Here is a 287,038-nt window from a genome sequence, read left to right as displayed (position 1 = left end):
CTTCAGACATCCATGCTACCTTTATCCTCTCCACTTCATTTGTATAATAATCAAAGATGTGTGCTTTTGATGGTAATGTACCACCATGCCTAGTTTATGGGGACCCAAACCAGGGCTGCAGGCATGCTAGGCAAGCACTCTGCCATCTGATCTACCCAACTCTATTCAGGTTACAAGGAAAGCACAGTTTTGTACAGGAGATTAAGGATATTGTGTCTTTACTTTGCTGCCGTTCTTTGCACAAGCTCTTTATGTCATGGCAGTATCTGCTTCCCTGATCTCTTCATCATGCTCTCATCTGTTAACTGCTCTTCAGGATCTGTCAGCACACAGCAAAGCTCTGCTGCAGCCACACAGCAATTGCCAGCCTAATCAAGCTGAGTGCTTCTCTAAACCTCCCTGCACAAACTGTCTTTTATTTCTCTTGACATTGATGGACTGTGCTGTTACCATCCACATCTGCTTCATGAATCATGCCCTCTAACTTTGCTTTTGTGGGATTCTGCACAAGACTTCATGACAGCTCCCAACTCCTTTGTTGTTTTAGCTCCACTACCGTCCTTGTCAAATGGTAAGAAGTCATCTTTGACAGATGTCCCAAGTTCAATGCTCAGGACCCGCATGGTGATAGGAGTGAATCAATTTGTAAAAGTTGTTATCTGGTGTCTACACCAAGTGTGGCAAGTTCATGCATGTGCGCGCGCTCACACACACACACACACACACACACACACACACACACACACACATCGTTTTATTCTCATGTTTTGGTTCAAGACAGGGTTTCTCTTTGTAGTCCTGGCTGTGCTGAAACTCACTCTATAGACCAGGCTGGCCTCAGACTCAGATCTATCTGCTTCTGACTCCCGAATGCTGGAATTAAAGGCGTGTGCCACCACCTGCACCATGGCTAATTTTTGCCATGAACATGCTGGGTGAGTTCAGACAGTGAGAGTTCCTGCCTGTCATGAGCCACTCTGCTATTTGACATTTTTCTGTGTTCTGTTAAACAACAGACCTGTTGTTACACAGAAACGTTTAATCCTAGGAAATAAAATAAAGCTTGATTTTAAATTTTCATATACTCATGCTTTCCTTCTTGGATTTCATCTGTTTTGTTGACTTCTGCAGTTTTTCTTTAACCAGTTTCAGCAGCAGCATAAGTGGTATCAGAATGAAGCTCAGCATTTATCTCCCTCCAGAGTTTGCTTATGAATTAAAGGCTGATTTTCAGGCTGGCAAGCAGGTAATAAACACTGCTTCTTGAAATCTGTCCCATAATTAGCCCCAAAGTCTTCAAAGAGCAAAGCCAAGCCCAGATCTTCTGAAAAACCTAAACATCAAGCACTGGGTGCTTGCTGCATCCCTGCTGGCATGGCTAATTCAGCCAAGAGAGTTCGGTTTGTGGTTTAGAAGACTTTCCAGATGCACATTGCAGCTGTGGTTTGTCATGTGGTTGGAGGCAAAACTCCATTTAACAAAGGGCTTGTAGACAGCCAGGTAAGGGTGTGCTGGCTAAGAACATGCTGTTTGAATATTTTTAAAGAAAGCTTTAAATTTGAATTTATTTTTATTTGTGTGAGTGATTTACCTGTATGCATGTCTGTATACCATAAGGGTGCCATTTCTATCTCTCCAACTCTCAGGTTTCCTTTTTAAAACAAAACAATGCCAAGCGATGTTTACACCTTTTGGACACTCTATAAATATTAACCTATTGGTACAAAAGCAAAATCAATTCATATTTGGCCATACTGGAATTTGTTTTTAAAAAGAAAACAAAACAAAAAACCCAAAAGCTACTAGATGCAAAATGCTATGTAAATCTGGGAATTTGCTGCCAACTTTAAGGTGTTAATTGAAATATGTTGTAGAAAATCATTTTAAGGTGTGTTGATTTTGTTTATGCTGCAATTGTTTAACTCTGTGAAGTTGTGATTCTTTGCAAGTCTAAAATATTTGATGGTCTAATAAATAGTTGACCGGTCAATAGCGAGGTAGGAGAAAGAATAGGTGGGACTGGCAGGAAGGTCGTATAAATAGGAGGAGAACTCTGAGAAGAGGATGGAGGAGCAATGAAGGAGCGAGGAGAAAAGGGCATCAAGGGCCAGCCAGAGTCAGAGTGAAAGTAAAATACACAGAAGTTAGAGAAGGAAAAAGCCCAGAGGCAAAAGATAGTTGGGATAATTTAAGATAAGAAGGGCTGGCTAGAAACAAGCAAAGCTAAGGCCAGGCATTTATAATTAAGAATAAGCCTCCATGTGTGATTTATTTGGGAACTGTGTGGCAGGCATCCAAAAGAGTAAAAAACAACCAACAATATTTTGTCGGTCCAACATGGGGCTAGAGTAAAAGAAAATCCAACAACAGTTTGGCATACCAAAGTGAGACGCTCATATTTCCATATAAGGCCTAAGAAAGCTGAGGGGGGGGAGTATATGGCTCTTTTAAGAGTTCATAACAAGTTCCCATGAGATTGTACAAAAGTGGGGAGTGGTTTTGTCAAGATGGCTCAGTGAGTAAGGGAACTTGCTGCCACACTTAATAACGGGTTGATCCTTAGAGTCCGCATAACAGACAGAGAGAAACAGTCTCTGCTTGTACACCCACACACACTCGTGCTTACACTCCAACACAAAGTAAATGTAAAAACATTTTAAAAAATGGGACTGGAGAGATAGTGAATCAATGAGCAATGTGCTCGCACATAAGCATGAGGTACTGAGCTCAGATCTCCAGCACATTGTAAAAAGCTAAACAGGTCAGCCTGTACCTGGAAGCCAATTGCTGGAAGGTAGAGAGAGGAGGATTTGGGAAACCTGCTGACCAGCCAGGCTAGCCAATCTGTGAACTCCAGGTTTAGTGAGAGACCTTGTCTCAAAAAAAATAAGATGGGTTTGTATGTGTGACTATGTGCAGGTGAGTACAGTTGACCATGGAAGACAGAAGAGAGTATTGGATTCCCTGGAGCAGAGTTACCGGCTGTGATGATCTGCCCAATGTGGGTGTTGGGAACTGAGCTCAGATTCTGCACAAGCACAATAGATGCTCTTAACTACTGTGATGTCTCTCCAACCCCAAGAAAATTTACCATTTTAATGTAAAATATTAATAGGGGAAACTCTGTGTAAGGCATATTAGAACATTTTAATCTTCCTTGTTTTTCTGAAAATACAAACTATTCTACAATTTTAAAAGCTCAGTCAAATAAATTTGTTTTTGAAAAAAAGAACTTACTACATAGCCAAAGCTAGCTTCCCCCTCACTTTGTAGTCCAGGCTGGCCTCAAACTCAGGGCATTCCTCTTCCTCGGTCTCCAAAGTGCTTAAATCATAGGTGTGAGCCGCCATACTCACCTTTTCTGAAAAAAAAAACAAAACAAAATCCAAAACCTAAAACCAAAATAAAAGTGTTTTTTGTTTTTTTGGTTTTTTTCAAGACCTAAACCTAAAATAAAAGTGTTTTTTGTTGTTGTTGTTTTTTGGGGGGGGTTCTCTGTGGTTTTGGAGCCTGTCCTGGAACTAGCTCTTGTAGACCAGGCTGGTCTCGAACTCACAGAGATCCGCCTGCCTCTGCCTCCCAAGTGCTGGGATTAAAGGCATGCGCCACCACCGCCCGACTGTTTTTTGTTTTTAAAGACAAAGTCTTCACTATCTGGCTCTAGCTGTTCTGGAACTAGTGATGGTGAACATGGTGTTTAGAGGATATTTTACTCATGCGAGGCTTGTGAAAACAAAATGGTTTTAGCTTGTATAATCTGTGAGGCAGTTGCTCCTATCTTGAATGTTCCCTGTCAGGAGGCTGGAGATGGGCCAGTTCCTGGTGCAGTTGGACTATTCTTAAAAAATTGCTGATTGTTACAAAATATTTCACTGCCTCAGTGCTCCCTACGAGATAATGGGTCACAGGATTCAACAAGTTAGCTGTTTAGTTCTGCTTTTGTTATGAAACACTTGGGGGCTGAGGCGCCTGCAGGACAAAATCAAGCCCTGGGTGTGTATGTGGGGGGGAGATGCACACTTTTAACCCTTTGGGAGGCAGTGGCAGCCAGATCTCTAAGAGTTTAAGACCAGCGTGGTCTACAGAGTGAGTTCTAAGATAACCAAGGCTTCACAAAGAAACAGTGTCTCAAAAAAAAAAAAAAGAAAAAAAAAACACAAAAGCAAACCACAATCAAGCCTTGCCTGTACACAGACAGGATCTGAGTTAATTTGGCTCCCCAAAATTATAACTGTGGGTTTTGCCTTTATAATCTTTTGGCTAACAATGGCCAGTGCCTTACTTAGGAAACTCTTTGGTTTGGTTCTGGCCAGACTCTTTTTAATAAAAAGCCTCTAATTTACTAAAACTGAAACTTGAGTCAGACTGGTGGATCTCTGAAGGACTTTAGACTCACAAGGAATTAACTGCGTAGATCAGGCTACCCTCCAGCCCACAGAGACCCAACTGCCTCTGCTGAGTGCTGAAATTAAAGGTGTTGCACCACTACATCCGGCTTTGTTCTAAAATTTTAAAAATTCATGGTAGCTACTGTACTAAAAAATAAACAAAGAAGTGCTGAAGGGACTCTTGTTTCTGAGCTGTGTGACCTTTATCGGGTCACAGAACCAGCTACGAGCACCCTAGGGCCATTGTTTTGAAACGAAAGACTACAGTTCCCAGAGTGCCCTTCGTGGTTGCCAGGAGCAACCACGGAACGCCGACAACAGAGGCTGGAGTCTGAGGAAAAACTGATTCACTGCTGTCAGCCATGGGGATGGATTACTATGCTGTGCTCCAGGTCAATCGCAACTCAGAGGATGCCCAGATCAAGAAGGCGTAAGTGGACGGAATCGGAGCCTGGCTCCTGCTGAGGCAGCCCCACCCTGATGCCAGCCAAATCGCTTCCCTGTGAAGCTTAGGGCAGGAAAGTGGCACCTCTTTCCTCTTGCATACCATATCCTGGCTTTGAGCTGGTCAGGACGCAGACTGGAAATTCAGACACACCTGTAGTGCACCAGTGGGCTCCCCGTGTCCAATCCTCCGCACCATTATGTCCTACTGGGTCATGTTCGAATTCCTAGCTGTGAAATGAGGACAACGGATAATTTGGACCTTATCCTGAGTCTCATAGAGATCACAGGACCGTGAACCAGAAATGACTTGGACAAGAGGATGTTACAGTTTCCATTCTGGCCATTATATGGGTTTTTGTCACTAATTGATACTCATCACTGAATATCTCTGTCAAGTCTCAGGGACTCTGTGAAAGTCTAGATATGGGTGTGATGGTACCTGCCTGTAATCCCCAAATAGTTGGTGCACAGCCTGAGCTGCATAGGCTGCACAGCAAGGCTCTGTTCAAAAAAGAAAAGGGGTGAGTAAGTGTGTTTAGGGGGGCATCTAGGACAGAAGTCAGACTGTATTGTTGAAATTTTTTATCTTTTAAATTTTTTTCTTTGAAAAAAGTTTTGGGCAAGAATTTATTGAGCACCAATTTCAGGTTGTGCACAGTGCAGGCCATTGTCATGGAATATGTATTGTTATAAAAGAAGTACCTGGTGCTGTCTTGAGAGGTGAGCGGCTTCTTGGGAAGCTGTCCTGATAATTAAGCCAAAAAACAAGGCTTACAGGAGGGTTAAGGTGCTCTGTCATGGGCTGGAGAGGAAGAGAAGAAACTGAAGTTGCCAATTGATTGTGCCATTAAAGGTATGAAGGAAAAGGAAGTATCAAGGCAACTTGAGGTTCGGGGACATGCTAGCTGCTTATATTGGATGTGGAGAAGCTGTTCTGAGAGCTTTCTATCATTGTTTTACTTAATCCTCAAGTGACCCTGAGAGGTAAATGCCATTGTTATCCCAGGAGCTTGTATGTGACGAATGGAATCAGAAATTAGACACCATCCCTACCTCCCTAGGTCAAGTTCCTGTGGATTGAAAAGAGTGTCCAGTGGGGATAGAGAAAGATGATAAACTCATTTAAAAATTGAGAAAAATTTGGTACAGTGGAAGATGCCACCCATTGCTCAGGGCTTTCACTGGCCAGTGAAAGGTTCCACTATCAAGTGGAAGGTTTCCATGATAGAAAGCAGGTGGCCAGTGGGACTTATCAAACAAAAAGTTACCAAACAGACAAGCACAGCTTAGTCACTGGAAGACCAACTACACTGGCTAGGTTTTGTTTTTTGTTTTTTTTTTGTTTGTTTGTTTTTGTTTTTCGAGACAGGGTTTCTCTGTGGCTTTGGAGCCTGTCCTGGAACTAGCTCTGTAGACCAGGCTGGTCTCGAACTCACAGAGATCTGCTACACTGGCTAGTTTTATGTCAACCTAACACAAACTATAAACCCTTGAGACATCAAGTATGACACACTCAGGCAAGTCAACCTTTCTGAACCTCAGTTTCTATCTCTAAAAGAAGCAAAAGTGTGGAGGAGGAGACAGACCAAGGAGAAAGGGCTATGGCCCAGTTGGTAAAATGTTTGCTGTACAAGCTGGAGGACCTGAGCTGGATCCCTAAAACCCACATTAAAAAAAAAAGTTGTATTTTGCTTGTAACCCTGGCTCCTGGGAGGGAGAGAAAGGTAATGAATTCCTGTGGTTGCCTAGACAATCAGCCTAGCTACTTGGAGAATCCCAGGTCAGTGAGAGACTGTGTTAATAACTGAGGTGGACAGAGGAACAACAGGAGAGGTTGTCCTCTGACCTCCACACCTGTGTGCCCACATGTGTACCTGCACAGATGCACACATAAGCAAAACACACACTTCTTAAAGAGCAGGAGTTGTGGTATTAAAATAGGATCAGATGAGATATTCTGTATGAAAATGCCCAGAAATCTGGCATATGGACTCATGAAGATAAGAGCAATAAAAAGAATTGTATGTTCCCAATGATAGCCCATAACTCTTCTACTGTAACTACTTTTAAAGTTTGAGCTTTGTGTATGCTACAGTCTCTCATGGGGGTGTCTTGAGACAGGCAGATCCTTGGCACTTGAGAACCAGCAGCTGTAGTAGAATTTATGAGACAGTAAGAGATTATCTCCAAAAAAAAAAGGTAGAAAACTAAAGTTGACCTCTGGCCTCCACATACATATGTATGCATACACACACTCACAAAATACTGAGCCTGTATAATAAAGAAAATCTCCATGCTTATCACTGATCATTGAGTTAGCACCTTCTTCAGTATCATACATCCAGTCTTATTAGCATATATCCATTCTATTGAATATGTGTTTCATTATGACATTTGCATATACTGGGATCAAACACACACACCATTTGTTTGTTTGAGACAAGGTCTGTGTAGCCCCAGCTGGCCTGGATCTGGCTATGAAGATCAGTCTGGCCTCAAACTCACAGAGATCTGCCTGCCTCTGCTCCCGGGTGTATACCACCAATACCTGGCTTCATGACACACATTTTGAACCATGACTTCATCCTTTCTCTTCCATTCAAGACAGCTGATGATTAAAGAGGTGTCATTGTATAAAGAAAGTTGGGGAGTGAATATTAGCTTGAAGTATCTGGATTGTCTGCTGAAGGCAACAGGGAAATGAGTGAAGAGATTCAGTAGGAGAGTGACGTCAGAGTATTTTAGAAGAAAGAAATGGGGGAGAGGGGAAAGAAAGGAGGGAAGAAGAAAAGGAAGGAGAGAGTAGAGAAAGAGATACAGGGAAAAACCCATTCGCAGTGTACACTAAGAACTAGAGAGGACTCTTAAGGTTACAAGGGAAACACAGCTGTGACATAGTTGCAGGAAGGAGAGGCAGGATGACAGTGTTTAAGAAGACAAACTGAGGACATTTGGCGACGAATGGGACAGGATTCAGAGATTATGCTTAGATTTCCAGCTGTGGCACCTGGGGAGAAATGAGGGTCCTGTTTGGGGTGAGGATCTGGCATGTTGGCAAGATCTGGGAGAAGACAGGGAACTGCAGTGGCAGGACACAAAGGTCTGCAGCTCAGGGAAGCAGGCTGGTAGAGTGAGAGTCTGTGAAAGGAGAGAAGACACTACTGAACTCCATATGGCTGTGTGAGAGGGCTGGGCAGGGACAGGAGCCCTGATCAGACCCAGCAGGGACTATGTGGGGTCAAACTGGGACTGAGTGACTTGGGCTTCTGGGCTCAAGGTTTTCTTTTTGCCCGCCCTGCCATGCCCTGTAGCAGCAGACTTCCTTGCCCACACACCTCCCCTGCAACTCTTTCTAAAGGGGAGTGAAACAAGAGGAGAGAAATTTCAGTCCTAACATCACAGCTCCATTCCTGTGGGCACTCTCCATGCTACTTAAATCTCTTAATTGATGGTCTCAGCTCCTGACAGGACATGTCCGCAACCTTCAGGTTTCAGTCCAGTTCCCTGCTGTCACTCCTAGAGGTCTGGATGCTCAGCATGTCCCAGAAGGTCCAGGCATCGTACGAATAATCCCTTATTAAACTCTCCGCAGAGCATCCACTACATGTCCTCAGATACTGCAGGCATCCCGGGACTGAGGGCTGGCATGGCAGATAGTAATTGGGACAAGAACGAGCACAGAGGTGGAAGAGTGCCAGGGCCTGATGGGACCTGAGGGCTCATCCTACACCTGAGAAGCCTGTGTTGGTCCTGGTCCTCTGTGAAGTAGACACCGAGCTAGAATTAGATGTAAACAGTGTATGACAGGAACCTATTCTGGGAATAAGCAGAGGGAGCCTGCAAACTTCAGCAAAGGTCTAAGACCTGTGGAAAGAAAGGGTTGGTGGGTTTTAGGTAGAGAGAGCTAAATGTGGCTTGCAGGGGAATTGTCAAGCCAAGTTGATAGAAGATGTGTCGAACATGGAGAGTCTCCCCATTTAAAGGCTTGGCTCCTAGCACATTGTGCTACTGGGAAACAACTAGCTCATGAGGGGATAAACTTCATCATTAATCAATTAATTGATGGGTTAATTTCTTCATATTGGAATAGGCTATCACAAGGCAGGGAGTATTAGAAGCAGCATGTCTCTGGAGGCTGGCCTTTGATGTCTTGTCCTTGGACTCTCCCTCACCGTGTTTCTTTCTTCTTCTCTCTCCTCTCCCTACTATTTCTTTCCTTTCTCTCCCCTATCCATCCACATTTTCTCTGCTCCTCCTCCCCCTTTCTCCTCTCTTCTCTTTCTCCCTCAGCACTTTTCTTCCCGGCTGTTCTTCCTGGCTGTCATTCAGGTGATCAGCTTTGTTCTTTGTTATGATGTTCAGCCTGAAAGCAGCAGTGCTAGCCAACCATGGATGAAAACTATTCGCCAAAATAAGTTCTTCCTCTTTTTAGGTAGTTATTCTCAGTTATGTTATCACAGTGACAAAAAGCTGGCATTGGGGGTGTCCCGTGTCTCACAGGTGAACCATCACTAAATCTTTACTGAATTAGGTCTCGGCTGTGGGAGCTAAGAGGACAAGCAGCCTTTGACAGTCTGTCAGGACTGCTGGCCAGTTGTGCTCTCTACCCCAGGGTCTCTTCCAAAAGATCCAAGCAGTACACCCCACAGCCACTGATATCTGTACCACTCTCCATGGTTTGTACCAAAGCTAGACAGCAAAAGTCAGCCCTGAGCCGTGCTCCAGCCCTCAGAAGCAGATCAGAGGCAAGGGCTTGCATTTTCTCCCTCATCTAGGTACCGGAAACTTGCCCTGAAGAACCACCCGTTGAAGTCAAACGAGCCATCTGCACCAGAGACATTCAGGCAAATAGCAGAAGCCTATGATGTGCTGAGCGACCGTGAGTGATGGTGGGGATGTCATTCGCCGCTCCATTAGGATCATTCCTCGAGTGTCTAGGCTGTCAGTAAAGAGTAAGCAATCATCCTCCCTGCCCAGTATCTAGACAAACTGAGAGCAAACCAGGCCCTCAGGTGGGTGGGCTTATTGCTCGCCCCGCTGAGGCAATTCAGCAGTGGGGCATGTTCCCTTGTCTCCAGCCAGGCAGAGAGGAGCCTCCCTGAGGTTCAGAGGAGGATGCCGGCTGCTGGGGCAGAGGGCTGAGAAGGAGCAGGCACTCATTTATCCTTCCCAGACTGCCTCCAGGGACAGAAGGAGCAGAGAGCCATGGAGAGCCTTAGAGCCATAGGAAATCAGTTGTGCAGCCCAGCAGGCCTCCTTAGGGCTGATTTGGGGACTGTGATTGTGGCTATTGTTCATGAGAATAGCTAAACTATGACTCCCAGCCCTGACTTTTCAGAACTCTAAAATTTGCAAGTTCAGAATTCTTAGATTTTAAAATTTAAATTCTAGTTTCCCTTCCAAAAATGAACTAGGCCAAACCAGGTACATACCTGACCTTCCAGTTCCAAACCAGGCAAATTTTTCTCATTGCTTTTCTGGGCTATCTGGTCATACTATAGACTCTATAGGATAGACAAATGACTTGGAAACTCACACAGTGATAGTGATACTGAAGCTCTAACTTCTAGACAGTTCCAGGCAGCAGGATGCAGAAGATAAGGCTGTCCTGGCCCATCACCTTCACCAGCTTTCTCACTAGCTGCCAGCCTCTCCATCCTCACAAGCCCCATGTCCCTCCTCAAAGTCACATGTATCCACAGCCGTGAAGAGAGGCATCTATGACAAATTTGGCGAGGAAGGCCTGAAGGGTGGGATTCCTCTGGAGTTTGGATCTCAGACTCCATGGACAACAGGCTACGTCTTCCATGGCAACCCTGAAAAGGTGTTTCACGAGTTTTTTGGAGGAGACAACCCCTTCAGTGGTAAGAATCCCACCCTACCCCTTGCCTCACTGGGAAAGAACACAGCTGGAGAAAATACCTTTTTTGGTGGTTATGTATTTATTTTGTATTATTTTGTATTATGTATTTATTTTGTATTATTATTATTATTATTATTATTATTGAAACATGTATCCCACACAAGCCTTAGACTTGCTGTTTAAACAAGGATGACCTTAAACTCATAAATCCTTGCCGGGCAGTGGTGGTGCACGCCTTTAATCACAGCACTCAGAAGACAGAGGCAGGTGAGTCTCTGTGAGTTCAAGGCCAGCCTGGCTACAAGAGCATGTTCCAGGACAGACTTTCCTTGAAAAACAGAGAAACCCTGTCTTGAAAAAACAAAAAATAAAGGGGGGGGGAGTGGAGAGATGGCTCAGTGGTTAAGAGCACTGACTGCTTTTCCAGAGGACCGGGTTCAATTCCTAGTAACCACGTAGCAGCTCACACCTGTTCATACTTCCTGTTCCAGGGAATCTGATAGTCTCACACAGACGTACATGCAGGCAAAACACCAGTTTGAATAAAATACAATTAAATAAATTATTAAAAAACAAAACAAAACAAAAAATTCCTGGTCCTCCTGCCTCCCAAATACTGGGATTATAGGCATGTGCCACTACAACCCAGTTTTCTTTCTTTTTTATTTTTAAAAATTTTATATTTGTTTTATGTGTGTGGCAGTTTTGCCTGTAGGTATGTGCACATGTGTGTGATTGGTGCCCAAGGAGGTCAGAATAAAGCATCAGATCCCTGGAACTGGAATTAGGGATGGTTGTAAGTCGCCATGTGGGTACTGGGAACTGAATTTGGGTTCTCTGCAAGAGCAACGAGTGCTCTTTTTGTTTTTGTTTTTTTTAAAAAAAGTTTTTTGAGACAGGGTTTCTCTGTGTAGCCTTAGCTGTCCTGGAACCAGCTCTGTAGATCAGGTTGGCCTCAAACTCGCAGAGATCTGCCCACCTCTGCCTCCCGAGTGTTGGGATTAAAGGTACGTGCCACAACCGCCTAGCACCAGAAGTGCTCTTAACCACTGAGCCATCCCTGCAGCCTCCTAGGCTTGGTCTCTGTAGTGCATGTTGTTCCAAATTCATTTTGTAGTCCAGCTGGCTCTGTATTCATGGTGATCCTGGATTAGCCACCCAAATATTAGGATTACAGGTATGAGTCACCACATTCAGTCTGGTTTTCTCTATTTGAGAAATAAACACAGTACATGGAGGGGAAAAGGATTACTTATTTATCTGAGTCAGGATCACTCTCTGTAGCCCAGGCTGGCCTCAAATTCTTCAGCCTCCCAAGTCCTGGATCACACATGTAAACCACCACACCAAAATCAGAATGAAAGTTACTGAAAAATATTCTAACCTGCCATTTCTTTTCCTCTCCTAAATGCAGCTACTTGTCATTAACATCTCCCATGTCCTTCCAGAAATCTTCTGTCTTTAAAAATAGTCTGTGATGGGGGCTGGAGAGGTGGCTCAGTGGTTAAGAGCATTGCCTGCTCTTCCAAAGGTCCTGAGTTCAATTCCCACAACCACATGGTGGTTCACAACCATCTGGAATGAGGTCTGGTGCCCTCTTCTGGCCTGCAGACATACAGACAGAATATTGTATACATAATAAGTAAATAAATATTTTTAAAAATTAAAAAAAATAGTCTGTGATGCAAAGAATTGAAATTGGGGCCTTGTATGGTCAGAGCAGTGGTTCTCAACCAATGAGTCACAGCCTTTCAACAAGCCTCTAACTCCAAAACTATTTACACTACAATTCATAACAGTAGTAAAATTACAAAGTAGCAACAAAAATAACTTTATGATTGGGGGTCACCACAACATGAGGAACTGTATTAAAGGAAGGATCACAGTATTAGGAAGAACCACTGTTCTAGGCAAAGACTTTATCATGGAACTACGTTCTTGATCATTTTTTTTTTTTTTTTGGTTTTTCGAGACAGGGTTTCGCTGTGGCTTTGGAGCCTGTCCTGGAACTAGCTCTGTAGACCAGGCTGGTCTCGAACTCACAGAAATCCGCCTGCCTCTGCCTCCCGAGTGCTGGGATTAAAGGCGTGCGCCACCACCGCCCGGCTTGATCATTTTTTAAAAAGGATTTTTCTTACATTTATTTAGAGAGTGTAAATCAAAGGACCACCCTCAGGAGTCAGTTGTCTGCTTCCACCTCAAGGAATTGGTCACAGTGCCCTTATTTATTGATGCCGTGACACAGGCCCCCGGACCATCACATCTTCAGCCTCTGCACATTCCCTACTGTTGAACATTCACCATCTAACTTGACACATTCATCCCATGACATTAGTCATGACAAACTGGGTACATAACAGCCACCTCTGCAGAATACAAAGGGCCCTCTCACTCCATTCTACAAAGGGCCCCACATCTAGCAATATATCATAGTGACCAAGGCTACAGTTTCTGTGGTCAAGTGGTCCAGTGGTTGAGGCCCTAATATCATTACTCACTAGCTGTGGAGATGTGAGCATTTTGTTGACCTCTCTGGGCCAAAAAGTAAAGAAAGTCACCGGGTACAGAGCCTGATTCACAACAGGCTCACCCAAGGTTAGCTGTTTCTCATCTTAATGGTATAGATAGGGCAAGCATTACCCCATACCACAGACTAAAGAACTGAGATCCAAAGAATTATAGTATAGTATAGATCAGGAAGGGTATCTCTCTTCTGCTGCATCAGGCTAAAGGCAAGGGCATCAGGCAGGCAGGGGTAGATGAGGCTGACGGAAGGTGCTTCAGGCATGCCGGCAATCACTCACAGTTGCCATGGACCACCAAGTCCTTCTTCATATAAACTAGTAACTCTAGAGCGCTTGACCCTGGCTTGTCTAGAATATTCTTGGGAGAGACAGAGAGGGGCCAGTGGGGTCTGAGTGTAGAGTAGATGGGCGGTTTGAACGTACTCTACCTGAATGGAGTCTTCTCTGCTCTACCAGGTTCTTCCCCTTAGAGCGATGTCGCAGTGTGTTCACGCAGCAGGAGCTGGCAGCACCTCACTCTGTGGGAGTCCTAGGAAGCACTGGGGCCTGTCAAGCCTGATGCTCACTGGTCTGAAGCTAAGGGTAGCTTCTTAAAGCCAGTGTGGTGGCTCATACCTGTCATTCCAGCATTCAGGAGATTGGGACAGGAGGATTGCTTTGAGTTCAAGGCTAAAACCAAAATGAAATTAAATGAATAGCCCCTTGGTCTGTAGCTTTGAGAAGTGGAAATGTTACATTGAAACTTAGCCCTGGGTCACTGGAGAGGTTGAAGGGAATACGTGTGTGTGTGTACCTGTCTGTGTGTCTGTCATCTGTTTGATTTGTGTCTTCGGACATTATTTCTGTTACTCATCTTCCCATCTCCTTTTAGAATTTTTTGATGCAGACGGAAATGATATAGATTTGAATTTTGGGGGGCTTCGCGGCCGAGGAGTCCAGAAACAAGACCCTCCAATCGAGCGAGACCTCTATTTGTCCCTTGAGGACTTATTCTTTGGCTGCACCAAAAAGATTAAGATCTCCCGAAGGGTGCGTATCAGCTTGCTCCTCTTAGCAGGCGCTTTCTAACCCTACAAACCTCCCTGTCACCTCCCCTTCCCCTGACTGTTGGGAAACTCGGTGATCCTTTCTGACAGAACCATTGGATCTTAGACCAAGAGACTCAGCAATTTTAGATTTTAGATTCTAGAATCTGACATTTGAAATGGATAACAGAGAGGATTCACCTTTCCTTCTGGTGCAGAAATCATTTCTGCAGCCTCCTCATGGGGACAGGATCCTTCCCTTTTCAGTCCAGTCCCACCATTTTGGAAAGTGGAGGAGTAGGAGCAGGAGGAATCTCCTACGAGTTCCATTCCAGGGCATTTCCAGACCACATTCCCAAGAGTATGTGTATGGCCACAGGGTGGACATGGAGGTGGGCTGGTACAGTCTCTAAGGTGACAGCTTAGGGAAGACCCTTGTGAATATCTGTTGCAGTATTCATTCAGTCCTTGGCCTGACCGTGGTTTGTGGTCCAGCCCTCTTCCTCCCTTTGCTTGGGGGAGATGGCCACTTTGGCCATGCTTCCCAAAGGCAGTTCTCTGTGCTCATTGGATTGGGGACAGGATGGTGGGATGCTTTGTATGAGGTTCAATAGCTTACCTTCAGAAAGTCTGCTGCACTCTAGTGACCAGCCCCTATTTTCTTCATATCAACCAATAATTTAAACTATAAACTGAAGTCTGGGGTCTCTAGTGGGCTTGTACTAGACAGTAAAATGCCATGGAGCCTGGAGAAGGGTTGGGAGAACTTTGAGATAAGGTCAGACTTCTGGGATTTGGAGAGAGGAACCTTTCACTGTGTTCCTGTTGGTGACTGTTGTCTCAGGCCACAGCTTTGCCTTGGAGAGTCACAAGCTCTTAGATCCAGTGGCAGTGGGATGGGAGTGGGAATGGCTCTGGCAGTTCACCCTGATTGCTATGGGTACTGTCTGAGCACGAGCTCCACAGAGACATCCCAAATCTACTCCTCACTCCCACCTCTATTGCTGCAGGTACTAAATGAAGATAAATATTCCTCCACCATAAAGGACAAGATTCTGACAATTGACGTGAGGCCTGGGTGGAGGCAGGGCACACGCATCACCTTTGAGAAGGAAGGGGACCAGGTGAGAGGGTGAAAAGCTGGCTGGGGTGAGTCTCCAGGCTCACATGGTGGGAGGACTGAGAGGGTAGGAGACCATGGTTTGTTTGTTTTGTTTTTCTTTCCCTACAAGTTCTGGTCTAGCAGAATGAGGTGGTCTCTAGAGTTCCTTCCCAAGGACAGAGCCTCAAAATGCTTCTGTAGATGCAGTTTGGGGTTATTATCATTTTACACAGTGGGAAAACTAGGGCTCCACATGGAAGGGACTTGCTCAAGATAAGAACACAAAAAGCACCAGATAGTGGTGGTACACACTGTTAATTCCATCATTCAGGAGGCAGAGGCAGGTGGATCTCTTTGAGTTCGAGGCCAGCCTGGTCTACTAAGTTCCAGGCAGCCAGAGCTGCACAGAGAAACCCTGACTCAAAAAAACAAAACCAAAAAGAAAAGAACACAAAAGCTAAAAGAAGGTTTTGGGGAAGATGTTCAATACCAGCCAAGGATGGAGACCTGGACTTGATCCTCAGCACCACTCCTGTAACCCCAGTGCTGGCAGACAGAGAGACAGAAGGGCCCTCAGCTTCCCCTCCAGTGTTCTTGGGTAGTAATCCCTAAGAAAGCCCAAGGAGAGAGGCTGCTCAGAAGCATTCCATTAATGATGATTTGAAATTAAAATACGTATCTGTGGGAAAACATCGAATTACTGCGCTAAGGATGCTGAGTCCTTATGTGCTGAGATGAACTGAAATAATGGAGGGCTCAGAGCTGAAAGACATTAATTCCCTTGCCTATACCCATTCTCTTTCTCACCTGTAGAATACCTGCTTCCAACAATCACTCTTCAATATGGTTCACTGGGAGTTGAAGCCAATCAGGAGGCTGAGGCAGGGGGATCACTTGAGCCTAGGAGTTCAAGTTCAGTCTTGACTTGGTGACTGTGTCAACTTGGGCTACAGAGCAAGACCCTGTCATAAGAAAGCAGGCAAACAACAGATACCCAGAGCCAACATCCCCTGCTCTGAGCAGCATTTCCCAATCTCCCCATATGGCCCTAGAGTCTCCTCAGAGCCCAGCCTTTGGGCCTCCCTTTATCCTGGTCTTGAGCTTGCTGAGGAATAACTGTCAGGTTATTTCTCGCACTGGGAGCTGCAGAAATAGCTTTCTTTCTGTCTACAGAGGCCAGAAGAGAGGTTTGAGTTCAGCGTGTCTTGCTGAAGCAGAGAAATAGTTTCTGAGTTACTGACCTGCAGAGAAGTTGTCTGGGCCAGCTCAGTGTCCAGCTGTCACACAAGGAAGTCTACTTTGGGAATGGGGAGTGAAACCGGGTAGGCTTCTCTAGGAAGTGGCCCTAGGCCACCCTGAAAACTGGGCATAATTTTCCATTGCACAGGGGAAGACATGGAGGCAAGCAGTGGCTGAAACTTGGCCAAATCATGCAATCAAAAAACCTGTTACCCCTTGGCTTTTCCTGCCCAGGGACCCAACATTATCCCGGCTGATATTATCTTCATCGTAAAGGAGAAACTGCATCCTCGCTTCCGCAGGGAGCTTGACAACCTCTTCTTTGTGTACCCCATTCCTTTGGGTAAGGTGAGTGTGTACAGTGCAGAAGAAGAGCATGGAGACCCAGAATGAACCCCACTTGTAGCATCTTAGGCTTCATCTCCACCAACCAACTTCTAGAAATCACAGGGTTTTGTGTCTCTCTCCTTGGCACTGGTGGATCTGTGGAATAGCTCCTCCTTGCCCCCTTCCTCATTTTTCTACACACTGTCCTGACCCTGCCGCTGTCCCCACTTTCTCTTCAGGGTGCCCCTGTTGACTTGTTCTTTGCTCTTCAGACTTCAGGGTGAGCACACCTGCCTGGTTGAGGCACTTTCATACCTGTCCACCTCACCCTGGAAGCTCTTCAGTTACTGTTACTGCTGTATGGTCCTCCTCCCACAGAACCTGCCATTACTGCCTCGCAAAACCCTTACACTCTGTTATCACCAACCCGACTTACCACACTTCAAACTAGAAGGCAGGACATGACTCATTCACAAGTAGTTCCTGAACAGCCTTTTGCCTCCCTGGTGTCCAGCTCAGGGTTGGAAGCCAAGTAAGCTCCTGAATGCCTTTAAAATAGAATGGCTGTGGTGACATTCTGTATATCCACCTCTTATTCAAACCTCTCCAGGCTCTCACCTGCTGCACCGTGGAGGTGAAGACCCTAGATGACCGTCTGCTCAACATCCCCATCAATGATATCGTCCAGTGAGTATATCCACCTGGTGACAAGAAAGGATGGACTGTGCAGGCTGTAGCCACAGGAGGGCTCCCTCAGGCTGAAACCCAAATCCACCTTTCTCTCACAAAGATGGAATGCTTTTCTCTAATATGTATGAAGCCCCCGTAGAGGTCCGAGAACCCCAGTATCAGTCACTCTCTTGCCTCCATTCTCGAAACTTCTCATCAGAATACGCAGGAGTGGCCCCCAAGTGTTTTTCCAAGAAAGGTCCCTGACAGGAAAGGTTTGACTCCGCCCGCAGAGTCTGCTCTGCTCCCTAGGAAGTGTCACACAGCCCATTCCTGTGGTCCTGTGAGTTAGGGCGGTGTGGACCCCATGGACACTCTCTCTCTGAGACTTCTACGCTTCTTTTCTCTCTCAGTCCCAAGTACTTCAAGATAGTGCCAGGTGAGGGTATGCCACTGCCTGAGGATCCTACCAAGAAGGGGGACCTCTTCATTTTCTTTGACATCCAATTCCCCACCCGCCTCACACCTCAGAAGAAGCAGATGCTGCGCCAGGCATTGCTGACCTAATTCTGGGGCACCTGGACAGGAGCAGGGATGGAGAGGGCTAGCTGGGCCTTACACACTCCACCCCCACAGTGAAGATGGGGAAGTGTGAGACCTTAGGCCAATATAATAAAGATTCCTTTCCTATCCTCTATGACCTGAAGTGTGCTGGAGAGAAGCTTCCTGCTTTGCCTTCCTTTGGACCCTGAAAAGCTAGGCACCTGGGGTCCCATTTGGCTTCCTAGGCATGGACTATTCCCTGAGGGTTTAGAGCCTCTTGCTTGCATCTTGGTACATGGGGCAGGGCTATGTGACTGACCCTGTCAAAGGTCCCTCTACTCTTGCCATTTCACAACATATATGTACAAAAGGAACCTTCTAGGACTGTGCTGCTTTGGGAAACAGGAAACAGGAAACACAGAAAGACGGCACTTGGACCTGTGCTCTGGTGTCTATGGCTGAGCTGCCACCAGACCTTAGGCCAATCTGTATAGACTCACAAGCTTCAGTTAACACCCAGAACACAATGCCAGAAGAGCTCTGTCTGCCTCTGGCTCTGGTTCCGTGTCTATGAGATGGGTCTCAGGCTGCCTTTGGGCCAGTGTTCTGGGAGGCATGGAACTTGGGCTCTGTCCAGGTCTGTCCCTGACTCTTGCATTTGTTACTAACTTGCTTAGTAGAGCTTACACCCTGCCTACAGGTGTGAGAACTGGGTCTTTGCTGTGAAAACTCTTGGTAGACTCATGGTTAGATTATAGAGAGGGTCACTCCAGGTGGCCTGAAGGAGATCCTGCTTCCGGGTGCAGCCAGGGCTGTGTGGCCCACACCAGTACCTTCAAAGTTGACAGGACTGTGTTTCTTTTCCATGCTGGTATTTGAGTTTAGGCTGTGATGAGGTCTAGGCAACAAGCAGATTCAATGGCTTCCGAGATGTGAAAACAAACAAACAAACAAAGAAGCAGATTATCCATATTGCTTAGAATCCTGCCATTTAAAGTGCCCTATTAGCTTAAGGATTTGTCCTTTTGACTTTTCAAAAAAATTTCTTTGTTTTTCGAGATACGGTTTCTCTGTGTAGCCGTGGCTGTCCTGGAACTCGGTAGCCCTGCCTCTGCCTCCTGAGTATTAGGATTAAAAGTATAAACTACCACACCCAGTTTTTTTCCTTTTAAATTTTGAGGCAGGGTTTTCAGGTGGCTGAGGCTGGCCTTGAACCCCTGATCCTCCTGCCTCAGCATTCCACACACTGGATTATAGGCATGTGCCACCATGACCAACTGAAAGATTTTTTTTGTTGTTGTTCATTGTTAAAAGTGGGTGTTTAGCTCTTGGCAAGCATTTTGTCTTTGAATATGTTCAATCTTGTCCCTGCCGGCCCCAAACTCCTGAGCTTGTTATCCTACTGCCTGCAGTCACCTCTGATTCTTTTGTTTTTCAAGACAGGGTTTCTCTGTGTATCTTTGGGGCCTGTCCTGGAACTCATTCTGTAGAACAGCCTGGCCTTGAACTCAGAGATCCACCTGCCTCTGCCTCACCAGTGCTGGGATTAAAGGTGTGAGCCATCGCCACCTGGCTAGACCCACCTTTAAAACACCACGGTTAAATCTTGAAATAGGGGGTTAAGGGTGGTGGCACACGCCTTTAATCCCAGAATTTGGGAGGCAGAGTCAAGTGGATCTCTGAGTTTAAGGCTAGCATGATCTACAGAGCGAGTTCCAGGACAGACAGGATTTCTGTATAAACAGAGAAAACTATTTCAAAAAACAAGCAACAACAAAAAATGAGACCTTGAGACAAAGACTCTGGGCCTGGGGCTCCAGGAAGCATCTCAGTATAGCAGTCAAACGTGGGCCTTAGGTCAGATACCAGGGCAGGGCAGGTCACTTCACTTCTCTGGGTCCTTTTTGTTGTTGCTTTGTTTTTCAAGATAGGGTTTCATAGTGTAACCCTGGCCGTCCTGGAACTCACTCTGTAGGCCAGACTAGCCATGAACTCATAAAGATCCTCCTGCCTCTGCCTCCCATATGCTGGGATAAAAGGCATGTGCCACCACCACCAGATGGTCCTTTTTAAAAAATAAAGTCTTTTTGTTGTTTGTCTTGAAGTGTTTTTCCTACATTTGTTGGTGCACCATATGCATGCACTATTCTCAGAGGCCAGAAGGGGGCGTCAGATCTTCATGGAACTGGAGTTACAGATCTGGGTACTGGGTCTGCAAGAGTAGCTAGTGTTCTTAACTGCTGAGACATTCCTCTAGTCCTCTGAATCCTTTTACAATAAATAGCTCAGCCCCTTCATAATGACCTTGGAAAGCAGATGGCAAGTGAAACGCTGCTCTGTGGAACTGACAACTGATTGTGGCTGCCTGCTGTGAGGGCAAGCCTTGAGCTATAGGGAGGTTGTGGAAGTAGGACTTCCGGCCACTGCTACCCACCCTCCTGAAGGGCTCTGTGGAAAGCCTGGCTTCCATCAGACCTTTATGAGATTCCTGTCACCTCAATAACTGGGCTATCTAGGGGGCAAAACAGGGTTTATCATCCACCCACTCATATTCCTGAGGCTTCTGCTACATTTTTAAATAATTGCCTCCCCTTTCTCAGATCATCTAATATCATTCTCTATCATAAATCCAGTGGTCCCACATCTATACCACATGTCACAACACATGGCTGGCATATTGTGTGCCCTCACATGACCTGTTTGTTAGCTGTTGGTAGACATGCCTAGGGTAGACATTCCCTGAAGGACTTAACACAATGGCCAGACCTCCATTTGTTGTGTCCTTGTGTGGTGAAGCAAAGAGCCCAGGTTGCACTGCTGACCCACCCTCATTGTGGCTTGTTATCAGGCCTGAGACTGTGGCTGGAGTTATCAGAAACTGAGGACTGGGCACACTGTTCTATGGGAGTCAGTCTAACATCCTGGCCTCTTGTCAAGCACTGGGAAGGTGCAGCCCTCTAGCTCTGATCCACATCCTGCTAAGGAGTGGAGGGCCAGAAGGCGGAGCAGCTTTAGGTTGGGAGGACATCCTGTTGTCCAGGCCTGGCTTCACAGTGGCCAGACTCAATTCCCCAAGGAGCCCCAATAATGTATGCCTTGTCCTGGCCCTCATCCGAAACCTGTGTAAGATGGGCCTCAGAGACTTGACACAGTCCAGATCTGGGACCTCACAGTCCCCGCTCCTTGAAAAGAAGCAGCCCTGCCTCGCTCTCCTACCTGAAGACAGCTGGAAAGAGGATGAACTAAACGACCTAAGCCTTGGCTGGTCGCCAACCTTGGAGAGGGTAAGACTTCCAAGAGAGGGTCCTTAGAAGTCAGGTGTGGTGCTGTAATCTCAGCACTTGGGAAGCTGAGGCAGAATCGTAATAAGTTTGAGGACAGCCTGGACTACAAAGTGAGTTCCAGGCCAGCCTGGGCTACAGTGTGAAACCCTGTCTCAAACATCAAAACAAAATCCCTACAAGCTGAATGTTTGCCAGGGACCCAAGCCCAGTCCTTCAGTGGGTCAGGCCTGCCCTGTCCTGGTTCAGGGCACGCCTACGGGTGTGCTTATAGTCAGGGAGAGCCTAACTTGCCCTCGGGAGTCTATGACTTGGGAAGGTAGATTATGTGTTTTAAAGCAAGCCCCCCCCCCCCCCCAATGGAAGGTTCTGGAGTTTGTCTACATCTCTCAACAAGTTGATGTTCGGGGACAGGAGTATTTTCACTGTGCAAATGGGCAGGCCTGGCCAGTGGGGGTGGGGATGGCAGCTCTATAGAGTGCCAGGTGCTGAGTGACAGCTTACAGAGCCCCAAGGGAAGGGCAGGTGGGCAAGGGTTCTGCTGTTTCCCTGGGCTGTTCCACTGTCCCCTCAATGTAGGCTGGGTCTGGAGGAATGGACTAGATGACCCCATGAACCCCTCCCCTGATGTTACCGTCATCCCTTTTTAAAGTCACTGGCTTCCTGCCCTGCCTGCCAAGATGCTGAAAAGGCCCATTAACTCAAGACCTCTAGACACAGTTTATGAGAGATAGAAGACACCAACGTTGAGCTTGCTTTATGGGCGGAGGCTGGCTGAGCTGGGCTGGGAATGAAGACAAAGATTTGGGTTTAACTGTTAAAAATGACTAAGGGCTCAAGGTCTTGACTGGTGTCAGGCCTTCTCATTGTGGGGCTATCGGCACTGGGGCACAGGGAGATGAGGTGGGAAGGGAGTAGGGGTGAGGGAAATGAGGGACTGGAAAGGTGTGGGGCTGGGCAGAGGATGGAGGAAAAGGCAGAGCAGGGAGGTAAGCAGGGTCCAGCATCAGTGGAAGATGCTCAAAAGGGTGCCTCTCGGGATCCGTAGGCAGCCATCAGAGCCCTTTTGAGCTGCTCATAGGTGACAAACATCACTACGTTCCAGGACCCCAAGCGGAGGAAGGAAGGCATGAACCTAGAAAGAGAAAACACAAGTCATGGAGGTACGTCCACCCTCTGCTTCTACCATGGGGCCTGGCCATCCATCCAGCCCATGGACTCTATCTCAAAGGAGGCTGAGAGGATCTGGAGAAGAGCCCCACAGCTCTGTGCCCAAGAGCAAGAATCTCCAGCAGCCAACTCACTGGTTTTGCTGTACTGGTGAGTAGAATCCTCCAGCATACTAGGCAAGCACGCTACCCCTGAGCCACTCCCTTTCCCCTCTAAAAAATAGAGGTGACCACAACTTTGGGGTGTTTGGCACTTGGCTGCATCTCACTTCCTGGTGGTTCCCTCCCTTCTATGAGGCCTGGGGTTGGGTGGGGGTCAGAGACTCACCCCTTGTAGAAGGCTCGGGGTCCCTCCTTCCGGAGCATGGTAAGGGCACAGTGACCTGCGCTGCGGTACTGGCCCAAGGCAGAGTTCATATATCTCGTCTTGACTACATCGACGGGGGAGGCGATGACCGTGGTGCAGAAGCCCGCCCCGAAGGCGGAAGTGAAGTGGCAAGGGAGGTCATCTGCCACAGAGCAGCAGGAAAGGCGGTGAGCTCTCCCCAGCCCACCCTGACCGGTGATTGCAGCAGGAAAGAGTTGTAAGGAGAGGTTTAAAGGACACAGACTGCAGCTAGGATCCCTTAGAAAAATTTAAAAGATTCTTTTGGCCAATCTAGCCTGTTCTATTATGTACAAAGTGAATCTGAATGGTGAGAAATATAAACTATAAGCAAAAAGGCAAACAAGATGAGAAGATGTGGTCTTTAGAGAACAATACCCGCCCCCAGCTCTTACCAGTCATGAGGTTGGCCTTCAGGAGAGTATCCTTGATGAGGTCATAGGTTACTAGCTCAGCACAGTTGACAATGGCATTACGGGCAACATTGGGAGAGGTCCCTGTAGAGGAAGGAGAGTTTGTGTGAGCTCAGGGTGTGAGAGAAAGGAGGGGAGGACAAGAAAGCCAACACCCAGCACACACCTTTCCAGAGACCCCGGATGCCCTCCTCTCGTGCAATGGTCTTGTAGGCTTCGACGGTGCTCTGGTATCTCCGACCACTGCCAGCCCGGGCCTGAGCCTGGAAGCGGACCTTTACCACATCTGTAGGTTGGGCCACAGCGACAGCTAGGGCACCTGTGGTGCTACCTGCCAGGAGGCGGCTCCCGATGCCTGCATCTGTGGGCACACAAAGGGTCAGTGGTCAGCCAGGCTTGCACTCATGTACACCATACTCTTGCCAAACCACCATGCAACTAGACTACTCTTGCTCTATATAGTCCTCACAGGGGTATAACAAGGAGTAACACAAAATGGAGACAGTACTTTCTCAAATGTGCTCATTTAAGCTACTTTGCAGCCTTGGGAAATCAGTCAGTTACATTTACCAAATGTGAAACCCAAGACCAAGAGAGGTGACTTCTCCTAGTAGAACTGGACTTGAGATAGGTTGTCGGTGGAGCTCTACCTCTTCCTACAGTGTCATCCTGGGAAAAGCATCCTTGCCGTGGGTGCTCAGTTTCCTTACATGTCAGGGGGCTGTGGTGACACATACTTAATGTCAGCACTTGGGAGCCTGAGGCAGGTAGAGATGGTCTGACTCCAGGCCAGCCAGGGCTGTAAGACCTGTCTCAACCCCCTACCCTCCAAGGAAAGCTTATTAAGGAGATAAAAGAATACAGGCTATCAGGGCAAAAAGATGTGGTTGCTGTCTCTCCAGTGTGTCTTTAGCCCAATCCTTCCCCTATTTCAAGCTTCAGGTGACCCAGGAGGTCACCTACTGCCATGGTGGTTGTGAGGACTCTCATGGGCTCATACCCTGCTCATAGCCTAGACAGCCTTGGTGGGGTCCCTTCCACTTCTCCACTTCTCTGATCCTCCCAGGGGTCTTGGGAAGCCTAAAGGAGCCATTCAGCTAAGTGAACTAAGGTCATAATCGGCTGGGTCCTAGCTGCACACTCACGTTCTGAGCCCTTGGTGTAGAACTGCTTTACAGAGTCGTAGAGGCCAATGCGGACCGAAGCAAAGCTCATCTGGCGTTGCAGGCCGGCGACCAGCCCATTGTAGAGGCTGCGTGGACCCTCAGTGCGCACCATGGTTAGGATGGTGCCCAGCACGCCACGGTACTGGGCATTGGCTGCAGTGCGCACTAGCCCTTGATTTTCTCCTTGGATCTGAAAAGCCAAGATGAAGTGGCTATAAGCACTGGCGGATGGTTCTGCCGATCTCATGCCAGCTCTAGGATCCTCATCGCCCCTGACGGGTCTGACCAAGGGAGGGAGCTACATTTCATCCTCACCTGCAGCCGCACTTTGGCGGTGTCTAGAGGAAACGTGATGAGATCTGCAATGCAGGCAGCTGTCCCAGCTCCCAGGAACTTTACGGTGGCTGTCGGGGGCACATCTGTGGCCTTGAAACCAACCATGATTCTGGTCTCGTTCTACCTCCCAGAAGATGGAGAAAAATCTGAGAAGTGGGAGCCTTCGATCAGCAAGACGAGACAGAGGAACTCTGCTGGAATCTAAGCCAAAAGAAGAGAAGACCTTGGGTAACAGCATCCCCCAGCCTCCCTCCCTCTCATCGCCTACTTATCCCTGCCCACTTTCCCTATAGGTACCAAGGAGGTCTCATACAGGAGGGAAACCAGGGGAGAGATCCAAGAGTAGTCACAGGGTCTGGGAAGCAATTCCTGCAAGGAGCTGATATTCTGTGAAGGGTTCCCTCTTATTTAGTGTAGGGACAATGGCTTCCGGGTCATTCTAAGACTGCCTCACAGCCACCAATGGGCTCCTGATCTGCTGGCACAGACTCCAAAGAGGAGGCCTACAATCTTGTTCTGTGGGTCTATCCCAAGGGCTACAGAAGTAAGGGAAAGTTCTGCCAGAGCAGGACCTGGCAGGTCAAACCCTACAGGAGAGGTTCTGGCTGGCATGTAATTACTGGAGAGAGATGTTAATTCCATCCTTGCCAGCCCCCACAGCTCAGGTCCTTTGCGTCCACAGGTGTAGGTTTACAGAGGTTCACCATCCACCTCTCCAGGTTTATTGGCAGGCACAGGGGAAAGATGGGAGACCTGGTCCACCAGGAGGCCTGTTTGTTTTCCTCCGGTGGGGGGACATTCTCAGTTCTTTGTGGTGGGATGGGAGATGCAGGTCACGGCTATGCAGAGGAGATACAGGAAACCAAAAGGCCCATTTTGTTCTTAGAATTGGAACACCACCCTTCTCACTGCCCCAGGAGGAAGTGAGCCCAGCACCCAGTGGGGGAGGGTGACCTGCTTCTTCTTCCCTAATTTCACTTCTCTGATTTCATGGGTGCAACTGTTGTGAGCTCAGCTTGATTGGTTGCCTGTGTTGCTAGGGCTCAGAAGGAGAGCCATAGCTGGGGGAGGGAGGATGTGGTGGTAGTCACCTGTGAACATAGACAATCATGGAAACAAAACAGCTGGGACAAACAGAGCCATCAGAGAAAGTCACCATGACAACGGTTCTCTTTGAGTCTCGGGCCCCTGGGGCTTAGTGAGACTAGGAATCAAATGGCAAACTGTAAGAGTGGGGTGCAGGTGCTCCTAGACTCCACACTCCTGAGAGCAGCCCGTGAGGCAGCTGCCCTCCCTAGGTCCCTATTGTCTGCAGGCTCCACAGCTGCTCAGTTTGTTCTGTTCTACACTTAATGCCTCAGTTTTCTCAGTCCCAGGCTCTGAGGGGCCCCTTCACGCCAATTCAACAGTTCTGAGAGGTGTTGACCACATCTCTTTTCCAGGCGTCAGCGGCATGACGCATGTATGTCTGCCTGATCTGGAGCTAAAGGGTAGCACGGTGGGAAACCCAGAAAGATGAAGTTTGCTGTCCGGACCAAAAACAGGTGGCCCAGCTGCCATTATGAATGCTGTTTCGGGTTTTCCAAAGGTTAGGCCCTTTAGGGTTGGGTATAGAGGCAAAGATCACCTGTACTAAAGCTATTGCTACAACTAAAACCCAGACCTAGAAAGTTAATCATGCTAGGCATGGTGATGCATGCCATTAGTTCCTGGACTTGGGAGGCAGAGGCAGGTGGATCTCTGAGTTCAAGGCCAGCCTGGCCTATGTAGGTCAACCAAAGTCGCGTGGTGAGACCCACAAACAAAACAAAACTAAAAACCATTTGATAGGACCAGACAAGTAAAATTGTAGGTAGTAAAAAGCTAATCTCATTCACAGGGGTGGTCAAAGAAGGGAGTTCAGATTGGCAAGATGGGTAAAGGTGCTTGCCACTGAATCTGAGGAACTAAGATTGATCCCTGGGGCCCAGATGGTAGAAGTTGTCTTCTGACCGCCATCTACCTGTCCTGGCACCCACATGCCTTCACACACACACACACACACACACACACGCACACGGACAAAATACGACAAATACAGAACCAGAGGCCCAATAAACTCCTGCCCCCTCTGCTGCTGACTGTCAAGTCTGGTTCCGCTTGGGTTAGGATTTCCTTTACACACCGCAGACCGCCATCTTTAAGGACCAGAAGGCGACCAGGGTGGCAAGAGTGTGTACTGAACTGTGAAGAGTCACTTGCCAGGGTGGAGGAGGGTAGTTTTGATGACCTGTTGACTGCAGTCCTGGACTACAGACCTGAGGGAGGAAAGCCGGCTTCCTTAGCCTGGCTCTTACCTGGCACGGAGCTTTGAGGTCTCACACTGAGGCCTCCAGGATCAAGCTTCTCTAAAGGTGTCCCTTTCTTCAAAACTGCCAGTGGCTATCATGGCCTGATCCCCTCGATTTTCCATAGAAAGTGGCTGGGAAACGAAACACTTAAAGATCATACTATGTGTCCTGTGGGTGAGAGGAAAGAAGCCAAGTTTAGAACGGGTTGTTCTCTTTGCAGGAACACAGCCTACAAAGGAAGGGTCATCAGCCTGCTGGGAGGAACCCAGGGCCTGTTTCACTCAGGGTAACCACATCTCCCACACTCTGGCTGAGTTCCAAACTTCTTTCCCCCACAGTTGTGTAGATAGGCAGCCCGGCTGTGCTGGGACACACTCACTTGACTGTTGAGTGGAGCACTGTGTCTCTGTGTGCGATCATGATAAGCAAGCTCAGTCCCTCTGTGTCCCTACTCCCACCTCTGGTCTCAGGCAGATTGGAGAGTCCGACAGTGTCCAGTTAATTTCTAGGCCTCCTCCAGGCACAAACAACCCCAGAAACCAGAACAGGTTTGAGGGCACATGGCACAGAGCAGCCTGGTGACAGTCATTCTGGTCACCGCTGACGTGGAAGTCCCCTACCCCCACCCCCACAAAGGCAGGCTGTATGCATCGTGGCCAAGGGGAAGGAGTGGACGGATAAAGGCTAACCTACAACCAAATGGACGCCAGAGACGCAGAACAAAGAAACTTGGTAAAGGAAAGAGACAGAAAGGAACAAGAGAGGGCAAACTAGGCCTCCAGGGAAGGGAAAAGAAAGAGCAAAGAGAGATGGAGTGGGAGGGAGCTGGTGCGGCCGGCGCAGGGCTGGGGCCACGCTCACCGGACCGCAGGAGAACACACTAGTGAGAGCGGCGGTGTCCGACGACAGGCAAGTGAAGGCTGCCTAGGAAGCGCTCGATCCGAAGGCACTGCGGGCGGGGCCGATAGTGGCTGCGAACCCGCGGCTGAGGAACTTAAGGCTCGCGGGCGTGGTCGGGGCGTGGTGTGGCCGGGGCGGAGCCAAGGCGGCCCACTCCCCCGGGTGAGAAGCTGTGGTGGTTGTCTGGGAGGCTAGTGTCGTCCTTGTTTCCGCGAGGGCAGATAATCTCGGCCCTCTGGTCTCTGGTTCCGGGGTCTGGTCTCTGACTCTGCCCCACTGTGAGGACAGCCAGACTGACTGGACCCCGCTCTGGCTCGCGACCCTACACTCTACAAGCCACCTGCGGACCGGGCGGGGCACGGGCTCCAGGGACCGGAACCAACCCGGGCGCGGCGGTGGGGTGAGGCTGACGTTCCCGCCTTCTGCCGCTCCCTGGGGACCCGGGTGCCCAACGGCTGGGGTGGGGCGAGGGCACCTGGCCTCCCCCTCTCTGTGCGGTCCGCAGCCAGGCCTGCGCCCCGCAAGGAAGAAGGCAGGGCAGAGCCCAGCCTGCTGCAGTCCCAGCAGGTGGACCGGACCTCAGTTAGATAATGGTCATGCAAGGGTGACAGACATAAAAATAATACTTGAGCCCTGAGTCCGGACTAACAGGCATTATGGGAGGAAGCAGGTCTCAATTTATCTTTGGACTGTGTCCCTGCTTTTGGTACGCGCCAGCGTTTCTTCTTTTGTTTCCATTCGTGTCTGCCCAAAGATTTGCTTCAAAGAAGTTAGATCAGGGCGTGGAACTCTCTTTTTCTTGCCAAGGAGTTAGTTAGGCGCCCTAAGAGCAGGAAGCCGGAACCAAAGGCCTGAATATTCTTGAAACAGAGGCTCAAGTAGGTTTGGTTTGCTGTGGAAAGTGCAGTGGGAGGAGAGGGTTGAGTGAACCCTTGTAGTTTAAAGCAATTGCTATGCACCAGGTAGGCGTGGACACCTCATTTAACCCTTCCAGGCTGTTGTTAACCTTTGTTTTCCAGAGCAGGAAACTGTAGCAGGCCTCCGACCTTTGTAAGCCCTCAGACCTTAGCACAACTGACTCCATGATGGAAGTACCATTCAGGCTCTAAAACTCAACACACAAAGAGCACCATCTGCCAAAATGAACATAAAGGTCTAATCCATCAAAATCCACAGTTCTTCAAAAGTCTCTAAATGCGCTAACCTTGCCTTTTGGCTTCTGTCGCTCAGCTTCTAGCTAGTTTTGTAAACTGAAGTATGCCAACTCCGACCCATTTTTGAGCTTAAAAGCTCACCCAGAGAATGGTTCTGTGCTGCACTGGGATAAAGCTGGGTAGTAATCGGTATGAACCATCTTCCCTAGTGGATACTCCACAACAAAACCAAATCCAGAGAGATTAAATAATTTTCGTAATGCCACATAGTGGCACACTCTGGGTTAAACTCTGGCCACTTGGGAACCAGGTATATAATGTGCCGCTCCCCCCCCCCTCCAATAAGTAGGAATTATTGCAGGGATGCTGAGGGGGTTTGAGCTGGGAGGGGCTGGATAGCTACTACTGCAGGAAGTAGATGCCAGGGGATAATGGTGGCTGGAATCACCTCTAGAGTCACCTGGTGTTCAGCTTTTGCCTTGGGTTCTGACTCCATCTGTGGTAAAGAGACCGCCAGTGTTCTTGGCGAATCTGTGGTAGAGAGGGAGATCCAGATGGATGCAAAAGCCTGCATACCGGGGTCTTGTTCTGCTAGTTAGAAAGAGAGAATTTCAATGCCAAAGACATCCTACTGTCCTTTGGATGGATTCCGAGATTATCTCTTCTAGAGATTATCTCTCTTTTTTTTTCTTTTGTAAAGTTCAAAAGATTGTCAAAAACACACAAATGACAGAGAAAATTGAAAATATTAATTGAAATTAATAAACATCAGCATGAGAAAGTCAAACATTTCCAAAGTATCTGGTAATTCTTGTGAAAAATATTGAGTGGATGCTGTCAATTCCTCTCCTCAACATTATCTGATTCTTTTTCTCCTTGTCCACTACAGCCTGGCAATTGTACTTAAGTCAAGAAAATTTGGTGAATATATACATAAAGTTGCAAAACAAAACAAACAAAAAAATCTGTTAAAACCATGTCTCAATACGTAGCCCATGATGTTCCTTAATTGATGGTCATGCTGCCTCAGCCTCCCAAATGCTGCCACCACATCTTGTTTAAAGTTGAATTAATTTTTCTTCCTTAGTCTAAGACAGGGTCTTGCTGTGAAGCCCTAACTGACCTGGTACTGGTCATGTAGTGCAGGTTAGCCATGAACTCGAGGCAAACATCTTGCCTTGGCTTCCCCATTGCTGGGATTATAAGCATATGCCTCCTGTCTGGCAAAAGTTGGTTTCTTTACAAACTACTAGCTGGGCAGTGGTGATGCATACAACCTTAATTCCAGCACTTGGAGGCAAACGCAGACGGATCTCTGAGTACGAGGCCAGCCTGGTCTGCAGAGAGAATTCGAGGACAGCCAGGGCTGCACAGGGAGACCCTGTCTTGAACAAAAATTAATAACAAAATATGTTAGAAAATTATGCTAATCTTAAAATATGTCTGCTAGGTTTTTTTTTTTTTTTGGATTTTTCGAGACAGGGTTTCTCCGTAGCTTTTGGTTCCTGTCCTGGAACTAGCTCTTGTAGACCAGGCTGGCCTCGAACTCACAGAGATCCGCCTGCCTCTGCCTCCCGAGTGCTGGGATTAAAGGCGTGCGCCACCAACGCCCGGCTGTCTGCTAGTTTTTGAAGTTTTAAATCTTTGGGCAATAAAATAGAACTCCGACTTGCAGGTGTCACACTGGAAAATGATACACAGAGGAATCCTATTCAGATGGACTGGATTCAAAGGGGAAAGGAGCTATGGCAACAAGCAGGAAGCAACTTAGTTTTGTTTTTGGAGGTTTTTAATTTTTAAAAATTACATAATAAGTTGTAGGGTGCACAGAGTGTGGTATGCCTGCCAAAGTCAAAGCGGGCTGTAAGTGCATGTACCTGCTAAGCTGTCTTGTCAGCTCCAACATGTAACTTCATTTAGATCTCTACTGCAGGTTGCAGGGTCTAAATCAAGGAAGCCTCCCTCCACAGTATAGGAGACTCGGGGAAAAAACTGAGTTGTTCTTACTTGTGAAGTTATATTTTTATTATGATGTGGACATGGAATTCTGCTTCTCAAAATCTCTTTGTATTCCATACTTGTCCTTTGCCAGTGTTTTGAAACATATGAGTTCTTTGTTTAGGAAGCTGCTAAGATACTAAAATTAGACTTTGACAATTGTTGATGAAAGATTTCCTATAAAAGAGTTGAGCCAAATGGCAAAGCAGCTTGTGGGGACTCACACTTTTGGTCAAGCATTTGAGAGGCTGAGGCAGGAGGGTTATACAAAGACTCAGTTTCTTTCTGTCTGTCTACTGATCTATCTATCTATCTATCTATCTATCTATATCTATCTATCATCTACCTGTCATCTATCTACCTATCATCTATCTATGATCTCTCTATCTATTATCTATCTATCTATCTATCCATCATCTATCTATCCATCTATCTACCTATCATCTATCTTCTTTCTATCTACCATCTCTCTCTCTCTCTCTCTCTCTATCTATCTATCTATCTTCTATCTATCTACTTATCTAACTTTTTGTCTGCCTATCATCTATCTATCTACATCTCTCCTTCCTTGATGCCACGTGCCTCTGCATCACCACCGGCCTCCAGAACACCTGGGCCAAGTGAGTGAGTGGAAGCCTATGAGACACCTCCTCATAAAGTTGATTTATTCCAGGCATTTTGGGACAGAGTTGGAAAGATGACTAACAACACTAGTCGTTAAGGAAATCCAAACCAAAACCATGATGGGGTGCTACCTCATACTTACCAAGATGGCTATTTTTTTCAAACCCCCAAAAGTAATATGCACTGATTAGAATATGGAGAAAATGGAACCCTTGTGAGCAAGTAGGAGACAGTCATGGGGCAGGGGCTGTTCTCCATCTTTAAATTTTTTTTTCCCGTTTTTGAGACAGGTTCTCACTTCATAGCCTTGTCTGGCCTAGAACTTGGTATGTAGACCAGGTGGCCTCAGACTCAAAGATCTCCCTGTCCCTGCCTCCCAAGTGCATTAAGGCGTGTGCTACCATGTTTGTCTGTCTTAGTTTTGAGACAGGGTCTCACTGATTTGACTAGTCAGTCTGGTCATTGAAGACCAGGCATCCTCTTGTGTCTGCCTCCTCGGCACTGAAATTATGCAATTGCAGAAGTGCAGGAGATTCAAACTCAGGTCTCCATGATTTTGTCACAGAGCACCTTACTGACTGAGCCATCTCATCACCACATACTTCTTTTAGAGACAGGTTTTACATAGCCTGGGTTTGACTGGAACTAAGAAGCAAAGACTGTAGTTGAGCCACCAGTTTGGTTCTCTTCTTCTAATGGCTGAAGCTACTGGGGGCAGGCATTCAGCTACTTGATCAATAGCTGCCAAACACTTCTCCTATGTTGGCTGTAGTGGTAGTGACCTCGGAGCAAACCCCACGTCTTCCCCAAAGAAGGCAGAGATCAGAGCCCAGTTGGAATTATTCTGCTGTTCCTGAGTCCAGTAGACATGTGAGCCAGGTTGCTGTTACTATTGAAGTTAAGCATGTGGTAATGGTGTGTGTAGGGTGTGTGTGTGGGGTGGGTATGTGTGTAGGGTATGTGTGTGTGTGTGTGTGTGTGTAGACACAACTGCTTTGATCCAACCATTTTTGTGGAGACTGTAGGAGCTGACAGTTGTACAAATACTTCTCTCAGGACTCCCCCATATGTTGTCATGGGAACCTTGGCTGCTTTTAATATCCCATGGCTACCCAGAAAGACCTTGATTCATCTTCAAATGCCCAGTTGTTTATATACACAATAGAGTCTAACTTCCAGTGTGTGTGCCTGGATTCGTATTTGTGCATGTGGGGTGGAGGGATGGGTGGGTGGGGTAGCAATAAGATATAAAGGAGAAACCAGACCATGACAGGAGAAAAGGTTTAAGGAAGGGATGTGGGGAGATGGGCAATTGAATCAGGTGACATGGTGGTGGTAAAGGGGCCCGAGCTGTAGGGAAAACATGGACAGAAGAGCAGGGGAGGAGGAGCAAACAAAGTGTTTATGAAAGATCTCAGCCCAGAGGAAGGTGGACCTCTGTGAGTGTGTGTGTGTGTGTGTGTGTGTGTGTGTGTGTGTAGTGCACAGAGGAAGGTGGACCTCTGTGAGTGTGTGTGTGTGTGTGTGTGTGTGTGTGCAGTGCACAGAGGAAGGTGGACCTCTGTGAGTGTGTGTGTGTGTGTGTGTGTGTGTGTAGTGCACAGAGGAAGGTGGACCTCTGTGAGTGTGTGTGTGTGTGTAGTGCACAGAGGAAGGTGGACCTCTGTGAGTGTGTGTGTGTGTGTGTGTGTGTAGTGCACAGAGGAAGGTGGACCTCTCTCTCTCTCTCTCTCTCTCTGTGTGTGTGTGTGTGTGTGTGTGCAGTGCACAGAGGAAGGTGGACCTGTGTGTGTGTGTGTGTGTGTGCAGTGCACAGAGGAAGGTGGACCTGTGTGTGTGTGTGTGTGTGTGTGCAGTGCACAGAGGAAGGTGGACCTCTGTGTGTGTGTGTGTATGTGTGTGTGCAGTGCACAGAGGAAGGTGGACCTCTGTGTGTGTGTGTGTGTGCAGTGCACAGAGGAAGGTGGACCTCTGTGAGTGTGTGTGTGTGTGTGCAGTGCACAGAGGAAGGTGGACCTCTGTGAGTGTGTGTGTGCAGTGCCAGAGGAGGACAGGAGGTGGGGTCAGTTCCCTTGGACCCAGAGTTACAGGCATTTATGGGCTGCCTGCCATGTGAGTGTTAGGAACTCTGGTCTTCTGCAAGAGCAACTTGTGCTCTTAATTGCTGAGCTATCTTTCTGATCTCCTCCCCTGCAAGGTGTTTCTAGTGGGGCAGGGGTGTCACAGACACAGAGAAGCAAAGGCTCTCTGTGGCTAGTCCAGTGAGGTAGGATGAGGCTTGGAGACTGATTCTGCTCTTTCTTTTTTCTTTTCCAGACCAGGTCTCAGGGTGACCTTGAACTCCTGATCCACACCTTCCTCTACCTCTTGTGTGCTGGGATCACAGGAGAGTGTCACCACGTCTGGTTTATGTGGTGCTGAGGGTCACACTCTGGGATGTGCATGTTAGGAAAGTGCTCTAGCAGGTGAGTCCATCTCCAGCATGGAGCCTCTTCTGACTTCCATCAGAGCCAACCAAGCTCCAGAGAAGCAAGATGAGACAGTATATATCACATGTGTGACAGTGTAAGACACAGCTTGAAAGATGTGCACTGTCTTAGTTACTTTTCTATGGCTGTGATAAAACACCATGACCAAGGCAGTTGCACAGAGAAGGAAGTTTTATTTGGGGCTGACAGTTCCAGAGAGAAAGCGTCCATCTTGGCAAGGAGGTCTGGCAGCAGGCACAGTGGCTGGAGCAGCCACCGAGAACTCACATGTTAAATTGAAAACAGGAAATAGAAAAACTGGGAATGGCACGAGTCTTTGGACTCTCAAAGCCAGTCCCCATTGACACATTTCTTCCAGCAAGGTCCCATCTTCTAAACTTCCCCAAACAGCCACTAACAACTGGGGACCAAGTATTCAAATGCCTGAGGCATCTGGGGGACATCTCCTTCAAACCGCCATGTGCAGTTAAACTTTTCTTTCTACTCATTCCTCTGTTTGTTGTGTTTGTACATATGTACATTCACATGCATGCGTGGGTGCCTGTGTGGTGGTCAGATGACAACTTGCAAGAGTGAGTTCTCTCCTTCCACCATGTGGGTCCTGCGGATTGGACCCACTGAGCCGTTTTTGTTGCCAGATGTGCAGTCTTAAGCTTGGAAATTGGTCCTGTACTCAGCCCTCCCTTTTGTAGATGAAAGGCTGAAAGCTTACCAGATACAGCATTGTCTCTGTAGGCAAAGGCAGTGAGAGAGAAGAAGGAAGTCTAGGAGGGTGGAATTGGGACTGTTGCCACCCCGACAAACAGGACTTGAGAGAAGGCTGGAAAGCAGTCGTTCTTATTTTCCTTAAGGTGGGAATTCCTTTTATTGAGGCATAACAATTTTATAAAGACTGTGGGTCCTGACCCACAGCCCTCTGAGGTCACCAGACAGCAGGTTCTCACGGCTTCTGTCATCTGTGGTCCTCACCATGCTGGTGTGGATGGCCTTACCACAACAAATGCATTTTCCTCAGGCTTCCTCTCTGGACAAAACCTCTCCTAAACCACTGTCTTCACTTTAAACTGCAGACGGGCATTGTTTTTATAAAGTGCTTCCATGCCCTGCTTCTCTCTTGATCCTCCCAAAACCCTGAGGTAGATAGGGAGGGGCTGTGATCCACCATACATCCTCAGTCCTCTAGTGTCCTGGGTGGGCCCAGTCAGCCTCGCTTGTATGGACTCAATGCTTTCTTCTTCCTTTCTCATTTTCCCCAGCATCCTACTGGAGTCCTTGGCAGGTTCAGTACAGAAGGGCAGATGTGCCTGGGTGACTGCAGCCTGTAGTGAAGTGCAACTATCCCTGGGGTATCCAGTGAGCTGATCTTCCCAAAGCTTGCAACCTTTCCTGTTTTTTATTCATCGTCTAATCCTACATTTCAGGGAAGCTGGCAAATCTCCCTTTTGTCCAAAGGAATCTGATGTTGTTTTCTCTTGCCTAAATGTTAGGCGTCAAACCGGAAGGGTTCTAAAAATTAATATAATTTAATTCCCATCAGGTCAGTGAAAAACAAAGATGTTTTAGGAAAAAACACGGAAGGCTGAAACTTGCCTCCTCTTTTAGTTCAGTTTCTCAAGTCAGCAAGGATCACAGAGTTCTTTTGGGGCCAGGATCCCCTGAGTTTGCTGGGCCCACCAGGCAGAGAGCTGCGGTTTGATTCTATTCTAGGTAGCCTCTTATGAGGAAAGCAACAAGTGGCCCATTTGCCTTGTTCAAAATGGAGATTCTCGCAATACCTGAACTTTCATCAAGGCCCGTTTCAGCTGCTCGTAGGTTACAAACATCATCACATTCCAGGCTCCCAAACGCAGAAAGGAGGGCATAAATCTGAGGAGAGAAACAACTACCTCGTGAAGAGGACCGGGCTAGGAGGCACAGACACACCTACCTGTGCTGTCTCCATGCTATCTGAAGGCTGCTTGTCACAATTATTTTTTCTGAGATCCGTTTTGGCTTTGATGTCACTGCTGAGGGAATTTAGGCAGGAGTTGGAACCAGAAAAGGAACAATAGCTATCATTAAGGCAGGTTACAGTGTTTGGAAGTTAATTCTCAGAGGTCTGTGGGCTCACTCTGCTGGCTGCTTGCCCTTTGTTAAAAACTGAGGCCAGAGAGGCTGAGGCCCTCAAACCACAAAGTTGGGGCTGGAGAGATGGCTCAGTGGTTAAGAGCATTGCCTGCTCTTTCAAAGGTCCTGAGTTCAATTCCCGGCATCCGCATGGTGGCTCACAACCATCTGTAAAGAGGTCTGGTGCCCTCTTCTGGCCTGCAGACATGCACACAGAATATTGTATACATAATAAATAAATAAATAAATAAATATTTTTTTAAAAAAAAACCACAAAGTTGGTAAGTAGTGCTGTAGGGTTGAGGCACACTGTCTGACCCAACTCATCCTGACGCTAGGGGCTTTAGGCTCATTTACATGCATATTTCCACCCAGAGAAAGCCCAGGCTAGGACATGAAGAAGTAGATGTGGGGTAGGGTGGAGGGACCATGGCACCAGAAATCAGTTCGTTTCCAGAAAGCTCTGCTCAGCTACTACCCGGGGGAGAGGTCCATCTGACCCTGCTTCTCAGAGGCGGGGACGATCCTGGCCTCTGGTCCCTCAGCTCAGTCACTGTCCAATTGCTCCCTCTCGGTCCCCCTGGGTTCTGCGGGATCAAGTTATCATGCCCTGGGGATGCCAGGCCCTCTTCTGTCCCTTTAAACACATTGCTGTCCCCTCGGTTTGGATTGTCTTTCCAGTCTGAAGGGCTGCTCTTCATGCTGTAGGATTCATTTGGGCATGGCAGCCAAGTACCATGGCATTTCCTTTGTTGGGGAGGGTATGGGAAGGCTTTACTATGTAGTTCTGGCTGGACTTGAACTCAAGGCAAGCCCTACTTTAACCAGCTTGTCTTGGCTGTTCTTGAACCTTCATATAAGGATTATATCACTGTGGCAATATTATCCACACACCAGAGTCAAGCCAAACCTGGGCTAAAATCCTAGCTGCTCCAACTTCAGGTGCCTTGTCTTAGAAGTAAGGACAGTAAAGCTGGGTGTGCCAGCACCTTGTCTATGATTCTCTGAGGGAGGCATAGGGCAGATCCTGGCACACACACAATGTTCAATAAACATTTGTCAAGTGATAGAATAAACTGAGTCACAAGCTGAAAACACTCAGGTGAACCGTGTTGGGTAACAGGTTGAGTACGCCATTTCCAGACATGAGAACCTCTGTGGCTTCTGTTGGTCTCCTGCACTCAACTAAACATCACACACCAGAAAATACTAGCTGAAGGCAACAATGTGGGAGCCAAGCAAAGACCTTACCAGTGGGATAGGGTGTGGTCTTAGTGTTGGGGCCTCCATTTTGAAGCGCATTGTGGGGACTACTACCCAATTCAGAGGGCTGTAGCAAAGCCCTACATAAAGTACCTCATACAAGGCTCAACGTAGGGACTTGGTTTTCAGGATGAAGATGAACAACCCACACTATTGCATACTTGCTCTGTGTTTGGATCTTCAGATGATAAAAATGGATGAGTCACTGGCCTCAGCTCCAAGGAGCATGAAGATGAATTTGTAGGAGGTGAAATTACACTGGAAGGAGATCAAACAGTACTACTGATGTTCAGGGAGAGGGGGAAACACGTGTGAGGGAGGAGGTGGCATTTGGATTAGTTGGCAAGGGTGGCTGAGATTAGATTATACAGGCGTTGAGGAAGGCATCCCCATGGGCTAAGGTGCTGTGCACACAGATGCACACCCTTGGACTGAGTTTGAACTATGGAACCCATGTAAAGGTCGAAGGAGGGCACCAACTTCACGATACACACATACACCACACATAACATGTTATGGTGATAATGATAATCCTTCCATGCAGGAACAGGAAGCCTGAGTGTTGGCATGGAAGAATGGCACTCACGTTGCCATGAGTGTGGTGGTGAATGGTCAGAGCAGCAGGGGTGAAAATCTCCCCCGCCCAAAGTATTTGGAGACAATAATTTTATCTAGTCATGGCCTACTTTTTCTTAGGCTTCTGGGATAAGAAGACCCCAAAAACCAGGTGTGGTGGTATAACCCCTGCACCAGGTGTGTGTGCAGGGTTCAGAGGTGGAGCCAAGGGGAATTAGAATGTCAAGGTCATTGTTGGCTACTTAGCGAGTTCTAGGCTGGTCTGAAATTCACCAGTCTCAGAGAAAAAAAGGGAGAAAAGGACAAAGAAGAGAGGACAGGAGAGAGAGGAAGAGAGAGAGCTCAAGTTTTTTGGAAAGAGTGGTAGAGGCAGAAGGTGACAGCTTACCCTTTGTAGAAGGCTGTGGGGCCCTCCTGCGCCACCATCTTCAGCATACAGTGTAGTGGGCTGTGGTACCTGCCTGGGGGAGCATTCATGTATCTGGTCTTTACCACATCCACTGGGGAGGCCACCACTGTGGCACAAAAGCCAGCTCCAAAGGCGGAGACAAAGTGACAAGGGAAGTTGTCTGTAGAAGGGGAGGGAAGAACAAATTCCAGGAATGGAGCAGGTGTGTAAGCTTTGCATCTCCAGTGCAACCTTGACCTGGAGCACAGTACTCAATGCTCTTGGTTAGTCTTCACAAGCTAGAACCTAGCATCTCTCATTTCTGAGTAAGAAAGCTGTGTAGTTTTTTTTTTTTTCTTCTAGGAAACTGAAGTCAGAGAAGGCAAGGGACTGTCACAAATATACTGAGTATGGTGCTGGCCCTGGAACCCAGGGCTCTGGCTTCTAGCCTAGGCCTCTTTCTTCATCATAATCCTGAACTGGGTACTGCTCCTTGCTCTGTTTTTTTTTTTTAGATCCCTGATGCCTCTTGAGTGATACCCACTCCTGTCTCCCTACCCACTCTCACCAGTGAACAGGCGAGAGTCCAGCAGCTTCTCCTTGATGATGTCATAGGTCACCATCTCAGCACAGTTGACAATGGCGTTTCTCGTGATGTTGGGCCAAGTCCCTGTTAGGAAGGCAGGGAGGACTGATGAATGCAATGCTCCAGCTTGGGTACTGAGCTCTATAGCAGTGGACTTGGCCAGAGGACCACACCTCAGCCAAGTAGATCCCACTTTCCTTCTGTGGTTATCAGCTATCAAACTCCTGTACCTTCACAAACAGATGCCCATTGCTTGGCTGCATTTGGAGCATAGTTTGCACTCTGTCAACATTTCAACATGTCTCCCGGAGACCCAGAGCAGTCAGGAAAGGAAATTTTCCATGGAAGAGGGAGGCTGAGTCCCTAGGACAGTGACAGAATGTATGGCAGGACCCTGGGAGGCTTGGCATGCGTGGGACACCAGCAAGAGAGTACACTGGCAGCACTGCGACTGGGGTGTCCTACTCTTAAACACCACAGGGCCATTTTTCTCATGCAAAGATTCATGGGAATGGTAGTCCAAGCACAGGAGGGATTCTGGCATTTGCCAAGGGCTAAACACAGGGGACTCTACGGTCTTCATTCCAAAGGAAGTCCCCTCACTCACTCACTGCAACTGGCTCCACAGCTGTGCTCCTCCATGCTTCTGTTTCTGCTCTGTCCTCTGAAGGCTTTCCCCTTCTGTCCCTACATCTTGGTCTTTGAGATCAAGTGATTTTTGGATCCAGCTCAGCCTCTCCACCTCTGGCCTGCCTCCTGGCCCCCTGCCTGTGATGTAAGCTGCACCTTGGCTTCCTTAGTTCCTCTGCAGTAAACCCAGGAGGAGGGGACACCCTGTGCTCATTTCTGTCTCTCTCAGGCTCGCCTATGCAGGGGAGGATTGGTAAGGTGAACAATATTTGAGGTCCTGTGTCAGGTGGGGTATTGTATTTGGGTGTTCTTTGGGAGAGCCATGCTTTGGGAGTTCCTGCTTGCTGGGCTCCCTGTCTCAGTCCTCAGGATAGGAAAGCTCTGCCCAAGGGTACCATGTTTACCTTTCCACAGGCCCCTGACTCCTTCCTCCCTGGCAATGGTTCTGTAGGCATCCATAGTCCCTCTGTATTTCCTCTCGCCTCCAGTTCCCAGGCGTATCATGGCTTGAAATCGGACCTTCACCACATCTGTGGGCTGGGCACAGGTCACTGCCATGGCTCCCGTGGTGCAGCCTGCTAAAATCCTGATGGCGATGCTGGAGTCTGGAGATGGCAGAGAGAACCGTGAGCACTTAACACCGTCAAAATCTTGCCAGTGTCTATCACCAGTTTCCCCGCGTCCAGTTCTCCTTGTTGGACCACTCCATGTCCTTGACCCACAGGCCAACTGAGCTCCCACCCACCCCTGGGTGTCCCTGGTGCTGGTACTCACGGTCCTCTCCTTTGGGAGTGTAGAACTGTTTGACAGAGTCGTAGAGGCCAATTCGAATGGAGGCAAAGCTCATCTGACGATGCAGGCCAGCAACCAACCCGCTATAGGGACTCCGGGGACCCTCAGTGCGCACCATGGTCAGGATGGTACCCAGCACGCCGCGGTACTGTACACTCTGCGCCCCTGGGTTCTCCCCCTGGATCTGAGGGACAAGTGCAGGGCCTGAGGAGCTGATGGGTGACTGGGGAAGGAGGGGCTGTGTGTGCAAGATGGTGCAGTTCACAAAGCCGCTCTCACACCGGAGTGGTTGGTTTGCCTTCTATCTTATAGTAGATGGAGAGCGGCTCACCCAAGCCCACACCGTTACTGCCTTACTTTTATTTTAGCCTTTACGGTTTACAAAGCAGAGGTAGGTAAGCTGTAAAGAGCCGCATCATATCTAGGTATTTGGATTATTTTGGTCCTGAGGGAAGGTGGTAGGGACCAAAGCAGTGTGTGGAGTGGCCTTCCGCCAAAGCAGTGTGAGGAAGTTGGCACCTGGGCTGATGCTGCGCAGAAGCAGCTCCTCCTTCCTCATGAATCATAACCATTGGCCAAAGGCACCCACCTGCAGGCGGACCTTGGCAGTGTCCAGGGGGAAGGTGAGGAGGTCAGCAAAACAGGCTGCCATGCCAGCCCCTAGGAACTTCACAACTGTTGTCGGAGGCACTTCTGAAGGCTGAAGCCCAACCATGGTCTTGAGTGGCTGGGCCTGGTTCCTTTGGTGCCTATGGAGGTTCAAGGAGCAAGGTCGCCTGGCAATCCTTCAGTTCCCAGAGGCAGCTGCAGGAGATAAGGCAGAGAACACACGGAGTCTGGGCTGTCTGGCTCTGTCCTGCTCCCAGAGATCTCACAACACCCTGAAGGGGCGTTTCAAAGTGAGAAGACTGGGTACTGCCACACTTAAGCTGCCTGAACTTGGCCCATAAAAATCCTGTCTTTCACACCAAACAATCCCTGTCACAGAGGATTAAGGGGATAGCAGACAGGGCCGTTGGTATCATCACTGAATGGCTGAGGAAACTGAGGTCAGGCAGGCAGCATGCCTGGTTCTGACTCCACAGGCACCCTGTTCTCACAGTGTCTGCTGTTTCCTCACTGGGCAAGTTTTCTGAGGTGTCTCATGCCTCTTTCCCAAACAGGACAAACATTACTTTCGACTGGAGATAGTAATTCATCCTGGACTAAGCCAGTCCCACCCCCAACCCCCTCAAAGGACGCCTTAACCCTCCTGCCTCCTTGGTAGGTATTGAACTTAGGGCCTAGTGTAAGGTGAACCCTCTACCAATGAAATGCCTCCCTAGCACTCTCCTGTTATTTTTTAATTATTTATATTTTATGTATGAGTGCTCTGTATATATACCTGCATGCTAGAAGAGGGCATCAGATCCTATTACAGATGGTTGTGAACCACCATGTGGGTGCTGGGAATCGAACTCAGGACCTCAGCTGAGCCATCTCTCCAGCTCTCGTATGTATGTATGTATATGTATGTATGTATGTTTGTACGTATGTATGTATGTATTTGAGGCAAAAGTTTCACTAAATTCCCCAGGCCAGTCTCGAATCTGAGATCATACAGCTTCAGGTTCTCAAATGCTGGGATTCTATCCCTACGCTGCTGTGTTTGGCCTGGATATACCTCTCTCTATAAAAGAATCCTTCTCAGTTTTTGTTGCTTCCCTCTGTAGGGTTTCCTGACTGGTCTGTTGGTGGAACTGGGCCTCAGGTTCTTGCTGTTGAGCCCTCTCTTTCCCAGTGGCTGAGGGCAGTGGTCTCACACCACTTGAGCTGCATTCGTTTGGAATACAGTTCTCTCAGACACCGGCAGACTGCCTCTTCACTTCCTTCACACTTCTCCTAAGATGTCACCTCTAAAGAGGATCTTTCCTGAACTCAAATGCTAACTCAGTACCACTTTCAATCATCTCGTGGCACCAGTCACCCCTCGACCTCATCTGCTGCTGTACTGTCCCCCTCAGATGCACCGGCTCCAGAACAGGGGCCTCGCCCATCTAGGGGCGATGTATTTGTTGAGAAAACAGATGGCAACATCTTTGGGAGCTCCTCTCTCACATCTGTCCAAGCCCGTCCTCACCTCATGCCTCTGAGCTATTCCAGGGATTCAGCTGGTAAAGGCCAGCACACATAAACCCACCCATAGGGCTTGGTTTCCCGGAATAAAAACCCACGCCTGTGAGCTGCCTATGGAGCATTGTCAGCAGACCATAAGGGCTGGTTTAGACAGTGCCCACAAATAACTGTAGTGCACGCTGAACTGTGGTCAGTATAGATGTGGTCAGTATAGGAGCTGTCGAGGAGGGTCCCAGAGGAGGAAGACTGTCCTTTTGCTTGTAAGGGGTACAGAAGGATTAATGTAGGCCAGGCTTGAAAAGGGTTTTTGGCAGCTGCAATAATGAAAAGGATGGTCTAGGAGAGGCCTGAACCTGTAGGGCAGTGGCTCTCATCCTTCCTAATGCTACGACCCTTTCATACAGTTCCTCAAGGTGTAGTGACCCCCAATTATAAGGTTATTTTGTTGCTACTTCATAAGTGCAATTTTACTACCATTATGAATCATAAGGTAAATACCTGATATGCAGGATATCTGATATGGGGTGGGGGTTGAGACCCATAGATTGAGAATCATTGCTATAAGCGAAGCTCAGAGCAGGAGGAGCTGACTGCTGGGCTGTAAGGGCCCTGCAGTGGGAGCTTTCCACATACATCGATTTTCAGCTCCTGTTAGGAAGGGCAGCAGAGGCTTGGAGACATTAGCTTGCTCAGTGTACACAGCTCCTGGTGTCCAAACCCGTGTTCAGCCTATTTCAGGTTCAAAATCACTTTGGAAAAAGCAGGGCAGTACCTAAATCCAGTTTACAGATGAGAAAATAGAGGCTTAAGATGGAAAGAGGTTGACTGACCGCTGGTCACAGAACTCCAATCTAATTGTTCTGATAGCCAAACCATCAGTTGTCATTACTACACTATCCATGGTCTAGTCAACGTGGTCATCTGTCTTTGGTTGAGCATTCAAAGCAGTTACTGAGTGCTTCATAAAACCAAATATACATGTCTGGAGAAGGCTGGCTGAATACCAAGGTCCACTAATCAGATGAAAGTCATGGGCCCAGAGAGGCTAAAGTCTATGTGGGTGGGTACAGTCAGACCTTGGCTCTCCAGGCTCTTCTTTCAGCCCATCTTCTTGTCTGTCTGAGTTGTAAATTGAGAGAAGCCCAAGGAGGGGGTTCTTTGGAGAGTGAGGCCTGAGGCCTAGGCTCTTGAAGCCAACTTGGCTGGGAACCAGCTGTGCAGGCGTGTTAAGGAAACACCATCCACTTGCTCAGGCCTCATTCCCCTTTGCCCTACAGAAGGGCAGCCAGGCCTGGCTCCTTCCCAGCAGGGAGGTACTGGATTCCCTGCCCAGGCCTGGCATGTACTGTGGGAGCAGCTGACTCTCTTGATGGCATCTGGTGGCCTCTTCTTCGCCCCCAGCCTTGGATTTGCCTGGAGAACTAGGCGGCTGGGTGACTTGCAATCACGAATCTGAGGTTCACACAGAGGTGGGGAGGCCCCTGGGATGAGCCTATCTTGGGACCATTCAGGTGCTGGCAGAAAAAAACCTGTGTTCTGCTCTGCTTTGTAGAGAAACACCGAGGTGAGTCACGCAAAGGACCTGTGTATGGCCACTGTCACACCGTGAGTGACTCCTCTGCTGGAGGGAACAGAGGGTGGGTGGTGCTGGTGCTGAGCCAGGTCCTGCAGAGACCACTTAATGGAGTTTTCTCCTTACTGGGGCCAGGTGCGCCTCTGGAGTTTTTGCTTCCTTGTCAACCAGGGCTTCCCTTCTCAACTCACTTTGTTCTCTGCTACTTTTGACCCTGCTGTCTTGTAGCACTGCCTCACTAACTGTAGGTCCATAGGAGCCTCCAAAGCAGGGAAAAGATCAACTTTCCCTCCTTCTCTGTGAAGACAGTCCAAGGAGGGCCAGCTGCCCAAAAATCATTCTTACCAAAATGAGGAGACAGGAAATGAGGTCAGAGATGACCTCAGGACCCTTTGGTAGAGGGCTGCAAATGCCAAGGTTAGACTTAGTCTAGTGGAGAATGAGGAGGGGCTGGGGGGTTGGAGCATGCAGGTGCAGGCATCAAAGACAGACCAGTGAGGATGGTGTTGGAAAGGTGCTCACAAGAGACCAAAGCCTGGCCGGGCGGTGGTGGCGCACGCCTTTAATCCCAGCACTCGGGAGGCAGAGGCAGGCGGATCTCTGTGAGTTCGAGACCAGCCTGGTATACAGAGCTAGTTCCAGGACAGGCTCCAAAACCACAGAGAAACCCTGTCTCGAAAAACCAAAAAAAAAAAAAAAAAAAAAAAGAGACCAAAGCCTGAACTTGGTCAAGAGCTTGCAATTGGGTGCACCAAGTCTTTGAAGGAGTATCCCTGAGCCATGCATCAGAAATAGAAAGGACGGGGAGACATTCTTGAGTACGTGGGCAAGGTTAGAAAGGCAGACACAGTAGGACCCTCCCTGAGGTCAGAGCTCCCCAATCTCCTCCTTGCTGTGCCTCAGCTGTTATTTGAAAATCCTGGTGGGCTGCAGACCTTTGAAACCATCTGGAGGTGCAAGTTCTGAGCAATCCTCATCCTGTGGCCCTGCTAGGGCACGCAAAGCATGAGATGCTCCAGTCTACAGGGCCCATTTGTGTTTGCTGAGTGTGTCCTGCCTTCAGCTTAACCCGTTCTCTCAAGCATTTGCATCTGCACTGAGGACGCCAGCAAGTAGAGTGAGCACAGGCTTTAGAAAAGTCTGCCACACCTGGACCAGAGATGCCCTCATCATCTCTACCTAGGAAGGGCCCCAGGACAAGTGCTGGAGAGGAGTTTGTCCTCTGGGCGGAAATCCTGGGCCAAAGGAGGACACTGCCCATCTGTGATCTGTAAAATTCTAAGAGAGGGGCCAGTAGCACAAAGGGGAGTCTTGGGGAGTCACACAGATATGGGAGCTTCCCTAGGGCTGCACTTCCTTCATCTTGACCAGGTGGGGCTAGACCGAATCACTCCTGGCTGTGAGCTTCTATGGAAGGGAGAGCAGGCAAAGGGGGCAAGGGGAGCTGAGGCAAGGTATGGGGTCTCACCTATCAGTCTAGCCAAGGTAGGGGCTCCCTGGGGCTCCATTCCAGTGGTGGCAGCAGGATCCGATGGCCCCTCCTCACCATTCACTGTTGTCTCTGTTGCCTCTGGCTCGGTACTGGTCTTAGGCACCAGCTGACCTGAAACCTAATTCTGAGAAGCTAGTTGACAGCCTGATCACTTGACAAGAGGCGGGCTGCTGTGCGGCAGGGAGGGGAGGGGACCAGGGAGTTCCAGATCTGGTTTATCTTCCTGGACCTGGGGCTCTTTAACATGGCTCTTTTGGGTTTTTAAGAGGAGCGCTACATTGGTGATCAGGGGAGATGGGGTGTGGTGTGTGCATTGTCACCTTTGAGAGCCCAAAGGTTCTCAAAGAACCCAGGGGTTCTCTGGGGTCTCTTCTTCCCAACAGCAATGATGATAAGCACCCTTTCTTGGTGCCCGTCGGGTGCTTGGTATTTCAGACACATCATTTCTATTTCCCTTACCCCCAAAGAAACAATTATTATCGGGATCCTAAATTTAAAAACAAAGTAAAACAATGTCCACTTAGAGCACACAATTCAAACACTTTTTGTAGAGTCAGGTTGAGCAACTACTATAATCTAGTTCAGAACATTCTCATTACAGCTCAAAAATACGAGTCACCCCTTCCTCCCCGCACCCCAGCTTCAGGCAACCACTCATCTTTCTGTTTCTATTTGCTTGCCCTAGATATTTGTTTGAGTAGGATCATAGAGTGTATGGCTTCTCGTGGCTGGCTACTTTGACTTGCACAGTGGTGTTACACACCGAAGCGTGTATCAGTACTTCACTCCTTTACTGTGTGTAGAACCCTCATGAGTCAATGCTTTACACAGAAAACTGAACCTCAAGGACAGTGGCTTCCCAAGTACACAGCTAGGATACCGCCCATAACACATATAACACACATTGGGTCTATCTGCTGTAACCACTGTTCTCCACGACATGTCATCTGCAGGCACTGAGGTTGGACATAGCTGACAGAGAAGGCAGACAAAAAGGAGAGGGGGCAGGAGAAGATAGGCAGGGAAGAGAAGATTGAGGCCATTTTGAAGCTAGAGCACAGAGCCCTGGTCCCGGGGTGAGTAGTGTAACGTCTAGTGTCTATCCTCTATCTTGGTCCATGCCCTGCCCTTACAAGTTTGGAACTATTACTCTGGAGTTGGGCAGGACTGAGAGCTATGGGGGAAGGGGGGTTGGAGCTACAAGGAAGAGTCAGACTGGAGGCAGCAGGTCCAGGAAAAACCCGAGGGAGGGGAGCTCAGGTGACTCTGGCCTCCCGCTTCCTGCTTCCTGAGCGTGGATCTGCCTGGGCTTCTAGCAGAGTTAGGCCTCTGCTAGAAGTTCTGAGGTTGCCTGCTACCCTCTCCGGCTCACCAGAAACCATCTGTTTTCAGGCGTCTGTGGAGGGCTTGTATATGTGGGAGTCAGGGAGACACTGGTTCATTCTAGTAACAGTGACAGTCACCTCAGAGCTACTGGTCAGTAACACACACCGTCTTGTGTTGTCACCATCAATGTTCACCTTTTCCTTGTCACCAGCGCTGTCTGCAGCCTGTGGCCCTGTCCTCACTTGACCCCATTGGGTTATTTACAGGATGGAGCAGGGTTTGGCAGGGATCTTCTTCACCCGAGGCTTTACCCCTTAGGCCTGGAACCTGGAGGTTTCTTATTTCCCTGAGAGATGTGGAACTCCAGGTACTGGGAGCTCTCTCTAGTCTCCCTGAGTGTGAGGCCTGTGGCTGAGGCCAGCCCTGCCCTGGTTGGGGAGGGGGTGGGTTTGCAGGGTGAAGTTCAAGGAGCAGAAATAAATGTGAGGGCAGACTGGGCAGAGGGTACATGGCCCATAAGGGGAGGCTGGGTACTGGCGTTCTTACCTCTAATTCACTCCAGGAGCTTGGGAAGAGGGGGCGGGGCTGACATTTCCTAAGCTTACATTCTGTGCCAAATGCCAGCCAAGTATTTTCAGAAATGTCCCATTTGATCTTCACAGCAATCCTATGAAGCCAAAGTCTAAAGACGTCTGTGCCTTCCAGATGAGACCAGAGGCACAGACACTGCCAGGCTGGACTCTGGTACAGCCCAGAACATCCTTTTGGTTCTATCTGCAGATGTCTGTGGCCTGGCCATTCTCTGGGTTTACTCCAGCACTGATTTCTTTCAGGAATCCTTCCCTGGACGTAGTAGCCTATCTAGGCTATAGAGTGTAGAGTTGTTTTGAAGATTCAGTGAAATGACAAACGCTTAGGGGTGACAAGCAGGGTCCTCTGGTAGGTACCTTCCAGCCTCGTCACCCAGCTGGTGCTATACATCTGTGCCCCTTCAGAGTCGTCCCCATAGGGCTTTATCAATGGTATCTGCCCAAGTGACTGTGTTCTGACAGAGACGCCTTTCTGAGACCCAGGGGACTCTGCGGGACTGGGTAATAGACTTTCACTATGCTGAGAGATTTCAAGGATCATCAGAGGAAAAGACAAAACCAAGAACAAACAAGCAAAACCCAACAATCAAGAGGGGATACTGGTGTCACTCCAATGTGGGCCAATCCGACACCAGGGAGAACTCAGAAGCCTCACGGTGACTCTGGTCCCTTGTTCCAAATGGCTGAGGAATGGTTGTCAACCTTTGTTTGTGCAGCAAAGATTACAAATGAATTCCAGCACCTTTTCCCAGTGACCAACCCAGAAAATACTTGTGCACAAATACAAATACCAGTTTTATTAAAACAAAGGCAAGAACAATTAATTTCAGAGCTGAGTAAAAAACAAACATTAAGTTAAAAACATGGTTAGGTTTCAGACAATCAAACAGTTTAAAGGAGGTGATCCCCCCCTGCGCTATTGATTAATTCACTAAATCATAAAAATAATTTATGTCTACAAACACATTCCCAAATAAACAAGCAGAAAGGGCCTTGGAATTTTCTCAGCTATGCACGCACTTACTGCTCCCACCAATATTTAAAGCAAAAATAGGGTGGCTATGGCTAAAGCAAGAGGCTGTGTCAAGGATACTGGTTTCTCTGCTCAGAGGTGCCTCCTCAGGCCCCAGTCAGAAGATGGATGGGCGGGCCACTCGGGTGCTGGAGTCCATTTTATTTCCAGCAGTTGCCTCATTACAGAAGGAAGCTGAAGTCCTAGTAGGCAGAAGTTAGTGGCTCCAGACATCTCTCTAGTCTTAGCTAATTAGGTCTCAAGATGCCCATGGAATAGGGTGGTGGTTGTGGCCTCAAGATGCCGAGGGAAACAGACCTGGTGCCTCTTGTAAGTTAAACAAAGACGAGGGAGGCTGGCTGGTAGCCCCTCCCCTCAGTCCCTTAGGCTTCATGAGGTTTCTGGGAATACGTGGAAGAAAATATTCGTGCGATTCTGCGAGTCTCTTCCTCAGGAAGGTTGGGAGGGAGAGAGTTAGGTCTGGGGCGACAAGGCCTCTGGGCAAGGGCTCCCCTGGTGGTTTCACTCTTGTCCTGGAGAGAAAGACATCAGCTAGGTTAGCACTGAGGGAATAGCACTGCCAGTGCTGATTCTGGTCCCGCATGTTCTGGTTCATGGGCTAACAACGCAGAGGTGCCTGGTGTGCAAACCACCCCACACGCCTTGTTCTGTTGAACCCTTGCCACAGCATCACAAGGGACAACTTTCTCCCCACAGTTCAGGTGCAATTAGTTCAAGGTCATGCAGTTCTGAGTGGCAGAGCTGAGGTGGGAATCCCACCTAAGCAGCTACCATAGACAAAGCCATGTGCCCGTTCACCCTTGCCTTTTTTTTGGCATACTCTGCCAGGTTTCTGCCCTGAAGCTCAGATCTGTAGAGTAAAGCCTGGGCAAGCTAGATGGGAAACAGTGAGTCGGGGTCTCACTAGGTACCTCTGTCCAGAGGGGCTGGTCTCTGACCCTTCGTCAATCCTAAAACCAGATCTTTGTTTTCACATTTGTTAGAAGTTCATGAAATGACCATCACAGACATCTGCTGGTGGCTCATCAGGCCTTCTAGAGATGTAAGATCTACTCCATCTGATCAACTCATGTGGAGCACATACAGACATGGCTCCTTGCTCAAGACAGAAGGGAGGTGAACATGGAGAAAGGAACCATTAGTAACAGCTGGGAAGGCCCAGGTAGGCTTCGGTGAGTGCTAGATCTAAGACATGCTGAGTTTCAAGGAAACTAGGGTGGGAGTAAGGCCACTCAAGAGGAGAAAGAGCACGAGAAAGAGCATGCACACAGACCTACAGCTGCTGGTGGATCCTCTCGCCCTCAGAGCTAAAGCTAAGGTGGTTTGTTCAGCCAACCTTCTAGCATCCACACCCAGACCCAGTGACCCACGAGACCTTATCTACATGGCCCAGGCCTTGGCCCCATGTGTAGGGAAGAGGGGTGGGGATCCATATACTTAGCATCAACTGTTGACTTTAATAAACACCTTGATTAGTAAGTGCTAAAGAATCTCTTTATTATACTTGTTATCGCAAAAACACATAACCCCGAAGGCCTGGGCAGAAGGAAAGTGTCCAAGGCAGGGACATACCCAAGTGTGTTCACCATTCCTCTACACACTGCCTAGGGGAGCTACACAGAAAACATAACAAGCAGATGCACACCAGCCTAGCATTCACACTCCTGAGGAGGCATGAGAAGCCCACGTGGAAGTGGATCATCAAACTTTAGGGGTTGCAGAGCCTTTGTGTCTGAACAGAGGGGCCATATGTGGAGTCCCTAGGGGGGACTCCAAAAAAACATGGAGGTGGGGGAGAATATTTTTCTCTTTGTCCAGGTCCTTGTTTGGTCAGCAATGTGGTCTGATCCCAATTCCCGGCCCCTTCATTATACCTCTAGATGTTCCTCATCCAGGTTATGTGCTCCTAGGGAGTGGTGGGTGCAGGTGTTGCCCCTAGTCTTCTTAAAGTTGTATACAACCTCTGTATACAGAAGGGAGGTAGTGGGATGGAGGGAATATTGGTCTGTGGTATAGATGACTTCTCTCGCTTAAGATTGAGATCCTTTCTGTTTGTGGTCTAGGTGCTCACTGCTGAGTGCAGGTAGTTAACTGGTTTTCTTTCTCTGGTCTACCGTGAAACTCAGAATTCAGATCTGTATGAGGCTCATGCCAGGTACATCATGCAGAACACAGGGCTATGCCAGAGCTAGGGCTGACTCTGCCTCAGACACCACAGCAAAAACAGTTTTTATTATCATCTCAGGCAAGAAGTCAGGCCTCACAGGCTCTAAGCAGAACTAGGATCTGGCACCTCCCCAAAGTATGCTTAGTGCTTGACCAGGCAATTGTTCCACAACTGCCCCCAACCCCCAGCCCCAAGTGATCCTCTGGACTGGGTTCATGACCAAAACTATTCTTTTTTAGAACAGTTTCCTTAAGTGATGAGAAACAACACTGAAGATGAGAGAAAAACTGAAAGCAAGCGGCTGCCCTGCTCAGCCAGGCTGCCTGGGCTGCTGCTTCAGAGGCCGTGTGAGGACGCCACCAGCTGCCACCTTGTTCAACTCTCACCCCCTTGGCTGGCTGCCTTTCACTTTCCCTTCCTAAGGTAGTGACAAGGACTTCCCTGACACTAAAGACAGGAGAGAACTTAGCAGCTACAGCTAAGGGTAGGGAGAAGTAGGGACAGACACTCAGACCAGAGTCCCAGCCCTGAGCTACAGTACGGCTGGCCTGCTCAGCTGACTCCATTCCTGTTAGCACTCTACTTACCGGGCTCTTGCTCAAGTTCCCCTCTGGGCCTTACCACCTAGTACCTCTGTCCTTTGGAGAAGCCATTCTTAAGAGGCCCAACCTCAGTTTCCACAATGAAGGGCCCAGGAGAGCCAGATAGACTCCTCAGCCCACTAACCACAGTCCAGACTCCAGAGAACAGTGTGTTAGAGAATCAGTCCTGGCAGAGTTCCTGGGTCCTGCTATACACCAGCCTGCTTGCAGCTCAGGTCTAGACTTGAGCACAGCACATGCCAACAGGTCCACAGGCCTTTCTGGGGAGGCACTTATCAACTTGCTGTCTAGGTCAGGCTAGGTTCCAGACAGTTTCTGGCTTCTTCCCCTGTCTCCTGTATATTCTTGGCCAGGTTGCTCATCTCCTTCTACAAGTTTTAGGTAGCCATGACCAGAGCCTCCGTGACCTTTAGGTCTTTTTTTGAACTTTGTAGAGAGCTAGGGATTTGGAGGCTCAAAGAAGGAGACAGCAGGTCAAGACCAAGAGGGGCAGCTCAGCCATAAAGTCTGGGCCTCAGTCTGAGACAAGAGGGCCCTGACTCCTTTCTGGTATGATCTGGTCACTGTGGGAGACTGTGAATCTTTCTGGTGCCACTGGGTTTAGGAGGGAGGAGCAAGCAAGGGAAGGAGAATTCTTTGGCTCTGGGGAGAGCAGAACCTACAGCATTAGCAGTGACTGTTGTGGTTAGGAACATAACCTTGGTTTGTGCTGTATGCTGGTCTGGACTCTAACTCTGTCTGAATTGGGTCCAGCCTGCTCTCCAGACTTCTGGAGTTGCCCAGCACCTTCCTACTGCTCTCCTGGCCCCCAGCTTTGGATCATGATCCTCCCTCCCAACACTTCTGCCCTACCATTGCCTCCCTCCTCTCCACACATGCGAGAATGGAATAGGTTATAAGAGAAGACATCTAGATAATAATGACAGTAAAATAAGACAGTTAATACTCATGGTACTTACTGTGTTAAGGGCAAGAACTGTTCTAAACACACTATATATCTGACTGAGTCACTCCACAAGCAACTCTCTTGGGCAGGTTCTCTTATGCCCTCTTTTTAGATCATGAAAGCACACAGGAGTCAGATAACCTGTCCCAGGTTATGTCTATAGGCAGTGGCAAAGATGAACTTTAAACTTTGGTTGTCTGGATTCAGAAGTCATATTTCTATAAAAAGAAATCAAGTCAGCACTGCCTCTCTAGACCAGAGAGCCCACTGCCCAAGACCTGAGAAAGCCAGCAGCAGATCTGTCTGGTGATGTCTCAGCTCACCTGCTGGGCTCAACAATAATGGAGGCAGGCACCTCAAGGCCTCCAGGGTAGTCATTTCTGGCCTTGTCTTCTACTTCCTGCCTCTTACACTCACTGTTTATGGAGAAACGTGTCTGGCCCCATGTCTGTGGTTAACCCAAGGCAGAGGCTGGGCTTGGTGGGGGAAGGCGCAGGACAAAAGAGGGCTCATCTCATGGGAAGAACCAGTCTGAAGGCAGAGAGGACAGGTTGCTTCTTGCTCTTTAATTCCGAGCCTGCTGACTGCTTTAGCTTGGGACCCCTCTCTCTTAACTCCTCTTGGACGCACACTGTTGGCATCATCTGGGTCGGGTGATTTCCTAAGGCTTCTTCTCTCCGAGCTGTACAACTCTCAAAGCTTTTCCTTTATCTTTGATGAATTTTCCTCTGCTTTGCTAAAAACCATCAGATAACATTCCTAAAGCTGCCACCAAGTCTGTTCCCTTATTTAGCCACTTTCTCCTTCTGAGGCTGACTGCCAAAGTCCAGCTATCAAAAGCCCCCTTTGGCTCACCTAATTAACAAGCCCAATTAAAATTAAACACCCCATCCAAACATGGGGTTTCCTCCTTTACCTTTATAAACCACCATTGACCTATGCTCCACGTCTGTCTCCCCTCTATTCAGAGGCAGTCTTTTGTCCCTAGGGACAAATACCTTTCTCCTTTCTCTTATTCCTTCCCCTTCTCCCTTGTCCCTATCTCCTCTACCACCACATCCTAGCCCATCCTAACACAGACTTTCCCTTCTTCTCCACTTAAAAACTGCACCTGCAAGTCATTTTCGCCTGAGTCAGAAAGCAGCCACTTTTCTTCCCTGCTTAATAAAGGATCTCTCTGTGAAAACAGGTGTTTAGGTATGGTTTGTGCCTAACCCAGGGTCTAGGAGGAAGCCCCTGCTGTGCGGGGGTACCTCTCCTCTTCCCCTCTCCTTTCTCTCACTTTGCGCTGCAGATTGCTTGGAATATTACTGAGAAATTACATGTTTCTATCAGACAGGCAATTCTATCACCAAACCATAGCTTCTGCCTGCTTTTGCACACTTCTTTCTTCCCATTGCTGGGTGAGCTTTTCGCCTCGCAAGGCCAGACCTGTGCTCTGGATTCCATGCCTCTGACCCAGGGACGGCCCTGTCCCTCTGCAGCAGTATCTCCATCTTCAGCTCTCTAGAGGCACTGACACAGAGAAGCTGCAGTGAGAATACTGACTGACTGCTCTTGCAGACGACAGGTTTGGTTCCCAGTAGCCACATGGTACTGACATCACACGTGATTCTGGTTATAAGGAAAAGGATGGCCTATTCTGACCTCCATGGGTACCAGGTACTCATGTGGTGCACATACAGACACGAAGACAAAGCACTCATTTAAAAAAAGAAAGTAAAAAAGCTTTCCCTTAATTTCGTGTGTCATCCCAACCACTGTCCTATTTCTCCGCTCTAAACTCAGTCATTTTATCATTAAAATTTTAATTACATAAGATTTTATGACTATCACAAACCAACGGATCTATACAAGTAAATAACACAGCACAACACAAATGAACTCTATAAAGCTACAACCCAGCCTAAGAGCTACAATGTTGTTAGTATTGTTTATGACCAGCAAGTTCTTCCCTGCCCCTCCCGCCTCTGCAACTAGGAACATTGTAGCTACACTGATCAGAAGCCAAGGCAGAGTTTTTTTTTTTTTTTTTTTTTTTTTTTTTGACAGAGGTTCTCTGTGTAGCTTTGGCTATCCCGGAACTCACTCTGTAGACCAGGCTGGCCTCAAAAACAATCAGTTTCAAAGTAAAGCTACTTGAGAGTTCTGGTTTCCAGCAGGTCCACGTGGTGTGAAACTTCAGAGGGAGTCCTTCAGGCTGCAGGGAAACTACCCCAGCAAGAACCAGGATGTGGCACTCGCAAGGCAGAGGGAGGTGGATCTCTGTGAGTTTGAGGCCAGCCTGGTCTACAAGAGCTAGTTCCAGGATAGCTAGGGCTGTTACACAGTGAAACCCTGTCTCGGAAAACAAAAAACAAAAAAAAAAAAAACAAAAAAAAACCAGGATGTGAATAAAGTGCATGAGCATAAAAATATGTGGGTAAATAGCAAACACTATTATTATTTTTGTCTAAATTTTTCTTTTATAAAATATTTATTTATTTATTATGTATACAATATTCTGTCTGTGTGTATGCCTTCAGGCCAGAAGAGGGCACCAGACCTCATTACAGACGGTTGTGAGCCACCATGTGGTTGCTGGGAATTGAACTCAGGACCTCTGGAATAGCAGGCAATGCTCTTAACCGCTGAGCCATCTCTCCAGCCCTCTAAATTTCTTCAAAGTGAGGACCTGTGTGTGTGTGTGTGTGTGTGTGTGTGTGTGTGTGTGTGTGTTTGCAGGTGCCTGTGCCCGTGTGTGCTGGAGGTTGAGGCAGGGCATCTTCCTCTATTTTGGCCTCTGTTCTACTTTTTGAGACAGAGCCTCTCCCTGAGCCCGGAACCTGTGCTTGGCTAGACAGGTGAACCAGCAAGCCCCTAACAGCCTCCTGCTTCCTCCCTCCAATGTTCACCACCACAGCTTTCGTGTGGTGCTGGAGATCTGAACTAAGTTCTCAGGCTTGTGTAGCAGGCCCTCTCTCATAAAGGCTCTTTTTAAGACTTCTAGAAACTCCAAATTTTGAGATAATTATGGCATCCCTGCCCAGATGTATTTCTCAATTAACTCTAAAGTAAACATAATGGAAATTATTTCAGTGCTTTTAAAAAATGAATTTGAAAACACACATTTCTCTGAACTTTGGTCAACGACATAACAGTGACGCAAAGAATGACAGTATTTATTTGGGACTAAGCAAGAAGCACTGCAATGTGGAACATGCATGCCACGAACCATGGCATGCCCCAAGGGAATGGGTGGAGGGAAGTATTAGGGTCAGAGCAGGCTCCCTATAATGGCAGTGCCATTGACAATGTCATAAATGATATCACGGGCTCAGCTCAGAGGACTCTGGCCTGGGAAACAGAAGGATTGGTAGTGGATAAACAAACCCTAAAATCAGCATTTCTCAGAAACTTGTGAAGTGGGTCTCTTCAGAAAAAGCTATAGCCAACTACTTCCAGGCAATAGGGCATCTAGTTCCCTATTAACACAGCTCCCAGGCTCTTCTAGACAGTAGCCCCTCCCCCAACTCTAACTCCTAGGCTGTTCCTGCTTACATGCTCCCTCCCTTTGCAAACAGAGCTCCTTAAAAACTGACAAGGCTTTCCCTGCTTTTTGCTAGTCTGTACTGTCCCCTGAGACACAGCTTTGGCAGCTTAAATAAACCTTTCTTTTCACCTGTGGAGCTGTCCAGTTTGATGGTTTCAATGTACACTCGCTTATAGGGGACTTCTAAAGGCCACAAAGAAGACATAAGTTCATTCAAAACAACAATTCTGACTACAAGGACAACTAACAAAAGGCAGTCCAAGGACAGCACCAGTCCAAGGCCGAGTCAACAGTGCTGGGCAGACAGCCCACAGGATTGCCCTTTGTTATCATTTGTGATAGTTCTTGATACCAGGCACACAAGCGGAAGGTCCCCTTCTTTATAATTTTCCATTTTATTATTAACATTGCCAGAATAAGACATGGCAACTCTGTTTTGGTTTTGTTTAAGTTTCATACCAGTACCTTAAACACATGGGCAACCTGACTTTCAGTACCAGCAGGCTTCCAGCCCAAATCCATCTCCTGGGGTTTCCTAGTCTGAGACCTTCCAGTGCTGAAACTGGGCAAACTGTGATGACACTGGTTATCCTAACTGGGGCCACGACTGAAGTCCTAAGTAGAGAAGTGGCACCAAGGGCAGCAGGCAATGGAGTTCCACTATGAGCAGTCAGGGAACTGTATGTAGCTCATCTTCCTGAAACCCAGTGTGCCCTTTAAGGAACAGGAGATTCTCATCTCTTCTTTCTCCCACGCTGTCTCAAAGATCAAGGCAGTCTGTCCCCGCAGGGAGGAAGTCATCACAGAGGCAAAAACACACAGTGGCTTGCAGAAGTCTTCCTGTGCTGCATGACGCACTGACCCTTCACCCACTTGGCCCGGAGGGCGGCAGGGAGCATTCAAGTGTGCCTACTAATTCTCACCCCATCCTGCTAACCACTCACTGTTAGCTCCATGTCACCTAGAACAAAACTGAGACCCAGACAGGTCAAGCCACAGGCCCCAGATCCTTTGGTTTCTCACAAGAAGCAGGTCCGGTGTTGTTCCATGAATGTCATGCTACAAGCTGGTGCTCAGTGCCTGGACACAGCCCCCAAAGCCTTGTGCAGATGCCTTGGCCATGTGTGTAAAATGTCAGAAGAGGTGCAGAGCAAAAAGGTGAGCCAGGGTAGGAATCAGGACCACAACAGCCCAAAGGTTCCCGGAGAGAAAACATTTCTGCCCCTGGAGGGAATCTATTAAGATACACAGGACCTCAGATTGAGCTGTCTGACAAACAAAAAGATGTTTTGGAAGCGTGTTGAGGAGGTTGGAGAGGAGAAGAAAGTCACTGGATGGTTCAAACATCTTAATTCTTCTCTTGAGAACCATCACGCAGCTGTCTCTTGGCCTATTAGCCATGACCAAGTATAGAACTCTACCACTGGGCTCTCAGGACCAGTCAGAACTGACTCTATCCTTTATTAACATGGCCTCTAGGGCGGCATGTGAAATGTTTACATTGTTAACTGCTAAATAAAGTCTATTTAAACCAAGGCAGATAGGCTAGGAAAACATTTCCATGTGCTGGGTGTGGTGGTACACTGTAATTTCAGTACCCACACACGCACACGCACACTCACGAAACAAAAGCAGCAGTGTCAGGATTTCAGGTGGAAAGAAGAGGGCAGGTTGGAGACACAGATTCACTTGACTTCCTAAAGTTTCCAGTTCTGTGACAAGAGACTCAGTCTTTCTCCGCCAGTTTCTTCCTGTATAGACATTCTAATGCCTTGCAGATGTGGGCAGGAAGCTCTGAGCCTCAGTTCCCTTGTTGTCATGGTTTGGATATTAAGTGTTCCTTCAAAAGTCTCATGTGGTGAAGGTTGGATTTCTAGCAGGTGGCTCTGTTTTAGGAGATTGTGGGAGTTTCTGGAGGGGCCAGGCTGGAGGCTAATGAGCCTCTGGTGGTTACAGTCTGCTCACTGGTCCTTCTCTGTTTACTTGCTTCCTGTCTGTCTTGAGGTGGGTAGCTTCTGCCACAACCAGTGCAGCCTCGGACTACAAACAGAGATCTCTGAAGCAAGCCTTTCTCCTTTGTGTTGCTTCTGTCTGATAGCCTGCCCCAGTGCCGACTCTGACAAACTCATTTACTAAGGGGATAATCTGGCTATCCCATCCAGCTGCTGAAGGGCTAAAACAGTCTGACCGTAGGGTACTTGGAACAAAGTCCAAGTCAAAGAAATATTGAAGGGGCTTTTGCCACATTGAACAAGCAAGCACATTTTTCTTATAACTTATATTTGTCTCTGAAAAAATGTTCTGAAAGTTCTGGGGAGGTTGCTTTGTGTCTGCTACATAGCACCAGTTCCTGGCTCTTTTCTCCCCTATTATGTGTTTCCGCCTCTCCCCACAAATGTGGCATTCTGTGTATTTGTTAAAATATAAATTAGGGCACATTCTCCCAGAGGGAATCCGAGGAGGGAAAGCAGTCAGGTGGCTCTGGGGACATGGCAAGGTAGCCCGGGGCAGGGTCACAGGTATGACCTGTTCTTGGACCACTCCTCCTTTCTTTTTAAAAAAAGATGAACTGTTTCTGTTTCACCAAAGGCTGAGTCACAGGCCTCTGACACCATACCTGGCTGGCTTTTTGTTACTTTGTTGAGGACCTGTATTACACAAAGCCAGATAATTTATCTATATAATCCATATTTATGGATTATACATATATACACACATATATATTCAGAATATTATGGTTATTAGTTTTGCAATGAAGACCAGGCACTATGTCAGAGCAGAAAAGTGGAGAACAGGGATCTGGACATGTGTCCCAGCTGCCTGAGATGAATGAGTTATGAAGGTGTTTTCTAAGTAGCAACTAGGCACATTGCTTTTATTACTCTGCTCTTCATCTGGTGACTGGACTGTTCCATCCCCTAGGGATGTACCTCTTATTTGTAGGGACACAGCTTCTTCAGGGAGATGACCCAGGGCAGCTCTGGGTGTTATATGTGTTTAGGGAAGAGACGCTGACTGGACAGGAGAGGAGACCAGAGGCTGCCCTTACCTGGTCAGCCGTGGCTGGTGGCTGCCCTTACCTGGTCAGTTGTGGCTGGTGGTGGCAGAGCTGGAGAATGGGAGATCATGCGCAGAGAGGCCTCCAGTTGTTGGGGAGGCAAAAAGAAGTTGGGCACCACAATAGGTTCCGGGCTGCAATGGTAGTTAAGGGGCAGAAGTGCTGAGATGTCTGCCCCCGTGCCAGACCCCAAACACACTGTGACTCATGTTTTCCTCGCCTTATTCCTCCTATCCATGAATCCTTAGAAGTGGTTCCCTCGCTGGAAGACCCTGCCCTCTCCTAACGTCCTTCCTCCTTCCCTTCTCTCTTTCTATAGTCCACATCCCAACTGCCCCCAGGAAGACCTTTTCTCAGCCACATGGTTCCTCCTCCTCTGCCCCCGAAAGTACTAACACAGAAGAATGCTTAATTATTATAAGACTTTTTTCCAAATTATTATTGTATATGTATGGGTGTTTTCTCTGAGTGTATGTCGGTGTACCACAGGCAGGCCTAGTGCTTAAGGAGGCTGGAAGAGGGCATCAGAGTTCGTAGAACTGGAGTTACATTGAGAGCCAGTGTGAATGTTGTGAGTTGAGCCCGTTCTTCTGGAAGACCAGCCAGGGCTTAGTTACTGAGCATCTCTCCAGTCTGTATTTACTTCAGTATTCTTCAAGTTTCTCAACACAAATTCCTTTGGTTCCCCAGTACCTGCCTAGGGCTTGCAGGAGGCTAGAGTGGTAGCAAGGGATGAACACTGCTGATTAAAAGTGATGTTCAGACATTGGGAGGGGGCAAGGTGGCCCTAGGGCAATGCCTTGACCAGGATGGATGTGACTGGTACTGGGGGAGACCTGTCTACTGGCTGTTCTCTGAACACATTAAAAAGCCAGAACTGGGGGGTGGGAGGCATGGCATACCTGCAGATGAGATCTATAAAGGTGTGAGCTGTAGCTCAGACTTCTCTGTACCCTCCTAAGCTGCTGTTAGAAGCACACTGCTCTACAGAAATCCGCTGAATCACAGCACTGACTCAGACTGCCTTACTTTTGAGGGAGACAGGACTGTTGTGGTGCATTTTTTTAGGGTTTCTGTTTAAACAGCTAAGTATGGCTCTGACTTATTTACCTAGCTTTCCATCTTATTGTTTTTCTTTTACGATAGAGTAGCCTCCGAGAGTGTAGAGATGACGTCATTTTTACAGTCCTACTCCTATTACCTAGCATAGTGCCTGGGACAGAATAAATGTTCAGTGAATGTCCCTGAATGGACCATGTGCACCCACATAAACAAGCCTCTGATTCTCCTAGACAGGTGAGGTGGTGCAGAGTCCCAAAGGAGTAGAACCCTTTGACCCACGCTATCTCTGGAGCCGGGCCCATTTGCTGGTGCTGCTCTTACTACTTTTAGCCACAGTCAGCTGAGGTTATGGGGAAGGAGCAGCATTCCTGGGAGATGTCGGCTGGACCCTACCACAGCTCTCCTTAGCTTGTCACCTTCTGCTTGCTCTTGTCTACTTATGAAAGTGTACAAGGGTCTCACATTTAGAAAAAGACTAACACTGTGCCCATCCCACGCCATCGTGAACCCCCTTCTGAGGATTAAGAGCTTATATAGGACACATGCTTAGGATGGCACTTGACATCATAAACCTGCGCTCTTGTTGCTGCAGTGCAGAGGGGGCAGCTGCCCACTGTAGCTGTCCTGGCCACTAATTCCCTCAGCCACTGACATGGGTCTCCTCCCACCATTGCATGGTCCTTCCTACCACAGGACCCATCCTCACTTCTGACCAGCCTCTCCTTGCCAGCCATCTCAGTGCCTCCCAGACCTCATGAACCTGTTTGCATGCCACCTGTGGTGGTTTGAAAGAAATGGTCCCCAAAGGGAGTGGCACATTAGGAGGCGTGGCCTTGCTGGAGGAAGTGTGTCACCCTTGGGGCAGGCTTTGAGGTCTCAAAGTTAGGCCCAGTATCACAGTTCACTCCTGTTTCCTGTGAATCAAGATGTAGAACTCTAAGCTCTTTTTCCAGCACCAGGTCTGTCTGTGTGCTCACTGCCCACCATGATGGTAATAGACTAAACCTCTAAAACTGTAAGCTGCAACTTCAATTAAATGTGTTCCTTTATAAGAGTTGCTGTGGTCATGGTGTCTCTTCACAGCAGCAGAAACCCTAATTAAGACAGCACTCACAGTGCCTCATAGCTCTACTTTTGTCTTCATGTTTGAGATGCTCACTTGATCCTCTGTCTGTAATCAAGGATTGTGTTTCCTCCACGCACTAGCACACACACGTGATCATATGCACATATGCATATACATGGGCACACACATATGAATATGCCACGTGCACACAAATTAACGGTTTATACAAATATTCCTACTCATCTGATTTTATCTATTTTATATAAATGCGATAGTTCAGTTTAATCTATATTCACTGATTTCTACTCTGCAATGCTAGGTGAGGGTGAGAATGGGGGAAGAAGAGGACCCTGACCTGAGGTTTGTAAGTCTGGTCAGGTAGAGGTCATGTCTCCCATTTGATCTGAGAACAGGCTCAGAAAGGCTAAACCTGAGTTTATACCAGTAATAAGAAGTGAGGTCTGGAGGGTCAAAGTCAGGCCCCCCGACTTCTAGGATGGAAAGATTTCTTATCATAAAGCAGCCTACTTCACTGGCCAGCGTGTTTCATAAGATCAGTCAGATAGAAGCAAACATGAAGGCTATAGATGGTGCTAGGAAAAGGAGGGACCAGGGAGTATAAGGTACCACATCTTTCCATCAGTAATGACATTCTGGAAGCCTGGGCAAGTCTACCTCAATGACACCTACTGCTTAGTTCTGTCACCGTTTTCTTTATTTTTTTCTTTCTCCCCCTCCCCTTTATTTAGGGTTTCTCTGTGTAGCCCTGGCTGTCCTAAAACTCACTCTGTAGATCAGGTTGGCCTTGAACTTAGAGATCCTCCTGCCTCTGCTCCTGAGTGCTGGGATTAAAGGTTTCTGCCACTACCACCTGGCTCACTTTTTTAAAAAAGTTAATTCTTGGGAGCTGGAAAAATGCTTCAGTGGTTAAGAGCACTGGTTGCTAGTTTAGAGGACCTAGGTTCTATTCCCAGCATTCACATGGCTGTTCACAATGGTAAGCTCCAGTTCTAGGGGATCTAGCACCCTCTTCTGGCCTCCATGTATACTGCATACACATGGTACATAGACATGTATGAAGGCAAAATACCTCCCCACACACATAAAATACCCATACATATAAAATGAATCTTAAAAAAAGTCACTAAGTCTGTTTCCTCACATGTAGAGTAGAAGACACTCATCTAAAATACTTGTGGTGACAAACTGACCAAGTTCCTAGCATATAGTAAATGCTAATCAATAGCAATTCCTTACTTTCTGTGGTTCTGCAGATAGGACCCAAGGTTAGGCAAGGGTTCTACCACGGGACTACAGCCCTAGCTCCAGCCTCCCTTGCCTTCAGGTAGGAAACTGCAGTGTATAAGCTGAAGCTGTCAGAGTTTACCAACACCCGGGCTCCATCAGCGCTTTACACGGAAGGGGCTGGTATCAATGGGAGATTTTTTTGTTTTGTTTTTGGACAAGGTCTTGCTCTGTAGCTTAGACTGACATAGAGCTCCCAGTTCTCCCACCACAGTCCCGTGCCCTCAGAGCTGAGATTAAAGGCATGGGCCACCAAGCCTGGCTTCAGTGGTGGGTGGTGGACTTTTAATACGAGTCACACAGGTGAGCCTTCCCATGTCCTACACCCTCCAGTGCATTCCACAAGGGCCACTGGTCATGCTCACTCTCTTAGCCTGGCACCAGCATCCAAAGTGCCCAGGGATGGATGGCCTAAGTACCCACTTGTGGGAAACACCAAAGGATACAGGAGATTCTGCCTTGTGGACACCTCTGGTCCAGTTGCTACCTGCTTCTGCCTCACAGCAGGAAAGTCTTTAGGTGATTCATTGTGGTTTTCCCTTTTGCTTTGGGAGGGCAGGTGTAGAGGACTCTCCGAAGAGTCACTGAACTCACTGGAGATGGCTTCACTCTCAGCCAGGATCTCTGGCATGGGCCTCTTGTCCTCATTTATATGTGGTGAGCTCCGTCCAACAGAGTCATTGCTCTCTTGGGCCTCTGAGAATGTTAGGCCTGGGACAGGCCGAGGCTTGGTTGAGGCAGACTCTTCAACTGTGGTCTTACAGGCTCCACCCTCACTAGGCCTTTGGCTAGGGGAGTCCTGTACAGATTGGGGGTTGACTACCTTTTGTGGTCTGGACATCGAGCTACTTCTGACCTTAAGTTCCTCTCTAGGGAAAGGTCCTTCCCTCGGTATCTCACTGGGTCGAGGGCTAAAGACCTCACTCATGTCTGACATGAAACTGGACCAGGGACTAGTTTTGTCGGTCACTGTGGTGATCTCATTTAGGGTCCTGGGCTCAATGAAGTCTTCCTCATAGTCTTCTTCACTGAGGTCTGAGTCCACCTCAGTGTCCTCACCGCTGTGCACCCTTGTGACAGGCAGTGCATGCTCCACCGACTCACGGAGCACTCTTCCTCCCTCTGAAGTCTCTTCAAGAACAGGGGCAGGCAGGGAATTTGTGCTTGTCGCTCCAACTCCTGCCACCGGCTCCTCTGGAGTGGTGCTTCGTCCTCGCATGGCCTTTGTGTCCTGAGCATCTGGGCGGGTGGTGACTGCTCTGCTTCTACTCCTGGCTTGGCGAGAAGTCAAAGCTGCTTGTGAGTCTCTGGTGATCGTCTGCAGATCTGAATAGCAACAGACAGTAGTCTCACTATGTGCAGGCTACAGACCGTGCAGCCCTCCCGGCCTCTATCTTCACAAGCGTCCTTGTGATCAGACTTTAGACAAACCCAAGAGTCAGTGAAACTATGTTCACAGCAGTGTGATTTCTAGTACTTTATTCTACTATCAAAGGCTGAGATCTACTCTATTTGTAGCTGTGGAGACACCTGTGGAGTGCTCATGCTCAGATCTGTCGGGAGCTGAGGTCCTGACGGGCATGCTCATGCTTCCATCTACTTCAGTAATCACCTACATTAAAACCAAAATGAGAATCCACTCATTTACCCATTCGATGACAATTATTAAAACTATCTATTTTATTTGGAAAATAAAAGCAAGAAAATCTTATCAATGTACAACAAAAGAAAAGAACAGAGGCAGCAGGGCATTGGGAAGAGCGCAGTCAAGTTTGTGATAATGAGCAAATTGTACCTTCTGGGCCTGTTTTCTTTCTAATGTGACCAATACCAGCCACTTCACAGGCTTGATATTCTATGAGAAAAACGAGTATACCTTGCATGGTGCATGTACAGACACTTGATAAGGAGAAAGTACCAGTCAACTCAAATTTTTGGGTAAAATGAGAGTAGAGAAGTTAATAAATAAGTTGGCATAATGGTATATGCCTTTGGCTTTAGCTAATCTGAAAGTCAAGGCAACAGGATTGCTTTAGAATAGGAGTTTTGAACAAGCCTGGGCAACATACCGAGATCTCATTTCAAATAAGGAATAGCAAAACAACAAAGACAGTAAATGGCATGTTCTTTTAGAGTAAAAGTCAGAAGCTAGTAGCGGATTTGATTTCCAGGGCTAACGGCTATACCTGCTGACTGCTAGAGGCTAAACTGGTAGGAAGGGCTTGTTAGAATGGCCATAAGGTTCAGACATCAGGAGAGCATGTCCACGTGAGTGTACCTCTAAACAAAACAGACTTATTTCGCCCTAGTCTTTTGGTCTTAATTATTGTCTTGGAGCAATTCCCTTTTTATAAACCAATTTATCTCCCAATGCCTATTAAGTCTCCTCCAGGAAGTCTACCCAGCTGCACCAGCTGAAGGGCTTTATTCTGGCCATGTTCCATAAGGAAGCGCTAGAACACACGAGAATACACTGGCCATGGGTAAAGCTGTTTCCCACATCAGCTTGTGAGTGGCTCACATGTCTGGTTCGTGTTGTCTCCAGGACCACACAGATGTAGCATGAATGAGATCTCATCTGTGACTCCTCATACCCACCAGTCTAGGACCCCTCAGAAAAGAGCACTGAGCTTTGTGGTCACAGAGCAGCTTTTGTTACTTCTGGACTGTTGCCCTGATGTAGAGAATCCACGGTCTGTGAGAAAATAAGTTCTTATCCTGTTATTTCCTTGCCAACAACTCCCTTTTCTTCTTCCCCTTTTCTGTCTGAGGCACTATGATGGAGTCTAGGGCTTTGCATATATTTGGGCACTGGCCTGCATCCTTATTTTCTCTCTGGGTAAGCATTAAACCTCTAAATTTGACCTCAAGGCCAGTTTTAATCCTTCTATTCTTTTTCTATACCCCTGTAAGAAGATTCCCCTATCTGTAGCCACTTGTATCCTGATAAGGTCTCTCTGTTTCATCTTAATGCTCTTTCTTGGGAGAAGCATCTTTGGCTCACAACAGAGTCTAAGTTTGTGTCTGGTCTGTCTGATGGTGAAGATGGAGTGAGTGGAAGTCCACTAAAGGGCACACCTCTCAACACCAATATAGAGGCAGGATAAGAACTACTCTAAGGGACCTTTTGGAATGGTAAACTATAGATAGATCTTTACATGCAGATCTTTTACAGTGATTTTTTTTTTCTTTTCGAGACAGGGTTTTCTCTGTGTAGCTCTAGAGCCTGTCCTGGAACTCGCTCTGTAGACCAGGCTGGCCTTGAACTCAGAGATCATCTACCTCTGCTTCCAAGTGCTGGGATTAAAGGCGCGTGTCACCACAGCCTGCAGGAAGATTATTGTGAATCTGAGGCCAGCCTGAACTACATAGTGAGATCCTGCCTCAAAGCCAGCTAACCAACCAACCAAACAACTAAAAAAAAAACCCTTGCACACTTCTGGACTCTGGGAATAGTTAAGGTTTTGCCCTGAAAGATAGGGGTGAAGACAAGTTCAAGAACAGCTAGGGATCCATCACATCATCTAATCCATGACTGTCACTTTTGGTTAGGAGAATGAGAGGTCAAGAAAGGAGAGAGCATTTCCAGTGTCAATAGCAAGTTGATGCCAGATGCCATGATTGGGTCTTTTGCCTCTCATTCCAGTGCTCTTCCCAATGCTACATGCTCCTGTTCACATCACTATTCTTTCCTTAAAAAGAAAGAGACATGAAAACTGTTTGCATTTGTGATGGAGGCCTATCTGAGGGTAGATACTCAGGTGGCCTCTGACTGGGCACCCAGTGACCAAAAGTTGTAGCAGAAACAGCTCTGAATCATACCTGAGATTAGGGAACTGACTTGCAACACCAGGTTACTGGATTTCTCCAGGATGCACTGGTTCTCGGGGTCTTGGCTGCTGGCTCCTGGGCTCTCCTGGCTCTTTGAGAGAACAGGAGAACTGGGAGAGCTGAAGGGCAGGAGAGGCTTGTTGAGCTTCTGGGTGAAGTACTTCTGGATCTCATCAAGCTCACTCAGATTCTTCCTGGGGAAGAAGGGGAAGGTGACAAAGAGGCCACTCAGTGATTACAGGAATCTTCGCGATACTTGGCTTAGTGCTACAGAGAGCCTACTATCCTCCTCAACCACCTTTTACCCTTCACCTTCTATTGCCAGAGATAATTTTCTTCCCGCCCCCTGTGTGACTAATAATGGTTCCTCTTCTGCTATCTAGCAAAAAACACAACTTTCTCATAAGGAACCATTCTTTTTGTTAGCTTGTTTTGTTTCATTGAGACAAGTCTTCATATATAGCCCAGGCTGGCCTGGAACTTGCATCAGTCTGGAACTTGCATCATCTGAGATTACAGGTAAGTATCATAACACATGGTATTCAAGCATCATTCTTGGCCCTCATCATGGTGGTCCTCACTTCCTCTTACTCCTGTTACCTCAGTAGCTCCTGATCCTCATCTAGCCAGCCTTCCTGAACTCTCCAGGCTGGCTCCAGGACTCCATCTCAGTTTCCCTTGTATTTCTCAATCACTGTGACCCAGTGAAGATTCCTTACATCTACCATATCCATGCACAGCACAGCGCCTGGCACAGAACTGACTACTGAGGGAGTTAACACAGCTGAGAGACTTAAAAATAACCCTGTTTTCATTCTCACTGCTCTCCACTTTAGAATCACATCGACCTTTGGAAATTCTCAGCCAACCACTTGAAATCAGTAATGGTTACTTTGCAAATAAACAACTTCAGGTTCAGAGAATGTAAGTGGTTTGCCTAGGATAAGAAGCAGTGTGTGGCTATTCAGATTCTGGGACTCCAAGTCTTAGGCTTTTTCGAGGACATCAGATGGGCTCTGTTCCAAACTCACACATTCTGCAGATTATAAAACCTGAGATCACGCCACTTTCTACTTTGACTCTTCTTTCCATTCATCTTTTAAGGTTGCTGCTCATGACTTTTCAAAGTCTACTATTTGAAATCACTGGGTCCCTTGCCCCCTAAATTCCTCCACTCTCAGCCTCCACTTTCACTCTTGTCATTTTTCATTATTTGGTATTTATTAATTTCCTCTGACTAGGCCATGAGTATCCTGGAACAGACAGACAGTCTGGGAAGCATGTCTACTGCCCTGATACACCCAGGAGCATTCCCAAAGCCCAGACTGAGTCACGTCCAAGGGAAAGGAGAGAACAGGGCTCATCTTTGTTCTAGCACTAGAGGATTCAGTTTATCAAATGGCAGCAGTGTCACCAGGTCACGTAGGTGTCTACGTCCTGCAGATGAATGCCTACAGCAGGAAAATGCAAGCATGAGCACACTTGGCACAGTGCTAGGAAATCTGCAATTCCAAGGGTTCCATCAGAGGTTCTGGCACAGAATCAGGACCCACACACTTGCTGACACCATATTGTGTCCTCTCACCAGTGACACAGGTGTATCAGTACTTGCTCTATGGGTCACACATGGCTCCTCAGTTGCCAAGAACGTTCATGAGCTAACTCCTAAAGAATTGCCCTGCTCCTTGCACTTAAATTTTATTTATTCAATTTAGTGTGTGTGTGTGTGTGTGTGTGTGTGTACTGAAGACAACACTAGGGAGTTGTTTCTCTTCTGTTGCTGTGTGGGACTGAATTCAGGATCTGAGGCCTGTGTGTACAAGTGCCTCTACCCACTGAGCCATCTTGCTGAGAGACCTCTTGCATCTTTAGCTAATTTTTTTTTCAACTGTGCAGTCAGTATTTTCCTAATCTTGATATACTCTATGCCTCTGGGGTTTGGAGATAATCTTTCTGCACAGAACAGACTTCACATTTATTAGCCTCTTCTTTCAAAGCCCACACGTGTTGTCTTTAACTCTTTCCATGTTCACCTTTCCTCCGTCTTCTCTGGGACGGGAACCACGCCCCTCACCACCTTTCACTGTAGTTAGCTGGCCATGGCTATCTCCTGCACTGGGGCTCTGTGCTTCTCCCCACTGCAGGTCCTCACCTGAGCGAAGTCAGAATGGAGGTGTGGGAGGACAAAGGCACTGTGGTCAGCTTCTCATCACCTGCCGAGACTGCTTCCCCATGCTGCAGGGATTCGTGGAATCGGCGGATGTTCTGCACATGCTCCTCATGGCGTGCCACCTGGCTTCTGACGGCACCATTTCTGTCGGGAAAATTGGGAGTGAAGTAAATTCCTAACCAAGGAGAGAATCCTAGTGTGGCAACTGAGTCATTTACATGAAAGGACACCGCAGACCAGTCCCCAGCACAGCAAGCACTTCTGGCTTGCTCACTCTTGCTTGGATCATGCAGGGTTCCCAAATAAACTCACTTTCAGTCCCACCCACTCCACTATACATGACCTCCACATTAGAGCCCAGGTGATGTTCTAAAACACAGACCTGAAATAAGAGAAACAACGACACATTCGAAGCCTTCATCACGATGGCAGTCGTAGGGTTTGTCTGGGTTTAATCTACTCACATTACCGTTCCTTTCTAGCTCTGCCTCTTTTAATCTTTAGAACGAATCTTTTCATTCTGAAGCATGGTATTCAAGAATGTGACTGTAACAATCTTCTTTCTCTTTTAATAAGGCAGCCTTATTGAGATGTAATTCATACAGCATTCAGTTAACCCAATTAAAATATACAACCCAGTGATTTTTTTAGTATATTCAGAGTTATCTACTCCTTTTCAAAAATCAGTTTTAGAACATTTTATCACCCCCTAAAAACAAATTCCACATCTGTTAGCAATCATTTCATTTCTTTCTGAAACCCTGAAGCTGAGGCAACTACTCATTTACCTTCTGTCTGTGTATGAATTTTTTCCCGTCTTCAGTTTCTTCCTCTAGTAAAGGAGACAAGACAGTTCACATACATCCTTTAAATTATCTCTTACCATCAACAATTACCTTGCAGGAGAGGAGAAATCAACCTCCTTTGGAAAAGTGTGCACAAGCTGGTCTTGGGTGTGCCTTGCAATAGACCCAGGGAATGTGTCACAGAGAGAAGAGGCAGGGAATGGAAAGGGGCTGAACAAAGGTATCTGTAGAACAATGAGAAAAATGGTGCACTGGTTACCACCAATCCCCTTGGAGCAAAGCTGCACATGAATTTGTAGATTCGCTTGGTATAACTTTCTCTCTGTGCTGAACAGTTATGAGCAATATGCACTGCCTCACTTAAGCTTAATAATCACCCTATGAAACGGTAGTTATTTTATAGACCATGCCCTCAGGCTGCCTTTCAGTTGCTTTTCTCCTATTTATGTTCTTACTCTTTTAGGTACTAGACAGGACATGATTTTATAGTCATACATAAGGGTAAGGCTGTGGCACTCTTGTCCCCTGACCACCAGAACTGACCCCAGAAGACTTCTTACACAGGGACCACTGAACTCTTGGTCACTCCCTCATGAAGTCACTCATTCAATACTGACTGATTCCTTGCTGTGCCAGGCAGATATGAGAGGTAAAGAAAATCTATTATAGCAATAGAGTTCCCATCTCTGGAACAGTCTGAAAAATTCCCCCCTTTTTTTTACACCCCCACGTCGAAGCCAGGAAGTTGTCTATATAAAACGCGGGCTTTTAAGCTGGAAGTAGCAGAAAGTATAAGGGATCTTCTTACAGTAGAACCTGCAACTAGGTGTGAACAAGGAAACCTACCAGTGATCCTGGGGCCACTGTCCCTCGTCTCGCTTGTCTTTCTTCTTTTAAGTGCATCAGACTCTCCAAAGGGGAAACAGCAACTTTGATTTGCCCTTGGCACTCTCCACTGAAGTCTGTAATATTGTACCAGCCACAGATAAACTGAAAGCCAGACAATAGTGGGGAGAGGTCCACCGAGGCAAAGCCAACCACCCTCTCCTCATCTGTGGGGAAAGAGAAGAGCGGGGTAGTATGGCTGGCCATGTCTTCCTCCTGTTGATATTCTATTAGGGACTACATGGAGAAGCTGGCTCAGATAACTAGAGTCTGGCACTGAGGCTGAGAGGCTAGGGTCAGAGCCTGTTAGGAAGCCCTTTCCTGTTCTGTGGTTATCCCCGACCCCATTTTCTTTTTTGAGCAAGGTTCAAGTACCCCAGGCTGATCTTGAACTTGCTATGTAGTCAGAGCAAGTTGAACTTCTGATCTTTCTGCCTCCATCTCAGTGCTAGGGATACAGATATGTGCAAGAATTACAGTTGTGTCACTATGCTGTGTTTATGTGGCACTGGGGATCGAACATAGACTTCACATGTGCTAAGCAGCATCTACAAACTGAGCTATATCTGGCCCCTGTTTTGGTGCATCAGAGAAGAGCTGCGTTTTGTATTCCTCGTATAAGTAACTAGAAAAAATTCTAAACCTATATACTACTTTTCTATAGACTTTGCAGGCCTCTGTGATTTTTCTCAGGGGTGCTGTGTGAACGTGCACATGCACACACACCTATACAGGAGAGAGTATTTTTGAAATTATGTGATTTCAAGAATTTTTACTTTTTAATTTATAGTTGCATATATTTCCTAAGATGTGCATATGTATTATATAGTTAATTAAGAACAAAGTAAATCAGACCCTGACTCAAAACAAGCAAAAAATCCATAGTAGCTACATAAAAATAGGTTCAAGTACCAAGATGTCAGCACTCCCTCTTAGCAAGTCTTTTAAAACAAGGAAGGATAAGCTGTTACTATGGCTTTGTATATTACTGGTCTTGCTTGACAAGCTAGAACCAACAGAAGGCCTAATATTATATAAAGTGAAGGGAAACTGCTTGTATGTGTCCTGCACATTATGGTTAAAGACAGATAGAACTGGAAAGGCTCAAATGTCGAATTCCTACATATTATACAGATAGTCCAAAAATATGACTCCTAAGTACTTCAGTTCCACAAGAGTATAATGGAGCCTTCTGTATGATTCTCCTCTAACAGATACCTGTGTTCTCAGGCTCATCAGTACCATGGCTTTGCTTATCTGGAAAAGATGATCACAAGAATAGCACTCATACCTCCTTTATGCCACACTTTAAAAACCAGGGTTTGATGTGGGTCCAGAAGCAGCTCTTTTGATAACCTGTGAGGAAAAACCATCAATCACCGTGAGTTAACTACAGGAACCTTTCACAGTATGGAATTTAGTATGGAATATCACATTAGAGGCGTTTTCTTTAGACGTTCTCAAGAAGAAACCCAAGAAATGTTAGAGGAAGCAAAGAAAATTTTGTAAGGAGAAATTATGTCTTAAAATCCAGGCTGCAGCACTTGGGAGGCAGAGGCAGGCGGATCTCTGTGAGTTCGAGACCAGCCTGGTCTACAAGAGCTAGTTTAAGGACAGGCTCCAAAATCACAGAGAAACCCTGTCTCGAAAAACCAAAAAAACTGCTGAGTAATACTCTAATATGTATATATTCCATACTTTCTTCATCCATTCTTCCGTTGAAGGGCATCTAGGTTGTTTCCAGGTTCTGGCTATTACAAACAATGCTGCCATGAACATAGTTGAGCATATACTTTTGTTGTATGATAGGGCCTCTCTTGGGTATATTCCCAAGAGTGGTATTGCTGGATCCAGGGGTAGGTTGATCCCGAATTTCCTGAGAAACCGAAACACTGCTTTCCAGAGTGGTTGCACAAGTTTGCATTCCCACCAGCAATGGGTGAGTGTACCCCTTTCTCCACAACCTCTCCAGCAAAGGCTATCATTGGTGTTTTTTATTTTAGCCATTCTGACAGGTGTAAGGTGGTATCTTAAAGTTGTCTTGATTTGCATTTCCCTGATCGCTAAGGAAGTTGAGCATGACCTTAAGTGTCTTTTGGCCATTTGAAGTTCTTCTGTTGAGAATTCTCTGTTCAGATCAGTGCCCCATTTTATAATTGGGTTGATTAGCCTTTTACGGTCTAGTTTCTTGAGTTCTTTATATATTTTGGAGATCAAACCTTTGTCAGTTGCAGGGTTGGTGAAGATCTTCTCCCAGTCAGTGGGTTGCCTTTTTGTCTTAGTGACAGTGTCCTTTGCTTTACAGAAGCTTCTCAGCCTCAGGAAGTCCCATTTATTCAATGATGCCCTTAGTGTCTGTGCTGCTGGGGTTATACAAATGGATGGAAATAGAAAACACTATCCTGAGTGAGGTAAGCCAGACCCAAAAAGAGGAACATGGGATGTACTCACTCATATTTGGTTTCTAGCCATAAATAAAGGACATTGAGCCTATAATTCATGTTCCTAGAGAAGCTAAATAAGGTGAATCCAAAGACAAACACATAGGCATCCTCAGGAATATTAACCTTCATCAGGCGATGAAAGGAGACAGAGACAGAGACCCACACGGGAGCACCGGACAGAAATCTCAAGGTCCAAATCAGGAGCAGAAGGAGACGGAGCACGAGCAAGGAACTCAGGACCACGAGGGGTGCACCCACACACTAAGACAATGGGGATGTTCTATTGGGATCTCACCAAGACCAGCTGGCCTAGGTCTGAAAAAGCATGGGATAAATCCGGACTAGCTGAACATAGCGGACAATGAGGAATACTGAGAATTCAAGAACAATTGCAGTGGGTTTTTGATCCTACTGCACGTACTGGCTTTGTGGGAGCCTAGGCAGTTTGAATGCTCACCTTACGAGACCTGGATAGAGGTGGGCAGTCCTTGGGCTTCCCACAGGTCAGGGAACCCTGATTGCTCTTCGAGCAGATGAGGGGGGGGGACTTGATCGGGGGAGGGAAATGGGAAGCGGTTGTGGGGACGAGGCAGAAATCCTTAATAAATAAATAAATTAAAAAAAAAAAAAGAAAAACCAAAAAAACAAACAAACAAACAAAATCCAGGCTGGCATTCATTCAGTGGGTGTGAGACAATCTGATAGATCAACTGGATGGGAAATTTGGCCACAATATAAACTGATGTGGGATTCCCCTCTGTATGCTGTGAATACCAGTGGTTAATAAAGAATCTGTCTTGAGTCTATAGCAGAGCAGGGCAGAACAGAGCTAGGCGGGGGAACTAAACTGAATGCTGGGAGAAAGGAGGCAGAGTGAGAGAGAAGCCATGGAGCCACACCAGAGACAGATACTGGAACTTTACCCAGTAAGCCACAGCCTCATGGTGATACACAGATTAATGGACATAGGTTAATTTAAGATATGAGTTACCCATAAATGTACTTAAGCTATTGGCCAAGCAATATTGCAAATAATATAGTTTCTGTGTGATTGTTTCGGGAGTCTGGGCACCTGGGAAACAAAAAGCAGCTTCCAACAACAGACTGACAAGCTTCCAACAACAGACTGACAAGCTTCCAATAACAGACTGACAAGCTTCCAATAACAGACTGACAAGCAGCCTCCAACAACAGACTGACAAGCAGCCTCTAACAACAGACTGACAAGCAGCTTCCAACAACAGACTGCCAAGCAGTCTCCAACAACAGACTGACAAGCCTCTTCAATAATAAACCTTGAAGCTGATAAAAGGTAAACATTTCTAATACTTAAAAAAAAGCTTGTTAAATAAACCTGAATATAAATGATGATTTTCTTTCTTCAAATGACATGAAAAATTTCACTCCCCACCGTGTGTGTGTGTGTGTGTGTGTTAGTCTTACTATGTATCCCTGGCTAGCCTAAAACTTGTTGTGGCCTCAAATGCACAGAGATCCACCTGCCTCTGCTTCATCAGTCCTGGGATTAAAGGTACCACCAGGACTGGCAACTTTATATTTTAAAAGACAGTATTCATGTATGTATCTTATATAATAATTACATTAACCTTAGGTGATTTATGTCTTTGTTATTAAAACTGGTTAAATCTTCAAAAAACCTCATCTAATTTAGATTTTAAAGTTATCTATAAAATTATAGCTACCCTAGGATGAGGAATACGATGTTTCGGGATAACTTATTCACATAGCTAGTATATGTCAGGTCTGTGGTTGGATGCAAAGTTTTTCTGGTTCCAAAGACTAGGTTCTTTCTATTGCACTAAAGGTCTTTTCCTTTACTGAGATTAATTCTCTACCTTGAATACTTCCCCCATTCCTGGCTTCTTCATATAGGTAATTTATGTATGCACTCTTGGAACACTTAGCCCTGGAGTTCTATTTCTGAGGCACACTCTCACTTCCACACTGGCCTAAACCTTTTGTTCCGAGCCATCTTTCTACCAGCATCCATCTTACTTCTTTGACATCATGGTCAAACTTGAGTACAGCCTTTAATGTCCGTGCTTCTTCCCAGGCTGATCACGATTTAACAGTAGAGAGAATTTTACTCATCTTCAACCCACAGCAAGGCAGGGCATATCTCTTGTCTCTTCCTGACTATTTTTGAGCAATAATCAGAGCTAAAAGCACGGAAACAAGGGGCTGGTTGGAGAGATTGGCTTGGTGGTTAAGAGCACAGGTTGTTCCTACAGAAGACCTCAGTTCAATCCCCTGTACCCACATGGTAGTTCACAACCATCTGTAACCCCAGTTCTAGCAGAGTCAACATCTTCTGACAGGGACACATATATACACACAGGCAAAACATTCAAACACATAAACATTAAACAAACACTGAGACCAGGCAAGCAAGTGGCTCAGCAGGTAAGAGGACTTGCCTCCAAACCTGGTAACTCAAGTTGGCCCTGGTACCCACAAGGGAAAGAGGGAGCCAATTCCCACAATTTGTCCTATGCCCTCCATGCACTTGCCATGGTATGTACACACACATACATGCAATACATTTTTTAAGAAACTAACACTGCAACAAACCTTTTAACCACTTGTAGCCATGAATTTATAAACACGAGGATTAAATAAAGTTCTGTTCAAACATTATTATATCTCTTATATTCTAGCTCTGAGTTTGTCTCTTGGAACCAAAAGCTGATTCTAAACAGTGATAAATATCAGAAAATACAAACCTTGACTGCTGTTGAAAATTCCAAATGGGTGAGTCGGTGTTTTCAACCACATGGGTATATACAGGAGATGGCTCAGTGGCTGTTGCAAAGGATACACAACAACTGGGCACGGACACTTTCCGCTCCGTCAAGGGGCTCCCTGAAAGAAAACAGTGTGGATAATTGTATTTTAGGGCAGGACTTCTCAAACTATTTAGGACCACCTCTTATCTGAGAAATTTTACTTGAGTGGGCAGACATATAAATTAAAAAAAGGTACAGAAATCAGTATTTATTCAGAGAAAATTCTAAGAAGTTCATTTAAAAATAACACTTTAAAACACACATAAATTTACTGTTCATAAAAGATAAAAGCAATCTATATACTAGTGAGATGGACATGCTTGCGCTTTTACATAAAGAATTAAATCTTGGTTGAATACTGCAGGATGTAGTTGATCTGGTTTGTAATAGTCAATGCTGAGAATGCTCCTCTGTATAGACACACAGTACAAAACCGCAGAAGCATGTTTAGAGCCATTTCAGAAAAATGTTGGAAATTCTGTCCTAATTCCAAGTTGAAAAATTCATTAAAAGATTTTCATTTATTTATTTACAAAACTCAATTCAGCAATTAAGAAAAAAACCAAACATTATACTGCAACCCAGAGATAATATAATTTGATACATGCTGAGGAATGGTGATGAGAAAACATTAAACCTGTTTTTCACAGTTAAATGGTTGGGTGTCGTGGCACATGCCTTTAAATCTCAGCACTCGGAGACAGAGGTAGGTGAATTTCTGTGAGTTCAAGGCCAACCAGGGCTATATAGTGAGACCCTACCTCAAAATAAAAAACAGAAAATGTCGTATGCACTGTAACTCATAACATAGGTGTTCTAAAATCAGCTGCTTCTTGGCCTTGAGCAGTGACTAGATATACAATATGAGTTCAGAACCAAGGCTACCATGAAGTCAAGCACTATAAGCTGCAAGAAATACCACAGATTTGTTACTGCTTGAATTTTGAATGAATTCCTGGTCTCTGTAGGATCATAAACCTCTCATTGCTGTCAAATGCTCTGTGATGCCCACACTTAATTATGTAACCCATAAGAGGTGTGACCCACAGGTCAAGAAGCTGGGCTTCAGGTATCACAGAGTGCTGGCAGGGGCCTCGTTGGTGTAAGCACCTTTGCTCTTTGCTTGAGCTCCTCCTTCTACCTGACATGTTTTGTACACCCCCCCCCCCCGCCCCCAAGCTGGCCTCAAATTCACAGTCTTCCTTCGTCAGCTTCCGTAGTTCTGGAGTTTCAGGACTCTGCCACCAAGCCTGGCTCACTAGTGACCTTCCTACTACCGCCATTTCACTCCAGCTCCTCCAGCTCTCAAGTCACTTCCCATAACAAAATTCCAATTCTAGATGTACATAGATCTTGCTTTCATCTTTCTCTGCTGCTGCTCTGCAGACCCAGCTTGAGCCTTACTTTTGAAGCTATTTGTAGAGGCAGGCAGTGATAAATCTGTCTGGTTCCCCAGCTCTCCTTATGAGTGAGAACTGGGTTTGTTCACATTTCTGCACAGAGTTGGGTTCTCAAACACACACACACACACATACACACCCGCTTTCTTAGGCTTTTTCGAGAGAGGATTTCTCCATGTAGGCCCTGGCTTTTCTGGAACTTGCTTTGCAGAACAGGCTGGCCTCTAATTTACAGAGAATCACCTGCCTCTCCTTCCCGAGTGCTGGGATTAGAGGTGTGCACCACAACCACCAGGCTACCAAAACACTGTTTCAGGCATCCAGAAGGAATCATTATATCCTAACAACACACACTGAGAGCAGCTGAGGTCTGAGGCAAACCAGCTTTACAGCACTTAACCTCTTCACTCCATTTCCAGAATTTTTAAGTAGGGAAAGTATTTTGTGCAAGGACAGCGCTGTTTCAGTGAGACTAACTCATATTTTAGATAACACTTTATAAATGGTTTCCTTATACACTAAACTCACGCTCATGACACCTCTGAAAAAACAGGTAAGATAAGTGTCACAAGGCAAGCAGGAGGCAGGGAAGCCAATGACTGGCCTATCACACTTCTGCTGAGTTAGTAAGTAGAAGACCTGCCATGACTGGCTGACTCCTCCACGGCTTCCCATCTTAATAGTTCGAATTAATTCCATTTAGTTAAGAGAAAGCTTGCTCTCTTAATATGAGCCAGTGAAAACCTTACAAAGGCCAGTTTTGTGTGTTCAGGGATGGAGAGATGGCTCAGCAGACGCAGGAGCTAGCTACACAAGCCCGACGACCCGTGTTTTACCGTAGGTACTCACTGAAAGCTGGGATATGCAGCTATAACTCAGCACTTCCCCAGTGAGATGGGAGCCAGAGCCAGAGTTAGAGTTGCTGGCAAGTTCATGGGCCAGCTAGCCTGGAGCACATCACAGAGCAGCACCCGAAACAAGGAGACACCCTGCCTCACTGACCTCCCTCAACACGGTGGGAGGTGAGACCCAGTTCCCCAACGTTCTCTGACCTCCACATGTGCACTGTGGCATGTGCATACAAGCAGGGATACACACAATATAAAAAGTTAAAAATAAAAAGATAGTATGGTTCTATGAATTTAGCATTAATTGACATTTCTGTGCCAAATGTGCACAACCTGAGTCAGATTTGGTTTGATCTGAGGAGACAGACAATGCAGAACATCTGTTCTCCAGTGGTAGCACACATTGCCTCAAAGCATTTCACCTTTGTTCTTCAGCTGTCTCATGTCTTGTATAATATAAGAGCATAAATAAGATTATCGAGGCTGACTTTCTCTTCTTTTCAGACAGGGCCTTGCTATGTTGATCACGTGGCTCTGAACTCCTGGAATCAAGCAATTCTCCTGCCTCAGCCTCCTGAGTAGCTATGACATGTGCCACTGTATTGGTCTCAAAGCTGCTACGTTTTGTTTTTTGAGACAGGGTTTCACTGTGTAACTCTGGCTGTGCTGGAACTCACTCTGTAGACCAGGTTGGCCTCAAACTCACAGAGATCCACCTGCTTCTGCCTCCTGAGTGCTGGGATTAAAGGCGTGTGCCACCACTGCTGGGCTCAAAGCTACTTCTTAAAGGAGGGCTCCCCAGAGATTCTGTAGCAAATGCTCTTGTATTTTTAGAACCACAACTATAGTGGGGACCATGGTAAATTTGTAGCTGTCCCACATTCAAGCTTTAGGTTTGTCTGTAAATCATCAGCATGACGCTTTTTACAAAGAAACCATTCATTCCATTCCAAGGCTCAAGTTCAGGCACAATGAGAATGCTGTTGGAGGCAGGAGCAAATCCAATGTGACGCTGAAGCATGTAAACGACACGGAAGCTTGACAAGGTGCGCCAGTGTACAGAGAACACATACCCCTCAGCCCCATGTTCTTACAAGACAGAAGTAGAGAAGACTCTGATGAACTCATATGATCATGTTTGATTGTTGAGCAAATGAGAAGTGGGTTCGCTCAAGGTCACAAATCAGTTACAACTCAGCTAGGGCAGGCACAGTCCTCCAATTCCCATTCTGGAGCCCTATCCTGCCATCCTACAGAGGGCTCATGTCTGCACTTAACTGACCTGGCAGGTGCACACATGTTTATGATGGAAGGACTATGTGGAATATCCGAATACAAAGGCAATCTCTGAAAGTCAAGTGTCTACACTGATGTGCCATTACCTGGCTGATATAGGTATGAATAATTTGCATTAGTATAGATTTTGCTTTATTGATAGAGATTTAAGGTCAATTTTGTTATATGTATAAGTGTTTCTGATTTTGATTAAGGTATTGTGATTGTGTAGTTCATTTAAATATGTACTGTATAATTAAGAAATATAGGTTGTTAATGGATAATCATCGATAATAGTAAAGCTTGTAGTCATGTTAGTTAATATTTTCTAGATGCGCGTAGATATATTTTAGATAGACATTCTTCATGTCTTTCAAAGATTACAGAATAGGACATTTAATGTTTTAATAACTGAGGACTTTTCATGACAATGAGACACTCTGCTCCTGGCAGCACCAATCTACTTCAAGAAGAAGATGGGCATCGAAGAGGCTCCTTATGGAGTTTGATAGCCATTTGGGCAAGAAACTGCTCTTGCCTGGACTATTGCATAAACTGGACACAGAGAACCCGCAGAGAGAGGACTACTGAACTTGCCTAAGGTGAGATGATCTTTCGGGGTTCCTGATTCATGAAAGAGTCTGCAAGACATTCTGCAGGACACAACAGATAGTGACTGAAATGACTTTGAATTTTCCTGCTTTATGGAAATGTCTGCTGGATACCATGGGCCTGAAGGCTTGAAGATGGATGCCCCAACGGTACAAAAGAACTTTGGGTGACTGTCCAAGCAGCGAGATGTCTTTGTCATTTCTAGAGTTTGAAGTTTCTTAGTTCTTGTTTACTTAGGTAATATATCTTTCTGGAGTCTTTGATGGAGTTAAGAATAGTTAGTTGCAGTTTTCCTTAGTTATGATAAAGATTATTGTAACTTTTACTTGATAACTGTTTTGTTATATGTAATTTTACTATGTTAAAGCCTTTTTTTTGTTTAAACCGAAAAAGGGGAAATGATGGAGGAAGGTCATTGGCTAATAAAGGCACTGCCCTGGCCCATTTTATTGGTTAGAGGATAGGTGGGCGGAGTAAACAGAACAAAATGCTGGGAGGAAGAGGAAGTGAGCTCAGAGACTCCACCGCTCTGCTCTCGGGAGCAGACGCCTCAGGGAGACGCCATACTCCCAGCTCCCAGGCAGACACACGCCATGAAGCTCGACCCAGGATGGACTAGGCTAGAATTTTCCCGGTAAGACCGGTTCTCACAGATTATTAGAGATGGGTTGATCGGGATATCAGAATTAGCCAGTAAGGGCTAGGGCAGAAGGGCCAAGCAGTGATTAAAAGAATACAGTTTGAGTGTTGTTATTTCGGGCATAAGCTAGCCGAACAGGCGGCTGGGGTGCTGGGAACGCAGCCCCGCCGCCCTTATTACTTCCCCTGGCTGTTACAAGAGGCCAAGTAACAAGTGTAACTCAGAAATGCGAGAGGCTGTGCCTCATAGTCACAGAGCAGACTATTTATGTTAGCTGAATCGAGAGGGACAGGAAACGAGGAAACAGAAAAAAGTGACATACTCCCTGACCCAAGGACTAGAACCAGAGACAGTATTAAGTACAAAATAGTGTGACTCAGTGTGAGAATGTAGCATGTTACAGGACATCTCTGGGTGCACAGAGGCAGGCTTATTGCTATTGGGTGTGACAGGGGTAAGCTTCAGAGTGTGGCATCACTTTAGCCGGCTCTAAGGAGCTGCTGAATGTCAGTGAACGTGGCAAGAAATGAAGCTGGCACGGCTGCTGAGGCCAGATGGGCAAGATTTTGTGTGCTATGTCACCAAGGTGGCAAGTGATAGAAAACCAACCAAGTATTTTAACCAATGGAGAGACAAGGTCAGATTTGCTGGCCAGACATACAGCCTAAAGAGGAAAGGTAATAGCAAAGCAAAAATCTTAGTGGTGATGCCAGGCGAATGAAGGTAGGGAGGAGGTTGTTTTCCTTTGCAGTCTGGTAAAGTGTTTGGACTTCTTCTTTTTTTTTTTTTTAAATATTTATTTATTTTGTATACAATATTCTGTCTGTGTGTATGCCTGAAGGCCAGAAGAGGGCACCAGACCCCATTACAGATGGTTGTGAGCCACCATGTGGTTGCTGGGAATTGAACTCAGGACCTTTGGAAGAGCAGGCAATGCTCTTAACCTCTGAGCCATCTCTCCAGCCCTGGACTTCTTTGTTTAATAGTGTTTCTTTAAAAATGCATGATGAAAAACACCTAGGACTATAAAGAAATCTAAGTATACTTGTAGCTATCAAAACTTAGAACTCAGTGATATAAAAGTACACGTTTTATTAGTAAGACCTAGATGTAGCCCATAAGTGCTAGAAGTTCAAATAACTGGTGAGAATAAAACAATATTCTAAGATCCTACAATGACACATGATGTTTGTGATTTCTGTGGCTGTCAACATTGTAGGCATTGCTCTTAATACAATTTTTTTTCTATCTAGTGTCACCAACTCCAAGTTTTCCTTATAAATCTTCTGGGGACATAGTGCTAGTAACCCCTAGTCATAGCCCTAGTGCTAAGAACCCACTGAGGACCTAAGTGGGCAGAATGGAGGAGGAGGGAGAGATTGTGAGACATTTAAAGAAGAGAACTATTTATTTGATGTGGACACTGGATGGTGGATAAGGAAGAGAGAAGCACTGAGGGTGACACCTGGATTGCTGGACAGCAGTTTATGACCTGCAGCATTTATACAATTGGCAAAGTTGGCTTTTGATGTGGGAGTGTCATATATCAATCTGTTGATTTCATTGGTTAAGCAATAAAGAAGCTGCTTGGCCCTCATAGGTTAAAACATAGGTGGGAGGAGTAAACAGAACAGAATGCTGGGAGGAAGAGGAAGTGAGCTCAGACTCGACAGCTCTGCTCTCTGGAGCAGAGACGCCATGCTCCCATCTCCAGGGCGGACGCGAGAGCTCTGCTCTCTGAGGCACACGCGATGAAGCTCTGACCCAGGATGGACGTAGGCTAGAATCTCCCTGGTAAGCCACCTCGTGGGCTACACTAGAAATGGGCTAGTCCAGGTGCGAGAGTTAGCCGAGAAGAGGCTAGATAGAAATGGGCCAAGCAGTGTTTAAAAGAATACAGTTTGTGTGTTGTTATTTCGGGGCATAAGCTAGCCAGGCAGCCGGGGTGCTGGGGACGCAGCCCCGCTGCTCTTATTACTACAGGCTTTAACCTCAGAAAGGCTTTCTTGTTACTTCAACCTTTAGGCTTGTAAAATATAATTATCGACGAAGAAGATTAACCATCCTTGTAGGTCCTGGCATAATCTGAAAGCTCTGTGAAGACAGAGAGCACCACAGGGAACTGGATACCTGCTTTTGGGTAAGTCTGCAGAGCATACCTTTCAAGCTCAAGTGCATGGCTCTCTCCACCAGGATGCTGACTGCAAAAGTCCCCTCCAACTTGGAAGGGCCCTCCTGGGCAGGGCACACCTCAGCTGCAGCGCTGTTGCAGCTGACCTGGGTGGAGGCCGGAGTCTTCTGGAGGACACAGGGTGGAGACAGCTGGAGCTCAATGCTCTTTCTGGGGAGTTGCTCAGACTCACTGTGGCTGCTGCAGTCCATGGAGTCCAGATCACGAGTGGGCTCAGTGAGAGGGGAAAGAGGGGAAAAAACCACATGAATTCGCAAGGCAGCTCCAGAGAGGTCGGAAGCATTTCTTCCAAACAGAGGATACACACCTGCAAGAGAATGGAGGCAAATAAGCCTGGGTGACAGATAACATCTCTCGAGGGCTGCTTATGGGACCACAGGTCTCAGCACACCAATTTCAAAAAAGAATCTGAAGTTGGTATATGTAAAAATTTTGTCTCTGCCCCTACAATGTCCAGTTATATCCAATATTACATGGTGACATTTCTGATTTGAAGCCAGAACCAAATACTTTGCAGTCAGGCAGCATTGCTATGGAGAGAATTCACACCAAGGGGCACCAGGTAAGGACAAGAGGAGGCCATCTTCTCTTCTGCATGCACACAGGCTTCTACTCTTAGATCTCTCCCCATTGGGGAGCTATCCAGTGCTCACATCAGCCTCTTTACCATCTGAGTATGACTTGGCAACACCCCCCAGGGTTCACTGAGGGGAGGCAGGAGGCGACAACAGAGGAAGGGAGGCTAAGGGTACTAACAGCTATGTCTTTTCTGTGCTAGAATTTCAGAGGGGTCAATGGAGCTGCCAGCATCGTTCTCCCGATAATCAGTGGATTTCAACTTCATTGGCTTGCTGGATCTTAAACTGAGATTTTATTTAGAGTAGAAGGCATCAATAATTCCTTCTGGATCTTTTTGCTAGATTCATTACTATTCAAGGAAAAAGATGTTACTGTCATAGATGGCAGTAAGACAACTTTTTTTTTCTCTTTATAGCCTCTTTTCTTCCTATACAAATTACCATGACTCTTGCAAGCAGAAAATGACAGTCATTATGAGAGGAAAAATGCCCACATGCAACCCAGTTCGTCCTTACCCTCATATGGAAACAGGTTGGATAGCTGAGTGATGGGGATGACACATTTAACAAACACATTAAATGTATAAGGCTCTTGTTTAAGTGGATACAAACCTTACAGTAGAGGGATATGGAAACATATGACAGACACAGACAATCTACAAAGTTTAATAGTCTCTTTGGAAACTTAATAAAAAAGGAGTATTTGTGATGGAATTCTGACCCTTGACCTATATTCTGTGTTCCAGATCTATTTTCTTCAGTAGTGAAGTTAAAAGTCTATCTAAAAAAAAAGTTAGATCAAGTGAGCCTGGCTCACTTCAAAAACCTTTTCTGTAGCTTCTATGAAGTGACTTGAACTGGGCTAGATAAAATAGGCCATGTAGCATTTGAAGAGATACTTCATAGGGCCAGACTTACATCTACTGGGTTCAAAAGGAACCCAAAAATTTGGACAATCACCCAGACTCACTCATTTCTTATTTTTTTAGATTAGGCTGTCTGTCCAACACAGGTTAGAACCTCAGGCCTATAACCCCAGCACCTGGGAAGCTGAAGGAAGACTGTGAGTTCAAGGCCGGTCTGAGATACATCACAAATTCTGCTCCAACATAGGATATATCTTAAAACCTTGTTTCTAAAACACCAAGCAAACAAAAAACCCGCACCCAAACCAAAACCACATACCAACAGCAAAAGTAAAACAAAACAAAACCCCCAAGGATCAGAGGAGCAGAAGCCAAGCTGAAGAAAACAGAGTCAAGCCCTCATTTCTTTAACTCTACAGAGTAGGGAAATAACCAACTCTACAGGAGTGTTAAACTGAGTCATGTCTGAACAGAAGCTAGTCAGGGGCTGCTGTGAGCTCAGCAGGTGGAGTGCTTGCCAGGCTCACAAGAGACATGATGTGGTGGTCCTTGGCTACACAGTGAATTTAAGGTGATGTTGGGCTATGTGACGTGAGCCGCAACAACGAGAAAGAACTTAGTTGGCTACCTTCAATCCACCACTGTTCTGATGGCAGTGCTTTGTAACCTGTGTTCCCTGAGACCTGGCTGCTCCAGGTTACTTACAACATCTGCAATATACCTAACTGCTCCACACCTCTGTATCTTTAGAAAATCTTTCTTAGCCAGGCATGCTGGCACATGCCTTTAATCCCAGCACTCTGGAGGCAGAGGCAGGTGAACCTTTGTGAGTTTGAGGCCAGCCTAGTCTACATAGTGAATTCCAGGACAGTCAGGGCTATGTATAGAGACCTTGTCTCAAACAAAAGCACTGTTCTTTTCCCCTTCCCTGGCTTGCTCCTAAATCCCAAATCATAGATTCTGTCCTTTGATCAACTTTAAGGACCACGAACCCTCACAGTCCCACCAAACCACTGAGAACACCCTCTTTTTAGTTCTTATACTTCACATTCATTGTTTACGGTTGTAATCTTTATTAGAATATAAACACAATTAGGCTAGGAACTAATTCTTACTCATATTTGAGTTCCCAGGGCTAATATATATGCAATAAGCACCAATGAATGCTTGAAACAAAAGGACACAGTGCATTCCATTTGTAAAATGTAACTTTTCCTCTCTGCCTTACGCACCAGTTTAGAACCATGCAGTTCTCTTTACAGTTCCAACATGTGCTCAGCTGAGAGGGAGAATATTCTGAGAAACATTCTGACAAAAGAATATCCTCGGCAGGTATTCTTTCCAATTAGGAGTTAAACCATCACCCTAATGAGCGATCACATAGGTTCTTCCTACACACGTGTTAAATGTAGCCACTGAGATTCACTCAACCTCGTTCTACATGCTAACTGAGTGCTTATGATAATATAGGTACTATAGTACGTGTTCAGATCTGATGAACTCACGCTGAGAGACGGTACCCAAATAAAGAGTTAGCCCTGAATGTTCACTCACCACTGACAGTTAGTGTCCTTGCTGATTTTTCCCCAAGTCTGGACAGGTCTACATAGGCTGAGCCGATCCAGCTGTCAGTCTGGTGTGGCCTCTCTAAATTGTCATTGCCATAAGCTCGCCACACTTGGATCTCTAACTTTTCTTCCCTGAAGTACCAAAGCAGTGACTGGCTCCGAGTGACTTCTGCTCTTTTGGATGCCTTGAAAGTGATCAGGACCTGGTTTCTGTTTGTAGATTCCTTAGGCTTCCGGAGAGGGGTCCAAAAGGCTTCTTGAGTGTACAGTTTGTAGCGAAGATAGCAGTATGTATTCTTATGAATGTTCTTGTGGCCAGCGAGCAGCACACAATGGACAGGAAGCCAGAGTCGTGGGGTGGAGATGGTAACAGTGGCTGGCACCTCTTCTTCCATCTTGACAAGATCCTTCAGGCTGTTGTTAAAGGTCCAGCCCAACAGCTCAGCAGCTTCCAACACCCGCTCTCTATCTCCAGGATGCGTGAAGGAAACAGAAAGCTCCAGGCCTCCTACAATCTTCTGCATATACTCCAGGTCCTGGGGCAGGCCTTCATCTTCTGGCAAAATGACAGGATACCATCCTGTGATCCCTTATTGGGAAAAGGAAAAGACTTTTAATCCTTGTCTTCAAGGAGAAAACACACATCCTCTTTATAATTCAAATTTCCCTACTACCCCGGCTCACTGCTGAATAGAAAACATACCCACATGAGTTGGGAGCCAGTCTTTCTCTCATCACTGAAAGGCAATGCGATCAGATAGGAAGGATAAAGCAGGAATTGGAAGATCTGAGTTCTTTGTTTGATTGAGACCCCAAACTAGTGGATTATTCTGCATAAATCATTCATCTCTCTTCTCATTTCTATATGGTGTGCATGGGTAAATTCACACTGCTCTTATTTACGAAGTTGTTATAATTGCTGAATGAAACAATGGTTAAAGTGCTGTAGAAAAATGAAATGTTACCATGGCATCGCTAGTGCGAGGGAAAAGGAAAGGAACAGAAAGTCAAGTGTTCTGGGGTCTAGTTCCTGAACAAATAGCTGTATGTATTCGTCCATGCCTTTATATGGTTATCTTCATTCCATTTGTAGTGGAGGACAGGAGAGTGAAAATAACCGGTGAATGCTGACTACATTTCAAATTCTGCTACTCAACAGCTGTGTGGTTTTGGCAAATCAACTTCTTTGAGTCTTTTGTTTGTCAAATGTATCCTGCTAGAGGTTTGTCGTGAGGCTCAAATAAACCTGAGGAAATATGTTTATTTCACAACATGCTATATATGCAGAGGTACGGTTACTGTCGCCATCACCAGCACCATCTTTCCTAGAGTAGGGTGAGTTTGACCTCTACACTGTTTGGGACAGACCTTCCAATGCCTGAGATAACTCTGAGGAACCTGGGTGCATTCACAGCATGTCTCTGGGGGCAGGCTTCCTTGTGTATTTTGCATGGGAGGTGGACAGGATTACCTCATCAAGGCAGCATCAGCATGCAATTTCTCAGGATCCTTACCAGATCTCTTGACCAGTAGGTCTTTTGTTGGAACTTTTACTACTCCAAGAAGATAATCCTTGCACGACTGGATACTGGCTATATCACTGACTGTTAAGTGAAGCAAAAATGAATAATTATTGGTGGGCTACTGTGGCCTGTGGCCTATTTACAGTATACTCCTAGAACACCTCATTTCTACACATGAATCAGTGCTGAACTGATACATCAGAGATTATCTTGCTTACATCCTAGTCAGTCTGACTTTCCTTCTGCAGGCATACGGGAAAGTATGCAAACCTCAACGAGCATATGTCTACTTTTTCTTAGGGTCACCCATCAACATCGGAACACAATTGCTGTTTCTTTCTACATTCTTGTATACATATTTCACATGCTTATTTTCACCATGCCCTTTAGAAGTTGTAATTATTATGCGGTGAGGCACACCTTTAATCCCAGCACTCAGGAGGCAGAGGCAGGTGGATTTCTGTGAGTTTGAGGCCAGCCTGGTCTATAGAGTGAGTCCCAGGACAGCCAGGACAGCCAGGGATATTAAACTGAGAAAACTGTCTCAAAAAACAACCAACCAAAAAAAAAAAACGAAAAAACAAAGATTATGACCCCACTTTTCAGTTTTTCAGGGTATCACCTAGGAAGGAACACACCATCCACAGCAGGGGCCTCATTTGATTCTGAAAGTGATGGTCATTCAGTGCTTACCTGACTTGGTATTTTCATGATAGATTGCAAAAATAATTTCTGCATATTCCAATAGCTCTGCCAGGAAACAGGCTTCTCCACTACAGTGCTGAGTCACCAGGTTACAGGGGAACTCAATGTGATGGGAGAACTCAGGGCAGAAGGAACAGGCCACAGGGCGGGTTCGGCGCTGCTCCGCCTTGGGCAGGAAGGAGAGATGTGTGGTGACAGAAGCATTGACTCCAACGGTGGCACTAAACTGTACAGCAGGCTCCTGCTCAGCCAAAGCCCTGCAGGAGGCAAGAGAGGAGTGAGAAGGAGACACTACAACATTATTAGAAATCAGCTTGCATACCCAGGAAATAGCTCTACTACTTTAACAAGATCTGAGCATGCTTAACAACACTTGTCTATCTAGGCTTGTCTATCTTGGCCATGCCACAGTGAGCTTTCATAGTAACCTTGGTATGACGGGATATTCACATAAAGTGGCCCTAAAGAGGAGTATACACCGAGGAGGTTCATGGGGTAACAATGTGGACACTGGAAAAAATACTAAAACTTGTTATCATATATACTAAAATTTCCTTATATTTAATAATGTATTTAGCATATTAATACAGAAGTACCTAAGATAATTTATATATAATTAAGTCTACCCTAACTTGAAAATATGCTAACTTTTAAATTTAAATGCTCAATTAAAATTGCTGAGACCACTGCTACTGATACTGGGAAATTCTAAAGTTTTAATGTAAGAAGTAACCTGATTAAAAACTGCCCTGAGGGGCTGGGATAAGGTTACTCTGTCACCACGATAAAGTGAGAAAAAAACTAGACTTCTCTGTAATCTTACCTAAGAACACACCAGGCCGGGCGGTGGTGGCGCACGTCTTTAATCCCAGCACTCGGGAGGCAGAGGCAGGCGGATCTCTGTGAGTTCGAGACCAGCCTGGTCTACAAGAGCTAGTTTCAGGACAGGCTCCAAAACCACAGAGAAACCCTGTCTCGAAAAACCAAAAAAAAAAAAAAAAAAAAAAAGAACACACCAAAGGCAAGATCACTCTGTAAACCTAACACTCCTGGCTCCCACTGCCTAAAATGGATGTCCTTTGTAACTAAACGAGCTCAAATGTGACTCTAGTCTTGCCTTCCCTCCTTCTAGATAAAACGAAGAAAACCAGTGCAGCAAAGTCTTGCTCCTTTGAGCCCTTTCCTAGATCAGCAAATCACAGCTGGATGGTATGCATCCTTAGTAGCATATCATCTTCTCTATGGGGATTACTTTCTGACATTGTGATGAGCAGTAGACCCAACTTCGGAATACTCCTTTACACTGTGTGAATATGTCACTGTGATTGGTTTAATAAAAAACTTGACTGGCCAATAGCTGGACAGGTAGAGGTTAGGTGGGACTAGCAGACAAAAGGACAAAAGGAGAGCATGAAGAAGAGGAGATGTAGAGGAAGCAGAATAAACAGAAAAGGGACATCAGTAGGGGAAATGTGCTTAATGTGTTCAGAAGCAAGAAGCAGACCAGTGGCTGGAGCTTCGGAGGAAGCAGAGGTTACAAAGATAACAGATGTGGGCCCTTACAAAACTGCAGGGACTGTGGCTATTTTTTAATAGACATATGGTCAAGGTTGGAGTTAGTTTTAACAGGTCATTGATCACTATGCTGAGAATAGACATAAGCACACAGCAAGGTTTGAGGGTGCAGAGCATAGCCATGGCAGGAGGGGGCTAAGGTGGGTAGAACACAAAAGTTGTTACAAAGTGAAGAAATGGATTTGCAATAACAGTACCAAGAGTCTTCATGCAATTTCCTGAAATTCTGAAATGCTTTCTTAACAGAAAGTCATAGTGAAATGAAAATTTTTCACAAGACAGTCATTCACATGGGAGCATCACACTGGACAGACTGCACCACAGGTGGGAGCATGCACTGGACAGACTGCACCACAGGAAGGTCTCAGTCAGTCATCCAGGTGGGAGCATGCACTGGGCAGACCGCACCACAGGAGGGTCTCAGTCAGTCACTCAGGTAGGAGCATACACTGGACAGACCGCACCACAGAGAGGTTTAAGAACCACTTTTCTGAGGTGGACTTACTTAGCTGCTGCCTGCAGACCACAGGCTCTGATAATCTGGACTGAGATGGAGACGGTTCGGGCAGCAAGAACTCCCTCTGTTGTTCTTGGGCTACGTCGGTACCTCAAACCCACATCCAGCAAACCTGACGAATGAGAGCAGGAAGAAAAAAATCTACCAGGTTGGCTAGAAGGATTTCTGTTCTCTTAAAGCATTAGCGCCAAGCCGGGAGGCAGAAGGACGATGACCACAATCACAGTGACAGAAGAGATCTGTCCATGTTGTATACTGAACTTCACGAAATCATGGGGGCTCAGGAGGAACAACTTAATCTTAAAGGCAAGAGAAAACCTTTGGTTTTAGCAGATACTCTTTAACAAGTGTCACACAGTAACCTGACTTAGAAAGTTAATTATGATAATTTTGCAGTTTGAATTGCCTTTCTGGAAACCATCAGTTTGTAATACTATTTAAATGCCAAATTAAGCTCTTTCAAGCTTTGTCTGTCTGTCTGTCTGTCTGTCTGTAGTAGGGGTCAGAGGATAACGTGAGGGAGCTGGCTTTCTCCTTTCATCACGTGGGTCCTGGGACTGACTAGGTTATCAGAGTTGGCAGCAGGGGCTGAGTTATCCCGTTGGCCTTAATTTAATGTTAATCTTCTCCTGTGGCTGTAGAGATGGTTCAACAGTAAGAGCATTTGTTGCTCTTGCAGAGGGCCCGCTTTCAGTTCTTAGATCCATGTGGAGGCTTCAAACTGCCTATAATTCTAGTTTCAAAGGATCTGACGTCCTCTTCTGACCTCTGAGGGTACTTCATGCATTAGGTTCACATACATATGGACAGGCAAATACCCATACACACATAAAATAAAATAATTTTAACTTCCACATATGTTCCATGGCAGGTGTGTCCCTTTGCACATATGTACGTACACATACACCAAAGAAAGTTTTTTAATCTCCCTTAGAGTCAATTTCCAATCCAAGCTAATCACATTCAGAGTCCCACTTCTGCTCATGTTGGCTTAGAATAATTTTCTAGGGTACCTATAAATTACTTAGCATTTATGCTATGAGGGCTTTTTAAATGCTTAAGTGTTCAAGGTAAAATGAGACAAGCATCATATGTACAGAGTCCACAGAACTATGAGTTTTCTAAAATTACATGCAAAATTTGCAATATATATTCTACACTCATCTTTCTAAAAGAGGGTGAAACTCACAGCTCTCATCAGAGACTCAAAAGCGTAAATACCCCAAGTGAAGAATAATTAATTCAACAAGAAAAAGGATATTTATATACAATGATGAAAAGTCTTCAATTACCTGATGGCTGGTTCTTCAATTCTTTACTGTTCTCAAATCTGGGGGTTAATGGAAGATTAAAGTTCTGCATTCCCACATTTTCACTGTGCTGCATGGTTACCATGGCACAAATCCTTGATAATGGCAAGGTTCCTTTGGCAACCATCTGGTCCCTTACATTAGGATAATAGTATCTGAAAACCACAAAAGCACAAAACGCCAGCTGGAAGAATTGCGCAGCTGCTCCAGCGATCAGTTCTCAGTAGCTAGTTACCTTTGGAACCCAGCTGTCTGGACTGGTGGTGTACGGTGGTGGCTGGACTGGCAGGATATACTGCCTATTACACGGAAACAACCTTATAAATCCTACCTCAGCTCAGGATGACCTACAGCTTTCTGCATGAGGATCTGCATATGCCTTGGGTCCTCTCAAAACGTCCACCCTAGAGCAGTACAGTGGCTCTAGGAGAGACAGTTTCCCTCTTCCCCATGACTCACCTGTGTTTCTAGGCCTATGACAGTCTATTTGCACTAGGATGAGAACCTGCTAGAACCCACTCTATTTTCTTTTCATGTCAAACTAATCCATTCTTAGATCATAAAGCTGTACCATCAGAGCTAGGTGGTTTGAAAGATCTGTTTTTTCCTGATTGCAGAAAGTATTTCTGTCATGTGACAGTACTGTTTATGATCCTATTTTTCCTTCCTTTACATTTCTTTGTATTCTCTTAATCATTTTAGTAGGTTTCCTAGAGGTGTAGATGCGTGGGCAAGGTTGACATCTACAACCAGGCCAGCATTCTTTCTGGAAATCTACCAGTGATTGTAACATTAAGTGGATTCACGATTTGTGAAGACTATTTTTCTAATGGTGGGAAGAAGTGAGTTTAGAAGTGAGGAGAACAGCTGGAAGGTTGTTAGAGTAGTTAGGCCTCATATAATAAAGACCTGAAGTAAACCAAACGGTAAGAGAATACCAAAAATGGGGAATGCACTGCATAAGGACAGTAGGGAACAACACTAATGCAATTTTTCTCTTTGCTCAGGAGAGCCTAACATATAAATCCCAGACACAAGCTACTGTCAAATATAAAGAACACAAAGCAAGGAAGGGCGTCCTACTTAGCTTCTTATAACAGTTCCACCTGACCAAGGACAGGGCATTTCCTTCCTAAGCAAGGGGACTGGGTTGTCCATACTGTACCTGCACCAGACTTCAAACTGGACTCCACCTCCAGGCACAAGCCCCTGGGAGGAGAAGGCACTTAGCAGGAGCCTTTGCACTGGAACTTCAGTGGGCAACAGGAGAGAGTGATGGTGCTCGCTATTAAAGATGGGATCTGGGACACACAGTGTGGTTGAAGTTCTAAAGGGCTTCAGAGTAATTCCTTTGGGAAAGAAAAGCAGTTGAGAACATCTAACACAGAAACAGCTGTATTTGCAGCACACTGACTTAGAGACATCGCATTTAATTCTATCCTCATGATAGTTCTGTGAGAAAAGATGAGGATATGGACACCTTGTAGGTATTAAAGATAGTAGCTTCCAGATTTGCTACAACCTGCATCTTCGAGCTGGGTTACTCCTAGCATTTCTGTGGTTATGGTACAGTAAGTACCATGGTAATACTGGACAGATCCCTTTTCTGGTGAACAGTATATGAATATTCAAATTTTCCATATCCTTTCAAACAATTACTAGTCTCTTAAACAATTATACCTGTCTCTATGAGTAAGAGTTTTCATGAAGGTTTAGATTTGCATTCTTTAAAAGATTGATGATGCCAAATGTCTGGCTATAATTTGTCTCAAGTTTCAAGTGCTGGAGACTCAGTCCCTAGTGTGGCTATCTTGTGAGGTGGTGGAACCTTTAGGAGGCAGGATTTGGAGAGAAGTCCTTAGGCCACGATGGTACTTCTCTCAGGAGGGTTAATGCTAGTCTTCTGGACTAAGTTCTTCCAAGAGTAAGTTTGCATAAAGTAATGCCATTCCATGGGCTTGGTCCTTCTAGCCTGATTTGGCTTATCCATCATTCTGACACAGCCAAGCGGGTCTTCAGTAGAGGCCAAATCCATGTCACCTCCAAAATGGAGCTAAATTTATCTTGTTTATTTTCTGAAAGTCCCAGCCCCAGACATTTTGTTGTATCACCAGAAGAGACTAATAGAGTGGGTTTTTTTTGTTGTTGTTTTTGTTTATTTTTTTGTGGTAAAGGAGTTAATCTCAGGAGTTTATATATGCTAGGTCTAGTACAACTGCTGAGCTACAACACCAGATTGTTTATTTTGAGACGGTCTCACACCAAGTTGTCCAGACTGACCATGAACATGATCCTCCTTCCTCAGTTTTACTTTATTTTTGAACTAGGGCTCAAGTAGCATAGGCTTATCCTCAAACTTGCTATGCAGTCAAGGACGACCTTGATCTTCTGATCCCACTGCTTCAACCTCCCAAATGCTGGGGTTCCAGGTGAGCATCACCATGTCTGACTTATGCGGAGCTGAGAATCAAAGTCAGGGCTCTGTACATGCTAGGCAGGCACTCATTCTATCAACTGAGCTACATTTTGAGTCCTGATTTAAAAAAAAAAAGTTTTTAAGAGTTTGTAATATATTCTGTACGTAAGTCCCTTCTTTGAACACGAAAGTAATACTGAATCTGCTAGTCAGACATGCAGAATGATGAACACCGCTTCCTATCAAATGAGAACAAACAAGGCAAAACCCTGAATTCTTGTGTTAGTTCTTGGAGATGATCAGAAGCTGGAGATAGAAAGGGTAAGGCAGGATAGTCAACGACACTCTGGCTCTTGGTTTAGATCTTTTTTTTCCCCTTTCATTCTTTCTTTCCTGAGATGGGATCTCATAAGGTAATCCTCCTAACTCAGACTCCCAAGTGCTGAGATGAACAGGTGTGTACCACCATGCTTGACCAGGGCTGGAATGCTGTATCTGGCACTTGTTAATGAGCTTGACCAGGGCTGGATACTGTATCTGGCACTTGTTAATGAGCTTGACCAGGGCTAGAATACTGTATCTGGCACTTGTTAATGAGCTTGACCAGGGCTGGATACTGTATCTGGCACTTGTTAATCAGTTGGTTCCATGCAAGCTGCTTAATGCTTCTGAAGATTGTTTTCTCTTTTGCAGAAGAACAGAACAGAATCTACCTAGAAAAGTAGTTTGGCTGGGCGGTGGTGGCGCATGGCTTTAATCCCAGCACTCAGGAGGCAGAGGCAAATGGATCTCTGTGAGTTTGAGGCCCACCTGGTCTACAAGAGCTAGTTCCAGGACTAGCTTCAAAGCTACAGAGAAACCCTGTCTCGAAAAACCAACCAACCAACCAACCAACCAAACAAACAAACAAACAAATAAATAAATAGTAGTTTGTCGGGTTTAAGATTATGATCTACATGAGATAGTTATGTGGACATTTTTTCCTCAGGAACAATAGTCCAGCATCTTCAATTCCCTAAAGTATTCATATTGACTTTATAAAGCATGACTACTACAAAATATCAACACACACACACACACACACACACACGTAAGCATGTAAATAAGGACTAATATGTAAATAACTGGTAGATTTAAGCAAAGGGTACGCAGAAATTCTTTGTACTATTTTTATAAGTATTCTTTAAATCTAAATCATATCAAAATAAAGATTATATGGATCCATGCTTTGTTATTTGTTTCTACAATAGAAGTACCAAAACAATGGTCAGAAGACACCTGGAAGACACTTTGCTTGAGAAACCTTGTTGAAACCTTCCAAAACCAGAGATTAGGGAAACCCTGGCATATTTTCTAACTCAACACAAACAACAAAGTGCACCAAGAAAAAGTAAAGTGCATGAATGTTACTCCATGTTATTAATGTACATGAAAACGTATTATGAATACTATGACCAAGTCAAAAAAAAGTAGTTAAAAAGCAAAATGAAAATTTAGACCATATTTTATGTTACATGTCCACATAACTTTATCCCTAGGTATGATTGGGAAAAACTAACAAGACAGACAACTCTACTCAGGAAAAACACAGTTCTTAAGTACGTTCAATAAAAGACTCAAGCATGATTGAGAAGATGTGGTCTCCCAGCCTACCATTTTCAAGGAAGTCAGGTCCTTGGATCACACTGGGTTGGGAATCTTGGAATGGAAAGTGGTACTGGACGTAACAATCTGCTTCTCCCCAGACTGTTGTCTGAAGGGGCACGAGCCCTTTGACCATCACCACGTGGAACTCAAAGTGGTGCTCCATCAGTCGGTTTCCTTGGCCTTCAGGCTACGAAATGAAACAGATACTGGTGAGCTTTAAAGATGAGCCTGTTTAGAATACCCTTGCTTGACTATGAAGAAACCTAACAGAAATCTATGTATAGCTCCCACGACTGCTCAGTGTAAGCAGAACAAGCGGATTTACCCTACACCGTAAGACTGAGTCATGTTAGGAAGTCCATAAATAGGATTCTGTGCATGAGTGAAACAGGAGGATGGTCTCGCTCTCAACAAATGATGAAAATGAAGGTGATAAAATTCAGCATCTGTTGTTGATAAAAGCTCTCAGAACACGGGATAGGGCATTACTTTCTTAATAGGAAAAAGAATATGTGTTTGAAGCACCAGGTGTTATTACTTCTAAATAAGTTGGGGATAATGCTGAGACTTGGGGAAGTGGTGAACACATGGTTGCTAAGGGTATTATTTCCTAACCACTACTGGTGTGCTTATTGAGTGTTTACCATGAGCCAGGTACTCTATCCACACTTCCCTTGTATTAGCTAGTTAACATGCATGACTGTTAACTACAGCCAGGCTTACAAGCTCCCTGACCCTGCAGCCAGTGTTCTTTAGCTCTACCTTACACAGCCTCAGCAGACACTAGAAATCAGTTAACAAAATTTTTCAAAGGATGAATTCAGGGTTCAGCTAAGAGTGGGACTACTGGTTTTAAATAACACCTAACTACAAATCCAATCAATCTAGAGAAGATTGCATTAAGTATTTGTTTTGAAACCCAAAAGCATATGTAAGCAATACTGGTTCAAAAAGCTTCCTTTGGGAAATAGAAAACTTATAATTTGATCCCTGGAAGAAAAAAGTGGCAGAGAAGCACTCTTAAGAGTCATGGCAGCTGTTAAATTTGGCCATATGGCACTAGAGCAACTTAACAATTGATCCTGCAGATGGAGAACTGGATGAAAGACAGTGTAAGAGGACACAGACGTGTGGATATTCAGCCATAAAGGCAAAATTCCCTCTGTGGATATACCCTAAAAATCATGTTCTAACTTTCAGTATGAATTTAATAATTTCTGAGTCTATATTGCAAGCTGAGGAACAACACCACCTGAAAAGACTTGAGAATATTATAGATTATTATTTATCTGTGCTTTTCATGTAATTTTCAGTTAGCAACTTATGACTCCTGAAAATTAATACAGTGACTTTGATTCTGTTTCACCACCTACTAAGAAATGTCAAAACTCACGGTACACAGATATTATAAAACTAAACACGGAAACGCAGGCCAGTATACCTTCTCAATTGTGCAGCAATGTATAAAATAAATTACTGCTTGGTTATTAGTGAAAAACAAGGCATTTCACTGTTACTACATCGACTTCGTCAATACACAGGGATTTTACAGTCTTTTACTTGGGTCTCTCTCTCTCTCTCAAGACGATTTAGCACATTGGAGGATTAATACCTGGTTGTCCAAATAGTTCTTCTTCTTCTTCTTTTTTTTTTTTTGTGGTACTGAGACCAAAACCAGAGTCTTTTACACATTAGGTAAGTTATTAAAGATTTATTTATTTATATTTGATGTGTTATGTTTGTGTATCTAAGTATATGTATGTACCTACATGTCTACAAGGTGTTGGATCCCCTAGAAATGGAGTTATGGGAGTAATGAGCTGTCTGAAGTACATGCTGGGAACTGAACCTGGGACTTCTGCAAGAGCAGCAAGTGCTCTTAACCACTGAGCAATCTCTCCAGTTCCAAAAGTCTTCAGTGTGTGTGTGTGTGTATGTGTGTGTGTGTTTTGAGACAAATGTTCATGCAGCCCAAGTTGGCCTTGAACTTACTACATAGCCAAGGATATCTCTGAGTGTTTGAGTCTCCTGCCTTTACCTTCCAAGTGCTGGGATGATGGATACTTGGCTTTGTGGAGTCTTGGTGACAAAACACAGGGTTCATGAATGCTAGGCAAGCAATCTACCAATTAAGCTACATACTCAGCATACTAGGTTAGTTCTTTATCAATGAACAGTATTTCTAATCCTAGGTTTTGTTTATAAATTCAATGAGCTAAGAGTGATATAAAGACCATTTAAAATATATTTAAAATATAAGAGAAGAATACCAAAGACTCTTCTGATTTAAAACAAGCACTTTTGGGGCTGAGGAAAGGGCTTAGTGTGGTGGGCTGTGGTTGGAATCCAAGTGCTAAAGAGGCAGAGAGGGCTGGAATGATGGCTCAGTAGTTAGGAGCAGTGGATGCTCTTCCTGAGTTTCATCTGCACACCCTTACAACAGCTCACAACATCTGTAACTCCAGTTCAAGTCTGATGCCCTTTTCTGGCACCAGGCACAAACACAAGGTACATAGATGTATATGTATATACAATTGAAACATCTTACATATAAGATGAAAATATTATTAAAAATTAAGATAGAGAGCAATACAGAACAGTCAGTGCTGGCCTCTGGCCTCCACCTGCACACACATGTGCACATACCCCAATACATATATACCACACACACACACACACGCCTGAAAGGAGGGCTCCTGAAGAATGACACCTGAGTTTAAGTACTGGCACTTACACACATGCATTTACACAAATAATGTGAGCATGTACACACATACCTTCCCCATACAAAATTAAGTACAAGTAAGTATAAAGTAAATCCAAGTTATACTGTTTACTGGAGCCTTTCACTGGGTAATGGTTTCACTAAAATGTGTAAGAGAAAATGAGACAGTTTTCGGTGAACCATAATGTTAGGTCATTACCATAGGAACAGATGCTACAGGTGGCTGGTCCAGGAAATGGGCTGGCCTAGGGCTGAAGGGAGGGAGTGTTCCTTCTTCATTCTTTAATCTTTGTAGCATCATTATCTGATCTGAAGAACCCATGGCTAAAAAGACTCGAAGGCTCCCATTTTGGTGGCCTGAGAACACATCAATCACAGGCATATAGCTGTCGACAGCAACAACTGGGTACCTGGCATCAAGCAGCAGGCGAGAAATCTTGGGATCTCTAGGGAGTAAGACATTGTGAATGAACAAATAGCAACTATCAGTCGTGTCAGACTTGCTTACTTGGCTCATTTTCTCAGTTTGTCAGAAATGGATTAATAACCAGAAAAATAAATTAGTGCTTTTAAAAATATGATTCTGTTAGTAACCAAACTAAAATTACAAGGCAGGAAAATTCAGTCTGCAGTAAGTACAGGGCTACAAATGAGTCCAGGTTATCTTTGTGCCATGGTGGCGCCAAGTCCACCGTCTGCAATGGAACAGTACTTCAGAGGAACTTGCTGAATTTCATTATTTTATACAGTCCATGTGGTCAACTAAGAAAGGTGGATCTCACAGTCTGAAAGGTAAGATCTGGATAACAGTACCAATGATATCTACTAATCATTAACCACACAGAAGCACTAAGCATTTCATAGTGTTTTTAACCCATTTACACTGCAAAAGTTGGTATTAACTATTATTAACAGGTAAGAAAATCTTATTCAAAAGGTTAAGTAACTTAGCTAAGGCTACACAGCCAGCAGGGATTCAAGTTGAACTAGGATTCAACTACTGACTCTTCTGATTATTTTTTAGTTTTAACTAATTTATGTATGCACGTGTAGCTTGGGAGCATGCACATATGTCTGCACGTGCACTTGGAACCTGAAGGTTGTTGTCAAGTTTTTCCTTGATTGATATTATTTTGAGATAAGGTCGTTACTGAACCTGAAGCATCAATCCGGCAAAGCCTGGCTAGCCAGGAAGCTCCAGGATTCCCCTGCTTCTACCCACACAGTGCTGGGTTTACAGATGCATGCACTGGGAATAGAATTCAGGTCCTCATGCTTTTGTAGCAAGCACTGTGCCAGCTGAGTTACCTCCTAAGCCCCTTATTTATCATCACACTGTTCTACCACTGAGTTATACCTCTAGTCCTGAACTATCTGATTGTAAACCCAAATAATTTTCTTTTACCAGGCTGGCTCTTGGTGCTGTCACTTACTTGCTATATAGGCTTAAATCACCAATTTAACTTTTTACAGCCCGATTTCTTATTTGTAAAATATAGGCTATGAGACTTCTATAAAAGAGTTGTTAGAACTAAACTGAGACAACTCATATAAAAAGTCAACTAAGGTACTTGGTACACAGTAAATGCTCAGTAATTGTTAGCTACTGCTGTTTTGTACTTGATCAGCAAAGGATGGGATCTACTGGGATAAGAAGGGAAGCGAAGGGAGGATAACAGATCAGATGAATTTCACAACTAAAAAGAGGTGATGTGTGTGGGTGTGATGTATGTAGTGTGTGTGTATTAGCAGTGGTGGTAGTGAGCTGAAAGTCTAGAACAGATATTGACACCCATGGTTTCAGCAGTATTCCTCAGCCTTGTTATGTTCGAAGTTACCATCATAAATACTTACCTATCTATTCCCGCAAGGCAAACGCATGCATTTTCTCACTAGATCCTCATGACTGCTCCACAAGTGAGAAAGTGGACCCAGTATCATCCTCATTTTAGAGATGAGGGAAAAGAAGCCAGAGACAATGAACTCTCAAAGTTACAGGACAACGTTCTTCATTTGTAAAACAAGGGCCATGATAATGCTTCATGAGGCTTCCATGAAGCTCGAGTGAGATGATGCACATAAAAATGTTGACTGTAAAACTTACAACAGAGCCATGCTTAGTGCTAAAGCAATTAAAAATCTGCCCTTTGAATCAAACAGAAAAGGAAGTTTGTAGATTAAAAGTAACCAAGTTAATCAGGGTTTTACTAGTTATTAAAAAGATGTACATATAGTTAGCAAATCTCAACTTGTTAACTTGTTACAGAAATCTTGAGAACAGTTGCTATGAACCACACTGACATTTCATGATGGAGAAGTCAACCATCAGCTAGCTGGAAGGCTAACTCTGGCAGTAGAGCTTTTATTTATTTATTTATTTATTTATTTATTTATTTATTTATTATGTATACAATATTCTGTCTGTATGCCTGAAGGCCAGAAGAGGGCGCCAGACCTCTTTACAGATGGTTGTGAGCCACCATGTGGTTGCTGGGAATTGAACTCAGGACCTTTGGAAGAGCAGGCAATGCTCTTAACCACTGAGCCATCTCTCCAGCCCTGGCAATAGAGCTTTTGAGTAGAGTGGACCCCAGGGCCAGGCTATCTAGTTATAAGCCTGGTTCTACTCTTACACTATATGCAACACATAATTAACTCCTCTGAATTTCTAATCACTCTTATACACAATGCATCAGAGGTTGCTATGAAATCAAATGCTTCAAAGTCCTAAGGCTCTTAACAAACTCCAAAGTAGGATCTGTGTGTCAGCTTTACAAAAGAACAAAGAGCAGAAAGTTTGTGAACATAAGAAAGGCCTTTGGGAGATTCTACTCAAGCTTGTATACTCAAAGAATTCATCTTCAGTCTATATGAAGTTAGAGATGAAGAATAAAGAGTACTCCTATTTACTTGAATGACATGTAAAACTGATGGAGAGGGAGTTTCACCAGCCCGAGCAGCTTGTCCTGTCCTGGGCTCCGCACCTTGTTCCAAGTTTCAATTATCATCACATTGTTCTTAAGTCTTTCCAGGTATCTGGAAGACAGTGAAACGGGAATCACCTGGGGAGAACAATCAGGAAAAAGAATTTCCACCACTGAAACAATTAATTAGTACTTTTACTCAACAAGTGTTGACTAAAAGCCCAGTACTACGCTGAAGATATTAAAATACAAACCAGTCTGTATCCTCACAGGAACACGGTCTACTGTAAGAGACTAATACATACAAAAGACAGCTACCAACCAGTAGTGGTTCTCTCTGATGATAGGGTCCATGAAGGGATACAGAGCAAGTTGTCAGGCATGTCAAATATGGTGCCTACCCAACTCACCCAACCTTTCTTCAGGTAAAGCGATCACTTTTAAATCCTGCTGGAAGACATGTTATTTTTAATTAAGTGTATGTGTGTATTGTTGGTGTTTGGGTATATGCACGGAGGCTGGAGGCCTGGAAGTTATAGGCTATTGTGAGCTGCCTGATGTGGGTGCCGGGAACCAAACTCAGATCCTCTGTAAGAAAAGTGCACGTTCTTATCAAGAGTCATCTCTCCAGCCTGGAGAAAGAGCTTTGAACCCTTTATCAAAGCACTGCCAATCCAGTGCCTAGACAACACTTAATAAAACAAATAAAAACCCAAAAACCTCCTCTGTTTAACATGTGTCATAACAAATAGCAAAACCATCTATTCATCTAGATTTTTCATTTAAAATTATTCTAGATAAAGCTAGCTGGTAGTTGAAGTGTGGATTAACAGTTAAGAATAGCTCCATTAAATTAATAGTAGTGGCAAGAGGCCACCAATTTGAAGGACCTCAAGTGGTAGGACATCTTTGAATTCTTACTTGCACATTCTTACAGAATATCTGGTAAAGACTAGGCAATGCTAGTGTGAAGGGGCTATAGACACATCTAGGTGCTGATGTCCAGCCAACAATCAGAGAGGTGATCCTGGAGGGAAATGTCTGACTTACACAGAAGTATTGATTTGGAAGTTACCTTCACAGAATGAAGATGAAGCTGTGGGAATCCACATGTCCACAGGAGAACAGAGAGACTAGAATTCTAATTGTGGGAGCCTAACACTTAAAGAGAGAGAAGAAAAGGGAGTGTGCTGCAGCCTCCACCTTTTCCCACTGGAGGGCTGCCTGCCAAACGTACTCAACCCTTCCCAAGGAAGATAAGCTAGGTTTTCTCTTGGTCTTAAGACTGAAAGCGATCAGCTGTTAAGTCAGGAAAAAAACCCAGAGTGGCTTGCTGTGGGTGTAGCTCAGTGGTATAGGACTTGCCTAACACGCACAAGGTCTTAGGTTCAATCATCAGCGTCAGCACTAAAGGACTAAATTCTACAGAAGAATCAAGAGATGGATACTAAAATAGAGAATAAATGAGAAGAAATACATAACTAAAAAACTGAAGAACTCAGAGACAGGAGAAAGCTGGGGAGTTGAGGACTTTACCTGATACTTTTAAAAGAAGCAGAAAGGAAGAGAATCTAGAACTTGGGCAAACAGAGACAACAGAAACAAGCAGAGATCAAAACTTTGGGCAACATCACTCCTACAACAATGTAGCACACCAGACAGCGACCAAAGCTTCTTCCAGTATGCAGAGTACACTTAAGATACATCTGTCTCCTGCCCCCACAAACCACAAATGGACAGGAAACACACAGAGCTACCTGAGAAAAATTAAAGATAGGCTGCGCCGGGCCCCACGAGATGGCAGACGTGGTGACTTCCTCTGTGCGGAAGAGCTTGCACTTTAAGTACACATTGCACGGTGGTGGTTTCTCCGGCTCTCTAGAAACAAAGTCTTTCCCATCTGGCACCATCAACAGCACATGTAATAGTAAGGCACTTTCTTTGCTTGACCCATTGGTTTGATGTACTAAACTGTGATGCGGAACAGTCATGACGTCTGGAGAATTTGAGGATACAGGGTTTGCTGACTTCGGGTTGGGGAGCACTAAATTTTGTGTTTTCCTTGAAGTTTCCTCATGAATTTGATTTGAGTTCTGTGGGTTTTGGGTGCAGGTCGTATCCTGGAGTGTTTTTCGTGCCATATCTGGACTTGTAGCAGCAGAAAGTGGAGTATGTTGGGTGCTGCTGCTTAACTTAGCACTGACACCAGTGAAATCCTTGTTGCCTAAAACAAGCTCCATGGTGACCTTGAAGACAAAAGGAGAAGAGTCAATGAGAATGTCTCGTAGGACTAGAATCAGAATTCTGGAGCTGACAACAAACTTAAGAATACATTCATCCATCCTCAAATACTAACAGACATATTCGTCAACCTCCCAGACTAAGAGGATTATTTACCAATATATGATGACCTGTAAATCATTCTGTAAGAGAAGATAAGGAAATGCTAAGAAAAGGATGGAGACACGTATAACTGACACAGACCCCAGCTGAAGAAGCTCCTATTGGCCAAGTCAGAGTTAGTAACAGCAACAGATGATATAACCTAGTGAATAAGGTAAGAATCTGTCAGCTCACACTAATGCAAAATTAACCTGGTAAGGAACAGTAACTCCTCTTCACCATTATATAGAGTAATGTCCATCAGTAAATGCTCAGAGCTTGACAGCTCTGTGGTAGAGCAAGTACATAATGGATAAAGCTCCAAGTTTCATGGAGAACATGAAGCCAGAAATCACCATTTTAAGCCCGGTGTTGTGGCGCACCCTTTTAGCCCTAGCACTTGAGAAGCAGAGGCAGGCAGACCTCTTGTGAGTTCAAGGTCAGCCTAGTCTACATGGTGAGTTCCAGGACAGCCAGGCCTATATAGTGAGACCCTATCTAAAAAACAACAACAGAAAAGAAACTGCCATTTTATAATGATCTTAAAATCATGATTGAGGCTGAGTTAGTTAGAGCACACCTGTCATTCCTGGACTTGGGGAGGCTGAAGTAAAAAGGATCGAGAATTTCAGACTATATAATAAAGGCCTCTTTCAAAAAATGAAACAAAATAAAAAATACTTAGGTAAACCAGTAGAGGGGCAGTCTACAGCATAAATAACTGGCTTATCTTAAAAATTACTAAAAAATTAAAATAGGAAGGGCTAAAGAACTCTTTCAGTTTAAAGGGAATTGGAAAAAATTCCTGGGGTCACAAGGCCAAAATTTAAACACTGCCTTAACCTAAAAGGATCTGAATTTCAGTCTTACCGGTGTGTATAACCCTGTTTTCTACCATTTGACTCTTGCTTGCTATCCTAGGGGAACAATCCTTAGGGCTTTTATATGTGCTTTTACTTTCTTCCCTTTTTCTTCAGCTATCACCTCAGACATGGGCTCCTCAGAGAGGCCTCGTCTGTCCATCTCCTGCTTCCTCCCAGGCACTACTGTACGTGCTTACTGCCTTCCAGGCACTCTTGCTCTTCAACAGAAGCCTCCCAACTGCAGAGCCCTTCCTTTCCCTGTTTGCAGCCATATTATGTTCAGGAGATAGCCGTGTCTTTCTGGATGTACACCCACGTACCTGGAGGGGGCCAAGTGCAGATGAGCCATGTTCCTGCTGCACTGGAAGCTGGTTACAGAAAGAAAGTAGCTCGGACTGAATGACAGCTCGCAAAGGAAGAGATGCAGATCCAACGGCTTCTGGCTGATAAAATAAGGAAAGAAAAAGCTTAAGAAGGAGCCATGGGGGACTTTAACTGAAGTGACAGCCTATGTGGCTTGTGAGAGAACAGTGCTTTATGAAGTACAAAGCTCCACTATGATGTGACCAATAATGCTACCATACTGCTGTGGGACAATGGTCTTTTATCCTATCACTTGTACTATTTTTCATTAAAATGCTGATTGGCCAGTAGCCAGGCAGGAAGTACAGGCGGGACAACCAGGGAGGAAGTAGAGGCAGGGCAATGAGTAAAGGAGAATTCTGGAAAAAGCAAAGCTCAGTCTGCAGACACAGAGCAAGTAAGATGTGACAGCCTCGCTGAAAAAGGTACCAAGCCATGTGGCTAACACAGGCAAGAATTAAGGGCTAATATAAGTTATAAGAGTTAATAAGAAGCCCGAGCTAATAGGCCAATCAGTTTATAATTAATGTAGATCTCTGTGTTACTCTGTGGGACTGGGAGGGACAGAAACCTCAGTCAACACCATATCCTGCCAGTTTTTACTTTCCCTTTTGGATTTTATTAATTTCCTCTAGAAAATACAGATTACAGAGGATTTTATAAGCCACAAAAAGCATATTTCTCTATTAAAATTTAGTTTTTCTACAGTAAGATTCTTTGACTAATGTAAGACTGAGGAAGTCTAATCCCAGCACTTGGGAGGCAGAGGCAGGAGGATCTCTGTGAGTTCGAGACCAGCCTGGTCTACAAGAGCTAGTTCCAGGACAGGAACCAAAACCACAGAGAAACCCTGTCTCGAAAAACCAAAAAAAAAAAAAAAAAAAAAAAAAAAAGACTGAGGAAGTCACACGTGATATGCTATTGAGACAACAAAGCTGTCATATGAACAGGCTGGAAAATAAACCGCCAACGTGTCTTCATACAGGAGATTTGGCAGTTACTATGAGCAGCTTTGTATTTTTTGCTCCAGTGATTCCATTTCTGGAATTTACACTAGAAAAATAACAACATATTAAAAACTATACACAAATTGCATGTGTTAAAAGTAGTTAATAACAAGAAACAACTAAATAGCTAATGCAGTGGTTCTCAACCTGTGGGTCACGACCTGGTGCGGGGTGGGGGTGTCACATATAAAATATTTACATTACAATTCCTAACAGTAGCAAAATCACAGTTTTGAAGTAGTAATGAAATAATTTTATGGCAAGGGTCACCACAACACTGTATTAAAGGGTTGCAGCATTAGGAAGGTTGAGAACCACTGGTCTAATATATAACAAGTTAATTTTATTATAACCATATAGTTGTATGGCAGGTCCTCCAAAGAGCTATCAGTTCACAAATGATTTTATTTTGCTGTTTTTAGATAGGGTCTTCCTCTGTAGCTTTGTCTGTCCTGGACTTGCCTCTGCCTCCCATCTGCTGGGATCACAGGCATGTACCAACATTGCCAGCTTACTAAAAGCTTACAGTAATACGAGCAACACTTGTTATGTTTGATAAAAGTTGAATAATAAATTTGGAGGTCTTGAATAAATTTTAGATAACCCTCCCTTTACTGGTTTGGGTAACAGCTGCATGGAGGCAGGCTTTCCCCACACTTGATCAAACTCAGCTCAAAGCACAAGGGCAATGGAAAACATGAAAGGGGGCTGGAGAGATGGCTCAGAGGTTAAGAGCATTGCCTGCTCTTCCAAAGGTTCTGAGTTCAATTCCCAGCAACCACATGGTGGCTCACAGCTATCTGTAATGAGGTCTGGTGCCCTCTTCTGGCCTGGAGGCATACACACAGACAGAATATTGTATACATAATAAATAAATAAATATATATATAAAAAAAGAAAATATGAAAGAAGCAATGGAACTGGCTAGAAAGTTAGGTATACTTCATTTACTGTAACAGCCCAACAGCACAGGTGTCTCTCCTGCTTCCCAGCATGAGGAAAATTCTAATTAAGGGCTCCCTCCATATTCAAGAACGCCATTTACATCAACTCTGGCCAGCTGTTATAAACTGTTGGAGAAGCTATGGACTAGAACTGTAGATAAGATCATTTTTCTCCAGTCTAATTAAAGGATCGAACCAACCCAGCACTATGGAAAAACTCACATAAAAGGTGGCGTTTTTTTAGGCAGTCACTGGGCAAGACCACGGCCCAGACCCAACCCTCCATTCTTTCAGTTATCAGGGATATAGGACCACTTGGAAGAGGAGATCAGACACCCATAAGACAGCCCCAAGGAGGCTTATATAAATATGAACATATAGTTCCCTAAACATAAAATTATGTGGGAAACTATTTTATTAAAAGAAAAATGAAATTAAAAAAAAAACCATGACACAATATTAAGAAAAAACCCAACAAACAAAAGATACATTCAACATTTTGTAACATATCAGGCTCAGTTGGAAGTCACATCAGCAGGGTCTGTAATGGCAGCTATTTAGGAGGCTGAGGAAGAACAGAAAGTTCAGTCTCCCTGGACCACAGTGAGTTCAAGGCTAGCCTGGTAACCTAGTGAGAACCTGATCAGGATAAAAAGTAAAAAGATGTCTGGGGCTCAGTTATAGAGAACTTGGCAACCATTTTTGAGGTCCTAGGTTCAATCCTTAGTAACACACACAAACACACACACACACACACACACACACACACAAAATAAATGAAAAGTAAAACACAAATGTTAAATGTAAAACAAACAAACAAACACAACTTGCTTCATTGCTAGGCTGACTCTGAACTCCCAGGATTCCATCTGCTTCTATCTCGGGAGTGTTGGAATTAAAGACATGAACCACCATGCCAGGTTATAAGCAAATTTTGCCTTCTTGGTGGGTCATATTCAAATGGAAAAATATTTTTAAATTCAAACTTCTTTTATAATTAGAAAAAAGCCATTAACTAGGTTTAGGGAATGCAATATAAATATATTAAAATGTAAGTGAGATTGTGTTGAAGTTTTCTCATGGCTGAACAATTCTCTGATTTCTTTTTATTCCCCCTTCCTTCCTGTTTCACTATTTTTCTAAGAGGTTATATCTTCACTGAAGGAGCAATCAAGCTCCCACCCATGTCACTCACCTCCGAGGAGTCTCTTGCAAGTGAACTTCATAAACTGGAACTATTTGATCAGTCGCTACCTACAATCTTATTATTTTGGGTGTGGGCTGGGCACTCTAGATATTCTGCCCATAACAAGGAAAGAGGACTTCAAATTGAGGCTCGTATAAAACAACCCATCCTGATCCTGCCACCACGCTACCACGGTTTATAAGCACAGTCAGGAGGTCGAGGACATGGGCTCTGGCAGTTGTGGTTAGCACACCCCAGTAATCCTAGCACTTAGAAGGCTGGGTGGGAGCCTTCTAAGTTGGGAGGGCCACAAGTTCAAGATCAGCCTGGGTTACATAAATGAAACCCTGTCTCAAAAATAAAAAAGGAACAAAAACAAACAAAAAACAAAACAAAACCAGAGCAGACCAAGAACTTGCACGCTGCTCTGACTCTGCTTGTTAGAGTGGGAATCTCATACACGTCACTGAACTTAGCTTCTTCTAGGAAACGAAGGTGGTAAAATACTGAATTCACAGAGCTGGTATAATTATTAGATGTGACAGTGTGCTGGCAGAGAGTATTTAGCATAGTAACATTTGTATTATTTGAACCCAGAAATCTCATTTATCTAGGAAAATGCCTGGTATAAAACTCAAATAACTTACCTTTTTCTGTGGGGCTTTCTTTGCATAAATTTGGAAGGTGAGGTTAGAATTCCACCAGTGCTCTATCATTGGGCCACCAAACTCTATTGGACACACAAATCGCTGCTGGAATTTCACCACTGTGAAAGAGAACAGGTAAACAGTCACATGTCACACAGCCACCACTAATACATGCTTTGACTCCACCTGCCCTTCTCAAGTTCATTCAGGAATTCAGTGTGATTTTATAAAATCAAAGGCTGTAGGGAGAGACAAGAAAAAAAAGCTGGGTATAGTAGCAGAAGATAAGTGGGTTCTACTGTTCAGATCTGCTATGAGAAAGGATCTTCAAACGTGAACCAAGATATAAAAGGCGACTTACCCATATATCTCACTGTGGCCAAGACACTGTATATTTTTAAATGTTTATTTATTTTGAGATCAGGTCTTACTTGTAGCCTTGGCTGGCTTGGAATGCACAGGGATCTGCCTGCTTGGTGTGTGCTACTATGGCCTACCAAACATGACTGTTTTTGAAAATCAGGTAGGTAAGTGGCTCAACAGAAAAAGGAGATTAACTAGAGGGAAGATGAGAGGAAAATGAATTTATAGAAGAACAATATTTAAAATTCCAATAATAAAAGTAAGCAAATTTTCTGGCTAACGAACAAGACATTCAGGCTGTCATTCAGGATGAGTATCAACTACTCATGCTAGTTAGTCGTATCAGGTGGAGCTGAGGCCTTCTGAGTAGACAGGAATCTCTACTGTAAACAGGATGAAGTGACAGTGGTCATTGGTAATGGAGCTTCATCTAAGACATTTCATCTAAGAAATCTGAGAATCAAATCAAAGATGAGCTCACTTCAGCCCTATTACTTCAGTTACAGGTCATTCACTTCTGAGCATCTTTAGCAGGTTTGCACAACACTCACCAAGAGCCGAGTTATATAGAGAATCTGGTACTGAACATTTATTTATTCAAATCACCAAATTTGACCTACTCTTCTCTGTTCATTTTTGGCAATCTCAATTCTTGACTCTCACCCTCTCATTACTCTTAGGCAGAATGTGGGTCTGTGCCTGGGAACTAAGAGTCACCATGGGATCAATTTCTCTGGCTGCTGTACCCAGGAAAAGGATAACACTTCTACCTCTTCTGGACACCAGAATCAACTGAGGGGCAAACAGAAAGTCTCTGGGTACAGTAGTAGTTCTTAATGAATAGACTGAATTCTACTGCAACCTGTGTTAAGATTGCTCCTTCCTACCTAAGCACATTTCCTCATAGCTATTGTATCAATCACATAATTCTGCTTCTTAAGCCTTGATTGGTGCTAAGCGAATGAATGTAATAATGGAGAAATCTGTATAAACTGCTAACCATGCCTTACAGAAAGGTTTTTAGAGTTGAAAGATATCATAACTGATTTGGGATTCCCCTCTGTATGCTGTGAATACCACTGGTGAATAAAGAAACTGCCTTGGCCTGTTGATAGGGCACAACTTAGACAGAAGGGGAAAACTAAACTGAATGCTGGGAGAAAGGAGGAGGAGTTGGAGAGAGGCATGTATCCCCACCTGAGAAGGACTTAGCCGGTAAGCCACTGCCCTGTGGTGATAAACAGATTAATGGAGATAGGTTAAACTAACATGTAAGAGTTAGCCAATAAGAAGCTAGAGCTAATGGGCCAAGCAGTGTTTTAAATAATATAGTTTCTATGTGATTATTTCAGGTCTGAGCTGCTGAGCAGCCAGGAATAAACTAGGGGCCTCCTTTACAACAATGAACTACATAGTCTAATCAATATTATTAGTAAGGGAGGCCTAAAGACAAAAAGTGATTTGCTAAAATCATACAATTAGTGTTTGATATGATCAAAATGAGGACCCACTCTTCAAAGCAGCTGCTGGGCGAGCAGACAGCTCAGAGGGTAAAAGCATGTGCTGTCAAGCCTGACAACCTGAGCTCCCTTCCTGGAGCCCACACCAGAAGGAGAGAATCGACTCCTGAAAGTTGCGCTGGATTTCCATTCCTGCTGCTGCCCCTTACATCCACCTTCCCATACAAAATTAAATTTCCAAAAAATGTAATTAAAAAAAATTAAAAGTATCTATAATATTAGGCTACAGTAACATGTTTTTGGTGTTTGAATATTTACAACAAAAAGAAAATAAAAGACAATATCAAAAATACATGCAACAAAAGAAAAAATAAGCCGGGCAGTGGTGGTGCATGCCTTTAATCCCAGCAGAAGAACTCTGTGACTTCAAGGACAGCCTGGTCTACAAGAGCTAGTTCCAGGATAGGCCCCAAAACTTACAGAGAACCTGTCTTAAAAAAACAAAAACAAAAACCCAAAATAAAACAAAATGAAAAACCAAAAAAATTAGAAAAATTAGATAAAATCAACTACATAAAAAACAAAACATTTTATACTTGTGCTGTTTTATGTTAACTTAATATAAGTTATAGTCACTGGACAGGAAGGACCCTTAACTGAGAAAGTGACTCAGTATGACAGGACTGTAGGCAAGCCTGTAAGTCATTTCTTAATTAGTGATTGATGGGGCGAACCCAGTCCATTGTGGGTAGGTTCCCTCCTGGGCAGGTAGTCCTGAGCTCTATAAAAAGGCAGGCTGCCTCCAGGTTCCTGTCCTGTTTGAGTTCCTGTCCTGATTTCCTTTGACGATGGACTAAGATGTGGACATATAAGCCAAATAAACCCTTTCCCCCCAACTTCTTTGGTCATGGTGTTTTATCAAGCAATAGTAATCCTAAGACATTACTTTAAACAGTGCCTTCTACAGCTAGGCATGTGGGACACTCCTGAAATCCCAGCACCTGGGAAGCAACGGCAGGATGACTTAAAGTTTCAGGTCAGTCCAGTCTACATAGTGAGTCCATTTTAAAAAGCAAAAACCAAGCCATGGGTGATGGCACACACTTCTAATTCTAGCAGTCTGGTCAGAGGCAGTGATCAGCAGAAAACTAGCTCACTTTTTACCTCCATCTGCGACTTTACTGGAGGCAAGTCGCACGACCTCAGTGATCAAAGTTGTCTTTCCCAGTCCACGTCTGGAAAAGCCCACAGGAAAGTGATACTCCACAAAGAAAGTGCTGGAAGGAAAAAAACTAATTAAAAACAAACAAAATAAGGGCTAGAAAGGTGGCTCAGCAGTTAAGAGAATTTGTTGCTCTGGCAGTGGACCCAGCTTAGGTTCCCAGCACCCACCGGAGTCCAGTGCCAGGGAATCCAGTGCTCTCCTCCCTGCTGACCTCCCTGAGCATCACGCACACATGTGGTACACATACAGGCAAAGCACCCATATACATAAAAAGGAAAAAAAAATCTAAAACCAAATCAAACAAAAAGTATATTTATTTTCTGTCTCTCTATCTTTGAAGTTCCTATTTCCAGGACTGCATGGCCTCAGAGGTCACTTAGAGCTCACTCTTCAAGTCTTTTACCATCTGCCAGGTGGGATGGAGCTTGTTTCTGAGAGCACCCACAGTACTTCCAAGGTAAATGATCTCTCTGGCCCCTGAGGTGTTATGCTACAGATAACCATCTTAGGTGCCTGTCTCTTTTGCTGTAACTGTAAGGGCTGAAAAACACCATCTACCCCAGCTTTCTTTACTCTAAATTTACCCTCGTTCTTGGGAACTTTGAATCAATTTATTGATTGAAATGTACATGAAAAGAAATCATAAACAGTTACACCCTTCCTATTATCAGCCACACTTTCCCCAAGAACCACTTAGCCTTCTTATTTAGATATACCGCTTTTTTGCTGCTGCTGCTGGCTTTGGTGGCTTCCCGGCAAAGCTTTTTCTGTTTGGTGTCACATGGGGACTATCTGGAGGGACGCCCATGGTTTCAATGATGATTCTGACGGAATGTACTCTACCCAGAAGTGCCAGTCTATCCACGCTTAGTGACGTCGCTGGGGTATGTCCTGGAATTCTTGAGAGCACTTGTTCGTCAACCACACTTCTGTAAGTTCACAGACAGGTAGGTATGAGTTAGAGACCCACTGGGAACAATCCAGTTGCACAGGAGGAAAGAGGTCAAGCAGTGAGTATTTCTTTCCAAAGATAAGTAGGAACAGCTCTATGTTTTACTTTGAGACAATGTCTCACTATGTAGTCCAAGCTGGCCTGAACACCATCTCCCCCATTCTCCTGCTTCTAACTTCCATGCTAGGATTGGAAACAGCATTTATGATCAGATCTGGTTCTCATCTAAAATTATGTAAAAATATTCTTTAACTGTAAGATTTATATCCATACAAGTATAGGAATGGGTGTTACAGAATTAGATTTTTCTAGAAGGGAAGTGTAACTTGTTCTGTTTACTCACTACCCTAATCTCATTACCATGTCATTTGGTGTGGTCTTCACATTTTCCATACAGCTATGATAACAGCAGACATACCACTACCCACTATTCTGCTTTCTTCATAACTTATCTTGTCAAGCATCACCTTTTATTTTTTTATTTATTAATTTTTAGCTTTTTGAGACGGGGTTTCTCTATGTAGTTCTGGGTGTCCTAGGACTCAATATGTAGACATGGTTGGCTTTGAACTCAAAGAAATCCACCTATCTCTGCCTGTGGAGCTGTGCATTTTAGGGTTGAAACCCTTCAATGAGCTGCTATACATAACCTAAGCACTTCTGCAGGCTTGGCCAAGCCCAGGCTGTTTCCCTTGCGACAATGCTCTTGCTCTGCTTCAGGGTGCATCCAGCATTCATGAGGCTCACCTGCTTCTCTTGACCGCTGCCATCTTCTTCAGCTTGTGCTCACTTGACCCTACCACCTTACATCTGCCAGAGGCTTTTGACTGGTTCACTGTTTTAGAAGGTTCCATGCTCTCATCTTCACTGAGGAAGTCCCCGGCACTGACTTCAGATTTCTAGAGGAAGATAAACAGAAGGCATGGCATTGAAAGACGCTATCTTCAGGGGAAGCAGCTACACTGTTTCTCCCAAAGCAAGCAGCAATTTCTTTTTAAAAACACCATTCTGTTAAAGAGGTAAATGGCAGCAGGGATATATTCCATTTTGATCTTGGCTATACAAGAACAATCTGCAGTTCAAAGATAAGCTCTAAGTCCATTCAGGGTAAATAAGAAGACAGGAAAGTGCTCAGGGAGACCACTGCACTGACTGTTGGCTGTGTTCAGCATTGTGCTAGGAGTTGCACATGTAGCTAAGTAGGCAGCATGTTCCTACTAGGTGCCTTGTCTTGTCTTTACAGGTAGAAAACACCAGGAAGTCTGTTTGTGATTCCCAGCTATAAGGGGGGAACCTACATTTTGATTTCCATGATTTTTGAAGTCTGTCTTTCTACCATAGTTTGAGGCAGAATGGTTGTTACAATGTCACCTAGCTGGGTGCAAAGACTGTCTTTGCCCCCATTATCCATGCTCTAAATTATTCATTCTGTTTTTAAAATTGCTTTTAAAAATTAATGACTATTTCACAAATTGCCTTCAAAAAGAAATCAGCTGAAAAACCCCCTTAATTTTATTTTCGAGAAAAGGCATCTACTGTAACTGATTAAATTGGCCTCTTGTATTACAAAATCCAAAATAAACAGAGGAGGTGGCATTATGACTATCTGGCTTCCGACTGTAAAGGGCACACAGTATCTAACACACAATGTGTTACTCAAGTCTGTTTCCTCCCATTTCCATCTTCAGCATTTTTAAGCACATAGTTTGTTGACCCATGATAACGAGGACAAATTTACTCAAAGATCAAAGTAGAAAGCTTTTTGATCATAGGTTTTCCTTTGATGGCTGCTTTTCAAAATGAATACAGAAGCCTGGTGTAGTGACAGACACCTTTAATTCTAGCACTTGGGAGGCAAAGGTAGGTGGATCTCAAGGCCAGGCTGGTCTATATAGTGAGTTCCAGGCCAGCCAGGGATACATAATGGGATTCTGACTCAAAACAAAACAAACATAATAAAAATGGTCAGATAAAAGATAACCAAAATCTGGTGTGGGAAGTCCTTCTGTCTATGTGTTGCTTTTATTGGTTAATGAATAAATCTGTTTTGGCCAGTGGTTTAGCAGAACAGAGCTAGGTGGGGGGCGGGGGTACGCCTCGGAAGCCTACCAAAACTTTGTTGGTAGGTCACGACCTCGTGGTGCTGTATAGATTAATGGAGATAGGTTAGTTTAGAATATAAGAATAGCTAGCAATATGCTTAAGTTGGCCAAACAGTATTATAAATAATACAGTTTCTCTGCGATTATTTCAGGAGTCTGGGAAGCCAGGAAACGAACAAGCAACTCCCAACAACACAAAATCTAAGTAGATTTATAGGTTAAAATAAATTAGGGCAAATACAAATTGGGTTGTTAAATTGGGCTTGGAATTCCAGGAATCTGAACCAAAGAGCAATAGTGCTGCATGCATTTCTAAGCAGTGATGATTTACTACTCAATATCAGAATGTCAAACATTGTCTTTGGAGCAGAACATGAACATGTTAAACCCCTGATCTTCTTGATAATTCACGATCAACTGGTTAACTGTCTGCATCAACATTTTCTGAAGTTATTCTGCTCACATAGCATGGGGGGATTATTTAGTGCCCTTCGAACATTTATTTATTCATTGTCTTTGCTGTATGGTTAATAACAATGGTACACACGCCTGTTTATGAAGAACTGCACCAAAGACGCACAATAAAGGTTATGTATAAGACATTCTTCTTGGGAGAGTCAGGATGGTTTCCTCATAGAGGGCCTTTTGAAGAATGCAGTTTACTAGTTGACTAGAAACAGTTCTAAATTCACAGAGAAGGATCAGAAGGAGGAAGTAAGGAGGTACAAGAGAAGCTGAGGTGTTTGAGGAGGGGATAGGATGCCAGCGTGGAGACGCCAGTGAATAAAGGCCAAACAGGAAGATAAGCGAGGGAAGCGGGTGGAGTTCCAAAGCCATGCTTAGAACTTTAAAGAACGGGAAAGCAAAAGAACACAGGTATGCTGCCAGAAGGTCCGGGCAAGGGTTCAAGTTCTGCCACTCAACAGCTTACAATGTTTTTACTTTTAAAGCCGAGTCTGACTATGCAGCCTTGAATTTGCTTTTTAACCAGGCAGGCCTAGAACCTTGGATCCTGCTGCAGACTTCCAAGTGCTGGGATTACAGGTGTGTATCACCACAGGCCAGCTTCCTTGTATTTAACTTCTAAGTATTTAAATTCCTTGTATTTAACTATTTAAGCTGTTTTTTCATGGTATGTAAGACAGAGAAAATACTGTTTCATGGGTCTAGTTAAAGAATTAAACTGAAGTATGAATTGAAAACATTTGGCACAGTTCATGATTAATGGAAGAACAACATGTAAAGGCCTTAGCACATAGGACACTGGTTAAGTAAGTGTGAAGTAAAGAGACACTTTCTTCTTTATCCCACATGGAACACAGTTACAGTGATGACTGCTGAGGCAGGAGGTCCTGGGATCCTAACAGCTAGACTCTTTCAAATTCAAGCTCTCTTTTACTCTGTTTCTCTCTCCTCTCTCAAGACCTCAGAAGCTTTGTTTCTGCTCTGGATTGCTTGCCTTCTAATTCTGCTCCCCATCTGGTTAAAACCCTGTCATTTTCACCTCACCTGCCATGCAAAGCTTCTCAGTCTGGTCACAGTGTGCCAGTCTATTCTACAAACTAATTTTCCTCCCAGTGTTGGGGCTCAAACTCAAGGCCTCGCATACATTAGGCCAGTGCTGAAACTTTCGTTATTTGCAGATGATATGATAGTGTACATAAGCGACCCCCAAAACTCCACCAAAGAACTTTTACAGCTGATAAACACCTTTAGTAATGTGGCAGGATACAAGATCAACTCCAAAAAATCAGTCGCCCTCTTATACACAAAGGATATGGAAGCAGAGAGGGAAATCAGAGAAGCTTCACCTTTCACGATAGCCACAAACAGCATAAAATATCTTGGGGTAACTCTAACCAAGGAAGTGAAAGATCTATTTGACAAGAACTTTAAGGCATTGAAGAAAGAAATTGAGGAGGATACCAGAAAATGGAAGGACCTCCCTTGCTCTTGGATTGGGAGGATCAACATAGTAAAAATGGCAATTCTACCAAGGGCAATTTATAGATTCAATGCAATCCCCATCAAGGTCCCATCAAAATTCTTCACAGATCTTGAGAGGACAATGATCAACTTTATATGGAAAAACAAAAAACCCAGGATAGCCAAAACAATCCTATACAATAAAGGATCTTCTGGAGGTATTACCATCCCTGACTTCAAACTCTATTACAGAGCTACAGTGATGAAAACAGTGTGGTACTGGCATAAAAACAGAGAAGTCGACCAATGGAATCGTATAGAAGACCCGAATTTTAACCCACAACCTATGAACACCTCATTTTTGATAAAGGAGCTAAAAGTATACAATGGAAGAAAGAAAGCATCTTCAACAAATGACTTGGACTATAGCACTTGCCTCACACACACAAAGCCCTAGGTTTAATCACCAGCACCACACAGGAAAAAAAGTCTATTTCCAACATCCTTTTTGTTTCCTACATAGGTCCTTTCTATACTCACGTGCTGGTCAGTTCTTCTGTGACTGGCCTACAGGACATTTTCCTGATTAATGATTGAAGTGGGAGGGCTCAGGCCACCCCTAGAAGGTGGTTCTAGGTTGCATAAAAAGGCAGGCTGAAGGAACCACGAGAAACAAGCCAGGAAGTGGTGTTCCTCCATTGTCCCTGTTTGAGTTCCTGCCCTGATGTCCCTCAGTGATAGAAGATGTAAGTTGTGAGCTGTAAGCTGAAATAAGCCTTTTCCTCACCAAGTTGCTTTAAGACAGTCCATTTCTCTGCCTTTCAAAATTCTCAAGTCTCTTAGACCTTTTATGCCTGCTTATGCTCCTGCTTGACAATATCATGTAATTTTCCCCATTTTGTCTCAGCTTTGGCAACCCTCCCCAGCTTACTACTGTAGAACTCTAAAATAACTCTAAAGTCATTTCTGACATCTCTGAGGCCAATTTTGAGGCCTCTCAGAAGTAATGCTCCCCCCTCCCCTAGGAACCAAGGACCTAACAACTACACTTGGTACGTACTGAAATGTTGGGAACCCTTGAGTCCTTGTGAATGCTCTCCAAATAGAACTCAGTTATTGAATAGGGGCAACATAACCCTTAGGTGTTGACTCAGTTCCTGGTGTTTTGACTCAGTCCCTGGGAAAGGGGCAAAGTGACCCTCAGATGTTTCCTCTTACCTCATCTGATCTGGCAACCACTCTTTAGCCAATTATTGGTAATAGCCCTTTTGAATAAGCCAATCATAATAGTTAAAAAACCACCCCCAGACACCCCCCCCCCCTTGTTTCTGTGGCTTTTTCTTTTAAAAATACCCTGTACCAGCCAATTGGGGTCTTTCTGGCCTCTCAAATGCTGAAAGACCCTATCATGGCAGAATTAATAAAATCCTCATGCTTTTACATCAACTGTGGTGTGAGAGATGGTCTCTTGGGGCGACTCCTCCTCGGTGATTGGACTCTAGGGCCCAACACTACCAGGCCAGAATAAACTACCTTGTGTTTCAGTCACTTTGGTTCCTGGCATAGAAAAAGGGAAAGTCAGAAGTATGATGGTCTGAACATGATTAGAATGTGTCCCTAAAAGCTTTTTATGTTGAAAGCTTGGCCCTCAGTGACCATTAAGATGTCAGGCCTCATGGAAAGAGATCCTCAGTTCTGTTAGGAAAAGTTCTTAGGAAGGGATGATGATGGGACTCAGTCCCTATGACTTCCTGTTTGGTGATGTGATCCCTATTTCATACATGCCATGAGATGGTGTAGCCACAGGGATCTTTATCAAGAGCTTTGAAAGTGCTGTTTAGACTTTCTGCCTTCTGAACTATGAGCTATATAAATCTCTCCTCTTTTTAAAGTTAGCCTACCTCAGGTATTTTGTATGGTAACAAACAATTATTTGAGGAGCATGATAATAATCTGCAGGATTACTTGTGGAAAGCAATTAACTCACTATTTATAGCATCTAGAACAGTGGTTCCTAATTCCATGACCCTTTAATAAAGTTCTTCATGTTGTGGTGACCCCCACCAAAAAATTATTTTCATTGCTACTTCATAACTGTAACTTTACTACTGTTATAATGTAAATATCTGCTATGACCCCAAAGAGGCTGCAAGCCACAGGCTGAGAACCACTGGTCTAGAAGATGCTAAACCAGCAACTCCTCATACAGCTTGACATAAAAAGGTTGGAATAAAGTAGAACTGCCTGAAAAGAATTGCCTGTTTTACAAGCCCAAAGAGGGTTCTGTTACCTGTGAGTAGAAATGTTTCTGGACTTTTCTGAATAGACACTGAGTGGGCTCTGAAGCATGCCTGTATTATTAGCTCCAACAAAGCCATATGACACACTGCAACACAGGTTCTGGGCGCAGCTGAATCTGAATCTGATTCTGGCTATGACACTTGCTACGTATTCTTGGGATAAAATAAAGTGTCACTAGGCCTGTCTCTTTTCTGTAAATGATAATACTTTCTTCTCTGTCTGTCATCATTATTAAATAAGCTGTATGTAAAATGAACAGCTTCCTGCGAGTACTGTGACTGCGGCTGCTAATGCTGTGTTCCCTGATTTGTGGAACTTCAGATGCAATGACTCACAGGTGCTGTGTAAAACAAGTTCTCCAGGAGACTCTGGTCATACTGAGGGTCATTCAGGTCACTGCTGCAGTACACATCACTTCCAGGAGATGGGGAGTCTGGAGGCGAACCTAATCCATTCCAGAAATGACCCTGGGATAATTCAGCACTGGAGACAAGAAAAACAAAGGCAAAGATTTTAATGGTGGAACTACCCGCCCCACCCCCACCCCCACCTCTGGCAAAACTTCCTAACAGCAAAAGGAGGAATGCTAAGGACTCACTCTCCACAAACTACTGGTGTCCTTTTCCAACTCCATTTTGCCTCTCTTGGGATGATGTCAATTAGGACTCAAAACCCACTACTGAAAAGCACTGTGTTCTCAGCAAGTGTCTGCTGGCCATCTAGTATGTGCTATGGTTGCCATAGAGATGGCTAACCTAACCTAGGTCAAGCTGTGCTCCTTGTGGTACCCGTGCTCTAGCTGGGAGAAAAAAAAATGGTAACTATCATTTTTTTAAAGTAAATGTTTTTGTGAAAAAAGAGCTAATTCACAAAAACGTCTTCTTCAATTAAACAAACATATGTATTTTGGAATTATTATGACATGATTAATTTTACATTGGATATAAAACTGGATAAGCTCTTTGAATTTGAAGCCAGCCTGGTCTACAGATTGAGTTCAAGGACAGCCAAGTCTACACAAAGAAACTCTGTCTCGAGAAACAAAACAAACAAAAATGAATAAAACACTACAAGGAGTTTACAAACTGAGGAAGCACAAATGTGAGTGATTCACACTATAAGGAAAAATTCAGCTTATTTTTCTCTTATAATACCAAATACTTAATGTTAGTGAACTGAACAATATTTAAATGAACATCCATTACTAATAAAGCAATAATATTCAATACCATATGCTGATCACTGACTCATGTATTTATTATTTCTCCACTTCTTTTTCAATCTAGCTACCATTCTTTTTAATTTCTAAAAAAAAGTGCACAATCATTACCTTCAAATGAGACTATGTATATTACTTCAAAACTTTTTAGTTTTATTTCCTTTACTTAGAGGAGCGAGAGCAAGAGAGAGGGAGAGAGAGAGAAAGATCATTTCCATGCATGGGACAACTTGTAAGAATGATTCTCTCCTACCACATGGGCTCCAGGGACAGAACTCAGGTTGTCAGACTTGGCACCAAGTGTCTTTATCTGCTGAGATATCTTGCTAGCCTCTTAGGAACAAAAATTGCCCCCCCCCTTTTTTGGAAAATATTCTTGGTACCCATTTATATAACATGTTTTTAAAAAAATGTATTTGTAAAAAAATTTTATGAGTGTTTACCTGCATGCATGCATTTGCACCTGTGGTGGTTTGACTAAAAATGGGCCCCATGGGCCCATAGGGAATGGCACTATTAGGAAGTGTGGCTTTGTTGGAGGAAGTGTGACTTGCTTTTCCTGCTGCCTGCGGATCCAGATGTAGAAGTCTCAGTTACCGCCATAGCACCATGTCTACCTGCATGCTACCATGCTTCTTGCCGTGACAATAATGGACTAAACCTCTGAAATTGTAAGCCACCCCAATTAAATGTTTTCCTTTAGAGATGCTATGGTTATAGTGTCTCTTCAAAGCAACAAAACCCTAATTAAGACAGTACCTAGTGTGTACCTGTTCTCTGGCTGCAACAGTAGCAAGTGCTTTTAACAGCTTAGCCATCACTCCAGGCCCATACATAGCTTTATTTAGGGTCTATGCTGTCCATAGTAGCTGTTTGCTACCTGCACCTACTCTGCATACAGACTGTCAGAGATCTCTACTGTTCAGTATGTAGTCCTCTGTATTGTTTTTCCTTTTTTACAACTACGATTTATTTTAATTTACTTGCTTATGATTTATTGTATTGTTAAATTTTGTCTGTTTCTTAGCCTTAAGCAAGCCCACTCTCAGCACTATTTCTTTACTTTTCTTAAACATGATTTCTGAAATTATAGTTATCCAGATGTTGAATACACTGAAAATGTTCTTAATTTTAAACTTTATTTTCATATTTTCTCTTTTTGCTAAATATTCCGGAACTGTCCCCCTTCTGTTTCTCTTCTAAATGTTCGACTGACTCTTGTTTTCTGTGTACATGTTGGAGGCATCCTCATGTCTTCAAGTCCAGGCCCTGAAATGTTGACTAGAAGTTCAAAACACAAGTTAAGCCAGGAAGGCCTTGATAACTGGCTTCATCATAGAACAATTGGGCAGAGCTTGGTGTTTTGAGTAAGTTCTGTTGTAGAATATTATTTTAAAGTGTGTTACATTTCTTTATGCTCTAGAACATTTGTTTAACCATGTAAAGATGTGTTGCTTTTGTTGATGCTGCATTTGTTTAACTCTGTGAAGCTGTGATTCTTTGCCTGTCTAAAACACCTGATGGTCTAATAAAGAAGTGAACGGTCAATAGCGAGGCAGGAGCAAGGGCAGGAGGCTGGCCAGAAGGGAGTATAAATAGAAGGAGAACCAAGAAAGGAGCAAGGGAACAAAGAGGGGAGTACACAAGGGGCCAGCCACCCAGCCAGCCATTGAGCAAGTGAAAGTAAGATATACAGAAAAAAAGGAAAAAGTCCAGAGGCAATTAGTAGAGAGGATAATTTAAGTAAATCTGGCTACAAACAAGCCAAGCTAAGGCTGGGGATTCATAAGTAAGATTAAGCCTCCATGTGGATTTTGGATACTGGGTGGTAAAAGAGTAAAGAACAAAAGAGCCAAAAGAGTAAAATAAACAATATTTTGGTGTTCCTACACATGGCTAGAGTAAAAGAAAATCAAACAACAAAGTTCCAGCATTGCCTTACATTTAAACGAGGATTTATATTCCGGTCAAGAAGAAAAAAGGGGCTTGAGGTTAGAGGGGCAGTTCATCATCCCATGGACTTATTTTATCTTCTTTCTCGTCTCCTAAGCACACTGACAGCCACACTACCTCCCAGGTCAGGCGGCAGTCATTACAGTCAAGTAAAAGAGGTTGAAACACCACAAACTGGAACTTTGTTGTTTGGCTTTTTGAGACAGAGTTTCCCTGTAGCTTTGGAGCCTATCCTGGAACTTACTCTGTAGATGAGGCTGGCCTCGAACTCACAGAGATCTGCCTGCCTCTGCCTCCCGAGTGCTGGGATTAAAGGTGTGTACCACCACCACCTGGTTCTCTGCCTTTTTCTACAACTGATACTATAGAAGCCTGTGATTCTAACTTTAATTTCTTCTCTTCCTACCTCCACTGGGAAGGAAATGCTTTCCTATTTCTTAGTGTTAGCAGGCTGATCTTTCTACTCTTCCACTCAGAATATTTTGATATCCGCCCCATTTTAGATTTTTAATATGAAGTTCAAGTTCTTTAATGTAATAGTCAAAGTCCTATTGGTGATACAAGGACCAAAAGGTGATATCTCTTGCCACTTTCCTATAAGTTTAAATTTTAACCAAATTAAACTAAGTGCAAAAGCCAGGCATTGTGGTGCATGCCTACAGTGCCAGCACTTGGGAGGCAGTGGTAGGAGGATCAGGGCTCACTGTCATTCTCAGTTACATAGCACATAGCAAGCTCAAGGCTACCTTGAGCTACATTAGACACTTTCTTAAAAAACAAACATCTGATCTGAACAGAGAATTCTCAACAGAAGAAGTTCAAATGGCCAAAAGACACTTAAGGTCATGCTCAACCTCCTTAGCGATCAGGGAAATGCAAATCAAAACAACTTTGAGATATCATCTTACACCTGTCAGATTGGCTAAAATAAAAAACACCAATGATAGCCTCTGCTGGAGAGGTTGTGGAGGAAGGGGTGCCCTCATCCATTGCTGGTGGGAATGCAAACTTGTGCAACCACTTTGGAAAGCAGTGTTTCGGTTTCTCAGGAAATTCGGGATCAACCTACTCCTGGACCCAGCAATACCACTCTTGGGAATATACCCAAGAGATGCCCGATCATATGACAAGGGCATTTGTTCAACTATGTTCATAGCAGCATTATTTGTAATAGCCAGAACCTGGAAACAACCTAGATGTCCTTCAATGGAAGAATGGATGAAGAAAGTGTGGAATATATACACATTAGAGTACTACTCAGCGGTAAAAAACAATGACTTCTCAAATTTTGCATGCAAATGGATGGAAATAGAAAATACTATCCTGAGTGAGGTAACCCAGACCCAAAAAGATGAACAAGGGATATACTCACTCATAATTGGGTTCTAGCCATAAATAAAGGTCAGTGAGTCTATAATTTGTTATCCTAAAGAAGCTAGATAAGAAGGTGAACCCAAAGAAAAACATATAGCTATCCTCCTGGGTATGGGAAGTAGACAAGATTGCCAGGCAAAAATCGGGATCTTAAGGGTGGGGTGGGAGGGGGGTAAGGGGAGATGGGGAGAGAAAAGTGAGAAGGGTAGGATGGGGAGAACTTGGGGCAACGGGATGATTGGGATAAAGGAAGGTTGGATAGGGGAGCAGGAAAGCACATATCTTAATTAAGGGAGCCATCTTGGGGTTGGCAAGAGACTTGGACCTAGAGGGGCTCCCAGGTGCCCAGGGCGATGTCCCCAGTTAGTTCCTGGGGCAGCTGAGGATAGGGAACCTGAAATGATCCTATCCTATAGCCACACTGATGAATATTTTGCATATCACCATAGAACCTTCATCTGGCGATGGATGGAGACAGAGACAGAGAACCACACTGGAGCACTGGACTGAGCTCCCAAAGTCCTAATGAGGAACAGAAGGAGGGAGAACATGAGCAAAGAAGTCAGGACCACAAGGGGTACACCCACCCTCGGAGACAGTGGGGCTGATCTATTGGAGCTCACCAAGGCCAGCTGGACTGTGACTGAAAAAGCATGGGATAAAACCGGACTCTTTGAACATGGCGAACAATGAGGGCTGCTGAGAAGCCAAGGACAATGGCACTGGGTTTTGATCCTACTTCATGTCCTGGCTTTGTGGGAGCCTAGCCAGTTTGGATGTTCTCCTTACTAGACCAGGATGGAGGGGGGAGGACTTTGGACTTTCCACAGGGCAGGGAACCCTGACTGCTCTTCAGACTTGAGAGGGAGGGGGAGAGGAGTGGGAGGGGGGGGAGGAGTGAGAGGCTGGGAGGAGGCAGAAATTTTTTTCTCAATAAAAAAAATAAAAACAAACAAACAAACAAAACCCCAAAAAACAAACCTTAAGTAAGTTGTGCATTCTTAAAAATATGTTTCTTGTGTATATGTAACATGTGTAACATATCAAGACAGTACTGTTTACAGTAGTTCCTCAAGAGACAATACACGATGAGTCTGGTTTTAGTGAACATGTTAACAATATTCATAATTAATTATTAATTAACCAAACTTCTATGTGCTAACACCATGCTAACTCCTTTATATACACAATTCTCAACCTCACTGAAATTTTGCAAAGTTTGAAAAAAAAAAAACTTCCAAAATTTTGCCAAGCTGAAATAACTGCCTAGGGCTACAATGCTAAGCAACAGGCTTCAACTTTCACCTTGACTCTAGTTAAAAGTCATGCTCTCTTCGTCACAGCAGCTAACACAGATGATGAAGAGAATGGAGAGACACGGACAGAGAGGTGGGCTGCGGGCCATTCTGTGAGCAAAACTAGATGGAAAGGCTATACACTGGCTTTTTACTTAATAGGCAAACAGTCCTAGTTTAAGGATAAGGGAAGGACTCAGGCCAAGGAAGTATTACTAACAAAGTATTCAATGAATTGAAAGAAGTTTTAAATGGAAGAAAGCTAGATAAAAGCACTTACCTGCCTAGCAGCAGCTGTATGGCTCTGGTGTCAACTTTTATGTCATCTTTACAAAACATGTTCTCAGTCAAGGGGAGGAGGTGGTCACCACTGTGGTCTTTAAATTGATTTTTAGATGAATTCCTGTTTCCAAGGTGTGAAAAATACTCTGTCATGAATGGCTAACAGATGGGAAAAATTTAAATCCTAATCAAACTAAAAAAGAGAAGGTACTAGTCTGACTTAGAAAATTTAACAATTTTAGGCTTCTCTGCCTTAAATGTACATAAAACTTTAGACTGTGCAAATTTCTTCCCAACACCAGAATCCCATTTCATTTCCGAAGTGAGGGAAAAATATCTTCATTTCATATATAAGCATTCCAGTTTAGAGAGTGAAGAGTTTATCCATTTATATATTCATCAAACACCAATGTTAGGTGTTAGATTCTAAGTACCTTCTACTGTAGGCTCACCACGTTAAGAAATATTTACTGAGAGGCTGGAGAGATGGTTCAGCAGTACTTGCTGCTCTTCCAAAGGATCCAGGTTCAAGTTCCAGCACCCACATGGCAGCTCAAAACTGTCTGTAACTTCAGTTCAAGGGGAATCAGACATCCTCATAAAAACATACAAGCAGGCAAAACACCAATTCAAATGAAATAAAAATAAATTTAAATAAAAAGAATTGTTATTATTATTATTATTATTATTATTATTATTGTTTTTTGAGAAAGGATTTCTCTGTGTAGCCCTAGATATCCTGGAATTCATTCTGTAGACCAGGCTGGCCTCAAACTCAGATCCACCTGCCTCTGCCTCTCCAGTGCTGGGATTAAAGATGTGCACCACCATTGTCCAGGTTTAAAAAAAAAAAAGAATTATTTGCTGAAAATTTCCAAGATTATCCCATTCATAACAACAAAAAGCAAGGTAAGTCAACAACTGAAGAAATGAGCTAGAGGGGTGTGTGTTTGTCACTAACTTACGGCACTGAGGATCTGAAAGCATCTTCCAGCATAGGAGGAGGAGCTTTGTCCAGCAGCATGCTAGTATCTGGGCTCGAGTTCATTGCAGAAATCAACATGGCATTCCTCAGTTTATTGCCTTGTTCTAACAGAGCTGAAGGCAGTAGAAACAGAAAATGAAAGCATCTGAAATCCAGAAGGAAGGGTTCCAGTATTCACAGTACCTGTCCTCCTATGGGTGACTTGCCCCAAGGTTCTGCAGTGGCCTTTGGGTCTGTTCTTCTGTAAGCCGGAAAATTCCTTGAGGAAGTTATTTAACAACTGTTGTTTACTGGGCTTCTACCGTGTGGTTAGATGTTACATCAATGAGTGAACATTCTATCCCAGAGAGACTGATATTATTGTGGGAGCTGTTGTGTCCCAGCCTCCCAACTCTCCCAACTGCTGTCTGACCATAATGAGGTAAATGATGCCTATGACTCATTTTCATATCCAGATACCTTATTCTGGCTCTCTTATTTATAATAGTTTCAATATTTCTACCCCCAAAACACTGGCAACTACACTGCTACCTAAACTTCTGGAAACCAGTCATACCTATAACAATCTATTCTATTACTTTCTTAACGAGATCTTACTTTGCCAATTTATGCAAAACTAGCAACCTCCCCTCTCAACTCCCTTTCTTAATTTACCTCCATTGCCATTACTTCCCTCTATAAAGTACTATAAATAAGTACTAAGTACCATAAATAAATGTAGTACTTATTTATCCAGTTTGTCTTCCCATCTAGAATAGCAGATTCCTAAGACAGACTCTTTTTAAAGAAAATTTTAAACTGCTACATCCCCGATACATAGAAAAGCACCAGACAGGGCTGGAGAGATGGCTAAGCAGTTAAGAGCACTGACTATTCTTCCAGAGGACCTGAGTTCAATTCCCAGCAACTACATGGTGGCTCACAACCATCTGTAATGAGATCTGGCACCCTCTGGCCTGCAGGCATACATGGAGGCAGACTTTCTATACATAATAAATAAATAAAATCTTAAAAAAAAAGAAAAGCATCAGACATTTGGTAGGTGTTGGATAAATACCTTCTTAATGACCAAATAAATACCTTCCTCAAAGCCTGAGGCACAAGTACATACAAGAGTCCAGGCAGAAGCTGATGAAGTATTAAGTGTTGTAGACAATTTTCTTCCTTGTCAATGGACTCTTTAAATTAAAAGACTAAAGTCAATGGTTCATAATCTTGGAGTGTGTATGCATGTGTGTGTGCATGTGAGTATAATGTATTTATTATTATTGTGTGTATACATGTGGTGCTTATGTGCGAGTGCAGACCATGGCTGCAATGGTGTGCATGTGGAGGTCAGGGGAAAGTTAGTTCTCTCCTTCCACCTTTATGTGAGTTTCAGGGATTGAACTCAGATACACACAAAGACAGACAAACACACATATATTTTTGTTTGTTTGTTTGTTTTCAACTCAGGGTTCCCCTGTATATCCCTGGCTGTCCTGGAACTCACTCTGTAGACTAGACTGGCCTTGAACTCACAGATACCTACCTGCCTTTCCTCCAGAGTGCTGACATTAAAGGCATGTGCTATCACAGTCTGGCCCTAGAGTATATTTTTAAAAACTGGGATTCCTAAGACATTTCAGATAAAAGATATGAACAACATAGCTCATTAGTAGAGTATATGTTATGTATGCAGAAGGCATAGATATAATCCCTATCATCGCAAAATATACAAGACCACATAATAACATAAAACAAGTAGTGTTTTTATAATATAATATATAATATATAATTATATAACAAATGGTACAGATACCTCCTTTGGAAATATTAGTGGGAGTGGATATACATTCCTGTCATGCTCCTGATGTCACAGAAATAATAACGACATAGTGTTCTCTGACCTGAGGCAATACAGGCTGCACCCACTTGCCTTTTATCGTGATTTGAATGTGAATGCTTGAACACTTGGTCACCAGCTGGTGGCACTGTTTTGGAAGGTTGTGGAACTTGGAATGGTGCCTTCCTTGCTGGACAAAGTTGATCACTAAGGGCAGGTCTTGACCTTCTATAGCCTTGACCCCACTTCCTGTTGCAGAACCCAATGCAATCTACTGTTTCGTGCTCCTAGTGCCATGATTAAACCATAATCCAATACAAACCTTATCAGGTATACTTGATCACAGAACTGAGAAGAGTAACATACAAATGAGCAGACTTCTATTTTTATGTATTCTGTAGTACTGTAAATATTAAAATAGAATTTAACTCCCAGTCTTAAGTAATAAAGATGCTTTATGCTATCACACTAAATGTCCCCATGAAGAATAACAGTTTTTAGAATGTGAAATGAATTTGGTACTACTCTAGCTGCCTTAAATTATTTGGGGACAGATAAGGACTAATACATTTCTATAAGAAAAGCTTTACCCTCATATCCAAACACACAATGTAACAATCTAATTACAAGTTCTTAGGTGCACATGAATGAATAATGTGTTCCCAGAGGACATCATTAAGAGAAATAAAGCACAGAAAGACAAATTTCCTATCATCTATTTGTGGAAGCTTGAAAGATGATCCCTAAACAGACAATACAAAAAAGATTAACAAAAATGGGGAAGAGTGGGGGGAGGGAAGGAAAGGAATGGCCAGTGGGGACAGGGGTGCAGCTGATAAGGAATAATTTCTAGTGTTCTCTAGCATCATAGAATAATTGTGACTGACAACTGAATGTTGCAGAATAGCTAATAAAGGACACTGTGTTTTGAAAATTACATTACTATTGTGTGTGTGTGTGTGTGTGTGCGCGCGCGCGCATGCAGTGGGGTGGGAGGTCAGAACACACCACCTGTATGTGTGGAAGTTAGATTATTGTGTGTGTGTGTGTGTGTGTGTGTGTGTGTGCGTGCAGTGGGGTGGGAGGTCAGAACACACCACCTGTATGTGTGGAAGTTAGATTATTGTGTGTGTGTGTGTGTGTGTGTGTGTGCGAGCGCGTGCAGTGGGGTGGGAGGTCAGAACACGCCACCTGTATGTGTGGAAGTTAGACAACAACTGGCAGGAGTCAATTCTTTCTTTCACCATGTGGGTGGGGGGGAATCACACTCAGCACAGCAAGGCTTGGCGGGAGAAGCTGAGCTATCTTACCAACTCCGTAAAGGACATTTTAAATGTTTCTAACACAAAAGATAAGTGTCTGAGATGATAGATGTAACCTGATTTGATCATTACCTACTGTATATACACATTGAAATATACTATACCCCACAAACACAATTGCCATATACTAATTTAAAGTAAAAACATCTAATTAGCAGTCCTTTACATGAGACTCTGGATGACAGCAAGTTCTCACACTTTTATTTGGCTGTTCAGTTCACTGAGAAGTCTTGCTTTCCTTTGTGGGCAGGCTAACAAGCAGAGTAATCCCAATAAATACAGTGAAGCCTTAGGTCACAGATAGATACATACCTGAAAGAAGGTCCTTTGTAGGGGGGTTGTTTGAAGACAGGATGAATGAGTCACTGTGACTCTTGGTGACTGTACTAATTTGTGGCTGAAATTCAGAACTGTTTAGGAGGGACATCTGCTTCTGTGGGGCTTTGCCTCTCAGCAATACAGTCTCTAAACTTGGCTCTGAATTAAGGTGATGCTGTGGTCCACACAAAGAACTCTTTACTGCATCGGGGTTCTCTGCAAAGTACAAGTGGTCCTTCCCCCTGTTAGAAAGAAAGAGCCAGCAGCTCATACCCTGTCTTGGAAATATTCCACCTTGTCAGAGATAGGTGATCCACGAGGGCACTGTAGCTGGGGCCTTGTGAGAAGTTTTTTGGTTTTTGGGTTTTTGTTGTTGTTTGTTTTTTTGCATTGTGTTTTTATATATCTGCTTTTTATCTCCTCAATTAAAGGAATATAGACCTTTACCACAGTTGTGGGTTATACTTTAAGTGATACAAAACAGAGATTACCACACAGGGAAAGGGAGTGTGTGTATCTACACAGTTTCATACAATGCAGATTACTTCACAAGTAATCAAGACAAAAATCTGTTTATCATACTTCATTCCATTTCACAAAACAATGCCCTTTCCCCTCCCATGTATCACGACATCTGTAAATGATGTGGGAGTGTCATATATCAATCTGTTGATTTCATTGGTTAAGCAATAAAGAAACTGCTTGGTCCTCATAGGTTAAAACATAGGTGGGAGGAGTAAACAGAACAGAAGGCTGGGAGGAAGAAGCTGAGTCAGGAGTCGCCATGATTCTTCCACTCCAGACAGACGTAGGCTAGAATCTCCCTGGTAAGCGCACCTTGTGGTGCTACATAGATTAATAGAAATGGGTTAAAAGGCTGAAACTAAGGGGCCAAGCGGTGTTTAAAAGAATACAGTTTCCGTGTAATTATTTCGGGGCATAAGCTAAAGCTAGCCATGTGGACGGCTGGGTGCCCGTCCCCGCCGCTCCTTACTACAACAGAGTGGCACCCAACGAGCTAATGAACTCCACGTAAAACCCGAGAAAGCTTAATTTTAATCAGAGACGAAAACAGAGTTTAACACAGCTTTTGGCTGTTTGTTGGTGGCATGCTGTAGAGAGATTTCCTGATTCAGCAACAGCAGCAGAAAAAAAAAGCTGCGTCATTTTAAAGTGTGGCTTCCTAGGACTGTGCCGCCAATGCAAACTCTGCCTTTAAAGCATTTCAACAGCTTTTATGGGACTGAATGTTTGTGTTCCCACTTGGGATCGGAAGGAGAGTGCTCTGAGACCATGCCTAGGCAGACGGCCGAATCAGGCTTAGGCAGGTGGAAGGGCATGGCGTGTTTTCAGACTGCGCAGTGTTCTGCGTTTCAGATTTGGCTGTAACTTGGATAAAAAGAGTTTCTGTGCTGCACGCTCAGTCTCAAAATTAAACTGCTGAGTGTGGCTCCAATGTGGACTTGCTGTGTGTCTGGAACTGCTCAGCTCAGGGGTACCAATGGATCTGAGGCAGGAGCGGCTGCTCCAAGCTGAACTGTGCTGACCTCAGGCAGGAGCTGCCCTAATTATCATAAAAACAGCGCAGTTAAGGTTTAGACTTGGCAGTAAACAGACAGTACCGTATTACCCCTACATGGTGCAACTTAAGTTTTTAAGAATTGCTTAACATTTTAAGAAATGCTCCTGGATAGTAAAAAAATGTTACAGATTCACAATAAAACAGATTCAGACATAAAAGACCACACTGTTGGATGAATGTACGTAGGCTTGAGAGAGAGAAGAAAAAGAATATAGAGAATAAAGTTAACGGTTTAAAAAAAAAAAGGTAAAGTCTTTAAAGAGACAGAGTACAGATAGTTAAGAGATTAAAAGAAATAAAGAAAAATAAGCCACGTAAAAATGGAAAATTCACAGAGAGTCTGGATTATGTACATTGTGCTTTCTTTAAAATTTTTGACTGTAAAGGAGCTAAGTACAGAGAGACATTTCATTACATGGGCTGCTAAGCTAAACCAGAATGGATATAAGGGTATTACGATTTCAAAATTTGGGTTTAAGAATATGATGCTTTGGAGAGGGTCTTCTTTTGTTTTCACTGAGGACCAGACCCTGTGGATTTCTTCTATTCCAATTTGGTGTGATAGACCATGCCCTCCTGAAAGGTTGTTGTGAACATCTTCAGAAAATTGCTTCGCTCAACTGCCAACTGAGATGAAACTAGCACACAGGTTATACCATGAAAGACCTAATTTACGAAGCCCCCATTCAGCAGGAAGCAGTTTGGAGAGAAAAAACTGCGCCCATGTTCCCAAAATATTGTTTATAAATGTTCTTTTACATTTAAAGGGGGATATGATATAGGTATGAATAATTTGCATTGGTATGGATTTTAAGGTCAATTTTGTTATATGTATATGTATTTTTGATCTTGAATAAGGTGTGATTGTGTAGTTCATTTTTAAAATGTAATGTATAATTAGGAAATATAGGTTGTTGATGGATAATCATAAATAATAGTCAAGTTTGTAGTCATGTTACTTAGATTTTCTAGATATATAGAGATATATTTCAGATAGGCATTCTTCATATCTCTCAAAGGCTACAGAATATGGCATTTAAAATATTTTAATAACTTAGGACTTTTCATGACAATGAGACACGTCTGCTCCTGGCAGCACCAATCTACTTCGAGAGGAAGATGGGCATTGAAGAGGATCCTTATGGAGTTTGATAGCCATTTGGGCAAGAAACTGCTCTTGCCTGGACTGTTGCATAAAATGGACACAGAGAACCCGCAGAGAGAGGACTGCTGAACTTGCCTAAAGGTGAGATGGTCTTTCGGGGTTCATGACTCATGAAAGAGTCTGCGAGACATTCTGCAGGACACAGCAGATAGTGACTGAACTGTCTTTGGAATTTCCTGCTTCATGGAAATGTCTGCTGGATACTTTGGGCCTGAAGGCTAAAGATGGATGCCCCAACGGTACAAAAGAACTTTGGGTGACTGTCCAGGCAGCGAGATGTCTCTGTCATTTTTAGAGTTTTCTTATTTCTTGTTTACTTAGGTAGTATTATATCCTTCTGGAGTCTTTGATGGAGTTGAAGAATGAATAGATAGTTATAGTTTTCCTTAGTTATGATAAAAGATAAAATAGATATAAATATTGTAACTGTAATTCTTGCTTGATAACTGTTTTGCTATATGTAATTTTGCTATGTTAAAGTTAAAGCCTTCCGTTTTTGTTTAAACAGAAAAAGGGGAAGTGATGTGGGAGTGTCATATATCAATCTGTTGATTTCATTGGTTAAGCAATAAAGAAACTGCTTGGTCCTCATAGGTTAAAACATAGGTGGGAGGAGTAAACAGAACAGAAGGCTGGGAGGAAGAAGCTGAGTCAGGAGTCGCCATGATTCTTCCACTCCAGACAGACGTAGGCTAGAATCTCCCTGGTAAGCGCACCTTGTGGTGCTACATAGATTAATAGAAATGGGTTAAAAGGCTGAAACTAAGGGGCCAAGCGGTGTTTAAAAGAATACAGTTTCCGTGTAATTATTTCGGGGCATAAGCTAAAGCTAGCCATGTGGGCGGCTGGCTGGGTGCCGGGGACGCAGCCCCGCCGCTCCTTACTACAACATGTAAACTTTAGTCATATGTGCACACTGGCTTCTCTACTGGACTGTGAGCAGTCCTTAAAAACAGGACTTGTAGGGGTTTTGCGACTGCTGTAATTTGGGGCACACTAAGACTGCATTCTACCATTGAGCTACCTCTTCGGCCCCAGGAATTGTGTCTTGATTATTTCTGTGCCAGTGTCTGGTGTCCTGGGCAGCAGTGGGTGCGTAAGAGCTGGCTGCTGAATAAATAACTGTGTTTCACTGTTCAGATGTTCAATAGGACAATGAGAGCAGATGCAGAGACTTGGAGACGTGAGTGTTACCTTGGTGTGGCTGATCTACTGCTGGTGCCTGCTAATTCTTTTCCTTCAGTTTTGATGGCAGGTTCCCCACAAGATGGAATCATAGATAGAGCGTTGCTGGATTCAGTATTCTCTCGGAGTCCTCGCTCAGATAAAAGCACATTTTCTGTCATGTCGGTGGTAGGAAGAGGCTTATAGCTGTCGTAAGTATCTGACAGAGGTTCCAGGGCAAGTGAAACCTGAAAGAACATGAAACAATAGATTTTCTTCAGCCTCCAGTAACTAACTGTAAGAAATCCTTGCCTGACAAAAGTTAATGTCTACCTGTTCCTCACAAGAGTAGGCCTAGATTTCTGCTGACTTCAAAAACCTCTCTCACTACGCTTCATTCCTTTGTGTGAGACAGACCAATGCCCTATATTCACAGCTCTGCACCTTTATTCAGGCCTCGATTCTCTCATGCCTAGATGAAGATATCAAAGTCATTGCCTTCTTCAGGATGCCCCTTACTGTCTACCCACCACTACAATCACTACTTACTGAACACTTTACTACAGGCCAGGAATGCGCTGTATTCCCCATCCAGATCACCGCAGTGATGACACAAGTCTGTCAGGAACTTATATTCTCATAACTGTGAGGTTAAGGAAAAAGCAGAGGCCAGATGTGGTGATGTATGCCTAGTAATACCAGCACATAGGGTGCGAAGGCAGGAAAATTATGATTCCCCAGTCAGTCTATGCTACCTGGTGAGAGTCTATCTCCAAAGCCAAGGTTTAGAGAGCATATTTGCATCACTTACCTATCACACAAACATATTATGAATCCCTTGAAGGCACAAACCACATTCTTTAGTTTTTTATAGACTGGGTAGCACAGAACCACAGATATGGTTCTGTTGGATGAATGGCATGGTATTTTATGACACATTCTTAGGTTTGTTGTCTGGGACAAAAAAAGTCCTTATTGTCACGCTGGAGATAAAATGTGACAAGCACTATGAGGAGAAACTAAGTTTCTGCTGCTTGAGCTCTTGCTGGTTGTAGTCCAGCTCGGGTGGGGGTGGGGGCAAGGCAGGAGGGAGCCTTTGAGTCTTGGACTTGGTGGACTTATACAGCAAGACCTGGTCTCCAAAGAGAAGACAAAGTTCTCTACAATTTCACTCCTGTGAGTTGAAGTACACTATTAAAAACTTTCTTCAGTACCAGTGAGAAGATTCAGTGGGGAAAGGCACTTGCTGAGCAGCCAGCCTGGAACCCACAGAGAGGTAGAAGGAGAGAACTGACTCAACAGCTCTCAAGAGTTGTCTTCTGATCTTCACACACACTGTGATGTGCATGCCTGTGCACACACACACTGACATGTGCCTGTGTCCCTACATCTTCTTCTTAAAAAAAAAAAAATTGCTGGGCGTTGGTGGCACATGCCTTTAATCCCAGTACTCAGGAGGCAGAAGCAGGCAGATGAGGTCAGCCTGGTCTACAAGAGCTAGTTCCAGGACAGGTTACAAAGCTACAGAGAAACCCTGTCTCGAAGAAACAAAACAAAACAAAAAATTATCCAGTCCTCTGAAAAGTCCAACTAGGAAAAACCTAATAGGGTAATGAAACAAAACTAAATATACCTCAGAAGAGGAAAAAATAACATTATTGAGAAGTTTAGCTTCAATGACAGAATGAGAAGGAGAAACTGTTTAAGCAGTCACAGACAGCCAATGATGAATGACCCAACACAGAAATGAAAAAATAGTTTTTCAGATATCTTTTAAAGGTCAATGAATATTTTGTGTAGAGAAACTGCCAATCCATGAACTCAAACCAAACCTAGATCTTACTGAGAATTCTGACCAGGAACCAAATCAAGACTTTCCCACAAGTAAACACCATGTGTGTCTGAGTACTGTGTGATCACTGTAACAGTGTCTCCTACAATCTGGGCTGCCCCAGTTGTCACTTACCAAAGATGGCCACTGCATTTCAGAAGCAGAGAAAGCACTGGAATAAAAGTGCCCCGCCCTTAGTTTGGACTTGCTGAATCGCCAGTGAAGCTTGCTTTTCCCTAAGCAGAGTTGAACTAGTAAAGTCCAACTTAGAAGCCTGCTGAGACTTTCAATAGTGGAGAAAGCTCAGAGAAAAACCTTGCATTTTCTGCCTCAAACTTAGGGCTAGCCTAATTCATCTGTTGATACCAGCTCTATGCTAACTGCTGGGGCAGAGCAATGACTAAAACAGACTCTGTTCCAGAAGATCACAGACCTTACAGGGAACCCAGGGAGAGAACCAAGCTCAGACAAGAGGAGATGAAGGAGTACAGGGACGACTTTCCAGAAGTGGGACACAAATGATTAGGCAGAAAATACTAGGCATGAAGTCAGATGAAGCTAAGTGGGGCTGAGGTAAATAAAACATTGCAGACTAAGGAAAAACATCTAAATTTGGACACATAAAACACATTAACCAATCAACTGGTTACCTCTGGGCTTGACTCCTAAGCCCTCTGCCTCTCAGTGTTCTTAATACAGTACTGTATCCATCTAGACTTCCACTCTGCCCCTCCCCAATTATGTTCTCTCTCTGCTCACTTCTCCGCCAGTGCCATTAATGAGTCTGTCTGCCTGCCTGCCTGCCTGTCTCCCATGCTGGGAGCTGAATATAGGCCTCATGCATGTTAAGCACACGCTATATTCCCAACCAGATTTTTCTATGTTATACAAACTATTTTACTTTTTAAGCTGGAGATTTCTCCCTTAAAATGTCTTCATGTACCCAAAGTTTTATCCAATGAAAACAATTTTCATTTGTCAGGATAAGGGAACTAACAGTATTTGTTGCTATTGTTGTTCTATCTCCAGATCACATTCTGCCATCTAAATATACCACCATCTCCTGAAGCCCACACCATCCACATATGCCATAAATATACCATATGCGCCTCCCATGTATAACAGAGCAATGCTAAGGATGCTCATCTGCCTTCTAGCAATGACTCAGGGTCTCTCTGGTACTAAGTTGCCTACAGCTTTCTACTTATATCTGTGGCATCTAACGTATAATTTCCAGACTTATGCTAGGCCACACAGCATTTAAACAATGATTAATCAATGCTTTAAAATTATATTTCTTATACAAATTTGTATCTCTGGCTTCTCTTGAAAAATAAGAAAATCCACGAAAGCTGAGTCCCCATTCTAATGTGGCAAAAAATGAACTAGATTAGACCAGTGACTTGGTCAGGAATATACATCCAGTTGCTATACCTGGGGCTATTAGTTTGCTTGATTTTTTTTTAATTTGCTTATAGTAAAATGACAATTTTCTAGTTGTAATTTCATGACTAAACACACACACACATACACACACAGCCGCCATAGTCAAGAAAGGGAACATGTCCATCATCCAAATAATTGCCTTATTCTTCTGTAGTTACGCCCTCCTTACTGCCAACCCCTACCATCTGCTCATGACAGTATGCCATCATCTAGTGTAGAAGCTCTGGAGAGTCTTCCACTGTGGAGGTCCTCAAGTGCGTTTTACTGGTTGGCACACCATGACTGATGTCTTTCCACACTGGCTCCTTAATAAATACTGAAGCAGCTTTGCATTCCTGGGGAAAACTCTTGGGGACAGGATTATTCTTCCTGTACAGTGCTGGCCCCAGTTTGCTGGTATTTTCTTGGGAATTTTGAGGTCTAGGTTCATGAGGGATACAGTTCTGCAGTTTTCCTGTATTTTCCCTCTCTAGTTTAGGTATCAAAGTGTTACATGCCTCAGAATAATGTTTTCTCCTTTTCAATTTTTCTGAAAGAGACAATAAGATTGGTGGTATTTTTTTTTCTTCCTTAAATGTTTGGAAGAATTTGCTGATAAAGTGATCTAGGCCTAGAGCTTTCTTTTTTGGCAGGTCTAAAATTGCAAATTCAATTTTTTCAAATAGTACCAGATCTATTCAGAGTATTTCTTCTTCTTCAGGGAATTCTTGTAGTTCAGTTTGAGAAGAATCAGGCCATTTCATCTAGGTTGTCAAATTTTAACATGTAGGGTTACTTGTGGCATTCTGTTAATGTCTGTCGGTTCCGAAATCTGCTCTCTTTCTTACAGTAGAGACATGATGAAAGTGTTATGTTTCTTTTTCACATACTCATTGTACACAGTGATGGTTTTCATAATGACATTTTAAATCATCTTTGTGTGCCTTGTGTGTTTGTGTGTAAGAGAGGCATGGGTGTGCGTGGTGTGGTGCTGCATTGAAGTCAGAGGACAATCTTGAGTTCTGGTCTTTCCACTTTGTTTTGGAGAGTCTCTTGTTCACCAGTGTGCAGACAGGCTAGCTGGACCATGAACTTCTGGAATTCTTATGTCTCTGCCTCCCACCTTGCTTTAGGAACACTGACTGTAGACATGCACTACCAAGCCCAGCTTTACATGGGTTCTTTGGAACTGAACGCAGGTCCTCACACTTGCACAGCATGCACTTTGCCCACTGAGCTCTTCCCATAGCCCTGATAATAACACTTGAATTCAAATATATTATGTGCCTTATGACAATATCCCCCAGAGACTCCTGTTCCCCTTCCTTCTCCTACTAGACCCCTTCCTCTTTCAAAACAGCCCTGAGTCTATTTTTATGCCATATTTAAACGTGTGTATGCAAAGAAAGTGGAATATTTTTCTGTGTCCATGAAAGAAGAAAAAGAGACTTGAGAAATTTAAAATAATAGTGGATAATATATGGACAAAATGTGATATCAAACCATTATGTCAATAGGATTATCAAACAAACTACAGCCATTCTGTAGAAAAAAATGCATGATGAAAATGGAATAAATCCTACTGAGGATGGCAAAATTTTGAAAAGGACTCCCACCAAATGCAGCTGGATCTGTGTGCAGTAAACACTATTTAGATGTGTAAGGACAGCAAGCACTTTAATGAGTAATCTCCCCAGCTGTATATTCTCCGTTATATCCTGCTACACACCCTTCCTTCACAGTCGCTTGTCTGGAAAAAAGAAATTTTTTAAAAATACTTTTTTAAAATGTATCTCTTTGCTATAAAGATGTTTTATTTAAACGTGTGTGTGTGTGTGTGTGTGTGTGTGTGTGTGTGTGTGTAGTTATGTGATTGTGAATGCAAGTGCCTGTAGATGTCAGAGGTGTTGTATTCTCTGGAGCTATACTTATAGACAGTTATGAGCTGCCCAACATGGGTGCTGGAAACCGAATTCTGGTCCTCTGGAAAACAGCAAGCACTGTTAACCACTGAGCCACATTCCCAGTCCTGGAGAAAAGGAAATTCTAATTGCTGCTTCTGCCTCACTGCTGCTCCTTATTACCAAACTTCTTATCTTCAGCGTCTAACTTCTGTCTCAATTTTCTATTAAAACACAATTCAAATCCAATGACCTTTACGTTTGAAAATCTTATTACATAAATTACATTTAAATATGGTCAAAAAATAGTACAGCTATTTTGGAAAACTTTAGTAGTTCCTCAAAAAGTTAAACGAAGTGCCATATCACCCACCAACTCTACTCCCACGTATGTGCACAAGGGAACTGAAAGCCCATGTTCACAAAAAACTTCGAGTTGCGCACAGAAGCTAAGAAATCCAATGCCCATGAATCAAAAATCATAAACAAAATGATGTCTATGTATACAATCAAATATTTCACCCACAAAAAGGAATATATGCTACAATATATTTAAATCTTAAAAACATTATGCTAAGTGAAAGAAGACAGTTTCAAAAAAGCTCACACTATATTTGAAATGGCAGGGATAGGAAATAAAAGGACAGAAAGTAGCCTGATATGCCAGGGGTGGGGATGTCCGGGATCGTGGAAGAGTGGCTGATAATGAGCACAGTGCTGAGTTTTGGAATGAAAGAAATGTCCTGAAATTAGAAAGTAGTAAAGCTTGTATAATCTGGTGACTATACTTAGAAAACAAACAAAACAAAACAAAAACTGAACTACATACTTTAAAAGGGTAGATTTCATATTTTCAAATTATATCTTGATCATAAAAATAAAACCACCACCACAAAAGGCTACATAGAATCCTATATTCCAACTGCTATTATCATTCCTTATTTTTCCCTAGGTATCAATCACATGCATACATGTAGTACCATCTGATTTTCCCTAGGCATCCATCACATGCATGCATGTAGTACCATCTGATTTTTCCCTAGGCATCAATTGTATGCATACATGTAGTACCATCTGATTTTTTCCTAGGCATCAATCATATGCATGTATGTAGTAGTACCATCTGATTTTTCCCTAGGCATCAATCACATGCATGCATGTAGTAGTACCATCTGATTTTCCCTAGGCATCCATCATATGCATACATTAGTACCATCTGATTTTCCCTAGGCATCAATCATGCATACATGTAGTACCATCTGATTTTTCCCTACGCATTAATCATATGTATACATGTAGTACCATCTAAATTCGCTTTTGTCATGATCAAACTACAATTAATTCTGTTGAACAACCCGTCTTCATTTCTCTAGTACTGGGAAGACACTGCCATAACTAGCCCCAAGGATGCAGAGCTTTCTCTCTCTTTGGAGTATTTCTGTAAGACTGAGGTATACAAAGCTGAGTGCTTCTGAAGGCTGAGAGAGCAGAATGTGCACCCACAGGAGAGTACCTTAATAGCTTTTGAAACATAAGTTTAGCATTTTGCAGGCCTGATGCAAATCCTACAGCAGCAGAAACACATGAGTTTAGCCTCACTTCGCCATACAGACATCAACGGAAGGCAGCACTGCTTTCTGAATAAAAATGACGCAAATCCATTGACAAATCCTTGAGCTCTTCCCCTTAGTTGCGGGGTTTTTGGAGTTGATATTCTGTTGCATGACATATGGCGTACGCTTCTGTGGTGCATTCTTGTATCTGGTAATGTTAGTGTTCTTTCCCTACTTTTTCTTGGTTTCTTTTCCTATTTATTTAATTTTTTTGTATTAGCTTTAGGGCAAATTTGGCAAGGTGTAAAACCAACGGACTTTTTAAAATTTTTAGTTGTATTTATTTAATGCTAAATTTATTCCCATACCGTAAATTTTAGTTTCTTCAGTTTCTTCTGGGATATCTTTTGTCCTATGTAGCCTCCCTTTCTGGCTTTGGAACAGTTTGCTCCTTTTCAGTAAGGGTCACCTCACTGTGGCAGGTTCATCCAGCCTGAGCTCTGTAAGTTCAATGGCACACCTAGGAACTTTGTCCACTTTGTTTAACGATGAGAATCTACACCCAACTCGTAAGTTCAGCATCACTCTATCTATTCTTAAGCACGTGTAGTAAAATTTCAGCACTCTACTTGTCCAGCCCCACTGTCTGGCCTGGCTGCACCTAGGGACTCCACCATTATAATGTGGGAACAACACACATGGCTTCTTTAAAGTGATACTTTCCAGATACGTGGTGGCTTTTTAAACACATCCACTCTTGATGGCCTGGGCCATCAAGGAAACATGAAGATTTGAACATCATGATTTGCTTCTTTTATTTTTTTTAGGGCTTTCTGAGTCAAGAGAATAGAGAACCGTCTTCACAGGTCATCTTACCGCTTACAGGAAGAAGCATAGGGCTCCTGAAAGAATTCATTTGTCACTTGAATTTGTGAAGTGTGAATGTTAAGTGATCATTCTGAAGCTCTCCCAGAGTCTCCTCAGAAAAGGAATCTATGGTCTTCACAGAACCCTCTCATACCTACAGTATTGTATATCATACTGTGTTCTAAAAAACTGCATGAGAGAGCTGTGTCTTATTTCTGCATTCGTGGTACATAAAAGTGCATCAGAAATACAAATTGGCGGGAAAAGGTAGAAGAGGAGGAGGAAGGGAGGGGAGCACAGAAAAATGTATAACTCAAAAAAAATATACACATAAAAAATACAAATTGGATCAATGAGTGACAATATTAAAGATAGCACCTACACGACTGAAACAAAGGCTTCTGGGCACTATATTAGGAACTGGCAGAAAACAAAGGAAGAAAATAGAGTCTCATACTTTAGGGAGTCTAGACTCTAAATGGGGATCCTACCAATAAACAATTCTGGTTACTGCACTAGATCAACAAAGACATAATTAATCCTATGAATTCAGTACAGTGCAGAGAAGGAGAGCGCAACCGGAGTGTGAAAGTTTCCTGGTGCTGGGTTTAGAAAAAGGAAGCAAGTCAAGTGCAGAATGAGCAAGGACAAGGAAGTACTCTTCATGAGACATGGGACTCATTCTAGAAGACTTGATTCCTGCCCCCAGATTTTATTCTTTGCAGTTGTTACTGGTCGGTCAAACAGTGTTTGAACACTTGGTCCCCAGCGCGTGAGGCTGTTTTGGAGAGTTGAGGAACCTATAGGAGTGGGGCCTCACTAACAGAAGTGAAGCATGGGGTGGGGCTTGAGGTTCACAGGCTCCTGTCCTATCTTTGCTTCCTAATCCTCGATGTGAGCAAGCAGCCTCAAGCTCCTGCTGCCATGTCTTCCCTACAAGTAACTGTACCTTCAATCAGGAATCAAAATAAAGCCTTAAGTTGCTTCATATCAGGTATCTGGTCACAATAACGAGAAAAGTGATAAGACAGCAGTAAAGAATTAGAACATTTTTACCTGAAGTTCTCCAAGTTTCTTAGATACTGGTGAAACAATGGTAAAAAATCCATTGATTTGATGGGTTGGAGACAGCTGGGCAAGTCCACTGATTTGAACTCTGCCAACCGGAAGATGATCAAGTTTGGTGATGACTTCCAACACCAGCACAGCCATATCTAATCAGAAACAATTACAACATATTCAGATAGTTTCCATTATTTTGGTTTTGGAAATAGGTCAAAGGGTATATAATAAAAAACTTAAAATTTGAAGTTAGTCAGGCACTTCCTTACTATACCTTATGAGGAAGGAGAAGCAAGCCCAACACCAACAGAAGTCTTAGAGAGGAATGACAAGTGCTGTATAGTACAGGGGGTTATACTGAATATTTAGCTTATAAGCACAAGGATCTGGGTCCAATTCCCAGAATACATATAAAAATGTCATACAAGGTGGTATGTACTTGCAATTCCAGCACAAAGTAGAGACAGGTAGATACCAGGAGTTTGCCAGCTAGTCTCTCTCTCTCTCTCTCTCTCTCTCTCTCTCTCTCTCTCACACACACACACACACACACACACACACACACATCTTTAAAAGTACCAGTAAATGTATTCAGCCAGGTACATAAACCTTCAATCTCAGCACTATAGGGATAGAGACAGAGTGATTGATTTCTATGAGCTGGAAGCCAGCCAGGTCTACACACACACACACACACACACAAAAAGTACTAGTAAATTTATTTGCCAAGAACTCAAGCATTAGTCTGAAAATACTTGAAATATAAATGCAACAGCTCTTAGTAACTTCATTCTCATTTTTTCAGTATTGACTTAAGAGAAAGGGCTACTCTGCATGACTATAGGGGTTTGTCTTGACCTCCCAGAATCTCATTGCTTGTTTTAGAATATTGAGGTACCCAAAACACTTGAAACCAAGACAAACAGAAATAGACACCTTAACTACATTCTACAATTTATCTCTCATTCTTTTAGGGTCTTAAATCATGGAAAGAGAATAAAATGCACACAAATGGAATTAATATCATGTCAGGACAGTACAAACTCTGAGTATTTTCTTATCAAAGCTAAGTAATGGTTCATTATTACTACTTGTTCAATACTTAAATGGAAACCATGTAGGACTTATAATGAGAAGGTCCATGTGGGTTTTTCTTTGCTTTAATAGTCAGAAGCTGTTTTGGTAGAACCATCCATAAAATAGGCATCTTAACATCTGTGTGGGGGAACTGAGGATACTGCATATAGATTACACAGGACAGTGTCTTCCCACACAGCAGCTACTGAACTGAGTGACTATATGACTTTAAACAAATTACTTAACAGACCATAACCCTTTTGCTGGTGCTTATCTCAAAAAATTACATAAACTGATCTAAAGTACTCTGTAGGCTGCCAATGATATACATATGTGGAAAAAGAAATGGATCAACATCTTTGGTTACTTACTAACAGCTAGATTCTTACAAGCCTCATGAGTCTCTTTATAATCATTTTTTAAAATTACATTTTCACTTATGTTTGTGTTGTGTATGAAGCATATCACAGCACATAGGTGGAGGTCACAGGACAACTTGCAGAAATGGGTTCTCTCCTCCCACCATGTGGAGCCTGGGGATAAAACTCAGGTCATCAGACTTGGTGGCAGGTGTCTTTACACAATGCATCACTTCATTGGGCTTTATTTTTCCAGAGCAAAGAACCAAACCCAAAGCTTTGTGCCAAGCACTCTACCACTAAGCTAAATTCCTGGCCCTTGTCCCTCCTTTACAATTCTCCGATATAGGTGTTCTAACTCTAGGTTGGGGGTTAAACAAGATCAGAGAGGCCATGTAACATCCCTAGGTTCAGTAAGTTTTAAAGTCATCAAAATGGGCTAAAACTTAGTTCTATCCAATTCTAAAGTTGAGTCTACCATGTTACCTTACTATATGTTGCCCAAAGAAGAAAACGTTTCAGTCTTAACAAATTTATGATCTTTATCCTTCCTTCATTTTTGCTGTACTATCATTCAGTATTATTCACATTCCCACTGGTACTCATTCCAACTGAGTCTTCTCTGATTACCACAGGGTGACAACGGGATGGTCGAGGGTCACTGAAGTGTGTTTTGGAATATTTATGGATACTACTTCTGGCAAAAGAGTAAAGAGCAAAGGAAAAAAGACATAAAAGAAGCAATGAGGTGTTATCAAGTCTTCTATGCTTAAAAAAATGTATGTGTATGGGAGTTTGCCCACATGTATGCCTATGTACCACTTTTGTGCCTGGTCTCCTTTGGAGGCCAGAAGGCCTTGGACTCATTGGAACTGGTGGTACAACCAGTTGACAGCTGCCATGTGAGTGCTGGGAACCGAAGCCAGGTCTTCTGGAATAGTAGACAGTACTCTAAGCTACTTCTCCAACTCCAAGCTCTCTACTTTGCATAAAAGAGTAGAAATATTAGTGAGCCTGGAGCTAATAGTCTTCCTAAAATTAGGGCTAGAGTTGAGGTGATCTTGGGTTAATCACCTTTAATTCTTTGAATGTCAAACCCACCATCTAGAAAATAAGCCCACTACCCACAGCAAATGGGCAGGGCCTCAGGGCATGCATTCTAGGCCACCCCAGAGGCTTCAACTTAATCCTTCAACTGTATTTTCACTTTCCTTCAACAAAAAGGCTATAATGTTTAGCAACAGTACCAACATCTTTTCTGAGTAAGATAAAAGAAATTAAGGGAATGAATAAGTGATCACCTCACTACACCATAGGATTGCTTTTATAAGATGACAGACTTGAAAGTATTTCATAAACTACCAAACATGCTATCGCTCCCTGTGTTTTTGTTTTATCTGAACTCACTGGTTTGCTATTTCTATTTACCCTGGACTCTTTGTTTTGTGCCAATCTATAAACTACTCATTAGCTTACCTTTTGCATCTTAAGTGTGGTATGCAAAAAAGGGATACAGAAGAGAGAAAGGGGTACAGAAAAGAATTCAGAAATAGTCATACTTTCCCCAAGTTTTCAGTTATAGTAGACATTGATATGAAGGAATTATAGACCTCTTGGTTTCTCATTTTCTTTCTGTCTATTTCATTTGTTTATTTGTTGAAGGGTACACTATCACGGTGCACAAGTAGCAGTCAGAGGACCACTTGCAGAACTCAGCTTTCTTCCTCTACCATGTGGAACCTTCGGTCCAAATTCTGGTGGTCAGGCTCTGTGGCAATTGTCTTTGAGCCATTTCACCGTCCCAACTTGGCTATCTACTTTCTAGAGAACATATCATGGTTATGTTGACAGCTGGCTCTTCTCTTACAAGGTTCACCCCCATTGGTGTCCTATTCAAACACTGCCTTTCCCATTTCTTTTCTAACTAGAAAATGAAATTTGGGCATGAACATATTATTTTGTGTTAGGCTCCTTCAAATTATTGATAGGAAAATTAAAGTCCAGAAAGATGAAAAGGTTTGTTCAATATAAAGTAGAAAGTAAAAAGCAGAAGTAGGATTCTGGTTTCCTAGTAATTTACACAATTGTCCGTTAATGGCGACCTAGAGTAGTCACAATTTTCTATGCGTGAGTAATTGCATATTTACTCACATACTGCTTAGCATCACTCATTAATGCTTTGTGTCAGCTCTTGGTAGGTACAATAGTTTAAAACTTTGTCCCCCAGTTCCTCAGAAAATATCTGTGTAGACCTTAAACCTACAATGTAGTAGGTACTGGACTGGTCACTTTACTTTTTCAATTAAGTTCCATGATAATTCCTAATAGGAACATATTATTCTCCTCGCAACAGAAAACTGAGACTCTATGTTCTTGAGAACCTAGCCTGACTGTAGTGGTTCACACCTTCAATTCCAGCACTCAGGAGGCAAAGGGAGAGGGTCTCTGGGTTGAAGGCCAGCCTGGTCTACAGAGTGAGGTCCAGTTCAGCCAGGGCTACACAGAGAAATCTTATCTTGAAAAACAAACAAACAAACAAACAAACAAACCAAACTCAAACAAAAACCTCCTAGCATTACACAACAATCCCAAGTCTGAATCTAAAGTTCAAACTTAACTGTCTGGACTTCAAATCTGTGTCCTTTCAACTCAACCAGGCTGCTTCTTCATGAAAACACCCAGACAGTCAAGGGGTAGCTGTCTGATCTCACTTCATAGCAAATAGGGCCTGAAATGTGAAGGCACTTTCCTCAACTCCTACAGTTCCTAACACGAACTTAAATGCTCAGATGAAATATAGCTATCTAACAGGATGTACAAATAAGTGCATGACTGCTGATTCCTGTATTAAAGGACACCCTTTTTTTTTACTGACCTGCTAACCCTTTTCATTTGAGGATTTAATAAATATCATTTTCATTTAGATTTATCATCTTTCTGAAATCTGATAAGTTTCAAAGTTAGTATTATGAACACAGCACTAAAAAGTAGTGGTAAGATCTAAAGATATTAGTCTCTGTCCCTGACTGTATGATCGTGGCAGGTAAGACACTTTAAAGATAGTCTTTGCTGAAATAATAGACTGCTGACAGTAAGCAGGTTTCATACCAGGTTTGCAGTTAAGACAAAACACAAGCATACCTGTTAGATATGAGGTGAACTGCTTTGGACCACAACGGATAGCATAACGGGTAGTTGTTCTCACAACTTTTGGTTCAGTCTGCAATGCATCCCTGGGACAAAAGAGGGTTCCGTCTGACGTTTCTCCCCACCATCTTACTCGGACAAGTACAGAAGTGGGAGGCTTCGCAATCTTCCATACGACTTTATTAATAGTAAGCTTGAGAAAGCAGCGCAACTGCCCTTCAACCAGAGGTGGTAGGCTTGTTGATGGTGAGATGTCACTCAAACCTATGGAAGAACACAACAAAACTGAGTTAAAATCTAGACTAACTGTGGAAAATGGGTTGGTTTTTTTTTCTTTTGTTTTCTTTTGAGACAGGATCTCATTAGATAGTCCTGTGTAGCATGAATATGAAAAACCCAGAGATGAATATTGGGGTTCAACCCAACAACCAGAAAAGCAAGGCAGTCACTAGAGAAGTCTTAACCCTATCAAGGCTGGGCGAAACCAACTAAGCCCCTCTCTCTCCTTTCATTTTATATTCCCTCTAGTGCTGGGATTAAGGTTGTGTGACTCCCTAGTACTGGGATTAAAGGTGTAGGCCACTACCACCTGGATGTGTATTTTGTATAGCCCAGGATGGCCTTGAATTTACAGAGATCTGTCTGCCTCTGTCTCCCAAATATTGGAATTAAAGGTGTGTGCCACCATGGCCTGACTGACCTCTAGTGACCTCTCTTTGCCCTTTTGATCTTTAGGCAAGCTTTATTTATTAAAACATAAGTAAAATACCACTACAGTCCTAGCTTGTCTATAACTTATTATAGATCAGGCTGGCCTCAAGCTCACAGAGATCCACCTACCTCTGAATCCTGAGAGCTGGGGTATATCACCACATCGTAATAGGATCTTCAAACAAAAAGTAAAACTACTTAGTGTCTACAGAGAAGGCTTTTCCTACCTGTTCTAATACTGAGAAGTCACTAAAAAACAGCCTACCTGGTCACCTATACGAGCTGGACACCTTAAGAGGACTTAGGCTGCATTCGTGTTTGTTTAAGTAAGGAACAGTCCAAGTAAGGCTGTCAATCCAAACTTTGCTTTAATTGAAAGGTACTATTTGAAAAACACTAACATGATTATTCAAGTGGACAGAGTTTTTAAATCTCAGTAGTTGGAAGTTTTGTTAAATACTTGGCAATTTCACAGTTAAGATATAGTATCTCATTCTTATTTTAAAACAGTCATTGAACATGAAACAGTAGTTCCCCTGACACACAATTTAGTGTGTATCAACACAACTTAGAATTTCAGCAAAGACCATCTTAAATTGTCTTTGCTGTCAAGATCATACAATTAAGGACAGAGATTTTATCTTTAGATTTGCTACTATTTCTTAGTTCTGGGCTCATAACTTTTATTAACTTTGAATTTTACTAAGATTTCAAAGAGATGATGAATCAAAATGTGAATAAACAAATAAATACAACCCTGGTTTTCCTTTCAGTCAGCACCTATTCTGAAAGATTTAGAGAAGACTTTAAAAAAAAAATACTTGAGAGGCTATGGCGGAGGACCTCAAGTACAATGTCAACCTGCCTGAGGTCTACAGGGAGATCCTGTCTCAGAAAAATAAAACCATTTATGTATACACCTTTCCATCTCTCATTTTCCTTGGGAAGAGATCATATGTCATAAGAAAAAAAATACTGAAATCTATCTGATCAGAAATCAATAAAAACAGTTCTTTTTTACAAAATAATTTGTGCTGTGTATAGTGGAGAAAAGATCCGCCACAAATTGCAGGGATAATCTGTTGAAAGGTAAGTTTACGCATATAGATGCATGTAATACATGTACATATTACATATATACGCATATGTCATATCAAGGTCATTCAATACTTCTACTGTATTTCTACTTTGACTTTGTTCTCATCACCTGACGCTTGACTGGTTTGACACAGGGAACACTAGCAATGGACATCTTTCTTCTCAGAACCTCCATCATTCCTGGCAGGAAAGGCATGACCTCAAAATTGCCTTGTTGATCTTTAGATAGCTTGCACAGATTCCTTCCTAGACTGTGGCTTGAGTTCAGTCCCCAACCTGATGTCTAATGTACCACCACTGTTCTCAACAGCACCATCCCCACTAGGAGACAACTGTAATTTCAAAAGTCAGGGTCACCCAATGTGACACGTTTAAGGTAGCACATATTTAATTTTCAGTTTCATGATCTGCTCTGAATTCCTGAGTAAATGCGGTCACTCGGGCTAACAATCCCTATTCTTCTGGTCAGCGTGGGTTACTGATTTAACGAAGTCCTATACTACCCTTTCAACATTTCAGGTTCTTCGTTCGGAATATATGTATATCCTTTCCTCCTACTCCAAATCCTACTACCACACATAATTTATCATTACCATAAAAGACACTCTTATTTTGTTGTTCTCCTATCCGTAGCTATTAATCCTCACTTTGACTCATTTATGAACCCACGAGCACTATTTCCTTCCCATTCTTCAAAAAAAAAAAAAAATCCCCTCTTTTAACTTTCTAGTTCCCTGAATATTATTCTGTTTCGTCCTCTTTTGTTTTGTTTATCCGGTGCGGATGTAGGTCTCAGAAGTCCTTTCGCCCTTTTATGCGTTCCTCAACCTTGGACAGATAAAGTTACCTCTCTTCTTGCGACCACGGCCGCCCCCAGGCCCTTGGCCTTTCCGTTGTTTCATGCCGAGTCCGGGCCCTTCGAGACCACCTCAACGCAGGTGCCAGCTCCTAAGCTGTTAGCTCCCGCCATGCCTTCCCACGGCGCCTGCGTTCCCCGGCAACGGGCGCCGCTGGGAAGCCGGGGACGCAGGAAGAAGCAACTCTTTCTCCAACAGTTCCCGCAAAGCGGTGCCAAGGGAAAGCGCCAATACGCTTTCCAGCGAGTAGACTACAACACCCAGAATGCTTTGCTTCCCTACCTTTGCGAGGTTGCGCCAGGGCACCGGCAGTTGCGCAAGCGTAAAGCGATGCACAATTTGAGGACTTCATTGTCCAGCATGCATTGCCTTCAGGAGGACGCCTTTTTCCGGTGAGGGATGTCGTGTTCTCTGATAGGACTCTAAGTGAACCGCAGACTCCGTTACCCAGTTTCCTTTGTGCGAAGGCTGTTGCGCACTTCCGGTGGAAGCGCCGAGGCGAGGGGGCGGGGTTTACCGATGTAGTGGGCGGTAGGCGGCGCTGCCGGTGTCTGGGTGCTGTCCAAAGGCGACTAGGCGTCGTTAGAGGAGTGAGCTGTGACCGGTTGTGCTGCACGTATCGTGGGACAGAGCTTCGGACACTGTTGTCGACGTGTGGTCTTCCCTTGATGTCGGCCCTCGAAAAAAGCATGCACCTCGGCCGCCTACCCTCTCGCCCTCCTCTGCCCGGCAGCGGGGGCAGTCAAAGCGGAGCCAAGATGCGGATGGGGTACGTGACCTGTACCTCTCTCCCAGGAGACCAGGCCCAGGCCATTGGAGAATGGTGTCTGGGCGTTCCGAGTACCATGGGAAGGGACGCTGTGAATTGGAGGAAATGCTGGCGTTGGCCTGGAGATGCTTAGATGGAGTAGAAGGTAGATTCGGGGACTAGGTGAGGCGCTAAGGGAATAGACATTGGAGGACGGATAACGTTGAAGAGAGAGAGAGAGAGAGAGAGAGAGAGAGAGAGAGAGAGAAAGAGAGGTATAAGGACAAGGTTGAGAAAGATGAAAGGATAATTTAAGAGATGACGGGCAGCAACTCCAGAAGTGATGAGATTGGAGATAGAGTGAAATCTACCATAGTTGAGGGGAATAGGGAACGACTGAGAGAAAAGTTGAGGGGAACTGGTGGGTCAAGTAAGTTGTCCAGGAGAAAGAAGGCTTTCACCTGAGGGGTATAGAAAAATGTCTGAGGTAAAAACGAAGGAGTGGAAGGTTCTAGAAAAAGTTCCCAGAAGTGTGAGAGTCGGAATCAGAAAATGAGGGGGGTGAACTGGAGAGCTTGGGGAATAGGCCTAAGGAGAGTTAGAAAATATGGCCAGGAGACTGTTAAAGGGAGTGAACCAAGAAGCTAGCGAAATAGGTGGGGTATGATGAAAAGGGCGGCTGAATTTGGAACAGTGACCATTGATATCCAGAGACTGAGAAGGGGAGAAACTTGGATTAGGGTTGTTAAATGGAAGCACTGGGGAGGTAGAATCTGGGAAGCTTCAAGAGAAAGATTTGGGCAGTTTTTTTTTTGTTGTTGTTGTTGTTTTGTTTTGTTTTGTTTTGTTTTTTTCTAAGCAAATGGAACCTGAGGGAAACTATGTACTGGTCTAAAGATTTAGAGTCAGTGAAGCACTGGGTGTAGCCACTTAAGAGTAATATGGGGGGGGGGGCAGTTTGTTGGAAAAGGGAGTAGTGTGTGAGAGAGATTTTAAAAAACATTTATTCCTATTTGTGGTTTTGAGTATGGAACCCAGAACTAGACAGTTGCCACATCACTGAGCTACACTTCCAACTTAGCAGCTGAGTTCATGAGAGAAGCTTTGGAAATTTAGGTCCTTGGCAGGCCTGTGCCAAGTTCCAGGAAATGTGGCTGCTGGAGAAAGCATGATAGTTGAATATACTAAAGAGAGTTGCTAGAAAGTAGAGAGAATTGAGTAGCCATTGGGTCATTTACACGGTTACTGATTATAAAAGGAAAAGAGGTATATGTTGTACTTGGAATTCAAGTGATAAACTGGTAGATTTTCCTGGGGAAAGGATTACCAAAGAGATACATTCAGTTCCAAAGAAGTAGTGTGTCCAAAAACTGCTCAAAAGATAACAGGCGTAGATGTACTGTGAAGGTTGATTTTTTTTTTTTTTTGGAATGGACAGAAAGAGAATTCTGCAGTGTGTGTGTGTGTGTGTGTGTGTGTGTGTGTGTGTGTGAAGAGAGAGAGAGGAGAGAGAGATTGGTTGGGAAAATCAGAATCAAGAGACCTATAATAGAAAAAAGAAAACACTTTTGACTGAAGATAGAATAAGGGAAGCACACTAGAAGGGGAAATGAAAGGCTTGTTACAAGATAAAGTAAAGGTTGGTCATGAAAAGACAAAGATTGAGCTTTTAACATGAGTAAAGGAATTTGGAAGCTGACCTACACCATTATTTGGGGAATTATCCTTAAAATTAATATAAAATTAATGTAATAATTTTTTTTAGTGTGTGTTTTTTTGTTTTGTTTTGATTTTGTTTTTGTTTTTTTGAGGCATGGTCTCAATGTATAGCTAAGCCTAATTTTTAATTCATGATTGTCCTGCCACACCTGGCTTAATGTCTGTTTTCCTAACTACAATTCCATCTTTTAGTATACTTGTCTTCATCTGTACAAATATATCTAAATGCTAGTTTCTAAAAACGGTTTTATGTGCTTCAGGTAAGTGTAAGTAGACCTCAGCTCCTTGCTGTATCAAAATAAATTTTCTGAAAATTAAGAATTGGTGGACAATACCAAGAGAAAAATCTGTTCATTAAAGGATTTTATCTTTTTTTTTTCTTTTTTTGGTTTTTCGAGACAGGGTTTCTTTGTAGCTTTGGAGCCTGTCCTGGAACTAGCTCTTGTAGACCAGGCTGGCCTCGAACTCACAGAGATCCACCTGCCTCTGCCTCCCGAGTGCTGGAATTAAAGGTGTGTGCCACCACCGCCGGGCCACTTTATCCTTTTTAAATTGATGCTTTGGTTTTATTGATTTAGGTCATTGCTTATTCTAGAAAATATAATGCTTTAGAAAGATTCTCATTCATATTCATATTCTCTCTCTCTCTCTCTCTCTCTCTCTCAATGGTTTTGCTTATAGCCCAGGTTGGCCTGGAATTGATCCTCCTACCTCGACCACCTATGTACTAAGATTACAGGTGTCCAGGACAGGCTCCAAAACCACAGAGAAACCCTGTCTCAACCCCCCCCCCCCAAAAAAAAAAAAAAGATTACAGGTGTATGCCACCAAACCCTGCAGAACAATGCTTTGTGGTCATAGTGTTAGGACGAGAAGAACAGATGTTGATGAATTGTATGTGGTCCTCAAGTACTATTTTCCTTTTCTGCTTCCTTGTCGGTACATAGCATTTTAATAGTAAAGGAGACTGTTTATCTTAAAATCGTAAAGCTGAAAGAAAATTTAGAAACTGCCCCATTTTACTACTGTGTCTTGTGGATGAGGAACCCGAGAATCCTGGAAGTCTGTATTTTTGCTGTAAAGTAGACTCAAAGGCAGAGGAAGTATTTTATTTAAAGTAAATGTTGAAACCAAGTTTCAACTATTCCTGTTACTAAATAAGGTGCACTTAAAAGTTAATTGATAGGACTCTAGGTAGTACAATTAGGTGTCTAGAGACCTATTGATTTAATTCATGGTTATCACCCAGCTTGTGCTTAATTTGTGTATGTTGTCACTCTAAGATTCCTCTTTATTAGTTCTCATTTGACAAAACTCATTTCTGTCCGTTTCAAAGCATCCTTTTTTATTTCTCCTTCTACTTGCTTTTTACTTAGCACTTTTCTCTGCCTTGGTTTGACGGATACAAGGTCTTACTGGGTAGTCCTGGTTGACCTGGAAGCACACTATTTGTAGACCAGGCTGATCTTGAACTTGAAGGATCCTCCTGCATTTGCCACCCCCCCCCCAAGTGCTGGGATTGTAAACATTGACCCCCACACCTGTTTTTTGTTTGTTTTTTGCAACAGAGTCTCAGGCTGGCCCAAATTCTAAGCCGTCCTCTTTCTTTAGCTCCCTAGTTCTGGGATTAGAAGTGTTTACCATAACTCTCTTGCCTCATTTTCACTAAACTTTATGTACATTTGTTCTGATTTTATGAATTCCAAGTTTATGAACTTTCTTGAGTTTCCATCATTTGGTTTTTAAAATTGTACTTGGAAGTTCCAGTATATTAATGGATACTATAGTAATAACAGTTAATTTAAAAAATGTTTTGCATTGTCATCACAACTTTTTTATGTTATTTGGTTTAATCTATTTACAACCCTACAAAATAGACCCTTCCCCACTTATGGCTAAGAGAATTTTGTATCAGATCAAAAGTCACCTAACAGCCGGGCGGTGGTGGCGCACGCCTTTAATCCCAGCACTCGGGAGGCAGAGGCAGGCGGATCTCTGTGAGTTCGAGACCAGCCTGGTCTACAAGAGCTAGTGCCAGGACAGGCTCCAAAGCCACAGAGAAACCCTGTCTCAAAAAAACCAAAAAAAAAAAAAAAAAAAGTCACCTAACTAGCATGTGGTAGAACTAGCTTCAACTGTTAGGATCCATTCGTTTTTCAAGTACAGCAGTGCTGCTCTTGGGTGAGGACTGTCATCCTGGTGGTATAAAATTCCTTAATAGATGCTCTTGGGTAACACAGTCATGTAGTTGTTTGAATTTATTACAGCTTTTGAAGCTACTCTCATTAAATTGGATTGGATCCTTACTTGCCTTGCAGCCCTGTTATACTTGGGGAGTATCTCTTAAAACTGCTGGAGTGCACACCATTTCCATCGGAAAGACTATAGGTAGTAAAGCTATTCGTTATTCAACTTGTTTATGCCTTATCAATGGCATAATTTATGCTTTTAAAATATTATGTGGAGGTGTGTGGGTATACATATGAATGCAAGTCCCCGTGGTGGCACAAGAGGGCTTCAGATCCCCTAGAGCTAGAGTTACAAGTGGTTGTAGGCTACCTAATGTGGATGCTGGGATCTGAACTCCCATCTGTCGTAAGAGCAAGAAGTGCTCTTACCTGCTAAGCCATCTCTCCAGCCCCAATACTATTTATTTTAAAATACTGCTAATGAGGGCATCTGAAAAGCAGCACTGCCTTGATTGAAGTGGCTGACTGCAATTAAACTTTAGTATTAGCCTCTGCTGCAAAATTCCTTGTCAAGTTTGTGAAGTTCGTGCCTCATCAGTAACTCTCCAAGTTACTCCAAGATCTTCAAGTCTATTAAGCCTATTTATATTTGAAAAATTAGCTTAAAATTTGAAACTTACGTTTCTTTTTTATTATTCTCTGAGGATAGAAGTTTTCTCCCTCTCCTCTTGCCTTGGTTGACTGTATAATTCATTTGGTTATCTCCTGATAGGAACCACACTTTGTGGCTGTTTGGCCCTTGTAGATATAGCACTTACCCATTATCTGACATAACCATTGCTAATCTGCCTCTTCCTCAAGAACTTCTTTAGGATAGAATTTTTTTTCAGATTTTGCTATGATACCTTTTAAAAAATAACTTCATATTTATTAATTTAGTTTATATATGCATATAAACTATATATATATATATATATATATGCATGTGGAAGGTTAGAGACCCACTTACAAGACTGGAGCTCCCCTTCCACACTGTGGGTCCTAGGAAAGAGCTCAGGTCAGCAGACTAAGTAGAAGGTACTTTCCCTGGTGGGCCATCCCCAGCCCTCTCTGATAATTTAAGTGATGGCCATTGATAGAGAGACCTCATCCTAAGAATAATCTTCCTTCCCCACTGGTACCTTGAAGATGGTATAACCAGAGCTGTATTTTCTTTTTTTTTTCTTTGAAAGTTTGTTAAACTTCATGGAGTAATAGAATTTGTACTTTAGTTCAACAGATTGTAGGTACAGTAGGAGTGTCTATAAAACATTCTATAAGATTTGTAAGTATAAGCTTATGCTTGTTACTATTCGGTCTCTTTAGTGTAAGGATCCATTCCTGATTATCGTTTTTAAATTAATTAATTAATTTATTTTGAGATAGAGTTTCCCTGTGTAGCCTTGGGTGTCCTAGAAATGGCTCTGTAAATCAGTCTGGCCTCACCTCAACCTTAGAGACCTGCCTGCCAAGTATCTTTTCTTCTTTAATTCCCCTAACCCAAAAGCAAGTCCATACAAGATAGTACTTATCTATTAGCAGTTACCTCTACACTAGCTTCACTTTATAGTACTATTAGTTATCTCCACACTAGCTTCACTTTATAGTACTATCTATGAGCACTAGAGTACTATCTATCTCTGCACTGGCTTCACTTTATAGAACTCTTAGTTATCTGTGCACTGGCTTCTCTTTATAGTACTATTAGTTATCTCTGCACTAGCTTCACTTTATAGGATCATTTTTTTCTGTCCTTACCCTGTTCATCTCTTGTTCTCTGACTGAAAACTATTTTGTAAGGAGGTGCCACCTACACACTGGTGACTCTTCCAAGTTTAGGGACTAGATCAAGCTATACACTTTTAAATGGAAGCATCAGAAGCTCTTCATAATTATCTCAGACAATGGCATTAGCACTTTATTTATTGGTTGATGGTGAGTATTGAACTCATGCTGCGTGCATTCCAATTAAGTTCCTTTCCTCTGAGCTACACGACCAGTCCACTGAAGGTGTTTGCACGTGCCAACTGCTAGCTTTATTTTGCTTGTGGTCTCTTTTCCTTCACTTTATGAACTCCTACTCTTGTGAAGCTCTTTGAGACTACTCCAGCGTTTTGTTTTTCTCTCCCTCCACTTGAGCATCTATAACATGGTTGTCATTTCCACTCACTTGCTAATTTTTCTGTGTTAGTAGTTGGTTTTGTTCTTTTTCATTGTTACTGTGTCAACCTTATGTGTGGTAAACTAATGCAAGTTGATTGTTAATGCTTATAAAATTCAAACTCCTGGAGTGCAAAAGGTTTTCTTTCCTTCCATAGTAGCAAGTTAAATAAATACTTTTATAAATTTGGTGAATGCATAACATTTCAAATGAATCTAAAGGTTTTGCTGATCAGTGCAGCTTCCTATTCTGTCCTGCTGGCTGCTGCCTTGTGGCATCTGTCATTTATACATGGGGCCTCAGAATGTCTGTCACAGACCTTGAGCTCTTCTGATGTAGGGTGAAAGAAACCATTCAGTGGATGGATTTGTGCGCCAATAATACTTTATTTGTAGACAATGTGGTTTGAGTATCAACTGCTGTTCTTTGCTCTTGTTACTTTTGAACAACTGAATTGGAATCCAAAGCAACTTCCAACCTTGACCATAGGCAGTGGTGGCTCCTGCCTTTAATCCTAGCACTAGGGAGGCAGAAACAGCCAGATCTGTCTGTTCGAGGCCAGCCTGGTCTACAAGAGCTAGTTCCAGGACAGTCAGGGCTGTTACACAGAGAAACCCTGTCTTGAAAAACAAAAAAGAAACTAGTGGAATCCCAACCTTGACCATAAAATTTTCATATGCCATTAAGCAGTATCTCTCTCTCTTCCTATCTTTCGGACATAACTCACAGCTCAACTTGCCCACAAACTTGGTTCTCAACTCTATTTCAGTATCATTAGTTCAGTACTACTATCTTGTAGAAGAAAGAAGATAGATTTCAAAAAGCAAAATAGGACTCCTCTCTTGGCTTCACTAATTAGCAATAATTAGAGCAATCTTCACTTGTTTTCTTAAATTGTATAAAACTAGTTTTACTCAGTTCTGAAGAGAAAGTCGGATTCTGTAAGTGCAGACTCACTATTTAAGGTGTAACAGTTTAATAGAACTTTGTTGTTTACTATTGATCCTCCTGCCTCAGCCTCCCCAGTGCTGTAATCACAGGTGTGCGCCATAACATCTGGTTCAGTAATCACAGCTTTAAATCTCACTTCTGTTATGTCTGTTGCCCTTTCTCCCCATTTAAATTCAGAGTGACAGTGCTAAACTCTTGGAGAAAAAGCCATGTTTTCATTGTCTCTGTGTTGCTTATTTCACCAGCAAATGTGAGTTCCAACTACATAACCATTTTGAAGCAAGTAAGTAAAATACAAAGGGAGTTTATACTTAAATAAGCAAATCAATCACAATTTTGTTGTTAGGAGAATAAAGAAAATATTGTTTATACAAAGCCCAATCAGTTGTCAAATGAACCTTTAAGATAAAGGGCTACCAATGAAATAGTGTCATAATACTTTATCACTTAGAATTCATTTTCTATTTGGGAATAAAAAATTCATACTTTATGTCAGCTCTGTTGAAGTGATCATATTTCACTTATGAGTGCATGCAGAAAGGGAAAGGGGAGCAAAATAAAACACAGTGCTTCTGACACATTTTCATATTTAGCCTTCACTCTTGTGAATCACTCTGACCAATATAGTTCTCTGCGCCTCACAGGAACATTGGCCATGGAGCGTCTCTTAAAACCAGACAGCAGCCCACACGCCAGCATCATGCTTATGTAAAATCATCTTACCTTTGACATCTATTGCTAAACTCATTTGACTGCACAATTAGCCTTCAAAGCATTCAGTTCTCAGGGTTAGAAAAGCATTTCACATTAGTCTCCAGGATTTTCTCCCAAGCTCTCAACACCTATCTTGAAATTTCTGGTTTTGCTGTTCACTCTCAATAGGCAGTCCCAATCCAGTTATGACTGTTCCTTGGCTACCTTCATTATTAAAACATTGCTATCTTAAAAATGAAAAGGAATGTTCCAGAATTGTTGGAGTAAAGACATTTCTGTTAGATTGCATTACACTGTTTATAGTGATTCTACATGTAAGCCACCTGTCTTAGTTAGGGTTCTTATTAATATGGTGAGGCCATGACCACAGCAACTTTTATAAAGAAAACATTTAATTGAGGTTAGCTTACTTACAGTTTCAGAGGTTTGGTCTGTTATCATCATGGTGGGGACCATGGCTGCATGTAGGTGTACATGGTGCTGGAGCAGAGAGTCTTACATCTTGCAGGCCATAGAAAGTTGACTGAGACACTGGATGGTATCCTGAGCATAGGAAATCTCAAAGCCCACTCCCACAGTGGCACACTTCCTCAAACAAGTGTTTCACTTATTGTGACATACCTACTCCAACAAAGCCACGCTTCTTTTTTTTTTTTTTTTTTTTTTTTTTTTTTATTTTTCGAGACAGGGTTTCTCCGTAGCTTTTGGTTCCTGTCCTGGAACTAGCTCTTGTAGACCAGGCTGGCCTCGAACTCACAGAGATCCGCCTGCCTCTGCCTCCCGAGTGCTGGGATTAAAGGCGTGCGCCACCACCGCCCGGCAAAGCCACGCTTCTTGATAGTGCCACCCCCTATAAGATTATGGGGCCAATTACATTCAAACTACCACATTCCATTCCCTGACCCCATAAGCTTTATAACAATATCATAATGTAAAATGCATTTAGTCCAACATCAAAAGTCCCCATAGTCTATCACAGTCTCAACGATGTTTAAAAGTTCAAAGTTTCTTCTGAGGTTCATGCAATCTCTTAACTGTAAGCCCCCGTAAAATAATTTTTTTTTAAAGTTCACATATAATGGCACTGGATATTACAATTCCAAAACTAGGGAAGGGAGCAGAGTGATGAAATACTGGACCACAGCAAGACCAAAACCAACTAGGCAAACTCCATTCTGCATCGTCATGTTTGATGTTGAAATGCTCTTCAGATCTCCAACTTTTTTCAGCTTTGTTAACTGCAACACACTTCTTTCTCTTTGGCTGGTTCCACTCCTTGTTATCAGCTCTCATCAGTACCCAAAGTCTCTGTCATCTCTAACATCTTGGGGTAATTACTCCAAGGTAATCCAGGCTTCCGCTTCATAACTTCATGCAATAGCCTCTCTAGGCCTCACACCCCTGACTTATGCCTGGCCCCAGCAGCTTTATTCCATCACTCCTTTCTTCTGTCCTTAACTCTAAATCCAGGACCATGTTACCAAAAGCTGACAAATTTGGCTGCTGGCTGAGGCTGGAACGTGGTCCGCTTGCTTAATTCCATCTTTACCAGCTTTCTCTTTTCCTTCACTGCCTGAGCTTGGCTCTCCTTGAACTTGCTGTGTAGACCAGGCTGGCCTCAAATTCAGAGATCCTCCAGCCTCTGCCTTCCCAGTGCTGGGATTAAAGGTGTGCCCCACTCACCCATCCAGCTCTAAGTTTTTCTTTAGTTCCTTTTCACAAGTTGGAAAGTCAGCTGGGTGGATCTTGCTCTGAGGTCACCACGCTCTTTATTCTATTTCTTAATCTGTTTATATCCTTGAACACAGTATTTAGCTCTATTCTACTTCCTGGTGCTCTATTTCTCCTCAAAATTTACATTGTATAGTTTACACTGCTCAGCCTGTGTTTTTTCATTATAAATCTATTAGAGTTACCACTAATATCCACATAACAGAGTCTATACTAGACTGTTTTAAGATTTCTTCTGCCAGTGGTGCACGCCTTTAATCTCAGCATAGGGGGAGGCAGAGGCAGACAGATCTCTGTGAGTTCAAGGCCAGCTTGGTCTACTGAGCCAGTTCCAGGACAGGGTCCAAAGCTACACACAGAAACCCTGTCTCAAAAAAAAAACTAAACAAACAGATGAATAAGTAAATAAGATTTCTTCTGCCAGTGGAATTAATCCAAAACTCTTCACTTTGGCCTCAGCCGACTCTCTGGACAAGGACAAAAAGCAGCCACTTTCTTCACCAGAATATCACAAGATCAGTCTCTAGGCCAACATACTAACATTCTTCTCCTAAGATCTCTTGTTCCCCACAGTTCATCAAATCACATTCCGCACAGCTGTCTTCCGGGCTCCTACTAGCATGGCCCATTAAGCAGCACTTAAAGCATTCCACTGCTTTCCTAACCCAAACTCCCAAAGTTCTTATTACTCCAAACAAAGCATAGTCAGTCCTATCACAGCAGTACTCCACTCCTGGTACCAGCTTCTATCTTAGGGTTTTTTATCCTACACCACCTCAGTTCCTACTCAAAACAGTACGAGGCTGGCCTTCTACAGTGTAAGAAAACAGAGCCACAGTTATGCCCGTAATGTAGTGAGGCCACATAGGTCATTCTAGTTCATTGAAAATATATGTTCATCCTTTTAAATTTTTGGTAAAAGAAGATAGTGATTATGTTGTCCTCGTGTTTGGTGACTAGTGAAACAAATATAAGTCTTTCCCCCTAAATTAAAGTGGAAGCCTTGATTATCAAACATATCAAGTCTGACTCATCAGGCTGGAATTTCTGTGTATTAAGTGTCTTATGTGAAAATGATTTTCAGTGAAGTACAGTTTCACTTACTTGCTTGAAGCCACAATGTTTAAGTACTCCTGCTGCACATACCCTGTGTTGTCTAAATGCAAGACTGTGTATAAATCACTGTCATTTCCACTTTTGAGCTCCACAATGCATGGAATCTATATAATTTAATATTCTCATCAACAACAACACAGAATTAAGAATAGGACTTAGGATTTTCACAGGTGCAGTATATCAGTATTTATGATGGAATTCTTTTTTTAAAAAAGATTTATTTATTTATTATGTATACAACATTCATTTCATGTGTGCTTGCATGCCAGAAGAGGGCACCAGATCTCACCATAGATGGCTGTGAGCCACCATGTGGTTGCCAGGAATTGAACTACAGGACCTCTCGAAGAGAGGTCAGTACTCTTAACCTCTGAGCCATCTCTCCAGCCCGATGGAATTCTTTTAAAGTGCCTCCTACGTTCTCTTTCTGGAAGTAGCCCTCGGTAAACCGGGGAGAGAGAGAGATCCTTGCTTCTTCCTTCTTGCTCCATTCTCCTGCTTTGTCTCTCCATTATCATTTCAGTGACAAACCTTTGCTCTCTATCTTGAGCCTTGCTGAAAGGTACTCTGCTTCCTGCTACCCTTCCTTCTCTACAGTAGGGACAGGTTCTCTTTTACATCTTCCTGACGGGTTCTGGGCTTTATTGCCAGCTTTGATGGTTTCAAGAATAGAGAGCCTAATATTATTTCGAGGACAGTGTGGAGAACTGATAAGACAGTGACCCGAGAGTCTAACTCGTCTGCTTTCTGTGGTTTTAGAGAAGGTGTTTAACTTCCCTTTGTCTTAGTTTTGTCAGTTTTAAAAGTAAGAAAGTTGTTGTAGAAATTGTGTGCTTATCTTTGTTGTCCCCCCTCCCCAAGCCTAACACTTACTCAATTGTAGTAAATTGTAGTAATTTGGAAAAAGGAATAAAATCAAGTTAAGGAAGATAGAATACCAACAAAATTTAGGAAGATAGAAAACAAATGGAAGAATAGTAAGCCATTTAGAAGAGAAAAATGAAAGACAATTTGTAGGCAAATGAAAGCAACATGCTAATTTGTATCGCAGTCCCATAAAGGGGCATATGCCAAGAAATTGTGCTGAACTATATGGTAGATTGATTTGTATCTTTTTGAGGGTTCTCCATACTGATTTCCAGAGTGACTATACCAGTTTGTAGTCCCACTAACAGTGATTGAAAATCCCCCCCACACACTCACACACATCATTCCTCCATTGTTTATTGTCAGTTTTGTTGATCGCTGCCGCCCTGATTGGGACTAGATGAAATCGCCAAGTTGTTTTGATTTGCATTTCCCTAATTGCTAAAGTTACCAAACATTTTTGACTTATTTTGTAGCCACTGTAACATCTCATACGATGGGAATGCTATAGACGTGGTCATGCTGCACTATAAGACGACGACAAGGGCTTGTTTCCCTAAATATTAGAAGCACCTGTAACTGAAATCGGTAAAGAAAGAAGCTGCAGGCATGAACAACTGTCATTCTCTTGAATATACCTAAAAAACAGTGTAGAAACAAAGAACAGAAAAGGAGCAAAGAGCTACAAAAGCCTCATAGCAAATGCACGGTCCAAACATTTAGAGGAGGGACAGGATGGATACTCCACCGGTATTCTTCAGGCACAGATTCATGAAGCATGGCCAGGTCTGTAGTATTTCCACTAGCTCTGCTTAATCTGTTAAAAACAGACCATTTATTTTTAATTATTTCATTCTTGATGTCATATTTTTTTAATTTTCTACTATTTAAATATACAAAACAAGCCGGGCAGTGGTGGCGCTCGCCTTTAATCCCAGCACTCGGGAGGCAGAGGCAGGCGGATCTCTGTGATTTCGAGGCCAGCCTGGTCTACAAGAGCTAGTTCCAGGACAGAAACCAAAAGCTATGGAAAAACCCTGTCTCGAAAAAAACAAAAAAATATAAATACAAAACAGCCTGTATTTTGGTAATTTCAGCATGCAAAATCTTTATTGATTTGTTTCCTCATGTGTTTCATCCTTTTTTGTTGGATGTAGCCTTTTGCTTTGGCAGTTTCCCTCTGTCTCTGGTTCTGGGTCCAGATTGAAGGTTACCTATAATCACTTCTCAGAGCTTGTACCTGAGGAAATTGTGACTAAAAATCTTTTAATTATTGGAAATGAAATGTAAACTAAGATAACCAGACTTCAGAGCCATGCTGTTGTCCATGAAATGTACTTAACTCTCCACTCTGAAAGTAGCAGTTGTGTGGAAACTTCTTATAGGTTTTCAGTAATCACAGCGTCTATGGGAAAGACTGTTCTGACCTCTGTTGTTTTGAGAGTCAGGTAATGTTTGTTTCTGTACTGAGCTGATTCTTTTCCTTACTCTTGTACTATAGGCTAGGTTAGGTTAGTTTAGTTTTGTGGTGTCTCATTTTCTTTATTGGAAACCTTACTAGGTTTAAGTAAAGGGGATTGTATTTATTAGCCTCCAAGCCATTTAATAGTAGTAATAATGGATATATACTTAGACACCAAGCTCAGTGTTATACTCACTTTGGCTCATTTCATTGTGTCAACAGATGGTAATTATTGATGTGTCAGGTTCTGTGAATGTATGGGGAATGTTCTTCCTCTCAGGGATCTCACATTGGTGCCAAGTTGGACTAACTGGAGAACTATGGCAAATATAGAACTAAAATATTTTTAGAAAAATGTATAAATAGAGCAAGCTAGTTTGAGAGTAATGAGTAGTAAGAAGACTATAATCCTCATACCAGCCTGTGTACAGCCCCATCAGACATGAAAAGGCTTGGCTTGTAGAAATTAAATGATACGTTTAATGTCACACAGGAAACACAGAATTGGATTATAAAAATAAATCTGTTAGGTAACAAATGAAAAATGATTACAGGTTTAACAAATTTTATATATATAATTTTTTGTTTTGTTTTTTGAGATGGGGTTTCTCTGTAGCTTTTGGAGCCTGTCCTGGAACTAGCTCTTTTAGACCAGGCTGGCCTTGAACTCACAGAGATCCGCCTGCCTCTGCCTCCCTAGTGCTGGAATAAAAGGCGTGTGCCACCACCGCCCAGCTTTAACAAATAGTTTTAAAAAGTACATTATTTTGTCATTTTTTTTCTCTTTTCTCTAGGAAAAGGTTGTTGGAGGTCTATGGCTCTCGATACAGTTGCAGATAGGTTTCCTGGAGCAGTAGGATTGCACATGCACTGGACCTGCATTGCAATTTTCATGGAGTGTCCCTAATGCTTATCAGATCTGAATGTCCATGAATAAGGCAGAAGCCAGATTTGCTTTGTGTCCTAGACTGACGTTTGTTTCTCTCTGCCAAGAGAATAGCAGGAAATAGAAATTTATTCATTTTGTTAGGCTTAAAATACATTTTATTTTGATGTAAAATAATTTGTACACACTGACCTATCAAAGTTTTTATTGAATGAATACATTTTATTTTAAAGTATAATTTAACCCTTTTATGCTTTTGAAAACCACTGTTACTTCAGAATTCTCAATTGATTCATTGAAAAGCTCAGCAATTCATTTTAAAAATTAGTACTAAAAAGGCTTGTATGGGTTGTAATGGCATAATACATAAAATAAGAATCTAAAACTGTGTGTGCCTGCACATATGTGTGGAAGCCAGAGATCGGTGTCAAGTGTCTTCCTTAACTTCTCTCCACCTTATTCTTGGAGACAATGTTTTTTACTAAACCTGGAGCTTACTGTTGCAGTTTTTGGTTGGCTGGTGGGTCCTTATGATCCACCTATTACCACCCCACTGTTGCTGGGGTTACAGACATGTACCGCTGCTCCAGCCTTTACATGAAATCAGGTCAGCATGCTTGCCCAGCAGGCAGTTTACCCATTTAACCATGTCCCCAGACCTAAAACTTTTCTAAAAAAACAAAACAAAACAAAACACCCCAAACTACATCTCAAATGGAAAGTGTTCTGGCCTAACTAGAAGAAAAAGATTAAAACAAGTTTATTGTTACCTATTTCATGTCTAATATTGTTTACTAAACCAACTGAGGTCTGGAGCATATAAATAATCATGTGGTAGGAATCTCCATGGGTAAGAGCAGCCTTTAGCAGTCTAGAACCACTGACTCCATAGCCTTGTAGGCTCATGTATGTAGTTGATATAACATGGAACCTTGTTTTGTGTTTGACTTTTTTTAAATAGAGAAAATTAGGAGTGAAGAATCCTAGAATAACTTTTAATTTTACAAAGTAATTTTTCTTTAATTCATGCCTGGCATTGGCACAACTGGTCGTGTTTAGACTCTGAAAATGAAGCCTCTGATAATGTGTAATAAGACCGTATAAGTGTAAATGAGAATAGAGATAAGATAGCTGAGAGAGATAGCATGGGGTGACTTGAAGCGTTGGAGAATAAAGAAACTGGACTTTAGTCCTGTCACTGTTACTTTCTAGCCATGTGACCTTGGTCACCTTACATCTCTAAATATTTTTTGAGCCCTGAAATGGGATAAGAACAACTATGTTTTGTAAGGATTAAAAAGAATCATTCCAGTAAAGAACTTGGCTTGGTGACTCATCATTGTGCACAGTAAAAGCATTGGGTGCTTTCACTACAATGGTAGTTCTTTTACTACTTTAGTACAGGTATCACAGCTTACACTTGGAACGGTAGACTCTATTACCTGTGATATGTTTGGCAGGTCGTGTTGTGGTTGTGAAGTTAGCATAAGCATCCTGTGTTTGTGAGAGATTAAGGAGTTAGATATTCTGCCGGGTTCCCATGGGAATGCCTACATAACCCCAAATAAAACAAACTGGCCAGGACTGAAGTTAAAACTTCAACAAAGGCCCTCTTACAATTAGAAGATAGACCTGTCCATTTGCTCAGCAACTGCCAGCTGCTTGATATGTAAGGAGCTGTTGGCCGTTGATGTCTGCTGAGAGAGGGAGAGCCAGTTTTCTTGAAGGATCTGACACCTATTGAGTTGACCCTACTCTGATGAAAGACCACACATTCAAGAGCATATGGGCAGCACCAATTGTACTCATGGGTTTAAGAAAAGGGGCGGGGGGGATAGATACAAGTTGGGTGCGTTAGGGAAGTGGGAGAGAATTAGGAGGAGTGGGGAAGAGAGTGATATTCAAAGGTTTTATACAATGCCAGGTGTGGTGTGATGTGGCATTGTATAAAATCTTAATGTTTCTTAATCTGTTTGGACTTACTTAAATATTATATATGGTGCTTTCTGAATTCCGTGTGTCTTTATGAGAAAACACTCACTATTTTCAATTTTGATTTATAGTTAACTATCCATTGATCAAGGTTTTGCCTTCTTATCCATAATAACTGTTATTTGAAACATCTCTCTCTTTTCTTCCTCTCCTTAGCCCTGGACGGAAGCGGGACTTTTCCCCTGTCCCATGGAGTCAGTACTTTGAGTCAATGGAAGATGTGGAAGTGGAAAATGAAACTGGCAAGGATATATCCTCTCAAAGAGACTGCCTCAGTATAAGGGCAAGGTGCTAAGTCAGACGTGGGTAGCTCCTAAGTGTTCTTTGTTCTGCTGTTTCCATCTGTCTCCCGCCAGTCCTTTACGTAGCAGGAAATGTTACCTGTAAGCCTTTTGCAGAATCCTTTTTGAGTGCAGTTGTCTGACACATAGGAAGGGATTTAAGATTAAATTCCTGAACATAATACTCTTGAGTCCAGCAAACTGAAGTAACTGAGTTTCTAGAAACCAAGTACTGAGCCCTCTTGAAAAAAGAAGACATATTTACAGCATGCTTCAAAACAGCCTTGATACCTCAGAAACATCCACTTAAGTTTCTTTAAGTCTGCAGTTTTCACTGTTATCTTTAACTGTTCATACACTTTTCGAGTTTACAAGAGTGGTTCCGAGGGTCCAGTCCTGCTGCTTCTCCATGGAGGAGGCCATTCTGCCCTTTCCTGGGCAGTGTTCACGGTAAGTTTTTGGTATTAGAAGCTGGTGTGTTGTGTGATTGTTTTCTCTCAGGTAGACTTGACTAGTTCTTCCCATGCTCATTTATTGCTTCGGAAGAAGGTAAGGAGAGAATAATTTGCAGAGCTTTAGCATTGTGTGCTCAGGATCCCCTGTTCTTTAAGCCAGAGGTTCTTGTAATATTTTGTATATATATATATATGCGCACTGGGGCCAGAGGTATGGAATTTGTACCCTGTCAACAGTGGGGAGTCTTTATCTCGGTAATTTACATATTAGATGAGCAGACATTTTATTTCCCATGCCTTAGATTATGTCTTTCACTTTGTTTTCTTCAGTGCCCCCATGGTACCTTGCCCATGGAAATATTTTTTTTTTTTTTTTTTTTTTTTTTTTTTTTTTTTAAAGATTTATTTATTTATTATGCATACAACATTCTGCCTCCATGTATGTCCACGTGCCAGGAGAGGGTGCCAGATCTCATTATAGATGGTTGTGAGCCACCATGTGGTTGCTGGGAATTGAACTCATGACCTCTGGAAGAGCAGCCAGTGCTCTTAACCTCTGAGCCATCTCTCCAGCCCCCATGGAAATATTTTGATTGTTTGATAATTTCATACATGAAAGCAATGTCTCTTGGTTATATCCAACCTAAATCCCTCCTATTATTCTTTAAACCCTTCCAGTATTTCCACCTTCATGTCTTCTTATTTAATTTATTTATTTATTAAGTATATAGTATTCTGCCAGCATGTATGCCTGCAGGCCAGAAGTGGGCACCAGATCTCATTATAAATGGTTGTGAGCTACCCATGTGGTTGCTGAGAATTGAACTCAGGACCTCTGTAAGAGCAACCATTGCTCTTAACCTCTGAGCCTCCATCTTCTTACTTTAAGTAACCCATTGAGCCTAGTTAGCGTTGTTTGTGTGTGCATGGAAGTGGGACCATCTACAGGAACATACATAACCTAGTAATGGCCACATCCCGGACGAAAAATGACTCCCATCCCCTAATAGCCATCAGTCTCCAATAGCTCCTTAGCTAGGGGTGAATCCTCATGAACCCCTCTTTCATCCATGTTGGAATATTAACTGTCTTTTTAAAGTATGCTTTATTTTATTTTACTTTAAAAAAAATTGTGTGTATGCACAGTTGCATGCACGTTAAAATTTAGGAAATAGCACTTGGCTTGTAGTAGTTGGGTCTATAGTACACAATATGGGCTAATATGAATACTGCCCTTTGTAAATCTTGCACACATCTTTGACTGGAGAATAAGGCATCCAACATGCAAGGACTTCTAAGAAAGATACTAGCAACACCTTTGTATAAAATGAAGTGATCTCCTTGTGTGTTGAGCAAATATACACACTTCTCTCTTTGCCACTGAAAGAAACCAGGTACCTAGAGCCAAAGCGTCATTAATTACAACCCTACGTGTTTCACTTTGTTCCCAAAGGCAGGAATAATTGGGATTCAGTATTAAATCCTTGGCACTAAAGGATTTGACTTTTGTTTGCTGTTTCCTTCTCTTACTGTAAGCTATACTTGTGATTTGCCTGATGGAACCAAGTTTTCTCATGTCCCTAGACCAGTGCTGCCAAGTAGATCTAATGTAAATAATTTTTCCTAGTAGATATTTTGCATAGGTTTAAAAAGCATAGGTGAAATCATTTTAAAGAATATTTTATTTGAATCATTGTATTCAAAATGATATATCTTGATCATCTTAACAGATAATCAATATAAAAATTATTGACATGGATTAGTTCTTTTTTCTTATCACCATAACAAAGTACCACATATGAGGTGATTTATAAAAGTTTGGTTCATAATTATTTTATCAGGGGGGTTCTTTTTTAATTGAAATTTTTTCTTGTTTAATATACTTTGATCATGTTTTTTACTTCTCCCAATTCTTCTCAGATCCTCCCTACTTCCCTATCAATCCAGTTTTATGTTCTTTTTCTTTCTCTTTCAAAAGCAAAAATATGGAATAAAAACAAAACGAGAACTCACAAAAATGAAAAAAAAATCAAAACAAACAAACAAAATATCAATAAGTCAAAAAAATGTCCTAACAAAGCAAAGTTATACAAAAATACCATTGAGTTTGGTTTATGTTGGCTAACTATTCCTGGGCATGGAGCCTGCCCCGAAGTATGGTTGATATACCCTGTGAGATTCAATTGGAGAAAAGTGATTTTTCCCTTTGCCAGAGGGTATCAATTATAGATAGCTTCTTGGATAGATGTGGGACCCCATGTTCACCTCCCCTCTCAGTGCTGGAACCCTATCTGTGCAGTCCTGTGTGTGCTGCCATGGTCTCTGTGCGTTCATATGTGCATCACCTGTTTATTTACCTCCTCGCTAGGAGGGCTTTGATGAAGATATCCCATTTAGGACTGAGTGTTCTCATCTACTGCAAAAGCAGCTCTGTGGGTATGGCAGTACGCCATTGGGAGTCATTTTATTGCTGTGTTCCTTTAGCAGAATAGTAGTAATAGGTTTTTCACTAGGCCCCGGGGTCTATCTAGCTCCTGGACACTTTGCCAGTGTCAGATATGGGTTGCATTTCATGGGGTGGACCTTAGATCCAGTCAGAAAGTGGTTGGTTACTCCTGTAACATTTGTGCTACTATTGTACCAGTATGTCTTGTAGGCAACTCACTGTTGGAGGTCACAGGGTTTTTAACTGCGAGATACTGGTGATTATCTGTTTCCTCTGGTACTGTGCAGAGAGCACCTTCCAGTACAATGAATGCTAGTCAGTAGGAATGAAGCTTCTCTTGTCTGTGTTCAATGATAAGTGTTGTCTTCAACGATAGGGCCTTATTATCATCAGATTGTGAAGAACAATCAGCAGCCTTTGGGAGTTTCCATGAGGCAACTTTGGCCAACAACTTAACAAAATGTAACCCATTCCTGGCACTGTAGGATTTACTGGCTGGCATAAGATGTCTAGTTGGGATATTGTCTTCCCCTATTATTTGGTGACTCCATTTAGATTTTTTTCACATATGTATATATTTTAGGAAACTTCTACAGTGGTAGGTTCCCGTGTGACTTTTCAAATGGCCTTGAGTGTTAGTTGTCCCTCTTCATATTCTCTCCTTTACCCTTCTCTCCCCTTCCCTCCATATCTTATCCTCCCATTTCCCCCTTTGTCTCTCTGTAACATTATTGTCTATTTCCTCTTCCTTGGAGATCCTCTCCTCCCACCTAGTCCTTTACTAGTATTAGTAAAGTACTTAACCTCTGTGGTTATTTGGATTGTAGCATGCATATCAAAAGCTTAAAATTTAACATTCACACATAAAAAACATACAATTTGTCTTTTTGGATCTGATTACTTCACTCATGGTGACCCCTCCCCCAAAGATCTATCCATTTACCTGTGATTTTTTTTTTTTTTCTTTTGAGACAGGGTTTCTCTGTGTAGGCCTGGCTGTCCTGGAACTAGCTTTGTAGACCAGTCTGGCCTCAAACTCAGAGATCTGCTTGCCTCTGCCTCCTGAGTGCTGGGATTAAAAGTGTATGCCATCACCGCCCAGCTACCTGTGAATTTCATAATTTCATTTTTCTTAGCAGTTGACTAATATTCCATTATGCAAATGTGCCACATTGTCATTATCCGTCCATCTGTTGACGAACATCTAGGCTGTTTCCAGTTTCTGGCAATTATGAATAGAGCATGAGTGAACATGGTTGAGAAGTATCTCTGTAATAAAGTGTAGAGTGCTTTGGATATATGCCAAGAGTAATATAGCTGAATCTTGAGGTAGATCGATTCCCAGCTTCCGTAAAACTGCCACACTGATTTCCATAGAGGTTATGTTTTTAATAGCAATTAAGTATTCCCTTTCCCTCATCCTCATCAGCATATGCTGACATTTGTTTTATTGATCTTGGCCAGTCTGACTGATGGAAGATGAAGTCTCAAAGTAGTTGTAATTTACACTTCTGATGGCTGAGGATGTTGTGTTCCATCTTTTGAGAACTGTCTGCTGCTTAGTCTGTACTCTGTTTTAAAATGTGTTGTTTGTTTTCTTGAAGTTCAGGTTTTTTAGTTGTAGGTGCTAATCCTATCAGATGTATAATTGGTAAAGACCTTTACCCATCCTGTGGCTGCCACTTTGTCTGAATGATGGTGTTCTCAGCTTTGTGAGGTCCCATTCATTAATTGTCTTAGCGTGAGAGAGAACACTGTTGGTGTTATGTTCAAAAAGTCCTTTCCTGTGCCAGTGAGTTCAAGCCTATTTCCCACTTCCTCTTCTATCAGATTCAGGGCATCTGGCTTTATGTTGATGGCCTTGATCCATTTGGACTTGAGTTTTGTTCAAGGTGAAAAATATGGATCTATTTGCTTTCTTCTACATGCAGAAATCCAGTTTGACCTGTACCGTTTTTTGAAGATACTGTCTTTTCTCCAGTGTGTATTTTTGGCTTCAAAAAATTAAGTATTCACAGGAACTTTTGTCTGTGACTTTAGTTTGATTCCATTGATCAGTGTGTCTGCTTTTATGCCAGTGCCATGCTATTTTTATTACTGTAGGTTTATAATACAACCGGAGGATCATGAGTTTGAGAGCCTTGTTTACTTAGCAAGACCCTATCTCTTCTAAATAAATAAAACTATCATATAATTCAATCATCAGCCTCCTCCCTCAAGATCCCTTCCTTACCATTTTCTAAGGGATGTGTCCCTAAACACTATCAATAGATTAAGTTTTAGCCTAATTCTTCATTATAGAGATTAAAGTTTGACTTGTGAAGCTTTGTGGGGAAGGGAACCCTTAAACCACATCTGAGCCATAGCAATATGTGTTACGTTCCTTGTTATACTATCTTATAAATCCAGTATGTAGTATACAGAGCACACCTCACTAGAGGCAAAGATCATAGCTTGTTTATGTCTGGTATATCATGCATACTTAAGGAATGTTTTGTTCTTGAGTTTGTAAGAGCACTGGTGTGTGTTGTGATGCAGTTACACAGGTATAATCAGTATGTGTCATCAATAAGTTTGGTGATAGGATTCTGGAGAACAGACATCCCTTTGTTATTCTGGATGTCTTCATATAATGTCTGTCATAGAGTTGATGTTTAGTACTCCTTTGAATATGTTGGTATCATTCTCAAACAGTTGAGAAGAGGTTAATGTTGGTTGCTATATTCTATTTAAGAAAGCAGGAAGCTATATCTTTTTGTTCATTTAATTTTAATATTTTTTTTCACGACAAGGTCTTACTATGTAGCTCTCAGTGGCCTAAAACTCACTATTTAGATCAGGCTGATCTCATATTCACAGAAATCTGCCTGCCTCTGCCTCCCATGTGCTGGGGTTAAAGGCCTGCATCACCATGTCTAGCCCCCATGTCTTTATTAAATAAGTCATTTATATATAGCTGGTGAAGAAGTTGCATGATGTGGTTAGAAAAATCCCATGCTCTAGGACACATGGCAGTGGACTCAGGGGCAGAGGAGGGGGTGAGTGCTGTGATGAGGTGTGCTGCTAGACTCTTAGGTCCTGGAACACAGACAGCCTACCTTCCACTGTCTAGGAAAATTACTTCACAGAGTTGTATCATATTCTGCCTCATGGATATATCCTGTTTGATTACTTACCATCAACCATCAGTCATGTCTCTCGTGAAGTGCTTGTGTCTATTTCTGCTATTTACTGTAGTTCCTGTTCACTTTTAACTATGTTTATATTCACAGTATGCCCTAAAGCTTGAGGAATTTGACCTTTGGGGTCAAGTCAATTGCTAGAGTACTGGCTTTCACGTGGCCATTTTTATTTAGATGCTAAGATTGTTTGTTTTAGACAATGGCTTTTCCTCAGCTTAGGATCTCTAAATGTGCAATTTCTTTGTTAAATTGTAGAAATATTTTGATAATTCAGTTAGTGCAAAAGTGTTCTATTGATATATAACACCAACAGTGCTTTAAAATGTCTAGTATTTTTGCTAAATATAAGGAATTTTGGGGAAGACGGTACTAATCTGACAGGCAAGAATGATACCTTTAATGAATCACACTGACTCCTAATGAAGATATTTCCCCATTGTAGTAAGGAGGTTGCTTGTAGTAAGTAGCCAGCTTAGACCCAAAATAATAACAGAGAAACAGTTTTAATGAATTCACCGATTGGCCAATTAGCTCTAGCTTCTTATTGGCTAACTCTTACATATTAATTTAACCCATCTCCATTAATCTGTGTATCACCACTAGGTCTTGGCCTACCAGCAAAGTTTCAGTGCGTCTATCTCTGGCATGGCGTCTCTCTGACTCCATCCTCTTTCTCCCAGCCTTCCCTGCCTACCTAAGTTCTGCCTTGTTATATCAAAGCAATTACTTTATTCACTAATGGTAATCACAGCACACAGAGGGGACTCCCACATCACCCCCATGGGTTTGTTCTCTGTCATATTGTTTTATGTCACTTTCACATGCCTCCTAGAATGTGGGACCAGTGCACTACAGGGATCGGCCACAATAAGGAAAACAAGCAGCCACCTCTCCCTAGATATTTGCCTTGTGCTGGATACCTGCTCAGTGCCTAGGTGACTACATGGTCTTGTTTCATTTTTCTGTGATCCTTTCAGTATAGGCAGGTGACGATACTAAAATTTAGAGAAATCCAAAAGCTGTGATAGCAACAAAGTACAAGTGTACCTCTCTCTGAATCTAGACAAAAAAATTACTATGTTAGGAGGATTGTACTTTTGTGAGAATAGTTATTAATCCGCAACTTCAATATTTGTCAGTTACAAATACTGTACCATATTTTTTCAGCCTGCTTCTCAAGGCTGAAATTATCTGAGGTAATTTATAGGATATCAAAGTGATCTGATTCCCCCCTACTCACACACCTTAGAGACTAGGTCTTGCTGTTTACTCAGGTTGGCCTTGAACTCTAGGTCCTCCTGCTTCAGCCTCCGCAGTGCTGGAATTCCCATAATGTGCTGCCACCCCTACTCTGCCCAAATCTTTCTTCCAATCTTGTCTCTAATTCTCTATACCTTAGACTACCACAGAGTTCCAAAACTTAATAATTGAGACAAGCTTGTCCCTTTGGTTCACTTAAATCAGAATTGCTAGTGGGTTTATACTGTACTTTTAGTATCCCTCAGAACTCCTTAGGTACTTTATTAGACGGGCAAGCTTGAGGACAGCTGTGGGTCTGCCGTTTACTGGATCTTTGGTCCTGGTGAGATACTTAACTCCTTGTGAAATCTTGTCACCTATAAAATGATAAGAATTGTGTCTCAAGAGTTCTGAGGAGTCAGATAATGCATTTAAAGTACTTAGAAGTGTTTGATAACCTCAGAAGATTTGGCAAATATTATCTACTGTTGATACGAGTGTTGATAGCACAATTCCCACTGCGGAAATGGTTGGGTGAGTCTGGTTCTCGCTGCTTTTTTCTTACTTCATAAATTACAAAATTGCGCTATTTGAAAGAAGACCAGAAGTCACTAGCAGACATGATCTCACACTTTATCTAAAAAGTGTGTAGGATTCTATGAATTGACCTTGTACACATTTATTTTTCTTATCTGTTTTTAACCATATGAAAATATAAGTAGCATGAGTGCAGGGGCATTGTCTGTGTTGTTCACTGCTGTAACTCTGTTACTCAGTGTGGCAGCTTTAGATGTGATTTAAAAAGATTTAAATAATGGAGAAACCCTATCTCGAAAAATCAACAAAAAAAGATTTAAATAAACAAGATACTGCTTTTAATATTTTTGTCATAGTTTCCTGATGGGCACCTAATGATTATAAATCATTGACTGAATTTGACAGTTACTGACCTTAGGTCTATCTTTTACTTGTTTGTAATAACTTTAAAATGTGGAAAAATTAAGCAGATTTGACAGAATTTTGTTTCATAACTTTATAGTCAAACTGTGGATTAGTTTTTGGCCTGGAAGGTTTTACTACCACCACAGAGCAATCAGTAATTCCCATAACTAGCAAACACCTCCCAGGGATAAACAGCGGGAGATTCAGCCTCTAAACTAAAAGCTGTCCAAGGTGTGGATGAACCAGTAGACTAGGAATAATGACAATTTAAGGAGGGCTTAGGGTAAAGTTTATTCTTAAGTTGGAGACAGACTACAATGTATATAGAAAAACAGGGAAGCATTGTTGTTTTATTGTACTTAAAAGGAAACCTGTGGGATAAGACAAGTTTTCTTTTAGTTCTATTGGTACCTTGAATTATGATGGTGGTTCATTTAACAAAACTGTTTGTAACTGAGCAAAACCTATACCTTCTCTCTCTGTTCTTTTCCTTCCAGGCAGCAATCATCAGTAGAGTACAGTGTAGGATTGTAGCTCTAGATCTCCGAAGTCATGGTGAGTACAGCTTCTCATGGCCACCGACCCAATGCAGTTACCCAGCCCCTTAATAAGCCCAAACGGTCGCAATGTTCGCTGACACAAATGAACCTGCTATACCCATTTGGGTCTTTGGGGAGGAATCCTAGCATGTAGGTAGACTACCATAATTATCCTCTTCAGAATAGCTAACCATAAAGATTTGTCTGGAATTTAGAACATCCTTGCTAAATCTATCCTCACAATATATAAAGTCCCCATTTCATTACTCCTGGTTTTGTGATTCCTATCACCAAAAATTTGATCTTAAAATTATTTTATTTTTAGGAGAAACTAAAGTCAAGAATTCTGAAGACCTGTCAGCAGAAACAATGGCAAAGTAAGGAAGCAAACACTGATTGGTTACCATCTATCCAGCCCCAGTTGTTATGTATTTTAGACCCGGTCTTCCTTCATACACTAACAACTTTCATAGAGAGTATCTAACTCAGTTAATGTGTGTGTGTGTGTGTGTTTAAAAAGTGTAAGTCCAAGGTGTTTTCTTCTGTCTTTATGAAGCCGCCTCTTTACATTGGCTCTGGTGGAGGTCGTGTGGTGCAGCACCAGCAGGTCTAAATTCGGTCCTTCCAAGCTTCACGAGATCAATTCCTGACAGCTCACATAGTAATGCAGCTTGACATAGAGTTTGGGGAGCACATAAGCATCGAAGACACGTGCTTCAGATATGTCCCTGGTGGCAGTGGTCTCTACAATGTTCCAAATGATGAACTTCTTAATGGCCCTGTCATTGGGCATGCAGCTCATGCAGCAAATTGCGTATGCCACGGCCCTTTTTGGCACAACCATTGTTTCTCCTTCTTTTGGTCATCTTGGAGCCAAGTCCCAAAAGAGCAATGTATATTTTAAGGTGTGGAATTTGATATCTTCCAGAATATTTTATTTTATTTATTTTATCCTTACCTACTAAAATTTTATAAGAATTGTGAATTATTCTAGAATTTATATATTGATATTGGTTTTAAATTTTAACCTTTTTTTAAAAAATATTTACCCCCAAATAAAAGAGTCATAACCACATGGCTTGAGATTAATTAATTGAACCTCTAGTCCATGTCTATCTGTGTATAAGTATACACACACACACACATACACACACACACACACACACACACATCTTTACATAGGAATGAGCCTGCAATATTTTTTCCTGTTTGTCATATTGATAGAGAAATACTACTTGATTTTACTTTTCTGAAACTCTGTATAAATTATTTTTACTTTGGTGGAAGCACAGTGACATTTGGTAGACCCAATGAGTTTAATTGACTTGGCTGTATTTACAGTTGGTAAATTTGTCTGAGTTTCTTACATGTAGAGTTGTAGTCAGGCCCTTTCAGACAAAGTGGTTGAAGAATCACATTAGATGACACAGAAAGCTCATAGGGCATGATGGGTACTTGCCTCCATTCCTGCATCACTGGGACCACAAATTTGGTGGATTCATAAAGAATAGTGGTTTATTTAGGCTCAGAGTTCTAGAGACTGGAAAGTCAAGAGCCTAATACTAGTCCTGGATGATAATATGGTGGAGTATTCCACATGGAAGACAGCTGTGCGCCAGAGAGAGCACTCTTTATACCAGGTGCTTCACTCATTGATCTGTGCAGGGTTAATCCACTCTTGAGGAAAGCCCCTTACGACCCAGTCACTTTTGTAAGTCCTAGAACAAAAGCCGGTAAGAATGAACACTTGATATCCTTTTAGTTGTGAGCGCAATACTTAACTTTTATCAATGCTTGTTCTTCTAACAGATGCACTACAAACTTGCAAATAATAATACTCCATAATTAATATATGAATTTGAGAGAGAGATTCAGTGATCCTAGCAACACTATTCAGATTGTAGTTTTTGCTCCCACTACTATCACTTTGTCTTTCCAGGGTGTCTTGTCTTTAGAAGCAATGCTGCTGTGAAGGAAGCTTTGATTTTTTTTTTTCTGAGTCTTTTCTTTTGAACAGTCCTTTAACTTTTGGATAACTGTTTCACATTAACTTCTCACTCATTGCTTAAAGTATCTCTTGCAAATTGTCCTCTGACTTCCATGTGTGCCATGATGTGTGTGTGCACGCGCTCACACACGTGCACACACAGACAAATGTAAAATAAACAAACTGAGGCTGATAGTAATCTTATTATCTTAAACCTTATTGCATTATACATGGGAAAACAGAAGCTTAGAGTAAATTATTTCTCTAATTTTGGCAAACTTAGGTTGAATATATGTTTATATGAATGTACTAGATGTGTAGGATGATAAAAGGGTGATATAAAAAAAAGATCAGAAATCTGGGGTTCTTAGTCCTTATCCTGCCAATTATCTGGAGAACTGGGTGTGTGGCTCTGCATGGATACCAGGAGCCATGTAAGCAGGCTCACATGGATGTGTTTGTAGACTGCCCCACAGATCTTTTCCACTTCCCACAGCTATTAGTTACAATCTTTGATGTCCTCCTCCAGCACTCTAAGATTTCTCTCTTTGCAGAGATGTTGGCAATGTGGTTGAAGCCATGTATGGGGACCTCCCTCCTCCAGTCATGCTGATTGGGCACAGCATGGGCGGTGCCATTGCAGTGCACACAGCATCAGCCAACCTTGTGCCCAGCCTCTTGGGCCTCTGTATGATTGATGTCGTGGAAGGTGAGTTTTCTAAATACTGACCAAATCGAATTCAGGAATTTATAAGAGACATCCTGGTACATTATTCTCAGTTTTCACTCATCTTGAAGTATGAACTTGTCTTTGTACCAATATAGAATTATACAACCATTTTCTCTTACCAGAAACTTTCAGTAACACCTTTTTATGATTGTATAATATTTCTAATCATATGTGTGTCTTTTAGTTTTTAACAATTTAGAAACAAACCTCTTTTTCTGACTTACTCTGAGAATCTCACTGCTACTTATACAGGTAGCTGTCCTGTTCACTGGGTGCCTCATGAGGAATGAATACCATAGTCAGGAATTACTGAGAGCCATAGAGGAAGCTGGCTTGTGTTGTTCTTCAAAATGTTCTTAAACTCTATCTTTATTTTACCCAAGCATCATTGAATTCTGCTATTACCAGGAGCAAATAATGGAGAGTTGACTCAGAATATCTAAGATAAACAATTTAAAGGACAGATTCATCTGGCCCCCAGTGTCAGAGGTTTTGGTCCATGGTTGGCTGGTCCATTGCTTTCAGAAGATGGTGAGTCAGAGCATCACACAGAGGGAGACTAGGAACAAATGGTTCTTCCAGAGCTTGCCCCCAGTTATCTGCTTCCTCTAAGTAGGCCATGCCTCCAAACAGCCTATTCAGTATGCATTCGACAGTGGATTAATCTATTGATGAAGTTAATGTCTTTATTACCCAACCACCTCTCGATGGTCATTTCAGGGAGGAGTCTTCCTGTGTAAGCAATACCATTCCGTAGTTGTGGATGTGAGAGTAATATGAGTACTGTTCTCTTGATAATACAGGCATAGACAAGGGTTTGTAGGACTCAGATGGCACAGGAAATCATCTGAAAATTAGCTGCCAGAATTCCACAAAGCTAGGAAGCTTCTGTATAGAAAAAGAAACTATCACCAGGGTGAAGAAGAGATGACCTTCAGAATGGGAAAGGATCTCTGAAAGCTAGTTCATACTGGGGATTCATATCTTGTGTGTGTGTTTATGTGTGTGTGTGTGTGTGTGCGCACATACGTGTGTGCAAACTTTAACACCAAAAAGTAATATCATCTAATCAGTGAATGGAGGAAAAAAGTTCTCAAAAGAAGAAATACAAATTGCCAATAAAGAATTTTAAAAGTGTTCCATATTCTTACCCACTAAGGAATTGCAATTTAAAGCTGTTTCAAGATTCCACTCACTCCAGTCAGGGGTGTTGTCTGTCATTAATAAAACAATTGATTACATGCTGTTAAGAATATAGAGAAAGAAGGACTCTTTTTTCTTTTCTGACTGGAATGTAAATTTGTGTAGCCACACTGGAAGTCAGTATGGAGGTTCCTTAAAAAATTGGGAATATAACTATCATGACTTAGCTCTACCTTGTGGATATATACCTGAAGGACTCCCAGTCAGCCGCCCAGAGACACTTGCACATCCATATTTTTAGCTAGTTCCATGGAATTATCCTAGATGTGCATAATAGATGAATAGATAAAGAAAATGTGGCGCATATGCACAATGAAACTTTATGCAGTCTTAAGAAAAATGAAATAATGACATTTGCAGGAAAATAGATGTAACTGGAAATCATGTTAAGCAGAATAAGCCAGATTCAGAGAAATATCACATTTTCCCTCATATGTGGAAACGAAATTTAAAATTGTGTGTGTGTGTGTGTGTGTGTGAGAGAGAGAGAGAGAGAGAGAGAGAGAGAGAGAGAGAGAGAGCGAGCGCACTAGCTATAAGGAGATCCTCATGAGAGGGGAGGAAGCTTTCTTAAGGGGTGAGAGAGGGTAACTTGGATTATATATGATAGGAAAGCAAAAGAGTGTGCTTAACTGTGGGAAGAAAGAGAAGTGAGGCATGAAAGGAATAGTCAGGGAGGGGAGCAATAGAGAACAAGGAATTATGACATATACACGATGAAACCCAGTATTTTGTACAGTAACCTAAAAAGGAAAAATAAGTACTTAGTAGAATTGCAAAGCAAGAAAACAAAAAAAGTTTATTGATGTGGCTAAAATTTTTGTTTAACATCAGGTACAGCCATGGATGCACTTAACAGCATGCAGAATTTTTTGCGTGGTCGTCCTAAAACCTTCAAATCTCTGGAGAATGCTATTGAATGGAGGTAACCCACAAGTCTAAACTGTCTCAATTCCAGATGTTATGTTTTAGCCTCCCCCCCCCTCAAGTACTGAGAGGTAGAAGGTGACTTTCCAAGCCTATCTATGATAGTATGTAAGGAAATAGCTTTGAAGCAGAGTGTTTTTCAGTGTTTCCTAATTGCCTCAGGCATCTGCAAAGTATACCTGGCTAATACAGCATCTCCTAGTATGTTAGTAATTACAGGCCATCTGCTGTCCAGCTGGTTCTGCCCTCTCTCCCTAAAGCTCCATGGTTCTAGATTCGCTTTCTGTGTCTTACAATGGTGAAGAAATAGCAGGTGTAGGTTCTGTTCTCCAGAACAATAGGGCAGGAGTTCTGCTCACTAGAATTATTTGGATTTGTGGGGGAAACAAAACAAAACAAACAAAAAACTTAAGTCATTTTTATAAAAAATTGCTGGAAGAATTGCCTATGACTTCTGTTGAAGGGTCTCATCATTGAATATAACTATTAGTCCAATTGATAATTTTATAAGTCTGTGTGAAACTTATTTCATGCTAAAGGATGAAGATTCAAAGATCAGTAGAACATTGCTGCCCTCTGCAGAAATAAGTCTTAGGATGAAAGTTCCTGCACTCACTGAGCCATTTCTTCAGCCTCAAACTTACTTTATAGCAAACCTCCTTTTTTTTTTTCATATATGTGTGTGTGTTTGAGAGAGACAGAGAGAGAGAGAGAGAGAGAGAGAGAGAGAGAGAGAGAGAGAGAATTGCCAATAAAGAACTGTGTGTGGGTACCCACAGAGACCAGAAGAGGGATCTGATCCCCTGGAGCTAGAGTTAAACATGGTTGTCAGCTGCCTGACATGGGTGCTTTGGTCCCTTGGAGGGCAGCAAGCACTGTTTAACCTCTGAGCCATCCCTTCAGCCCAGCAAACTGATTTTTGATAAAGATCTTAACCTGTTCCTGAATGAAGAGCCTAAGCTGATGATATCTTAAAGGCCCCACCTCTACTGTTGCAGTGAGAATCCAGTTTCTAGGGAATGAGCTTTGGGCTCCCATTCCAACTAGAGCTTCTCAATGAGCCGGCTGTCCAGCTGTCCGCTGTGCTCTGCTGTGCCCTCTCTTTGTGGCTGACTTCTCCCGTTCAGACCTGGATGTAGTAGAACATGGACAGGCTTCTCAGCTTCCTCATTGGAAATAAAGCACTTCTCTGAACATGTCCTGTATATCAGTGTTATCTGTGTGCTTCTGTGCTCCTCACGCACCCTCTGAGAAGCTGCGGTTTCTTTACTTACACTTGTAATAGTTAGGTGAAGAGTGGCAGTTGTCTGTTCAGTAGCACTTGGTGACTGCAGCTTTCTGTTAGATCCCATAGAACCTAAAGTACTCTTTCCTGGTATTGTGCTGTGCTAAGTACTGAATAACCTCTCTCCTTTCTCTCCTAGTGTGAAGAGTGGCCAGATTCGAAACCTAGAGTCTGCCCGAGTCTCAATGGTCGGTCAAGTCAAACAGTAAGTCTTTTATCTCTTTGCCTGGTTAGAGGATGAAAAACAGGAGAGAATTAGGGCTCCTTTGTTCCTGCACTTATTCTGCCATACTGCTAAATGCCTTCATTATTTTAGATAAGATTACAGTGAGTTCTGTTAGTCTAGCATGGAGATGGTTTTTCTAGTTGTTTTTCTGTTTGGTTTTTAGAAATCCCAAAGCCCAGTAGTGTCTTCTTTAACTCCTAGATTAAATTAGCACATCTCCTGTTGTTAGAGTGTGCATTCCAGTGAGTACACATTTAAACTAAGTGTCCACACCAGTGTTCCTGTGTTAGTGTCTATGTGTCACTGAGCCAAACCCAGTATGAAACGCAAACCCAAGTATGAAATTCTGGCAGAGTTAGAGTAAAAGCCACATTTAGAGGCTGAGAGCTGAAATTACTCAACCTAATTGATCTTTCTTGGTGGATTTGCATGAGTCCTTTGTAAAATAACCACAAAATAAACGTTAATTGAAAAGACATCGTCCACTAGGCCAGACACGAGTGTTGGTAAAACGGGTAGTGGCATCATGGAATGCTGATCATCACTGGGGATTGTGTATTGTGTTTAATGTACACAGTCTTGTTGGTAAGATCTTGAATTTCTGAAAAACTATGTCTTCGTGTAATTTAAGGAACCCTAATGTGATCAGTGCCCATTTTTAGTGCTCTAACTCATGACCAGTCTTGTTTACATGCCTGTTAACTTCCCATAACCTCAAATATTGTAAAGTAAACTCCCCCCAAATCTGAGTCTTTCTGTAAGAATTTATTATGCTCTAGAGAAATAATAATAACATTATTACACCTAAAAAAGTTAGAATTTAATAGCATCAGTTAATTAATCTAAGCAATAGTCTTTTCTTGTTTCAAATTTTTCTAAATTTTTTGATTTACAGATAGTAATTTGTATGTGCATATGTACTAGGGTGTTGTATAATACTATTTCAATGTCATGTATATTTTATAATGATTAATTCAGGGTAATCAGCATATCTATAACCTTGAATATTCTTGGTGAAATCACTCAAAATCTTCTTTTCTGGCCTTTTTGAAACATGCACTACATTATTGTTAGACTTAGTTGCCCTGCTATTTAATTCGTAAGTTGAAAGTGAAAATCGAGATAAGCATGAGCAGTCTGCTGATGCCCTCTTGAGGGTCTGCTCTCTCTCCCTCTCTGCCACACTGCTTGGTAGATTTTTGAGGAAACTAGTTTTCCATGCCTCTAGCTGCCTCCAGGCCTTAGAACCCATAATAACACCTGTCTATATATTTTTCCACTGAGTTTTCTTTAAGAGGAACCATGGGACCAGCTGTTCATATAATAGTGATTTTTCTATCTAATTATATCGTAAAGAGGTTCCATTTGTATCATTGTTGGCTTACTTAATTTCTTTTAGATTTGACAGTTTGATATATGTATATAAAGATTATAGTCATTTTCACCCCTTTTCATCCACTCTCATTCCCTCCTACTGAAACTTCTTGCCAGCAAGTCTCCCTTCTACTGTTGTTGTAGGGAGGCCGTTTGTTTCCCGACCACCACAGGCTCTAGGACCACAGGGTGGGATCCATCCTCACCACCTCAACTCTGGGTAGCACTGGGTAGCTTATAAACCCCTTTTATCTGAGTGAAAGCTAAATCTGCCCAGGTTGGGGTGCTGAGCCCTGGGCATGGTCTCAGCTACTTTCCTCCCAACCTTGGGCGGACACATAAGCATTCGCACCCAAAGTGGGTGATGGGCATCAACCCCAGAAAAGAGCCAGAGTTCATGCTGGCAGCATGGACCAGGAAGCCATTTCAAAACCACGTGGTTTTTTTTGTTTGTTTTGTTTTGCTACTACTGAATCAGGAAGATCTCTCTTAAAGGAGTTTCAGCATGCCGCCAGCAAGCATAGCCCCTCTGAAAAAAAAATGCGGCTAAACTTTGTATTTTAGTGTCTAGAATTCCTTTCCAAGCCCTCTCAAGTTTTATGTAGATTTAATCAGCCACGTTGGTGCGCCAATTTATTGTAGAGTCCATTTTTTATTTCCCGGACGCCCAGACTCCTGAAATAACCACACAGAAACTATTAATTAAATCACTGCTTGGCCTATTAGCTCTAACTTCTTATTGGCTAGCTCTTACATCTTAATTTAACCCATTTCCATTATTTTATACTATACTACGAGGTTTGTGGCCTACCACAGGGTTCGAGCTGGTGGCTTGCGTCTGTTTCTGGCATGGGATCCATGGCTTCTCCCTGACTCCGCCTTCTTTCTCCCAGCATTCAGTTTAGTTTTCCCTGCTTAGCTCTATTCTGCCCTGCTCTGCTATAGGCTCAAAGCAATTTCTTTATTAACCATTGGTATTTGCAGCATACAGAGGGGAATCCCATATCATACTGTCATGTCTTATTGTGTAGAAACGCCATTTTTAAAATTTATTTTTATTTTATTTGCATTGGTGTTTCCCCTACATGTATGTCTGGGTGAGGTTTCAGGTCCCCTAGAACTGGATGGAGCTACAAACAGTTGTGAACCACTATGTGGGTGCTGAGAATTGAGCACAGGTCCTCTGGAAGAGCAGTCAGTGCCCTTAACCTCTGAACCATCTCTCCAGCCCCTAGGATACCATTTTTAAGAAGAAGGAAAGATATTGTTTGGATTGGATGTTCAAAGATGCAGGGTTCTACTGGCAATGGTCATTGTATTTGCCAGTTTCTATATGGTAGCTATTAACACAGGACTTGTTGGGGGCGGGGCTTGTTCTGATGTAAGTAAGGAGCTTCTTTGCTTTGGGGTTTGCTGGGACTGAATTTGCTGGGACTGAATTCAGCCTTACACACTTATAACGTTTGTCTTAATTCTTCAGGACTACTTCATAGAATATAAAAATACCAATAAAATCTCCATCACCATGTCCCAGAAAATGACCATTACCTTTTTATGGGTTCTTACTGGTAAAAGATTAAGATAATTTGACAAGACATTCATCAAGTATTTTTTTTTCCGATCTAGGTGTGAAGGAATTACAAGTCCAGAAGGCTCCAAGTCCATAGTAGAAGGAATCATAGAGGAGGAGGAAGAAGATGAAGAAGGAAGTGAGTCAGTAAACAAGAGGAAAAAGGAAGATGACATGGAAGTGAGTGAAGGTCTCGTCCTTGGAAAGACAGAGGGAGGAGAGGAAAGAGAAGACAGCATAGTTATTATCAGATCACAGACTTCAGGAGGCAGAGACCCTGTGGTGAGAGATCGTGAGGTGGTAGACACTAAGGCTGGGCTCCAATTAGAACACGAGACTTACCCTATATGTGCCCATCAGACTGCTTCCTCACCAGGCTCCTCCTCACCTCTGTAAAGGTGTTCCTGTGGGTTCTCTAAGGGGAAAAAAAAATCTCAGTTCCAGCCTGTATCCTGTGACTGTCCAGCTCTTTCCATCTTCTCAGGCTTATCTCCTAGAACAAGCTTTCTGGCCCTAGTGTCTGTCAGTCCATCTGTGTTGTGGACTTACAGTTAGTTATACGATGCAGTGTAACACTTGGAGTTGTGCATCTTAAGTCCTATAATTGAGCCACATTTAAAGATGCTGTGGACGCCTGACACTCAGTACTAACTCCTTTGTCCTCTAATTACACAGAAATCATTTCCCACACAAATATTATGTTCAGCTCATGTCACTACTGCCTGGCTTTTAAAGTACTTTTTTTTTTTCTTCCTGCCATCCTTGAGATCTCTGGTCAGAATTATGCTTTATACTACTTTAGAATTTACAAATATATAAATAAGTTTTCATCTCCTTGGGCCTTGTAACACATTGTAGGATGAAAGAAGAGTTTTCTATCATATTACAGCATAGTAGCATCTTAACTCCTAAATTAGACTTGGGAGTCTGAGGCAGAGGAATCACAACTCAAGGGCCACTTGGACTGCAGAACTACGGGCAGATGCCACCACACCGAGCTCATGGTTACATATTGTCTGTTGCTGTTGGGCATCTTCTCATTGCTCATTGCCCAGCTGGGTATGCATTCTCCTTTATGTGACCGTATGTTTAATTATCTCAGCACTGTGTGTCCCCTACCAATTCTCTTGATACTCTTAGCAGAGGTCATTTGACCGTGTGTCTCAGTGTTCATTTCTGGTACCTGTGTTGCTGTGTATCTTTAATGGCAGTACCAAACTTCCTTGGTTTTGTGGTTCTTAAGGCCTCACACATGCTAAACCTCTGCCACTGAGCGATACCCCTAAGTCCCAAACTTTTAATTACTGCAGCTTGTAACAGTTTTGAAGTCAAGAAGTATGAGTTCTCCAGTTTTCTTCCTCTTTTGCAAAGTTGATTGTTTATTGAGAATCATATGTAATCTTAGACAATTTTAGGATCATTAAAAATGTCTTTACAAAATAACATTTAAACTCAGATAGGGATTTCCCTGACTCTGTGGTCACTTTGGGTGATGTGGACATCTTAGTCACCACTGATCTTCAGTCTACTATGTCATCGCATGTCCACACCCAGGTTTTCGTGTTGCATTCAATGCAGCATCCTAATCACTTATTTCAGTTCCAATATCTAACCTGTTTCCATGACACAGGAAAGCATGGGTACTCTTACTAGTTCACTAATATTTGATAATACATTGTATGCCCATCCCATTGTCAAGGGAAGACAGATGTTGACATTTTCCTATTTGTCATATTGCCTTAGAATTACCATTACTATCATCATCGTAAATCTGGAATGAGATAAATACTCTTTTCACACACGTCAGCTTGTTCTTTCCTGTGGTTTGTCATATTTGTCTGATAGTGATCCTGGAGTGGATGCCAGTTTGTGCTTTTTCTTTCACTTAGGTTTTTTTTTCTTTTGTTTTATTTTACTAGAGTGTGGTCTTTGTCTATGTTCTTTTGTTGATATGCCCTTTTTACTCACTGGTATAAGAAAAGTTCTGTCGCCGGGCGGTGGTGGCGCACGCCTTTAATCCCAGCACTCGGGAGGCAGAGGCAGGCGGATCTCTGTGAGTTTGAGGCCAGCCTGGTCTACAAGAGCTAGTTCCAGGACAGGAACCAAAAGCTACGGAGAAACCCTGTCTCGAAAAATCAAAAAAAAAAAAAAGAAAAGAAAAGTTCTGTCTTTGATCAATAATTAACTGCCTTTTTGATCTTAAGAAATTTCCTAAATTTACCTAAAGTAATAGAAGTTGTTGGGTATGTTGGACTGTGTCTGGAACACCAGCCAGTTGGGAGGTTGAGACAGGAGGCTCATGTGAGCCAGAAGAAAACAAAGTAGAGGTTACAGCAGCCTGCAGCTCTGTATGAAGGGTTAGTGTACCCTCAGCTGTAGGTCAGTGGCTTCTTGATTAGTGCTGGTTCCTCCTTCCTTCCTACAGACCTGCTTTCTGTCCTACTCCTCACCCTCACTTTGCTTTTATTCCTGCAGACCAAGAAGGACCATCCGTACACCTGGAGAATTGAACTGGCAAAAACAGAAAAGTACTGGGATGGCTGGTTCCGGGGCTTGTCCAATCTCTTTCTTAGTTGTCCTATCCCTAAATTGCTGCTCTTGGCTGGTAAGTGTGTGTGTGTTTGTGTGTGTGTGTGTGGGCGCGCGCGCGCGTGCGCATGCACTGTTTGGCTGAAATAATCAAATACTATAGATTGGATAGCTTAAAGAACTGAAACCTCTTTTCTCACAGTCTGGGGGCTAAAGGATAAGATCAGAGTATAGTCAGGCTAAGTTCTCAGAAATCTCTTCTGTTCACAGACCTTCTCTCTGTGCTTTCATATGGCCGAGAGAAAAAGAGACAGCTTCCTGGTGCCTTCTGCAAGGACACTAATCTTATTGTCTCAGAGACCCCCACCCTTACAACCTCATTTTACCTTTTTGTAGACCCCATCTTCAAATACACTGGGGACTGGTGGGGACAGTTCAGTCCATAGAAGTGTGAGTACTGCCATCTAAATGTGAGCTCATTAGAACTATTAATATTAACAACTTTTAAAGTGGAGAACCATCCTTGTTCCCCTAGCTTCCCCATATGCAGTCCTAAACCTAACGGGGTATGAAAGCTCTCCAGTGGTGCATGACATTGGCCTAGCCTTTGTGCCTGGTGAGCCCGACTCCTGGAGCTACAGATATTGCTGTAAAAACACTCTGAGTATTGTGAGAACTGAGACAGTAAAATCCTGTTGTCGTATAAACATCTTTAAATGAGCATGATTGGGGTTGGGGTTAAGAATATTTGTTATTCTTAGAGAGAACCCTAATTTGGTTTGCACAACCCACATAGTGGCTCACAACCATTTGTAACTCCAATTCTAGGGTATCCAACACCCTTTTCTGACCTCTACAGGTGTCAGGCCACATATGTGGTTCACATATATACATGCAGGCAAAATACTCACATACAGAAATAAAGTAAGTAAATCACAAAACAACAACAACAACAACAAAACCATAATTACCCAGAAATTGGAAACTGAAAAATCTTATCTGGTGAGAATGTGCCCGTGGGAATCACAATTGAAGGTGCAGTGGGCAACCAGGACTGTGTGCGTCTGGATTGAGGGCACAGTGGGGAATCAGGACCCTGTGCATCTGGATTGAGGTTGTGGTGGGAATCAGGACCCTGTGCATCTGGATTGAGGGTGCAGTGGGGAATCGGGACCCTGTACACCTGGATTGAGGGTGCAGTGGGGAATCAGGACCGTGTGCGTCTGGATTGAGGGCGCAGTGGGGAATCAGGACCGTGTGCGTCTGGATTGAGGGTGCAGTGGTGCATATAACTCTGAGGCAGTTTTACTCAGTGCTCAGTGAAACTTGTTTCCAAGGCATTTTCTAAGGAGTTACTCACAGATTATCCTGTTTTGTTCCAGGTGTTGATAGACTGGATAAAGATCTGACCATAGGCCAGATGCAGGGTAAGTCATCCAGAATTTGTGCCTGTGGATCCTTCTCTGAGGGTGGGGAAATGGGCAGTCATATGAAAATGGATGTTCTGAGATAGTGAGATACAGTAGGGAGAGTGTGAGCACTAGAGTCACCTCCATTGAACCGCCGCCGCCGGGTGGTTGTGGGCAAGCATCTTCCCTTTTCTGAAGAGTCATTGTCTTCCCCCACCTAACTAAAAATGAGAATCAAGCATTGTTTCCAGGATGAAAGAAATCAAATGAGGTGATGCCTTGGAAATTACTATTACAAGGGCACCTAACATTGTGAACAGACATAATTTCCTGGTGTTTTCTTATGTTCAGAGTTTTCAGAAAAGAGAAACAGTATAAGTACCAAGTGGTTTAAAGTCTGTTAGAAGACATGATGGTGAGGAGGGAGAAGAGGGAGCTTCTTGGGGGTGGGGTGGGGGGTTTAGACACTGCTCACCTAGTAATCTGTTTTAGCTGGAATGCTCTTAAATGTGTAAATTGAGAGAGAGTGTTGATGCCAGGCTATTACAAAGTATAGTGGGTCTGAGCACCACACGTGAGCCCAGATGTGAAGACTGCAGCGGGGATGCAGCAGGGCCCAGTGTTTTCCTCTACGTTAGAATCATGTGCATTAATAATATAATAGATCTGAAGGAGACGCAGCCTCCTGCAAGAGGAAGACCATTAATAGACTTAATGGTGTGGCCTAGTTCCTGCACTAATTACACAGCCTTGGACAGATACTGCCTTAATCATAGCTCGCTTCCTCACTCTGTGTGATTGTAGAGTCATCTTCAACAGTGCGTAGACTGGTACGCTGAAAACATGGACTACTGTGCGGCTTGCATGAGAGCCACAAGGACGTCTCCAACTTTCTTACTTTGTAAATGGAAATACTGGGCTCACGAGTTAATCAGCTCCCCACCCGACCCTGTATTTAGCTTCTGTGCCCAAAAAGCACCTGCCCCTCGTGCTGTAGCCCAGCCCAGCTCAGCTCTAGTCACTCCTTTGTTTGTTGTTGTCAGTGCTGGATACCCAACCCTGGGACCAACACACCCAGGAAAGCTACATGCCCAACTGCTCTTCACTCTTAATACTTGTCACATTAGGGTTTGAAGTGTAACTCAGTGGTAGAGTTTAAGTAGGTTGGAGCCCTACTTTCAACCCCAAGTTACCCCCACAAATTACCGTAGGTTGTGAGTTTGCAGTGCTGTAAGGCAGAGTAAGGAAGCACATCTTACGTTGCCTAGCACACTGTTTGATACTCATCTGCTGTCTTTTACAATAATCCATTTCAGTATTCCTAACATAGCTTACAGAGTTCCAAATGGCCCCGGTTTTCCAGCCCAGCCTCACTGCCAGCCACTCACATCAGCACCATGCCAAGCTTCTTTATTTCCATGGCTGTCATTTCAAGCCTTCTCTTCTGTAGGTGGGCCATTCTTTCTGTGCAGAAACCTGTCTGGGTACCTTTACCACACTGCCTCATCCTTGGGACTCCATCTGCATTAGTGCTGTGTTTTACTCTCCAACTAGACCGACTCCTGTGAGCACAGGAACCGAGTTTTCTGTCTGAAGTAAATTCACACCAAGGAGGTACAGAAGGAAAGGGTGAAAAGTGAAGGGAACCTGAACAAGGGTACAGTTACACTCAGCAGACTTGGTAGTTTGTCCAGAGTGTTCTGAGGGAAGGTCTTCCTGGGATGCCCAGTGACCTAGGAGGCATAGGAGTGATTTGGGGAGGGCTTTCTATCCCTGAGGTTGCCTGTTTGTCTCCTCTCCAGGGAAGTTCCAGATGCAGGTCTTACCGCAGTGTGGCCATGCAGTCCACGAGGATGCCCCTGACAAGGTGTGTCTGGAGTCCAGTGACTTGAGAGGACGACTGGGGGGAATGTGGGATTTCACAGAAAGTAGGATAAACCTGTGTCTCAGGGTTTGTCTGCCAGCTCCCCGAGTCTCTGCCTGGTGAGCACCTGTGGTCTTGGCTTTGTATGTCTGGGCTGAGGAACCACTGGCACCCTCTTTTATTCCAGGGCCCTGTGGCTAAGATCTGCTTCTTTGTTAGCATCTAAAACCAGACAAGGGTGATTTGAGCAGGCACTGCACCCTAAATTCCAGTTATAGTCAGAGATTAATCAGGGCTCCTTCTGTGAGAAAATGGTGTTTGTAAGTCTTCTGGGAGTAAAAGATTCTTGTTCCCCTTCACCTCTCTGGAGCTATCTTGTAAGGAGTCCCCTGGTCCAGGTCCTTTGCTCTTAAGCTACCCAGACAGTAGTGAGTACTTCCAAGGACAGCAGTGGCTGAACCTTCAGCAGAAGCCCAGCACTTCCCTCCACAGGGCCTAGAATGCCTCTTCTTTTCCAGGTAGCTGAAGCTGTTGCCACTTTCCTGATCCGGCACAGGTTTGCAGAGCCCATCGGAGGATTCCAGTGGTAAGTACATAAAGGCATGTGAGTCTAGCTGGATGACCCACCTCAAAACTTAAGAATCTTGGGGACTATGGGTATCACTGCCTTAGCCCTTTCTGGTCTGCATTACCGAAGTGGTCTGTGTTTTTCTTGGTTGTATGTGGGTCCAGTGGGGTCTCGCTGAGCTGGCATGCCTCATTTCCTGCAGTGTGTTCCACCTTTGCCAGAAATGTCTGTGTTCTGCCTCCTGCTGAGCAGAGCTGGGCAGGCCATGGAGGTCGTGTAGAAGTCTAGATTGGGAATTTAAATCCTGCACTGCTGGCATTTAGAGGAAGTGATTCTTTGGGTCAGGGGGTGTCCTATGCAACATAGCCGCACCCTGGCCTCTGCCCACTATCTTCCAGGAACACATCCTAAACATAATTCTGCCAACCATAAATGCTTCCAGATGGTTCCATATATCAAGGGGCTGTGAAGAGATGGGTCATGCCTGCAGGGCTTTGGTGGTCACCCGGGACGGGAGGGTTCCCTGGAGAAAGGGATAAGCTGGGTAAAAGCTTGTAATGGTGACATTTGTAACATTTCCCCCCTTTCTACCCCTGACAGTGTGTTTCCTGGCTGTTAGTGACCTGATGTCCACCCCTCTCTCTACCTTGAGCTCTGTTGTAAATACATCGCACCAGAGGCCACTGTGATGCCGCTGTCTCCTCCTCACCATCCCACCCAGCCATGTGACACTGGCTCCCTGTAGAGGGGCATCCAAGATGTACAAACCCTTTCTGTATACCTGTCAAAAGCATTGTTTTACAGGGCCCTTGTCCAACAGTGGCCTGTGCAGTCTGGGGTTCCCAGCTCTTCCCCTCCCCTGTGCTCCCTGCCTTGCCTAGGGTGAGCCACCAGAGCTGTTCCTGGTATCTGGCAATGTACCTGGGTTCATATGTCTCCCCAGGCTCAGGAATCTCCATTCCTTGAGGATGTTCTTGGCATGGTCCTGCCCTACCTCATGTGATGGGCAATGCACACACTGGCCCTTATTTTTCCCTTTCAAATAAAACACCAGTCAGGTACCTTTATCTCTGTCTTAACTGTTCCAAGTCTGGAAGAACCAGAGTAACCAAGGTTCCAGCCTTAGTTCAGGGAGAGGTAGTAGATAGGAAGCATCCCAAGAAACCTGCCTGTAAGCCAGGTCCAGCCAGTCCAAGCACATGGCTTCCCGTCTGGGTGAGCCTACCGTCCCTCTCCCACATACCTGGGCACCTGCCCTGGGCTGAGGCCAGGCTGCTCCAAGGGTCTCTGAGCCCTCATCTGCCACAGAGCAGCCCAGGTGAAACACAGCCCACGCACAAAGCCACAGGCTAAATCCTGTGGAATTGTTTTTAATGATGGAATTTAACCATTTTCATAGTTGGTTCCTGAAGGTGTGCCAAGTGCCGCTTGCCTCTTCTAGACCCACAGCTCCTCGCTCCACTTGTGGTTTCCGTGTTACTATGTAGAAACACCATGGACTAGCATCCCCATCTGCCCTCATCATAGCACTGCGGGCTCCCCCTGCTGCCCAGGCACGCCATTCCCACAGGCAGGGAGGGGCATCTTTGTGTGACTGTCATAGGTGGCGTGTAGCCCTCTTCACCGTTCACCCAACAACTTCCTACCCCTGTCCTGCTGCACGGTCCAGAGTCTGGGGCCGACTTTGTTTCTTTGTTATTTATGATCCGGTTTAAAGAAAATAAATATCTCCCAACCTTTATTCATCTGAGGAGTCGTCCTTATTTTTGCTGATCTGACTAGGAACAGTTTATTAGATTTAGTTGCCACCAGACTCCAAAGCCTCTTTCTCCATAGTCTGTCAGTGCCGGTAGCCAGTGCTCCTGTGAGCAGATTATCACCTGTGTTCCAATGAAGACCCCTAGTGGAACTCTGGGATGGACACACACAGTGGGGTGCTAGGAAGAAGATTGTCAGGCAAAGGCGGACAAGTGGAGGCAAGAAACTGCTAGACTGTCTTTGTCCACAGCATATCAGTATCTTTCCCAGATCCAATCCCGGAAGACAGACAGAACCTGTCTCCTGCAGCCCAGGGAATCTGCAATGTAGTCTCATCTCAGCTGGTGGAGTAGAGGACAGTCTGCCTCCGTCACTTCCGTTACTCAACTTGGTCATTTCCCGAGCTCTCCCATCTGTTCTGAAGGTCCCTCCCAGATGACTAGGAGTCTCTTCATTGTGAACTTCCTGGACAGGTGCTCTTGTGTACATGGTTCCAGCTCAGTGTGCGGCAGGAACAAGCAGGTGCCAGTTGCCCAAACCACAGTTAGAATTCTGGCCTCTTCCCTTTATTCTCATACCACTTGCTGCCACACCCTGTGCCTGCCTTCTGTATGTCCCTCTTTCCCATCCCAGCTATAACCTGACCTGGGCCTCATCATCTCTCCTAAATTACTACCTTACCCTTGTTGGTGTCCTGCTGCTGCCCACACACCTACCTTAAAGGCTTCCGTTTCCTCATCTGCAAACTGTAGTAAACTGTATACCCACAGGACATGAGGACCACACATGTTAGAGTAGATCAGCTGGCAACTCTGGGACTTACTCTTACCTCACGGGACATGGGGGACCATGCATGTTACAGTAGATCAGCTCACAGAGCTCTAGGACTGGTACAATTTAGCCTCGGTTCCTGAGCCACTAGTGACAGCCTTGCCTGGAGGTTTGGGCAGGTTTTGTCTTCTTTCATTCTTGTGTTGAGTCAGAACTTTTCTGCATTTTTCAAATACATCCATACTGGAGAAGCTAGAGATTATGACCAGATAAAGCAGGGGCACCCCTGCAGAGAAGAGCCCACATTCTATGTGATCTGATTTCTGCAACCCATCTTTTGGGATTGCCTTTGGGTTGCATGCCCCATTGCCTGCAGGGGGCAGCGTGATCTCTATGGTTTTGTTCACCAGGCAAGCCACAATTACCAATTCAAGTATCATCAAATTTACCTGACATCAAATCCTCAGAAGAACCTGTAGGACAGTTACTGTTACGTTCATTTTACAGGTATGGAGACATTTAAATGTTTATATGGCTCAGAAGTGACAGTGCCCAAGTGGTTTCTGTAGCATACTGCCTCCTGCATAATAAAAAGTTATTACTAGCAGGAGTTATTTGGGAGTAGGACTATGCAGTATTTACCTGCCCTCTAAAGTCCCAGTAACCAAAACTTAATTCTACCGAAGATCTCCCAAGGGAACTAATGAGTTTATTGGGCTAACTTATAGAGCCTGGGTGAAGAGTTACTGACGGGAGCGTGGGTAGCCCCAAAGCAGCCACACTGGAGAATCTTCACCAGTCATGGATGCTGGTACTCGGGTAAGCCTCCAGTGTCTTCCTAGCTCTTCCCATGGGGAGACATCAGTCAACACGCCCAGCTGTGGCGATCATTTGCAAACAAGCACAGCTGGTCTGACAGTGACAGCTGTTTTGCTCAGAGGAGCCTCAGCCCCAGAACAGGAGGAGGATGAGCAAAGAAATGAGGCCAGGTTGTCTTGTGGATGGATGCTGAGAATGAAAAAAGGACTGTGCATCAAGAATGGATGTGTTGTATGTGGTCATCAGTTGTAGGCATCCTTCAGTTAAAGGCAAGGTGGCTGAGGTTTAGAGATGGGCAATGGCTTGCCCACAGCCACAACTAGGGTGAGCATCTGTGCCTTCTAGTTCTAAGGATTGTATGTCCACTCCTGATATCTAGTGAGCACCTACCCAGCATAACCTATAGACAAGGAGATTCCAGCACCTTTGAGTGAGAGATTGTTGCAGGGTCAAAAAATAGCATATTTGAGTCAAACCAAAGGCTGTTCTATCTCTCAAGAAAATGGGCAGGGGAGCTGAAATAGGAAGCTGGCTCACTCGGCAAAGTGCATGCCATGCAAACATGAAGACTTAAGTACAGATTCCCAGCATCCATGTAAGAAGTCAGGCACAAGACAAAAATTAGGTCTTTTATTCCCCCTGAAGAAAAGTAACCTGTGTGGATGTGTGAGTAGGCCCCAGACTAGAGGTGTGCCCGTCAGTAAAGAGGCAGCTGTAAGTTAAAATAACAGTAAGGATGTCTGAGAAAACCATAAGGAATAATGCTACTAACCATTTACAAAAAAACCAGAACAGCCTAATAGCCTGTGCTGACTAGTCTTATGTCATCTTGACACAGCTAGGGTTGTCTGAAAGAAGGGCACTCAATTGAGAAAACGCCTCCAAACGATGGGCCTATAGGGTATTTTCTTAATTGGTGATTGATGGGGGAGAACCCAACCCACTATGGGTGGTACCATCCTTGGCTTGTGGTTCTGACTTCTATAAGAAAGCCGGCTGAGCCAGCTATGAAGACCAAGCCAATAAACAGTTCTCCTTCATGGCCTCTGCATGAGCTCCTACATCCAGCTTCCTGCCCTGTTTGTGTTCTTATCCTGACTTCCTTCGATGGTGAGCAGGCATGTGGTAGTCTAAGCCAAATAAACCCTTTCCTTCCCAAGTTGCTTTGGTCATGGTGTTTCCTTACAGTAATAGAAACGACAGATACACCTAACCCTAAGTCTGTGTGCAAATATACATATATAGTTTAAATGAACTCTTCTGGGCTGACAGCATTCCCACCAAGGGCCAAAGACTATGTAACAAAAACCCCAACATCACGCATGAGAAGCCCTATTTTGAATGGTTGGTCAGGGTTATCCAAAAGATTCCCAAAACATACAGGCTATTGCTATTGCCTTTCCTTGCCTCACAGAGTACAAGGTAAGTCCCTATTGCTGAAGACACCATGTACTTCAGAACTAAGGCTCAGAGACCTCTGAGCTGGAACTGATCTGAATGCCCCTCTCCTTCATGGTACCAGAAGGCATCATACAAGTTTCCAAAGGAGGGCGGCAAACTATAGCCTTACTAGCTATGCCTATGAACCACAACCAAAGTTGAGCAAGTCCAGAACAGGGCAATGGAAGTGGGGAGTGGGGGCTGGGCTAAAAATAATAATAAAAAAATAATAAAAATTTTTTTAGATGGCTCAGTGGTTAAGAGTATTGCCTGCTCTTCCAAAGGTCTTGAGTTCAATTCCCAGCAACCACATGGTGGCTCACAACCATCTGTAATGAGGTCTGGTGCCCTCTTCTGGCCAGCAGGCATACACACAGACAGAATATTGTATACATAATAAATAAATATTTTAAAAAAATTGATAGAATTACTTTGGTTTTTCTCATTCAACATCATGGAAGAATATTCTGTTAGAAGAGGTGGATTTAAAAACATTTTAATGACAATCAGAACTCATAAAAAGAAAACAAATTGCTTTCCACCTTAAAAAAATAATAATACCCACTGATGATGGGGGTGGGGACCTCAGAGTCAGACGCTCCAGCAGGAGCAGCCCAATAGTTTTCCAGGTGGTATGTGTGTGCGTTTGTATGTGTGTGTGTGTGTGGTGTATGTGTGTGTAGCATTTGTTCAGTGCTAGTGAACAGAACTCAGGTAGGTATTTGCACATACTAAACAAATGTTCTATACTGAGTTCATCTGTTTCATTCCCAAGGGCTTCTGGGCACTGCAAACATCTCAGACCTCTTTGTATTGTCCATTCTAAGTCTCACAGCTGGAGTAGAACCAAATTCAAATTCTGGGGCTGTGTCGGGGAGCGTTCCTGGTAGAAGCATCCCTTAGCTTCCACTCATAAGGCCTTGCCACGAGGCCTGCCTTCAGGAAGCTGCGCTTCTCTCTGCCCCTGGCTTGGTCTCCTGGCTTCTCTGACTGACAAGCTGCCATCTGCCAATACTTCAGTCTTCAGGGTTGGTGCTGCAGGGTCTTCGGAATTCCTGTCCATACTCGTGTATCCACTTGTTGGCCACTGGAGTGGGGCAGAGAGGGAGAGGGAGCTCAACAAGGACTGTGCATGGGAGCACAGCCTAAAAGCCTGCTGTTTACCTAGCCTGGCCCTGGCCCAACTGTGCACAGTCTGCTGCTTCCAGCATGGTGCATATATCGTCCTCCAGAAAGTCTCTAGCAGATCTCGCTAATGGACGACTGATCTTCACACATGTGGCACTCAGGTCATTCACCATTCTAAAAGCCCCGGTGAAACTGAAGCCCCTCCTGGGCAACAGGGAGTGCTCCTCCTGGTGTCCCTGTCAATGTGACAGTCTTTCCACTTGCCTTTCTAGCTTCAGAGTGAGGTGCTCTCGGACACATGAGCCAACAAACACGTCTGTCCACCATGAAGGGGCCCACCCAACCTCTGCTGCTGTTATTATGGCTTCTTACCTAACCACTCCAGAGACAAATGGCAGCAGCAGGTTTGGTAGTGTTTCCCTGGATGCAGAGGGAGGGAAGGCATTCCTCTCTTCCTAACTAGGCCTGTCACCCTTTGCTGACACCTGCTCTTCACAGACCCACAAACTCTGCGGGGACACCTGACTGCCAATCTGTCACGTCACTGTGGATCCGCAGCACTGTGAAATCTTCAGAAGGGAGGCTCTGCCGTCTCCACCCACTCTACGGCTTCTCGGCCCATTCTCTCTCCCACAAAGACAGGCCTTACCCCACTTATCTCCCACCAGGACAGGACAGCCAGCATGAAGTGTGTCACCATCTCCCTCTCCACTCCTGTACAGGTTCCACCAAAACAGTGCAGCATTCTGAAAATGAGAGGACCAGCCCCAGGAGGGGGTGGGGTCAGTCCAGAATCCTGGACTTTCAGTAGGCATGTGAACAAGGACACAGAACTTAAACCATTAAATAAGGAAACTCTTTTTACCTCCACGCAGTTGGAGCAAGCAGGCATTGAAAAGCACAAGAAGGTGAAACTTGCCACTCAGGTGTGGGTCACTGCCTCACAGCCTGCTCTGCTCCAGGCCTGGGCATGTGGAGACAAGCCACATCTGGCTCTGCTCTTGGGGACCCCAAACAAGACAGATGAAAGAGCAGAACAGGACAATGTGGCAAATGCTAGAAGCCAGGCAAGCACAGGCTCACAGGGTCACTGCAAACAGACACCCCACTAGACCCACTGGGTCGAAGACATCCCACACACAGCTGAAAGCAAGCACACCACAGTCCTCCACCCACTGAGGCCTTGACATCAAGGCCCTGTGCTCTGACCCCATGCACTGTTTCCTCAGTTACCCCCTAAAGCTCCCTTTAGCGATGGCCTTTAGACTAGACTGAGCCTGGTCAAGGCACTGGAAACCAGGCCACACCCTGGGCGCTCCTAATTTGCTTATGGGTGCTCAGAATGCACCAGGTACTGCACTCAGGGCTTTAGACTCGGCCTCTCTAATTCATTTCCTTCCCAAACTATTAACGGCATGTTTGATCCTTCAGAAACATGGAAGAAATGATCACCCACCAAACTTCTCAGCACTGGCTCTCTGAGCCACAGTGGTCACTGCTGTGTGTCCTCATGGCTGTTTTTCCCTGTAAGCTCTAGGAACAGGGTGCTGAGCCATGCTCTGAGGCCTTAGTGCCTTAGCTCTGTGGGGATCTAGTTACTGTGGAGAATCTGAGGGTGACTCTGAGTTCTTAACCTCTGAGGGACCCACAGTGATAAGAAAGACTGGTCTGTCATCATCTACTTGCAATAGACATGGAAATAAAACAACAGATAGGATCACAAACACATGTTGTAGCAATAGGGTTTGTGGTGATTTGAAAGAAAATGGCCCCCAAAGGGAGCAGCACTATTAGGAGGTGTGGCCTTGTTGGAGTGGGTGTGGTCTTGGTGGAGGAAGTGTGTCACTGTGGAGCAGGTATATATACTCAAGCCACACCCAGTAAAACAGAGCACTTCCTGTTGTCTGCAGGTCAAAATTTAGAACTCTCAGCTCCTTCTCCAGTACCATGTCTGCTTATACACCACCATGTCCCACCATGGCAACAATGGAATAAACCTCTCAAACTGTAAGCCATGCCACTAAATGTTTTCCTTTGTAAGAGCTGCCATGATCATGGTGTCTCTTCACAGCATTAGAAACCCTAACTGTGACAGAATGGGAGATTGGTTGTCTTTGGGATTCCAGAAAGAGCTCTTTTTATCCATCTCCCCAGGCATCAGCTTGCAGGAGAGGGGTAAGTGCTTCGTCATCACACAACATTACAACCACATCCTCTAGGGCCCTGCTCACCTTAACCACAGGAACACTGAAGTTGGCATAGATGAAGGCCGTGGCTCCTCCAGCTTCTACTGCGCTCAGCTATCATGCAAGAGGAAGAAGCCAGAGTTCAGATAGTTGCTGATAGTCCTCTGTCATGTAAACTTAGATGTCATTCCTGCACAGACTGTGTGCAGGGCTCCCCTGTTTCAGTTATGGGAGAAATCCTTAGAAGACACTCACCCAACTCCCAAATTTAGTGAACCTTTGCAAGGTATCGCTACTCATCTGTGGGGCTTCTTCTCACCACTAGAGGAGATTCTGGAATTCCTCCCTTATTTTTGTTTCTGGCTACCATCTTGTTGGAGGGCTATAATACGTAAATTCAAACTTTTATTTACTTTTAAAAATCACATGTGGGGGTTGGTGAGATAGCTCAGTGGTTCAGAGCACCTGTTCCTGCTGAAGGCCAGGTTTGGTTCCCAGCACCCATTTGGTAGTTAACAGTCACTTGTAACTACAGTTCCAGGGGCTCCAAAAGCCAACTGCAGGGGTCAATTCTCAGACACTGTCCACCTTGTTTTTGAAGCAAGTTCTCTCTCTGACCTGGAACTTGCCCAGGGGGCTAGTCCAGCTAGCCTCTGAGCCCCATGGATCTGCCAGTCTCTGTCTCCCCAGCACTGGTCTCTGAGCCTAGATTTTTACATAGGTTCTTCCGCAGTACCGTGGAAGGTAAATGTTCTACTGACAGAAAAATCTCAGTTCTGGATGTATTTTCTTAATATAAAGGGATTTTTTTTGATAATTTCAATAATAATAATATAAATATTTTAATATGTAAAAGTATTAAAATAACAGCCCCCGTCATCTTAACACATACAGTCACAGATCGCATTGATTAATAGTTGGTGTTTATGGCAGGCTTTATACTAAGTCTCTACAAGTATATGGTCTCACTCGGTTCTGATCAGAGTCCTATGATTAAAACTGTCTTATCTGACATGATCGTACATCCAGTCTGAGTAGAAAAATCACTAACCAGTTGGCTTTCTACACAGTCCTCCTCTTTCTTCACTTCTTAAAGGTTATTCTCTCCCCGCCATATTGCTTGTGTTTTCTACAACCTTGACAACTGTCTTGGGAAACTACTGACATCTATATCAAGGTAAAGATGCAAGGACTAGACATAACTGGGCCCATTTAGGCTCCTACAACACTGATTGGCCTCATACATTCTTTCCCATACTTGCTTGGTAGGAAACAGTGACAGGCACAAGAGTTCTATAACACTTTCTAGATGACATTCTCTTGCTACGGGAAGAATGCAACTGGGCCCCTGGGAAACACATTCAAATCATTAACATAGTGATAATATTGAATGCCAGCCTTTCCTGGCTGTGCTGTGGAGATCAGAACCAGCCCTCGGGGAAGAGAGCATGCCCAGGGAGTGTCTGTTCTTAAGAGGAGCCTGAAGCCAGGCCTTCATCTTGGGGTGCTTACTCAGAGCCCTTGTAGTTAGCATATTGACCCTTCCACTGATAGTAGTGATCTTAGCCAAAGACCAAGAAGCATTAATAAATGTCCCCAATAAATGATTGCTTCTAATAGTCTCTTCTAAGTATCAGATGATTAGAATATGACGAGTTTGTGTAGATAAAGCTAAACTTCATCATCTGAGGATAATAAGGTTGATGAAGGCCAGGACTGAATCCTGTGGGACCAGGCTAGGGACTTAAAGAAGAGGCCAACTGATCACTTCAGTATTTTATTTAAGGGTGTGGACTCTACAGGAGACGGGACGAAGATTTCCACTGCTTATCAGAGGTACTTACCAACTGTCCATCTCCCCGCTCTCTCCTCTTGGAGTCTAAACTGCTCTTTCCTCTGCTCTTTCTCCTACAGGTCCACAGGTTCATGGATTGATCCATACTTTTCACTACCAACTAGGCTTTGAGACCTTAAGGTGGGAGACAGCTGTATCCTCTTCCTGTGTTGTGAAAACCCCATGGTCTCCTAGCTTTCCCTGCCCTGACCCACCGCCGAGGCAAGGTCATATTTAGACTTCGCGCTGCAAGCTCTTGAAGGGTAGAATCCTGCCTAGTATCACTTATGTCTACGCCTAACAAAATAATGCTGTCTGAAGAAAATTCCTGGAGATTTTTGTGTTCAGTACCAGGTGAAATCACTTTGAAAATTCATACGATAAAATAGTCCACTTAGCCACATAAGCAAGAAGCCCTGATTCTCTTAGAGCGAGACTCACATAGATCATAAACGTTGCAACTCGATTCCCAGACTTCATCCTGTACAGGGGGCTGCTTGGCGACTGAGGCAGAAATAGAGCAGATGGTTATTTTGTGTAAATGATACCAGAGTGACGGCCAAGATTTGCCATTAGCACAGACAATGGGATAAAATGAGGGTGTCTAGGACAGTCTATAACCCTGAACTACACCAACCAGAGTGTGTATTCACCTTTGCTGCCAACTACTCAACATACTGTTTAATTGGACATTAATTTTTTTGGATATGCACATGAATGGATTCTATATAAATCAAACAAATAATTGTCAAGGTGAAAAATTAGACAAGAGGTTCTGTGCTTTAGGTTCTCTGTAAAACAAAGAAAATATATTATAGAAGATGATTATCTTAGAGAAATATTGAATCATAAGATTGGTGTTCCAGAGAGTTTGCCCAAGGTACACACTCATTCTTTAATCAAGGAACAATCTGAAATATAACTTACACACCAAAGAATTCATTCACTGTAAATACTATTACTTGAATTTTAACAAATTTTAACAGTTGCCCATTCTTGCCCATAATCTAGTTTTAGAAATTTCCACCAGCAAATAATGGTTTATAATCAACCACGTCCCCACAAAACCTGGTTATCTACTTTCTGTCTCTGGGTTTTGTCTTTTCTAGAAATTTATGTAAATAGAACCATAAAATATGAAGTCTTTTGTGAATGGCTTCCTTCTTTGTGTACTCATCTCTCTCTCTCTCTCTCTCTCTCTCTCTCTCTCTCTCTCTGTGTAAGTGTATAAAGTGTGTGCATGTGTGTAAGTGTATGAAGTGTGTGCATGTGTGTAAGTGTATAAAGTGTGTGCATGTGTGTAAGTGTATGAAGTGTGTGCATGTGTGTAAGTGTATGAAGTGTGTGCATGTGTGTAAGTGTAAGCCACAGTGCACAAGTGGAAGACAAAGGACAATCTTGGTCATATGTTCTCCTTTTCCATCTTTAGACAGGATCTTTGTTGTTTGTCTGCTGCATATGCCAGACTAGCTGCACAAAGTCTTCCAGGATTCTCCTGTCTCCACCTCCCATTTGCCCTAAAAGTACTAGGATTATGGATTTGTTCTACTGTGGCTTGGTTGCTTTTTATTGTGGTTTTTATAGGGATTCGAATGCAAGGTCCTCATGCTTGCACGGCACACATGATCCCTGAACTGTCTTTTCAGTCACTTGAATACTACTTTTAAAGTTCCTGGAATCTTGATAAAGTTGGAGCTATGAATCAGTTGCAGGGAGGTCTTTTTCCCCATGATGTTGTGAATCTTTTCATTTGTTTATTGGTCACCTGTGTATCTCATGTGTTTTCCTCATTTTAAAAAATATCAGCATATTAATTGTATTCATAGGTTTCATTGTGCTATTTCCATGTTTTATTCCTCAAAAATATTTGCTACTGACAATATGGTGAGTAGTAGAGATCATAAAGAAAGGAGAGGGATTTGAGGACAATCCTCATGGAAAAGTCCCCAAGGGAAGTAGGAGATAGAATTTTATTACAGGCTGTATTCTTTTTCCACTCAAATTCTGGAGGAGAGGAAGGTGGTGGCAGACAGTGTATGCAGTAATCAGGTGAAACCAAGGCTTTCAAATATCCTGGAAACCAAAGCCTTTGTGCTAGGCTCTTCCTTGGTATTTTCTGAGAACCCCTCCAGATCTCTGCTTTGAAGAACACACTGGCTCCCTACCCCAGAAGACTGGCCATTGAACCCATCGTTACCGTAGCATGGTCAAAGTGAGGCTCATAATGCCCTCCGATTCCATAGTTCACCACCTGGAGGTACTCTGCGTACGGAGGCTGGATGTCAAGGCCTGTGAGGGCAGCAATGCGGCGGTCGAGGGTCACCAGCATCGGGTCAACCGTATCCTTCAGCCAGGCACTAAAACACAGCAAGGATTAGAACAATAGTCATCAGGTGCTGGAAATGACCGCATGATATCTGTGACTGAAGAGATGGTGTGGTGGTTTGAAAGAAAATACCTCCCAAAGAGAGTGGCACTATTAGGAGGGGTGGCCTTGTTGGAGGAAGTGTGTCACTGTGGGGGTGGGCTTTGAGGTCTGCTTTGCTCAAGTTACGCTCAGTGTGGTACACAGTTCACTTGCTGTTGCCCGTGGGGCAAGATGTAGAGCTCTCAACTCCAACACCATCTGTCCGCATGCTTCCATGTCCCACCATGCTAATTGACTAAACCTCTGAAACTGTAATCCACCCCAATTAAATCTTTTCCTTTATGGAAATATGGCCATGGTGTCTCTTCACGGCAATATAAACTCTGAGACAGATGGATGAATGAATGTATGAATAAACAAATAAATCAAGTCAGTTAGAGGGAAGTAGCCACGAATGTCTAGTCACTTACTCATCCCTCATGTTGAGTCAGTCCAGCGTGCGTGGCCTCCGATTTCAAAATTAACATAGCTAACATTCTCTGAGGCGAGAACTGAGCTGAGCCCAGTGAAAGCTCGCAGAACTCAGGACTGTGACTCAGAGCTGAAGATTACAAAACCCTATCCTTAAAACTGCTGTACTATGAAGACATCTCCAACAGAGGAGGCAGAGTACCAGAAAAACAGCAGGGACTTAAAGTATTCTGGGTGTGGTGGTGTGCACCCAGCCCCCAGAAAGGTGGGCTTTCTGAGGTGGGACAGTGGGAAAGTGGCTTAAGTCCAGGAGTTCAAAAGCAGCCTGGGTTTCCTGAGAAACCGAAACACTGACTTCCACAGTGGTTGCACAAGATGGCATTCCCACCAGCAATGGATGAGGGTACCCGTTCCTCCACAGCCTCTCCAGCAAAGGTTATCCTTGGTGTTTTTGACTTTAGCCATTCTGACAGGTGTAAGATGATATCTCAAAGTTGTTTTGATTTGCATTTCCCTGATTGCTAAGGAAGTTGAGCACGACTTTAAGTGTCTTTTGGCCATTTGAACTTCGGGATCAACTTACCCCTGGACCCAGCAATACCACTCCTGGGAATATACCCAAGAGATGCTCTATCATATGACAAAAGCATTTGTTCAACTATGTTCATAGCTGTATTATTTGTAATAGCCAGAACCTGGAAACAACCTAGATGCCCTTCAATGGAAGAATGGATGAAGAAAGTATGGAATATATACACGCTAGAGTACTACGCTGCGGTAAAAAACAATGACTTCTCGAATTTTGCAGGCAAATGGATGGAAATAGAAAACACTATCCTGAGTGAGGTGTCCCAGACCCAAAAAGATGAACATGGGATGTACTCGCTCATAATTGGTTTCTAGCCATAAATTAGCGCCACGGAGTCTACAATAGGTGAACCTAAAGAAGCTAAGTAAGAAGGTGAACCCAAGGAAAAACATATAGTTATCCTCTTGGCTAAGGGAAGTAGACCCAATTGCCGGGGAGAAAATTAGGATCTTGGGGGTGGGGTGGGATGGGGATAAGGGGAGATGTGGAGAGAAAAGGTAGAAGGGAAGGAGGGGGGATTTGGGGAATCAGGAGAATTGGGATAAAGGAAAGGTGGATAGGGGAGCACGGAACCACAATTCTTAGTTAAGGGAACCACTTTAGGGTGAGCAAGAGATTTGACCCTAGAGGGGCTCCCAAGTGCCCAACATGAGGTTCCCAGTTAGTTCCTTGGGTAGCTGAGGATTGGGAACCTGAAATGACCCTATCCGAGAGCAATACTGACGAATATCTTGCATATCATCATAGAACCTTCATCTGGTGATGGATGGAGACAGAGACAGACCCACACTGGAGCACTGGACTGAGCTCCCAAGGTCCCAATGAGGAGCAGAAGGAGGGAGAACATGAGCAAAGAAGTCGGGACCACGAGGCGTGCACCCACCCACTGAGACAGTGGAGCTGATCTACTGGGAGCTCACCAAGGCCAGCTGGACTGTGACCGAAAAAGCATGGGATAAAACCGGACTCTCTGAACATGGCGAACAATGAGGGCTGATGAGACGCCAAGGACAATGGCACGGGGTTTTGATCCTACTTAATGTGCTGGCTTTGTGGAAGCCTAGCCAGTTTGGATGTTCACCTTCCTAGATATGGACGGAGGGGGGAGGACCTAGGACTTACCACAGGGCAGGGAACCTGGACTGCTCTGTGGACTGGAGAGGGAGGGGGAGAGGAGTGGGGGGAGGGGTAGAAGGGTGGGAGGAGGGGGAGAAGGGTGGGAGGAGGGGGAGGGAAATGGGAGGCTGGGAGGAGGTGGAAACTTGTTTTTTGTTTATGTTTTTTTTTCTTCTTTTCTTAATAAAAAAAATTATTTAAAAAATAAAAAAAAAATATCATTTCCTTAAAAAAAAAAAAAAAAGCAGCCTGGGAAACACAGCAAGACCCTGATACCTCAACCAAAGAAGTGGGGGATAAGGAAGGGAAGGAGAAGTGGGGGAGGAAGAAACTAAAGTAGTAATGACAGTTCTTCATCTCTGCAAGGTACTGTCAATACTTAACCTCTAACCTCTCCAAGGGCCAGTGTGCCCCTCTGTCAATGGGGGTGATTATTACATCTACTTCTATATTCTAGAAATCTGTGGGAGAAGCGCTCATGGAGATGTTCTGTAAGGTGTGTTGGTGACAGCTATGGTACCCAGGGGAGTTTCAACTCTGGGCAAACCAGAACAGGTCAAAGCCCAATTCAGACACTTCCTGAATGTCTTGTTGAGGTTTTTACAATGTAAAATAAATAGAATCAGAATTGAGGCCCCTAGAAAAATGAGGACATGTCCTCTAAGCACGGCCAGTGACACCCGGACAGGTTAATTTGTTCCACATACTTTTACGCTCAGATTACATGCTCCTAGATTTGCAAAGATACCCAGGACAAAATTAGCCACTACTTTCAAAGAAAAAAGGCACAGAGGCTGGAGAGATGGCTTAGTGGTTGGGCAACTCACAACTGTCTGTAACTACCTTCTTCTGGCTTCTGGGTTTAATGTATGCACACGGTGCACACACAGCTAGGCAGATATTCCAGGGCTTAGAGAACTGCTTTTTCAAATGTCCCTGCTGATGGTGTGGCTGCAGAATGCTCCCCACGGGTGCATGTGTTTAAACACTCGGTCTCCAGATGGTGATGCTGTTTTGTGAGGTTGTAGAACCTGGGAGTGGGTCTTGAGGATCATACCCCAGTCCCCCTTCCAGCCCCAGTCTTTATCTCTGCTCCACAGAGATGTGAGAAGGTGAAGAGGTTCCACTCCCCACTCCTGCCACCTTGGACCCACCAGCCACCAAGTCCTTCCTGGCCACGATGGACTGTATCCCCTCCAGCTAGTCACCAAAGCCAACCCTTTTCTTCAGTTGTTTCTTGCTAGGATTTTGCTCACAGCAATATGTAGCATACACAGTCCCTAAATGTACCAGACAAAATAAATTAAGCGAACCAAAGTTTTTGTCTCTCATGTCCCCTCCCAGAGGACAAGGACATGAGCCTTTCTTTGGGAGGTTGATGCCACTTTCTCATGTGGCTGTGATGGACATTCCTCTCACTCTCTCTCCAGCCCTGTACTCACTGTGCAAATACATGGCTGAGGGTAGGAAAGGAGGGAAGGAATAGGGAGGATAGGTCTTGGTGCCAACTGGAGCCTGCTCCTGGAGAAGCCAGCAGGCCCAGGGAGTCCATTCCTGCCTGTGGCCTACACGTTGCTCAGAAAGCTTTGTCTAGGAGTCAGGAGGTGGAGCGGAGTCTGCAGAGTCAAATTACAGATGTGTGTAGGAACACACATTACAGATGTGTGTAGGAATGCACTCTGGGAAGTAGTGCCAGACGTGTGTTTTCCGCTCTGAGGTGGAGTTTTTTCCAAGCCTTTTCCTGGTGACTTCTTAGTTATTCTCCAAACAATACAGCATTTTGGTGAAGGCACTAGGGTGGCAGGGTGCAACTGTCTCTCGTAATAGTTTCCCACATGAACCACAGGCTCACGAGCCATCCCAAGAAAGGTTGCTGCTGACCTAGCAGTCAGCTGTGTCCTCAGCCCCAGGCCGGCTGGGCCTTCCTACCTTTTGCTGATGCGATACTCCACTGGTAACTGCTTTTCCCCCGAAGCCACCACGGATCTCTGGAGCTGATAGGAAGCACAAGAGAAAGACCAGGTGGTTCTGGTGCAAAGGGATGGCTCATTGAGCTCACAGACATTCTTCTCTCTAGAGCATAACCATCACCAGCTCCTTACTCCTTAAAGTGTACTTCGTGTGTGGTACAAAAATGCACAGAATTCCTTTTGTACCTGTGAGCCTAAGTTGGGGAGGAGCATAGCCATTTCTCATTTCGGCTTGTATCACAGTATCAGTTCTGGAGCTTTCACAGAGTAAACTTAATGTCTCTCAAAGTAAACAAACACGTCCAACCACAAAGATGTGTACTCAGGGGACCCTGCTCCTTCTGAAGAATCCTAAGCAAAGCCCTGCCCTATAGAGCTCACTGTTAAGCTGCAACCGCCAGGCTTATGAAAAAACCCATAGGTTTGAGGTCACTAATTTAACTGTTTCCATTTTGTGTTGAATTCATCTGTATATAGCATTTATATGCCATCTTTAAAAAAGTATTTCCTTAGCCGGGTGGCGGTGGCGCACGCCTTTAATCTCAGCACTCGGGAGGCAGAGGCAGGCGGATCTCTGAGAGTTCGAGGCCAGCCTGGTCAGGGAAGGGCACCAAAAAAGCTACAGAGAAACCCTGTCTCGAAAAAAAAAAAAGTATCTCCTTATTGCAAACTCTTAGTTCTAGGGACAGAGAAATGAGCTCTTGTGGCTGTGTCTGCTTCTGTCTCTGGCATCTGAGTCAGCCTCTGCAGGGCAAGGACATCCTGGCAGGGAGAGGTGCTCAGAAATGGTTAAAGGGACAATTGAGAGAACGAAGCCGAGTCCCCCAGCTCCCCCATTCTCGCCCATCTCTGAGAAGTTAAGATGAGGTAGAACAATAAATTGTGTACAACCAAAACCCTTCCCCTCATGAACCACATGCAACCCTTTGCTTCGTGAACGTCATATAGCCGAGCCCTTTTCCTTTGCAGATGTAGCAGCCCCCCCCCCCCGCCCCTGCCCCCCCTGCTGCTAACCCAGGCAGATTTCTCGGAAAAGCCTGTTCTGTTTCCTCAGACTCATTTCCTCATCTACAGGCACATAACAGCAATGGACTCTCAGGAGCTCTTCTTGGCCGGGGTACCCCTAGATGTATGGGTGACCACTAGTGCCTCTGTCCTCTCCCCCCTCAAACTCAGAGAGATCCTCCTGCCTCTGCCTCCTGAGTGCTGGGACTCAAGGCAAGCACCACCACTGCCTGGCACCTCTTTCCTTTCTAAAACCATTCACAGAGAGGGGAGAGATGTCATCTTTTGTTATTCTAGGACGAATCAATGTTTTTAAAAATTCTACCCCCATTACAGAATTACTTCGTGCCTAATTCTTTCACAGTCCTTTCATTACTGTCTACAAACAAATCATTCATTTTTAAAGCAAGGCACTGTGTTACAAAGTCTCTGTTCATAGACTGATGGCGTTGTAATGGCCAGCCTGGGCTGCTATGGATGTACAGAGGAAGGTCTCCAGCCTCTTCTTCTGAGAGGCTCGAAGCCTTCCCAGAATGCCCACGTTCATGCTGCGATCATACAGACTGAAACAAGTCAAGAGTAGAATGTTCCACACATTCCAGACAGAAAGAACAGAGGGAAGAAGGGAGAAAGGGAAATACATACACAAAGATAGATAGATGGATGGATGGATGGATAGATAGATAGATAGACAGACAGACAGACAGATAGATGGATGAGAGGGAGAGAGAAGGAAGGAGGGAGGGGGAAGGAAGGAGAGAGAGAAGGAAGGAGGGAGAGAGAGAGGCCTGTTTACAGAAAAGACAAGTAGCTGGGTTGTCAAGGGCAAAGGGGGAGATACAGTGGAAGGATTCAGCCACAGTCAGGCTACAGAGCTGTGTCAGCACTCAAGAGTTTAAACAAGGGATTTAGGAAGTCAGTTCTAACTTTCAAAGATTAGTTCAAGCAGGCAAAGTGGCACTTGCTTGCTTATAGATTCAACATTCAAGAGGCTGAGATGGAGGATCCCCTGAACCTAGGAATTTGAGGTCAGTTAGGGTAACACAACAAAATCTTTCTCAAAGTATAAAAATAAGGGGTTAGGAGATAGCTCAGTTGGTAAAGGGCCTGTTGTGTAAGCAGGAGGACATGCCTGTGGATCTCTGGCATTCCCCTAAGAAGCCAGGTGTAGAGCTGAGTCTGTAATCCCTGTGGGGACGGAGGTGGAGACAGGTGGAGCCTTGTAGCTCATTGGCTAGATTGTGAGCTTACCTGGATTAATGAGCTCCAGGTTCAGTGAGAGGAAGTCTCAAAAAATAAGATAGGTGGTTGATAAAAAAATTTTTCAAAGCCAGGCTGTGGTGGAGCATGCCTTTAAACCCAGCACTCAGGAGGCAGAGGCAGGCAGATCACTGTGAATTCGAGACCAGCATGGTCTACAGAGCTAGTTCCAGGAAAACTAGGGCTATTGCACAGAGAAACCATGCATCCCAAAACAAACAAGCAAAACAAAACGAGAAAAAGAAAATCTTCAAATTCAATTTGTCATCATACAAATGAGTGCACACATCACATACACGAGACAAAATCCAAATGACCTGGGAGCAATGAGCATAATATAGGGTAGGGAGATGGGACACTAACCCACAAAATGTCTAGTGATACCAGCCAATCCATAAATGGCAGAATTAACATAAAAATGAACTGCTCTACAGCTGGTACCAAAAGCATTGATTCCAGAGAAGGGCTACTTTAGTCATGTGGCCCTGTAAAGCAGGCTGGGGCTGCGGTCTGTACTGGGGTCCACGGGAGGTACATGGTTTCCCCTGAGGCCTTGAGTAGGATGGGAGGGGGCAGATAGAGAGGGAAGTGATGGGAGAGGAGGCTTCTGCAGAGGAATGGTGCAAAGGAGGCAGACAGCCCTCCCACAAGCTCTCAGCTTATTCCTGAAATAGTCACAGGCCAGACAGGCGTGAACAAGACCACTGAGCGGTTGCGAAAGGGGTGTGGCAAGGTCTGTGCACGCCAAATAGATGACCTTGAAGTGAAGGATTCGGTGAGCTTCTCTGGAAGGGTCACCTGTCCCATCACCATCGCAACAAAGCTGTTCTAAGGACCTGATGCTGCTTCTGGTCAGGTCGCCTCATAGCACATCTGATCACAGCACTTACCCTTACGCTAGTGTTCTCCGCCTTCCCAACGCTGAAACCCTTTAGTACAGTTCCTCACACTGTGGTGACCCCAACCATAAAATTATTTTCGTTGTTACTTCATAACTATAATTTTGCTACTGTTTTGAATTATAATGTAAACATCTGTGTTTTCTGGTGGTCTTAGAAAACCTCTGTGAAAAGGTCATTTGACCCCCAAGGGGTCAAGATTCACAGCTGAGAAACACTGCCTTACCTGGAGGAAAACTTCCTCACCTCTGTTAAAGCAAAAGGTCTGGGCAGGCTGTGTTCTGGTGATGAATTACTAAACATCTCACTGGATGGGCAGCACACCTGGCATCTGGTTAAAAATAAATAATTCTGCACCAAATAATTGTGCCTTTAAAGAAAGTACAACTGCCTTACGGAAGTGGGACTGCCTTTTCCCGATATTTGCCACAGTCCCGAGCCAGGGCAATGAGACATTCCTCCCCACTGGCACCAGCTTGGCACAGTCACTTGCTGAGCCTTCCTTCCCTATGAAGGATTAGACAGGGGCCATCCTGGCATTCACTGTGTAAATTAGACTGTCTTCCAACTCACAGAAATCTGTCTGTCTCTGCCTTTGCAGAGTTGTGTCTGGAAGAGATGTGGTACTTCCAAACAGAAGCTTTAAAATCCAGCTCATGTTTGCCATTTCTGTCTTACGCCCCCTTCCATGAGGCTGGTAAATCCCCAGTGGTGGCTACTCTGCCAGGCTGGGTTCCAATCTGGATTGGAGACCAGCTACAGCGTACGTTCAGCCAATCCCACACAAACATGTGATGTGGTAAACCATCGCTGTCTCCAAGGTTCAGGGGTCGCTGACTACGAAGCGTAACTCAGCCTGAGCTTATTAAAAGACAGAACAGCAAAGTGACAGTCCCGATTCTAGCTACATGTTTACTTTTATCAAACAAGTTCCCCTTTCTGGGCCTCAGTTTCCCCTTTAACAGAGTCATGAAGTTGAATCAGCTCATCGACATCTGCTCTGTAAATGTGTACTAGTATTTCACTCCTTGTCCCTGTCAAGTTCTTTTCTTCTACTAATCATAAGGAAAAGTTGTCACTGAGGAAAACCTCATTTATATTTTCTGAGATCCCTTTGATTGATATCTAATGATACATTCATGTCTCAAGCACACTACTGACTGGATATTGACAACTGTTTATAGCTACATATCCTATGTCTCTTAAAGCTGCTGGCACGGCATCCTTTCCCACTAGAGACAAGTACAGCCATGATTTTCTCCGCTGCTGACTGGCCTTACAGAATGGTTGGCATTTTGAACTCCTGGCCTAAGAAAGAGTCTTGCCAGGCCAGATATCTGTTCTCCAGGCATGTGTGGATACAAAGGGTATTTGAGGATGCTCACCCAGGGTTCAGCAAGCTCTCGGATTTTCTGAGCTTCCGCATCATTAACAAAGTCATGGTAGAGAACCACAAAGGGCCGCAGGTGAATGACCTCCTTGCGGGCGGGCTGGAGCAGCAGGTAGGGGCTGGAATTGGTCTCGTAGGAGCAGTAGAGGCTGGGGATTTGGTAGTGTGTGGGCTGGAAGGAAAGAGTAGAGTCGATGTAAAAAAAGAAAGGTCAAGACTCCTGGGAGCCACGGCACAAAAACTGGAATTGGGGGGTAACAGAAGACTGAGTCCCTTGGGTGTTGTTTGGTAAGTTATATTGCCTTTAAGGCATCAGTTTTCCCCTCAAATTATCCCAACTCCAGCCAATCAGCCCCTTTCCCTTTCTCTGAGGGATCCCACCTGGGAGCCCAGGGTCTGGCATAGCTCCTCGTACGTGTCTCTGGTTTGCAGGTGGGGCACGTTGGGTCTCTGAATGACAACTTCAGTTGCCTCCTGACGAGTGCTCTCTGCCAAGAGTCTTTCATATTTCAACACGTTCCTGGCCATCCTCTTATTACCTGGATCTGGGGGACAGCCAAATGGGAAACCACACAGATGAACAAATCTGGCCCCAGGAAGAATGCTCGAGAGCTCCTGCTGCGGAGTGTGCCGGCAAGTCTCTAACCACAGCTTTCAGGAGACAGAGGCAGGAGGGCTCTGTGATGTGGACCTGAGGGATGGCTGCTCTCATGCTTAGACATGATGGGGACCATGATGGTCAGTTCTATGTTAAAAAAGAAGTTTCACCCATCCATCCGTCCACTCACTTACCAGTTCACTAATAAATGTTTAAAACCGTGTCCTATGCCAGATACTGTGCTAGGCTCACCTCCTGGAGCACAGCATCCAGTAACTACTTGAAAGAGAACATGGCAAGCAAGAGCAATGGAAGGAAGCTCAGTCGTCACCTAGAGTACAGGCCCAAACTGTTCTTCATATATATATATATATATATATATATATATATATATATATATATATATTTGTGTGTGTGCTCACAGAGTGGGGGGTGTTACCTGTATGTGAGCATATGTGTGTATGTGGCAGAGGGTGAGCCCTTGTGTGTGCTTTTGGAGGCCAGAGAGAGAGAATGTTGGGTGTCTTTCTCAGCTGCTGTCCACCTTATTCCCTTGAGACATGGTCTCTCACTGACCCTGGAGTTACTCGGGTTTCTTCTGTCTCTGTACCCACTCTTTCCAAGTCCAGCTCTGGTGTTACAGGCAGGGTGTATGTGGCGGTGGGGGGCAGTGGGGGGGCAGTGGGGGTCATGCCCAGCTTTTACACGGCTGCCTAGGATCCAAACTCAGGAACAAATGCTTGTGCAGCAAATGCTCTTACCAGGGCCATCTCCCCAGCTCCCTGTCTTTGGAGAACTGTAAGCATATCCACTCTCAGCTCCACTAGATCTCTGGGAATGATCCTCAGAATACCTCCAGGGGCTGAAGGATGGCTCAGTGGTTAAGAATGCTTTCTACTCTTTCAGAGGACCACAGATGAGTACCCATCGCCCACATCAGGCAGCTCACAACCACCTGTAACTCCAGTTCCAAGGCAGCTGACACCCTCTTCTGGACGCCTCTGGCACACACATGTGCACACATACATGCACACACACATGCACAACACATACACGCACACACACATGCACAACACACACACGCCCACACGCACACAAGCACATGCACACATACACACACGCATACACACACATGCGCACATGCAGGCACACATATGCACACACATGCACGCATGTACACACACACACACACACACACACATGGAAGGATGTACATGCATTAGAGGCTTGACACTATTGTAAAGAATCATCCTCCATTGCTCTTCCACCTTATTCACTGAGGCAGGGTCTCTCAATTGAACCCAGAGCTGCTGGATTTATATAGTTTTGCTAGTAACCTTGTTCTGGAGGTCTCTTGTTTCCCTGCTGCCTCTGAAGCCTGGAATTACAAGTCGGATATCACACACACCCAGCATCTTATGTGGGCTTCAGTCAGTCCAAACTCTGATCCTTACGGTTGCAAGCTAAGTGCTTCAATAAGAGTCACCACCCCAGCCGCTTAAATTCTTTATACTACTAATTACTCTTGTGTTTCCAGGTCACGGAGTGACTTCCATATCCTGTTCTTTGTCAAGGTATCAGAAAGAAAAAAGCTCTCTCTCAGTGGATGATTCCAGGATCCCTTTAGATCCCCAAAATCCACAGATGCTCAGATCCTGTTTATAAAATAGTATAGTGTTTGCAGAAAGCTTATGCACACCACCAACATACTTTAAATCATCTCTATTTATTAATACCTAGCATAATGTAAATGCTATATTATACACAAGTAAGGAGATCATTGTTACACTGCACTGCTTAGGGAACAATAATGACAGAAAAGGCTATTGTTTCTGACCAGACACAGTATTTTTTTATACAAAGTTGATTAAATTCATGGATACAGAACCCAGAAATGGAGGACCGAACACACTAGGTGGATTCATTTAAAAGTTACAAATAATTGCAGTTTAAAAGCACTCCAGAGAGGCTCATGCATGTGGGTTCAGTTACCAGCACCCACATGGTGGCTCACAACCATCTGTAACTCCAGTTCCAGAGGACCTGACACCTTCTTCTGGTCTCCATGAGCACCAAGCACGCACATGGTGAACAGTCACACACATAAAATGAAATAAAAATTTAAAAAGAAGCCCTTAAACATTTGGTGATAATAGTGACTTTACATCTTATTTGAGTAGCTAAATACTTAAAGGAAAATCTAGAAATTTTATGCAGAAATCTTGAAGCTGAGCTTCTCAGCATCTTCTCCTTTTGCTGTTGACATAAAGCATTCCCTGAAGGGGCTGAAGCCGGACTGGGCAGGATGCCTGCATAGCCAAGTGAGCTCTGGCTTTAGGGGAAGAACTGATAGCTCTCAGTAAACAGCCAAAGAAGTGAACAGCCCTCTGATTCACTCCCTTCTCACAGACACAGTGCACATTGACTTTATTCATTCCTGGGTTTCCTTCCAAAACCTGGATCTCCAAACCGCCTCTGAAGAACCTGGCTCTAAACTTGTTCCCGTCAAAAGAACAAGTTGGGAAGGGGCAGGTTGACATCTTCTAAGCATTTTTCCAACTAACTCATGAATTTCTCCCTTTCAATGATCTGTGTATAAATAAAACAAGATTAGAATAATAAAAAAGAATGGCTGAGGCCTGGGAGGTGGCTCACAGAATGCTTGCAGTGAAGGCAAGGGAGCCTGAGTTCAGGGACCCAGCACCCACATGGCCACCCAGACAGATTGTGGTACCTTGGGAGGTTGCTAGCCAGACAGCTTAGACAAAGCCCTGAACTTCAGGTTCAATCAAAGACCATTTTCAAAAATAAGTAGAGGAACTGCAGGGATGGCTCAGTGGTTAAGAGCCTTGATTTTTCTCCTAGAGAATCTAGGTTCGATTCCACCCACACAGCAGCTCAAAACTGTCTGTAATTCTAGTTCCAGAGAATCTGATGTCTTCTATCTTTCTCAGGAATCAGGCATGCAAGTGGTTCACATACAGACAGACAAAATACTCCTACATATAAAAATACTCATAAAGCAAAAATAAAATTCAATAAAGCAAGACACCCAGTGTCCTCCTCTGGTCTCTGCATGTATGAACATAGGCATGTGCATTGGCACACACACACACACACACACACACACACACACACGTGCAAACCCATACACACATGCGTGCATACACACGTGCACACACACATACACACACACACACACACACACTAGACTTCACTTGCAAGAAGAATTAAAGGTCGGGCAGAAGTGAGATGGGTAATGTATGCCTTAGCGTCACTTACTGTAGAGAAGGAACTCTCGGGAGAGGTTGAGGGCACATGAAACATTTCCTGCCTTATTAAAAAAGAAAAGAAAGAAAATGTCAACCGAAATAAAGATAGTTTCTCTAATCTAATCACTGACTAGTTTAAAAAACTATAAAATATTCTTACTGCAGTAGATAATAAGGTTCACTGAAATAGGCAATGGGCTAGAAATGCAGAGGATTTGTGGGTTTTGCTGTTGTTGTTTTGGCAGCCCTGTTACAAATCAAATCTCCTTATAAACCAATATGTTATTACCACTCTCACCAGCCAAGGGAGAAAGAAAACTCAGGGTGAGTGTGGCTGGGTTGCTGCATAGCTTGGTGGTGAATTGCTTGTTGAGTATGTGCCTGAATTTAATCCACAAGTACCACCAAAAGGAAAAAAGAACGAGGAGAGGAGGAGGGGAAGGAGGAGGAGGAGGAGGAGGAGGAGGAGGAGGAGGAGGAGGAGGGGAAGAAGGAAGAGAAGTAGAAGGAGGAAGAGAAGGAGAAGGAGGAGGAAGAGGAAGAGGAGAAGGAGGAAGAGGAAAAGAGGAGCAGTTGAGAAATTCTAGCAAAATACAGTTTATTCTTATTCTCCAGGATTAGTGCTTCCCAGAGTCTAGAGAGTGGGAGGAAAGCAAAAGAAAAACTAAAATGAATATGGTCAGATGTGTAGGAACTAGCTGTCTCTAGCCATGCAGCCTCATCATGGTCGAGGCACCTAAGTCTGAGGAAGCAAATTCCACATAGGAAGACTGCATTCTGTTGCAGAAAACTGACCAGTTGACAGGAGTATACAGAAACAGAATTCCTTAAACTTCCTTGCATGCTAAAATGTCACTCTAATGATAAAAGCAATAATAATCACATCGTAAAATATATGAGATAAAAAAAAATCACACCACCAAAACCCACCCACTTCAAGCACTTTCGAGGCTGTACAATTGGTGAGAAATGAGGTTAGTCATACAGAAAGATGGAAGCTGCCATATTTAGGGCAGGGATGTCCATGTGTGACACAGCAGGCAGCAGATCAACAGTACCCAGGGAAGATGGGAGCTGCAGGAGGCCTCAGGTTGGTACAATGGAATGAAGATGTCAACTCTGCAGCCAATGACCACATCACAGCTGGATTCAGTGTCAGGTGGGAGAGGATAATCAAACTCCTCCCTTCGTGGCAACGTTATGGTATGTTATCAGCGATGAGCCACGAGTCAGTGAGAGTGCAGGGTGTTCTCCATTGACTGGGTCCCATCAAACACCTATGTGCTGCCGCTATAACAAGTAAGTGAGAGATGAAGACAGCAAAGTGGTCCATGCGTTGGTTAGCACTCTAGACTTAGATTCAGACGTGGATTCTAAGTCTGCCTCTATGAGCTCCCTGGTACTTTAAGAATTTTTTAGAAGCTTGATTTACTTATATTAAATCTATGGTGATAATAAAATAATGGCCTTACACTTGGTACCCCCAGGAAGATGAAACAAACCAGAAAGTGATGTAGAACATTGTACTGCCTGTGGTAAAAATGAGTTTCATCACCCTAATACCTGGAAACAGGCAAAAGCCAGGTAATCCAGGGCGTCATCCAGACTGGCCTCATCCTCCGTCTTCCACTGTCCATAAGATGTTCGGAAAAGACTGACAGCTTCCTCCAGCCACGGAATGGCATGGTAGTAGTCCCCCATGTCGTAGGCCACCTGCAGGGAGGGACACAGCCGCCACAGCTTTAGTCCACAGTCAGAAAATAAATCATCTGATTATTCACAGGATGAGGCCTCTGGACCCCCACAAGCCTAGCTTTACTTTCTAATTAATTTTATTCCGTTTAATATCTGTTATCTAGTAATAGTATATGACATTGTACTTATGGAGAGAAAATGGGGTTCTTGCATTTGAGAAATTCATGATCTAGGAGACAGACAGATGAACTCAAGTATGTGCATTGTGGGACAGAATGGTGTCAGGGCTTTAAGGCTTTACAATGCCTAATGTACTGTGGAGGCATAGAGAAGGAAGGGGCTTGGGGTCTCAGCAGAGTTACGGAGTAGCACCTGAGACAGACCTTTCTTGAAGAAGGAAAAGGAGCCCAGTGGGTCACTGAGCATGTGGGCTTCTTCTCCTGAGAGCACTGAATCCTGGAGGCTATGAACACACCAATCACCACAATACAGCACATCCGCCACCGTAACGAGGGCGGACATTGGGAATGCTGTCGGTTCTGATTAAAAGCTGGAGCACAGCACAACATGGCGGCCTGTGCCAGACCTAGCTCCTGTCTCCTTACCAGGTTACAGCTAAGTAGAACATCAGACCTTTGGGGAGAGTTTCCTGGAAGTCAATACTGAAGCAACATGGAATTATAAGGTCACCGAGTTGGAACAACTCTTACAAAATGATCTCACTGAGGTGTGACTGCCAATCAGGGCAGGACCTAGAGTTGCCGCCAACGTGCATGCCAAACAATAGAGCGGTTCCTTTCTCAAGTCTGCCTTTAGCCTGGCGTGTTGTCTTGTTGGTTCTTTACACATTTCTTATTTGTACAAAAGGTTGAACTGAATAATAATAATATTAACAACAGTAACCTAACTTTTTCCCTGTCAAATTAACTGTGAGTGTTGTGTGAATATGTACATGTGTATGGTATGTTCATTTATATCTCTGTGTTTGCTGTATGTATGCATGGCATATGTATTCATATGTGTGTGGTATATTATGTGGTATATAGTGTGTATATGTGGTATATGTGTGTATGTGGTATATGTGTATATGGGTGTATTATGAAATGTGCATGTGGTGTGTGATATCTATATATGTGGGGACAGTGTATATGGTATGTGTGTATGTAGTATGTATGTGTGTGCAATATGTATGTGTAGTATGTGTGGTATATTTGTGTGTATATGTTTGTGTATAGTATGTATATGTGTATTTGTGATGTATGTGGTATATATGGATATACATGTGTGTGATATATACGTGTATGTGTGTTATGTATGTATGTAGAATGTATGTGTGTAATATGTATATGTGTAGTATGTGTGGTATTTTTGTGTGTATATGTGGTATGTGTGTAGTATGTATATATGTATTTGATGATGTGTGTAGTATATATGCATATATATGTGTGTGGTATGTACGTGTATGTGTGTAGTATGTATGTGTGTGGTATGTATGTTTGTGGTATAATGTATGTGTATGTATGTGATGCTGGAGATTAAACCCAGAGTTCCATGTGTGCTAGGGAGCTACATCCCAGTCCCAATCATTTTGCTGATATTTTCACGGGGATTTTCAAGTTCTAGAATATGGTAGATTGACATAACTGGAATTCTTTCAAACATGTCAAAATGTCTAGTAAGTTAAATATTCAGAAATTTTAAACAAAATAAAAAAAGCATGAGGTTACATGTTTTCAAAGAAAAAAATTAAATGCCAGGTGGCAGAAACAAAAACCTAGCTGAAAATTTAAGCAGTGAGCACATTAGCAGATGCTTATGCCATGAAGGATGTGGGAGGCTGAGGCCAGTCTGGGTTACAGAATGAGACAAAAAGGAAAATGAACAACAAAAATAAGTAGCCAGGGACACAATAAGAATGCTAATAGCAGCTTCCTCACGGCAGCTCAGACAGGAAGCAGTCTGAGGATATACCAACAGGAGCCTAAATAAAAAGTTTACAATTTATCCACACCATAGATCAACGAAAATGAACTACAGGCTGGAGAGATGGCCCAGCAGTTAAGAACACAGGCTTCTCTTGAAGAGGACCTGGGTTGAATTCCCATTATTCCTATGGAGGCTCACAACCATCTGTAACTCCAGTTCCAGGGATCTGATGCCCTCTTCTGACCTCGGAAGGCACCTGGCATGCATGTGGTGCACAGACATGCATGTGACCAACACACTTATACACACAAAATAAAGTAAATAAATCCTTTTAAATGAACTACCAATACACACAACATCCCAAAGCGTAAGCTGCAGAGTGAAGAAGCCAACCTCAGAAGCTCAGTTCCTGCTTGGTGGAGGACACTGGTAACCCGGAGAGCAGTAAGGTGTAGGAATGAGAGGGAAAAACTGGTAAATAAATATAGCCAAATTTGAAAATGTATTTCCCCTCATTTATAGCTATTTGGTATTGTTCTATATACCACCCTTACATTTGAAATGCATGGTCTTTTAAATAAATACAGAAATAAAGATTTCCAGTAAGACTTTCAGGAAGTTGGCTTACTAAATTTTCAGTATATGACTTAAAGTTTTCAATATATAGTCAAGATGTTTCATTAGCAAGCATTTGCTGGTACTGTGCACCCAGCTGCTTGAACTAGCCATGAGCATGACTGGGCTGTGGTTCTGCTCAGGACCACACAGAGAGAAACAGGAAGCAGAGAGGGTCGTTGTGTGTAGATCCGTGAAACTAATTCCCCAAGCTTGGAACTGGGACCCAAGAAGTCCACTGTTAAATCTGCTAATGAACTTGGTGTGGGCAGGCAGAAGGAAACAATAACAATTTTCTTCAGGAAGCATCTTCAAAAGGAAAACAAAACCATTAATTAAGCTGGGTAGTGGTGGTGCACACCTTTAATCCCAGCACTCGTAATCAGAGGCAGGTGGATCTCTGTGAGTTCGAGTCCAACCTGGTCTACAAGAGCTAGTTCCAGGACAGTCAGGACTATTATACAGAGAAACCCTGTCTCGAAAAACCAAAATAATAATAATAATAATAATAGACCCTATGCATTTTGAAGGCTAAGGCTGGCAAAGAGTATATTATAAAACAACTCAGTATGACAAAAATTAACTAAATACACCTATGGGAGATTCCTGAGGTCTAATTTCCTCAAGTAATATCAATGCGCACAGCCTAGGTTGTGATTTTCGCCTTGCTGTGAGATAATGTTCTTGTACACTGTAAACATTTGTCACTCATAATGGTTTAATAAAATGCTAATTGGCCAGTAGCCAGGCAAGAAGCATATGTGGGGCAACCAGACTAGGAGAATTCTGGGAAGAGGAAAAGCAGAGAGTCAGTCACCAGTCAGATGCAAAGGAAGTAAGATGAGAATGCCTTACTGATAAAAGGTACCAAGCCACATGGCTAAACATAGACAAGACTTATGGGTTAATTTAACTTGTAAGAACTAGTTAATAATAAGCCTGAGCTAATAGGCCAAATAGTTTATAACTAATATAAACCTCTGTGTGTTTCTTTGGGACTGAACAACTGCGGGATGGAGCAGGACAGAAACTTTCTTCTGCATCACATAATTTATGTCCAACATCCTGGCATTTTTAATTAAACCATTTCATATGTGAAGGATGTAGCTCAGTTAGCAGAGTGCTTGACTAGCATGCATGAGACCCTGGGTTTGATCCCCAACACTGCCAAAACTGGGCATGGTGTGAGCTCAACATTGGAGAGGTGGAGGCAGGAAGACACTGGCAAGCTTAACACTGGCCTGGGATACATGATACCTTTTTAGAAATAGAGAAAAGCTATTCATGCTCAAGAATGTCTTAATATCTGATGATTTCTCTTTCCCATGGCAAGAGCATGGGATTTAGAGATAAAAGACAAGGCTCAAAATTGGTTCTGTTACTTTGTGTTATGCAGTCTTAGTGATCTACCCTGTCTGAACCTTGGTTTCCACTTCTGAAAAAAGGAGCAATATCAAATTTTCAAGGTTTACCACAATACACAAAGACAGCTGAGACACAGCTAATCCGTAAGAAGGTAGACCTCAGCAGTTGGTCGTCTTTGCATGTCACCTTGCCTACGTGGAAGCAGTCATCCGCTGTGAGGGAGAAGAGTTGCCTGGGACTGTATAGGTCAGTGATGGAGGAGCCTGTGACCCTCTGGAAGACACCCTGGGCCAGGCCCTTCACGTTGAGCATGTACACATCCTGCAGGCGCATCAGGGCTCTCGCTGCTCCCTCAAGGTCCTCAAAAGCGGGAAGGTCTTTCTCCACCTTCTCATAACCATCCTTCAGGGCTGTAAAAGTAGTAAGACTGTATCCCAGCCTCCAAACACAGTAAAGTAGTAAGACTGTATCCCAGCCTCCAAACACAGTAAAGTAGTAAGACTGTATCCCAGCCTCCAAACACAGTAAAGTAGTAAGACTGTATCCCAGCCTCCAAATTATTTAAAAGTTTGAAGTAGAAACTACTAGAAGGCCACAACTTTCTACACATAAATACATACATACATGTATACATACATTCATACATACATACATATATACACATACATAACTGGGTAGATACACACTTCTTTACTTGACTGCAGTGGAGATCAAGTGAGGTAACAGATGTGAAGACATTTTCCAATCTAAAATCATGAAGTTATATGCAAGGGGACCAACTTTATAGACTTTAAAGGGCTTAAGAACACAAATAATCCTCATTGTAACTCAGCAGAATCTCTCTCCTTACGCTGAGTCAGGAGCTAGAAGCTTCTCCGTACTTTGCAACTCTCCTTGTTACCTCGGATGTTCTCAGCGGCCTCCATACTGTGCACCACGTTCCTCCAGTCTGACTGCAGACGTTTGATGAGAGCAAAGGCAAGCAGAGGGTTCACTACAGGGACTGTCGCGTCCTCATGCAAAGAAAGCACCTTGTCGTAAAATCTGAAACGATAAAGAATTATCTCACCTCTAGACCCAACCGTTACATCCCAGGAAGGCTGGCATGGGAACAGCTGAAATTAAGAGCTGGGTACAGCTGTACCTGCCTGTAGTCCTCACTTCATTAGGCATGGGGAGGTGGTGGTGTGGAAATGGAAATCCTGAACCTCTTGCAACCCATGTAAATAGTTCAACTAAAAAATTCAGGCAAGCATAAAAGACGTGAAAGCTATAAATACATAAAAGTGGGTCTATTCATTTATTCACTGGCTGAGTCTGTGTAGACCATTTAGTGACAATATATCTGGCACTATACTAAATAGGTACCTGTGTATGTAGGGATACACAGGTAAGACACAGTCCAGTTCAAAGAGTTATAGGCACAAAGTTCTCTTCTTCCTTTATTGCCCTATGCCCAATACTTAGTGTCTGGAAGGGACACAAAAGCATGAAACAAATAACAGTCAATGTGATTACACTAAGAGAGCCTTGAACACACAAAGCTGTGACGTCAGAGGTGAGGGGTAGGTTCCTGGAAGAGGCACCTGATCTGCTTCTTGAAAGGTGTTTAAATATTTTGATGACTACTGGATCCTTACAATGTACTTGCTCCGAAGCTTCCAGAAAGTCCAATGTTCAGCACAAACTAAGGAACAAGAATCTGGGCCTGGGCGACTCAAGTGAGACACAGAAGCCTGTCAAGTCCCATGGTGTCTCCTATCCCAAAGATGGGGCTGCTCGTGAGCTGCCTCTCTGGGGTTCCAAATCCAAACCAGCCCGTTCTTTCCCGCTTGGGCTCCATATGGAACCACTTAGCGAACTGCTAGACAGAAAAAAGCGTACAAGTGTGAGTCCGAGCCAAGTCCAGCCTGAAAAGTAAAGAGTCCAGGAGCAATTGAGGCTGAGCACAGAGTGATTTTTACAAGATAGTTGGACACAGAGGAGCTGGGAGCCGGCCTAAGACTTATTCTGACCCAGTCGCCAACCAACTCTGTCCTGGGAGGTAACAAAGCTGCTCTAGTCTAGAGGACATCTTGAGGTCTTTCCACTTCACATCTGCCATTCCTTCCCATCGCCTTTTCCACTATGGAATAAAGAGACTCCCTGTTAGGGTCTATAGACTGCCTGTTAGGACAAATGTTTAATAGGCACCCAGCTAACAGAGGCCCAAAGGGAAAGAAGTGTGGCACAGGGGTGACTATTATTCCACGTTAATCATCTTATCAAAGCTCTGTCTACACCTTGTATTCCTTGCATCCACGTCACATTCTGGTTTGTTTTAGACCAGGGGTTTGCTCTTTACTGCAGCACATCAAGAAATGCCGTGGTCAAATACGACTTTTCCCCCTTCCACATAGGAAAGAAAGGAAAAAAATCTATAGACTGATATCTGAGGCTGGCTAGGAATGCAAAACTTGGCTGTATGCCCAGCCTCTGAGCAAACAGCTCCTTTTCAGAGACTGAGTTATGGGACGCTGACGGCAAACCTCAGACTTTCCCAAATGGCTTTTTGCTTTAATAAATGCTGCTGAGAGTGGAAAATCAGATTCCTTCCTTCAAGGATCTGCACATAAAATTTGCAACCCAATCCCTGCAATAAGCATCCTGGGTAGGCTATTCAACCGCAATACATGGGCTCTATCAAGTCCATGTTTCTCATTTGAGATTGAGAAATGGCTTTGTCATCATTCTTCTGAGACACTCTGAATGCTTCATTCTGAGCTCAGAAATAATTCCACTCTTTGTAGTTTTTAAATGGTAGGAACACGAATATGCTGGAGATGGGCTACACACATGCCGACTGAGCCCTGCTAGTACAGTGGCGGACACCGTAACCAGCACACTTCCCTGCTCATTTCCTGATTTGGAAATGCAAAAAAAAAAAATACAAGCTGAGGGCCTTAGAAGTAACATTTCAACTTATATAAAATCATCATCTTGAGACTATAGAAAAATGAGCCGAAACTGCCTGAATTCTCATTTTTAAAAAGCAAACATTTTGCTGGGCTTTAGAGCAAGACTTGGATAGAATCGTAGCCTCTAATACATCAAATTGAGTTTGACAAAATTAAACGTTCATAGTCATCTGAGAAAAGAATCTAGGAGTTTTTAAATTCTTTTTTAATCTTTTAGAATGTCAGTTAGTGGATAAGGCTGACAGGATAGCAGTTTTAAAAGCATTATTTGAGACCGGGTCTTACCGTGGTCTAGCCTGGCCTCAAATTCACAGTAGTCTTCCTGCCTTAGTCTCCTCAGGGCTGGGATTACACTTATCTCATTTTGTTGTTATTTATTTATTTATTTATTTATTGGAGACAGAGTTTCTCTGTGCACCTTGACTGTTCTGGAACTCGACCTGTAGACCTAGAACTGACAGTGATCCTCCTGCCTCTGCCTCCTGAGTGCTGGGATTAAAGGCGTGTGCCACCACCGCCAGCTGATCAGCCAGTCTTAGACATAAAAGTTAACAGTTGTCCAGCAATCTTCTATATGCTAAGCACAATGATAAATAACTTCACCTCGAACTCAATCATTCCAAGAACCATGTGGGAATAAGTGCTACTTTTTAAAAATCATCATTGTATATTGATCAGGAAACTAAAGCTTAAACACGTGATAAGGATAGAGTCGAGAATTCAGACTGTTGAGTTCCTGCATCTAGACTCCAAACCATTCTGTACACCAGCCCCTGACAGAGTGGTTGTGGGCTCTGTTTGGGGCCTGGCATATCAGAGGATGCGAGTGTAGGCGAGCATCAGAACGTAACAGAATGGACACTGGGAATTAAAACAAGCTCCTTCAATGTAGACAGGTCTCTTTTGTTAGCTTTTCATAAGCTTGCGTCATGTTTGTAGAACTTTTTTTTCTTAGTGTAAGAATGTGACCAACCAATTTGGATGACGCCACCCAGACAAATGCTTGTTCACACACAAGTCATCAGTACCACCGAGGGCTATTTGAAGTGCAGACTACAGGACTAAGCCAACTCTTATGAAACTGACCGTCCTTAATGACCATTCAGTACGAGTGGAGCAGGGAGGGTTCCGGTGTTGGCATGGGGGAGAATTTGAAGTTTAAAGCTACAGCTAGAAATCAAATGGTCTGCCTGCATTCTGTCTAGACAAGCTGTAAGGCCGACTGGATTCATGTGGAAACCACTGCTCCTCCCAGTGTCTGAAGCAGAGAAAGCACACACCATGTGACATCATATACAAACATTCCTTTTTTTCTTTGACACTGATTAGCGTCCTATGTCCCACTTTTTTGTTGGTATAGTTAATCTTTTGTTTGTTTTTGAGATTTGGGTTTCTCTGTGTAGCCTTGGCTGTCCTGAAACTTGCTCTGTAGCCCAGGCTGGCCTAACCACAGTGATCCACCTGCCTCTACCTCCTGAGTGTGGGATTAAAGGCATGTGCCACACAGCCCAGCGTGTCCCACGTCTTACACAGTGTACATTCTAATGTTTGGCACTACTTTACTGACTGAATAGAAAATAACATTAGCTGTGTTCTGTGCACGCTACCCTCAGTATTACCTACTCTGAAACAGCTTTTCGCCATGTTGGAGTCAGATATTGTCACACACATATAACCTCTTAGCTCCAATTTACATTCAGAGACCTTTTACCTGTGGGAAGAGAAAGAAGAGCCAAAATGATCACCTCACCGTCCTACTGTATCTGTGGTAAGGTGACAGGAAGCCTGGGGTCACTCACAACAGCATTTGTGAGATTCAGCTGGATTCCATGGTCAGCAAGCTACCCTTTTCCACAGTGTACCAACTTGGACATGTTGGGGGTGGCAACCCAGTTTGTGTGTGTGTGTGTGTGTGTGTGTGTGAGAGAGAGAGAGAGAGAGAGAGAGAGACAGAGAGAGACAGAGAGAGACAGAGACAGAGAGACAGAGAGAGAGGAGAGATAGAGAGGAGAGGAGAGGAGAGGAGAGCAAAGGAGAGGAGAGGAGAGGAGAGGAGAGGAGAGGAGAGGAGAGGAGAGGAGAGGAGAGGGAGAAAGACAGAGAGGGAGAGAGAGACAGAGAGGAGAGATAGAGAGTGGAGAGGAGAGAGAGAGGAGAGAGGAGGAGAGAGGGAGGAGAAGAGAGGAGAGGAGGAGGGAGAGAGAGAGAGAGAGAGAGAGAGCGCTCTCACAAGGTATTCCCCCACAAACTGTCAGAGAGAGAGAGAGAGAGAGAGAGAGAGAGAGAGAGAGAGAGAGAGCGCGCTCTCACAAGGTATTCCCCCACTCCCCCACAAACTGTCTCGGGATCCCCTGCACCGTTACTGCATATGACTGTACAGAACGTAACGCTGGTCTGGAAGTCACACTGGGTCTCAGCCCATCCTGATAGCCCGGACCCCCGCGCTGCCCTCACCTGGTCAGGTCGCGCAGCCGCGCCTCCTCCCCGCGCAGGTAGCGCCTCAGTGTCCCCAGCAGCCGGCGCTCGGGCGCCAGGGCGCGCGCCACGCTGGTCAGCGCGGAGAAAGTGTCCTCCCGCGCGGTGGCGGCCGCGGGGTCCCCGGCCCCGAGGGCCAGCAGCGCCAGCAGCGCCGCCAGCCGCGCCCCGGGGCCCATCGCGGGGTCGCGCGTCCCTCCGCGCTCCCGCCGGACACAGCCCCGCCCACCCGGCCGCCCGCTCGTCCGCGGTCTGCGTCGCCCTCCCGTGGCCGCCTCCCGCCTCTCCACAGCCCGCCGCCAGCGCCACCCTGATCCCGCCAAGCTTGTCACACTTGAGGAAACTGAGGCAGAGAGGATGAGCGGTGAATTCTCTAGTTACGACCGTGGGAATACCTCGTGGGACAGGCGCGAAAACCACGAGAAGCCACTGGATCCTGAAGGGAACAGATACTGCGTGGAGACAGAGGTAAGGAAACCGCTTCACAGAACACAAGGCCGGAGGTCTCGAAAGATGGCTAGCACTTACAGAAGCTGAAACTCTGGGACTGTCACACAAAAGTATAGTCATTGTATGTTACTAGGTTGTTTGTTTCTTTGCCCCTGCCACTCATTTGCCGTTGACTCATTCATTCAAGTGGGTAAGTGCAGATGCAGCCCTCGCCTCACGAGGGGAGATGGGAATGTAAACCGCCACAAACACACGTTCCGGTTGTGTAATCACTGTGCACTGGGTGAGGGGACCCTCCTGGCGTGGGCAGAGGGCTTCACGAGCTAAGGTGTGCCGTTCTAACAGGGTCTTTAGATCATCCTGGATTACCCCGGTGGTCTCAATACAATTATTTTATTATTTATTTTATTATTTAACTTTATTTTATGTGGATTGGTGTGAAGGTATCAGAACCCCAGAACCTGAAGTTACAGACAGTTGTTAGCTGTTATGTGGATGCTGGGAATTGAACCGGGGTCCTCTGGAAGAACAGCCACCTCTCCAGCCCCTCCATTTTTAAAAAGTCAGAAAGATACGGGACGACGAAAGCAAACTCAGACATATTTGAAGATGCTGTGTTGCTGGCTTTGGAAATGGATAAATGGTGTGTGAGAAACAGATTGTAGGAAGCTTCTAGAAGGTTAGAAGGTTGGAGGAATGTTTTCCAGTCCGCAGAAGGAACCGGTTTGAATGCTTGGTTGAAAGTGAGCTGTGGAGCTTTGGGGAAGCAGGGCTTACATTGTCCACTAGGGTAGGCCTTAAGGGTTATTATAGCTTCTGACCTGAGCTATCAGGTCCCTGTCTGCTGGGTGATGTGATGTTTGTCACATGTTCAAGCCAGCAGGTCCTGCCACCACACCTTCCCTTTCATGACGGGCCCCATGGGCCAAAATAAATCTTTTCTCCCTTACATTGTATCTGTCAAATACTCAGTCACAGTGATGGGAAAAAAACCTAATACATCACTCCAGACGTCTGAATTCTGAGACAGTTATTATAAGCCAAGAGTTTGTTTATTATAGAGTTTGTGATAATTTGTTTACGCGATAGGAAGCTGTAGCTGGTGAGATGGCTCTGCAGTTAAGAGTGTGTACTGCTCTTGCTGAAGACCTGAGTTTGGTTTTCTGCACCCTCGGCACTGTCAGGCGGCTCACAAACACCTGTAACTTCAGTTCCAGGGGACCCATCTTAGAAGACTGCATAGTTTTATTTCTTATTTTCTTAATATAGTGTGCTATAGAAATTGGTTATTGCATGTTAAACCAACCTTGCATGCTAAGATAAAACCTCTTTGGTCACGATGCACACTCTTGCTGACATGTTGCTGGGTTTGGTTTGCTAGTATTTTGTTGTATTATAAGAGAAGCTAGTCTATAGTTTTCTTGAATTATTTTTGTCTGGTCTTCATATCAATGTGATACTAGTTTCGGAGAATGCACTGAGAAGAGTTTCCTCCTTTCCTACATTATAGAGGAGTTTGTAAAGGATTGAAATTTGTTCTTTCAGTATTTAGAAGAATTAATCATTAGAGTCAGTTAATTCTAAGCTTTCTTCTGAGAAATTTTTTGATTTTTGATTCAATCCTTATAGCAACTGCCTTAGAGCAAGTTGGATGGCAATGCTCTTCATTTTATTTCAGCTGAGAATGTTTTATCTCGGAGGTTTGTCTTCATTAACTATCAACTTCCACGTTAACATCTCTGTTCTTTCAACATTAAAATTTTCTGTCCTCTCTAAACTCTACAGTTATTTCAATCATTGTTTCTTATAAGTGACGCATTGCTTTCTCTAGTTTCAAAACAGTTTCTTTGTCATATTTTCTTTGTTTTTATTTTCAGCAGTTTAATGGATAAGCATAGGTTGCTTTGAGTTTGTCCTGTTTAGAGGTTACTATATTTCTTACTTCTGCCAAATTTGGGAACGAGTCCTACATTATTTCTTTTTTCTGAATTTTCTTGACATGAATTTGATATTTTCTACCAGGTTTCTGAGGCTCAGATCATTTAAAAAAAAACAAACAATTTTTCCTCACATTAATATTATATAATTTCTATGAATCAGGGTTTAAATTCACCAATCCCCTGTCATCTCTATTCTGATACCAATTCTAACATGCCCATTTGGTTCTCCTCATGTCATTATCTTTCTCACCTCTTCATTCACTTCAAGTATGCTCACTCTTGCTTCGTAGAGCATTTTCTAACATTCTGTTTTCAGTAATGTCAACATTTGTGTTTTGTCTTCATCAATATGTATCAGTTGTCTTTTCTGGTTTATTTTTACTTTTATTGCCTTTTATGCTAATTGAGATTGCCCTTACTCTTTGTATGCGCAGTCATCTTGGATTAAACACTAGACAATGGGGATTTGATGTCCTAAATGTCTAGCTCCCCTTTCTACTTGGCATGCTCTAACTGGATTGAGGTCAGATGTGCTGACTTGCCTTCAGGGCTGCAGCACCAATGTTAGTTCAGCTGCAATGACGTTCAGATGCATCCAAGCTGTGTACACAACGACTGGCCAGTCTGGGATGTGGACAGTAGTCTACTCACATCTATGTCATGCTCCTAAGCATAAATCCATCACCATACAGCTCAGCAGTGGGCCCAGGAATCACGGAACTTCACTCCTGCAGCCTGTGATCTGATATTCTCCCTGGAGCTCCTGGCCAAGGCCACTGCCACTGCCGCCACTGCCCCTGCCACCTTTTTGTGGTTAGAAGCCTGGGCTTTACTTAACTCACCACCATTTATTTCCTAGAACTGGATACATCCTAGGCCAAGGATTAGGAGTCCAAAGTCCTCAAACACCCCTGCTTCATGCATTTTGTTCAAGTTTTTTTTCTTTTTTTTTTATTGAGAAAAGAAAAAAAAAACAAATTTCCTCCTCCTCCCAGCCTCCCATTTCCCTCCCCCTCCTCCCACCCTTCTCCCCCTCCTCCCACCCTTCTCCCCCTCCCCCCACTCCTCTCCCCCTCCCTCTCCAGCCCAAAGAGCAGTCAGCTTTCCCTGCCCTGTGGTAAGTCCTAGGTCCTCCCCCCTCCGTCCATTTCTAGGAAGGTGAACATCCAAACTGGCTAGGCTCCCACAACGCCAGCACATTACGTAGGTTCAAAACCCCGTGCCATTGTCCTTGGGTTCTCATCAGCCCTCATTGTTCGCCATGCTCAGAGAGTCCAGTTTTATCCCATGCTTTTTCAGTCACAGTTCAGCTGGCCTTGGTGAGCTCCCAATAGATCAGCTCCACTGTCTCAGTGGGTGGGTGCTCCCCTCGTGGTCCCGACTTCTTTGCTCATGTTCTCCCTCCTTCTGCTCCTCATTGGGACCTTGGGAGCTCAGTCCAGTGCTCCAGTGTGGGTCTCTGTCTCTGTCTCCATCCATCACCAGATGAAGGTTCTATGATGATATGCAAGATATTCGTCAGTATTGCTATAGGATAGGGTCATTTCAGGTTCCCCATCCTCAGCTGCCCAAGGAACTAACTGGGGACCTCGGCTTGGGCATCTGGGAGCCACTCTAGGTTCAAGTCTCTTGCCAACCCTAAGGTGGCTCCCTTAACTAAGAACCGTGCTTCCGTGCTCCCCCATCCAACCTTCCTTCATCCCAATCCTCCCCCTTCCCCAAGCTCCCCCCATTCTCCCCCTATCCCCCCTCTCTCCCCATCTCCCCTTACCCCCATCCCACCCCACCCCCAAGATCTCAATTTTCTCCCTGGCAATTTGGTCTACTTCCCTTAGCCAAGAGGACAACTATATGCTTTTCCTTTGGTTCACCTTCTTACTTAGCTTCTTTGGGATCACCAATTGTAGACTCCGTGACCCTTATTTATGGCTAGAACCCAATTATGAGTGAGTACATCCCATGTTCATCTTTTTGGGTCTGGGTTACCTCACTCAGGATAGTGTTTTCTATTTTCATCCATTTGCATGCAAAATTTGAGAAGTCATTGTTTTTTACCGCAGCATAGTACTCTAATGTGTAGATATTCCACACTTTCTTCATCCATTCTTCCATTGAAGGGCATCTAGGTTGTTTCCAGGTTCTGGCTATTACAAATAATACTGCTATGAACATAGTTGAACAAATGCTCTTGTCATATGATAGGACATCTCTTGGGTATATTCCCAGGAGTGGTATTGCTGGGTCCAGGGGTAGGTTGATCCCGAATTTCCTGAGAAACCGAAACACCGATTTCCAAAGTGGTTGCACAAGATTGCATTCCCACCAACAATGGATGAGGGTTCCCCTTCCTCCACAGCCTCTCCAGCAAAGGCTATCATTGGAGTTTTGTTCAAGTTTTTAACAGCCACACACAGTGGACAAGACAGAGTAAACCACATGCTTCATCACTCCTACCAAAACTTCCTATAGCAAAGGAATTCATTTTAGTTACTTTATTAGGGAAGATTTTCTGAAGTCACTATAAGTGACAACAGAAGACCCAGATCCAAAGCAAACTAAACTAAAGTATGCTACAAGTACAAACCTTATATGGTGTTGGAAGAGGTATAAAATATACCTTTGGGCCTCATGGTACATGTTTCATGGTACACGCCTCACCATACATACCTCATGGTACATCCCACACAGTACACACCTTTTGGTATACACCTCACTATACACACTTCACGGTACAACACCTCACGGTACACACTTCATGATACACACCTCATGGTACATACCAATTACAGCATTCAGGAGGTAGGAACAGACGATCAGCTCAAAGCAGTCTTGGTTACAAAAGCCAGCCTGATCTATATAAGACCTATCTTAAAAAGTAAAATAAAAAAAGTCATTTTCCAAGCACAGATAAGTTGTTAGGGCTCAAGTTCTTAGTTGGTATTTAGCAGGCTGGTGGGTTTCTCGTTTGGACGTCATTTTGTGGAGCTGTTAGGCCGTTCCTATTTTTGAAGGTCATTTTTTAGCTTTGAAGAAATGTTACCACAGTTAGGCTTTTTAGGGGAAAAAAAGGAAAAATTGAGATAGAAACAAAAGGATTGAGGAAAGGTCAAGATTTTCAAGCGTCTGAAGGCAGGAAAAGGGAGTGGTGTCTTCAAAAGCAGCCACCCCTGTGCTCGTCTTGGGCCCCTCCCAGTGTGCTGCCTTTGGTCTTGTCATTTCTGGCTCCAGCCACACTCTGCTGACGCATGGGTAATTTCTGACCCTTTCCTCCCTTGAGTCATCTCCCCAGGAACTTTTGGTCTGCAGACTAAGTTAAAGTCCCCATTACTCAAAACACGCCCTGCATTTTCCACTAGAAGAATTTATCGCAATCAAACGTTTCTTATTTGTGTGAGAGAAGTAGCTGCCGCTGCCACTAGGTCACAAGCTCCAGGTGGGCGGGGTTGCACCTAACTGCAACCAGCACGCACTGGAAAGGGAAGCCTAGAGCAGGAAAGCCGTTCAGAACAGTCCCATCCTCTCTCTCCACATGAAAGGCTCACTATCCCAGTCTTCTGCCACACCTTAGAATACTTACCTCCACTTTCTTACAACAAATCCATGAAGATTATTAGTTAACTGTCTCAATGCTGCAACAAAATACCTGAAAAAAAAGCAACTGAAGAAGGAAAGATGCTTAGAGTTTCAGGGGATACATATAGTCTTCTCCAAGGCCACCACCATCCACCAGGGCTCAGCTCATTTTCTTCTTTTTATTTAGAGCCCTGGTACCACCCAGAGTTAATATGGATCTTCCTGACTCATTTAACCTAATCTAGGTAATCCCTTACAGATCTGTGAGTTTTGCTTCCATGGTAACTCTAGATTAACCATCATGGGGCTGGAGAAATGGACCAGCCATTAAGAGCGCTTGTAGCTCTTCCAGAAGACCTCAGTTTGATTTCCAGCACCCACATGATAGCTCACACCCAATATGTAACCCCAGTTCCAGGGGATCTATGCCCTTTTCTGGCCTCTGTGGGTACCAGGCATTCATGGTGGTGCATATATATATATATATATATATATATATATATATATATATACACACACACACACACACAGGCAAAACATTCATAAACATAAAATTAAAAAATAATAAATCCCCTCAAATTTAAATTACAAATCATAAAATATGTATTGCACTTTGCACTTGAGAACAATGTGAAATGAAGGGGCTCAGCTGCCAGAAAATAAAGCCTGAGCACGCACAGTCTGTGAGGCTTAGAGGCATGTACTTTCCATTGAATCATTTTATGTTTGTATGGGTATCATGCCTGGGTGTATGTACGTACGTAGGTACCTGGTACCCTCTGGAAATGGAGCTAGATTGTAATCTGCGATGTGGGTGTGGGTATTGATGCCAGATTCTCTGAGTGACTGGTGCCATATCTCTAGTCCCAGAGATGTTATTATTTTAATGTGTATGAGTGTTTTGCCTGCATGTCTGTCTATGCACAACACACATACCCAGTGCCCATACAGGCCAGACGAGGGTTCAGATCCCTTGGAACTGAAGAGCTGCCATGCGGGTTCTGGGAATTGAACCGAGGTTAGTTGGAAGAGCAGGCAGTAACTGTTGAACCATCTCTCCAGCCCTCATTTCTTTAGGTGCTCCTTAGTTCATGCGTTAGCCTCTCTTCTATATGTCCAAGGAGAGTTTCTGGGAACTGACCTCAACTCACATCTTTCTTCTCTACACTAAAAAAGGAAACAAAAACTCTATCCAGAGGCCAATACAGGAAAGTCAGTCCCCTTGTGAAAGCTCTCAGGATCAAAGGCTAGGGTTTGATTAGATTAGATTTGAATACTAGGATACAAAGTTGAGGAATTGCTACAGGAAGAAGTAGATACTGTCGGGGCTAACTCAGGCTTTTGGACTTAGAGGTGGGTCAGATAAAGCTCTCTCTAGAACCAGAACAGTCAGTGTATGAAAACGTAATATGGAACAGCAACTAACAGACCTCAAGGCACATTTCCATTCAAAGTAGACAGGATTTTCCCAAAGTAGTTTATGAGGGCAGAGACATTCTCACACTGCCCCCTAGTGGGATTTAGGAGCCAATACACACCCACCACCCTTGGTAAGCATTGGCTATTAACTTAGCAAAAAAGATTAATTTCTTTTTGTAGAGCCAGACTTCCAAGTCCTTGAGGTTCACATCTGCAGCTCTCACAGATATTGGAAACAATGAAGGAAACGTGGTTCCATTTATTTATTTTTTTTAAAGATTTATTTATTTATTATGTATACAACATTCCTTCCACATGTGCCTGCAGGCCAGAAGAGGGCACCAGATCTTATTATAGATGGCTGTGAGCCACCATGTGGTTGCTGGGAATTGAACTCAGGACCTCTGGAAGAGCAGCCAGTGCTCTTAACTGCTGAGCCATCTCTCCAGCCCCGTGGTTCCATTTATAGAAGCTAACGAATCTACAATGGCCCCAGACAAGTCAGTGACGGCTTGAGGGCACATGTAAAAGTGTCAAGAGGGTACAGAACACACGGGGGTGGCAGTCTGTTCACTGTCTTGATTATGAGGGTGATTCACTATAGGTCAGTTTACAAACTTGGGGAAACGGATCAGTAAGGTGCCTGCTGTACAAGCAGGAGGATCAGTTTGAACCCCAGAACTCACATAAACCAGGTGCAGAAGGATGGAGGAGAGAGGAGGGGAGAGACAGGTGGATCCCTGAAGCTCATTGGCCAGCCAGTTTAACTAAACAGATGACCTTTCAAGTTCAGTTAGTGATGCTGTCTCAAAAATAAAGCTGGGAAAGACGGAGAGTGACCGAAAAAAGACACCCAATATCAAGCTTTGACCTCCACACATAAAGACATGCAATGAGCAACTCTGCCCAGTCATGAACATGACACACTAGTAAATACATATACATCACAAACACAAAACACAATACACAAATTTTACCAAATTAGGTGTGAGATGTGAAATTTATATACTAACAATTATATCACATTAAAACTTTTAAAAAAGAAGTGGAGTTTATTTCCTATCCCCTTGCATCTGAGAAGGCCTTATGAACTTTCTTGGCAAGTATGTTGCAACAGAAAGCATAGGTAGCAATTCTGAACACAGGCCTTTAGGAGCTATGTTTGATGTGTCTTCAGACCATGCCCAGATGCACACTGAACAGGCCTAGGTTAGCCTGCTACAATATGAGAGCAAATGAGGCAGAGCTGAAGTCATCCTAAAAACTGAAATTAAACTGTCAAATTGAACTGACAGATAAAGAAACTTAGCTAGGACCTGAAGAACCACCTACCTGACCTTGGGTAAAATTTCCTATCCATACAACTGTAAGACAGAGCTATTTTAGCCACCAAAGTTTTCAGGTGCTTGTTTTGTTAAGAGTTGACTCAATCAGCTGGGTGGTGGTGGTGTGGGCCTTTGATACTAGCAATACTAGCACTTGAACACAGAAACAGGCAGATCTCTGAGTCCGAGGCCAGTCTGGTCTACAGAGCGATTTCCAGGACAGCCAAGGCTACACAGTGAAATCCTGTCTCAAAAAAGAAAAGTTGACTGAATCAGAAATTGGTGCCTAAAAGCAAAATGGTAGCTTTAAGAAAACCCTACAATTCACGGCATTTGGATCGGGGACATGGGAGAAATGGCAAGCAGTGGAGTTTAGAAGCATGAGGAAATTATTTCAAGAGGCAGAGAGATGGGAAACTGTTGAAACAGTTTGTGAAAGTGTGTTGAAACAATGGACAAACCTATTTCCCGTGGTGACTTGGAGGATGGGAGAAAGTCATTTTAAAGACTCAGCCTAAGCTCTCTAGACAGAATGACGAGTGTCCCATGGGTGCCCCTGGCTGTACATGACAAATTCATAATAATAAGAGTCGGCAAACACTAGACTGCAGAAAAGCTCGCCTTTCTGCAAAAGGAATTCAGAGAGAGTAGCCAGGGAGGCAGGATTTACTAGGTTAAAAAGTAAACGTTAGGCTGGAGGGATGGCTGAGGTTCACTGCTTGCTCTAAGAGGATAAGGACCTGAATTTGGATCCACAGCACACATGCAAAAAGCTGTACTGAGTGCCTGTAACTGCAGCACTGGAAGTGGGAAAACAGGAGGATCATTGGGGTTTGTTTAGTGTAGTGTAGTGGGGGAAAGAAGGGTGTTGCAAACCACTATCTCTAGGTTTGTTGAGACTCCATCTCTACGGAACAAGGTAGAGAGTGATAGTGAATATCCAATGACTTCCTTTGACCTTCACACCACACACACACACACACACACACACACACACACACACAGTTTAAAGGAATCTGAGCATCAGTCCCAGTTCCCTTTGTGATCTGTGAGTGCTCCCTAGCCTCAGTGCTTTCCTGTATACAAGGAGGGAGGGTGCCCATCTGGTTGGAGGACTCCGATTCATTGAGCAAACTTTGAATAGCTATTCTCCGGTCCTGGTGGAGTATATTAATTACTTTCCTGTTGTAATAAAGTACCCTGACAAAAGCAATTAAAGGAAGGGCTTTTGATGGGTTACAGCTCCAAGGAATATACTCCATCACAGTGGGGAAGACATGGTGGCAGGATGGCCACTGGCAGTCAAGATGTGGGTGGAACTGAAGTGGCTAGCTCTTCAGTGAAGGCTATCTACCTCAAAAGGGCTCCACAGCCTCTCACAGAGCCGTCAGGTGGGGGCCAAGTGTTTAAACACACGAGTCCATGGGGGGGGGGCATTTCACATTCGAACCACAACAGAGAGGAAGCAGCAGAGTAAGTTGCCTTGGTCCCATCACCAGGTCCCCGAGTTGTCCAGAGGCTTCCCTAACTGTACAGAAAAATGCTAGGACTCAATTTGGGCTGCTATCCCCAGATTCAAAGGCCTTTGTTCACCAGTGGGAAGCATTCACGCATGGGAAGAGAGGACAACTGGAAAATCTCCTCCACTTAGTTGAACTTCATCTCCTCCCTCTGCACCCGTGCCCCAGTTTCCCCTGCAGCCTCAGGCTATTATTTTAATATGAGTTCTCAACCTCTGGGACTTCCAGATGAGTCAATTGAGAAATAATCTGAGTGCTGAATCAAAATATTTAGTGTGCAAGCAGACTCTAGGATAAATTATGCCCACATTTTAGGAACATCAGTTTGGACAGCAAACTTTATCAAATACACAGTATCTGAGACAATAAAAAATCACATAGACACTCATGCCTATGGAGACCTGTTTATTATTGAGGATATCTCATTTGATTAAAACCACAGAAATCCACACACCAATACACAAAGTGCAAATTCTCACAGGCTCACATTATACTGTTATTTTCACAGGGGAAGATGGGATATTGACAGAAGCTGTTAAAACAAGGGCACGATTCTGAGCTATTAGAAAATTAATCCATTCTTGGTTCTGTTTTATCTGTCACATTCAATGTATACCAAGAGCTTACTGTAGCCTACAACAAGGACTCACCATATATAGATAGATATCTCCACTCCCCCCCCACTTATTTTTGCCTGAGTGACTCCAATAACACACACGATGAATCCTAATATTGGACAAAATGCGTCAAGTATCAAATCAGATGACTCACTTATAAGGTGGGGTTATGAGTTCAAAAAAATGGCATCCAGATAAGTGATGCTCGACCCATGTAAGATACATTCGTAGCCATCTTGGCCAAACCCTTGTTTTGTGAGAAAATATTATATGTTATGGTTTTCATGAGGAAAGATGCTTTGCACTCCCCAAAGAAACTGAGAGTGCTGCATAGGTTTATGTCAACTTGACACAAGCTAGTCCTTTCAGAAGAGGGGACCTCGATTGAGAAAATGCCTCCACCAACTGGCCTGATGTCCCAGACTGGGCTGGTGGTCCTGGACACTATCAGAAAGCTTCCAGGAAAGCCACTGGGAGCAAGCCAGTAAGCAGGAATCCTCCACGGTCTCTGCTTCAGCTCCAGCCAGGCTCTTGCCTTGACTTCCCTCACTGTTGGACGTCTAAGCTCTGAGATGAAATAAACCCTTTTCTTCCCAAGTTGCTTTTGGTCATGTTTATCACAACAGAGTGTCTTAAGGGTGTGCTTACTGCCCAGTTCAGTAATAATGCGTATCTTTAAAACTTAACTGGAAAACTGTTTTTGTTACCTTTTAAATTTTACCTTAAAACAAAACCTCTTAATTACTATTATCACCAGTTAAATACTGCAAAACAGGAGATACCGAATTAAGCAGAGTAGATATTAAAAACAATAAATCATGACCTTTGCTCTCAGGCAGCTGACTGGTGTGTCAAGGAGAGTCAGTGAATTAAACAGAATAAATGGCTAATACCTCAGACAATCTTATACGGCTCAAAGTAATATAGCCGTTGCAGGTAATTAACCTGGCATTACTACTTTGGAAGTATAGGTTAGGGAGCAGAGAATATCCTAGGATCTATTAAATTAAAATAAGATCATTATGTGTCCTTCCAGGAAAAAAAAAACAGCAATTGCAGGTTGGGAGATGGGGCTGGGAACTGAGGAACACATGACAAATTTGTGTTTCTTTCTTGTATTTTTTTGTGTGTGTGGTGCTGGGAATATTGCTATCTAGGACCCTTTGGCATGTCAGGAAAGCCCTCCAGCGCTGAGCTACATCCCCAGCCCCGTGTGAAGTTCATCTTTATATTATACTTTACTGCAGAGAATTCAGAATCCCCTGGTGACTCAGAGCCAGAGAGGGACTCACATGTCAGTGATGGGCTTCTCTGGGTTTTTCTCACAGGGCTCCATTACCCATCCTTTTCATGCTCCTCTGATTTAGGGTTCTATTGATGGAAAATTTAGGAAGCAAACTCTGGTTACTTTGCCCTCTTGGCCTCTTTTTTTTCTTTATAAGATTTCTTTTTAAAGTATAGATAGCTCTCAATTAGCAGAGGGGAGATGACTTGTTGGGTGTACTAATCCAACGAACACTGAAAAATAATAAACACTGATTCTGCTTTGTTTCTGACTGGTTCTAAACCAGCGTGTTGTGACGAGTCAGGCAATGTACCATTCTCTTCTATTTTAGGCTTTTTTTTTTTTGTCTTTTGTTTGGTTTTGAGACAGGTTTCTCTGTGAAACAGTTCTGGCTGTCACTCTGTAGACCAGGCTGTCCTCAGTCTCACAGAGATCTGCCTGCCTCTGCCTCCTGAGTGCTGGGACTGAAGGTGTGCGCCATCTTTTATTTTGCTTTATGTTTGGTCTGGAGCTCTCCATGCAGTCTAAGCTGACTTTGAACTCACGGCAATTCTCCTGCCTTAGTCTCTCCAGGGCTGGGATTAGACACCCAGCTCTCTCTTCAGACTTCTTTCCGTTTAGGATAAAATGCTTTGGACAGATGTGAAAAATGATCTCCTTGACTTTTGTGCTCTGACTGCTCAAAGCCAGGGACCTGCCCCCATCCCAAATAAAATGCTAGACCAACCGACCGATTTGGACAATATAACTGTTTCCTCATCAGTTTCAAGAACAAATTCAAAAAATAAATGCATTGTAAAAGGCCACAGCAACACCATCTATGGCAAGCAGAAATGGGCACTAAAAGACATTAAAGTTACATCATACAGTACATCTCAAATATTCTGACAACAGTAAAACAATCATCTGTAAACAGTCACGACCAAGTTTAAAGCATCCGAATGAACACGGTTAATATTCTGACCAGTGAGGTAACAGGGTAGTAGTGTTTCACAGTAGCAGAGGTAGAGGATGCCATGGGGAGAGGGAGGTAGAGCAAGAAAGGTGTGAAATCAAATGTATCCAACTGGAATTTGTATTTTTCAGGCTTTGGAAACACCAGTGGAAAAGTCTGGAAATAGAAGTAGTAGCAGCATTTGTTGAACTTCTCGAGGAGACTCCCACTTAATGTTTTTGTTGAGTCAATTCCAGAAGCATCTTGATGAAGAAATGGGGGGGGGTCTACTTGTTGTATGCAGACATCACAAAGTATCTATTCTCTTGGAATCTGTCTTAAGTTTCTATAGCCAAATACTGATACTTTTTTATTTGCAATAGATCTCAAATATCTTATAAAGCCATGCATTCTTCTAGATGAACACGAGTGTCTTCAAATCTCATACGGTTTGCAAATTAAAAAGAACACCCATTATTGTGCTCATGCACCTGCCATTCAAAATATACACAAGATATTTGCGAGCCAAACTCTAGATACGGGGTGAGCACAACTCACCATTAGTGCTCTATACAGAAGTCTTGTTCCAACCTGATTCTTAAAAGTGTGTATGAAGGAATCTTTAAATATCACCCCTCCCCTTCTTAAACATTTCACGTTGTCTATTCATTTATTTCTGACAATTACATATGTGTATAAAATGCATTTTGATCACTGTCACCCCATCACCCTTCTCTTAACCCCCTCCTACTCCTGCTGACTTCCCTTTTCAACTAGTCCCCTTCTACCCACCATGTCTTCTTTTCTTGTTTTTACAACAAGTCTTTCCTATTCATTTTACGTCCTTATTCCTTGTGGTGTCTTCACTAAGGATCATCAGGATGCCATTGGTGTTTACTTTGATTCCTTCAGTAAAACCCCAATGAATAACTTATGATTTAGTTAATGAGCTCAACAACTTTCAGTCCTTGAACTTTTTCTTAGAGGTTATACTTTACAATCCTTAGTTTTATTTCTTTTAGTTTTGTTCTTTCTCGTCTCTCATTCTCGTGTGATTTTGAAAGAATATCCCAGGAGGAATGGGATCCATAATAAGAGAGCTTTTCCCTCTCCTCCTAAAACGGGGCTTCTCTTCAGTGGTAATGACTGAAGGAAAATGGTAGACTTGCCGTCTGCTCACAAACACAAGTGAACGGCCTCATGTACAGTTCACCCCACTGTTAATAGCACTTGGATTATGGTTCACAAGAAGCATTTCTCACGCTGCCATTGCTGGCTTTTATATATTATTTGTCAGTCTCTACTGATATTTCCACTTTACTCTTTGATTTTTGCCCATCAATGACAAGCTTCTCCCACGTGTCCCCCACCCCCACCCCCGCAAGCCTAGCAGCTATCTTTGCTTTATCTGCATGCTAGAAAAGTGCTTTACCACTGGGCTCTGTCCCAGCCTAATTCTTCTTCCTAATGCTCCAGAAAACACCTGTTCTGATTTATTCACTCAAAGAAAATGCATTCATTGTCATACTACTGTTGAAAAAAGAAAAGAAATGAACAAATGTAGCGCCAAAGCTGAGACTCATTGGCTGACATCCCTTTCCTGTCAGGGACCTATGCACCCACTATGCCAAGTTTATGTTAAACATGTTCAGACGCAGTCAAGAATTTGAACAAAATCAAATAGTTTCTTCAACTTATACACTTTGGGAACCTGCACACATAACTGGAATTTAGCCCTTCAAGATAAGAGCTCAAATGTCAGTAACTTCACTTTAAGATGACATATCTTGTATATGCTACAGCATTCAAACAAAAATGTTCTCTTCATAAGTGGATGACAATCATGACATGGCTTTTGTGATAATGAATAGCTATCACATCACTTTAGTTTCATTTTGTTCTTGGATCACTGGAACACAGACATTGAAATTAATGTGCATGTTTTCCATATGTACAGCTTTGTAAATACATGCCATTTCCTACGTTACACTTATACTCCTATCAGCCAATAAACAAAAATGTTTTATATATTTTAAGAATAAAACAAAACATTCCATATACTTCTTCTCTAAGGCAAAGCCTTTAAAATAAACCATACAGAAAATGGCACTGTACACTAATAGCTATTATCTACAGTCATATAGGACCCAGCTCTAATAGCAAGGAAGGAACAAATTAACAATAGTGGCAACATACTTTGAAAACTGTGTTTGGATTACACAAGCTCAACCAAAATTAGCTCAAGTCTGTAAAAAAACCAAACCATGATTTAATTAACATTCTAATCTGTTTAGGCAATATATTACTATTTTTAGGAAATAAATTAGTATCAGTGCTGTACCGTATAGGAAACTTGGTTTAAGCGATTACACCCCAAGGCCTTGTTACTGTTATCCTAAATATAGCATGTATTCTGTAAACTATGTAGGGAGATACACAATTCGGAAAGCTTAGACAATATTTCTCTATTAGGGCTTTTCAGAGTGCTAGAGAATCAACCACAAATGACTTTCCTGAAAACTGTTTTCACACGGAAAAAGAAGAATATTTATATTATCTGAAAGTCCAAAGCCAGCAACACACTAAAATAAATTGACCTTGGTCTTAAACAGCACTTTCATATTTCATAATACCCAAATTTCCCACTCAAGGACCAACCATGCTTAGCCTTGTTCAGCTTCTGAGATCAAATGAGACTGGGTGTTGAATCAAGGTGGCAGAAAATACCTATATCTTAATGTTCCATTTCTTGGTAAGATTAGCATCACTTTTCAGATAAAAGAATACATCTACTCATAAAAATGTAATTCAATAAGACTGTCAAATGCCACATTCATTCCACAGTAGGTTTTTTTTTTCACTTACAGGTTATGATAACTGAATCCTTGCATGAAGACTCAACTATAGTTACATTAAGCCAGATTTTATTAAGATCTTTTTTTCTACAACCGTTTTTAGAGCCAACAAACCTGTTTTCTATATAGGAAGCACCTATACAGTTGGGAAGATTTCCCTTAACCATCAGAAAATGGACTGATAAAATTATATCCAATGCCGGAACACTGTTTCGTTCACACCGCACCCTGAGAATGTACTGAGAAATTAGACAAGAACAAAGCCACTGGGAGAGTTGCCACTATTGTTTTATGTTCAGTAAACATCAGTCTTAAATACATACAGTAAATATACACCATAGCAAGGGCACCTGAGACAGAGGTAAAAACCACAGACTGTGACATCTGTCCTAGGTCACAAAACCAAAAAAAAAAAAAAAAACAAAACAAAACAAAACAAAAAAAAAACAAAAAAAACCCCAAAAAACCTATAAACTTTTTTTTTTTTTTGAGACAGAATTTTTCTGTGCAACCCAGGCTGGCCATAAACTAACTAATGATCCTCCTGCCTCAGCCTCCTGAGGGCTGTAATTACAGGAATGTGCCACCAACCTGGGTTTCTAACTTGAAAATCAATACCTACCATCATGACAATGATACTTTTCCACAATGGGTGTGGAACACCCCAGGCATCATACACACCTTTAAGAAATAATTTCCTTAACTAACCCTATATTATATAATGTTTCTTTTAAACCATGCTATACACAATTATATCATGTAATTAAGCTTAACCACAGTTTAATAAGCAAACTCACTTTTGTACTGTTTGTGACACAGGAGGAATGGAGGGCACTGAACACTTTCAACGTAATGACTGTCATTTAAGATTATGAAAACATTTTCATTTCAAATGTATATATATATAATCTATTTAGCTGAACAAAGGAAAGAGAAGGGGAAAGATAACTTGGCAGATGAGAGAATTCCAACACAAGGTTCACTGTCTAGAGTTCTTCGTTCCATGTCAGTGCAAAGTGGTAATGTTCTGCAGTGCCCTATACAGAACGCCAGATCAGGCCGTTCTTACTGGGCTCAAGAAAATTCTCTATCAGAGCGTCAATGAGCTTCTTTAATTCTTCTTCCAGTAAGGCAGTGTCACTGGGGGAAAAAGACAAAGAACTTAAAAATTCTTATTTTCATAGCCTTAACATTTATTTATTTTCACTTTTAGGGAGGGCATATATCAAATGGAATAGTTAAATAATTGGCAAACAAAAACAAAATTCACCCAGTTAAAATAAAACAAGACTCTGTCAAAGAATTCATATGCAAAACAATAATCATGAACTAGGTATCTTCTGACCCATAATAAAGTATGAGTTAATTATGATAAATTAATTCTCCTAGACTAGGCAATTGAATAGCTCCAAATGCTAATGCCAAGTATTATTACAGAATGGCTTTCTGGGGTACTGAAGGATATTCAATACAGGTGACAGGGACAACACTACCCGTCTTTCAGGTAGCAGAAAGCAGTCCCAGCACACACTGGGGAGACAGAGACGTGTTATCTCTGTGAGTTTGAAGCCAGCCTGGTCTACACAAACAGTTCCAGGCCATCCTGGAACTGTCTCAAAGAGAGTCTGTCTCAAACAAAAGTAGAAAAAAATAATAAAACGTTTATTAAAAAATAACTATACACTTACTGGGCGGTGGAGGTGCACACCTTTAGTCCCACTCTGGAGGCAGAGGCAGGGGGATCTCTGTGAGTTCGAGGTCAGCCTGGTCTAGAAAATGAATTCCAGGTCAGCCAGGGCTGTTACACAGAGTAACCCTGTCTCGAAAACCCAAACCAAACCAAAACCAAAAACTATACACTTACAAGCAATTCCCTCTGAGTCGTCTTGGGAGCACTGCTCTTGGGAGCACTGCTCCAGCTCAAAATGTTTCTAGAGAAGCTTCCAGTGATTGCTTTCCCAGTCACTGACAAGCTAGGTAACATCCATCTTATTACTTTAATAATACTCATTTTAACCTAAAATCACCTTATCTGGGTAGCTATAAACTTTTCTCTGAACATAGAGGACTTTTTCTTCTCCAGTGGAAATGCAATTTTCATACAAGGGCATGGTCTGAAGACAATGAAAAAATAAAATCTCCTTCCCCCAAATCCACTGGTCAATGAATGACATAATCAAAAGGAATACTTTTATTACTTTAAAATAACGTTTGGTGTGTTTATTGACAACTCATATCTTCAGAAAATGAATTGGGCAGATTATGCAAAATCATGACAGATACAGAAAACAAGTATTTGGTAATATACAGAGGAACTATTGATCATTGCTTTATACTAAATCTTTGTCTTTCCAAGAACAAAAGGAAATCACTACAATTTTGAAATTCAATTCCCAATGATAAAATTCTTTTTTTCTTTCTTTCTTTCTTTCTTTCTTTCTTTCTTTTTTTGGAAAGAGACTGACAGTCTCTCAAGAGGTAAAAGATACCTTAGGGCTACCTTAGGACCCAGCAATCCTACTCCTTCATATATATCCAAGAAAAATGAAAGTGCATGCCACACAAACTCATTCAAAAATGCTCACTTGTGACAGCTTAAAAGATGTAAATAGTTTGAATGTCCATGGATGAGTGGATTTAAGAACATGGTATATATTCATACAAAGGAATATTTGGGAGTTAAGGATGATTTCAGCCACTAAGGACCACATACTGTATTTATTTATATAAAATGTCCTGTTATATGTTGAATCTGAAATGTGCCTCATAGACTCAGGTATTACAGTATTATAAATCTTTGTCTTCAGATATTGGTGCTATGTGGGGTAGAAAAAACCTGAAGGAAATCGGTCCCTGGGCTGTGCTTTTGAAGGTTTTACCTGATCCCTTCCTCCTCCACATCATGCTCATCCTTGCCTTACACCCAAAGAAATAGATCCAGCAACCAGGAGCTGAACCCTCAAAAAGCATGACCCAAATAAATGCTTCCTCTTTTTTTTTAAAAAAAAATATTATTATATATACAGTGTTCTGCCTATATTCTGCCTGCAAGCCAGAAGAAGGCACCAGGTCTCATTACAGATGGTTGTGAGCCACCATGTGGTTGCTGGGAACTGAAGTCAGGCCCTCTGGAAGAGCAGTCAGTGCTCTTAACTTCTGAGCCATCTCTCCAGTCCCCTCTTTTTTTTTTTTCAAGTGTTGAAAACAAGAAAAAGTGTGACCCATGTCTACTGTAAGTAAATCTATGGAAAAGGACAGTAAATTGGTGATTACTTGGGCAGTGAAGGGCCTCCTGGAGCACACAGAGGCTTCCTTTTGGAGTTATGAAAATGTTCTGAAGTTGATTGTAGTGATGGTTACACAGCTCTGGATGTACTACAAACTACTCAGTTTTACACTGATATGTGTGAATTTTATGGTATATAAGTTATATACCAATAAAGTCTTTACGTATATATCTAAAAAAATCAGTTCTTACCTCTGGCCAGGTGATGCACACATCTCCGCATAATACTTTATCTTTGGTTCTGTCCCACTTGTTCGAAGAGTGGCAACACAGCCATTTTGAAAAGTAAACGTGATCATTTGGCTGTTTTTACTCACGGGCAGTACCTATGCAAAATGCAACGGATCTATATTTTCAAGAACTATAAACTACATTGCACTTACATGAAGCATCTAAGGTAGTCTAATTCATAGAAACAAAGTATAGATTGCCAAGAGTTGGGAGATGGAGGTGGAAAGTTGTTTAATGAGTACAGAGTTCAGTTTCAATTTATCAAGGCTAAAACATTCTGGGAATCTGTTGTGCACTAATATAAACATACTTATCATTAGAGAACTGAATGTTCGAAAACTGGTAAGATTTAAAAAGAGAACATGAAATCCTGAGGGAGATGGGTTGGTGATTCCCAGAGGGAGTTGGAGGGAGGTAGTGAGGATGTGTAAGATCAAAATACATTAACCATGTATATAATCATCAAAGAATAAAAAATATTAAAACTGGGTAAGATACAAACATGTTAAATACATTATTAGAATACTAAAACAATATCTTTTAAATAGTACAACATCTGAATATTATAAATGAAGACTTAAGCTAACAGTTATCATAACAACAGAACAAATATAAAAATTTATCACACCTAAGTATCCAATGAGCACCTACCACACAGGTAGGAGTTTTGAGAGGCATAGAGAAGTAGACCTACCACATGCAATGATAACATAAGTAGATGTCAACAAAGACACTCTCACAAAACCCATGGGACCTGGAGTCGTAAGGAGGACTTGCCTTAGGTCTTCAGTCTTACACATTCTAGGTAAGTGCCCTATCACCATCGGCCCTTGCCTTAAACCTTAAATAATGGTGAGGTATGAACCTACCGCAGAAAGGAGAAAAGGTACTTACTGACTTCTTACTGGGCTGGCTGCTGTCATATCCAGTCGTTATGTCTCGTACATGTAAGATAGCAAAGGCCCCACAGAACTTTGGGTACTCCCCTGGACACTCAAAATTGCGAATCCTTTCAAATATAGTTTTGATGGTAGGTGGGTCATAACACAAGAAATATGAAGTTTTGGACATGTGATAACCGTATCTGTGCAAAGATTTAAAGCTGAAGTCAGATTCGAGGTAACTTTTGGGACATGTACATATTAAAGATAAACCAATGTGATATTTTATAGAAAATAATACTGATAATTTTAACTAGTCCTCAAAAACAAACCCAGAAAAGGACCAAATCAAACAAACAAACAAAAAGGCAAGCAAGGACTATCTGGCACGAGATTCACACGAGAACTTACTTTTCATAAACTTTGGCCAGCTGCTCTGTCAGGGTCACCTTCCTGGTTTCCAGGAAAGAGGCCATCTCGGCAACAACCACAGCTGCACTCACTCCATCTTTATCCAATACGGAGGTTCCACACAGAAAGCCTGAGGGTTACACGGTGTCTTTAGAAAAGGGGGAAGACTTCGGCTACAACTACCACAGTCTTATATTTCCCCGCTGACCAGCACTGACGAACGTAGTATCAGGCCAGGTGTGATAATGTATGACTACACCTCAGCACCCAAGGGGCTTAATTGGGAGTTCAAGGCCAGGCTAGGATGTAATAGCTAACATTTTGTCTCAAAACAAAAACAACAAACAAAAAACTTATCACTATCAACAAAATATAGTGACGGCAATAATAAAACATCTAACTCCATAGGAGTCTAGAAACAGTGTACTTAGGGACCTCTAAGTTCTTCTCTAATGGAAAATGCACCTATGTATTTGACTTAGCCTTCTTAGGGAAGCAAAGCCTTTAAGGTTTTAAACAATGCCATGTAAGCATACCACATGCTTAAATTTTCCATAACATCGCGGCCTACATAAAGCTTCTAACAAGTCCTTCTTTGTAATCAGATTTGAGAGTCTTTCATCTGATGAACCACTGTTCACTTGAAAGACATAGACTGCTAGGCAGGCATCTCTGCATTTCCACAACTCAAAGTTACAGCTGGGAGGTAAATGTCTCCTCTCTATAGAATCACCATATTTTTTAACTGTTTTCAACCCAAAGAAAAGATTATTAGTATTTACTACATACCAATAGACTCTTCAAATGCAAAAAGGACTTCTTTCCCATGTCCTAGGAGGTCTTTTATCCTACTTCCAATCCACTTAAAGCCTGGTAATGTTTCCTGAAATGTAGAGGAAGCCCCTCCAGTTAAGCAACTCTGATTAAGTGAACACACATTAAAGAGCTTATTTCTAAATGCACAGAACTCCTGAACAGTGAGTTCCTGTCCAGGTCCTTGGTCCACAGAGGTTTATAAAGTGGTGGATATATAGTCACAAACTACCACAGCCACCCACCACACACAGGCACAACTGATGACCCACCAGCAGAGAAACAGTGACTTACATCAAATACAGTACGTTTATGTGATGAGGAATATACATGTCACTGATAAGTCAGATTTTTCCCAGTCTAAAATGTTCTATGTTCTCACATGACATCCCCAGACACTCCGTACGTGGAGTAAGAAGCACTGTTGTAGTGTCTGGAAGAACATGTCCCCTCGGAAATTCACACAATAGATGACTTCGGCTCAGGTGTCTAGTTACCAAACATTTTAAGCAAGCGTAAACAGTTAGAAGTCTTTGTAGAAATGTTTAGAGAAGTGCCATGCAGACTTCAAACGACGCCCACTTCATTCCTACCTCAAAGTGGAATCCTTCTTTCAGTGCAATCGCCTTTAGAATTTTAGAAGAGACGGTGGTGGCCAGCATGTAAACATTCTTCACATCAGCGTCCGATTTGCTCTTCTTCCAGCAATCAAACATCCACCACCCAAACAAAGCTGCCAACTCATTCCCTGTGAAAACTTTCCAGTGACCACTGTAGAAAGAATGAAACTTCAAAGTCAATACCTCGGTAGTTTCTCAAGAAAACGCTCCAGCTCAGACCTTTAAATCAGTATCCCCACCCTGTCTCCCCTTTTCTTGGAAACCCTAAAAGTTATTATATGACAAAACATTTATTCCTTCTTTTTGGTGTGTTGTATACACGTGTGTACCTACTTGTGTGTACACATGAATTGCATATGTAGGGAGGCCAGAGGTGAACACTGAGTACTTCCTCTATTACTCGTCACCTTATTTTTAAATATAGTTTTAATTTAATTCATGTGCATGTGTGCACACTTGTGTGCCTGTATGTGTGTATGTAAGTAATGCCTGTGGAGGCCAGAAGAGGGTGGTGGATCCCCTGTAACTGGAATACAGGCAGCTGTGAGCCACCTGATCTGAGTGTTGGAAACCACACCCAGGACTTCAGAAAGAGAAGCAAGTGCTCTTAATCAATAAGTCATCTCTTCAGCTGCCACCTTACTTTTGGCGACAGGGTCTCTCACCGAACCTGGAGCTCATCAATTCAGCTAGGAAGGCTAGCCCATGAACTCCACGAGCCTCCTGTCTCTGTCCCCACCAGTGTTGTGAGTTCATATGCGCAGCTCACCTGCTGTGTCCTGAAAACACAGCTGGCTCTCAGAATCTTTACACACCTCCTTCTGCGATAACCCTTGATCCTTGGGAGGAGGAGGTGATGTGGACATCCCATTTAGGGCCGCAGCTCAAACTACTTACTTCTCCTGAAGTTCTGCTACTGCCAGCCGGTCTGCATCAGGATCTGTGGCTAGCACTATCCGGGCATTTTCTTTCTCTGCCAGTCTTAGGGAGAGTTCCTAAACAGGAAATCCAAAAAGGCTAGATTGTACTAAAGAACCCAAATCCAATGTGCTTATAATGTAGGCACTGTCAGTGATATGAATTTCAGAAAGCATGCAGTCTGGACAGACAGAACTAGGGCCACTTTCTGCAGAGATTTCAAACACATCTTTATGGTGCTTGCTGCAGGGCACAGGGGAAGCATGTAAGTCATCCCTGACATCTAGTACAATGGGTGAGAATCTAAGAAAAATTTAAATATTAAAAACTATACCAGCACAGATTCTCCTTCTTCAGGGTTTGGGCATTTAACAGTAGAGAACTCTGGATCTGGATCTTTCTGTTCTGGGACCGGAATTGGAGGCTTAAAACCAAATACTTGAAAAGCCAACTGCACATAGTCATGACCAACTCCGTGAAAGGAGGTATGCACAAACTTCAAGGTGGTCTTCGAATTTAAGTCCCTGTAAAGAAAAACCACATATCCTTACTCGTCATTTACTAACCACTTCCTATAGTAAATAAGATTTATAAAATAAATAACAATTACTTCATAACAAGTTTCAAAATACAGATAAAGAGAACACCCAACACCCATCTATGCCTGGCACTTTGTTTCAACATCTATCGATTCTGTCAGTCTGGCTTTACTTCTTCTCAACATATTATTTTGTACAAAATACTTTAGGATTTAAAAACACAAACATAATCCCATTGTCACATCCAAAACACTGAACAATAATCTTTTCATGTTGCCTAATATCTGTCTTCACATTTTCTCCAAGTGTCTAAAAAATAACATCTGGTTGCTATGCCTTCCAGGTCATGACTTTGTAAATGTCCTTTCTGTATGTTTCCAATGCTTGTTTTTTCCCAGAGAATGCATCTTGGTATTATGCCTCCTTTTCGTTTTGTTTTCCTTTTCCTCTTTCCCACCTCTTTCAGTTTGAGAGAAAATCTCTTAAATGTCTCCAGCTGGCTTCAAACCTGCCATGTAGCCGAGGGTGACCACTATCTTCTGATCCTCCTGCCTCTGTGTCCCAAGCACTGGTATTACATGTGTATGCCGCTGTGTCCAGTTTATGTGTTACTGGGATTCAACTCAGGGAAGGCTCTGCTCACACAAGGCAAGCTCTCTCCTGAGCTACATCTAAGTCCTTGTTTATATTAGTACGTTTCTCTGATCTGTTTCTACAATGTATGGGTCATTTAATCTAGGGGCAACATGAGATTCAATTCCAATTCTCTTGGCAAGAACAGAAGGTGTGTATTTTGTACCCAGTCACAATAGGAAGTCCATCATGCCAACTTCACGGCTAATATTTATTAGTGCCCTGTCATCCTCATCCACCCGTCTGCAAGTTCCTATCAATTTATTGCCTATTATAAGCTTCGAGCATGGCTGCTAAGGTTCATTATCGAGATCACAAAATTGTGATGTTTTAATTCTACTCTTCTTTCTGCATTTAATAGTTGAATTTGGGACAGTCAGATCAGTGGTAGAGTGCTGTCTAGCATGGATAAAGCCCAGAGTTCAATCTCTACCACAAAAAAAAAAAAGTGGATTTTTCATTTTGAAGACTTTCTAGTCTTTGGCCAGTGGCAGGCCCTCATGTTGGTTCTTTTATGCTTTCTATATGACCTAAGTATTTCCTAGTATGTTAGAGGGAAGAGAGGGAAAGAGGTGAGAGAGGGGGGAGAGAGGGAGAGGGGAGAGAGAGACTAACTTAATGATTCTGATACCAAGCTCATTTAGGACATTTCCGTACCAGGGCTGGATATATGCTATTCTAAGGTTATCCTACAGTCCCATTGGATACCTGTGAAAACAGATCTTTTTCAGGTCTTCCATGTATCTCTTGCAGATGTCCTGGAGAGGATCTTTTTTCAGAGGGCTGGTGTCCACTAAATTATCATTCCAGGAACCATTCCATGGTTCCACACACTCTTCTATACATTTCAGAATTTCTTTATCATGAGGAGATGTAATTTGAGCACCAGTTTCCCAATACACCTATGTGATACATAAATACAGCCATAATTAGTTAAAATGCTTGTAGGCTCTTTCTCAGCTATAGTAGAGCTCTCTGACTTTGTGAAGAATATCAAATTAAGTAAAAAATTATCAGTATTAGGCTAATTTACTAACACTAAAGTACACTGATGGTAATGACTTGTTACAATAAAACAATCATGTATTATAGCTTATCTTAGAATCAACTGCAGTAACAAGCTAATATGAGGGATTAATATAATCACCTTATAATACATGCATATGCTAGTATAAAATTGTATTTTTAGATTTACAACTATTTCTAAAGATAATATAAAAAAAGATGAAATGGGGCTGAAGAGATGGCTCAGCAGTTAAGAGCACTGGCTGCTCTAGCAGAGAACCCAGGTTGGTTCTGACAAGGTGGCTCAGAACCATCTGAAACTCCAGTCTCAGTTTTCAGGGCTCTGACACCCTCTTGCAGCATTGCATTGAGAGTAGTGCATGCATGTGGTGTACAGACATACATATAGGCAAAACATTCACACACCTGAAATATAAATAGATCTTTAAAAACTAAAAAACAATGAAATATCCACAAAAACTTACACTATTAAACTCAGTATTGTATTATATGAAACAGAATAAATAAATCACCTCCATAGTAGATTAGAGTTATGTAATATCAAAATATGTATCAGAAAAAATAAAATAGTATGTTAAATCCATTTCAAGTAGTTTTCAATTTCTCTAGTAGTTTAATCAGTAAGGCACTAAGAATAATCACACACACCCCAAAACAAAAGCAATCAAAAAGGTAATTCTAAGATTTCACAGGGTTTTAAAGCTCGAAGGGACATTGCTCAAAAAATATTTATGCTGATTCTATCACAGATATGTCATGGAACCCTGCTGTTCCATTCTAAATGAAAGACATTTGACTGCATATACTATGTATTAAACTCTGTCACAATGTGACAAATTATTCAACTTAAAAATTCTTATATCAACAACAGAAACAACAGGAAATATATAAAGTCATAGAAATCAACTCAAAAGAATCAAAATCGGGTCAATACAAAAATCAAGAAGAAAATTAAAACATTTTAGAACTGAATAAAAATGAAAACACAACATACCCAACCTATGGGACACAATGAAGGCAGTTCTAAGAGGCAAGTTCATAGCACTAAGTGCCTACACAAAAAACAGAAACAACTTAGTACTCCAGAGCAAGAAGAAATAACACCCACAGAGTAGATGGGAATAATCAAATTCGAGGCTGAAATCAATAAATAAGAACAACAACAAAAACAGTATAAAGCATCAATGAAATGAAGAATTGGTTCTTTGAAGAAAAAAGACCAACGAGATTGAGAAACTCTTAGCCAAATTAACCAAAAGATGGGGAGAGGAAATCCAAACAGAGATGAAAAGGATAACATTTCAACAGACACTGAGGAAATTCAGAGAATAAGGGTATACTTTAAAAGTCTGTATTCCACAAACTAGAATAACTAAAAGAAATGGATGAATTTCTTGACATATATGAACCACCACAGTTAAATCAAGATCAAATAAACAATTTAAACAAATCCATAACCTCTAGTAAAACAGAAGCAGTAATTGAGATATTTGTGTACACCTACCACCTGTGTGCCTGTCACCCACAGTGGCCACAAGAGGGCGCTGGAGTCCCTGGGACCAGAGTTACAGATGGTTGTGAGTCACCAAGTGGTTCCTGAGAAACAAATCAGGATCCTCTGGAAGAGCAGCAGTGCTCCTAAGTGCTATCCCCTCCCAACACTTTGCTCTCACTCTCTTTGCATATCCCTTTGGACCAGAAGTTTTACTTTTAAAATTTTATCTTATGATAAAAATTTAACTTCTCCCACAGGAAAATAAAAAGAAGGAAACTGAATATAAAGTTAGTCTTTGACCTCTACACCTCCCCCCGCCACAGAGAGAGAGAGAGAGAGAGAGAGAGAGAGAGAGAAATTAAAAAATGTATCCTATGAAACAGCAATGTCTAAAAGAACAAAATGTGCTCCACAAATGGAAACCACATAGGTAATTTCATTTTTTCTAGCAACCACATCAAACAGATTCAGAGTAGCTGGGTGGTGGTGACATATGTCTTTAATCACAGCAGCACTCAGGAAGCAGAGGCAGGTGAATCTCTGTGAATTCAAAGCCAGCCTGGTTTATACAGCGAGTTCCAGGATAGTCAAGGCACCACAAAAAAACCTGTTTTGGAAATACCCCCCCCCCCCCATAAAAAAAGGTTCAGAAGGTGAATTATATGTTCCTTTTACAATTAAAATTTTAAAATAAATAGATGAAAATAAAACAAAGATTAAAATATTAAATGAATTTTAATATACATTCTATAACCCATTGTATTAAAATATACTATTCTGCATTTCTAACTTCTTAGTCCAGCCTAGTCATACTTTAAGTGTTTGGCAGCCATCGGTGGCTACATTATACAGAGAAGCTGCTGATACTGAGAATAAAAACAGCTGACATTTACTGAGAACATGTCAGAGTCAGACACTGTGGTAGGAATTATGACTTTTGATCTTCACTTTCACTCTATATCTCATTGGTTCTACAATTATCTTCAGTTTGCAGTTGATAAAACTAAAGCACAGAGGAGTAGATTAGCCTGCCCCAGATCACAAAGCTTCTAAGAGGCAGAGGTCAGTGTCGAAGCAAACTGAAAGGAAGCCGTCAAGAACAGGTTTTCACTGCTGTTTAGGTGTGTGGTAACACTAATTGACAGAGAAGAGAAGATCAAGGAGGACTAACTTGGAGTCTATGAGGCAGCTGTGGGTAATTAAGAACCCTGTTAAAGAGACACTGGTTCTGAAATGGCTCCCAGACATCCCAACAGATTACAGTAGGAGTCTGCATACAGAAATCTGAAGCTTTGCTCTTACTAACCCTTGCAACTCTCTAAGTCTTTTAGGCTTAATGGCATTAATTTCTTCCAGCTTTTCTCCTATCTCTGGTACCTTTTTTCCTTTCCTTTCATTTCCCTTAAAGTTAATATTCCCTAGAATCCATTTTTGACTTTTCCTTCTACCTTATCTTTTGGCTGTATATCCAAGTCAAGAACTTCCAAATAACCCTATATGTTCTAGTAGATATGGTACCCCTAAGACCTGTAACTTCAGCCCATATTTCTTCCTTGAGTTACAGATCTCCACAGCTCACAGCAAGCACATCTGCTTACCTGGTTAACTCACAGTACCTGGAACTTACATGTCCTAAACTGAATTAATTATGCTTCTTCCCTGACTCTAAGAATGGGCCAGACCCCAAATCTTAAATCCATATTAAATCTTTCCCCTACTTAAAATGGAACTTAGTGTGTCTGGAGTCCTCTCAAACAGGAAGAAAATGCAAGAACATGGGTCTATCTCCAAGAAGCCTGAAACTTGGCTCGGTACTGGGCTATGTATCTTCTGTGTGCACCTCTCAAGTTGCTGATCCCCTCTGCCACTGTATTGTCATTTTGTCAGAGGGGCTCATGCAGCAAATGGACCCAGTGGCCACTGAGAAGCCTGGGCAGATCAGAGGGAGGGGACAGTGAGGTCAAGGTACTATTTCCCTGACTCTTACCATTCATTCTTCATATTCTTGATACACAACATGACTTGATTTCTGAAATTATAGAGGGGATATATTGGGAAAGGATGGAGAAATCAAAGAAAACAGAAGTAAAACCCCAATGAAGAGACCATTGTAACATGCACACTCTGGGAACCAATAAACACACAGGAGGTTACATTCTGGGAGAGCCAGAGTTCTCAATCTGTTTCCAATGCCTGGTTTTATTCCCCAGTGTTGAGAACATACCAAGCACATATTATTCAAATAAAATAAAACTTATAAAATAGGCAAAGATTAGGCGTCCAAGGCTTACCTTGTATCCATTGTCCTCTTTGCGGTTGTGAGATGCAGTAATCATCACACCTGCAACTGCTTTGAGCTCCTGCACTGCATATGGCTGGAAAAATAAAAAATATACCAGAGCAGCATTTTTTCCACTTTACTTGCTAGATATTCATATATTTTACATGAACATTACTTGGTTAAATAATGCAGGAGGATACTTAGGTATCAATAATTTAAGGTCTTATCAGCTCCAGGTTTGATGGGTAGGGTCCATTTCTAATACATGCAGCTCAACAACCACCCAGTTATCACCTTGAATGGTCTTCCCTACCAATCTCATTTTGCTTATTGGTATAACAATTTCCTATTCTTTTGTTATACAATAATATTTAGTAAATACTATATGACAGATACTTTACTGGGATGGAGATATGAACGGAAAATATAATCATAAATAGTTGGAGATGGAAATAAATTTATTAACTATCTATCCATCACATTTTACTGAGTTTTATCTGACATCACATGGTGATTAGGTAGAAGATTCAAAAGTCTAACACAAGACTTTTGACTTTTAATTTGAAGATCCTCACATACACTCTGTGCCTCCATGTCATGTGACAACTCACCCTTCTCTCTCCCAGGCTGTGTGTTTCTCTTTCTCTCTATGGTAACTACTGTTTCTCTTCCTCAGATGCTTCCCTACAGCTTCCACCGTCATACTGACTGCTCTCCACGACCACAGGAGGTAGGGGTGAGAGGGGAGGGGAAGGGTGTGCATAGACGTTTCAGGTCTGATCACGCTAGTTCCTTGACACAATTCCAGAAACCGTTTAAGCTCAGACTTAGTCAAGGAAGACAACCTCTGATTTGGAGCCATGGTGACTAAAGGGTATGACTCTGAGATCTCTAAAAACACCATCCTCATCAACTACCTGAGATCTCTAAAAACACCATCCTCGTCAACTACCTGAGATCTCTAAAAACACCGTCCTCATCAACTACCTGAGATCTCTAAAAACACCATCCTCATCAACTACCTGAGATCTCTAAAAACACCGTCCTCATCAACTACCTGAGATCTCTAAAAACACCGTCCTCATCAACTACCTGAGATCTCTAAAAACACCGTCCTCATCAACTACCTGAGATCTCTAAAAACACCGTCCTCGTCAACTACCTGAGATCTCTAAAAACACCGTCCTCATCAACTACCTGAGATCTCTAAAAACACCGTCCTCGTCAACTACCTGAGATCTCTAAAAACACCATCCTTGTCAACTACCTGAGATCTCTAAAAACACCATCCTTGTCAACTACCGCACATCTACCTGCGGTAAGACAGGAAACCAATGTACTGGGACTGATGTGAGTGGGAACTGGCAACTCGAAGGTACAGTCTTAGATTTATGAATATCTCTGCTACTGGAGCTGATAGATGCATGTGAGACAAACACTCTACCATTGAGCTACAGCTCTAGCTCCTTTCTAGTTTTTTATTCTCTGGTGCTATCTTTATTGATATACTTTAGAGTAAAAAGCAATTCCTTCAATTCTTTAAGTTGCTCAATAAATTTCCAAAATCTCAATAGAAGAATCTATAGATATTCATTTCTTAATGATTTGATAAAGCTTGCACATAAACTGTCTAGACTTGTTATTTTAAATTTGAGAATACTTTTAAAAATACCAATTCAACTTATTGGATAATTATAGTTATTCAGGTTTACTATTTCTTGTAAGTTGATGTATCAACTGTTATTCCAAGAAATTGGCTAATTCATCTAAATTTGCACATTTACTTAAATTACACAGTTAAAAATACTGATTATCTTCGTTTCTATTGTATTTATTACACACTCATTTTGTTTGTGTTATAGTGGCATTTCTTTTGTATTTTTTTTTTTTTTTGGTTTTTCGAGACAGGGTTTCTCTGTGGCTTTGGAGCCTGTCCTGGAACTAGCTCTGTATACCATCTTTTGTATTTTAATAACTAAAGCTTGCCTGATGATCAAAAAAGTAAAACAGTCACAATGGCCAGCCTTACAGACCAGGCAGCAATGACACTCACCTTTAATCCCAGTAGCCACACTAGCTTGTCATAGAACCCAGGCAGTAGTGGTACACACCCTTAATCCCAGAACTAGAGAGGATTGTAAAATGGGAGGGACAGCTCTCAGCCTCAGCCTCATTCTGAGATTTCTGGAGGCAGAATGGCCATTTTGGACTGAGGTATGAGTCAGTGGCTGGCTATTTTACTTTTCTGATCTTCGGGAAAGCTTTATTTATTAAAATATAAGTGAAATGCCACTACACTGTGTCTTGTATCTTTAACACTCATTCCACAGTTTTCTTAATAAATTTTTAATTATATTTATTTATTTATTTGATGGTGGGGCATTCGTGCCATGGCCTATGCGTGGGGACGGAGGAGAACTTGCGGGACTTGGCTTTCTACTTCTACCATGTGGGCCCCAGGGACTGACCTCATGTTGTCAAGCTTGGCATCTGGAGCCATCTCTCCAGGCCAGTTTCATCTTGTTACTATTTTAAGTTTAAGTACTTATTTCTTTCTCCTACTTTTATGATTTCGTTATTTTTACTCTACTTTAGCACAAATATATTATGACAGCGTAAGCTCAGTATCTTAACCTTTTTTTTGCTAATGTATTCATTAAACTTACAAAGTTCCCTCCCTAAAAATAGGGCTTAGTCCTCCCTCCTAAGTTTATTGTTTGTTGTTTTCATTTCTGCTCGGGTTCTTTGTTTTGCGCTGTCAATATGCTCACAATCCACTACCTCATTTCTGTCAATAGCACCAATCTCCTAATATTCAAACTTGAGACCGTGAACATCAGTTATAACTGTAACATAGTAACTAGGATATCATCTATATGTAATGTGGCTGGTGCATCTTTGGTCCAAATCACTATGTATATAATAATCCATCAGACCAGTGACCAGTCACATCAGTCTTTCAAAGTCTGTTGGTGACATCTGTTTTTCAGCTCTCACACAGAAATGCACACAGAAATGCACACAGAACCCACCTCAACCTATCAGTAGTGTGTTCAAATCTCTCTGTAGTGTGTTCAAATCTATCAGTAGTGTGTTCAAATCTATCAGTAGTGTGTTCAAATCTATCAGTAGTGTGTTCAAATCTCTCTATAGTGTGTTCAAATCTATCAGTAGTGTGTTCAAACCTATCAGTAGTGTGTTCAAACCTATCAGTAGTGTGTTCAAACCTATCAGTAGTGTGTTCAAACCTATCAGTAGTGTGTTCAAACCTATCAGTAGTGTGTTCAAATCTATCAGTAGTGTGTTCAAATCTATCAGTAGTGTGTTCAAACCTATCAGTAGTGTGTTCAAACCTATCAGTAGTGTGTTCAAACCTATCAGTAGTGTGTTCAAATCTATAAGTAGTGTGTTCAAATCTCTCTGTCATTTTTGTCCTGATGAATCAGTTTCTGGTTAAAAGCATCTCACCATGAGCAGCTTGTATAGATCAAGCTCAAAGGAAAAACTATCTTCCTCCTTCTGGCTGGACTTTCATTGGATTGGACATTCAATACTTAGAACCATAGGTATGGCAAAGATTTGACTCCTAACTGTCTTAAGAAACCCCCAGAAGGGCAGCCAGCTGAGTAATCACTATCACCACATACTTACTACGAAAGGTGTAGGAACGTATCTCGAGAAAAGGTAAACAGGAACATCTTTAGCAAGCAACACTGCAGCAGTGAGTTTAGCAAGCCTAAAACAAACAAATTTCACTTAGTCCTTCCCATAATTTTAATGAACCAACCTTTCCCATAACAAATGTCTCATAATGGACTTATTCTGAATTTTGAACCAAGATCTTTGGTAGTAGCCAAAGCTGGGTGGAACCGTTTCCTAGGCTTGCCTCAAACTCACACTCCTGCCTCAGTCTCCCTTATGTTCTTACCACCACTGATTATTTAAGCTTAATGCTCCAACTGGAAACTATTAAGTAAGGTTTGCCTGTTTGCTTAAGAGGCTAGGGTTGTTGCTTAGTGGTAGCACACTGGCTTAGTGTGTACAAGGCCCTAGCTTCATCCCCAGACATACATACACAAAAATAAAAAACCTGACAAGACTGGAGGACAGTGAAGCAAAAAACACCGAATGTACAATTATCCTCCTTAAAGAAGTACCAAGACTATCAATTTATAAAAAGATACTAAGGCAGGATTATAAGAGAACAGAAACTTCATAATTACTCCTACTTGATACCTATACAAAAATGTATAAACTGACATTCTGTGAAATTGAATTTGCAATATTTTAAGGTTATTTTTACACTTCTATAAAATCTAAAGCTTATCTCTGAAGTTTTTTTTTTTTTACTTCTATTTCAGCTAAAATTGTTCTCAGGGTTCAGAAACACACAACAAGCATTAGCGTGAGATCACATTTCTGCATGAAGGTCTCTTATTTCAGAACTCTCGCCACTAGAAAAAAATTAAGTATTTTACCCTTATTCCAATGCGAGCTTTGCAATAATTAACACTGTACCTCTGGCTGCTGCAGCTGCTGGTTACTTGACCCCGAGTGTCGTACCCAACAACAAAGCCTCGCTGCTTGAAGTCTGAAAAACAACTCTCCAGGTATTTGTACATCCCCTGCAGCAAACAAACAAGATTAACTCCTCTTACAAAGTTTCACTGTAAGTGTCCCCAACCCTGCCCACTCCACAGCCCCTTTCCACGCTGAGGATGAACTGAGGGTTCAAACAGGCAAGTGCATTACCACTGAGCTGCATCCCAGCCTCGATGTCTACATTTTACAACTTAAAAGTGTCCTGTTTTTGTTTAGTGTGCTGCTAATAGATCAGAACTGACTTTGGTACTTACAGCCATGCTTACTGATGTGGGAGCTATACTGCTCAATCCACAAATGTGAGGTGACAATCATTTCTCAGATTTTCAAACACATTTAATACTACAGAAATGCCAACTTAGTAACCACAACTCCAATACGATACATAACACATGAGGGAGAGGGGAAAGGCAGGAAAAGGGGGTCAGTGTGGGAAGCGGGGTGTGCCAGAGAGAACATTCCGAGTCAGGGAGATTGTTTTATTTCAAGGCTCCAGAGGACAGAATTTTTACCATCTCACTTTGTAGTCCTGGCTGGCCTGGAACTTGCTATGTAGCCCAGGCTGGCCTCAAACCCAGACAGTTCCATCAGCTCCAGTCTCCCCCTCCCCTGGGTGCTGAAACTAAATAAAGGTGTGTACCACACCCAGTCAAAAGAACTCTTCAGAAGGGCTGTGACCTTGTAGAAGATCAGTGGTTCTCAACCTTCCTAATGCTGCAACCCCCAGCATAACCTTCAGCCATAAAATTATTTTCATTGCTACTTCATGACTGTAATTTTGCTACTGTTATGAACTGTACTATAAATATCTGATATGCAGGATATCTGATATGTGACCCCTGTGAAAGGGTTGTTTGACCCCCCAAAGGGGTCAATGAACCACAGGTTTGAAAACTGCTGTTGTAGATACAAAATGTTTTCCAATTTAACTCCTTGCCCTTTATGTTTAAAAGAGGACCTTCCTGAACAAAATAGTTTACTTTTTAAAAAGAAGGGTACTACATTATTTATAAAGTAAAATAACAAAGTGAGAAAAGTACATATATAATAGTTTGTAATACTTGCCTGTGTTGACTGTATTACTGTAAGGTCATTAATATAGCAAAACCCTGCCCCCATGGCAGATCGAAGTCCTGCTGTCCCAAAAGTCATCCGGCAACAAAGACGGTCACGCAGTTCCTTGTTCATCCCATTCCGCAAGAGATTTTCAATCTGCTCTTTCGTTTTGGGATTCTGTTTTAAAAAAAAAGAAAAGCAGACCTAATCAGGAATATAATATGCTAATACTAAGCCTGTTTGAGGGCTCAAAATGTAGACTCGTATTAACTATACTAATATATATTTATATATTTTTAAATGGTATATATTATTTATTAAAAATTCTTCCAATAACTGAGTTCTCAGAAGAGTCAGGCCCTACTAATGGTGATTTACATATGCCTACTTTTCTATAATCTTAATTTTTCTTCTCTTTTTTGATTTTTCTTTGAGACAGGGTCTCTCCATGTAGCCCTAGCTGTCCTGAAACTCACTCTGTAGACCAGGCTGGCCTTGAACTCACAGAGATCCACTCGCCTCTGCCTTCCGAGTGCTGGGATTAAAGGTGTGTGCCACTACTTTCTGGTTTATAATCTTAAGTTTAAGAGCTATGAATAAAATGTCAAGGAACATCTCTGTCAGGATACCTCTGCTTCCTGACTGTCGACGCAATACAGACACTTCCTTCTCCTGCCTCCATGCCTTCTCTGCCATGATGAACGCTCCCCTCAAACTGTAAGCTAAAATAAAAGTCTTCCTTAAGTTGCTACTTGTCAGGTATTTGGTCACAGCAATGAGGAAAGTAATTAATATAGTGCCTATTTATAATTCCTATACAGTTTGAATGTACTAAAGAATATTCTAGTAGTAGACCTAACATCTTGGGAACAACCTTAACCATGCACTGCATCATTCAGAAGATAAGAAAATAGATATTAAATAACATAGTATCAGAATTAACAACCCCAAATCCTGCTATCACTTCTCATTCAAGGGAGCCCATGCACAAAATTCTTCCATAATTCAGTACGTCTAAAGTTACAAAACTTTAAATGTTAATCTTAAATATTAGAGATTTGTGCTTGAACGACAAATACCAGGTTAATAAACCAATAAAGAATTTTTAATTTACATCTGAACAGAAGTTGAAATAGGAAACTGCCATATGAAAACCTGAAGGGTGAACACAGCTGACATTTACTTCTGAGGGTCAGCCAGCATAGAGATCCATTTCCAGAGTCCTGGAGCAGAGCAGGGACCCAGTCAGATGACTTCTTATTAGCTTCAAATTATAATCATGTTTAAGGAGCATTTCCCTATGTAAAGAATCCATTTATAATTCTAAACTAAATTTACCCATCTTTAAAAAAATTCACCCAAATTAGCATTATTAAGTTGGCTTAGATAAAAAGTTAGATGGCTATATTCATCATATGAAACAAAATTTATTTGAAAAAGTTACTAGAAGAAATAAATCCAGGAAATGAAAATGTTAACTAAACCAAGACTAGAAATTAAGTTCTGAAATACATCTTTTGTTAATCACTTAGGCATAATATTGGGTAGGGAAAGATTGAAACCGTCAGCCTTCTGGGCTTAAGTAGCTCACTGGCAGGGTGCTTGCTTAGTGCACAGGTCCCAGGTTTGTTTCCCTACCAGTGTAAAAAACAAGAATGGGGCTAGAGAGATGGTTCAGCGGTTAAGAGTACTGGTTGCACTTGCAGAAGATCCAGGTTCAATTCCCAGCATCCACATGGCAGCTCACAACCATCTGCAACTCCAGTTCCAGGCATCTGGTATTCTCTTCTGGCCGTCTTGGACACCAGGCATGCTTGTGGCACAGAGACATTTAAGTAGGTAAAACACCCATACACATAAAAGAGTAAAATAATTAAAACTAACCAAATAATAATACTTATTTATCAAGCACATACTATGCGCCACACATAGAAAAGACTATTGGTAGTTTGAGGACTTTACAAAGTTTAACATGCAGTGCAGTAGAAAGGTAAGTAAAAGGGCAGTTTCCACAGAGACTATGCACAGGTCCTGGGTGATGTAGCCATATTTGACCTGTTATTAAGCTAGGGGGAACTGAGGAAAGAGAACTGAAGGAAGTAATATCTGATCTGATAAGTAAACTGAATTGTTGGAGGAGGAGGAAGAGAAGGAGGGGGGGACAAGCCGCGAGTAGAAACATAACAATTTCAGTATTGGATTTCCTGAGTTTGAAGTGACAGCCACACTCAGCACATCACCCCCACTGTCTACCTACTAGCCTGGCTCTTCACAGTAACTCAGGAAATGCAATTAAATCAAGATACCATTTCCATCTGGAGATGAAAATGGTTTCTTGATTGAATTTTAAGAGTTTTTAAGAGCAGCGCAAGGGAGGAAGAGAGAATTTACGATGGCTGGATAATAACTGGTTCCAACTGAGAGGCCCAAACCGACCATTATTTATTGTCCTTCAGCTTCTATGGGCAGAAGTGTGAGGCTTCTGTTGAAAGACTCAAAGATGTGGCTGATGGAATCACCTCCAGGCTTGCCTGCCAAGTGTTTGGCAGCGATGCTATGCTGGCTGGGACTCCGTAGGCTGTCACATGGGACATCTGCAGCAGGCACTCCTTGTAGCCTGGGTGCTAGGGCGAGTGTCCTAAAAGCCAGCCAAGTAGCAGTTGTCCTACCTTTCCTGTCTAGACCTGGAAATGAAGCAGCTTTGCCTCCACTGTTGCTGTTATTTCTTGAGGCTGTGACAGACTCATGACAAAGACTCACCTAGGTTCTAGGAGAGGAAACACAGACCTTAACTTTTAACTAAGGAGTGTCAAAGTCATGCAGAAAGTCAAAGAATGTGAGATAATGTAAATTACTCCAGCTACTATTGAAAGATACAATTTACACAAAGGGATTATAAAACCCCAAACTTAAAAATCTGAAATACTGCTTATTCCAAGAATTTGGGGTAAAGAATACTTATCTTTAATATTAAATCTTAGCTCAAATATTAAATAGTCTTGATCCATATTTAGTTAGGGTTTCTGTTGCTGTGAAGAGACACCATGACCATGGCAACTCTTATAAAGGAAAACATTTCATTGGGTGGCTTACAGTTTCAGAGGTTTAGTTCATTATTATTGTGGTGGGACATGACATGAGGCAGACATGTTGATAGAGAAGGAGCTGAGAGTGGAGAAGGAGCTACAACTTGATCCACAGGCAAGTTAACTACATATTCTATATGCAGTTATATTTATATTCTAATATAAATTGGTTAAATAAAAATGTAACACAGGGCTAGACAGGCAGGCTTAGTTAGTAAGATGAGTATCTCAGTTTGATCCAGGCATCACTGTAAAAAGCTGGTCTTGGTAGTATGCAATTTCAATCCCAGTGATGGGGAGGAGGAGACAGGAAAGGAATCACTGGGGCTCGATGGTCTAGCCTAGCCTAACAGGTGAGCTTCAGGCCAATGGGAGACCCTGTTTCACAGGTAGTGGATAACATTACTGAGGACGACACCCAAGGTCATCCTCTGACCACCAAATGCACATGTACCTAGTATCTGAACAAGCACACACATGTACATACACACACAAATAAAGTATAACAGTACAATTCAAATATCACATCCAAAATCTTATTAAATTTTAATGATATATGAAACATTCAGGACATCTCAAGAGAGGAAAATTCATAAGCCATATATGTAATGATTCCAGGTTTGTAAAACATACACATATGCAAAAATACAACGAAAATATGACTGTTTTTTATTAAAGGTCTTACTCTTCTCTTTCCTTGTTCCAGGTAATGCAATTAGGTGTAATTAGGGAGAAGACTTAGACAGCTTACATGAATACCTAAGTTCATCTGTGGTCTGGTATTATTCATCACTTTAGGAAATTTCACAGTTATAATCTCTTCCAATACTGCTGCTGGCCCACTTTTTCCTCTCCTTAGGTGGTTTCAATCCAATGGATCTGAGAACTTTCCATTATATTATTCCCAGGCATCACCTATACTTTCTCTCATCATTCATTCTATCACTCTATGCTTCATCCAGAATACTTCCCACTGCCTATCTTGTAGACTTCTAATTCTCTAACTCTGAGTACTACTCGATCTGTGCACAGAAATTCTTAGTTTTGATTACTGTATTATTTCAGAGTCAGAACTTAAATTTTAAAAAAATACAAGCTTTTGCATTATTTTCACTTCTCTGCCTAATTTTTAATTTTCTCCTTTTGACCTCTCAGAATTGGCAATCTGTTATTTTAGTCTGCATATCATAATTTACAATAAGTACCTCTACATGTCAGTTCACAGTACATTTGTTTCTGTGGATAACTGTTTATGTTGACCTGTTTCTTTACGGGCCTGGTTAACTGACTCTACACTGGATATTATATTTGCAACGTTATTAATAGGAACAAATTGAGGACTGTAAGGAAGGCATTTCCTACTGAAGCCAAGTACTGCAGCTGCAACCCAAGCACACGAGAGATACAGACATTCTGAATGATCAGCAATTCAAGGTCATTTCTGGCCTAGTGTCTCTTTCTCTAGTTATGTGTCGAGGTGTAGTAAGTTCTCATCTACGGTTCTGGTACCATTCATGCCTGCTTCCATACTTCTCACCATTAAGGTCGCTGACTCTAATCCTGTAAGCTCAAATTAAACACTTTATAAGTTACATTGATTAAAGTGTTTACCACAGCAATGGATGAGCAACCAAGACCACATGACTTGATCAAATCTCTGTTTTCCAGCACCACTTGTCTATTTAACTGGTGAACTGAGACAGATTGTATAGTTTAGTCTGGTGGGATTACTAAAATTCCAGTTTACAGTGTCTTTCCCAATATCCATCAGTTCTCCAATACTCTGGCTATAAACTGAATATTCATGACTTAATTTAATTCTGCCACTATTTACCCAGCATGAGATTAGATCTTAAAAACTAAAGGGTTTAGTCCACAGCACTGCCCCACTTTGGAATGCCCAGTATAAATTCTGTGCTACTACTCATACTTCTAAATGAAGGATTATAGAACCATAAAAGGGAGTTCTCATTTACCAGCTTGTCACATTCAAAACTTTTCTAGAATGCCTCACAAAACTCAAGAGAATGGTTTAGCTTACCAGCTTATTATAAGACAATGCAGGAACAGCCAAATGAAGAGATAAATAAGGCGAGATGTGGGGGAAGGAGGATGGAGCAGCTGTTCTCTAGCTAGCAGTCAGCCCAGGACTTCAGACCCAGGTTTAAGAGTTGTTACACAGCCCGATTTCTAGCCCTGACCACCCTTCACCAGCAGCCAGCAGTTAGCGAGAGGCAGAAAGTCCAACTGGTCATTCTGGTTACCAGCCTATTCCAAGGCTGTCCAGGGGCTCCACCTAACCATAAACTCAGATGTGATCAAAGGGGTTGTTATGAATAACAAAGTATACTTCAATAACTCAGAAAATTCCAAAGGTTTTAGGAACACTGTGCTAAGAACTGGGGACAAAACCAGACACATTTCTCATAATGTAATACCACATGACAGCAAATCTGAAGCCAATATACACCTGTATGTTTTTGTATATGTACACATATATGTATATATCTTAGACTACAAAGAATAGAAAAGAACTCCTGGTTCTTTAATGGATGGCTATAATTAAAAAGCAGAAAATAAAAAGGAAAAAAGCCCTACTTAAGATATAAAGCAAGAAAAATGACACAAAAATGATAGTATATTTTTTAAGATGAAATTATTTGTCATACATACATACATATCCTGAAAATCTGGAATTAGTGTTGGGCTTCTGGATCAATATATAAAAGTTAATCACATTACTGTATTTCAGCAAAAGGAATTTTAAATGTCATTAAAAAAATCATGACCATTAACTTCCTATCAAGCCACGTAAATCCCAGCCATATCTGAGTAGCTCGGCCTAGACTCAAACTTGCTTCATGGTTGAGGATGACCTTCATCTTCTGATCCACATACTTCCCTCTCCCAAGTGCTGGGATTAGAGATATGCACCACTATGACTAGGTTCAGCCCTAAGTGTTCTAAAAACTTCAAAGCTGCTTGGGGAGACTCCCAACCTGCCACAGACGCCTCAAATAGACTTTATTCCAATGGCAGGACCCACCGATATTGTCATGGCAACCACTATAACTGAGGATTTTCTTTAGGAGATTTCCTTTCATCCATGATGGCTTCAGATAAGCTTCTACAGTTACTCTACATAACTTTACCCATAGTTGCCCCACCTCCTCCCAGATGCCCTAAATTCAGTCTGGAACGAGCACCTCCCAGGCATCCCATGGCAGGTAATGCATGCACATGTGTATAGTTGTATAAGCAGTGATCCTCTCACTCTCCTCTGAGCAGCCCAAATATCTCTCTTGTCCACTCACCTGCTGATACTACAGTTCTGGCTCCAATAAAGCCTCCTTTGACTACTGCTGCTTACTTCTGATCTGTATCACAGGCTGAGCTTCTAATAGGGAGAGCAGACAACTCTTGGGCTCTCAGTCCCAAACATACCCAGCAGCAGCAGCAGCTAAGAGATGGCCTGAGTTGAGACTAACTGCAGAAGAGCTAAGAAGGCAAGAAACGGTTAAGAGCTGAGACTGCAGAAGGTCAAGGACTGTGAAGAGTCCCAGAGAAGAACTGCAAGACCCAAACACTAGCCCTGACCGCCAAGGAGATAAACATTAGGGCACTGAGAATACCAAAGCACTAAGCTCAAGGTGAAAGCACCAACTGTTGGGTTCTGAGCTACTTAGGAGCCTAGGCCAGTGGTTCTCAACCTTTCCAATGCTGCAACCCTTTAATACAGTTCCTCATGTTGTGGTGGCCTTTAGCCATAAAATTATTTTTGTTGCTACTTCATAACTATAATTTTGTTAGTGGTATAATGTAAATATCTGATATGTGATGCCCATAAACTCATAGGAAGTAACACTGTGAGGAGGTGTAGCCTTGTTGGAATAGGTGAGGTCTTGTGGGAGGAAGTGTGTCACTGTGGAGGTGGGCTATGAGGTCTCAAGTATGCTTAAGCCACGCCAGTGGGGAGTCCACTTCCTGTTGTCTTCATATCCAGATGTAGCTTGTACCATGTCTGCCTGCATGCTGCCATGTTCCCTGCCATGGTGATAATGGACTAAACCTCTGAAACTGTAAGCCACCACCTCAATTAAATGTTTCCTTCATAAGGAAACATTGCCATGGTTATGGTGTCTCTTTACAGCAATAGGAACCCTAACTAAGACAATCTCCAAAACTGTGAGCCCAAATAAATCTTTTTGTCTTTATAAGATGAGCAACCACAGTAATTTGTTATTGTGATGTAAAACTGACTAGCACAATTGGCATTCAGAGTTTTAAATCTTTTACTGCATAAAAATGAAATATTTCAAAGAAAAAAATGATATGAGAAAATTTTGTAGCAGGGGAAAACACATCAAGAGACTTTTCTAACAAGATAAGTTCTGGTTAGCTGAAAATCAAAATGCTTTAGTATCTGAGAAAATATTTTTCATTTACAATATTAGGGTCTCTGTACTCTTTGGGGCATTAAAATATGGCCACTTTCATACTTTGGTAAGATACAGCACTGTGATGTCTAATCTTGACAACTTGGCTTTGGGATCACCTAGAAAACACATCTTTGTGTCTGTTGGGCATTTCCTGAGATATTTAACTAAGGAATGTGGACATCACCCATGGGCTGGAGTTCAAGACTAAATGAAAAGGAAGAGACACAAGCATTTATCTGGGTACAAACGTGATGTGCCAGCTGCCTCGTTCCTGCTGTCTCCCGTGTCATGAAGAAATGTCAAAATAAGCTCTACTTCCTCAAGTTCCTTTAGTCATAATCTTGTCATAACAATGGAAAAAGTAACTAATGCAAATGCTTATTCAATTATTCAGTTGAAAAGATCCTATACAGGATTTGTGGCAAAGCTCATGCTGAATCTCTGGCTCTTCTGCACCAGAATAAATTGCTTTCTATTAACTCCCAACAGCAGAGGGCAGCAGCCTCAGTACAAACTGGCAATTTCTATAGCTATTAGGAAGCCAGAAAGGATCATGAATCAAAGTACATAGGCCAAAACCCAAAGTCATTGTGTGACCTCTTCATGTGTAACAGTTTTCTCTGAGAGTGAAACATCCCACCCTGTAGGGAAACTCCTTAAGCAGGTGGGTAAAAAAATTAAAAACATCCCCTAAAACTGACCAGATTCCCTAGGCCCCTCCCTGCCACAGTAAGCAGAGTCTAGTGGCAAATTGCCAGACCAACTGCCTGGAAGATACAGAAACCAGCCCCTGGAAGAGGTTTAGACCAATTGAGGCACCTAGAAGGAATGCTCCCCAGCAGGGGATTTGCAGGTTGCAGGCTGTGCGGTGTGCTTCAGGTTCCCAGATTTGTGAGCTGGGATGGGCTTGGGGATGCAGTTGTCTTTTGAATCATTTCTGCTTCTTTCTGTAAATAACCCCAATAAAACTCATTGGTTCACCAAGTTGGACTTTGGTGGTATCGAACTTTGGTCTGTTATAGGGGTCCTATCTGGGGTGTGTATATCTCAGATATCCCAGATAGGGGTCTACTCTAAACCTTGTGTGTTTTGTCTCTCAAGAAGTTTTGCCACACAACACCTCTACATTTTGTTGCTCCATCAAAATGAAATGCTATCCACAACATGAATGAATAACGTGCTGATGTGTCAGTCACAAGAGACAAATACTGTGTGACTCTGCTCATATAAGGTACCTAGTCGTCAAATTATAGAAACAGAGAGTGGTGGTTTTCAGGGGAAAGAGGAAGGAACAAACAAGTTATTTAATGGGCATAGAGTGTCAGCCTAGCAAGATGAAAAATTCTGAAGGTCTGTTCTACAAGAATGTGAATATTTTTATAAAAACTAATGAACTATATACATCCTTAAAAATGATCAAGATGGTTACTTGTATGCATTTTCCACCATAATTAAAAAAATTAAATACTATGTTCTATCTTCTGGTTGACCATCAAAAGAGAATATAATTACTAGGTTAGATGCTCTGAATAGTATTTACTTTAGACTCTTTTGGCACACCCTTGTGCTACCTGAAAAGAGCTCACAGTTTCTTACTTAAGCTTCATCAATTAATTATTGAAAATCATCAGGTCATGTTTTAATGTGGTTCATTTTTGGTCAATAATTTACTTAGGTCTTTCTTTTTTTTTTAAGCTTAGGGTGGCAAGCCTGCTAGGCAAGCACCACCATTAAGCTACACCCTCAGCCCCATTTCCTTCCTTCTTGCTTTGGTCAGCCTAACCACTCTGCCTCTTTCCCTTCCTTCCTTTCTTCATAGGTGACTGCTTAATTGCTTTTCTGATGCTGATAGAAATGACATGCCATCTTTACCACACCACCAATACCTTAAAAAAACAAAAACCACTAAGACACAAACAATACATTCTATTTACTTCTTTGATGAATGCTGTGGATCTCCGCTAACTTAGCAGCCAGGATTTCTTGTTCCATGTCAAACATTTCTCTTATTTCTTCAACTTTAATGTGTGTGTGTTTGGTAGAAGGGGATCACTTTTTTCCTTTCGTTTTCTAGAGCTCATTCTTGTTTTCAGTTGATTTTTCACACTATCTTTTTTCTTATTTGCTGATGAAATAATTCTCTATTTTTAGTTTATAATTTTGAAGTTCCTATGTTCTCCACTATATCTCTTTTTATATATGTACCTACTGCTTTATCTTGTTGTTCATACGAACTATTTTCTTCATATAGATTGATACTTAGTTATTAAAGGCCACAGATTTTCCTGGGAAGTTGGCATGAGCTTTCTCTGTTTCATATACACAGTATGTTTTCTGCCAATATCTTCTTAACTAGAAGGGTCAGTTGGGATTTCTATGTCTGAAAGTTACTGTTCTGTGGATTTTATTTAAACAGATTAAACTATTTAATTTTTCAAAAGAATAACTATAGAACTAGTAATATAACTATCAAATTTTGGAATGTGCTATAGTCTAAATATGGCCTGTACCCCAAGGCTTCCCATATCAAAGGCTTGCTCCTCAGTGTGGAAGTACTGAGGTAGTAGAACCTTTCAAGAGTTGGGTCCTAGTGGGAGGTAACAGGGTCACCACTAGAGACATTTCCTTAGGGGTTTGTGGATGAGTTCTAACAAGAATAAGCTGTAATTTACAGAAGAGAAGAGAAGAGGTTAAGAGGAGAGAATTTTAAAAGCAAGGCTTACCCCTCCCTGCTCTCTGGCTTCCTGCCTCACTGTGTAATCCTTTTTACAGTGGCTATGCTGTCAGGAGTCCATAGCCACGAGTCTAACTAGAGGCCAAACAAACGTGGCTACTGATCTCATACAAACTGAGCTAAGTAAACCTTCTTTCTTTAAACTTTACCCAGGCTCAGGTACTTACCATAGCAATGCAAGACCGACTAATCAAGGAAATATGGGGAATTCATTCACAGCCTTTTTGTTTTGGTCAATTTGTTAAAAAAAAAATTCTATTCTTAAACATCTGAAAATCGCTGTGTTAGACTGAGGCCCTTTATTTCCTTTTCCAGGTTCTTTATAAGCCTAACCTATCTTCAACTTCATATTCTACTCTTTCTTAATACAGATCTACATTCTACTTACTATTTCTTCAGCTGCCATGGTAAATTCCTGCCTCTACTCTGGTGTCAACATATATGACCTTTGCTGTTGCTGTTATAATCAGCAGAGCAGCTCTGCCCTGGTTCCCCGTTCCCCCTTCCCTTTCTACCCATCCAGGCTTTAACAGAGCTTAGTATCTTATATATGATTGCTTACAGCGTTAAATTCACATCGGAACAGAATCGACAGACAGTTGTGAGGCTAAAGAACCTGGACTTGAGGCGAGAACTGCTGGTCTGTAATTTGACAAGGCATGACAGCACCAAATGAATGAAACAGGAAGGTGTGGCCTTACCTAGAGCAGAGGAAGGCATGCTGGTGGTAGAGTTATCTGTGCACAGCTGATAGGAGGGACTCCTCGATCCCTGGACTTACTGGGTTATAGTAGGAGCACAGCCCCATACAGAGATGGATGCATTTACATGTTACAAGCTGATGTGGTTACATGTTATATATTTGACTCCCTGTGATTTGGCTTCATGATGGCCAAAAATCTTTGAATTTGGTTTCCCTATGGTGTATCTACCAAATGCCTGGGTTAGGAACAAATCTATTTGATTACATCTATAACATAAACCATAAGTTAATAAAATAGTGTTCTTAAATCAATCACCAATATCTATGACCCTGATGTTAGTGAACTCATTTTAAGACTAGGGAAGCTAACATACTAAACAAAAGTCTAAATACTAGTAGGAGGTCAGATCCAAGTCCCTACTGAAGCTACACAAGAAAGAGTACAAAGCAAGAGTCTCAACTCACTCTGTTCAGGTTGACATGCTGTCACTATGCAGCCCAGGCTGGCCTCAAACTCTAATTGATCCTTCTGGGTCAGCCTCCTAAGTGCTGAGATTATAGGTAAGAATCACCATGCTGGGTCTATCTTCTTGCACTATTTTCTTATTCTTTTTTTCCCAAACATGTCCTGATTTTAATTAGCAGCATGCTATGTATTAGAAATTATTTTAAGAACAGCAATCATCTTTCTCATGTAGTATTTTTTAAAAATAATTCTTTCTCTTGCATGCCAAATTACTTTGATGAAATTTCAATACATATTTTTATGTGAATATTGTTATTGGTCACAATTATATGGCTAATTTTGCTACTCGTAAGTAGAAACTGGGTATTCAGGACCCTGAGAACAAATGATTCTCAAGTAACTTATGGTAAACTGTCAGAATGCATCATTACATACACCCTTACTTGCTGAAGGCCATTAAAGATATACTAAAGCTCTTCTTCATATACCTTTCCAAAGACTTCTTGGTACCCTAAGCTCTGGCTTAGGCTCAAGTTTCCAATTCTTAGTCTTCCTTCTCCATCTTAGCAAATCTGAATGTTAACTAAAAATTCAACATGAATAACATCTTTTTCTTTTTTATCGAGACTTTTCAATGTACACCAAGCCACCAAGACTAAAATTAATAATGTTGGTGACTATGGCAAATAGCAAATTACCCTGAGACCAATTTCTAACTTATTACATGCCTCATCAGCCTTCCAGAATCAGCAGCATTATCAGGACTCCTTAATTGTATTAATCAGGAGTTGAGCTCAGACTCTCTGCACTGAAAGGCTACATGTACTGTTCAGGTACAATGAAATACTTGATTTCATTTTGTACTCTAAATTTCAGTGGCCTAGGACTTAGCCTAGCTTACTTAAGTATCAATCTACAGAAGATAAACATATGTTTCTCCAATAAAAGCATTATCCCCCATTAAGAGAGAGATCAATAATATATAATTACTAAAATTATTTAAGTCTGTTCTTCTGTTAAGGTACTTATTACTTGTCCTTTATATTTTATTTAGGAGCCTTTGTCTTACTTCCTTTTAGTTCATTGAGGTCTACATTTATTTCATCTTTCTCCTGCAGGCTTTCCCTGTTCTTTTCATGTGCATTCCATGATCTCATAAAGTCTTGTTTGAAGCCAGGAGGAGGTGGTGGTGGTGCACACCTTTAATTCCAGAGCTCAGGAGGCAGAGGCAGGTGTATCTCTGTGAGTTCAAGGTCAGTCTGTGTTACAAGAGCTAATTCCAGGACAGCCTGGGCTACACAGAGAAATCCTGTCATGGGAAAAAAAAAAAGTTTTCTTTGACTGCCTCACCCCACAGATCACTCTCACTTTTGAACTCCCATAAGAACTGAATGCCTGCAACTTCTTTTATTGCTACTGTATAACTATTGTATCATTTTTATATGCATTTAACAGTTCTTAAGTATTTCTATGTCTCAGCACTACCTGGGCATAGCTCAGATAATAAGCATTAATTCATTCAACCAGGACATTCATTAGGGTAAACATTGTCAAAGCTGATACTGAAAGAGAAAAGAGTCTATTTTAGTGTGGTCCACAGATCAGCCACACTGAGATCAATCCCCTGGAAGCTCACTAAGGCTGCCTGTCAGGCCCCACCCTAGTTGTCTGGTCAGAAACTGCCTTTCAGGATTCCCAGGTGATCTATTAGCACTGTTCAGGTTTGAGAAACACTTGCTCAGACTCTACAAGAATGAGTAGAATATTTAAGATATAACTTCAAATAACTTCATTGTAATTGCTTGTTTGTTGGGCTTCCTTATCTACTAACTGAAGGCTTGCTGAGGGCCAGAACTCTTCTATCTTTCTCACCACCAGCGTTTCCTGACCGGCCTAGACATTCAGCATTTTTCTCCTTCTTGAATGCATAAATGACTGGGAGAAAAAAAATAAAATAAACTGTTTCAGAAAGCTAATTTAGGTAGTTCTTTTGTATAACACAATCTCACATATTGCCATACAAACCCCTTAATCCAATTATTAACCAGTTTTACAATGTGCAGCTTTCTCCATTTTAGCAGCGGTATCACATGAACTTGATAAAGCAAACACCTGATTATCCTCCTGTCCTCTGAGAGAGCTTCCAGGGGCCTCTTTTACAAGTGAAAAGGCTGCATTTTAATTCCAGCTTTCACCAATCTGCCCTACGTGCCCGCACAAGGAGAGGGAGAGGGCAGTAAAAATGGTATGGCAGAGCAATTCTGAATTTATAAATATATGGTCAGAATCTGCCTTTTAAGATTCCCAGATGATCTGTTGGAACGTTTTGGGAAGTAATGGTGTAGACCATTATGAATGTATATGACCACGAATGGTTGAACAGAATACTTCAGGAAATAACTACCAGCAGAGGAATTAAATAAGATGAGAACCCTTGTCATTTTCAAGAGCAAACGGTGATACCAGAAAATAGAGTGAAACAGAACAGCGATTTCTCAGCGACAGAGGGTGGCAACACACCACCAGACCAACACCAAAGCAGATAGTGGTTAGTAACGTCCAAGAAACGTACCAGGAGCTACTTTCAGGTTCTGCAAAGAAGGAAGTCAAGGGAGAAAGAGGAAAGGAAATGGATGCAGAGTAACAACGATGAGGATGATGCGGATGAAGTATTTTTCGAGAATGAGAGCTGACACGCACTGGAAGGAGAGGGTGATAAGGGAGCAGGTTGCAGTGAAGCCCTATTGCAAAAGGAAGCTACTGCAGATGTCCCTGCCCAGCCCAGACCTCCCGAGGGAGGCAGCCCCTGCATAGGTGAGAGGCTTCGCCCAACTCCGCTAGCCCTGCGGTGGACGGAGCCACCTCCCCCGGAGTCTGCAAAGCCCTGGGTGGGTGCCGGAAAGGGCGGACTGTGAAAGGGTGGGCAGGAAACGGGGGCGGATGCTCGGGTGACCAGGTACTCACCTTGTCCCACCGCAGCCACTGCCCGATGGCCGTGTCCAGCTGGGGGTCCCCGGTGAGGTAGGGGGCGTGGAGCAGGTTGGAGTTCAGGTCACCATCTGCGTTCTCAGCCATGGCAGACACACGGGTGTGCGGGCCCGAGGGGCGGGTGAAGACACCGAGTTGGGGGGGCTCCGGGTGCGCTCACCAGGGTCCAGACGCCCCCTCCTCGCCGAAGGGCATCGGAGACCAACCGCGAGGCGTTCGGTCAGCGCCAGCCCCAGCCGCAGCTCCAGCGAACCGGGAGAGAAGGCGGAGACTGTCAGCCGCCTCCCCGGCAGAGCAGCTCCGGATCTCAGCTCGAACTGACTGAGGCGGGCGTGAGGCGAGAGAACAACAACAGTCCCAGATGTCTGGGTCGCCGCCTTCGCCCGCGCCGCCTTAGGCCCCGCCCCCGAGCCGCCGGCCCCGCCCCCGCCCGCTCCCGCCGCCCCGAGTGCCCGAGGCATGGGGCGCGCGCCCGGAGCCTCCGCAGCGGCGCGGACTGCCCCCCGAGGCAACGGTGCACAGCTGGCTTTATTTTTTTTAACGCCATTCCCAGCTGTCTCTCCCGTGTTACCCGCCCCACACTCGCACGTGTGTCTCCACCTGGTGTCCCTGACGCCTCTAGCAGCCCGCCTCTGCGCTCCCTAGGAGATCCCCCCCGGCGCCCGCAGGCCCCACCCTCTTCGCCTGGGGGCTCCGTCTTGCTGAGGGGGCGGGGAACCGAGGTGGCGCGCGTGAAGCCTCACGGGAGTTGTAGTCTCCACCCCGCCAGCTCGGAACCCCTGACGCTTCCCTTGGCTTCTTAGTTGGGCAGCGCGGCAGTAGTTCCCTGAGTTAAGGTAAACAAGGAATGTCGTGAGGATCAACTTGTATGTATTTGGTGCATGACAGTTGACGAGTTGTTTTCTGTCATCTCATCCATCCTGTGAGCTATGTGGTAGGTATAGTCCATTCCACTTTACACAGAGGACGCCGAATTTTCTAAGAGGCAAACCGAATTTTCTAAGCAATAGCGTTCCGGGAGAAATGAGTGAGGGTTCCAACCTGTCACAGCACCTCAGATGGCAGTTGCTTTTGCTCGGATGCAACAGCAGAGTAGAGGTGGGAAGAACAAAATGTCTGGAAAATAGGAATGTTGTCAGAAGGATGGGTCAGCAATTTAACCCTATTTTAAGGATGAACAAACATCATAAAATGCATAAACCACCCGGTGGTGGTGGTGCACTCCTTTAATCCCAGGACTCGGGAGGCAGAGGCAGGCGGTTCTCTGTGAGTTGGAGGACAGCCTGGTCTAGATCTAGTTCCAGGACCTGAGAAATAGCCGTGTGTCCAAGAAAGAAATTAATTGTCCACTAAAATAAGAATTAGTATCCATAACAAATATTAAATATCCACTGTATGTTAATAATTATGATAGTTGGGCTAAAAAGGTGGCTCAGCTGTTAAAGGCCAGGCTCACAATCAACAAGACAAGAATTACTGTAGGAGTTGATGCTACAAGAATGTAAATAATTATTTGATTCACGAAATAAAGACTGGGGTCAGAGCAATGTTTCAGCTGTTAAAGCTAGGCTCACAACCAAAATGCCAAGAAATAAAATCTAGAGAGATAGGATATGTGCGAGATGTTTATTTCATGATCAAGAGTAAATGCTTGCTGTGAAGAGTGGGAGTGAATTTGTCTGAGGTAGTCAATACAAGCATCTAGCAGGAGGGACCTGCACTGAGATTTCAAGAACAGAAAATAAATAAGTTGAGAAAAAAGTAGAGGGCATTTCAACCCCATTGATCAGTGATTCTCAAGTCCTACTAGGAGACTGTTTAAAATATACGTTATGCTAGTGGACATAATTCCCAGAGATTCTGAATTTGGGTAAGGTCTTGATAGCACCATAAAAATGTCTATTGATGTGACCAAGATGGTCATAATTAAGGTACACATTAGGACATATGTGTTGGCATTCTCTGGGAGATTATTAAGAAATGCAAATCTTCAGTATTCAACGAAGTTCTACTAGCGCATATTTGAATTTGAGGAAGTCTGGTTATTCATATTTAAATATTGTAAGTAGTAGGGTTCCTGGAGAATGGCTCATCTTCAGTTTACAATGGAAGCCCAACGACATAGGCTGTGATACATTGGTGAAGGAACAAACCGGCTACAGGATAGATGAACTTATCAGTGAGAATGAGGGCAAACAAGAAAGAAAAAGAGTTTCCTTCTACCATGTTCCTTTATCCAGGCTGGCCACATTTAGGCTGGGTTTTCCTGCTTTAGATAATCCAATCAAGGAAGTTTCTCACAGGAGTGCCCAATAGCCTATGTTCTATTGGACTCCAAATGCAGTCAAGTTGACAATCAAGAGGAGCTATCACAAACCATCCCCTCTAAAACCTCAACAGGTGGTCACAGTAAATACAATTCAGGAACAAGACTTTAAATCTTTTTAAGATTTAAATGACTTGCTTATTATTGTGTGTATGTGCACAGCATGTGTGTGTGTGTGTGAGGGGGTGACAGCATATGTGTAAAAGTTAGCATACAACTGTGAGACTGAATTCTCTCCTTCCACCATGCGAGTCCTTGGGATGGAACTTGGAGCATCAGGCGAGGTGGCAAGTATCTTCACTTGCTGAGCCATCTTGCCTGCCAACCAAGACATTAAATGTTGAAGAAATTGTCGTTTTGTTTTATGACCACTACAAAAAGATTGTATTCTCTTCTTGTTGCTTATAGAGATACTTGTCATAAACCCTAGTTATGTTTGCATTAAGGAAGTGTGTGTGTTACCAGGTGGTGATGGCACATGCCTTTAATCCCAGCACTTGTGAGGCAGAGTCAGGTGGATCTCTGTGAGTTCGAGGTCAGCTTGGTCTTCACAGCAAGTTCCAGGACAGCCAGGGCTACAAAGACAAATCCAGTCTCAGAAAAAAAAATGAAGAAAAGAATGTGTGTGTGTGTGTGTGTGTGTGTGTGTGTGTGTGTGTAAGGAAGAATCATCTAATCAATATTCTCCTTTAGGCCTTGTCAGATGCGAGGAGACATAACAAAAACAAATAAAAGGGGAACAGGGGATCTTTGTGGGAGGGGGAGTGGCTGCAGACACAGTAGGGCTATGGTGAAGCAAAGTGATAAACCCAGGGTACAAATTGTAAGGAGGCGCCTGCTCTCGTGTTTGTGGAAGTATAGAGTTGGTGCCTGCGTGTGAACGCTTCATTCCACTTTCAGTATCTGTACATAGATATGATTCATATATAATATAATATAATATAATATAATATAATATAATATATATTCACTTAGAGTATATAATTAAATGATTTTAAAAATTTATTCACACATACACACACAAGAATTTGAGGACATTTTTTACCATCCTATGAAGCACAATTTATAAACATTCAGGGTCAGAAATTGGGGTTCAACCTGAAGATCAGAAAAGCAAAACAGCTAGTCATTAGCTCTTACCTCAGTCTCAGTCTGAAATGGCGATTCTGCCTCCCAGAATCTCAGAATGAGACTGTATGTCTGAGAGCTGTTTCTTCGTATTTTATAATCCTCTCTAGGGCTGGGATTAAAGGCACGCACCGCCCAGTATCTATGGTAAGTAGTGTGGCTACTGGGATTAAAGGTGTATGTTACCATACACCTGGTCTGTAAGGCTGACGAGTGGGCCTGTTTTACTCTCTGATCTTCAGACAGTCTTTATTTATTATAATACAATTGAAATGCCACTACAATCCCATAAACCCTGTGCCCTTCACTGCCAGTCCTCTTGTCACTCAAGACTTTTCACCTCAGGTCTAAGCAACCTCAAATCTCTTTTCTATCTCTATAGTGATTTCCCCGTTCTAAACATTTCCCTTAAATAGAATCATCATGTCATTCATGGGATATTGTTATTAGTTTCTTTTAAGTAGCATAATTTTTCTAATGTTTACCCATTTTAGCAGTCATGGTAGCTCATGCCTGTAATTTCGTCACTTTGGAGGATTGCTGTGAGTTTAAGGATAGCCTGGGTTATATACTGAGTTCCAGGCCAACCTGGTTTACAGTGTGAGACCCTGTTTCAAGAAAAGAAAGATCTGTCCATCTTATAGCATGATCAATTCTTTCTTTTTCACTTGGTATCTCAATACATACAGAAAAGTATTTGATAGAATCTTGCACTCTTTCATGACAAAAACATGCAGTGCAGTAGGAACAGAGGGCAACTTTGCCATCCTGATATTGGGCATCCACAGGAAATCTACAGTTAAAAAACACTTTACTTAATAATGCAAGACTGTACCCTGCATGGTGAGGAACAGAAGAAAAGATCTGGTGTTGCCCCTTCCATTCAATACTATACTAGGGTCTAACTAGGGCAAACAAAGAAAAAAAAGATGTCAAAGGCATTCATGTTGGAAAAGAAGAAATAAAACCATAAAGCCATTCTATTCGTCTATGAAATGATCTGTATATATGAAAATTTAATTAGAATCAATAAATGATTCTATGTGATTTCAAGATATAAGATCAACCTATAAAATCAAGTCTATACACTTGAAGTATGTGGGAATAGTTAAAAATATTTTCAGTAGCATCAAAAAGAATGAAATGTTTAGTAATACATTTAACAAAATAAGCACAAACGTGTATTCTGAAAACTACTAAACACTGGAGAAAATCCCGTATTCAGATGATTGAAGATGAAGTTTTACAAGTCATGTCTACTTTCCTTTGCCATCGTATTTTTGTTTGTTTCAGTTTGCTTATATGGTTAAGTTATGTGGCTATATGCATGAGATTTTTAAAAATATATTCTTGTGATATATTTGCTTGTGTTCAAAGCAATATTGCTATCATAAAATGACTTACCATGTTCCCTTCTCTTTTGATTTTTGAAATAATTTGCAGAAAGTTTATGTTAATCTTTACTTAGATAGTGTTCTGGCAGGTCTAATGTCAGCTTGACACACAAAGTAGAGTCATCTGAAAGGAGGGAACCACAACTGAGAAAATTTATCCATAAGATTCAACTGTAGGCCATTTTCTTAATTAGTGATTGATGGGGGAGGGCCTAGCCTATTATGGGTGATGCCATCTCTGGGCTGGTGGTCCTGGGTTCTATAAGAAAGCAGGCTGAGCAAGCCATGGGGAGCAAGCCAGTAAGCAGCGCCCCTCCATGGCCTCTGCATCAGCTTCTGCCTCCAGGTTCCTGCCCCATTTGAGTTCCTGTCCTGACATCCTTCAGTGATGAACAGCAATATGGAAGTGTAAGCCAGAAAACCTCTTTCCTCCCCAACTTGATTTTTTGGTCGTAGTGTTTCATTGCAGCAATGGAAACTCTAAATAAGACAGATGGAAAATATGACATCATGCCTCCATGACATCTCAAGACCCTCCACCTTCGTAATGCCTTGACATACTCACCAACCCAGAAACTTCACCTTTAGGTTTTTATTTTAGTTACTATGTTTCTGTTTACAGAGTTACTTTGGATTTGCAAATTTGGAATCATTTTTCCCTGACTTTCTAGCTCTGCAGAGATCTTCAAACTTTAAGTATGTATGTATACATATATATATATACTAACTATATATATATAGTTAGTATAGTTGTTTGTCATCTAAAATACCTATGCTTTAGTATTTTATTACCTATTATTTTTCTAGATCTTTAATTAATAGAATTTAGTTATTGTGAATGTGAGTCTTATTTTTGTGTATATGTATGTGTTGAACATTATATATGAAAAATCATTTGTGGGAGTAAATCTAGACTTTCAGTGAATATTCTCAGCTCTCAGGAGGATTTGCCACATTCCTGGGAGTTCAGCATGTTGAGACTTGAAATACTCTGGAATTTTTGTGAGTTTCTAGAAACTGTAATTCCATGTACATCATTGATCTTCTAGTTTCTCCTCAATGTGTTGGGGCCTCCATGTTTTGTGAAGAGGTTTTCCTGTCAGACTATCAGCTTTGTAAAAACCGTGGGTTGTCTTATCTGTCTTATTTTCCCACTAGAATTTTAAAATGAAAGTTCACAGTTTTCAAGACTGGTGAATACTTTCAGGTCAAAAGCCACATTTTGTCCAGTTCTTTCTCTGTTCTAACATTTTCCCTTCACCTTTGGCCTAGTCTTTTCATACTGGGTTGTCATTTCTCCTTTATAACTTTAGATAAGCTTAAAAAGTGTTATTCAGTATTTTATTAGCAAGATGGCTAGCACAAATAGCCTCAAGGGGGTGGTTGGTATATTTTTATAATTACTTAATAGCTACGAAATAGTATGCCAAGTTGATGTGTATTTTTGCGATTCTCATTTTGTAGGATTCTTGAGTTATCTCCATTTTGCTCTTATAATAAATAAAAACAACAATGGATACCTTTGTGCATGAAGCTTCTTTAGTTTTCTGCATTATTTCATTTATCTAAGTTATTAAGAGTATAATTACAGGACAATATATTACAAATATTTCAGAACCTTGATTGCAGATAATTGACCTAGTTTGTTGGGAATTAAATTTCATGGTTTTAATCTTATTATTAGTTCATTGAGAATTTCATACAATATGTTTGGTCATGTTCACTCCTCCCTCGGATATATCCTCCTTTCTTACCACCCAACTTTGTCCAAATATAAATATGTGCACACACACACACACACACACACACTTTCATCAAGTACAATTTGTGTTGTCCATATATTCCTGGATGTATGGCCTTCCACTGGGTCTTTTTAGTTCTCTCACAGAAGTAATAATATTTTTTAAATGAAGTAGAATCAATTAATCTTGGCTGCCCAAATAAGTAGTTCTCAGGCCGAAGATGGACCCTTTTGAGTGTCCTTCTAAAATGTTAACTGTTACATAAATTAAGTTTAAGTTAATGTGATGAGTACCTGCATTCTGGACACAGGGCTAAGCAAGATAGACAAGCCCGGGCTCTGCCCTTGAATTAGGTAGTACACCTCACTGAGAAATGATATGATGAGTCCTTTATAACAGTGGTCATATTGTGAGACTGCGGGGAATAGGCTGTGCCCCCAAACAGTAAAGGCTGTAGAAGACATCCTGGAGGCTTGAAGGCTTGAAGTCAAGTAGCTTAGGTTCTCCAACTTTGTCACTGTTTTTCAAGAATACTTGGGTTTTCTAGGTCTTTTGAAAGATTAGGATAGAAAGGCTAGAATGGGGGACTGCTAGGATTATTATTGCAGTTATGTTAATCTTCAAGTCTATGCAGGGATAAATGAAATCTTAAAAATACACAGTTGGGGGCTCGGGAGAAGGCTCAGTCCCTAAAGTGCTTGCCTTACATACATGAGCACCTGAGTTATCTCCAGCACCCAGGTAAAATCATGGCAAGGCAGCATGAACCTATAACCCTAGCACTAAGAATGTGAAGAGAGAGGACCCCAGGCATCTCTAACCAGGTAGTTTACCTGAATTGGTGAGATCCTGGTTCAGTGATTAACCTCGGGCCTCCACACACACATGCACATATATGAACCCACACACACATAAGCACACCAATATATACATACACTACACCTCTACAGACCCTGAGCCTTCCAATTCGTAAAAATGATATATTTGTTTTTTTTAAGACTTTCCCTAACTTCTCTCAGCAGAGTTATGCAGCTTTCAGTGTATAGGTCTTATGAATCTTAAATGAATTCTTCTTCAATATTTTATGCTTTTTATGCATATGTAAATGGTTTTGTTTTCTGGTCTGAACAACAGAGTTGGCAAAAGAGATAAGGCATTCTAAACAAAGGAAACGAAATAGGTAGGATATCAGATACTGAGAGCTGCTGTAAGCCCCTCCAAGCTGATGTGGATGAAATGTTGCTGAGTGAATAAGTGTAATGAAGAAGACACTCTCTTCTTTTTTTAATTCCAATCTATCATACTTAATAATTGAGCATACATTAATAATAACTCTTTTTGGGTAGAGATAGTCTTACCTAATAACAAGACAATATTACCCAATAAGATGCCGAGTTGGTCTTAACTCTTTGCAGGGGTCAGGAGAATCAAGCCTTCTGTAAGCTACACTGATCAATAGAATATGTGGTGCCAGCAATTAGGGTAGATTAATATATCAGTGTAACAAACTGAAGAGTCCCCAAGCAGACTCATAGTCTTTGGTCCTCAACAAAAGCACCAAAACAGGCCAGTGAAAAACGAGGAATGTCTTTACCATGCATTGCCACTGTAAATCTATCAGGGTTGGGGATCCACCTCAATCCTTTACCTCATAGCATATATAAAAAATAATTTAATATAGATCACAGAAGCTGAAGTCTTCTAGAAGAAAACAGAGTCTCTTTGCAACTTGGGAAAAGGTAAAGGTTTCTTAGCCTAGAGTGCATTGAAGTTGGAATTGTAAAACTGATCAATTATAGGCTGGATGTGGCGTCAAATGCCTTTATACCCAGCATCCAGGAGGCAAAGGCAGGCAGACAATAGATGGAAGTTTCTGTTCCACCTGGTCCCACAACTGTTCAGTCCCAAAGAAACACACAGAAGCTTATATTGATTATAAACTGTTTGACCTATTAGCTCAGGATGATTATTTACTAGCTATTACAACTTAAATTAACCCGTAATTCTTGTCTATGCTTAGCCACATGGCTTGATACCTTTACTCAGTGCAACATTCTCATCTTGCTTCCTTTGCATCTGTCTGGAGACTGCATCTCTGCCTTTCCTCTTCCCAGAATTCTCCTAGTCTGGTTGCCCCATCTATACTTCCTGCCTGCCAATCAGCATTTTATTAAACCAATATGAGTAACAAATCTTTACAGTGTACAAGAAAATTATCCCACAGCAGTCAAACCTCTATGAGTTCAAGGCCAGCCTGGTTATATAGAACATAGCAAGTTCTAAACCAGCCAAGGCTACAAAGAGAGAACCTGTATAAAACAAACAAACAAACACACAATAAAATTGATCAATTGCATCATTAAAATTAGCAAGTCAGCCTTAAGAAAATTATTTGACCAACCTTGGTGTATAGAACATTTGCCTAGTATATGTGAGGCCCTGAGTTCAGTTCCCAGCATGGATGGAGGGAATGAAGGAAGGGAGAGAAAAATGACTTCGTAAGCTATTGATTAAGAAAAAATGCTTTCAAAATATGTATCTAATGGTGGAATGGTGTCTCAAATATCTACAGGATCTTTATACCATAATAAAACAATGAAATAATAGTAATAAAAATAAAAACAAAGCTGCCACATCTTTTATTGTAGATGACAAAATCAAACACCCTACCTTAAACAGAAAACTGAGTTTCTTACTATAATGCAAATTTACTTCAATGCCATTGAACTATACACTTAAAATGACTGACACTAAATTTCATGTTTCGTCTGTTTTTAAAGTAACTATTCTCATAGATAGCTCCAAGTTTCTTTCATTGAATGTATTTGTGTATGTGCCTGAGAAGGGCAGGGTCAGAACTGCTGCAGATACCCTGTGTCCTTCTCCACCCTCCAGCTTCACTACTTACTTTCTTCCCAGACTTTCCTACTTGAATTTCAGACAAGATATTCAGGACTACATACATCTCCAGGAAATGCTTTCCTAACTAGCAACCACAGAATACGGAGAATTGCCTCTGCTTCAGAAGATAAAGTTTGTGCTCACTGCAGGGCGTAGTGTGTGTGACTCACACTGCTCCCCTCGCATCCACAAAGAATAGAAAGTGAAACAGGAGCCCTTTCTCGGGGAAGCTCAGAGTTCTGTTACTGGAATAAGGAGAAGGGAAAACAAGCTGATAAAAAGGACAAAAACAAAAACATGCCGTCCATACTGACTTGATTCATCTTCCCGGACTTACCACACGTTTCCCTCTTCGCTCCCTCCTTCCTTTCTTTTCTTCTTTCTTTCTGTTTCACCGTCCGCCAATCACCTTTCTTAGTTCTTCCTGAAAAATTCCAATTCTCTTCTATTTATTCGTTCTCTTTATACTGTGTACCTAGTTTTGTTCCACACAGTCTTCTGGAACACACTGATAAGCAAACCAACGGCTCCCCCACACTCTTGTTGCGTGGATTATTTGCCCCCTGATGAATGGCATTTGCCTGCCTCATACTGTGACAGTTCTGTGGTTAGTGGAGGAAAATGTTCAAGTTCTTCTTGTTGCTCTGTTGGAAAGCTCAGAATTAAGCTTCCCCTTTAAGTGCTGCGCTAGCATTCTTCACCGAGAGCATTTTAATATCTGTCATTCTGAACTTTAAAATCCATGAAGCTGGTTTCCTAGCCCTGACAATGGTTCCTTTTCTAATGAAATATAACATCTAGCTTCTAATACAATATGTGGACACGTGTAGTGTACAGGCACAGAGGGGAATTAAATCTGCTGGAGTCAGCTCTTGTTTAGAGACTATCATTTTATGTTAGCATTTCCACAGTCTCATATATCCTGGATAAATGACTAATTTTCAACAGAGGAAGAAAATGTATTACTGTTAAGGTGAGAAATAAAAGCTATAATTTCCTGCTGATTTTATTGTTTGAAAATATCTTTGTTAACCAATAAGTTATACACATAATTATAAGTTTGTAAAGCTATTAAGTATATGCCTGAACAAAATTATAAGTTTGAACAAGTTGTATGCACATATAAAACACATTATTATTAAGTACATACATATTATATAGTATCTGTAATACATATACTTAAGAGTTATCTTTTTGTGTAGATGCATTTGTGTGTGTGCATATGTGTGCGGGTACAGGTGCATGTGTGTGTACGTGCCTGTGGAGGCCAGAGGTTGACATTAGGTGTCTTCCTCAACCATTCTCCACTTTAGTTTTTGAGGCAGAGTCTCTCACTGAACCTGGAACTCACTAGTTTAGCTAGACCAGATGGTCAGCAAGCACCAGGCATCCTCCTGTCTCCACCTCCCCAGTGCTGGGATTGCAGTTGACACCACACACCTGGCTTTTACATGGTTGCTGCAGACTGAACTCAAGAAGTTCTCACGCTTTTGTAGCAGGCACCTTACCTGCTGGGCCTTCTCTTCAGCCTCTTAATTTTTTCTTTATGTTTTGCAATATGTAGAGATGATAGGCAAGAAAGGGTCATATCACATATGCCTGCTGACCCCCTTTAAACTGCTTTCCCATGAGTCCTTGAGACCCTGGGGGAACTGGCCAGGCTGCCAAGCTGGCTGCTTCCCAGGGAATTCAACTGGCTGAGCCTCTCAGGTCAGGGTGCTTAGCTGATCCATGTTTAATTTTCGTTATCAGTTTTATTCTGGTACTAATTATCTCTATCAATTTTGTTTGTTATAAATTAGATGGAAAGCCAGTAACTCCTTAGTCATCTAGGAAAAAAATGTTAGGCTATCTTGGCAAGAAATAACAAACCAAACCTCAATGACTTATATAGGAGTGCACAACAGTTCCAGAAACAAGAAGCTTTGCACTGAGCCCACGCCAGGATTAGTTTAGGCAGCGGTTCGGAACCCGTTGTCACCTCTGTCACTCTAAATGCGGATAGCTATACCATTCTCATACATCTTCTGAACCCAAATATTTCCAAGGGTAGAAAAGAATGGTGTGTGGTTTTTATTAGCCTGAGAAACTTTTTCCAGAAGTCCTTGGCAAATGTGTACACCTGTTTAATGACTCCGTGGCAAGGTGCATGAAGCCACATCAGTGCCTCAGATTAAACATGATTCCCTCCTGGCAGGCTGGGACTGGGGGGCCTTGGGCAAGAACTCCTACATAAACATGAAGTT

The 287,038-nt window shown here is 43.1% G+C and overlaps 7 protein-coding genes across 11 annotated transcripts; 2 read left to right on the top strand and 5 right to left on the bottom strand.

The window, feature by feature from the left end:
* Positions 1-4,730: 4,730 nt before the first annotated feature.
* LOC121459083 (dnaJ homolog subfamily B member 13) lies at positions 4,731-18,152 on the top strand. The gene is made up of 8 exons (XM_041668591.1): positions 4,731-4,818; positions 9,611-9,714; positions 10,538-10,699; positions 14,095-14,252; positions 15,259-15,372; positions 16,824-16,937; positions 17,527-17,603; positions 17,999-18,152. Exons 1-8 carry the CDS (start codon positions 4,751-4,753, stop codon positions 18,150-18,152), a joined length of 951 nt encoding a protein of 316 aa, XP_041524525.1. The 5' UTR covers positions 4,731-4,750.
* A 4,004-nt stretch (positions 18,153-22,156) lies between these two features.
* On the bottom strand, positions 22,157-28,331 carry LOC121458929 (mitochondrial uncoupling protein 2-like). The gene is made up of 8 exons (XM_041668353.1): positions 28,070-28,331; positions 27,215-27,376; positions 24,858-25,079; positions 24,522-24,732; positions 23,543-23,737; positions 23,359-23,460; positions 22,907-23,087; positions 22,157-22,544 (listed from the first exon to the last, which is right to left on the bottom strand). Exons 3-8 carry the CDS (start codon positions 24,981-24,983, stop codon positions 22,430-22,432), a joined length of 930 nt encoding a protein of 309 aa, XP_041524287.1. The 5' UTR covers positions 24,984-25,079; positions 27,215-27,376; positions 28,070-28,331; the 3' UTR covers positions 22,157-22,429.
* Positions 28,332-34,571: 6,240 nt separating this feature from the next.
* On the bottom strand, positions 34,572-45,943 carry LOC121458894 (mitochondrial uncoupling protein 3-like). Of its 3 annotated transcripts, none has more exons than XM_041668259.1 (8): positions 45,871-45,943; positions 41,304-41,518; positions 40,697-40,898; positions 40,327-40,527; positions 39,275-39,376; positions 38,707-38,887; positions 36,149-36,239; positions 34,572-35,879 (listed from the first exon to the last, which is right to left on the bottom strand). In XM_041668259.1, exons 2-8 carry the CDS (start codon positions 41,427-41,429, stop codon positions 35,850-35,852), a joined length of 933 nt encoding a protein of 310 aa, XP_041524193.1. In that variant the 5' UTR covers positions 41,430-41,518; positions 45,871-45,943; the 3' UTR covers positions 34,572-35,849. The 3 variants fall into 3 exon arrangements, with proteins under 3 accessions (XP_041524193.1, XP_041524191.1, XP_041524194.1); XM_041668257.1 differs by having other exon boundaries at positions 34,572-35,504; XM_041668260.1 differs by having other exon boundaries at positions 34,572-35,102.
* Positions 45,944-48,592: 2,649 nt separating this feature from the next.
* LOC121458893 (C2 domain-containing protein 3-like) lies at positions 48,593-149,155 on the bottom strand. Of its 2 annotated transcripts, XM_041668255.1 has the most exons (33): positions 148,928-149,155; positions 146,266-146,535; positions 141,683-141,840; positions 133,080-133,297; positions 129,133-129,380; positions 125,654-125,786; positions 124,687-124,809; positions 118,901-119,048; positions 112,984-113,135; positions 112,001-112,213; positions 111,224-111,336; positions 108,237-108,355; positions 104,410-104,532; positions 102,602-103,090; positions 100,831-100,982; positions 98,120-98,366; positions 95,202-95,382; positions 92,298-92,481; positions 91,115-91,287; positions 89,811-89,934; positions 87,719-87,987; positions 87,017-87,106; positions 85,489-86,091; positions 82,459-82,797; positions 75,462-75,600; positions 71,565-71,629; positions 70,235-70,440; positions 69,479-69,612; positions 68,565-68,726; positions 66,404-66,606; positions 63,028-63,907; positions 59,171-59,282; positions 48,593-49,355 (listed from the first exon to the last, which is right to left on the bottom strand). In XM_041668255.1, the coding sequence occupies exons 1-33, from the start codon at positions 148,980-148,982 to the stop codon at positions 49,206-49,208; spliced, it is 6,975 nt and encodes a 2,324-aa protein (XP_041524189.1). In that variant the 5' UTR covers positions 148,983-149,155; the 3' UTR covers positions 48,593-49,205. The 2 variants fall into 2 exon arrangements, with proteins under 2 accessions (XP_041524189.1, XP_041524190.1); XM_041668256.1 differs by lacking the exons at positions 48,593-49,355; positions 59,171-59,282; positions 63,028-63,907 and adding an exon at positions 64,112-64,193.
* A 292-nt stretch (positions 149,156-149,447) lies between these two features.
* On the top strand, positions 149,448-192,013 carry LOC121459119 (protein phosphatase methylesterase 1). Its single transcript, XM_041668638.1, has 14 exons — positions 149,448-149,706; positions 165,669-165,762; positions 166,151-166,243; positions 174,555-174,612; positions 174,922-174,973; positions 177,138-177,292; positions 179,351-179,441; positions 180,868-180,933; positions 183,955-184,078; positions 186,374-186,503; positions 187,810-187,854; positions 189,639-189,703; positions 190,219-190,286; positions 190,869-192,013. Exons 1-14 carry the CDS (start codon positions 149,606-149,608, stop codon positions 190,885-190,887), a joined length of 1,161 nt encoding a protein of 386 aa, XP_041524572.1. The 5' UTR covers positions 149,448-149,605; the 3' UTR covers positions 190,888-192,013.
* Positions 192,014-195,376: 3,363 nt separating this feature from the next.
* On the bottom strand, positions 195,377-226,354 carry LOC121458988 (prolyl 4-hydroxylase subunit alpha-3-like). Its single transcript, XM_041668447.1, has 13 exons — positions 226,155-226,354; positions 221,645-221,787; positions 220,930-221,153; positions 216,706-216,855; positions 215,153-215,204; positions 211,654-211,817; positions 211,268-211,444; positions 206,678-206,742; positions 202,402-202,561; positions 200,646-200,708; positions 198,416-198,484; positions 196,834-196,930; positions 195,377-196,143 (listed from the first exon to the last, which is right to left on the bottom strand). Exons 1-13 carry the CDS (start codon positions 226,352-226,354, stop codon positions 196,073-196,075), a joined length of 1,635 nt encoding a protein of 544 aa, XP_041524381.1. The 3' UTR covers positions 195,377-196,072.
* Positions 226,355-242,145: 15,791 nt separating this feature from the next.
* Positions 242,146-275,990, bottom strand: LOC121458867 (glucose 1,6-bisphosphate synthase). Of its 2 annotated transcripts, XM_041668193.1 has the most exons (15): positions 275,902-275,990; positions 275,278-275,622; positions 260,895-261,062; positions 259,746-259,852; positions 258,879-258,963; positions 255,238-255,321; positions 251,134-251,327; positions 249,588-249,777; positions 249,233-249,330; positions 248,309-248,486; positions 247,692-247,785; positions 246,903-247,032; positions 246,505-246,694; positions 245,572-245,705; positions 242,146-243,233 (listed from the first exon to the last, which is right to left on the bottom strand). In XM_041668193.1, exons 2-15 carry the CDS (start codon positions 275,386-275,388, stop codon positions 243,131-243,133), a joined length of 1,866 nt encoding a protein of 621 aa, XP_041524127.1. In that variant the 5' UTR covers positions 275,389-275,622; positions 275,902-275,990; the 3' UTR covers positions 242,146-243,130. The 2 variants fall into 2 exon arrangements, with proteins under 2 accessions (XP_041524127.1, XP_041524126.1); XM_041668192.1 differs by lacking the exon at positions 275,902-275,990 and having other exon boundaries at positions 275,278-275,710.
* Positions 275,991-287,038: the final 11,048 nt, after the last annotated feature.

This window comes from Microtus oregoni, unplaced genomic scaffold, assembly GCF_018167655.1.
Source record: "Microtus oregoni isolate MIOR12 unplaced genomic scaffold, Mior012 000018F_ref0000195, whole genome shotgun sequence".
NCBI lineage: Eukaryota > Metazoa > Chordata > Mammalia > Rodentia > Cricetidae > Microtus > Microtus oregoni.
This window is presented reverse-complemented; position numbering and strand designations above follow the sequence as displayed.

Bases quoted from the DNA above. Each gene is read 5' to 3' on its own strand.
- LOC121459083 (XM_041668591.1), top strand. From the start codon at position 4,751: ATGGGGATGGATTACTATGCTGTGCTCCAGGTCAATCGCAACTCAGAG. The intron at 9,715-10,537 runs GTGAGTGATGGT...ATGTATCCACAG, and splicing joins CTATGATGTGCTGAGCGACC to CCGTGAAGAGAGGCATCTAT. The intron at 16,938-17,526 runs GTGAGTGTGTAC...AAACCTCTCCAG, and splicing joins ACCCCATTCCTTTGGGTAAG to GCTCTCACCTGCTGCACCGT.
- LOC121458929 (XM_041668353.1), bottom strand. From the start codon at position 24,983: ATGGTTGGTTTCAAGGCCACAGATGTGCCCCCGACAGCCACCGTAAAG. The intron at 24,733-24,857 runs GTGAGGATGAAA...TTGGCTTTTCAG, and splicing joins CCGCCAAAGTGCGGCTGCAG to ATCCAAGGAGAAAATCAAGG. The intron at 23,461-23,542 runs GTGTGTGCTGGG...CTTCCTCTACAG, and splicing joins CATCCGGGGTCTCTGGAAAG to GGACCTCTCCCAATGTTGCC.
- LOC121458894 (XM_041668257.1), bottom strand. From the start codon at position 41,429: ATGGTTGGGCTTCAGCCTTCAGAAGTGCCTCCGACAACAGTTGTGAAG. The intron at 40,528-40,696 runs GTGAGTACCAGC...TGCCATCTCCAG, and splicing joins CACTCCCAAAGGAGAGGACC to ACTCCAGCATCGCCATCAGG. The intron at 38,888-39,274 runs GTGAGAGTGGGT...CCCCTTCTACAG, and splicing joins GGACTCTCGCCTGTTCACTG to ACAACTTCCCTTGTCACTTT.
- LOC121458893 (XM_041668255.1), bottom strand. From the start codon at position 148,982: ATGAAACAACGGAAAGGCCAAGGGCCTGGGGGCGGCCGTGGTCGCAAG. The intron at 104,533-108,236 runs GTAAGTTATTTG...TTATTTTATCAG, and splicing joins AGAAAGCCCCACAGAAAAAG to CCAGAAGCCGTTGGATCTGC. The intron at 91,288-92,297 runs GTACAGTATGGA...TGTGGTTTTCAG, and splicing joins CAGTTTGAAGTCTGGTGCAG to ATACTATTATCCTAATGTAA.
- LOC121459119 (XM_041668638.1), top strand. From the start codon at position 149,606: ATGTCGGCCCTCGAAAAAAGCATGCACCTCGGCCGCCTACCCTCTCGC. The intron at 149,707-165,668 runs GTACGTGACCTG...TCCTCTCCTTAG, and splicing joins GGAGCCAAGATGCGGATGGG to CCCTGGACGGAAGCGGGACT. The intron at 174,613-174,921 runs GTGAGTACAGCT...TTTTATTTTTAG, and splicing joins TCTAGATCTCCGAAGTCATG to GAGAAACTAAAGTCAAGAAT.
- LOC121458988 (XM_041668447.1), bottom strand. From the start codon at position 226,354: ATGGGCCCCGGGGCGCGGCTGGCGGCGCTGCTGGCGCTGCTGGCCCTC. The intron at 221,788-226,154 runs GTGAGGGCAGCG...TTATCGTTTCAG, and splicing joins CGGCTGCGCGACCTGACCAG to ATTTTACGACAAGGTGCTTT. The intron at 211,445-211,653 runs GTGGGATCCCTC...CTTTCCTTCCAG, and splicing joins GCCAGACCCTGGGCTCCCAG to CCCACACACTACCAAATCCC.
- LOC121458867 (XM_041668193.1), bottom strand. From the start codon at position 275,388: ATGGCTGAGAACGCAGATGGTGACCTGAACTCCAACCTGCTCCACGCC. The intron at 245,706-246,504 runs GTAAGTACCTTT...CATTTTGCATAG, and splicing joins GCCAGCCCAGTAAGAAGTCA to GTACTGCCCGTGAGTAAAAA. The intron at 243,234-245,571 runs GTAAGAACTGAT...TTTTTCCCCCAG, and splicing joins TGTGCATCACCTGGCCAGAG to TGACACTGCCTTACTGGAAG.